Source organism: Rhamphochromis longiceps, linkage group LG23 (genome assembly GCF_057381845.1).
Source record: "Rhamphochromis longiceps isolate RC_006_pf linkage group LG23, R_longiceps_female_GT1.1, whole genome shotgun sequence".
NCBI lineage: Eukaryota > Metazoa > Chordata > Actinopteri > Cichliformes > Cichlidae > Rhamphochromis > Rhamphochromis longiceps.
Window position 1 is genome coordinate 39,728,336 of NC_140578.1, and position 288,358 is coordinate 40,016,693.

The window sequence follows — 288,358 nt, forward strand, 5'->3', positions numbered from 1 at the left end:
TATTCATTATCCTGAACTCGATGTGAACTCAGGAATTTTTTTTTTTTTTTTAATCGCTGCGTGTGTGTGAAACTGAAATATTCTGATGGAGCAGCTGTTCAAAGAAGTTGAGCGCACAGTACTTTGAGAGGTTGTTTCTCAGTAGCACTGATAGATTAGAACATGTCATTTGTTCATATAACAAACACAATGGTAACACTGTAAGCCGCAATATGCTTAAGCTAACCACAACATGACATTTCTAGATCAGACATGATTTGAAACTAGAGCAGAGAACATTTTTATCTGATCTGCTGAAGCAGCTGAATCGGATGAAATGAGGTTTTAATGACCTCGCATGTTCAGTATCTGTTACATCTGTCACCTCTGAGGCCGTGCGGTCTGCTGTTATTGACCAGGCGTTTTTCTCCCCTTGAAAACTGAGCTGTTAATCAATACAGACGTGGAAAGATTCATTTTTAATAACTTTTTGGTTAATGTTATGCCCACAAGGAAAATATTATAAAGTGTAGATTTGTGTCTTTTAAAGCCTGAATATATTAATATGTCACTGAATGCATAAAAAATTACAATGTAACTTGCTGCATTTCTTAGATTTAGTGTGCATGTTATTTATTGATCCCATTTTCACTACAGTTCACTAGAATTTTTAGTTTTATTTTTTACTAACTTAATTTTTTATTTAATTAAAAATTTTGCACTACTTTGTTTTACGGCCTTCAGTGTGGGAGTGTGGTTCTTTTAAGTGTAATGATGCTATTTTCACTTTGAGTCTTTATGCTGCTGCTGTAACCGTAAATAACTGTCAACATGTGAATATCTCACATGAATTCTGTAAGTTATGTCATATTGATTTATTATTTTTAAGTTAATTTTTTTTTCTTTCCCTTTCACCGTATTTATTTTTGTCCCTTGAATGTCACCCAACCGAAGAAATGTAACAGAGCGTCGGCTCATCTCAGCCTCAGTCGAGCTGTAAATTATATTTAATGATTTACTATTTCATATGTGTGAGCAGGATTAGTGTAAGTTAGATTTTATTTCTTTTGGATTTTCATACATTTGATAATTTCACGTTTACAGCTCGGAATTGTTGAATTTTGTTGCTCATGAATTTCAGTCTAACACTTCCAATCTGAAAGCTTATTAACAAACTTTATTTTATGGCACTTCAAATGCAAACCCACTCATTTGCATAAAGAAGTAGTGAATAAATGTTTAAAAAATTGATGAGATAAAGAATATATAAAATATGACTTGAAAATAATAAAATGTAAGAAGAAAGCATATTAATAGTTATTTATATTGTACAACAAATGTAAATACAGAAAAAGCAAATTTGAGCCTACATTTTATTTTGAATATTTTTTTATTGGATATTAATTTGAGTAATTTTTTAAAAGCACTTTGGTCTATTATATATTTATCCTCTAATTATTTGTTTTGCTCTCCTTTAAAAAAAGTTAAGTTAAAAATTTTGATTAAAAAAAACAAAATCTAAGTACACCCACACAGCAACCTGCACCCACGCTCACTTTCACATCTGAAATAAGACGCAAGACGCTGCGGTTTACTTTAAACACGTAAAAGGAAATATATTTTTTTAAAAATGAAATAACAAAAAAGAACAACATTTCATACAGAAGAGCTGCTTTTCTCATTTGCAGAGGTAATTTACACAGGACTTGAAATGAAGACACTTTACTCAAAGTGGCACAACGGCAGCCAAACCACAGCTTGAAATATTGACTTTTTTTATTATTACTATTATATTATTATTGTTTTCCACTCCTCGAGCCTTCAACTGATGTGCCATACATGTGTGTGTTGTGCCACTTGTGGTAAAGCATGAGGTTATGTCACATACTGAGCTTCTTTTAAGGGTTAATATACACTGGCTCTTGGTAATTCACTCATGACGTACGCACCATTGAAACATTTACACACAAAATTTTAATCTTCTCTTCCCCCAGAAAAACAAGAATTCTCCTTTATTTTTTTAAATATTTTTGAAGACAACAGTTAACAGTTCCAAAAATGGTGGCTCTACGATTGGACCGATCCCACCTACGTGAAGCCCTGTCCTTCCACACAAACATTTCAACAAGCATGGCTCACTGAGTGTTAGGAGAGAAGAAATGGTTGTCGTGGCGCCGGTCTGCCTGGCAGAAAGCAGGGGTGTGCATAGGTGTTAGCCACTTCTTCCCCAAGGCTCTGATAAGGCAGTTTTTCCTTTTATTTTTTTTTACCGTTGTTGTTTTTGCTTCCACTTCAGGAGCCGTGTTTAGTGGTGAATGTCAGTGCTTTTATTTCTTTATTTTTTTTCATAGCTGGTAATGTCTCAAAAACGAACTTCCAGGTCCACCGATTCGCATTTTGTGTACAAGGGAGCAGAGTAAAGACAGCCAGAGAAGAGTAGGCGAGACGTCGTGAAAACCGAGATGAGAGAATGCAGCACGCGTTTTCTTCATTGTCCATTTTGTGCAAACTGAGATGTAAACAAAGACCATCGAAGGCTGGGGAAGGAAGCATAGGACGTCAGGCTACAGCAACACGGGGAGAGACAACATAGAGGGGTGCAAGTGTGCTCGTTCAACAAACTGAAAGGCACAGAGGGCCGGTGAAATAAATAAGAGCTGAGGGAGAAAGAAAATGCCAAGTTTCCCGTGCTTTTCGTGTCACTCTAACTTGGACGTGGAGCTGAGGGAGTCGGTTGTCGCCACTATAGCAGCTTCTAATGTGCTTCAGAGTTCGGCCTGCTTGTCACAGGAGCCGAGGAGATTAGAGGGGAGAACGGAGTACCACAAGGAGTGCATTAAAAGGTCAACACGCACACAGGCAACCCCATAAGACTGCTTTATGGTCATGCTTGCTATTGTCTTTCCAATATTACCATCCATCATCAATTACAAAAGAAAAAGTACAAAATATCTACTACACTGCCCCACCACTCCCCACCATTCAACTATATTAGGACAGAACCATATTCACTTAGTTTTTTAGTCATTTATATATATATATGTATATATTTACACAACAATATGCCTTTCAGGCTGTTGAGAAAAGGGGCGAGGAGGAGGATGAAGAAGTCTCGGTAATGAGACATCAGTCATTAGTTTCTTCGTTTCTCTCTTCTTCAATAACAGTTTATCTACAGAAATGCGATTCTGATGAGAGATGTGATTCAGAGTTTAGATTCCACGTTGAATCGGAGATGGATCGTCGAGGGCAATGAGCGAGTTGCCGTTGAGTGTATGTCAGTAGACCCAGGAGACGGGAACCCACTGAGGAGTGGTGGACACCAGGTCCACGGCCTCCTCCAGTAGGCGGATGGTGTCGTCGATCTCGTTGTTGATGATGGTCTGGTCAAAGTAGTGAGCGTAGGTTTGCTGCAGCATCTCAGACTCCTTCTGTAGCCGCTGAAGAGATTCGTCCTGGTGGAGTGAGGGGGGGAGAGAGAGTGACATCAGTGCCCGGCTTTGGCTGAAGTACAGAGGTGATGTGCTTCGAAAACGCTGAACTCTGCACGTGTTCTTAAACTGACCGTCAAGGTTTTAGATAATGTTGCACCCACATTTTCTGCTTCAATTATTTAATGATGTGTTAATATTACACAAAGCAGGTAAGATAAGAGTCCCAGGATGTGGCTTTTGTAATAGTTTGAACTGGAAAAAGGAAGAACTGAGTCTGAATATATGACCCAATCATCTAATTAAAAGATGGCTCTTAAATAACTGCAGTATTTCTAGGAGTTAAATTGAACTAATTAGTTGTCTTTTAAATAAGTCTTATATATTAGGAAATGATGGAGTTAATATCTATAAGAATAAAGATGTAGCCTCATTTGTAATGGAGCTCAGCTCAGTGTTAGGGCTCAGGCCCTTGCCCTGTTCACTATAACTATATAACTATTTACCCCAGTAACAGTTCTGAATATGAGGAAGGGAAAATGGAAGAGAGAGGTGGAAGCCTGATGAAATAACAAGGCGTGAAGTTGCATCACAAATGAAAAGGCACCCAAACATTGGAGGGATTAGAGGAATTAGAAGGAATCAAAAGGTAGAGTAGTGAACGAAGCTAGACTGCTGCTATTTAAACAAACACAGAGGGGCACAGATGCTTTTCTACAGTCTCCAAACAACAAGTGAACTCGCACCATTTAATTTGTACTTACTGGCAGTTTCCTGCACCACTTTGGGACCTTGAGTGCACGTGAAAATAGGCATGCCAAAGGAAACACAAACATGCTTAAAGCAAACTGAGCACGTGCAGTGAGAGGAACGCACAGGACGACAGAAATGGAAATTAGGATGCTCTTTTAGGCTGGGCTGTCCAGTTTGAATTCAGTGTGTGGTCCTTTGACCCCTAACAGCAATTACGCTAAAGCAGCACCCTCTTGATTTACATATGTAATGATGCTCTCATCTGTTTTCCTTCAACAACACACCATCGTAATTCAGACTAGAAAGCCAGCGTAACTGTGCCATTAGTATGAACTCGGTTAGTGCGTGCAGCGAAACATAACTGCCCAAGACGGGAAGAGCAAGTATAACAGAGAAGACCGTACCTCAGTCATGCCGGGGGTGATGGTGGGAGCCGCGATGAAGACGACGTATGGAGCAAACTCAGCTGTCCTGAGGATCTTTAGCGCCTGATGAGGAAAGAAAATCTTAAACTGTGTAGTTCACAAAGTGGCACATGAGACTGTTCTATCAGTGGAGAGGTTTTTTATACTGCCCAGACCTCCTATGTGAATTACTGCAAGTTCCAACATAAGGGTACTTTCACTTGAACTTATACTTGGCTTCTAGAGGAGATGGCTAATTTTGGGGGGCTTCTGGTTGTAGCAAGAAAATGTCCGAGCCGAGATGACTCGCCTGTGGCTCGACGTCTAGGATGGAGATCATGCCCTGGGCATGGATCTGCCTGATAGTCTCCAGCCTGGTTCCATACATGGCATCCTCGTGGCTGCCATACTCCAGGTAGTCGTTGTTGCTGATGTCCTGCATCATCTGCTCGTGAGAAACAAAGTAGTAGTTCTTTCCGTTCTCCTCGTCTTTCTTGGGAGGCCGAGTTGTGTCTGAGACAGAAGAGATGAATATAGAAGTTACACTCCCGATGATGACATTGTGGTGTTGCAACGGGTCAAACAGGAGAATCCACTTTGAAATTTAAATGTTTGAGTCATTCGTTTGCTGTCCAATCGTAACAAGAGCTTGTTGTGGAAGTATTTAGATCTTGCTCTTACGAGGAATAGGGTAGGCAAAGCGGTCGGGATGTTTGGTGATCAGCGTGTTCTTGATGTGCCTCCGACCGACTCCGTGTGCACCTGAATCAAAGTAGAAAGAAGAAATTAAACGCATTAGTGCAGTAACTCCACACAGATCAATCAGTTAGCTTTAAGTCTACGTTTAGTAAGTTGCAGCGTGCTGACAGGAGTCCTCCTTGCCAGTCTACGCTATGATGAAGCGTTTATTCTCACGTCCTCCACAGCTGTTGTCTGGTGTCCAGTATTTGCAGAAAAAAACTAATGTATATGTTTCCGAATTGATCTTTATAGCTGGTGCTTCCATTTGCACTCCCTTGTAATTTTAGAAAATCAAAACTGATTATTAATCATGCAGCCCAGCACAGTAGCACCTGGTTTAATGTGATCAATGAGCATCATCAGTGTTCCCACTCCATTACTCTCTTGTAATTATGAGAGTTTTCTAATAATTACAAGATCCTGTAATTGCAGCTGGTAATGGCTGATTCAGAATAATACTTTCTGTATGTGCTCTTCACAGGCTGTCTGAATCACTGGGCTTTTTTCTGAATAGTTTTTGGTACATCTTAAGTACAAAACAAAGGCTAATTTTGGTTGTTTGGAATGGAAATAAAACAAGCCAGACCGACAGGCTTACTTTGCAGTGTAGAGTTATTACACTAAGGTGGCAGCATCTCACCTGCCCACAAATATAACACTTGCTGATAAATGACGTCTCTGCTCCGAGTTTGTCTCTAGTTAACATTTAAAGAATATAAATGTGTATTTGTTTCCTGTTTTAAATGCACTGGAGATGTTACTTAGATGATCCTTTTTGATATTCAAGCATTAGCTTTGCCTTTTTAACTATGATGGTTAACTAAGCACACACACAAGTTGAAAACATAAATCAGAGCAACAAAAGTACATTTTTTTGTCACACCCGAATGATATTCAAGTACACGTGCAGACTTCAGGAAAGTGTAAGGAAGGCACTGCAGGTTTTCTAATCATTAGATGGTTTGATGTTCAGTCCCCAAGTGAAAGATGGATGTGCTTCAGTGCCCAAAAACACGATCTTCTGCCATTTATCTGGTTTTAAGGGCAGCGCCTCTTGCCCCCGGTCTACTCCCAATCAGAAACCCAAACACCTAACTGGCTCCTCTCAGGCAGCAGCAGTAGTTCTACTCTTAGTCCCTCCAAAATGACCTAACCTGCAGCCTTTGGTCAAAGGTTAGGATGGAGATGTAGCTGTAATTTGAGCTCTCTTCACCGCAACAGACCAGTGCAGCATCTGCATAACTGCAGACACTGCACTAATCCCACCGTCAGCCTCTAGCCCCTTTCTTGCCTCACTTGTGAACAAGTTAGCTATACTTAAACTCCTCCACCTGGGACACCAACTTACAGTGGATTTATACTCTGTTAAATCTACACCGTAGGCACGCTGTAACCACAAACCCCTCGGAAAGCCTTACGGCACAACCTGATGTGCAACTATCTTGAAAAGCAGAAGAGCTACTGAACGGGCCAGTCGTGCAGGCTGCACGGTTTGTAGTTGTAGTCATTTGCTTTTCTGTGTTTACTTACCAAGTAAAACCAGCGTTTTTCTCTTAAATGACGGCAGTTTAACCACCTCCTCATATGTCACCAGATCTAGTTGATCAAACACTGCATCAGAGAATAAACAGGATTAGCTATAAGTATGAAGAGGGCATGCGTTACATGCTAATTATAATGGACAGTATGAACTACTTAAACATGTTTTAGCGTATAAAATGAACTCCATAGATGAATTTTGAAGTGTGTGCTTAACAAATGAATGCCTTGTTCTCTCTGGTAGGCATGACAAAACACAGCAGCCCTCCAATAAATCCTGCTTCATCAAACCTCATGTTGCCACTGTACAAGGGTATGTTGTTGCTCCTAACTTTATATGAAGCAACACCTTTTGTAAAACTCCAGCCTTCATGAAGCAGAATGTATCACAGGGCTCTTTTCAGATCACTGTGCTGTCAGATGGGTGTGCCTAATAAGGTGTCTAAGGGAACACATGCAATGCTGATGCTAATGAGATTAACATTCATTCAAATGTTTTGTCCCTGTGGCATAAATCAAACCTGGGATTCTCAGTCAGGCGGGTTTGAATTATTCAAATGCCGCCATAATGTACACCAACTGCTCATTCAAACAGGCACACCCGATGAAGGTCGAATGCCTCGAGAAAGCATTAAAACCTACTTATTTGCACTAACCTTGGTAAAACAGAAAAACTGAATCAAGCTGACTAACATCTCTTTAATCTGAATTACAAACCAGAGCAGCTCATAACAAGTCTGACAAAGCCGCTGTCATTCAAAAGTCAAGGAGACATCAGGAAGAGGACGAGGCATGAAAGCAGAGAGAAGGAAGAAATACGTAGAAGCTGGATGCCAGCTCTCTGGAGTTACTTACATGCAGCCATGTCATTGGGTAAGAGACAGCATGAAATATGGACAAAGGGTGGGAGCGGAAGGGTTAATAAAAAGACACCATAAAAGAAGACAAATCAAACAAAAACCACCATAACAAAACTTGTTAACAGAGCTGTTAGTCACTGAAAATGAGGTCAAATTGAGACGGCAGCAGAAGAGGTCTGTCAGAGGGAAAAGGCAACAGACATGCAACAGTTACACATACAGGATCATCTACAGTCACTACAACAGGGGCAACAGTGCCGTTACAAGGTTAGCAATAGTCTTCATCACTTCAGTTGAAAGGACATGTGTCACAGCCCTTCCTTTTTATTGCCCAAACAAGATATTAAGATTGTGACTGCACATTTATTCATCTACTGCACATTATCAAGGAGATATAGGAAAACAGTTCAGACAATGTAGCTTAGTTATATAAATGAATGAATAAGAACAGGTACTTGAGTACAGCAATACTTGATAGCTATTAAACCTTTGCTTATGAATCAAAGATCTCAAAAAATATTCTTGTTTTAGTGAAAAGGCTTCACTGCCAGGCTGCCTGACAGGACTTGACAATATCTGGGACTAGTTCCTGTCACCATCACCACTGCAACCCCTACTTAGGGTCATATTACAGTTCTGCATTAGTGAGCGGTCAAGTTACCTGCTTACAGTGAGTGAGTGTTAGTGTGACTTGTTGGCTTACCTGCGTTGTGCTTGGCCAGGTATTTGTCTTTGTACTGTTTCTTCTTCTTGCCAAACCAGGTACAGCTGGCCTGCTGTTCCTGTTTGGTCTTCTCCATTGCTATACATGCCACACGCCTGAAAGCAACACATGCACTGTTGAATGGCCACATGTGACCAAAGGTAAATGTCAGTATGTGAGTGTAGAAGGAATTTAGCATTTTACAATAATGCAGAGGGGAATCATTCAAAATAACTTTTACCCTGCTTTACATTTATTTATGCACACTGACACAAGCACCAGCATTATGGTGGAGGGACTAATGTTGTGAAGCTACCTCCATCCCCCTCTAGGATACTGGTTAGTTCCAGGCTTGAATCCTGGCAGGGGTGCCTGGCTTCACAAAGACTTCATGGCCAACATAATAAGGTGTGTTTTAAAATAAAAAGCTTCAGTCACTGATATGCATTTTTATTTTAAACTACAAACTTGTATTTTGAGCTTTGTGATCGACAGCGTGCATATTTGTGAACTTGTGTGGTGACTGCCTACCGTGCCCTGGCTACTTGACAAGTGTGGTTCAGATGAACTCGGGCATGTAATGCCATCACTAACCACAGCAAACACAACAGGAAGCAAGACACTGAAATTTACTCAGGCCCAGGTTGTAAAATGTAGGTCAGTGGAAGAAGGACCAATCATTCTTATTGTTAGTACAATGTTAACACCACTCACAGCGCACATTTAACATATAAAGGCTGTCAGATTTACATTTTAATGTTCTCGTCAATGCAGTCTGGGATTCACACAAACACACTCCTTATTTTCAAAGGCTAATCGCTGCTAACCGGCCAGCCCGTCTCTTCCTGCCTGTTTTCCTTCTGTGTGGCCAGCTCACTGTGGCATTCTGCATCCACACAGGAGCGCAGAGGCCAGGCTGAATCCAGCAGGTGCAGAACTGGCTCATGTGCTGCTGCAGGGGAGTAGTAAACTAAGCTCTCTGTCCCCAGATAACAGGATTTCTGTTCCCGAGTTTGTCTTTAAATAACAAGAACATTACAAAGATAGAGTGCCTAGTTTTCCATAGTTGTACTACACAGCATGAGTACAGCAAGAACAGTAGTCTAAGTACATTTGTACTGTAAGCGCATCTGTGAGGTCATCCTTCAGAACCATGTTTCTTCTACACAATCACCAGCTGTCATGTTATTAGAGGTGCATCTGTAATCACTCAGGATAGTCTGGATATTTTTACTATTTAGCAGCCCTCCACTAACTTCATCAGAAAACTCCATAACAGCTAAGACTTGCTACAGTTTTAGCTTCAAACTGGCGTTGAATGTTTGCTGCACTCACCATTCCTGCAGTTCAGGTGAGGGGATGAGTCCGGCTGTGCCATTCTTGGTGTTCTCCAGCTTTCCTTGCCACCAGTTGTGGTCATCCTTGGAGATGATCTGAATGATGTCACCTACGCGGAAGCGGATGCCGGCTTCCTTGCATGGGATGAGGTCGTCTTTTGCCGGGTCGTACTCAAATTGAGCGCGTACATAAATCTGTAGGTGCAGAACAGTGAGAAAAGCCTACATTAGGTGAGGAGAGGACGACAAGGCAAGCTGCCCTTATGAAGAGACCGGCTGCTACACTGGCAAGTAGTCAGAAATAAGACAGCAGTACAAAAGCCAGAGCAGGAAAAAGCACAAACACTCAGACTGATGAACAGCGGGACTAACGTGATCGAACAAAGAGCTTTGCTGCGTCTCTGCCTGCGGCTGGATTCGTTGGCTTGTGCACATACATCCATATTCTCTCTACTGATGAATTATTATGAAGCCTAAGCTTTGACAGCAAACATGGGATCTAAGCACCATTACGATGAGGAACCAAACTTTGCGGGGCAGGGAGGGGAGGGCTGAGAGGAGTCTACTTCTACGCAGGGTCCACCAAGCTCCATCTTACCTTGATGGACAATTTGTCCTTGATAGCAGGTCTGCAGATCTATGGGGTTGAGAGCATCACACACACACATACAGTATATCATGCAGTAGAAAATGTCGGGGGGAGTCAAGAAAAAGGTTATGAGGAACCCATACAAAAATACAAAGTTTGTGCTGCATTTTATATACATGTGTGTGTGTGTGATGATGGACTTTATCATGCAGAGGATATAAATGACAACTTTTGTTCTATAGTATGTGCTCTCTCTCTCGGATGGAGGCCCTACAGTGAAGACCAAGACTGTAATCAGAACAGGTGGAATGCGAAGGGGGGAAACACGAGTGATGTAGGTACATACATGCTGTGTAAGCACACCGTTGCATCGGGGGAGTGCACGTGTGGTGTAAACAGTTAGGAAATCTTACCTGACGGCCTTTAGGCTGAATAGTCGATGGCAGGTCCTATTTGGCAACACACAAAGAGACTTTTAGTATTTTAAGAGAACGATCTTAATCCAGATCCATTATCAAGACGATTTGTTGCTATGAGCTTTCACTTTTGGTCACCGTTACGCTGAACGTACCAGGATGGAGCTGGTCACACTAGCATGACCATTTGCAGGTGACTGTCGAGATAAATCCGGAGACTCTTTCTGCAACGGGATATAGAAACCTAAGGATTTAATTCCCCACAATGCACGTGAAACAAAATGTGTGCACTGATAGTTTTGTACCTCACAAGACATTGACTGGGATCGGTAACTGGGCACAATCTTGAAGGTGATGCTTCCCCTCATCTCTCTCTGTGGAGACGAAGAGCATTTTTTAAAAATCTTGAACCATTACAATAGTTCAATCACAGAGGGACCACTGTTGCTTTTATTCACCCCCTATTTCTAGTGTCCCCTAGTAGTTTTTTGGACATTAGAAGTAAACAGTTTTAAATGTTATTAATATTCAGGCACTAATAATGATGCTACTTGATGCCATCTTTTGGTACAATACATCACTAACATTACATCTTTAACGTGCTGAATAAATTCAAACAAATGCAGTGATATCAGCTGAAAAACTGCCTGCTCAGAGCTGGTGTGACCTACCAGCATCTTCTGGAGCTGTTCTACCGTCTGATTAGCAACGCTGATGCCATTAATCTCCCGGATCTCATCTCCTACATGCAGAGTCCCTGAAGTGCAGAAAGAATGAATTAATAAAGGTTACAAACGAGGCTCGTGGGTGTTGAGACATCAGTATTTCACAAAGCAGAGACTAGGAACACCCCAAGAGCCCAGCCAACGTAGAGTCGCGTTGTGTCGTGTCACATTACCAGAAGTCACTCCAATGTGAGAGTACAACATAAGAACTATCACACTTTGTTACTCACAACCCTTACTAGATGAATGAGAACATTTTAAATGTCATCACATATGACATGATTTACCTTGTCGATGGATCATCCCACCATGCATGATGCGGGCCACAATGCAGTGGTTGAGGTCGTTCATTTTCAGAGTAATGCCCTGGAACAGACACAGGGTCAGCGCATAACAATTCAAGTTTATTTACATAGCACCAAATCGCAAGAACAGCTGACTCAAAGCACTTTATATTGTAAGGTAAAGACCTTACGATACTACAAAGAAAACCAACAATTATAGGAGGAAGTGCTTTGACGACAGTGGAAAGGAAAAACTCCCTTTTAACAGCAAGGAACCTCCAGGGCGGCTATCTGCCGCGGCCAGTTGGGGGTGAGGGGAAGAAGACAGGACAAAGACGCTGCTAATGTCCAGATGACAGCGTTTTCATTAGCCTCTGTGCCACACCCACCATTATACTCTTCTATTAGAAATAATGCTGAACCACATAATCACAGTAGCTGTAGCTAATTTAGTTCCACTGTTGTTGACATAAAAAAGGTTTTAACTGTAGGTTTCTGAAATGTGAGCTTCCTGCACACACCATGGGCTCATCTGTGTTCTTCTGAAACTGAACCAGCCGAACCCTGGTGACATTTTCCAAGTCCATGTCTCCGTTGGTGCTGTCTGGGGAGTCTCCGTTCAGGTACGGTGAAGTAGGCGGGGGAGTCACCCTCAACGCCTCGTCGCTGTACACCTCGTGTGCCACCACATCGTGGGTCTGCAGCAGAGCCTGGACACAAACACTCAGTGTTAAGACTTGCAGACGATGACAGCTCTTCCCTGTTTTGGATGGTGGTGTGTATTGGTCTGCCTTGTTTATTTGTATATTTTCTCTTTCACCCTGCAAGAGTGAAAATAAAGAGAAGCTTTATTTTCAGCAGCATGTTTTTGAGCTGTCTGCTCGCCTCGCTCTGTGAAAGTTTCATTTTCAGGTATTTTCTGTGAAACACTTTGGTACTCCTGTCTGCGACGGGCACTTTATAAATACATGTTGCTCATTTGTGTTCTTTATGACATCAAAACCTTTAAGGGAATTTCTACATGTGACAAATACTGAACTCAAGGATGAACTAATTACAGTAAGGTGGTTAAAAAAAAAAAAAGGTCATTGTGGCCTCAACAAAAAGCTAACCTAAAAATATAACATTTGCAAATCATGACATTTTACAAATCTGTCTCATAGGTCAAAGATTAACTTCACTGCATCAGCGTGCCCTTTAAAAACATCACCTTAACTAAGAGGTGGAGAAGCTGACTCTCTGGTATCCACCTATTAAATTACTTCACAAATCTTTCATATATTAGATTCATCAAGACCACAGGTGTCAAACATGAGGCCCAGTAGCCAGAATTGGCCCAGCAGAGACTCTAATGCTGGACAGCAATGGAAAAAGTGAAGGAAGTCGTACATTTTGGACTTTTAACAGCTTTACCTTCACTCATAAAGATAAAGCCATTAATGCTACACCAGAGTAAAGGGCCAATGAAAATTCAAATGAAATGATGTAAAAGTTCCTGTTTTTAAACACGTTTGTTTCCATTTAAGATTCATGCTGACAGATTTCTTCCATTAACTACAGCATTTCTTTACCATGTTGAAAATCTGAGATAAAAATCGCACTTCTTTTTCTCATAGTAAGACATCTCTGGGATTAAATGTGTAATTAAAGTTCCTTACACTGACAGGGGTTTCACTGGTCTGCCCACTTAGGCATCTGGCCCACGATATAAAATGAGTTTGATGTCCCTGATCTAGACAGACAAACTGAGACTGATGTGCAGAAGCACAACAACAAGACAGCAATTCTCCTTTTTCTTTAAAGGTGTGTGTGGGCCCTATAGATACGTGGCTAATAATGCCATGCTGTTTTAGGGTTATTCTTTCTGGGTGCAGTTTTTGTGTCAGTGCTGAGGCAGAAAATATTGGTTCAAGCTGGCCAACAAAACATGCTGCAAATCCCTGTCAAGAGAAGGTACGTGTGAGCACGCACAGTGTTTTTGTACGAGTGTGAAGAGAGTGTGGCTTACACTAATCCTCTTTGGGCACTAATCATGTCACTGACACACAGGGGGTTTTTTTTTTTTTTAAACATCCACCAGCCCAGTTTGCCAAATGATCACAGCTGCTCATCAGAGCGACAGCATGTACACTGATGATGCATGACAGTCAGGGAGCTTTGGAACAGCTGGCACTAAAGGCTTTTGACTTGCAGCAAAGAGAGCAGCTGAAAAGAACAACTAATAACAAAGACGTTAGTGCGCATTTACAGGACACGTCAACAATGGACTAAATGTTTGATGCCGAATCCCCCTGAATCCTCACCGCTTAAGTCCATAATTAAAGGGAACAAAACATGTCCTTCCATCACTACTTCATAACTGAAGTGATTACTAAAATCATACAGCTCAGAGGAAAAAACTCAAAGGCGTTTTCTGCCCCATGTGCTGCCACACTAAGCCCCTTCACACCATTTCTGCTAGCAGCACAGTTAAATGTCTGTGGCAGGATTAACCAGGCAGTCAGGTCAGGGTGCAGGACAGGCTAATTGGATTGAACCAAACTTAAAGCATGACAGCTGCAGTTAAGTGTCACATACCGATTCAGCAGAGAGACACACAAACAGCTCGGCTTCTTATGTTTCTAACCCAGATACAGAACAGCAGTACCATCCTACAGCTAGCTGCTGTGGATAGCAATACACACACACACACACGCACACACACACACACAGTAAAAACAACCCTATTCTGACTTAAATACTTTGTTTAATACAAAGCTACTCTCGACTAGAACCTCAGTACCTTTACATGAACGCCACCACTAACTTCTTCTAGCTCAGTTTCTATCTTCCAGGTCTTTCATCGGTATCCTCGGCATCCCTTCATCTCTGGTTTGTACTGGCCGCTAGAATCATCTGACGATAGTCTAGCTGATGCAAAGCCAAAGTATCGGCACTGCTTGCAGGTGGAAGCCCTTTAGTACATGCTCTCTTCAGCTCTGCTGTCTGTGCCTTTCCTGTGCGAGCGCTCACCAAAAGCTCAGGTGCTAAGCAGATTTGTAGTCCAGGGAGTTATGTGGGCTGACAAAAGGACCCAACTTCTGACACAGAAGGCTTTAATCCCAATTCCTAGATTAAGAATGTGTGTGCTGCCGTATATCCCACCATGAAGTGTGGCTGTGTGAGGATCCTCCTGAGCTCCTTGGCCTCCATATTCTCTGGGTAACAGGAGATGGTTTCCAGTACCTGCAGAGGAAAATAAACTTTTAGAGGCGAGCTCGTGAAGACGATCTATAAGCTACACTTCAGAGAATTTAGAAGACATTTTTATTTTTAGATTTCCTCACCTCTTTGGCTCTCTGCACTCCGTCACTTGGAGGATTTCTGATCTGAGGGGACGACCTGGTGTTGATTTTGTCATAAAGCTGAAATAACAGCAACAGCAAACAGCTCATGACATTCAGGAGATAATGCAAGCAAAGATGGAAAGCCCAAGGAGCCGTGTGGAGCATACATGTGGTTTACAGTGGTCCCTTGCTATAACGCGGTTCACATTTCACAGCCTCGCTATTTCATGGATTTTTTTTGTGCTTTTTTTTTTTTTTTATTACAGCGCATTGTGTTCAGCATCCTGATTGGCTGTAGGCCATTGTCAATCAATCTCCTCCGTGCTGTGTCTCCCGTACAGTACAGAATGCGTTCAGCTTGTCAAATTTACATAAATCTTCGATCGCTAGCAGCGTGACTCTGAAATGCTGTACTGTATGTTTGTAAGTTTTCCCCAACAAACACAACAATGTCAATGAAACGTTTTGCAGCATCAAAAGCAATCGCTGGACTTATTCTTCTACGAAGGTTTGAACTTTGAGAGTGTTTAAACAAGAGAGAAAAGTGTCAAAATGCTCATGCCTCTCTGAGAAAAGTGTATAAAGTGTGTAGTGAGGGGTTTTACAGCCTTAAAACATCTATAATAGTTGGAAAAAAATAAAGCTGGCTACTTCGCAGATTTCACCTATCGCGGGTTATTTTTAGAACGTAATTTCTGCGATAAACGAGGGAACAATGTATTGTTGATTTGTCATGGCACCTACTGGATACTTTAGATACTGCAGACGAAGCGTTTACTCACATCTAACAGAGTGTGGAGGTGCTGGTCCTGGAAGACACTGTGCAGGAAGTCCATATCTTTCTCACTGCAGTCTGTCAATGCATGGATCTCCTCTAGACTGTCCAAAACCTGTGATACTGCCCCTGTACACACACACACACACACACACACACACACACACACACACACACACACACACACACACACACACACACACTTACGTTACACACTCCAAATATACACTCACTCATAATTACACAAACATTCACAAGTACACAAAGCAGTCTCTTCAACACTACACAAAATGCAAACACTGAACATGACACACTACCAGAAACAGGCAAAAACACAAACAAAATAAAAACAACAAATTCCACAAATAACCCCAAAAAAAAAAAAGAAAGAAAGAAAAAAGAAAATCACAAACAGTACAAGTGAAAACACTGGAATACACACACACACACACACACACACACACACACACACACACACACACACACACACACACACACAAACACTCAGAACTATTGAACCCCAAGTACCTGCTGCATCGCCCACACATGCAGCAAAACCAGAGAAACAGCGGTACATGGCATCAATACATCAGAAGAAAGTCAGTTCAAAAAGTCACAGTGTGGATGACGAGGAGCAGCACTCCCAAGGAAAACAAAAAAAACAAAAACGCAGCAGGGAGAGTTAATTATTCAGACTTGCAGACTTGAGGCGGTTTACTATAAGTGAAGCTTTGTTTTAGAGGAGCTTGAGCCTGTTTTGCTCAGTTATGAAGGAAACCTACAAAAATAAGCCTAAAAAACTAAAGCTGAGCTGAAGAAAATACGCGAAAGACTTTGTTCTAAATATGTGCAATAACTGACGAACAGAGGGCTAATCGGGAGTTCTGTGATGTATGAAAGATCCAGCAGAGGAGAGTTTAAGCTGTTAAAAACTTCCTCTTTTTTAGCACATTTTAGTGAGAGCTCTTTCTTCAACTTGAAAGAGCTCTCACTATATTATATAAAAATAACCGGTGAGTCATAATGTTATAAAAGGCTAAAGATTTAAAGAAGAGAATACAACACTTCAAAACATGAGGCCTTTACACACCGGACGTGGTGGACTGGTGTGAATATCGCATGTGTTTTAAAAAGTTTTTTTTGGACTCGTATGTTCTCGTTGCAGCTGTTCACACTAATCGCACAATTATGCTCAACAATCTGCAGATCGAGTTCTTTTTTTTCCTGGTTTTTCAAATGTGAACAGACCGATCTGACCAAGCAGAACTTCGAATTTGAACTTTGATTCGAACTCAAATATCGATTGTTTCGATACCAAGTCGGTATTGGATTGATACCAACCGGGTGAGATCGATTCTTTACTTTAAGTTCCGCTCTTGTTTGCAGTGCTGTGGTTTTGGCAAAGACGAAACAGCCAGGTCGCCAGATTCGCCACTCCTGTGTGAGTGCAGAGCAGGCACCTGTTGCTGACTTAGACGCTTGTTAAGTTGTTTACATATTATTTATATTTTCACCAGTTGTTGTTTTTGTTGTTGAGAATTTTAATTGTCATTTTTGTATTATAGTTTCTCAACAGCACTTGTTTTAATTGGTTTACTGGTTTGCGAGCACTTTTTATTTAAGATTTTTCAAAAAATAAATAAATAAATAAAAAATTGATAATATTCATTTTCTATTTAATTATAAACTATGTCCTAATTATGTCCTGGGTTTAAACTATTTAATAATAAAAAAGGAAACATCACAAAAACACTTAAGGTCATGAAAATTAATTGAAATTTAGCGATTCAATGACGCATCCACCTTATTTATCGAAAAGTATCGCTATAGGCGACACTGGCCCGTATTTACTTGTTGTCGGATCGATACCAAAATATTCAGTATCGCACACCACTACTTCCTTTCCTTGTTTAGAAACATCCATACAAGCTCATCACTGCTTGATGTGGATTTCTTTTCTTTTTTTTTCCCCACAAGCTCACGCATGCAAAAGAATTCTGAATTTCATGTTGTTTTTATCGAAACACGCTCGGTGCGTAAAGGCCTGTACACAGCAATTAAAGGCTGATTTATTAGTGCATGAAGACAATGATGTTTAGTTTACAAATGCAGCTAGAAGTAGTCAAAAATGCTATGATAGTGTAATGAGTAATCATTTAAATGGGAACTAGTTTATTCATTTCATATTTTTATTCTTGACCTCTATCAGAGCAGCATCTAAGTTCAAGAATGACCTTTGTGTAAAAAAGATAAATAAATCTGTCTATCTAGAGCACAATAAGTGCCCTTTAGTTACCAGCATAAATTTGGGAGACAAATTGGTTTACAGGAAGCTGTGAGCACCAGTAAAAAGCAGCTCGCTCTGAAAAGTGGAGATAAAAGATCTTATTGTTAGTCAGGACACTGAGGATGCAAGCATCTTATCGTCTTTACTTTTGTTTTTGCTCACTGTACTCATCAGCACGTCTTAATCTGGTTGTCAAAGCTTCACGTTGCCACAATAATGGAGATGCATGTGTTTCATCTTCACAAGTCAAAAGGAAGCAGTCAGAATAAACACACACCAGAGCAAAATAAGTTCTTTAAAGAGGGGACAGCAGAGGAGACAGAGGGGGCAGAGGCATGGAGGGTTAATACCCACATCATTCAACACATGGGAGAAATGCAACTACAGAGCAAGTGATGTCATGGTGATATCACATCCACAATCTATGAGTGTGGAGGGGGTAAGAGGAGGGGGTATACGTACTTTCAGCAGCTAGCAGTCCTAGAGACAGCACAGCAGAAGGAGAAAACAACACCAAAGAAAGAGAAGCTGAGATTAGAGGAGGTTTAAAAGCAACTACGGCTGCAGAGAAGAACAAAAAACAAAACGCAGCTACGGCAGACAGAGAGAATCAGCAAAAGCAGCTAAATCTGGACAAAGTCTGCCGAGCTGCTGCAGGGATCTACAACGCAACACGTCTAGTCGAGCAACATGTCTGAAGCAACACAGCTGCAAAAATAAAACAGTCACCAGGAAGCATGACTGCAGCAGACTGCCAGCCTCAGCACAACGGACATACGAGTCCACGCGGCTGCAGCAGCTGCTTTTACAGCACAAATTCGGGGAAAAAATAAATAATTAAATAAATGAATAAATAAACAAAACAGGTTAATTAGGCTGATCCCGCTGATTAGCTGACACTGAAACGCACTCTGTTTCTATCGTTTAGAACTGGGTCGGGTTTCGTTGTGTTGCTCAGCTCTGGCCGGCACGGCCTGCAGTCTTCTCAACAGCAGAAGTGAAAGTGTAACGCTGAGACAGGGAAGTGAGGCTGCTGTTGGGAAATGTGTTCATTAAACAGGGAAGCTGTGCACCGACAGCTGCTTTTCACAAAGACACCAGAATAGAAACCACGTGAGCACAAACAGAGCTAGAAAGCAATTGTGATCATCTTCTGTTGCGCAACATGCACACACTGAACACTTTTAAAGAGGGTTTCAATAATTTAATCCATCCATTAAAATAACCTTACTGTAATCAACACCATTTCGCTGTCCTTCAGGTTATATTTGAATTAATGCAGCATGCTTTTCACTTCTTTTAGGCTCTTTGTCATGCACACAAACAATCTAATACCTGCGTCTCCCTGTTGCAAACACATTTAGAGGAAAAAGTCTGCCTGACAGTTACCTGAGGAGGTGGGATCGTCTGAGAAATCATGGAGCTCCTCAGGGGGGTCACCATAGTAGGAATTAAACTTGTGGCTGGAAACAGCAGCCAGCACTGCACCCTGGGACAGAGAGTAGGGGGTAACATGGATATTAAGTGAAATATACGTATATAAATAGATGTTATATATAAGAGTTTAAAGTGTTTAAAAGGTTGAGATGAGAGTAAAAATTCTGCCAGCAGCTTAATCTGGGTCATTAGAAACATCTGCACAGAGGGGATGTGGAGAGACTTCCTCTCACACCGAAACCTTTCCTCTTGGAGTCTAATAACACTGCGCTAACCTTCAGCTTCCTCCTGGCGTTGAACTTTCTCAGCTGCTCAACTGTTTCGGGCAGGTGGATCTTGTAGGCATACCTGTCCCTCTCCTGCATTTATTGGGAATCACAGACATAAAGATGAAGGACATTAGCGCTCGCACAGAGACAGTGAACGGATGTGAAAGCAGAGCTGTGGTTCTGAGCAAAAGGAAGTGTGCTTGAGTTAACATCAGTCAGGCCAGTGGTGTAAAGGTGAATTTGAGCTTGCGAAAACATTTACAGCAGGCAACAAATATTCACGCCCGTTTCTGGGTTTTTAAAATAGTAAAGACGATTATGAAAAAAAAAAGAGGAAATCAAACAACAATAACCTCCTACAGCTGCAGAGATGTGAAGTGAGAGTATTTTTATTTGCATTCAGTTAATTTGAATGCTAGCAGTATGTGCATGTGTGTGTGAGTGTGTGTCTTGTGATCTTGCCTTCAGCCAGGGGTGGTTGAGAGCCTCATAGACAGTGATTCTCTCAGCAGGGTCAAGCATCAGCATGCGCCTCACCAGGTCCTTGGCGCTCTCAGAGATGTGAGCCCACTGGCGGGGGTTCATCTGAAACCCAGAGAAATATTCAGAAACGCGTGAAGTAGCCAGGATGGCAGCCGAATCTGGCAGTAATTAAAGATCCAAGGACAAATTACACACCATTTAATGCTTCATAAATAAACCCACATCATTTTTCTCCCCACTGTTGTGCAAAATGTTTTACAGTTTGGTTTTTTTGGCAGCAGCTTGATGGAAGATAGCAACGGTGTTGTCCATCACTCTGCACACTGCGACTGCATCTGCTACAGATTAGTGCACCAAACAGGAAACTCATACTGTGCTGAAAGCAGATAATTCATCAGACCTTTATCTTAGTTTTTTTCTGCTGATACAGTCACTTTATTCATCACCTCTCACATTCTTGTTGTGTGAGAGGAAAAGCTGAAGACACCAGGGGGGGAGAGGAAAGGCAGGCCACAATTTGAAGTTCTGAAGTGATGTGGTAAAAGCACTGCATTCAGTTCCTGTAATCCAAGACCTCAACTTTGTATCTAACATGCACAACAGCACGGTTCAGTCTGAGCCTCAGGGCCAAAGCACAGGCCGTTTTGGCATTTAGCGCCTACCTTGTATTTTCCTTTGATGATAGCCTCAAACAAGCGCTCCTTGGTGCCGTAGAAAGGCAGGCAGCCGGACAGCAGAATGAAGAGGATCACTCCACATCCCCACACATCTACCGGTTTGCCATAAGGCTCCCTTTTCACCACCTCTGGGGCCATGAAGTGGGGCGTGCCCACTCGACCTGAGGAAAGAGATAAATTTCATACACTACGCTGATACACTTTCATGATGAACTTTTTATTATTATTTAAAAAACACATTTAAACAAGCCCGTCCCGTGCTCTTTTTTTTAGAGCGCTGCTGCTTGGAGAATATCTCACAATCCAATATGAGAGAGTCAGCGAGGATAGCTCAGACAGTTACATGTTGTGATTCATCTAATGAGCATGTCTTTGGACTGTGGGAACAGACTAGGGCTGCTCGAGGAGACCCACATAGACCTGCTTACTCATATCCAAAATACTGCCTGGTCATTTCGCTCAATCCAGCCTAAACCACAACCAGTGAAAACCTGTTCCTAATAACGTGGCAGTTTTTATTAAGTAGGATATTTTTATTGAAACATTACAAAGAAACAAACAAATCTATTACATTTCATTATTATTAAGGTTGTGGACAGAATGTAAGCATGAGTGAGACGTACAGTAAGGGGGGAAAAACCCGACCTTTAAAAGAGACTATGGAGGTGACTGCATACGTAAGCATTAGTCTGCGTGAAGTCTGTTACCTCATTAACAAGTCGGTGCACTTTGCTGTCATTTCTGCATAAATGGTAACCACAGGTGTGGGGGAAGACCTACACTTGTTTTGTGGGCCACCTGTAATCACGGAATGCAAGAAAACCCTTGAAAAGTGTTTCACTGTACCTCCGGCTACTAAACCAGACTCTCCCAGCTGGATCGCCACTCCGAAGCCTCCGAGTTTCACTGGAGCAGAGTTCTCCTTTGAGGCCAGGAGCACACAGTGAGGCTGCACAGGAATGAAAGACACGCGTCAGCACAGTGCAAATGACGACAAGCTAATACTTGGTACAATTAGGGCCTGACTGATGCGGGACAGTCTGAGCAGACTTTAAAAATCACACTGACTTTTTTTAAAATAAAAGAGGCACAAGCACAGACACTGCAGAGCATTGCTTTGCTCTCTGTGCAAGAGTGCAAGATTCCATTATGTTCAAATGGTGGTTAGTGTACCCTGGTTTCACTTGAGCTTGCACAAATCTGACAGTGCGTTCAAAAGGAGATGCACATTTTTTGTCTCACACTTTGTGTGCTACAGAGCTCGGTGTTGACTGACTCCAGCAGTGAGCAATGGAGAACTCTGGAGGTAATTCACAAAGCTGAAGAGACCTTTTTTAACCCTCCAGTATGCTTTTTAGATTCTGGTTAATTCATTTATTTTAGAAACTTGGCAGGATACAGACAGACACGTACAGCAGGAATCAATAGCAAACATTAATATATATACAAAAACAACAGAAACACACACATTAGAGAACAAGTTGAAAAGTGCCTGGAAGTAGCACAAAGAAAGAGACTGTATGTACTTAGACTAGTGTGAAAAAGGTGACACCGAAGCTTCACCATGTAGTCACACAGGACTAGTACTGCAGGTCAGAGGCAGGTAAGAAAATATTTGCCAAGTGCCGTGATAGCTGCTGCTAAATTACAACGGCTAGTTTATTAAGGAGAAGGACATTAAGCCAACCGCGTTCACCGGTAGACTTGTAAAAACTGCTTAATCAAAATTGTTATGACATTTTACTTAATATCTAATTCACTGGACAAATAGTGCGGCGACTCGCCATGACCCAAAGCTTTCTGCGAGGAAAACTAATCAGATGATGTCAGCGGCTGATGAGCAGCGAGGACGGTGTTGCGTGGCATGTTTTCCATCACGGGTTCTGTGTCAGTGGTAATAAAACTGCTTCCCATCACAGTTTCACATATTTGTTCTTTTATAATAGTAAATCCAAGTTGCACACCTAATTTTTTTAAAAGACAACAAATGAAATGATGGGTTTCAGAGATGTGGATGCAAATTGGAAATAAAATTTGTTTAAAATGTTATCAAATGTTTGTTAAATGCAGTATTCCTCTCAGGTACATTCATCTTACTGTCCCTTTTTGTGACAGTAAGAAGACATGCACAACCATAGTGAGTGTGAAAAGTGGTGGGCTCACTTCCTGTCTTCTTATTCTTTGCAAATTTTGTAGGGGGGGTGGAGAGAGAGAGAGTACGAGAGAGACAGCGAGAGAGAGACAGCGAGAGAGAGAGAGAGAGAGAGGGGGCCGTCTCACATCTATGAGAGAGGAGAGGCTATGAAAGAGCTTTCCAGTAAAGACTGAAGACAAGCTGAGCAGAGCAGAAGCGGTGACACAGACAAGCCTGCAGGATAAATTACTTCAGAGGTGAAAACGGCAAAAAGGCGGTGCTCAGCCAGGACTAGTTTCTTTTAACATAAAACAATTAAACTCACCTTTATTCATTTAACAAAAGCTTTAAGAGACTGATAATGGAGCAGCATTAGATGGACGGAGGAAAATACATGCAGGACTACTGTGAGCTCACACTCCTACACATTCACAGCTGTGTTGGATCTTCTATGGAAGGATTATTGATGGTGAGTGTTGCACCTTAATCCAAACATCTGTGTGTACGAGTCAGAGTGACTGTGAGCGCTTTTGCATCTGCAGCGTGCACCCCTTGGCTCCGCTCTAACACCGTGGGACTGGAATTTATGCGTTCAACAGGCATAAAACTTCTGATTAGTCATGACTCCTGCTCCCACCCGTGAAAGCTAAATCACAGTGGAACTTTGAAAAAGCTGCACAGTGTACAGAGCTTTAATTTTGTAAGGTGCCGCACCTTTTTTCAACACAAATTACTATAATTTCCACTTGATGGTGGAAAACTCACAGATCATTACTTGTGTGTGACCTTAATCTACAACCTACGTATTACTCACCTCACTGTGTATTACTCATAAAACACACAATTGCAGTTTCAGTCCGTGCACCTTGTTTTGCTGCACAGCAAGAGCTTCTTTGTATGTCTATTCAGTGAAAATAAGCTGATTTCCCCCCTTTTTTCCCCTTAGGTCCTGATGTTTAAAACTTCTGAGCCACAATGAATACGACTTTCAGGCCGGTACTCCCAACCTCTGCAGTGTTCGACACCTCTCTCCCTATATCCACGTCATCCCTCCCAGGCTACATGTCACCGTCTTCTCTTTCTCCTTTCTCCACCTCAAACTACACAGCTGTCACTTCAACCCCGATGCCTTGCTCATTTAATAATGAAAGCCTCCGTGTTCTGCAGGCGGTGGTCTATTCTCTTTTCTTCATCTTTGGACTCGTGGGTAACCTCTTTGCTTTGTGGGTCTTCCTGTTCCTGCATTCGGGCCGAAACTCAGTGCGGGTGTTCCTCATCAACTGTGCAGTGGCTGATCTGGTCTTCCTGGCATGCCTGCCCTTCAGGGTCTTCTTCCATATTAATGGAAACAAATGGGTACTGGGACCTGTGGCGTGCAAGATGGTGGGAAACCTATTTTACATGAACATGTACATGAGCATATTTCTACTCGGATTCATCAGCCTGGACAGGTACTTGAGGCTGAAGGGGAAGGGCAGAGCACGGAGAGGCCTAAGGCTGAGGCTGTGGGGGCAAAGCAAGCCGTGGAGCTGGGTGGCATGTGGAGTTCTGTGGATTGCATTCCTGGTGGGTACGATTCCCATGATTGCTGCACCAGAGGATAAGGAACACAGCGATAAGTGCTTCCAGTACAAATTGCGACAAAAAGCCTACTGGAAAGCCTACATCAACGCAGGGCTGGTGGTGATGTTCTGGTTCATCTTCATCATCCTCGTGGTTTCCTATGCCAAGATTGCCTCACGGCTGCAGCAGGTGTCACGGGACAAGCCGGACCTACCTAACGCACAGAGATACAGGAGAACCGCAAAGAAGTCCTTCTTTGTCCTCTTTCTCTTCACCATCTGCTTCGGGCCCTACCACGCCTTTCGCCCCTTCTACATCTCCTCCCAATTGAGCTCAAGCCTATCCTGTAATTACATGCAAATCATGGACTGGACCAATGAGGTGATGTTGTTATTCTCAGCCTTTAACAGTTGCTTGGATCCTGTCATGTACTTTCTATTATCGGGCTCGGTGCGCAAAGCTGCCCTCCAAGCACTCGGACGCAGACTCGGCCACCGGCTTCTCTTCCTGAATGACGTGACATCCAACAGCTCCACCATGGATTTCAGACGGCCGTCTGTCCCTGTGGTTGTACCCAACCTCGGTGTAAACACTCAGTCACTCACCCCCAGAACCAGTATGTGTGTCATCAACTCTAACCTCCGCTGCACAAGAGTGACTACGCTTCCACCTACTGGCCAACAGTGATCACAGGAGGAAAAAAAAAATCGGAGTAAAGCATTTCCATTGACAGCTTCGGTTCTAACAAATTATGCCCCCGTACATGAACCACTGTCAGAGATGGATTTTGAACCAATTTCCATTATTGGTTAAAGACAACAGATTTATGTCTGAAGACGTACTACAGCATCAGCCATGTCTTTAAAAATTTACATTTACAAGACTAATGATGATATGAAATGTGTGTGTGTGAGTGAATGTCAAGAATTTTCAGTATTAAAAAAAAAGTTTTATGGAGAAAAAATAAATTGCTGTAGACTTTAATAGAGAACTAACTTTTCTCTTTTCACACTCTTTCAGCACAGAGCACATTATATTGGCATACCTATACTGTTATAGTGGTGGATCCTCTAACAACAACCAGTGTTTCAAACAATGAGGTCAGAGTATGTAGGAGCTCAGGTTTCCTATTGCGTTAAATGCTTTGACTGTGGATCTTAACTCTGGATCCAGTGAAAGAAAAACTAATATAATTTTATTTATTAAGTGTGAATCATGCAGATTAATCGCAGTGAGTCTGCTCATGTAAGATAATCGTTTATTTACCCCAAATTTGTTTTAATTTTGAAGAAAAAAAAGTGGCTGGAATGGACAATAACCTATTTCGTCCTTTAAGCCTTTTGCTTTGCTTGAGCTCAATAGTCTGCTCTTACAAGAAGCAAACGAAAGCCAGCTTTGACCCACCATGATGATCAGCGCTTGCACTGGTTCTGCTGCTGACAGCTTTGAGCTGTGTGGTCAAATGGCTCAGATGGGATCAAGGGCCTGGTTCAGCACTGCTCCATATGGTCTAGTAGTGTCGGACACCTGTGTTTGAGGGTTAATCCTGTTGGAAATACTGGGGGATTCTGATTTTGCTCTAGGAATGCCTAATAAATCCACACAGTTGATTTATTTACAGCCGTAGATCCCCAAGTATTTACGTAAATATATTTCTAAAGGTGACATCTGGTCAAAACTTCATATTAATAGCACATTTAGAAATGTATTTACTCACAACTTTACTAAAATTGGTGTTCAATATTTATTTTACCGCTGTATGCTACAGCTAACACTGACGCTTGCTGAGGTGTTGGTTTGCCTAAAGGAAAAAAAAAGAGACCTCATGGTGGTTTATTCTAAAAACCACAGAGTAACTAAACTTAATATTAAAAGCGGATATCAAGGGAAACTTTCGGGTAAAGCGTGGGTCGCTTTTAGCATTTGCCTTCCCACAAGCAGTGAAGACAGCATCTTCACAGGAAGGCAGTAACACTGTGCAGTATACACTTCTGGTGTGATAAATATATTTAATAGGTTGTCCTTTGCGAGTCATGGAACATGTTCTGTGGTTTCACTAGCTTGACTGCACGAAAGCTCACCTTTACATCACGGTGAATCACATTGTTGTCATGGCAGTATCGAAGCGCCTCCAGAATCTGCCTCATGTAGTGGCTGGAGGGACAGAAAGCAGAAACAGAAGGGGGGGGGGCATCATTTAGAGCGTGCACAGAGATGTTGTGTATTTCAGGCTTTAATAATATTTGAAAATGTGAAGCCCACACTTCACAGACTGTGTCCCCTACCTGGCCACTGCTTCGCTGTACACAAACCCAGCATCAGCTCGCTTCACGATTTCAAAACACAGGTCTGCACCGTCCATACTAGAAAAAAGGAAGAAAGGTTTAGGGTGGGTATGAAATGATCTGTTTAGTAATGAGTCAGCTGAGAACTCTTTATTAGTATAGATTTAGATTTGGTTTAGATTCAGGCTACATTTGAATCATTTCAATAATCAGATGAAAGACAAAAAAAATAACAGCCGATACAATAAATTATTTTTCCTTCAAACACTTCTCATGTATAGTGCTGTAAAAAGTATTTGCCTCCTCCCGGATTTCTTTTTTGCATATTTGTCACACTTGAATGTTTCAGCTCATCAAACAAATTTTAATATTAGCCAAAGATAACCCAAGTAAATCCAGAATGCAGTTGGCCCTGTGTGAGAAAGGAAAGGAATTTTGGCCCACTCTTCTTTATAGAAGTGTTTTAATTCAGCCACACTGAAGGGTTTTCAAGCATGAACAGGCTGTTTAAGGTCATGCCATCAGATTTAAGTCTGGACTTTGCCAAGGCCACTCCAAAACCTTTGTTTTTTATCTTCAAATAAGCTAATCAGAGGTGGACTAGCTGCTGTGTTTTGGATCTGTTTCATCATAATTAAAAGCGCTCGAGCTTCACGACATGAACTGATGGTCGTACGTTCTCCTTCAGGATTTTGCAGTAGAGAGCAGAATTCATGGTTCCATCAATCACAGCAGCAAAACAGCCCGAGAGCATCACACTACCACCACCATGTTTGCCTGTTGCTATGATGATCTTTTTATAAAATGTTGTTAGTTGTACATCAGATGTAACAGGACTCAAACCTTGTGTTTTTTAGATGTTATTCTGGGGTCTTTAGTGACCTCCTTGATGAGTGGTGCACTCTTGGAGTCATTCTGGTAGGCTAGCGTCTCATTCCATTTATGGATAATGGCTGTCATTGTGGTTCGCTGGAGGCCCAAAGCCTAAGAAGTGGCTTTTGTAACCCTTTCCAGATTGATAAATGTCAGTGACTTTGTGTCTCAGCCGTGTCTTTAGATCGTTGAATGATGCTTTTTGAGAGATTTTTTTAAACCCTACTTCATTTTGTCAGACAAGTTCTATTTAAGTGATTTCTGGCAGTAATCAGGTCTTGGTGTGAGTACTGAAACTGAATTACAAAAACCTAGTTAATCACAGTTAATTCATGATTTAACAAGGAAGGAAATTACTTTTCCACAGGGGCCCAAGTAGGTTTACATAGCTTTTCTTCCCCCCCCTTTAAATTAAATTATTTGTTTGAAACATGCAAGTGTTAAAAGATGCAAAAATGTAAGAAATCAGGAACTGTACACTATTATACTTATGATTACATATTGCGCTGGCCTAGCGATATCTTCAAATATCACACTTTTTTTTTTCCTTTTTCTCGTCAAAGAGACCAAGAAGTCTGAAACCACAAAAACAAGGGGGTGTGAAATTACCAGTAACAGCCATCTGCCTAGTGCTGATAAAATTAGTTGGTAACTGTTTGCCTAGTGCGGTGGTGACGGTAGTTTATAAGAGAAAAGCTGCCATACATAAAACATACAAAATCCAAACCTAAAATTGGATGGGAATGTGAACTGTGTGCGCGACACACTTACAATTCAAAGACCATGTAGAGCATGCCATCGGAGCTGTAAGTCTCCAGCAGCTCCACGATGTGGGGGTGTTTCAGCATGTGGCAGATGCTCGCCTCTCGCTTCAGATCTGTGAGAAAGAAATTCAACATGGGCTATGGTGAGACAAATCGAACACTTTGGATTTCATCCAGTCTAATTATACTTCCAGGTTGTGAGGTAAAGTGCTAATATTTAAATGTATGCCAAGAGTCGTGTTACTGCTTCGTAGACTTTAAAGTACACCTAAAATGCTTTTCCTTATTTTCTGACATCTATTTACAGCTCCAGTGCTGGATGTCTATACTTAAAATGGAAAAAGTTTCAAATGAAGCTGACAGCATATATGCAAGTGAGTCTTCAGACTGCTCTAAAAGGTCTTTTCCCCCCGGCTCTTAGCTCTAGGTGATGTCAGTGGGAGTGGATTGGATCCCCAATATCATCATCTCATGCACAAGGTTCAGCTTGTGAGCACGGCAGCCCGCCCACAGACCTTCTGTTTGTGAGACGCATCCAATTAAAGGGAGGAGAGGAAAGCTAAAAGAGCTAAAACAGGTTGACTGAGGAGCTGCAGGATAAAAGGAAAAAAAGTTTATTTTCAACTGAATCAGGCGAAGCTGCCCTGTTAAGAGTCCAACAATTTAAACACAGAGTTGGAAATGAGCATACAAAGTTTGCTTATACAAAAACTGAAGCTTTTCATTCAGGTATTGCAAACTTTCAATATCAGATTAGCTTTTATTGTGTCCTGGGAGAAATTTACCTTGGACAAGCGAGTATTTGTCGGACTAAGATGCTCTTAAATCTGGGAGTAATCTGGGTCCTAAACTCCGTATACTTCAGGTCAAACAACACTGCAGCGTCACTTAGAGTTAAAAACTGTCTAACTTCTTTCATCTTTAATAAAACGATCAGCATTGCTGCTTTACCAGGTGTAACTATAAAGTTTAACTTCCAGGCATCCATGAAAACAAAAGTTATTACATTTAACGGAGTTAGAAGTTAGCAGGAAGCTAGCGGAAGTTAGCTCGCTAGTTTCGCTAGTTACCTAAGCATGATATTGCATGTTCTGACTGAGAGATTTCTGAAAAAAATCAAACGTACAGCTCTGCTATCACTTCCAACATAAATGAAGACAGGAAACTAAACAGCAGTGACGTTTGTAGGGTTACTGAAGTTGGGCTAGCTGGTATATAATGATGTGCTACGTGATCGCTAGCGACACAGCTATGTTAGCATAACATAAACAGTGAAGCTGGAGGACGAACACTAACACTTTTCCACTTATAAAAGTTAACGTGAAGGTTCTTCATGGTTAGAAACAAATGCAATCGCATGGCAGGATGCTGTAAAAGGACCAAACTTCAGTCAGGAGAACAACTGAGATAATCCATCCACAATACGAGGTTAGTCATTAATATACTGCAACAACATGGGAATAGAGCAGCTGCCAGAGAATTCAACATTAATGAATCAATGGTACAGAAGTGGAGGAAGCAAGAAGAATGAGTTTAATAAAGTTTGATTTATCTGACTGCTTTGTTTCGCTTAATGTGCCTTATAATCCTGTGCACCTTATGGTCCGAAAAATACGTACTGCACACTGCAGTTTAATGTTGCAAAGCACCTCTTTTTAACTTCAGTGGATATTATACATGGTTATGCTCAGGATATGTCAGCCCATTTCTACTGGAAATGCCTTTTGGTTAAACTTTCAGCAAGGAATTTGCATTTGCACTGTTACATTTTTATAAAGCTTTAATGTACATAAAAACCAGCTTCTTGTTTAAGTGAAAATAAATGGAAGGTTGTCTTTTTGCGCTAGTAATGTTGTGGAGTTGTATTTTGTCTCGCATCAATTATATCGTCGGTTATATCGTTATCGCAAATTTTCAAATATATATCGTGATAAATATTTTTGGCCATATCGCCCTGCTCTACTCAGTACTATAGGATAAATTTTCCTTCAACCTAAAGGTTTGCATTGTGAAACACATCTCCCTCTATACTATACTCACCCTATAAAACATTTAGATCCTTTATGTTTAAATGCAGTAAACGACAGAGAAACATAGAAATACCTGACTGCTCTTTTCATACCTCAGCAGACTGCCTGCCACATGACTAACTCAACACTAGGGGGAGCTGCAGAGCATTTAATTTGCCAGGCATCCTCTTCTTGATATATAGACTACAGACTAACTGATCAACAAGCTGGTCTCTACCAGAAAGAATGCACATCTGGATCACTGTCATCAACATCATGACTAATACAGATCTGCAGAAACAATTGCAACATGACTGTGGGGATTTCTTATGTTTTGACTGCCTGGATGGAAAACACGCCTACGATTAGAGGACAGACTTCTCTCTTGTGAGAAGAGCAAAGACACGTTGTCTAATAGACTGACAGACAACTGGCAGGACATGAGGTAACGACAGAGATGCAGACTGCTGAGGCGAGCTGACAGACATAATGTGCTGCTGTTGGGCTTCTCAGTCCATAAAAAGCTCATTTACACACTCCGCTCCCCATCTGTAAGTCTACTGATCTTTGTGTGTGTGAGTGTGTGCTCTCTTTGTGTCGTGACCACTATCATTATGCAATACAGAGAACCGACAGAGTCCCCACTACAGAGCCCCCTATTCTGCTCTCCCTTTGCTTCCATCATTTCCTCCTTCTCGCCCTTTTCACACCGATCTCTTGCCCGTCTCATCGAGTAGCAATTCTTGAACTTAACAATGCTGCCCACTGTCCAACAAGGAAACGGCTGATGGAGCCAGAGAGGCCTGGAACGCTCTGAATGAAGCTGATGCCGTCCACTGGGCCTTTTCCAAAGCAGGCCTCGCTTAGCCTTTGTCATGTCATGCTAATAAATTGCACTTTGAAGACTGCAGGACCATGTTGCCACACCATCTCCTGATATTCTAACTATCATATAAAACTAATGTACAGAAATCACACTAAGAAGTCATTTAGGCTTGCCCATTCGCCAAGTGTTACTTTGTCTTCACTTCTGATAAATGACTTTTTCAATATTTAACATGTCTAACAAATAATACTGCAAATTGAACTACTGTATTTCCCCCCCAACAATTCAATACCTGTAAGTTTTTATGGTCATTGCGAGCCATCTACATCTGTCTTTTACTCAATACTCCAGACTCTTAATTATCGTATTCATCTTTTATTCATTCCACCTCTCTCACGTGTTTCGCACAGAAATACATTTGTATAGAAATCCAAATATTTGTTACGTTAGCTCGAAGCTCAGCCCAGCCTGCAGCTCTGTCTCCTTTTCACTCGGATTTATGCTGACACAGAGTCTTTCTTAATAAGCTAAGGTATGTGGTCTCATGAAATCACTCTGGCTGCACTCCAGTTTTTCACATTGCCACTCCGAGTGGCCGACTTGCAGATTAAAAAAAGTTTTTAAAAAATGCTTAGGTTTACCAAATTTAAGGTGAAACTTTTACTGTGATCGACTCTTTGGGGGCTCACCTTAGCCTGACTGGTTTTCTTGTAGGGCGCTTGGTCCCATGATCCAAACAAATGTTTATGTAATTTGTTTTATATGGTAACCCACATAGACAAACAGGCAAATGTATAACCCTCATCCTCACACTGATAACAACTGATAATCACCAGGTCTGTAAAAGCCTGAACATTTATAGCAACGCAATGATCAATTAACTAATTAACTGAGTGACAAAATTACTCTGCAAAGCTTGAATAATGAATTAACAGTTCAAGTCTAATTAAGCAAAAACACCAGAAAACTCTGGAATTGTATAACATTTGACAGACTGCATGATTTAAAAAAAAAAAAAAAAAAAAAAAAAAAAAAAAAAAAAGTTAGTATGTGCGCCCATGAAAAACATCAAATCTTTTCTATCAGTGCTTTATACCTGATTCTGCTACTGTGTTGTTTGCTGCCATTTATTGCAAACAAGGTATGTTGGCATTTTAACAATTTCTTTATTTAACAATATTATTTTTTATTTATTTTTATGCTGGTCCTCCGCTCACACACTGCTGTGGGACGCATACCATTCTCCAACAGTCAAACATCAGGACTGCAGGCAGGCCTTTCCATCCTCTCCACTCCCAAATCCCAAATCCTGGAAGCAATCTCTGATAAACCCCGCTCTGTGAGGGTGAGCGTTGTCATCTTAGAGGAAAGACCAGATTTGTTTTTTTCATGGGCGCAACCCACAAACTCAACTCTGCTGCTCAACCCACAAATGTGTTTTTCTTACAGATGCAGCACCATTTAAGCCAAACAAACAGGCTTTCCAATGGTACGGCACCTTTTAACAGAATAAAAAAAGGACAATTATCACGCAGCCTTCTGAATGTGCTTTAAATGATTTTATACTCTGAAGCTGTTTTAAATTGTTATTGATACCGACGTCTATCTAACAGTATTAACCACCCACAGCCCTTAAAACCCTCCCCTCAATATCTGCTACGGATTCGATCTCTTGCTGCCTAGCACAGTAAATCCCCACATTTGTGAAATGAGCTGCTCTCTGTTTATCGCAATATGAAAAAGCATACAATGTAATATTGTTGGCATTCCTAGAAATGCATCATGTGACACGAGAGCCTCTGTAACAAGTCATGCGCCAAAGCCCCAACCTTTAACGTATTGGAAGAATTCGACATCCCTATCATCACATTTGGAAGTCTGTTCATTTTTGTGCCATTCCTGGTGAAAGCGACCACATGGTGAAGCATGTGTGAAGTGACTCAAGAGATTTAAAAAATAAAAAAGATGCTTTGAAATATTTCTGAGGTAAGAGAAACTCTTAAATGTGGGTGGTTTATGTTTTCAGATGAATACAATTAGCACAAAAATAACCTGGGTGTAAGTTCTGGTTTGGGAAACCTTGGTGTAACACTCCGATTTTTCCTCTGTCTCCTCCCTCGGGTCATTTCCTTTTCCTGCTGTTATTGGCTGCCAGAATAATCTCTGGCTGGGGCATCACAGATGGCCCATAGTGAATGCCAATACTACCACCAACACACACACACCTGTGATTTTTGTCTCAATCCCTCACTCCCCACCCTGACACACACACACACACACACACACACACACACACACAGCATGACAAAACCCAAACCCACATAGTGAGACAAGGCATGCATGGAGCATCTCACAAAATGTGAGCCTATCACACCCTAAACCAACACACGACACATGCAGTTCCAAGATATTACTCATCTGGGTGCAGTGTATGCAACATTATGGCCTGTTTATTTATGTGTGAGAGGCCATTATGCACTCTGTGAGTGCCACAGTGTTTGATGTGTGAGCCAACCTCCATTTGCAGTTTAATCCCAATATTTGTTTTAACCCACAAGAACATGGGGGGTCCCATAACACAGAACACAGCTCTTCTAGGTCTGTTAAAGAGTGCGGTTCCTTGAATAATCTCTATAGCGACGCTCTCTTGCCCTGGTTATGTTAACCCCTTCCATCTGGTGCCTTAAGTGAAAAACCAGCACACGTGACCTGCCAGCCCCAGATCAATCCAGGTCTGCTGTGCTTCTCACCTTCTGTGCTGAGGCCAGGGCTGGAGGTAAAGCTGGCCACATCAACAATCTTTACAGCAAACTGCTGGCCGGTGTCCCTGTTGATGCAGCGCCTCACCACGCTGAAGGGACCCCTGCAATACAAAAAGGTTTAAAGTTAGTCACAGATACCTACAGACACAAACACAAGCGTCTGCATGCGTTTCTTTCATTCACTTCATGACTCCTGAGTTCAGTGAGCGCCTGCCATAAACCTATGTACACATAATGATGGGCACACACTAGTCTTGGGCAGTGGGCAGACATAGTGTTGTTTCTGGGAATATTCTGGATTTACAGTGGGTGGTTAGCTACGTTTCGTAGTCTCCATGCTCGTGCCAGTGGGAATTACAGAGCGGTGTGGTGCAGCGCAGCTGTAAAAGCTAAAATAAAAGCTTTATTATAGAGACCTGTGCTAGGGAGACCTACCCTACACAGTTTATTTTGGGGGAAAGGAGGTGGCAGATATTGCAAATTTGTGTTTCCTCTTATAGCTGCTTTGGAGCTTGACATGTGCAGTAAGACAAGATTTCCTGATTTGAACAGCATTTCTTGAGATTTTCAATTTAATATGAAAAAAGCAGTCAAATAAATAAATAATATGCGGGGCAAAATTTAGATTTCAAATGACAAATTTGTTCACTCAACAATCTGCCTACATACGCGTTAAGCCTCTACAGAATTATCAGCAAACTAATGCTGAGAAATTCATATCCTGCATGACCTTTCTAGTGGTATGCGTGGTAGCACACAAGTTAAAGTGTACACCTGATAACTTCTCAGTCAAAAGTGCTCAAATTAATCAAGTACTGATATAGCGAGGACAAGAACGAGAAGGAGAAACAAAACACACTTTTTCAAGGGGTTTAAATAGCTTATTAAGAGGAACCTGTATAAAGAGCCTACTCTTCTTTCTCATGGTTTAATCACAATATAAAATAAATATAAGATTATAATGAACCAACAGTTTGAAAGAATTTGAAAATACATGCATGCCACATACAGCTGCCTCTAATAAGTAAGCATAACACAAGCAGCTCTCCAAATGCTGCAAGTTCTGCTCAAAGTGGCCTCTTCAGCAAGCAGCGGCTCTCAAAGAAACGACACTGCTAGCTCCTGCCACGCTGTGAAGTTTATTTGATGTTTAATTGAGAGTGGAAGAAGAGAAGGATCACTAAATGATATCCAAAACTATCCCAACAGCAGACCACCCTGACTAAAGGGAGACATGAGACAGGAACTTTCAAAGTAAAAGCACGTTAATTTACCAGTTGTGAAATGAATCACAGCATTGCTGGACGGAACAAACAAACTGCTCTATGTACTTGGCTGGCCAGGTTTTCTTTTTTGTTTTGTTTTTTAATAAGATGCTATGTAAACAACAAAACATAGATAATCTATTACTTTTGCAATCCAGATTACAACCTGTCTTAAGGAAAAGAAGAAAAAAAATCTTTGCTGTAGGAATGTACTCGAGATGTTGCAGTTCATTTCGAGATAAGCTACTTCACATTTATAGAAATTGTAAGGATTTGAATATTATAAAAATGATTCCCAAAGCTATACATATGCTGATAATCCTGGTACCCTAGGCAGCTTATATAGTAATTTCATCCACATTGATCAACACATGTAGGAGAAGTTGGGGAACAGATCATTATAATAATAGGTTTTAAAAAAATAATTAAAAATTAAAACCTTAAGTATTTGAACAATTACATCATTTCTGTCATTTTGCTTCCACCATCACAACACACACTGCTTTTATAGTGTGTACACATTGGTGTAACCCTAGACACCTGTCGGCTTTCCTGATGAGATCATACGAGCAGCAGGTTACGTTCGTGTAGGAACTGGAACATTTTGTGTAAAAACAGACACTGAAAGTAAAGACATGCATATTTTCTGTCTCCGGGCCCACTGAGAGTTACAGACGCACACATACCCCCGCTGTGGTACAGCTGTCTCTACATCTTCCGGGTCTGCAATCCTCAGTGGTGGAAACAGTTCTGCTCACTCACACACTCTTACACACACATCCACAGCAACACCTATCTGATGAAGCCCTGATTGGTAGCTGTTACCAGGTACTGCTTTAGCTGAATCAGTGAATGAAGTTGCCCGACGATGCCCTTCCTGTGCAGAGCATGGCAGCTGCACCTGTATTTGCTCTCACGTTAGTTTGTAAAGACCAACCCGTACAAATGCAGGCAGCATGTGCACACTGTGAGCCAAGAGAACTCTTAAAACACTCTTCTCATCAGGGTGCGCAGGAATCCAGTTGATGATCTGACAGTCTCAGCGACCTTTGCCCTTGGGTTGATGTGCTGAAACAACTGTGTTTACCCATTAGGAAGTGGGAGGTGTGGGTTGCTGCTTGAGTGCTTGATGGGACTTCTGACACCCCTGTTCCAACCCTGCAATCTTAACCAGCTGTGAAAGCGAGATGGGTATCGTTTTTACTTTGAGTGTCTGTCTGTCTGCTGCAGCAATTCTCTCTGTGATTATTCTCCATGAATGATCACATGATTGGCTCATTATTCATATCCAGCTTAGTCTTTAAAGCAAGCTTTCACCTGAAATTAATGTCAGACAATAGCCCCACATGACTAATGAGGATAAACAAGCAAGCCATACAAGCACATGGCTAATTAACATACTACAATAGCCATTTCTCAATACATTCAAACGCTTGCTGTTTACACCAGCACAAAAATCAGTTTTTATTTATATAGCGTCAAATAAAAACTTCCGTTGTCTCAAGGCGCTTTAAAGACCTGCAGTAACACAGAGAAAACAACAATCAGATGACTCATTATGAGTAGGCAATCGGCAACAGTGGGAAAGAAAACTCCCTGCACTTCCTGTATCCCCCATGTAGCCTTAATTTTTCAGATGCATAGGTTGGTATTTTAGTAAAAAAACTTGGCACTAAACGCATTGTCATTTGCTAAAAAGGACAATGCCCTTCCCAAAGCCCCAATCTCCACCCCATTGAAATGTATGCATGTAATTTATCTATGCTTATAAGCCAGGAATTCAACCAATTTAAATAAACTCTACTAACTCTGTCAAGAAGAGTGGTCAAATATCCAGCCAGAATTATGCTAGAAGTTTGTTGACTGTCACTGAAAGCATCTGTTCGATGTGTAACTTGTTAAGAGGCATTTAAGCAAATACTAGTGGGGGTTTCTGTATCCTGTATTTATACTTTTGACACTGGATTTTCTCTAATCCACACACAAAGTAAATTCTAACTTGTGCATCCAACTCTTGTGTTTTTGAAGTCATTAAAGATGTATGCTGAACAATCAATCAAGACTAGAAAAGGAACAGTTCAAAGAAATTACTATAAGCCCCAAATTACCACGACATTCATGCCCATGGCATGTGTTTTTAAACTTCTGACCACCATTGTAGCTTCAACCCACAGGGTAATTTTGTATTGAGTCACTACTTCATCAGGCACAACTCTTCATGGTTTAAGACTTTCTGTAGAAACAGCAGGCCGTAGAGTCTGCCTTTGTTGTGGTTTACGTGTTGTCTCTTTGACATTGTGTTAGAGAGGTGTTACCTAGAGCTGCTTGATTTAGGTAAACACCAAAGGGTTATTTTGCTCATTAACTGTAATCTTCATTGTTTAATGCAATTATTCAAATTATTGTTAACAAATACATCATGCATTTGCCAGATTTATTGGTATGCCGGTCTTAATTTCATGCATGATATCAGTTTTACAACTGCCATTACATTGATGATAGATTGGCCAATGTGAAAAAAGCACTGCTGTGAAGAAAAAGGCGTGTGCTCTATTTATAACACACCAAATCTTCCTAAGAGAAATGACTGCAAACAAACTATTAATTTTTACCACACTAGCGTGATTCTGAAGCGTGGAAAAGTCAAAATTGTAATTAAAATCTGTTTAATCATCTAGGCCTCTTTAGTGATTTCGGAAACTGGTTGTATTTAAGATGCCATTCTTAGTATTAAGTTTCCTTCTGTTTGTAAATGGGATTGTGGAGACAGCTGTTCACACGGAAAACTCAGGGTTCAAGTTCCAACACCAGCAAACATGCCCAAACTTACCATGACATACATGCCCATGCCGTAGCACCCTTGAATTTAGCTACTATGGTGGAAAAAAATAAAAAATCCCATTTTTTCTCCACAATGGTTGTAACCTAATCAGGTGGTCTCTGGTTCCAGATCTGCAACTGACTGATGAAGGTTTAGGCAACTTCAGTGAGAGACTATAACCACGGGGGCACAAATGATTCAGTGAGGGTAAGGCTATTTTGGCACTGGTCTAGTGTATTTCAATAACAGTCATTACCACCATTAAGCAATGATGTGGGATAGGGTGAATCGGCCCCATTTTATGCATCAACCTCATTTGTAATCTTGGCTTTAAATGCAAGAATCTGCATGGAGAATTAGCCCCTGAATTAGGCCATTTTTACATGTTGTGTGAGAGAGGGGGCTGGGACTGCCAATTAATTTGATAAATTAGAATGTAATTCATCTCATTTGGCATGAAGAAAAAATTAAATGACCATTCAACCATATTCATGAGCCATTACAGAGGCATTATAAGAGCCCAAGTAACTATAAAAGACATAAATTGCATATGTACTTATAAATTCATCTTTGTGAGGACCATTTCGAGTTTTAGATCTCCTCTGTGAGGACATTATGGCTGGTACCTGCTTTCCAACACACCAAAAAAGCTACTCAGAGGCTCAGATTTGACCTAACATTTAAGATCAGGATTAGATTCAAGGATAGAATTTGGTGGCGCTCAGTGTTACTGTGGGTTTACTCTGTGTCCTCACAAAGACAGAAACACAGACGTGTGTATGCTGGGAAGCGGTGAGGCCGCATGCCATACTGACATCACCGCAGCTGTGCTAAGTGGGCTCATACAAAACTCCCACACATGGCTCACATCCGACAGCAGCAGTCATCAAACATTAGCTCGAAGTGGCAGTCTTTGCAGACTGCTCTTTGGCTCATTTCAACTCTCTGCTTTGTGTAAATCCAAGAAACGATGTTAGGAGCATTTTTAACATTCATACTGGCCATGAGTGAAATATCTTCTCAGATGATTCTCTTTCCTCTCTCTAAAGCAGAGGCAGGACACATCTGTAAGCTGCAGACTCCACATGACCACTACTGCTTAGAACAGCATTTTGACTTTTTACCTGTGGTAAGAAGCTAGCATAAGTCTCAGTCTCAGAGTTTATCAGATGGGTGCTAACTGGTGCTGGACAGTGTTGACTTTTAACATAATAGACACTTAAACTTATCATCATCTGCTCTCGTCCTAGTAAACATTATTAGAGACACACAGCTTAGCCATTTTCTAAACATCCACTGCATGCATGGAATCTCACCATCACCCCATAACCTTCTTTAATGATTCACAATGGTTAGCTCAACAGTGATAGCAGAAACATAATTGGAAGCTCAAAAACGTGGAATCAAATACAAAATATATTGTGATTCTCTGCATTGACTCCTACGCATGCACAGAACTCTATTCATAATTTCTAAACAGATGTGCACTTGAAAGTGAGAAAACGCAAGTTCATTATAGTGATTCCACAAAACTAATTCTTCAACAACTATTTGCCCTACTGCCCAAACTGAGCTTAAATCCAAAGCTTTTAATTTAACAAGTTCAACAAAGTTCAGAGCTCTGTCAAGGATAGTCTGTGTACGTCTGAGGAGCAGTAATCCAGAGCTGCTTCTTTATGCAAATCAGGAAAACAACCCTTTGAATATGTGCAGGGAAATTAGCAACCCGGTTGCAAACTGAAATTCAGAGCGCACATACCCTCAGGAGGCTTGAAAGCTTTGGCAGAAAATCCTCTCTTTTACATAAGCCAGAAGAGGATCCAAGATTGTTTAAACCTCCCTGTAGAGTCTGGTCTTGTAGTCTGAAAGAAAGCTTCAACTTCGCACCATCCATTCACAACTATTGATCTGTGTGTGGGCATATACTACACATGGAAAGGAAAGTTGAGACCACAAGTGCCCTAGTGAATGAAAACAACATACTGTGTATAGTGTGGTAAAGTTTATGTGCCGTGCTACAATCTAGCAAAAATATCCCATTATGCAGATTGCAGAAAAGATTTTGTAATGGCAAACAAAAACAAACAAACAAACACACAAAAAAAAAACTCTCTAGAAATGTTTCCTCCACAAAAGCAAGATGACGCTGTAATGTGATGCCTTATTGATCCCAGCAGGAACTGCAGCAAAGTCTTGCATAGGCCGCTGCAGTGCATGGTTGCCAGTGTCGGCACTTGAACCCTGAGTTTTCCATGTGAATAGGCAGTCTCCATTATCCCATTTACAAACAGAAGGAAACATAATATCAAGAATAGCATCTTAAATACAACCTAATTGTGCAGACAATGCTAACCAGTTTCCAAAAATCACTAGAAGCCTAGGTGATTAAACAGATATTAATTATAAGTCTGGCTTTTCAATGCCACAGAATCCAGATAGTGTGGTAAAAATTATTAGTTTGTTTGCAGTCATTTTTCTTTGGAAGATTTTCTGTGTTATAAATAGAGCACACACCTTTTCCTTTACAGCCAATCTATCATCAGTGTGATGGTAACTGAAATAAAACTGATATTATGCATGAAATTAAGACCGGCATACCAATAAATCAGGCAAATGTATGATGTATTTCTTAACAATAATTTTTATAATTGTGTTAAACAATGAAGATTACAGTTAATGAGCAAAGTAACACTTTGGTGTTTACCTAAATCAAGCAGCTCTAGGTAACACCTCTCTAAAGCTTCATTTCCATTACTACCTACTCATCTCACCAAGGCTCGACTCGGATCAAGCGGTTTTCCATTAAATTCATGTACCACCTACAGTTGGTGGGACACTCCGTCATCATAGCAACGCAGCAGAGTGTCCCATGGCATAATTAGTATGCGACACGACAATAATGGTGTACGTCGAGGCGATGATATACCTGCTGCTCTGTCTGTGGCTTTTCGTCAGACTCTGGGACCACGGTGTTTTTGTAGCCATTTCCCTCATTGCCCCGGTGTCAAAAATGACAGTTTTGATTTTCATGAATGAGATACTCTCATGACTCATTCAGTGATGCCACTGACCATATAATTGGTTAGCTGCAGTCTGGAACTCCGGCCAACAGGTACTAAAATAGTACCTGGTACCAGGTACCATGACCTAAGGGAAAACCTTTAAAACCGTGGTGAACCATGGCGAGTCGACCTGAGCAGGTAGTAATGGAAAAGGGGCTTAATATGAGTGTCAAAAAGACAAAACGTAGGGCGTGGGTTTAGCTCAGTGTGTTAAGCAGGCGACTACAGGCCATATAGCTGAGAGCGGCCGGCCCGGGTTCGTGTCTGACTCGTGGCCCTTTGATCACGTCTTCCCCTCTCTCTCACTGTATCTATGAAATAAGGCCAGAAAAGAAAAGAAAAGAAAGACAACACGTAATCCACAACAAAGACACGTTCTGCCAGTGCAACAGAAAGTCTTCAGACATGCATGGACCAGGTAGCGATCAACAAATGTCTGGAACATCTCCTCCTCCTTACATCTTTACTGAGTTTCTTGGCCTCTCTCAAAATCAGCCCAGTGCTGGCAAACAGATGCTGGCAAAGAGAAACTACTAGCTGTCATGATCATGACCACCAACAAGAAGTTAACAGGCCTTGGCCTTATCAATTTAAGATCTTGCACAACCTTCAGCACCACTTATTAAAAGACTTAAGCGTGTATATACATTTGAGCCTACATGTATATTTGTGACTGTGTGGATCAGAGAAGATCATTAAAGGTGTATGGTATTCAATTATTCCACAATAAAAAATGAAATCATTAAAAGTAGGGATTCTTTGGTTGATCACCTGCATGTCTTTAAACTTAAAAGCTAACTTTAATTCAATTTTCCCAGTTTCCCACTTCTTTGTGTGTTATTTGAGGTCTTGATTTCAGTATGTGTTTCACAGGAGATCTCTCAGTCATGTCCCTGAACAAAATCAGGGCACAGGCATCAAACAGTAGGGCAATAGCATGTTTTAGAATGACAGCTGCATGTCAGCCTCCAATGACAATTTAGTATCTAGGATCTACTTCAACAACTGAGCACAATGCTTAGCAGGAACAGTTTTCTTGCATATTGCAAACGGTGAAAACAACAAACTTGTTTCACCACAAAGAAACAGACTGTCAAGTATAACCAGGAGGAGTTAACACAGTGAACCAAAAGTTATCGAATGACTCAGCCAAGCATCGCTGGAGCTCTCGGTAGTTACACTGCATATAACAGGAAGAGCAAATGGTGGATGGAAATTGCTGATGCAGTTACACTGTGGTAAAGAAGGGCTTTAAATAGCCGTTTAGAAAACCTGAACCGAGGTACAAAACTGCCAGTAGAACATATTTTTGAGTTGCAATTTTAATGTTAATGTAACACTAAATATATAATGACTAATTTACACCAACTGACATATAATTAACTCTGAGTTATTGGTTCTGTTACTAGTTAGTTAAACTAAACGAATGTAAATCGATTGACAGCAACCAACCAACCAACCCGGTGGCATAACGTTCCCTACTGACACATGATGCTTTTAAAAAAAACGTAAGCACTTATTTCTTAAATTCTGCTACACAGACGGTGTTAAATCTACGTCAGTTTTAGAAAGCAGGGCTCAGTGGTGTAAATTAGCCATGTTCACTTTAAGATTAAATTCCGTATACTGCATTATACTTAATATACATACATTTGGCTTGTGCTGCGTCACTGCATATATAGATGAGTCATTACTTTTGCATAATATTGCTACTGCTGCTATCTTGTGGCAATAAAGTCACATTTCAAATCAGCAGTAGTCTGTCATCGGTGAACGGCAGCTCAATTGGCAACAACTTCGGAAAATTCCCTTCATTTTTGTTTGTTTTAATAAACAATGCAACTTGCAAGATGCAATCACAAATAAAACATTAGTGATTCCAATTTTTTTATTTTAACTCTATATGATCACAAGTGTCATTTTCACAAATTTCCTTGAACTGTCGAGATATAACTTTGAGGCTATCCGGTCTTTAAGTGATGACGTGCTGAATCCTGCTTCCAGGTCCAAACTACCCTGCGTTTAATAGGGCTATTGTGCTTTAAACGTGTTTTAATACTTTGTAACTTGTTCTATTTTCTCTCAACAAGCCCCTAAAAACAGTCAGTGATCACTGTCAGCCTTTCTCGGTTTTATTACCGCTAATAATTTTAAAGCTCAGTTTTTAAAACCTTAGGATGCAACTACAGCCCAGCCCATGCAGCAGTACATTAATGACCAACCTCGTATTGTGGATGGATTATCTTACTTGTTCTCCTGACTGACGTTTGGTCCATTTACAGCATCCTGCCATGTGATTACATTTGTTCCTAACCATCGGGAACCCTCACGTCCGCTTTTATCGAGTGGGAAAAAAGTTTGTTCGTCCTCCAGCTTCACTGTGCTGTTATGCTAACATAGCTGTGTCGCTAGCGATCATGTAGCACATATATATACACATATATATACACCAGCTAGTCCAACTTCAGTAACCCTACAAACGTCGCTGCTGTTTACGTTACTATCTTAATTTATGTTAGAAGTGATAGCAGAGCTGTACGTTTAATTTTTTTCAGAAATCTCTGTCAGAACATGGTATCTATCTATATATATATAGATATATCTATATAAGATAAGATAAGATAACCTTTATTAGTCCCACACGTGGGAAATTTGTTTTGTCACAGCAGGAAGTGGACAGTGCAAAAGTTATGACGCAAAAATTAGAATACAATAAGAATAAATACAGTACACAGCTGTACAGAATAGAATAAAATAATATACTATATACAGTAGAATAAAATAGAATAAAAATATACAATAAGATAAAAAATAGAATACGAATGCTATATACAACTGAGTAAAAATACAACGATGCCAGAAAAGATTATTGCACTTAGTGTTATTGCACATGTGTGGATGTGTGTGTTTGTTCAGTTAAAGTCTTTGTTGTGGAGTCTGACAGCAGTGGGGAGGAAAGACCTGCGAAATCTCTCCGTCCCACACCGTGGGTGCCGCAGTCTCCCACTGAAGGAGCTGCTCAGTGCTGTCACAGTCTGCTGCATGGGGTGGGAGACGTTGTCCAACAGGGATGACAGCTTAGCCGCCATTCTCCTGTCACTCACCACCTCCACTGGGTCCAGAGGGCATCCTAGAACAGAGCTGGCCCTTCGGATCACCTTGTTCAGTCTCTTCCTGTCCCCAGCAGAGATGCTGCCGCCCCAGCAGACCACACCATAAAAGATAGCAGAAGCCACCACAGAGTCATAGAAGGTCTTCAGGAGTGGGCCCTCCTATATAGATATCTATCTATCTATCTATCTATCTATATATATATATATATATATATATATATATATATATATATATATATATGGCGGCGTGCACGGGTGCAGCGGCTCTTAGCTCTCCAGTTTGGTGCTCGTTTAATGCAGATATTTTTGAATGTTTGCAACGCCGGACGCTGCAGTCGAGTTAGCAGGCCGCACGCTACACCAGCATGACAGAAACAGCAACTCAGGTAAAAGCAGAGGGGGGGGGGGCTATGTGTTTACGTGCATGTGCACGTACGTGGTGTTGTAACCGCAGGATCATTCACACACACTGTTCTCCTGATTTGGAGGTTCTGGCAGTCTCGTGCAGACCTTTTTACATCCCGAGGAAGTTTATAGTAGTTAATGTGATAGCTGTTTATATACCGCCGGATGCTAACGTTAGCACGGCTCTCAGCCTCTTGCTCAACACCATAAACAAACAACAGCTTGCCCACCCCGATGGGGTTTTTATTGTCGCCGGCGACTTTAACAAAGCGTGCCTAAAGACTGTGCTTCCTAAATTTGTCCAGTTTGTGGACTTTGCTACGAGAGGAGAACACACTTTGGACCATGTCTATTCAAAGATCAGGCATGCTTTCAGAGCGACACCCCTCTCCCACCTGGCTGGATCTGACCACCTCTGCATGTCCCTCACCCCCACCTACACCCCCCTGCTGAGAAAAACAAAGCCCCAGACAAAGAAAATAAAAACCTGGCCTGAAGGAGCCCTTTCTGAACTGCAGGACTGCTTCTCAACAACTGTATGGGATTTATTCTCCAGCCACAACCTCCAGGAGTACACGGACACTGTACTCTCGTACATCAGGAACTGTGTTGACGATGTCACCGTCAACAAAAGGGTCAGGGTGTTTCCAAATCAAAAACCCTGGATGAATAGCGAAGTGCAATCCCTCCTAAAAAGCCGCAACACTGCCTTCAAGTCAGGGGACAGGGCTGCGTATAGGGCGGCCAGGGCAGACCTGAGTAGAGGCATCAGGAAAGCTAAGGCTGCCTATAGGAGGAGGATTGAAGATCACTTTGCTGACAACGACCCCAGAAAAATGTGGCAGGGGATCAATCACATTACCAACTACAGAAGCAATAACCAGGCAACATCTAGGACTGATGCCTCGCTGGCTGAGGATCTAAACAGTTTCTTCGCCCGCTTTGAGACGACCAGGCCCTCAGCTGCCACACCACTTCCACCCGCCCCCAGCACTGGCACACTAACACTCAGGGAGCATCAAGTGAGGTGTGTTCCAAGGTCAGTGAATCCCAGGAAGGTGGCAGGTCCTGATGGAATACATGGAAAGGTTCTCAGAGCATGTGCTGACGAACTGACCGGAGTCTTCACTAAAATCTTCAACCTTTCCTTGTCATCAAACACCGTCCCGCCCTGCCTCAAAACCTCCACCATCATCCCCATCGCCAAGAAGACAGCTGTGGCCAGCCCAAATGACTAAAGGCCTGTTGCACTTACGCCTGTAGTGATGAAGTGCTTTGAGAGACTGGTCTGTCAGCACATCAGGGCCGGTCTGCCTCCCACTCTGGACCCCCACCAATTTGCCTACAGGACAAATCGTTCCACCGAGGACGCTATCACCATAGCGCTCCACACTGCGCTGAGTCACCTGGAGCACCGAGGAAGCTATGTGAGAATGCTCTTTCTGGACTTCAGCTCAGCATTCAATCATATCATCCCGGAGATCCTGGTCCAGAAACTGTCTCACCTGGGACTCTCCACCCCCATCTGCCTCTGGATCAAGGACTTCCTGACAAATAGACCACAGTCTGTCAGACTCGGCCCCCACCGGTCCAGCACCATCACACTCAGCACCGGGTCTCCACAAGGATGTGTTTTGAGTCCCCTCCTGTTTACGCTCTACACATCCGACTGCTCCCCTACCCATCTCTCAAACACCATCATAAAGTTCGCGGATGACACCACAGTGGTTGGACTCATCTCAAGGGGGGATGAGTCGGACTACAGAGATGAGGTCAACAGACTGACTGAGTGGTGTTCAGTTAACAACCTCCAACTGAACACCACGGAAACTAAAGAACTTATCTTGGACTTCAGGAAGGGCAGAGCAGACCCGGCCCCACTTTACATTCACGGGAGCTGTGTGGAGAGGGTACACTCCATGAGGTTTCTGGGCGTGCAGATATCTGATGACCTCTCCTGGACTGCAAATACTACAGCGGTGGTTAAAAAGGCCCAGCAGCGTCTCCACTTTCTGAGAGTGCTCAGGAGGAACAACCTGGAGGAGAGGCTGCTGGTGACATTTTACAGAGCCACCATAGAGAGCATCCTAACGTACGGCATAACAACATGGTATGCAGGGTGCTCAGCTGCGGACAGGAAAGTACTGCAGAGGGTCATCAACACAGCCCAGAAGATCACTGGCTGCTCTCTGCCCAGCCTGGAGGTCACTGCAAACTCTCGGTACCTCAGCAGAGCTGGCAATATCATCAAGGACTACTCTCACCCCAGCAACCAACTGTTTGAACTATTACCGTCAGGCCGACGGTACAGGTCACATAAAACCAGGACAAACAGATTCAGGGATAGCTTCTTTCCCAGAGCTACCACCGTAGTAAATAAGCACAAAAACAATTGAACCTATTCCATACCGTCACTGTCATTATATTATGCTGCTATTCATACTGTCATTATATTAATGCTGCTATCCTGTATATATTGTACATACTATTGTTTGAGTACTTACGATTGTTTTTTTGTACTTTTTATATTTTACATTTATATTTATTATTGAAACTTGCACCAAGGGAGTGGCACTCCAATTTCGTTGTACTCTGTACGATGACAATAAAGGCTATTCTATTCTATATTATATTTAGATGGAAGCTAGCGAGCTAACACCCTGCTAACTTCTAACTCCATTAAATTTAATAAATTTAAATTTAATAAAATTCTGTTTTCATGGATGCCTGAATGTTAAACTTAATCGCTGCACCTGGTAAAGTAGCAACACTGCTCTTTTTCATTAAAGATGAAGGAATTTAGACAGTTTTTCAACTCCCAGTAATGCTTTAGTGATCGTTTGACTTTGGGACCTGCAGCGGAGTTTGGGCCCGGACGCAGCTAATGACCTCAGACTTAAAGACCGGATTATCACCCACTCTGTGCAAGAGCATTAGAAATTAACTGCAAAAACAACTTTCATGGTAAGTCATGTACACGTCCCAATTCTCAATAAATCTCCACCAAAACCTCATCATAAAGGCTGTAATTTACAATTTTTTTAGCATTTTGACAAAGACTGATTGAAACTAATATATATTCATGTTTTTGATTTTAGTTTTATTAGAGCACAAAATTAATTCAGTTGCTTTACTCTTCTTTTTTTTTTTTGTGCAACTCAAAGTGCACGTTTATTATCACATCACTGCCAGCTTTGCTCGTAAATATAAATGTTGTTGCTGCACAAGTAGCAGCACTGGTGGTGGCTACTATATCATTTATATGGCTTTCTTATGCTTTAGTAGCCAGTTGTTATATCCATGTCTGCCTTACATTTTGTGCATGTTTTCCTACACGATTACTTGACTGCAGACAAATTTTAGACTTTTCTTAAAGTAGTCTGCTTGTTTTTATGGACAAATACCATTCAGAAAAATATGTACAAGCAATGTATATATTACAGCATATTATTTACACAACACAAGTGTACAAAGGCAAAAAAAAAAAGAACAATCACACGCTTATTTGCTATTATAATGTGCACATTATGACATAATACCAATATTTCACCTTTAAATATTGTCGTTATCATGACACCTAATGTACAGTCCCAAATGTTTTAAATTATTTTCTGATACGTCTTCTTGAGGGATGGACTGGTTAAAACACACACATTTGACACAAATGAGTTACAGTGATTTCTGATTGAAAGTGGATTAATGTTACCTGTGTCTGATCAGTTTTGTTAGTTAAACCTGACTGAAGCTATTAAACACTCACCCAGGTGACAGCCCATTTTACGTACTTCAAACCAAAGCAAATCCTAATAACGAAACAATTTGGCATTCCAGCAGCAAAGCATCTTGTCTAACATTTGTATGCCAAATGTTGCATCTATCTGGGGAGAAAGCAACATTACACCACAAAAAAATGATAAAACAATCAATGAAAATGGAAGATCTAAATGTCGCCCAAGCAATTTAATTATCTCACTCAGAATAAGCCAGAGGACTGATCACTTCATTGGTTCAGAGTGAGTCGCACATCCCAATATCCTTGGCCCTAATGAGCACCCCAGGGCTGAAATAAAGAGCACTGTGACTCCAATAGTGCTTCAACAACTTCAGTCCTATTCAAACAGAATCATTACAGACAGAAAGGGATTAAATTGCCTCAGTTCATTGCTGATGCTTCAGCTATGTGAAAAGCAGGCCTGCTGTTACTGCAATATGCTCATAGCATGTTTACTATGTAAATTACAAATAAAGAGCACATAAAAAGCAGGGTCGAACTGCCTGTGCCGGGTCAACACGCTGTGTCACCTTTCACTTAATGTAATCTGAAGTGCAGCTGACACCTGACCTGTCTGGCCTCGCTCTACTGAAATAAGGCTAGAACAACCACCGAGGAGGTGAATGAACACACATGCAGGAATTGTAAAAATCAATCATAGCTTCTCTTTATAGCAATGCTACACCAGCATATTCACCTCTTTTTTTTGTTTCCATGCATCTACAAATCCGATAAATCAGGACTCTGGTTTGTTCAAATATTTTGAGTTCATGTGCTTTGGTTCGCAGTTTTAAACCCTTGTGAAGCTCTCAGTGTTGTAGAAAAGAAAAAGCACACCATTCCATCCAAAATAATGAGAAGCAGGAGGAAGGTAGAGCATTCCGGTGGAAAAGGAGTTTATTTTAGTAGTTTTGTGTGCAATCACACACGGCAACAACACACAAAAGTCCAGGTTACAACTTAGCCCAGCTACACTACCATCAGGAATATTATGATACAAGGTCAGCTGCTCGATTATGGAAAACATCACGATCGCAATCCTTTTTCATCAACTGTATTTAAAATTATTATTTATTGTTAGGTTAAAAATTATAATTTTTTCTGAAGTAATGGGTGTGGTGGGGGACACAGTGTTAGATCAGGAATTAGGCCCAGATTGGCCAATGATTTTCAATGTATAGCCCACACATGGACAAAATACAGCAAGAGGGCCAGAACTAGCCTAGGAAGAAGGGTTTTTTTTTTTTGTGTGTGTCCACCCCTGCTATGGCCTTTCTTTCCCAAGGGCAAACACTGGTCCCTGCAGCTTCCACAGTGGTATGTCTGTTGTTGCAGACAGGGGCAACGAGAGGCCAAGGTGGCATCAGACTAGCACACTTCAGTGGGCCTGCAAAGAGAACGATGGCACTGAGCACAAAGGGGAGAGCGTAACACAAATCAAGCTGCAGTCAACTTTTAATTAACCTTCCATGGGTTGGAATACATAAACATTTTACGACTTCTACTTCTTTTGGATAGACTGTGCTGGCCAAAGGCTCTCTCTTTCTCTCCACCATCTTGCCTAGAGCGGAACTAAACTGTGGTTTGCAGGGAGGGGTGAAAACACCACTTTCTTTATAACGACACTAAATGAGAGCAGACTAAAAAAATTAATACAAAAGACTGACTGCTTTCTCCAGATTCTCTCATCTTTTCTGTTGCTAAAAGCCAAAAATTTGAAATTAAATTAAGATCTGATTAACAGCCCAGAATTTTTATCAACAACTTTACACAAAACCTTCCTCTCCGGGAACTAACCAACCGTCTTTCAGGAGAACTAACCTGCAACAAGACCTTACAATCTGAATTTAGAGGAGATTATTATAGAACGGTTAAGCTATCCCAGTGCTCCAAATGCTACCCATTCAAATTCTTTAAGATTTCAACAACAACGATATTAGTTTGAAAGGTGTCAGGCCAGATCTAAGGGTTTATCTACGTATCTTGAAAAGACATGTGTCTATACAGCACAGCAAATATCACTAAATGAGACAAATCACCATCCCAGCTCTTCTGTTACATGGCAGGAAGCAAAAGACAAACTAATTACTGATAATTCACTGGAAAATATTCCATTACTCCATCATTCCATCACAGTACTTTCCACTCGTGTGACCTGATGTGTTATTCCAAAGAACTTCGCCTACGATTGTCTCACTGATGAACAGATAAGTCGGACATCCACTCAAAGCAAAAATAGACTTCCTGGAATTTTAATCTGAGGTGAAAAAACAGGGGGGAAAAACAGAGGCTAGAGGAGTCCTTCACTGACAGGGTGCTGTCATTCTATTGAACCTAATGAAATGCCAACAAAAAGAAAAATGGATAGTGTGGAAAAGGCAAGTGACATGCATTGGGAATCAAACCCGGGACTTTCTGCGCAGGGCACTGGTTATGAGGTCACCTCGTTTTGTTATGACAGCTGTCTTTTTCAAAAACTGAAATTGTAATTAGCATCCTCGAGTCTTGGCCGTTTGCCACGTGCTCGGCTACCGATCGCAATGTGGGCAATAAAACATAAGGTTAAAAAAGAGAGTGGAAGAAGGCAGCGAGCTGCAATGTCTGCTGGCATTATTTATATCCTTAGCCTCAGGGCCATCACATTCCCAGCTCCACTTGTCTCCATTGATCAGCTTCAGCACCCCCCGCTCCCCCTTGCTCTAAGCTGAGGAAAAATGATTCCCCCCCCCCCGCAACACATCCCAAGATGCCAGGACTCAACACACTTGATCTATCAACCGCAGTTTCACAAAAGAGCTCGCTGGATAAGTGGGATTTCATGGTCTTCTTGGTGCCAATACACTTTTTCCTCCTAAAGCTTAAAATATACCTTGACTATTGCTGCTCTTTGTATAAGCTGTCTGCGCTGTGTGACCATACCTGTACAACAGCTCGGCGCACTCCCTCAGTGTTTGCTTTTGGCTGCAGGGAGTCACACCCCAGTTATGAAGATAACGTGCACATATACATTTACCTCTGAAAATGAGGCACTCTGTGCAGGCTGTGCTGTAACTGTGACAGGTAGGTTGACAGCTGTAGTGTGAGGCAAGTCAGTAACAGTCTATAGAAGACACAAAATGATTGATCTAGGTCTGATCAAGTCAAGTTTTCTCAATTTCCCATATTTATTTCCCTCATCCATTCAAGTACATCAAATGCACTGTTCGCCACATTGTCCATTATTGAGCCTTAAAAGGCAGTAGTCCTGAAGCACCCACCAATTAGTGACCAAGGCAACAAGAACTTTCAGGATTAAAACCAAAGGCCTGAGGGTCTGTGCCTCCCCTCCCCTCAACAGCCGTAATGGACCCTCAGATCTCCACAGAGTGGAGGCCTGCAGGGGGGAGGGGACTGACTGGTAGGCAGGGCTGTCAATCCCGTCCCCACCCCCCAAACTTTTCACCACATTGTTTTTTTTAATGTGCCCCTTCCACTGAAAACTGAACATGACAAATTCTTAAAGTGTCCGGCCAATCAGTCTATGAGCTCACATTCCAGGTGTGGCGATCATCCAATTAGGAATTCCCAATCCCCAGCCAGCTGGAATAAATGCATTAGTGCACGCACAGAGCAAAAACACCGAGCACATTCCCAGCCATACTGTTAACAGCTGCGACCAGTATCACTTTAGTTTATTCACTTCTATTAGGACTTTAACAAAACTGTATGTCAAGCTTGTATGGCTCTACACATAGAAGACTAACTCTCCCACCCCCTTCTCTCAGTGGACTGCCACCTTAAAAATGTGCGGGTCAGCATATAAAAACAGACCCCAGCCAAATTACTGCAGCTGCGTTGTACCTGTGTGGGTAAATGAGAGGCCAGTGCGCGAGGTACTTACTTGCCAATCACCTCGCACAACTCGTACACATCCTCGAACAGCACGTCGTCGTCCGCCATGGTCATTCAGGTAAACGAGGATGCTCTCCTCAAGATATCCCACCCACACCACGGGCTCCAAAGGGATCAATGACAACGTAATTTCTTGCTGAACGGGCTTACACCTGTGCCAGTCCACACACACACTTTGTATTCTTTAAACCCCACAAACACGCACACACGGGCACAATGTGATAAACGGGGGAAAACGAACGTGTGCCTAACTTAGCCGGCTAGCCACATTAGCTGGCGTCCAAGGCTGTCACTCCGCGGCCCCACCTTCTCCTGAGCTACTCTCCTGTAGAAGGGCTAGCCAGCGAGCTAGCTAAACAGTAGCCACTGAGCAGACCCTGGGGCGTGGAGATTTCCTCGCTCGTGTGCAGAAAAACATCCCTCTTTGCATGCCTCAGGTTTGTATCTTTACTGGTGCTTGTCGCCGGGGCACAGGAGTCCCCCCTCAGCAGCATCCGACGGATACCTCCCCTTATCCACCAAGATGCTCCCCTTCGCCGCAAGCTAACGAGACTCTCGGGGGAAAAAAAGAACGGTTTGCTAGCTGGGTTTAAATGTGAGCTTAGTCGTCGCTGAAATCACAGGTTGGCTCCCTCCGTTATTGCGCTGTGCACGCCCAGTGGTATCACAGACAGCTTATCCCAGCGAGGAAGGGGGGGGGGGGAAAACCGTAACGTGAGCGGGATACAATACGCTTCAGCTTCCCGAGCCCAAATGGAAGACCTTCACATTCATGTCCACGACTGCTCCTGCTGCTACACGCGCCGTCTGTGCTCGAGGGTGTTCAATTAATGTAGTCTTCCAGCACAGCCGAGCCGACGTCCGCCGCTGCTCCAGTTCTTTCGCTGGATCAGATGCAGGCTGGCTGGCTTTGACTGGTTGTTTCTCCGACTTCCAGAAATGCCCGGCTCCTCCCTCCCTGTCTATCGCCCGGGAAACTGTTCCGACCGGAGCCGAAATGGCCAGGGAAAGCGGGCCCCGGATTCCCGTCTTTTTCCTTGCGTCGCTCGAGCCAAGATGGCGTTTTGTGGGGTCCGATTTAGGCGCAGTTTCCTTAATCTCTTCTCCAACCGTTGCATTCAGTGTATCCCGCGCAGGCGTCGACCGTCCAAACCTCATCACCTTACGTCAGCCCCCCTCCCTTTTCCCCTTCTTCTTCTCTCCATCATTTCGAACAGTTTATTTCTCCATAAATCTCATCTGCCACTAAGGACTCACGCCCCACACCCTGGCTGCCAGCGACGGGATTAAAACCGTATACTTCACAATCGCTGTCTAAGCGTGGGTGACTGCTGTCCTCAGTGTTTCCCAAATTCCCATGGGTCTTTCGGGAGGTTTCTCAGCAAAACTGATGGACAGCATAGCGTTTGCATTATCTCATTAATCTGACAGTGACCGCTAGATTGTGCCACTGATGTGTACTCTAATTCTCCTCTGTGGAATTTAGATAACTAGCGAAAATAAAGGCTTTTTTCAGTTCAAATGGGCATCCTCAGCACTGTAGTTCAAGTATTAACGCGTAATTATCTACTTTCGCGTAAGCTTTTTGCAGGTGCGGGTTCCCCCGGTGCAGACACGCAGGTAAGGTCTCCTCAGGTGTGGAAAGACGGGCGGAGAAGCCCCCTAGAGGTGATGGTAAAAGGCCTGTCTCCCACTGCTCCATTTTGAATACCCTAAATAGACATCGTTCCAAGGAGAAAATGAGGGGGAAAGTGGAATAAATTAATAAATAATTGACAAAATCCAATTTCACTTTTATTGTAAAACAAATCAAAGATGCAAAAAAGGCATCAAATCCCGTTTATTAAAGACGTCCATCTTAATTCACCCTATTTGCACTGGATTTTATATGACGTAGAGAACTGCAAAAATCTTGAATCATTTGGAAAATGTATGCAGTCATTTACTACATGTGTAAGTATATGAGGCAAAGTTAGTACAATAGTAACGAGCTTGTCTATGACGCCTTTTTGCCATTTCCTTTGTTCTCCACTAGTCCAGTTTCCAAAAAAGCAAACAAAAAAACAGGGACACAGCTGAGATGTGGCAAGTTTTCAGCTAAGAGCCTTTTGGAAACCTCCAGATTGCAAAAACACTATTATTAAGAGGCATGTGCTATTTCTCATACATTCAACTGAAGAAATTGGAACAAACTGCTTATCAAACCAACAAACAAAAGACATTCCTGTGAAAATAGTCCGGTACAGGGACTAGACTGAAAATGAGTGCAATGGCAGACAAGGTCCAAAAGAAAAAGCCTGGAGAACTATTATTTAAGACCATTTTTAAAGTCTGGCTCCTTGGAAATGTAAAGAAATTTTATATTTAACTTTATCTTTAAAACATATATCTGAGAGAGATGTCTTTTTTTTTTTTTAATATATTGCAGAGCTATGTTTTCCAATTACAAATTACCTTTGCATGAAAGTGGTTACAACTGAGGGTTGAAAAGAAAAAAATAAAAGCGTTTGGGTGAGGTACTTCACTAAAGCAAAATAATGAACTCAGACGGCCAGCCCCCCTCTAGAGGGCGCTGTTCTCACAGGGCACCCTCTGCGGTTTCCATGCCGCTGCATCCTTTCTCCTCGAGCATCACCTGCCAGCTTCCCCCATTGGCTTAAGCCCACCAGCAGCTACCGATAATCCGATTGGCTGCTGATGTGGTCATCATACTGTCTGCTTCTGAACAACCCTCCATTTGATGCACACACACACACACACAGCTCGGGGAAAAAAGTGAGACTGGAAGGAAAGTATGCAATGAAAGGAGAGAGATGAATAGGAAAATGATAAAGGAAAGGGAAAACGGCACACATGACAAAAAGACAAGAGCTCTGTTTCCATAGTAACAAGGAAGGGGATATTTTTTTTTTATGGTGGTTGCATGTGAAACTGGCAGTTCATGAAAAATGCACATACGCTTATACACTATACATCTGGTTGCACTGACATGCATGAATTCCCTGAAACCATCACTACATACGCAGAGAGACAGCCCTGCACTTAATAGCTTTGACAGAAAAATAACCTTCACCTTTAAATTTCATGTGTACCTGGCACACATTATTTTCAGTCCTGCTGGTTAAACCGTTTTGACTAGCTGTGCTTTTCAGAGAACCTTTTGTTTCTCTCCAGGCTGACATAGATTTATCATCAATAATTTAGACCAAATCAGCTGTATAACATTGTATTACAATCCTGCTCGGTCCTCATGGCATAGAGGTGTAATGTAGAGAATAACGTGCCAAAAAAGATACGAAGGAGGATGCTTCAGCGCAGAAAAAGTGGGACATCAGTCAGCTGAATTAGTGCAAGGGGAAACAGGGAAAACAAGGTTTGGACTGCTTAGACTGCTACATGCTTCCAGCTCCATATTCTTCCCTAGGGAGCAATAACCAGCAAAAGGAGAGGAGTCACTTCAACACAAAGTGCCTTAGAAGTGTTTCCTCCTATAACAGAAACTCAATGGGAAATGGGAAAAGTATAAGAATTCAGGTTTTTCAACTAAGTAAGCTGATATATTTAAAAATATTAATAACAGAATATTTTTCAACATTGCAAAATTACCAGTTTGGCAGAAATTGACATTATAAAGTCACAATATTTCTTCTGTCTTTTCACCTCCTGGTTTTATTTGATCATATTGTGATTCTGAGCTAAATTTCAATGTATTTCCAGATTGTTATCTAATAAATAATTAGATTAGGCCATAAACTGCAAATTCACTGAATCAATATGGCTGCTTCGTGAAAACAATACAAAACAAAATGAAAAAAAATGTATATATATATATAGTTTTTCCACTGCAGCAAAATTTTTTTAATCTCAAAGAATATATTTTTTCATGTTTTATGTATGTATATATGTATGTATTATATGAATTTAAAATATGTTATGTCTAATATTTTTCTCATCAATATTCAAATAAAAAAAATTGGCTTTTTCCTCAAAGACTGTAAAAATAGCTTTTTTCCCCCTCAGAATATCAGTCACAGCAAGTATTTCGGTAATAAGCCATCAAAGGCTAAATGTAAAAATAAAAAATATACAATTAAAATAATAATAAAATATATAAATATATAAATTATATGTGTGTGTGTAAATTAAATAAAGTAAAAAAATTTAAACGTTTTAGATTTCGATAAATTGTGAAAGGGGAAAAAAAACTACAAATCCCACTTCTTGTTTGGGTAGATGTGATTGGCTGAGTCTGACCGCGCAGGCTCCTGTGAAAGCGCGATGTTCAAATTTGTTTCCGGTTTTACTTTTAGCCTTTGTCGCTAAGCCAGAGACATGGAGCGACCTCAAAACAGGTAGAAATTTTACCTTTGTCGTTATTACACTATACAAATGCTATTTTCTACAAAGCATTTGCTTTTGCGGCAAGGAAAAATGGCAACAATGTGTCCAACGACGCATTTTGGTTAATTTAACGGCATTTTCCGTCGTTGTCCGTACAACGGAGACCCCACCACCATTCAACATTCAGCAATTAGGTGGTTTAATGTTGTTTTGCATTTAATGAAATGCACGGGCTTGATACAACGTTAAACTTGTCATTTTAGGATTTTTTCACCTCTACTTTTCAGTTCGGCTTCTCTCCTACACATCAAAGAACTGGAATAAATCAAATTTTTACGTTTTGCAGTCGTAGCTCCTTTTTTCATCCTTCAAAATGAAACAAGTGGCAGGGAGTGGGCACTGAAGCTTTTGTGTGTTTAGTTAAGCGCAGTCTGTGTAATGTTTAACTTTAAATGTCACTCCATGGTTTCTAAAAACATGAATGGATTGCCCAAACAGGATCGGGACGATAGTTTGCCTTTTTTTTAATGCTAGCATTAGCCCGCTGGCTCTGCCTCGGTCTTTTTTGACATGTTCCTGCTGTTTTAAAATAGGGGAGCATCTGACCTTTAAAATAAGTCCACATCCGTACAGTCTGTTGAGTATAAATACGTTGTTGACACAGTGGCTATAATGCGTCTATAGTATATTTAGAAATGGTGTTTGTGTATGAAATGAATGGTAATTTGTTTTATGAGTCCAATAAATTGGGTATTTAAGCACATGAGAAGTGCAGGTTTTGCAAAAGCCTTACTTGTGTTCCTAGTTCAAAGCACAAGTTTAACTGGAGATTGTTGCTTTATGTTTGATTTATTTTTTTAAATTCATGTATTGATTGACTAATTTTTCTTTTCAGTGTGGTGAGGACTCCCATCGAAAGCATTGTGGCTCAGAGGAGGAGCAAAAATAAAAGCTACAGACAGTCATACCGCAGCTGCCTAGGCGCTGCTTCAAGGCTCGGCCACACCCCAGGATGGACAGCGCGGAGGCTCAACACCAGCAGAAGAACAAAGTCACACAATATCACTGTGAGTCAATGCAAGTTTCTCTTCTAAATATATTAATTATCTGGAGAACAGAACATGGAATCGCCATCCTTTGCATTCTGCTCTTTCCCTGGTAAAGGAGAAGGTGAATCCAGAGGATCTGGCCTTACTGGTGAAGACAGAGTGGCAGCTATCGTACGTTACACCGCTCTACCAGTTCAGACACACCCAGCTCAGGAGCTACTCGAGGCAGCTTTCGGCATTTATTACTGCAGAGAAGCAGCAGGGTTTGGCAGTGGAGGTTGAGGGAGCGCAGACCAGCTTCAGAGTTTCCTTCTCTGTGGTGCAGGGGCTGGGAGAGACGGACGATGATGCTGAGATGGTCCTCGTACAGGTAAGCACAGGAGTTTGTAGAGGCAGGGAGAAGGTTTTCAGGCACAGTATGAGCTGGCTTTACTCTGTCTTCTTTCCCGTCACAGATCCATTCAAAGCCAGTGTTTGCAGGGAAGGATGAGGCGCAGAAGTTGGTGTGGAGCGGCTGGCTGACCTGCATCAATGGCAATCCTGAATATCTTCACTCGCTTCCGAAGGACTTCACCTGTCTGCCGCTCTTTGGCAGCCGTGGGGCTGAGAATCTCACCTCGTTGGTCAAATCCTGGTTTCAGCAGACCTTTGACTGCTGCTTTGGCCCTCTGGAAATCAACCAGACCTTCCTGCAGTGGCTAACGGCATTATGGACTAACTGCCACATAGAGTCCAGCATCCAGCATCTCAAAATGATTTGGACTCTTCCGGTTGAGCCACCGTTGCAGATCACCTACACAGTTAACCCTCAAGATGCGTGGGAGCTGTGGAACAGTGTGAGGACCCCTTCACTGGAGAGCAGGGAGGAGGAGGAGACGGCGAGAAGCATTGACATCGAGGAGGTGACGAGGTTCATGCAGGGCCTAATGAGCCACTTCTACAGGCATTTCAGATTGGACCTGTCAGCAGGACGCCTGAGTCAGGTCTCATCTGCACTGGGATCAGCCAAGTTCAGCGGCAGGGTCAAGGTACTGCCCTCAGAGCTTTATTTATTTTATTCTTTTAATGAAAGAAGAACCTGCTAATAATATTGGTTTACTTTTGTTTCAGATGTCCAACAGCAGATATGTCCTCACAACCCTATCACTGCTGACAGAGTGTGCCCTTCTCAAAATGCCCATCTGAGCACAAAATAATGACTTTGCAGCAAGAGGAAATGCAAATTCTGCAATATCAGTTTGCAAAACCTGTTATGGAATAACAAATATGGCTTTTATTCTTTTCTTTTTTTTTTTTTCTTTTATGAGCAAAAACAAACAGTGTAGCCTCTTTACATGAATTCACCACAGGCTAGTGGCTTCTGGCTTTTTTATATTAATTTTTTTCCCCCTTTTTCATACTACAGATCTGGGACGTTACAGGAGCTCAGCACAGGGAGGATTGTGCTTGTAATTATGAAAAATTGAGGATAAAATCTGAATGTTTCTTGTCCGCTCACTCAGCTCTTCTTGTAAATACATTGTATGTTTATTCATGTTCATTCACCTCTTTGTATATTTTTGTCATTTATAGTTATAAATAAAAACCAAACAAGTGATATTAAAAAAAAAAGGAAGCAAATTGTCACAACGGAACTAAGCAGATGTTAGATTTCTGTGTGACTGAGAGCTTTGGCTTTTATTGTTAGTAAAGTAACTTTAGGTCAGGGGCTTTGATGTAGCCCCTGACCTAAAGGAGTCAACGCCATTGTCCTGCCCTTTAATCCAACTTAAATCTGCTTGGCTGCTCTTTATAACAAAGTTTAAACACCAGGTGGGTGGGGCTTCAGTGCTCACCCGTGATCGTTTTTTAGGAGTTTAAAGTGAAACAAATGTATGAAACTAAATGTAGGAGCAAACAGAGACCTCATTATTTTAAAATGACCATATTTTATCTAAGGACATCATTATTATCCATCTCTGCAGTGCACATATTACACATGCAGGTAAATTAGATATGGCAGAATCTGGCTCCTTTAGAAGGTTAATGAATTTCTTATCAATTATCTTATTTAGTTTAACACCATCAACAATTGCAGTGGGGTGGAGGTGTATTGCGAAGTAGGATTTTATGTAAGTTCTCATGTTTGAACAACTACAAGTGGCACATGGTGAGCAGGACCTTAATAACACCACTGAATAACGCTACAGTCTGCATGCTTGGTCTTAACTAGCTGCCATGTCTGATTTACTCTGCTAATGTTGCTTTATAAAATAATAAAGATTTATCTATATGTTGGCTGTTAATCACCAAGAATATTCAATCTCTAAATTATTTCGCTTTGATATGCCTCTTTCATTCACAGAACCACTGAGAGTACAAAGTGCTAAAATAAATATATTAATGGTAAATTCATAAGATTGTTGCAGCATTCATTACCAGTTCTGATCATCTCTCTTACTGAAGTAGGAAGGTAACAATTTGATGCAAGGCTACAGCAGAGAGCCCGGGTGATAGTGAAAACCACCAACTTGATAAATGCAGTCAAATCTGAGGTTTAAGATTTTATCAATCCAGCTACTGCAAAGACAGAAAGCCAGACTGTTGAGATTGCTTAAAAACAACAAAGGCTAAATGAAAAGCATCCTTTTTTTAATGTTACTATCATTTAAAACAGCATAGGGCAACTTTACTTCAAAGGAGACATAAAACCAGGAAATAAGAGTTATCAAAATCATATTAAATACAAACACAAGCATACAAAATACCAGCTGGATGCAAAAACAAAAAACCAGCTAAAACATTACAGTATATTGCACCAGTAGAAAGGGCAAAAAAAACCAAAACACAATAAGCAACGTGTGATAACTGGACTCCCCTATAGCTGATTAACATGATGAAGCACAACACAGCAGCATCGCTGTTTGTTAATGCTACACACACCATCAAATGCATGACGACAATAGCGGGGGCGTAGGAGTCAAAATTGCAGCTCCATTATGCTATGTAACCACTGGACCAGTGTCTCTTTGGGCATATGGCTTGTGATGGTGGTAATTAGGGCACAGCAGATGCTCGAACCTTCATTTAAGGGCATTGTGGAGCTGGGAATTAGGGAACAAACTGTGGGGGTGGGGGGGTTAATACTTCACAAATTAAACTTACTAATGACGTGTTCTTTATCAGCATGGACTCCAGTTCAGAGTGGAAAATTACCTTTTTACTTTACCCCCCCAGTCAGTGTGACCAACATAACTGGGTTTGCCAGCATGCTTTGAAAGGCATGCGACCCCGACAAACTGTACAGCTATACTAATAATAATAAAAAAAAACCAACAACTAGGCACCAGACTGGGGGCTGGTGTTACCTTCCCACTCTGCCGCCTTCCATACTGTTTATATAATATTTACTTGTGTGTATGTGCTTGTGTGCGTGTCTGTTTACAGCTCTGAAAAAGGGGCTTGGCTATATATTTACAATGGCGCCCACATATGCCACAGAATCCACCTGGCAAACACTTGGGACAGTCTCATTTGCACGAGCAAACACAAAAGACACTCCAAGTTGTGTTTGTAGCAGCTTGATGCTTTCGGAAGCATTGTTCACAGTACAATCCGACGGCCCACGATCCTCTTACCAACCCACCACCTCACACACATCCTCTGAAATGAGCACTCGAATGATAATAGCAAGCTAGGATTGATTCAGAACAGGTGGTTTAGTGTTCAACATAATTCCCCATGATCACTTTTGATCAAAACACACATGGAGCAGAGAGGTAAGCGAAGGAAAGTGATGATTCACAGTAAATGGAGATTGTAGTGTGTGCGGCGGCCTTTAGGAGGCCAATCCCAAAAAGAAGCCGCCGACAAACCCGCTGGACAGGACGATGTTCCTCTTTATGAAATCTGTCGCCTGCAGAGGAGAGACGAGGGAAAAGTCAAATCAGAACTAACAAACAAAACAGACCCCAGCACCTCGAAACATCTGATTTGGTTTGCCTTGAGCCTGCAGTGTCACAGCTACTTGGTGTAGTAGCTCGACAAGTACACTAGAGGGCACTGCTGGCTTGGGAATGGACCCCAATACATGCCCCCCCCAATATTGAAATAATACAAATTAAAGGAAGATTGCATTTAGCTTGAGCAGAAAAACAAGCAAGAAATAAAGAAAGAGCAAGCTTTGTTCCAGGTACCTTTACCTCCTCAATGAATGTGTTGATTTCTGGGGCTGCTTTGTTTGCCTTCTTCTTCAGATGCTTCTTTGCTTTGTTCACATCCTTCTCCACCTTCTTCCAGTCCACCTGCACGTAGCCACTGTGATTGGCAATCTGCAGAAACAGACAACAAAACAAAACTGATGAGCGTTACTTTGTCCTTCTTCATATTTGCCTCAGCTCTGCACTCTGAAGGACAGAATCCCTTTCTGGAAGCATGTGTCCACAGTAGGCCTCTGATATCATCTTAAAAAATTATTTTGTGTTCAGCCTGATAATCAAGTCATCTGGGTGTCTAACTTTACGGGTGTTTAATCTACTTGCAAAATGAAGAATGCTTTTAAGCGACAAAATAATGCTACTGACTGAGCTGAAGCACCCTGTAAGTGTCCAGATGGCCTGTGTCCATTTAGTGCCAGCTGACACACAATGCTCGCCTTTCTGTGGTGGAGAGGGGGGACCAGCTGAGTGTCATGTCGTACAGCTGGCGTCTTCACTTGTCAATGGAGTTATGTTAATCTTACAAAGCACGTACTTCTCTATGACTCTTGATGGAGAATTGCTAAATATTTAACGACTAAGCCTAAACAATCACAGCATTACGGTGCTCTTACCTGTAAAAGAAGGAACCCGCCACCAATAGCAGTAGCTGCTATCTTCCCAACTCTCTGGAAGACATAACCTGCACACCTGTAAGTGTTAAGAGAAAGGGTGGGTTACTTCCTTTAAAATATTTAAAGGGGAATCAATTATGTCAGTTTTCCCTGGGCCTGATTCATACTTGAAAACAGTCATTATGTGTCTTTTCCTCATAGTAGCCATCCCTCAATACTTTCTCCATTTAAAGGAATGCATTATCAGGGACTGCAACATCTAGTCCTTTTACTGAATCATTACTAAGGCTTTGCAGTTCATCTATTGCCTATTTAAGCTTTTCACCCTTCATTTAAATCGAGCTACTTTTGACTGGCTACCCCATGTAAACAAAAAGGCGGCCGGGGCTCCTGTTCTCACAGATGACCATTATTATTATTGTTATTATTATTCGGGATGTCTGCTGTCACCAGTGGGCTTAAACTAGTAGTTGGAGGCTGGAACTTTTGGCTCACAGGCACTGCTTATACAACGACCTCATTATCTCATTATGAATCTTTAACCGCAATTATTCTTCTGCCACAGCGGATCAACTCTCTCCATCTCACCCTATCCCAAGCATCCTCGTTTGTCACACTAACCTTCTGCATGTCCTCCTTCACTACATCCATGAATCTCATTGTTCATGATCCACATGATCTAACTTGACAACCCAGCTCTTGGGAGCACATTGGCTTGTGGCTCCCACCACTCTTCAGTGTGAAAAAAGGGATACTGGACTTCTTAAGGCTTGTTATAATGTTTCACCACTCATCAAGTTCGAAAAACAAACTGTGGAGAGTCCCGGGTGTTTATGGTGCGTTCCAGGAACCTGAATTCAAGATGGTGCATCCCAGCGTGGGGGGGGAAAACAAAACAGATACACGATTACACAACGGGGCAGCACAGATTAAAAGTTTTATTACTCTTCAGTTCGGTGCTTCCATCTTGGATTGTTAACTCGGGTTTGGTGCGGCTGCTCTGAGTTCAGGGGGCGTCCCAGGTGAAAATGCCAACTAGGAACTTGGAAATCCCAACTTCCGGCTTAATCTGGAACGCTCCATTAAACCCCAGTGGGGGGTTGTCCCCTTTGGAGGTGGACATTAAGGTCGTTGCCCCACTATCGATCACACGAGTTATCAATTGTGGATCAACGACATCCGACTCCAGCCAAAGTGTAAAAAAAAAGGCACAGGTCAGTACAATGAAGGGTGAAACCACTATGAGACCTCATGTGGGGTCAAATACCCAGCTCTTTCCACCATTTGCCTTCTTATTTCCAAGCTCTAGAAAACTATGGCAAAGACGATTAAGAATCTACACAGTACCTGCCACTCTAACAGCATAAGTACATATTGTTTGGAGGTAAAGGCATACAGAGTTTCCTTTAATGTATATGGTAAATGGTAAATGGACTAGTTCTTATATAGCGCTTTTCCACTCTTCTGAGCACTCAAAGCGCTTTACACAACTTGTGCATTCACCCATTCACACCCATTCGCACAAGCACAACTGACATTCACACACATTCATAGTCCGATGAATGCATCGGAGAGCAATTTCGGGTTAGTATCTTGCCCAAGGATATTTGGCATGCAGACTAGGGGAAGCCGGGAATCGAACCACCAACCTTCCGATCAGTAGATGACCTGCTCTACCACCTGAGCTACAGCCACCCACCCACACTGAATCATTTTATTGGTTTAGCAATGGCAGCTCTACAAGTAAGCGGTGTGTTCTCACATTAATTATTTCTCTGCATATTAATGTCCCAAGTTCAAAATAGCCCAACATTTGCTACTGTGTTAAACACCAATTGGATCCACATATGTCCCAGTGAGAACACAGACCCTGAGTCCTTACCATCCAGTCACTCCTCCCATCATGAGCTGAGTGGCCACGGAGTACTTCTCAGCAATGGGGCCGGAATTGTTCCCAAACACTCTACTCCACCACTGGTGCCTCCGGGCATACTCAGTCAGGTCCACAACCTCATAAACCTCATCTTCGCTCTCTGGGTCGTCCTGGCCCGCTATGAAATTGGAGTGAAATACAAAGTTAAAGGGCTACAATGTGCATATGCTACACCTCGCTTACATTCGGGGTGTATTTTCTAACAGCTCAGGAACTGTTTGCACCCTGTGTGGTCCTATTAACAAAGCTTAATCTTCAAGTCCTCCTAACTGCAAAAGCACTCCAGCCTCCACAGGCTCCGAGGGTGCTTATTCTATGTAAATGAGTTTGGAAGCTAACATTAGCTGGCTAGCGTCAAATGGCTTCCAGCCTGGACGCGAAGGTTCTGCTACCGGAGACCAAAAAGCACGTATGAGCCACGATAAAGCCCTTGTACCTTTTCGATTATTGCTCATGGAGGAAAAAATAAACGAATTTAAATGCGAATTGTGATCGCACAACGGTAATTTCTAACAAACAAAACACCAACCTTCTCTCTCATCCGCCGTCGCCATTTTGGAGAAACTAGTTATGTCATCAGGATGTTGACAAAGATAAACCACGCCCACATTATGATGCCGCTGCCACGTCAGTTGAAATGCTTTCATTTTGCTTGATTGGGCTTCAAGCAGTTTAACAACTTTATTTGATAAAATGCAGCAACTCTGCAAGTCTGACTGTGAAGACGTCATAAAAATAAAGGTTGGGTGCATAAAGAGTCGCGTGGTTTGACAGGATTGGAAAAAGTTATGCTTCGCAGTCACTTTTTGAATAATCTATGAGCGAAAACTGACACCCATGTGTCAATATGTATTACTGAATATGCGATGATGTCTTAGCGTGTGAAAATTAGAGCATTTGTCGGGAAAATAGTGCTATGGTTCATGCACAAGAGAACCACGTAAAAAAATATGTATTTATTTTTTTTAAATATTTTATCAGGGAGGATTTTTTTTTTTTTTAAATTAGTGGTTTTGCAGAGCGAACACGAATATTTCAGATAAAAGAATAGTATAGCAGGGAAGTCATATGGTGGTATACACGCGCTCCCATTGGCTGGAGAGGGGCGGAGAGGGCGTGGCCAGAGCGGCGCGTGGGTTCGCTTGGGTGACACAATTATAACAACTTTATCTTCGCGGCCGAAACGCGTTTTATTTGTCAAATACTCACATCTTGGATATTGTACTCAGTTATTTGCATTCAAATAGCTGCACGATACCACTTTGTGATGAAAAATGTGACGTTTGAGGAGCTACCCGGAGAGCGCTTCTGTCCCCCCCGAAAGGATTTACTACATCGAATCGCATCTTTTCATCCCGGAGAAAAGTTTTTGATCGTTTCGCTCCCTTCAGTTTTCCTTCTTTGATTTGGCGGAGCGATCCGTTCGTCCCCGCGTCGCGATTTTCCATGCAATCGTGCGGTGTGTCTCTCGCCGCTGCTGCCTGCGCTGCTGCTCGGAGTCTCGGCTCGGCTTCTTCTAGTGGTGATGAGGGAAAGAAAATGGCGGCGGGAAAAGCGAGTGAAACAGAGGAGGACTTTCCGACACTGACAGCCGAGGAGAGGGATAGTTTGGCTGGGATCGACAGGTCGGAACAGTAAACCCATGCACTCACACGAACGCACACTTTGAAAATTGATTGTTTTATTTTGCCTTGCATGTCGATATTGTCCTCGAGCCGCTCTGCAAGTGATACTGAGCTGCCTGTGTTGTCTTCTGCTTGCAGCTCACTGTTTGGATTTCAGAAGCTTCATGAAGATGGCGCCAGAACGAAGGCCCTGTTGATGAAGGTAGTGAATCTAACTGGATGTATTTTGCAACCGAGCAGCACCCGGGTTTACGGGACTCTCTTGAATCTGTCATTAGTCGTGCATGGCGGTGAATTTGCTTTCAAGTGGCAAGCCAGTCTGAGTGGCCCTCTCGCTACGGAGACCAAGGCCAGCTAGCCGCAGCCCCTCTTAGCCAGGCAGCTAGCTCGCTAGTTAGCTACCCTCTTCCGATGAACAGCGACCCTGCACCTGCGGCTAACGCCGTCTCGCTGGCCCGCCCGTGTATCCGGCTAGCTACTGCTCCCTTCATTTGCCCGTAAAGTTAGCATATGTTAATGTTTTCCTTTTTCTTTTTTTTTTTCGGAAACCGCCCTTCCCCTTTAGCTGAATAGCTATCCCATACAGCCCCGTGTACTTGTACCACTACCAAGACAACGTCGTCACGGATTTGTGTAACACATACTGGAAACGGTGCTGCACTATAATGAGTAAAGTTTTGTCACATTGAAATTGTGTAATTGTAGCTGCTAAGATATCCCTCCCACCCAACCTCAAACACATTGGTACTCGTATGTCGCGAAAACATCGGTGGGAGTAACGGAAAGGCTGTAGCTTTCTTCGGGGTGCACCACTGACGTTATTTGGTAAGGTTAGCTGGTGCCCGTAGCAATTGCATTTCGTCTCGTCTTTGGCACAGTCTGGAGTGTTTTATGGCATTACGTTGGCCCATTTAAAACACTTTCGGGGGGCCTGCTGCGCTCATTTGTGTGTGTTTGGTGTCCGCGTGAACGAGTTGACAAACGTTACAAGTAACGTTAATGGCTGGCTTGCCTGTCCAAGATGGCGGGACATGGCGGAGTGACACTGGTAGCTATATAACCTATTTGCCGTGAATATTTTTCGGACCCGTTCGTGTGCTCGCTAAAGCGTGGCTCGGGTTTTCTCACGGGTCTCGGCCCTCCGTAAAAACGTGTCCCTCTCGCTGACCTAGGTGGTGTCACGGTCCTTTGTTTACAGTTTCCATTGGCCCTGGCTTGGACTCTGCATGTGCTCTCGAAGCTGCGTGTTGAACAGGCACAGTCTACCTGTGTGCCTAACATGTCGCTTGGCTAACAAAGAGCAAAGCCCTCTCTTCTGAATGCATCGCAGAACTGTGGAAGATGGGGAGAAAGACAGTGCTGCTGACAGCTCGTGATATATTTTTTGTTGTTTTTTTGTTTTTTTTAGGGGTGGGTGGGGGATCCGTGAATCTTGTTCACTAGGTGGTGTGGGATGCCTGGGAAGTGTTCCTTTCGCGTTAGCAGCAGAACGCAAGAGAAGTCTGCCCTGCTTCCAAGCTGAAGGCAATTAATGCACAATGCTTGAACTCTCTTTCTTTGTAGTGCTGACAGACTGCCCTGTATCCATAGGCAGCTTCCCAGTCCAGCTAACTTAAAGTGTTAGCTGTGTCTTTGTTGCTGTCTACAACCAACAGACATGATTCAGAAACATTTTATATAAGCTAGAAGGGACCCTTAATGCAGGGTCCTTTCTAGCATACTGTTAGTTTCCAGTACTTGTGGATCTGTTAACCTTTCCCATGTGGATTTAAGGTTTGACAGCACTGCATTTGATTTAAGCCGGTTTATAGCTGTAATGCACAGCAAATTTTTACCAGATTGAGAGTTTCATGTGGGATACCGTTGTTGTCCATGCAGAAAATATGTACAAGTTTTGGGGTTACCTTATAGTTCTCTCAACTCCCCTCAAAAATAATCATCAAACAAACACATATGTGGTGGGCTCACGAGCCACTCACTTTAGCAATGTTCACTCATTTTGTTGCTTTCTGCGTTGAATACATGCGAATGATTTGGTGGGTTTCACATCTCCATTCCCACTTGCAACTTATTAGTTCAGAACAGTAGCCCTGTCTGGCACTTTGTACTGGTCGTGTCGCTCGCGCTGTTGGTAGGTCTACTTGTGGATGGGAGTGGGTTTAACGTTGCTTGACAGAACTAGGTCATTGTATCACAACCCGTTATCGGACAGCAATGACGTAAATTTAGACTAACTAGGTGGAAGAGAAACTTTCAGCTTTGGTGTGTGCTTTTTTTTTTTCTGTGTCTTAAGTGCGACGGTTGGCAAGATGCTTACAGCAAGGAGGGTCTTCGAGTGGGGTGTGGCTGATGGCTTTTTGGGTGGAGTTCATGTGCTCTCCTCAGTCCACACACACTCACGTGAAAGCTAGATATTTGGACGCTTCTTCTGTTGCGTCTGAGGCGCTGGCTGTGCTGCGGCTCTGAAATGGTTAAGGTCATTTACAGAGGACAGCTCTTTCCCACAGGGATTAACTTAAATAATGCTAGTTGCAGACATTTAACATGCTGTTTGACTGTTACATACTGGTTGAGTCATTAGCATGGACGCAGGATAGAAAGCAGCCACCATTCATGCTACACTTGGAAGCTGAATCCCACACTTCTGCCACTAAGTCTTTGTAGGACATTTGTTTAGATAACTGTAGACCTGAACTGAGATATTGGCCATGGAAGCTCATTGTTGCCTCGCATTAAGGTTGCTCTAGCGTCAAATCACTCAGTACCCACAGCTACTAAAAAGACCATGCGTTATCAGTCAGTAATTCCAGTCCCATCTTTCACAGCCATGTAATCAGTGATTGTCTCTATTAGAGCTTTTTGTATTTCCACTGAGTGAGTAAAAATGTGTCCACAAACTACTTGGTCTTATGATGAATAATGCCAAAAGTGGGTCTGTTATGCTCATTCCAGTTCCATATGTTTGTTCTTGGGCTGTAAGAGGTAGCTTTGCCTATATCGCAGGTCATGATCGTCCTTATTTATCTTATCTTGAGAATTGTTTAGTCTGAAACAAGTAATACTACCTCCAACCTAACCCTCCCTTTAAGGGAACTTTCTTCTGACTGGCTTGCAGAATGTTAGAACAACAGGTTTGGCTATGATAGCCATATTAAGGAATATCCCCCGTTCTGACACATCGGCAGCAGCAAGACTGTGACAAAAATCTTTAAAATTGAGCATGTAGAACAGTCCGAAGCCTGAGCTCTAGGATCACTTTCATAAAGGCTGGTGATATTATTTAAAACAGAATATAAATGACAGAAATATTGTATTGCTGTATTGTAAAAACCATTCAAGAATTTTTCTTCCCGCCCTCCCTCCAGTAAATTAAATGTATTGCAAGTACAGGTACTTCACAAGAATGTCCGAATGCTATAAAAATGTTAATAATATTAACATATTAATACTGTTTTGAGCAACTGCAGGTCAGTTCAGTTGTTGGCAAGGTTGTGTGCAATGATGTCATACGCCCCTGCATGAATGAGGTACTCTAAATACCATGGTATTAAGAGTATGCCAATATCTTGACAATAGAGAAGTGGCCAACTTGTGGCTATCTGTGCAGGGCGGAGCCACACTCCATAGTCCTTAACATGTTCAGGTTCTTCCATAGTACTGCTTTGGTAGGTTATCTGGGTATTTGACCATAGGGCTGTTCGATATAACGATATATATTGTTTGACGATATAAAAACGTCTATCATTTCATTTTACACTATCGTTTGTTTCGTGGTGTCGCAAAATAAACTGTTTACGGCAATATTTTTTCATCGTTTTGATGGTCACTGTAGTGGCTATATTAATTTTTTAAGTTCTCTCTTTCTCTTATATTTTATATAACAACAATACGGACGGACAAGCGCCTGTTTTTATGCGTTGTTGTTAGCAACAATGACGGTAACAGCATCGCGTGTCCGCTTGTTTATGTTCCACATAAACCTTTCACAATAAAGCTCAATATCCTGTTGAGACTTTTCAAAATAAACTGAATCACATGAAAGAGCAGATTATTTACGGATGAGAATTAAAAAAGAGCCGCCAGGTGCTAAAAAATAAACCTTAGACTCAAACGTTAGAACAGGCTTTTCCCCGCAGCACCATGTGTAATAAATACTCACAAAGAAAACGGCGGCCTTTACAACTTATGTCTAAAAATGTATAGTTTCATGCATCGGTTAAAACACTCGACTCCAGCTACATGACGCGCAGCTGGAAACACTTCCCGCAAGACGAGCTGCCCGAGATTCACAGAATTTACAGAAAATGTTACATTTTTGTGATTTATATCATTATTGGGACGATAGAATTCTTATATCGGGATATGAGATTTTGATCATATCGCACAGCCCTATTTGACCAAGTTCTCACATTATATTAAGTCGTGCACTAGCTGAAAATAGAAGTTTGTTTTGGATATTTTTGTATGTGATGGCTTGGCGCTTATTTCAAGCTGATGGCACATTTAGTGCAGATTAAAATACAGCTGTGTTTATTCAATTCAATTCAATTTTTATTTATATAGCGCCAAATCACAACATAAGTCGCCTCAAGGCGCTTCATAGATACAGAGAAAAACCCAACAATCATATGACCCCCTATGAGCAAGCACTTTGGCAACAGTGGGAAGGAAAAACTCCCTTTTAACAGGAAGAAACCTCCGGCAGAACCAGGCTCAGGGAGGGGCGGCCATCTGCTGCGACCGGTTGGGGTGAGAGAAGGAAGACAGGATAAAAGACATGCTGTGGAAGTGAGACAGAGGTTAATAACAGATAAATAACAGATTTATCTGTGCACATGTTTTATGGAATCAAGCTGCATTAGTCTGAGCTGACGGAGGTGTTCAGTTAAAGACCATGTCTGTGTTGTGAGTTCAACTACATATGTAGGTTAAATAATCAATGTATTTATTTTTTTTAACCATCAGGTAGTACACAGCTTCTATATGGGTAACACTATGCATGTGCACAGGGCTCATTCACAAGTACTACTGCAGACAGTTGAGTATGCTCTACTTCGTTTTAGGCGCTAAAGGGGGAATGAAAAGTTGTTAATTTTGCAACAGTGCTGCTGTTTTTGACCAGGCAATCATAGTTGTTCCAGATATGGGTGGTTTTAACCTGGCTGCTCTAGCACAAATGTTTGTACCACTCATATAAAACCAATAATAAATTAAAATGTAACTAAATCGGAAAATGTTTTTATTTATGTGCATGCTGCTTTTGTTCTTTTTGTTGGGCTGCTGGTTTAGCTTACTGAGTTTTGCAGGTGACCCATGTGCCATAAGGCCCAAGTTCAAATCCGCCCTCAGGCCGTTTACTGTGCGTCTTGCCTACTATCCTGTTAAAGAAAGTCTGTAAGCCCAAATAGTATAGTTAAAAAAAAAAGAAGAAGAAAAAGACTTTGACCATGTTTTTTTTGAGGGGGGGGGGGGGGTGATTGTGGTCAAATGTTCAAACAGCAAGTTGCTACACGTTTGATTTAGCAGATCTGTTTATTTGTATTATTAAATATAATAATAAAATAAATATTTTAAACACCAGATGCTGTTTTTGACACAATCCTTAAGGATTTGTGTCTCCTCCTGGGATTGAAAAGAGGATCTTCTGCTTGTTGGGCAAATGTGTAAACCACCATACTATGTCTGATGTCTGCTTTCCAAAATGCGTTCACACGGAGTCATGTGAAATCACAGGTTATGGTATTTTATTTTATTTTTTTTTTTAAGAGGACAGTATGTGAATACAATGTGGGGAAGTATTAACAGAAGTTTAAAAAAATAAATAAATGCAAGTGCAAAATTATGTCAGATTGTGACTGTGATTTTTGTTCATTTTTAATTAACTGCCTAGCTCTTATAGATACACTGTACTAAACTCTTGAGCCACCCCTCATTTGTTTTTATTTAGCTTTGATTGAGCCAGGCTAAAATGTTTGCAGTGGTTAATGTGATATATAAACGCTATATTAGCTGTAAAGCTAACACATTGTACCTAACATTATTCCTCATGGTCAGGCTGCTCCACAACCATTCTAACATTCTGTCAACGAAATATAATGTTGACATTAGAAATAAATGGCTATCATCATGTCTGTGACTTATACCCACTTTTTTAATAGAGACGTTTATTTACATGGGATGATCAAACAATAGTACAGGTGCTGGTGCCCACTACTGAATTTTTTAAATTTGTCTGCAGTGTAAATGGTAAATGGCCTGTATTTGTATAGCGCTTTTACTAGTCCCGCCTAGGGACCCCAAAGCGCTTTACACACCCAGTCATCCACCCATTCACACACTGGTGGAGGCAGCTACAGTTGTAGCCACAGCTGCCCTGGGGCAGACTGACAGAAGCAAGGCTGCCATATCGCGCCATCGGCCTTTCTGGCCAACACCAGTAGGCGGTAGGTAGGTGAAGTGTCTTGCCCAAGGACACAACGACCGAGACTGTCTGAGCCAGGGCTCGAACCGGCAACCTTCCGATTACTAGGCGAACTCCCAACTCCCAACTTGGGCCTCGGCTGTAGTCTTGAATCTCTGTAGATTGAATAATTACACCAAATATTATTGTTCTTACTGTTTAATATTATTGTAGCAGTAGTGTTCCCTCATTTATCGCGGGAGTTGCGTTCTAAAAATAACCCACGATAGGTGCACTTCAGAGTCACAATGCTTGATTTGTGTAAATTTGACAAGCTGAAACTAGAGCAGGGAGATATGACCAAAAACATTTATCACGATATACATTTGAAAATTTGCAATAACGATATGACTGAATATATAATTGACATTAGACAAAATACAACTCCACAACTTTATTAGTGCAAAAAACACAACAGTGTATTTTCAGTTAAACAAGCAGCTGTTTTTTTTAATGTGCATTAAAGTTATATAAAAAATTAACAGTGAAAATGCAAATTCCTTGCTGACAGTTTAACCAAAAGGCATTTCCAGTGGAAATTGGCCGACATATCCTCAGCATAACCATGTATAATATCCACAAAACCTAAAAAGAGGTTATGCACACACAATACGTTAATATTATGTTGAAGCACAGTACTTATCACTCCGCGAGGCGCCTGCCTACGATAGCTGTAATGCTCCGACAATCCATCAAGCGGCGCGAGTTGGTAGCTTAGCAAAGTCGTACTAAAACATTTGACAGATTTTCGAGCGCCGTGTACATAAAATCGTTTCGAGGTCAGTAAACAACCAGAATTCATACATAAGGCACACGGGATTATAAGGGACACTGTCGATTTTCAGAAAAATCAAAGGATTGATTTTAAGTGTGCCATATTTTCCAAACAACACAATAATAACGACGGCCCGCTAGCATGCTCTACCAGAAATAGTGCTTTGTTGTGTATCTGACGGACGAAAGCTAAACCAGTTCCACACCACTGAAGTTGCAGCATTTTTGTAAACCAATTCTGGTTCATCTGCTTCATTCAACGATCCGTTTTCGCCCTTCTCATTCTCTGTCGCCGCCATGCTTTTTCTGCCATGTGTGTATGAAAACAAAGGCACTGCGCATGCGCGTTTTACCCATATTCTATCGCGATATTTCATTTTCTTATCGTTACCCAACATTATACCGGTATTACTGTGAACGGTATGATATGGCCCAGCCCTAGGTGAAACCATTCTGTACTGTACAGGAGACACGGCACGGAGGAGACTGACAATGGTCTACAGCCAATCAGGACGCAGAACACAATGCACTGTAAAAAAAACAAAAACAAAAAACCAACCAAACCAAAACAAACAGCATGCAAAATTGCACAAAAAATCTGCAAAAACAGCGAGGCTGCAAAAGGTGAACCATGTTATAGCGAGGGACCACTGTAACCATAAAAAGGTAAGGTTGTGGAATATGAAGGGACTAGACTATCCATTGACCAGGTAATGCTTTTAAATAGAGGTCTTGTTTTTTTTGTAGCGTTAATGTTGTAACAGTTAGCGAGTGTTTTCAGACTGTTTTCAAAAGTGCTCAAATAGCCCAGTTTAACCTGCAATGGCTCCTGCAACATGTTCTGCTGCCATGGCGGGGATAAATTCATGATGAAAAGCAGAAAATCGGCTGTCACAGATGATAACTTCAAAAAGTCTGAAGATGCTAATGCATTCCCTCCTTGCAGCGCCTTAGCCCTCCAGAAACCTAGGGTAGACTAGGGCTGCTCGATTATGGCAAAAATGATAATCACGATTATTTTCACTGAAATTGAGATCACGATTATTTGACGATATTTATTTAACCCTTTAAGACCTACTATAGAACCAAGTCCACCAGAGCTTATATTATTTTTTTTACATGCTGTAGTGCCATTTGTGGGAGCATTTCAAGTTGCTATACATCAATACAACTGTTATAGCCCATATTTTAATAATATGTATGCATTAAGTCCATAGTAATTACATAAATTGCAAAAAAGTGCAATAAACTACAAAAAAAAATTGAAAATCGCTTTTGTTTTGTTTACATATATTTCTACTTGGAGAAATTTAAGAGGCTTATCCCTCAAAACTTTAAATACCACAAAGTTGCAAAAAATAGTTTCCCACCACAGGAAATTTATTTTGAGTGTCTTCATAGTTTTATTTTGGAGATACAGCAATTTTTATATACTGCAGGAAAAACAAAAAACAATCCTATGATGCAAATTTGCAAAGAAAACAGCATGTGCATCATTTCACTGTGGGAAGTGTTACGAACAGCTGATAGGAACGGCAAAGCGTGTTTCTGGAATATTATGTTTTTGTTCCTGCAAGCGCTTTTTATGCAATTTTTGCAAAGCTATATGTGGAAGGAAACCGTGACCGAGGACAAGCTGATGGCATCAGATGTAAGTACAACTCCTCCGGTTTCATATGCAAAACAAATTATTGCGCTAGCTTACACGGTTCAGGTTCTACAGGGATTTAAAAATAGTTACGCAAAACGGAGCGTGCTGCTCTGACCGGCTTTAAAGGGTTAACAATGACTTTAAAAAAATAATATAAAATAGTGTGCAACACCACTGAAGTTTTTTTTTTTAAACTCTCTTTTCAACCAACGGCAGTCACTCTCCAAATAACTTCTGCTTAGCTTTCCGAGCTTCCCTCGGGTCCTCTTAATCAGCGGTCTCCAACCTTTTTTGCGCCACGGACCAGTTTATGCCCGACAATATTTTCACGGACCGGCCTTTAAGGTGTCGCGGATAAATTAGGGAGGGGCTAATAATCGGCTCAGTCATTTTTAATGATCGTTGAAAGCCCAGATCGTAATCGTGATTAAAATTCGATTAATTGAGCAGCCCTGGGGTAGACCCTAAATATTCATTCAAAATAAATGAATGAAAGGAAAAAAAAAAATCCAGGACATTCAAAACCACCATAATTCAGCATAATATTCTTATTACCGTCATAGCTCACAGGACCATATCACTTTTTTTCTCCATCTCTGTTGAAATAACCATGGCCAGTCATTTCTGAAGAACTGAACTCTGAAATGTGCATTGATCTCTGTGATGAGTGGTTATAAATGTCGTCAGAGATTCTCTGAGATTGACATGTTTTTCTGTTGTTTTGTTTTTCCTCACATATCACCCTAGAGCTCAAGGATCAAGTTCATCGGGTGTCCACTGTTAAAAACAATTTTAAACCATGTTTACTCACTTATTTATGATCAAAATGCAGATGTGACTCTAGCTGCTGTGTAGAAAAACGATCCGATGTATGACGGCAGCTGAACCCTCCTGCCATTCATGCTCCAACAGTCAGCCTTTTTTGAAAGTCTTGCCTTCAGTGATCCCAAATCAGATGATCGTGTTACAAAGTATGATTAGGTTTTACTTCCTTAACTTTGGCCTGCAATAAACGTGCATCGCAGCACTTGCATTTTCTGTTTCTCTACTTATTCACTTGAGATTTTCCTCTACTTTTTCACCCACACATTTATACATTTAAATTTTGTCCCACAGCAACAACACAAATGTTGACCGTACATTTCTGGTACAGAAGTCCAATTGAGATGAGCAATGTTTTTTTTTTTGCTTCTATCGTTTTATTTTTGAGTTTTTTTGTAGCAGTTTGGTATCAATTGTAAAATGGAAGAAAATGAATATCCACGTTTCAATCTATTGTGTAATTTTAGAATGACTAATTTGTCTAGCTCCACGCATGTTGTTAAGACTGTAGGAGTGAGCCACAGTAGCTGGACAGAACACGTAGACTACAAAAAGATCCCAGGTTGGATTTGAGGTTGCTGGAAGGTAACAGTGCTAACCACCACACCGTGAGACTTCTGCCACTCCTCTTTAAGCAAACATGCATAGAAATACAGTAAATAAGTTTGTACAATTCTAACAAACTTGAAAGTCAATATTTGGTGTGACCACTTTTATTCTTCAACACAGTCTGAACTCTCTTAGGCAGTTTTTCTTGTAGTTCTTTAAGCAGTCTTTAGGAACAGTTCTCCAAGCTCCTTGAAGGACATTCAAAGGTCGTCTTTGGATGTTGCGGTTCAGACTCTGGGGAGGCCAGTCCATGATTGATAGTGTTCACTGTGTGCTTTTCTGTCCTGGTATGCTTTTAATGCATTGGCAGCGTGTTTCGGATCAAGTCATGCTGAAAAATGTCAAATTTGGGTTCATCGCTCCATGAGACCCGTTGCCACTGATATTCAGTCCAGTTGTTGTGTAATTTGGCGTACTTTCTTTTTCTCCCTGTTTCCCTTCCTTCCACTGAGACCACTTGTGATTAGGATTGAGTGAACAGTAGATGATCTACTAAAGGGCTAGATGCAACTCTCAGGTCTTGTGTCAGGTCTTTCCTGGATGTTTTTCCTGTTTCTTAAGGACATGACTTTCAGATACTGTTAATCTGCTGTAAATAGATTTTTAGGCCTGTCACTTCTTCTTTTGGCTGTCACTTGTCTGGTTTTCTCAACGTTTTTAAGGACACACTGAAGATCATGATAAGATATGTGAAGTATTTGTTTTATAGCTCAAAACAAACAAAAAAACTCAGCTTTATGTTTGTCAAACTGTTATCTTTGGCATTTTTCTTAGAGTCAAAGGAAGCTGAACAAGTGATGTTTTTGGAACAATTTGCTAGAAACAAAGTGCATAAAGATGAAATGTAATATTGGTTCTTTACAAAGTTATGTGTAGACAAAACACTGGCTAATCTCTTGAGTTAGGCATCTGAAAAATGAATGAAAAACTCAATGGAAAAATTTTGATAGAGCTTCAGAAAGCTTGGAGAATTATTACCCAAACCCAAGACTTAGTTGGTCTTGTTCTTGAGCAAGATCAAGCCAACTGACCAGCCAGGAACTGCAATCGGCAGATTTCCAGCATTCTTGGCCCTGACTGATGACCAGCTCATCATTCTCCCATAGGTGCTTCTAGTTAATTGGAAGTTTTTCCTCCCTGGTCTGGAAAGCACGATAGCGTTGTTCGCATAATGCCTTATGCGAATCACTTACCACCAGACTCTTAATGTTTTTCTTGTCAATAAGTTGTGGCGATGCAATTGGAACAGCTGCACTAGTGTCCATCTTCCATTTTTATTTTTTTCCTCTGCTTGTGGGCATCTTTCTTCAGTATATAAGGGTAGACTCGCACTTGTATGTGTATGCTTCTGGAAGACTTGTAGCTTCAGTATGTGCACTCCCCAGACTGCTTACAGTACTGACAAGAACAAGTCCTGATGCATTTTCAGAATTTTGGTTTTCAAAGGAATTGCTAATATGAGTTCTGATGACATCTCCTCATTTTGAAGAAAAGACAGCAAGTAATTTATCTGCAAGGCTGAGATTTAGAAAACCTCATGCTTACATTTAAACTACAAAAATAAGAAGTCTTCAGACGTAGCCAAACGTGCTCAAGTATTATTGCTGTAAATCTGTCCTCGGCTGTTGTCACTCTTCACATTTTGCTCTGTTTTTCTTTCCCTAATGGTGTTTGCTGCTGCATTTTCTCCTTCGGTCTTTCATCACAATGATAACCGTGTAAAATAAAAGCTTTTGATTACATAACTGCTTCTTGGAAATGGCAGCGCTACCCAACAAAGGCAAACAGAGGTCCTTTTTCAGTGTGTTTGGTAGTTATTTCTCCATTTAATAGCTGTGGTTGAACTGGCCTGTCCACAAAGACGAGAGATAAAACATTCCCTCCTTCTGCATGTGCTTGGAAGTGCAATCTTAAGTTTCTCTTACTTGAGCAGCTGGCTCTCCTCAGCTCGGAGTGGCAGAACGGCTGCCACGCTCGGTGTCGAGCACCAGCTGGGCCATCTTTGATGCGATCTCAGTGTGGCACCAAAGAAACGATGTGCAAGGCGAGGTCACGGGTTGTGTTTGTTTGCCCTGGTGCAGCAGGGGAAATGGACAACATGTGCTTGATTTTTTTTCATGGCTCGGACTTCCTTCATGGTCACAGTTAAACGGATGGATAACTGGAGAGCAATAACAGCGAATAGCCCGTTTCTGACACAATATCAGTGCATAAATTGTTATAATTACCTCCATGGGTACAGCGTGGGCAGATAGGTGGAGAATTTTTAAAATTTATTTATTTAATTTCACAGAAGTGGCTGATAAATCTTTTATTTTGTGAAACTTTTGCGGTCAGTCAACTCCAAACACAGTGTTGAATCATTTGCTGCTGGAGCTGCTTTACTAATTTGCTTTCAGTTTTCCAGTAGTGTATTAATAATAGGGCTGTGCGATATGACCAAAATCTCATATCCCGATATAAGACATCTATCGTCCCGATAACAGTATATATATATCACAAAATTTTAACATTTTCTGTAAATTCTGTGACTCTCGGGCAGCTTGACTTGCGTGAATTGTTTCAAGCTGGGCGTCGTGTACCTGGAGTCAAGTGTTTTAACAGATGCATAAAATAAAACATGAATGTTTGTTATCATCTTATCTTTCTAATCTTATCTAATCTAATTCTTTTCATGTCAGTTGATGTCTATGATGATATAAATCGAGTCATTATTTATGCCAGTTTTTAAGGTCCCTGTTTTCTCCTGAGATGCAAAGTTGTAATTTAATTTTTGGTTAAAATATTTGATTTAATTTTTAATTCTGACCAGTCAGAAGCTTCAGGTGTTATAGAAGAACACAAACTAAATGAAAAACTGAATTCTTTGGTCAGTTCCAAATAAATAATGTAGATAAAACTAGAAGTTAGAATTACTAGACACCCTGCGATATGATGAAGTTGTCATTTTTACATTTTGCGATATGATGACTACTCTTGGTTGCTGGGGATCAGTCCGCCAGGGCCTTCTGTTCCTGGTCACCGCCCGGAACACATTGCACCCGACCCCTACGGCGCCTCCTGTGGGTAGTGGGCCTGCAGGAGGATGTGCCCATGTCCCTTTTTCAGGCTGTGCCCGGCCGCCCTCGGGCACCCTTCCCAGGCCTGGCTCCAGGGCAGGCCCCTGGTAACCCTGTCCCAGGCAGGGTGAACTGTTCCCTGGATCTTTCACTCATAGGGGTCTGAACCTGAGTCTGAACTCCTCACCCTCAGAGATGGGGTGAGGAGTTCAGCCATCCGAGAGCGGCTCAGAGTAGAGCCGCTGCTCCTTCACATCGAAAGGAGCAGTTGTGTTTTTGGGTTGTTGTTTTTTTTTTTTTTTTATGTAGATGTAAGGAGGCTTCTGTTTTTACTCGTGTGATCGAGCCGTTAGCTTGCTCTAAATTACGAGGTACAGTTGACAAGCTAAGTGTGTCCAGTGTTGGATGATTTGTTTGTTTTTTGGGTTGAACTGATTTAATGCAAGTTTGGTCAGCTGACTTAGGTGCATGAGATTAGCTCTCTTGTTAGCTCTCTTGTTAGCTCTCTCTCTAGCTCTCTCTCTCTTGTTCATAGCATTCCCAAAGTGTTTTCATTTATTTAATAAAATATCAGTATTTGGTGTCCAGGACTGCAAAGTCTTGTTTGATGTGTACAGTAATACTGTTGCTCGGGTTGTCATTAGCATTGTCCATTGTTATTTGGTCTTTTTCTCACTCACACTCCTAACATTCTGGTGTGTACGGCATCAGCAACCCAAACATTAGCTGCCAGCCTATCCTGACGTGGCTTTATTCTATTCCAAAAGCATGATTGGCTCGGCTCGGTTCAGCGCTGTTCTTATTGCCATTGGCCTTTCCAGATGTCTGCCAAAACAAGGATGGACTTAGTTCTATTGACTTTATATTGACCATGCCTGATTGTTATCATTTTATCTGGTTTCCAGCCCTAATGTACATATGCAGTAAATGTAAGGGCTAAAGACCTCCGGCAGATGCGGAGCTCAGAGTCGGCGGCCTCTGTACTCCCACAGGCCGGAGAGATCTCTACGAGATATACTGCAAAAGCTTTCTTCTGCAGCAAGCTGAAATCCTAACATGATATTTATCTGCAGAAGAGATTTTGGAAGCTGACGTCAGCCATGCTGTGACTTTGTAAAGTTCTTACACCACGCTTCTTTTCTTTGCGGATGTGGATGTTTGCATGCGACACACAGAATTGAGCCGGTGTTATTTTTGTGTTCCCTCCAGGCTGTTCGGTGCTACGATTCACTCATCCTTAAGGCAGAGGGCAAAGTGGACCCTGAGTTATTCTGCCAGCTGGGCCACTTCAACCTCCTCTTGGAGGATTATCCGAAAGGTGAGTCATCTCTTCACCTGCACTCAAGTGGGTTATACGCTCTTTGTTTTTTTTCCTGCCACTGTTTTGGTCGAATAAATGATTTCTATTTCAGCTGTCATGCCTTTTGAGTACGTTTCACATTTTTAAGCACAGTAGTTATTGTTCCTCTAAGAACAAACCTCTACAGCTTGCTGCTTGGTCATTTCCTCTCGTAAATCTTTGTTTGCATCTCCTTACAGCATTATCAGCATACCAGAGGTACTACAGTTTACAGTCAGACTACTGGAAGGTAAGACACGCAGGCCTACACGTTCACTTTCCCTTATTGTTTGTGATATTCTCACCTTCTTTCACTCTCACTCTAACACACACACACACACATTTCCCACACATATACCGGAAGCACGTTTGGTCTCAGCTGGGTTAGATGTTGGCGTAAGATGCGGTTTCAGGTTTCATGTCAGTCATTTTCACTGTTTCCTGCAAAGTTGACACTTGGCGGTGAGCCTAAATTCTAGTTTTGTTTTTTGTTTTTGTTCTTTTTTTATCAAATTCTATCAGGTGCTGCAGTGTTATATAATCAGTTAGCCACCAGTTTCTTTTTTCACCCCACTGACGTCTGATTTATTCTGTCCATTTTAGTAGCACATTAGCAAATCTTCACATAAGTTTAGTACCTTTTGGGTTGCTGTAATTTGGTAGGTTGATTTGCTGTAGTTAAAAAAAAACCAAAACACTGCATTGTTTGGTAGCTAAATAATTGCTCACCTTTCTGTTTTTACTCCCAGAATGCCGCCTTTCTGTATGGCCTCGGAATGGTCTACTTCCACTATAATGCCTTTCAGTGGTGAGTGGCAACTTCTTTTTTTCATTATTATGAATATTATTTCTTCATTTGGATAGACACAGGGAGAGTCTGCTGAGATCATTATTATTTATGTAATAAATGCACTGTGAATCTCTTCTGGGGCTGTTCTGGATTAAAGAGAAAATCACATCGGGCTGTGGCAGAATGGTGGTAGATGGGGAAAATGTTACAATGTCACACTACATTATGCTGAGCATAAGTGGATGGATATCAGCTAAACAAGAAAAAATACTGTTGTTTCTTAATGTTTGCCTTTAAAAAAATTTTTACACTTTTTAAAAACAGATTTCATGTGGCTTATTGGACTAGTAGGCTGATAAGATACAGTAGTTACCTTGATGGTAGGTTTTGTTGTTTGCTATTGTGGGTGATATAACCTCAAAATTATGTCAAAATATTTCAAGGCAATTTGCAATAATCATATTTATTAAAAAAAAGCAAAAAGAAAATGAAGAACTAAACGAGGTTTCACAGGTGATTGTAGCTTGCGGGCAGCAGTTTTTATTAGTGCAAATAAAAAAAGAGGGGTGTTTTCCATCTTTGTTTTATAGTGAGCTGAACTTGTTAACACTAGATTCAGGCAGCAGCTTCAGAGTGCAGTAGATATCGGTCAAGCTGCGTTCATTTGCACATAAGTACATATGTAAACCAAAATAGTCACCATCAAAATAAAAGCAACAAAGTTTTTGTGATTTTGAGGATAAATCGCAAAAACCAGTAATCCATTCTCTGTTGGGGAGTTTATCAAAGTGTGTTTGGTGCCTGATGTAAACTTATTTACATTTGAATCCTAATTTCCCATTGCCCGCATGTGGGCCGTTCAGGGACCCGTTAGATGAGACAATCAATGCCATTTTCATGCCTAGATTATGGATATGCTTGTTAGCTGGATTTAGATAAAGAATGGTTTGCACCAATTTGTGAATCTATCAGCTACTCTGCTAACTCAGCCTCTGTGGACAATTTGTAAGTGTTTTAGGACATTTGAGGGGTGTACCACGAAGCCAGGTTAACGGGTTGACAAGCTGGGTTGAGCTTAAAGTCTGGGTTTTCTGAGTGAATAGTCATGTGATGCGTGGAACGTGCCTTTTTACATGAGCGCACACAGAGCCTATAGCAGACAGCCTCGCTTAACAGAGGAAGCCGATAACCACCTCATGATAACGGCATCATAAAACAACATCACCAGACAGCAGCCACTGCTTTTAAGATGTATCTCAGGAAATAAATCCCTCCTTTGTTCTCCACATGGACTGTTGACCTGCATGAAGCCGAAGAATGCCCATATGTGATTGGTCACTTAGTAATACTCTGTCTACAAGCAGGCTACAAATACTGCTCAAAAGTGATCCAATCCACCGACTGCTCATTTATTAAACCCACACCAAATCCGTGAAGTCTTTGGCAGCAGCACACCTATGATCAGTGTCAAGTATTTGAGCAATTTCAAATATTAAAATTAAAAATATTGGTGTGCTCTACTGATGCAAGACAGAAGTTACATGCCTCAGAAGATGGCACTTTCAAACAGCAACAACGGTGAGCGCAACGATTCAAGGGAGTTATCCAAAGAAGCGTGCCTCTGTGATTACACAGCTCAGTTGTAGTCTGTATATGTTTACCAGCTGAAAATCTGCCTTTGATGGTGAGCTGTCCTATCTTGTTTCCATAGCAACGCCACGGCCAGCAAGAGAGACTCTGTTCTGGCTGAGTTGCCAATAAGAATCAGCTAAATTAGATTCTTCGAGATGCAGACATCAGCAAATCCAGCTGTTACCAGCTGCAGGCAAATTCCACTGAGGCGTTGTTTTCAACACGTGATTGTTTTCAGAGACATTTTTCAGATGTCAGGACATTTTTACCACTTGCTTCTTTTGTTGTTTCCAGTGGTACATCTAATGCACGTTTATCTACCATTTGAATTTATTTACCATCACAAATCATCATTATCTGACTCTCACTGGTGCCATTGAATGAAGCGGCCAGTTGAGAGCTGGAGAGCTAACTCAGAGATAATGGTCTTCTTGCACAGATCTGCATCTGCTCTGTTTACAGCCACTTTGGGCAGTTCTGTGAAGGGAGTAGTATGGTCTGTTGTAAGAAATCTTCAGTCTTTGGTCGGTTTTCTATTTGAAACGGTCTTTACTGCTTATTGAAGAGGACTCAGGGTGCTTTATATTGTAAGGTAGAGAGCCTACAATAGTAGAGAGAGAATCTGAACACTCAGGTGACCCCCATGAGCAAGCACTTGGTGACAGTGGGAAGGAAAAACTCCCTATAAACAGGAAGAAACCTCTGACAGAACCAGGAGATGAGACAAAGACGCACTGTGGAAGTGGTGAATGTGTGATGATGTAACCTGCGGCGCACGAAACGACCAATGTGGCGGGTATTGTGGCGGCTTAAAGGGTGTCCACACAGGAAGTAATGTGTCATTTAGGTCGCAAGCTGACATACTATTCGCATAGAAATGACTAATGAATTTGTTGATCATGAAATGTCATTTAACACATTTCCGGTCAGTTTGGAGCTAGATAGAAACCCTCAAAAAGCGTTAAATAAAAGCTTAGATTGCTTAAACTTTTTATTGTGTGTAACAAACAGGGTGCGTTCTCAGTTTCCAGGGAAGAAGCATCTTTAGTGTTGAGTAGAAGATGGCACGCCGGCAGCATGACTGGAACAAGCAGCTGCTGTCGGAGATCAGCTTTTGCTAATACCTCGAGTTTTTCTCTGAATCTAAATGTTTCTATTAATCACCCTTCTCTTTTTTTCTCCCCCTCCCCGCCCACCACCGCTTCCTTTTAATTCTCCCACAGGGCGATCAAAGCATTCCAGGAGGTGCTGTACATTGACCCGGGGTTCTCCCGGGCTAAGGAGATCCACCTGCGCCTAGGTCTCATGTTCAAGGTCAACACAGACTACGAGTCAAGCCTAAAGGTACGTGCAGCTTAAAGAGTCGCGCATCACTCTTGAACGAATCCCGAGAACCGGCGATGAAGCGAACAAAAGCAAAGGTGGATTTTGTCAACAGCAGCGGTTTCACACTTCAAGCTGACCTTGAAGCGTGAAACGAGCGAGCAGAGCACGACACAAAAAGGATGGGAGCTCCCATTCAGTGCCTGAATAAGCTGGCAGCTAGTGACAAATATAAGAGTGAATAAGTGATTGATTCTGTCTACTCATTTCTCTCTTACAGCATTTTCAGCTGGCTTTGATTGACTCCAACCCCTGCACTTTGTCCAAAGCTGAAAGTAAGCACCTTTTCTATTTATTTGAGTGTTATGTTATTAATTGTATCTAACCGCTTTTGTGAATATGCATCATTACTTTTTATTCTTTCAGCTCTCCCCTCCATCTTTTCTCCTTTCACCATCCTTCTGTACGCAGCGTTAGACCGGTGGTTTCGCTTCAGTCTACTTAGAGCACTGGAATTATTTGATATGCTGCTCCCATCTCATCTCGCCCGCCGTGCTACCTGTTACCTTGGTGATAGCAATATCCATTTTTGCCCAGGCTCCCGCTGTTTGCCTTTGCTTCTTTGTGTCCCCCCTCACTGCTTTTCTAACTCGCTCACATACGTAGCAAGGGCAGCCCCCATCTTACTCCCCACCCCCCTCCCTCTCTCTTTCTCTCGCTTGTTCGTGCTCTCTCTCTCCCTCCTCTCCACTCTCTCTCTCCCTCTCCATCTGCTGAGAGTCACTCAGGCAGCTTAGATCAGACACTGCAGCGCTCCAGACAAAGGAAGGTGCTGCCAGGAGCACAGCTTACCTACCTGCTCTGTTCATGTAGACTGGGCCAGCCTCGGGTTTCTGACACCTCTTTTTTATTGACAGCTCAGCACTACTTTCCAAAGACTTTTGGAAACACACTGAGGAGGGACTCAGTTTTTCTTGAAATGTTGAGTAACCTCTAACACGCTTGTGTTCTTGTCTCTCTCTCTCTCTTTTTTTTTTTTTGTAGTTCAGTTCCACATTGCTCATCTGTATGAGATTCAGGTAAGTGTTTGATGCTTGATTCGACCTGCACTTGAGCTCTGCTTGCTCTCAAGGGTACAAGACTAGATTTGCCCCCACCCCCCCATCTATGCTGAGTAATTGAGAAGGAGGGGGGGGTGTAAGTGCTGCATGTCGATTGAATGTGGAACAGCGAGGCGAATAGCTTTGACTTAGCGGTGTAAAAAAATAGCAGGGCGTCTGAATGCCGGGGATTGCCCTGTTTCCTATTTTCTCTTTTCTTTTTTTTTTTAAATTTGAACTACGTGCTGACAAATTGAGGACGGAGCAGGGTGCTTGAGTGGGTGGCGCGCGGGAGGGGATAGGAGATTACTCTCGGCCGATCGACAGGGTTGCCACGGAAACAAGAAAGTCTGTCTCCCCCTCTTTTGTATGCTGGTGGTCTCCCTCTCTCTGTCTTTATGTGGGTTTCATTGGCGAGGTACAGTAGCTCTCGGCAGCTCAGGGATGCGTTTATCTTTTTTTTTTCTTTTTTTTCTTTTTATTATTTATTTTATTGTATTTTATTTTTTTTAATTGTGCTGTGTCAGAACACGCCGCTGCAGTGAAAGACCCCCGGCTAAATTAAGAAGGGTGGGAAGTGCAGTCAGCATGATTACTACATTCCTGTCTCCTGCTGCAGGTTAACAGAGATGGAAAGACGGCCAAAATAGCAACTATAAAAAAACTATAACTACAAACTAAAAGCTATAGGTCTACACTATTGTTGGTTTTTGTTTTGTGTTTTTCTTTTTACTTTTTTAATCCTTGTTACATTTCCTCTTATCCTTTTCCCATATCCAGAAGAAATACCGGGCTTCCAAGGAGGCTTACGAGAGCCTTCTGCAGACAGAGGATCTTCCTGCGCAGGTGAAGGCCACTACCCTGCAGCAGTTAGGTAAGGTTTTCTAAGGATATATCATAGTTTTGATATTTCTTAAAAACAAACACACAGTTGGGTAATTGGATATATTCCCAGGCTGGATGCATCACACGGTGGAGCAGCTCGGGGACAGAGGAAGCAGGGACAGCTATGCCATCCAGTGTCTGCAGAAGTCTCTGGAGGCCGACCCTAACTCTGGACAGTCCTGGTACTTCCTTGGCAGGTATGCTGCACACTGGAAAAACAGCCTACAGAGGATTGTAGCGTTTGATACTAGTGTGCTCCTTACCTCTGCTTTCCTGAAATAAAGCAATAAAATAATGGATTGTGAGGCTCTAAAAGCAGTGTGTGGGCTGTTTGTGTGTCCTGGACAGCTGAGCTGGACAAGCCCCAATTCCTTTCTGATTAGCTATTAGGTCTATGCATTAGTGGCTAATGCTGCTGGCTAGCTGCTCCTAGGCATGTATTTCCAGCTCCATATTTTTATTTTTCAACTTCATTAGAGTGGCTTTGCATGATTAGCAGTTAAAAATAACCCCCATTAACTTTGGGCTCCTTGTTCATACTCTGTCTGAAACAAGCAGTTCTAGCTCACTTTACTCTCCTTTTAAGCTACTTTTAATCTAATTGGCTCCCCCCTCGCAGACTGAAGAGCTTCCTTCTTTCCACTTCTTTTATTTTTCTCTTTTTGTTTTGTTTGTTTGTTGGTGACCACACACTACTCCACTGAGAATTTAGATTCCAGTTCAGCATCTATGCATGCACCCCGGGCAGCAGACTTGAAGCGAACGTCAGGACTAGAACAGGAGTAGCTACTTAAGAATTGGGTTTTCAGCTGTCAGTGTCCTCAGTGGAATAAAATCAAGGCTTAAGAAAAAGCATGGGAATTTGGGCTGTGTTGTAAAAGGTTTATTGAAGGTGAAATTTAAATCCATAGCTTGGCAATATCAGCACTGTGTTCTCTTTGGTGGTTGATCAGGGAGGTACATTCTTTTGGCGCATCATTTTGTGTATTGGTTGTCACTTTTTGGCCGAAAGCAGATTAGTAATGGAGGTGAGGAGAATCAGAAATTGCCACCACCACTTTACACAGAGGGCTTCATTTTCCGATCCTCCTCATGTTTTAATTTCCTTAATGACTCTGTGGGTGAGCCTTCTCTATTGCCATTGTCTAGTTGATTGAAAGTATTTGTTCTGTTATGGATCTGGTAACACCAGGTGTCAGCTGGTGTTACCCTTTAAGCATGTCAAAGGGTGGAATTTGTAAAGAGGAATGTATTTTTGGAATATTATTTCCATATCGTGACAGCCTTTGTCTTTCCACAGGTGCTACTCCAGTATTGGGAAAGTCCAGGATGCCTTCATGTCTTATCGGCAATCCATAGACAAATCAGAGGCCAATGCAGACACCTGGTGCTCAATAGGGTAACTTTTGTATTTAAAAGTAATCTATTACTTGTTTTCACAAAGAAAAATATTTAAAACCATTTTTTTCTGCATCATCATTATAATTTTTCTTCCCCCTTCTATCGTCATCCTCCCCTCCCTCTTCCCCCCTCTGCCCCTGTCCTCAGGGTGTTGTACCAGCAGCAGAACCAGCCCATGGACGCTCTGCAGGCGTACATCTGCGCCGTGCAGCTGGACCACAGCCACGCCGCTGCCTGGATGGACCTGGGCACGCTGTACGAGTCCTGCAACCAGCCGCACGACGCCATCAAGTGCTACATCAATGCCACTCGCAGCAAGGGCTGCACCAACACTGTTGCGCTAACCCACCGCATCAAATGCCTGCAGGTGGGTGGTGAGGAGGATATCATAGAAGAAGCAACCATGCAAAGGCTGTTTGGATGGGTATATGGCGTCAGCTGGATTATTTTGTTTGAAGAAAATTTAACAGAAGTGCAAAGATATTTGTCTAACAGCAACAGTGAGGTTTTCATAAACGGTTTTTCCCCAGGTTAGGCAGTCGAGTAGCTTTAATTGTAGCATGTTGAGATGAGAACGCTTACTGAAACTGCTGGTTGCGATTTCCTTCTTACAATTGCAGGATAAAGTTAGCGTTTTTACATTTTAGGGTCAAATCTGTGTTTCTGCATTGTGACATAAATATGATTTGATTTTCACACAATGCCTTTAAAGCAGATAAGCACATCCCAGTTTGCATATCTGTGAGGGGAGGGTGTCAAGTAACCTCGTGATTTCAGTCGGTGAGGTGGCAGTCAGGTGAGGTGGGGTGGCCTGATTTTATTTTCAAAACAGGAATCTGATCTTTACAACACGTCTTTGAGGAAGACAACTGTTGCACGAGGAACCAAGTTTTCTGAGAACCTTGCAAAAAGAGCTGTGGATGTTCAGCAGGCCAGAGGAGATTACATAACCATCTGAGAAGAGTTTGGATTCGACTGATCTGCAGTCAGACTGCTGTTGCCAGTAAAGAAGAATTATCCTCTATACTTCATAGTGTGGTTCCTGTGCAACCTGAATTATGTTCCCAGACTAACTTCTAAACAGGTTGAGCCTCCCATATTGGCTCATGTTCCTGAGTCCACTAACAGCAGAGCGCTGATTAACAGTAATATTAATGGCTGGCCTACAAGGAGAAAGCCACCGCTCTCCATAAAGCATACTGCTACCCATATGCAGTTTACTGATGATCACATGGGTGAGCCAGACAGCTGCTGGAACAATGTTTTGTGGACATAGGAGACTAAAATAAATTGTTTTGGTCAAAGAAAGGGAAACGGTGCATAAGACAGTGTGAAGCACAGCGGTGGTAGTATCATGATTTGATTCTGTTGTGATGTATATCGGCCAACATGGCTTGTTCTTCCTGACACATCCATCCCATTTATCCAAGCTTGGGGCCGGCTTGTGACCTCCTGAGGCTGGGTTTGTCTTCCTGTCTTATGCAAAGTCAAATAGAAATGCTGTAGAAGGGCCTGAGGAAGCTCACCAGCATCTTGATTACATTCTTTTTAATGAAATAGTTTAAATTTCCTCCAAGCTAAGCCAGACTGATCAAAAGGCGAAACCGTTAGCTGCAGTTATTGCTGTAAAAGTGGCTCACAGGCTGTTAAGAGCTAAGGCTCAGTGTTTCCCTCCTCACAGATATGCAATACTGGATCATCTGTATCGAGAAATGAATGGATGTCCAAGTTGAATGTTTTCACTTTTAAGGTATTTATGTGGAAATGAGGAGAATCTTTTTCCTGTAATTGTAAGTGCTCTGTGAATAAGCATCATTGGGCTTTATGTTTTTTTTTCAACCAATCAAAAGACGTGTAACCTACTTTATCCCTGATTGAAGTTTGCTTTAATTTGTTGGAGCTGCTCTGGGGTTCACCGGAGTTGTTTGGCGTGGCTCATGCAGATAACGGGCAGAAAACAGTGCAGTGAACGCCACAGACACAAAATGATACCAGTGCAGGCTTCGTAGTAGGCTCCCTTTAGCATTAGTAGCCTCTCCCTTTTTCTGAACCTTCCTAATCCTAAAACTCCCTTGCACTTGGATAGCAATGCATGTGGTTTCTAAAGGGCTCTTCTCCAGTACCTTAATCTTCTTCTCTGCCTTTTGCTGTTCTTTACCATCCCTTTGAGGTTTAAATGAAATCATTCCTAAGGGATGCGATTAGACAAGCACAACAGAGACTTCGGAGGTCAAAGAATAAACCTGCTACACCCTTTGAGAAATAATTAGGTCTCCTTTTTACGGATTTCGAGAACGATTGGCGCTAACGACAGCTGATGTTAGCTGAGCGAAGTGGCCCTCAGCCCTCCCGCAGATTTAAAACCTGGGCGACCCCACATCTCATGCGTTAATTTATTCATCTATGCTGTCATTTTTTCCTTTACATATGCATGAAGGAATGTTACATTACCACCCAGTTTACTATAGCATAATTTCATGGCATTAAGACAAGCTCCACTGGCTTGTTTTAATGGACACTGTAACTGTGTTTGGGATCACTGTTGCTGAATGTACCTCCTCATGTTGTTAATGACATGACTGTAGGGTTGAGTTAGCCAGACCAGTGCAAGTTGGCATAATCACTGTCAGATTCTCAACTTGGCTTCACTTGTTGTTTTATTTATTTATTTATTTTTAACCTCTGCCAACTTACCATTGCTAATCATTTCTTTGTTTTGAGGTCATCGTTTTCAAAAAAAAAAAGTAAAAAAAGAAAAAGCCTTGTATTTTATTATTTTTTTTATTTTTATTTTTTTCACGTCGTTCTCCATTCCCCTAGGCTCAGTTGAGTAACCCCCAGCTCAGTAGCCTACAGAGTAAAAGTAAAATGCTCCCTCTTATTGAGGAGGCATGGAGTCTGCCAATCCCAGCTGAGCTAACCTCCAGGCAGGGAGGCCTGAGCAGTGCACCACAGCAGGTGAGAGACCAGATAGAGCAACTTACCCCACCCACTCCTCCTTCCTCCCCTCTTCTTGCCTCCCCCCGCCTCCTACCTCCCCTCCCTTCCTCTGAGTCCAAACTCAGACACTTAGGCTCTCGAAACACACACGCACACACCCGCAGGGCAGCACACACGCATGCACTGTCGTACATAACGATGGGTAACGCTTGAGCTCAATAACAAGGCGACCCCTCAAAATAAAAACGCCTTTATTTCTCTGCTGCCCTCACGATTGGAGACCTCGACTGCATTCCGAGTCTTCTTTTGTCGCAGCTTATCGCAATTGGCTACTGCTAGAAGCTCACGGGGTCACGGCCGCTTCACAGCAAAACCGAGCCAAGTGCTATCCATCCGCTGCACTCCCTTCTCCTTTTTTTCTTTTTTCTTTTCTTTGTTTTTTTTGGCCTCCAGCAGTCACATGGCTTCACCCATCACACTCAGTTTGATTCAAAAACCGAAAAAATCCGATAAATGATTTTTTTTCTCATTATTTTTCCTTTTCGATTTCTTCTTTTAATCCTTTTTTTCCTAAATCTAACCTGGTATTCGGGATTACACCCCACCCCTAGTCTCCTCCACCCCCCCTCCCTCGTCATGATCAGATTAAAGGGCTCTAATTAAAAGTAAAGTGGCTGTGTTTCTACTTCTCACACACACTTTGCCTCTTTCTTTTTTGTTTGATGCGTTCTCTTTTTTTGTTTTGTTTTTTCCCTGGTGGGGGCTTTTCTTCACCCTGCCTCGGTGTGATCGGTGAGGTCGTGCTGCCGTAGACTGTCCCCAGGCTTCCTATTGGCTCTGTTCGTCTTCCTCCTCCCCACCCGCCTCCCTTTCCTCCCCTTCCCTCTTCATTAGCTGACCTAGGCACCTTGCAGTGTTTCACCTCCACTTCATTTAAACACGTCGGTCATGCAGTAGATAGCCGTAGCTCTGCTATGTCCGTGTTTGCGTGTGGTCGTCGTTGTCGGAATGTGTTGATCTCTTAGCAGCCGACGTGGCGACACTCGACTCGAGCGCGAATGAATTTGTTCGAAATTCTTCAGATGAGCCGATTTCATTGGGTCAGGTGTGACTTTATAGCCTGACGCTCAGTAATAGTGATGATAATGATATTAATAATAAACCGAAGCTGCGTTTTTGTCATCTGGCTTTGTTTTTAACGCAGCACGCTAAAACGATGGCTTGTTCCGCAGGCCGTACAGTCACATCTGGCTCATGAGCTTTCTCCAAACTAATATTAAAGGCTGTCAGTGTGTGAATGCTTTGTAACCTTTGGCTTCCAAGGTCGAGTTATGCCACTGTGTCCCTAAACAGCTGCTACTGCCTTGCAATGTCTCGCCAAACTTGGGAACATACTAAGTCTTTCCCATGAGGACAGTTGGAGCGCTGTAGATGCTGTTTGGTTGTAGCCTCTGTACGTGTTTTCCCAGCTTTCCTTTAAACAGGAAAGATAACCTGGAGGGTGTTGCTGTGATTTGACGCAACGCCTTTAGACACACAGGAATGTTTTGTTTTTTTTGTTTTGTTTTGTTTTTTTGCTTTCTGTCATTGAAGCTTTAACGCAGAATCACATTATTGCTCTCCCTTGTTTCTCTCTTTCCACAATCCCCATCTCCATGTCTCCATAACCACCTCTTTCCCTCTTCCTGTTCTTCCTGTTCCTCACGTACCCTTAACTTTTTTTCTTTTTCCACCATCTTCTTTCATGACTTTCTTTTCGTCTGGCTCTGCTCCAATCCTCTTTGTTTTACCCATCCATTTATATATCTTTTTTTTTCTTCTCCTTTGATTTGTTTCCCTTTTGCCTGCGCCTCTCCCTCCATTATCCCCCTCCCCACAGGCTTGTAAGCCCAATCACAGTGCAGAGGGCGGGGGCTCGGGTCAGTCTCTGCCTCCTCACGTGGGCTCGCTTGGCCAAGCGGACGACCAGTCCTGCCCAGCCAAGAGGAGGAAAGCCTCCGGTCCTGCCAAGGTAAATATGGCAGTTGTTTCCCTCGTAGTAAGCAGAGTTTACTCAGAACTGAACTGGGGTGGCAGAGGCGGTAATTCCAGTTTCATTCACCTTAATACAGCTTCTTTTTGTTTTTTCACCTCAGGGTGATTCATGGGCCAGTAATCCAGCACAGCCAGTCCCCAACTGGTACCTCTCACCACAGAAATTACAGGTTAGCAACATTTTCATCTATTTATCTTAAAAAAAAAAAGGTCATCATTATTTTTAGGTGTCACATGGTTCTCACTCTTTCTGTCTGTCTTCAGATGTTGGAACAGTTACGGAGTAATCGGGCCAACTTGAAGCCGCCGCAGCTCCAGATGTTGGAGCAGCTGGAGGCTCAGCTCGCCATAATGCAGCAGCACCAGCACCAGGTATTGAACAACTTCTAGCATATTCAAAGTGATGAACAGCATCGCTTTTCCCTTTTTGTCTTGAATTTATCCTATTAGTTTACAAGAACGCTGCAGAATAAACGTGAGAAATTCACAGCGAGGGTCGGGTGAATGTTTTGGGTTTAGATCAGCACTGACTCTGGTGCTTCTATAAACACGGTAGTTAAAGGCTTTAAACTGTGATGGCAGAGTAAATAAACTCACTAATCCAGAGTGGGTAAACACTGCCTGATCTCCAGCCCCACAGCATTATTCTTAAATCACTCTAACGGTGAGCTGTGGCATGTTGAGGCATTAACCCGTCGCATCTTGTGCCAAACCACGCATCAGTGGTGGAAGGTTTCAACACTCAGAGGTGAATGTTTTTGTTTGTTTTTGTTTTCTCCTGGCTGCTTCCATGTTTGTCTCAGCTCACCCGTCTGGTTTTTCAGATGTGATAAATCACTCGCCGGCGATTATGATTGACAGTTTCAAAGTATTGTTTTATTTTTCTTTCACAGATGAGACAGAGCGCCTCAGGAGGTCAGGTGCGCCCATCTCTCCCCAACGGCCCCACTACCAACTCCCTCCCCTCCCCCAACCCCAGCCTGCACCCCATGCGGCCCCACCTGGGACCCCACCGGCCACCGTGTCCGCCTCAGCCACTGGCCAACGGGCCCGTGGGCTCCGCGCCGCACGGACACTTGGACCCGCTCCCCGCGGGTGACAGTAGTAACAGTAGTAGTAATAGTAGTAGTAGTAATAATAATCAGCCAGGGCCCGCGCCCACAGGACCCAACGGAGACGTGCCTTACCTGCAACCTGCCGGCAGCGGCGGTGCAGCACTGCTACCTCACACCTGCACAAACACGCAAACACAGGACGCCATGCCGCGCCAGGCCCTGCACCTAAACTCCTCTCAGGTGAGACGCCTCACTGATGGGCTTTGTTCTCTTTTGTTTTTTATTCCAGCGCTGGTGACGGTGCCTGCTCTGCTCTCAGCTGCCGTGTTAAGTAATAGATAAAAGCGTGATTTAATCCACAGAGCTACGTTCATAAAAGCTGTCAGAAACCATTGACATTACTTACATTTTTATTCATTTTAATTTGTATTTTTATTGAATTCATTTTTTCTACGTCTGTTTTCTATTATTATTTTATACACATGTGACTGTGCATCCACATGGGCACATTTCTGGCTCTGACACAGAGCCTGTATAAAAGCCCAGCTTACACATCATAATTACAGCCACACGTGTCCATGGTTACTGCCTACGAGTGCACTTCCTAACAGCTGTGCTCTTTTTCCTTCAGGGGCTTCAGAAGGGGTCTGTTCCACATGGCTCCAGCAGTGAGGGGACCCTCTCTCACCCCGAGACCCCCAACTCCACCACCCTCGCGCACCCCAACAATCAGGTTGGACATTCCACTAATGCCCCGTCGCCGCGGCCTCATAACCACCTCCCATCCCCGCCCTCCCTCCCCCACTCCTCTACCTCAGGTGGAGCAGGACCCAGTGTGTCCGCTACCAAAGATGGCAACGCCACAGCCGCGTCCCTCGGCAACGGCAACTCTGTGGTCAAGACACCGTCGCCGCTGCCATCAGCTGATGGCAAAGCAGCGCAGGGGGACGGCCTAGCCAATCACATCCACTCGGATGGCGGCAAAGTGGTAGAAGGCGGCGACAAGCCGAGCCTTAGCGCAGACAATCCTAGGCTATCTGCCCTGCTGGCAGGGGGGAAGGGTCCAGAGGAGAGCGAGGGGCCGTCAGAAGGGACTGCGCCTGCGGCATCCACCACCTCGGATCCCCACAAGAAAATCAACAACATCCACCCGGCCGTCCTGCCCTCCACCCCCCACGCACAGGGCAGCTCAGCTGCCTCCTCGCCCATCTCTGCCATATCCACCGCCACACCTTCGCCCAAATCCTCAGAGCACACCCAGGCATGTGGCCACAGTCCTGCTGGCACCGCAGCCACTGCACCCGCCGTCAACGGCAACAGCAAAGGAGGTATTTCCGAGGACTCCCAGAGCCCGCTGAAGGCTGAGCCGCCTGCCGTCACCAGTCTCAAAGCTACGCCTCCGCACGGACACAGCTCCTCGTCGTCGTCATCGTCGTCTTCAATATCCATCTACCCCAGCTCCACAGACGTGCTGAAGGCCTGCAGGTGAGAAGCCTCATTGTTTTTCTTTCACATTATGGAGTCTTGCGGATGCACTCAGACAGCACGCTTCTTTCCTCTCGTCAGGAACGATCGCATTGGCGTTGTTGTTGTTGTTTTTTGGCGCATGCACAAAGAACACGCAGTCAGGCTGCGACAGGGGCTTTAAGTGCATTAGCAAAACACCAGTTTTCTGGCATCTTACAAACTGAGAGTGACTTAGAGCTGAGTATGTTCTGGCAAGAACAGCACTGAGTTAAGTGTGTTTGAGGTACTAATGGAAATGTGCAGCTGCTCCCGTGTAAATGAGAGAAAATGCGTGTGCCTCGCTCAGCTAATTTAGTGCTGAAATGTAGCGTTTAAGGGTTTTCAATTATGTAACCTAATGTTTGGAACATGTCTGGAATGTTCTCCAAAGTCGTAGCAAAGTTTAAGACCATTTTTTTATTTGCTGCCTGTGCAGAATGAGAGCAGGATGGCCGGGCTGTGTGGGTTGTTTTGAGCATGTCTCCTCCCTGTGGAATTACAGTGTAACTGCAGTACTAACAGCAAATTATTATGTAACTGTCAACAACACCGAAGAAGGCTACTGGGCAGTCTTGTTGCCATGCAGATATTATTCAGTTAAACGGAGCCCTTCATGTGATTACAGACCTTCCATCAAGTGGAAATAAATGGTTTGAGGTTTTGTTTTTTGTTTTTTTTAGTTTACATTTTTTGTATTAAAATGTGCCATCACACCTTGCAAGGTTCTAATGATACCACTGATATTGCTGAGAAGGAATTTGAGAGAAGTGTTTGCATCACTGCTGTGGCTGAGGAGGTTTTGTGTGCTATGCATGTGCAGAAACCTGGGGAAGAACGGTCTGTCCAACAGCAGCATCCTCCTCGATAAGTGCCCCCCGCCACGCCTGCCACCTCCACCCTCACCAGCCCTGCCCAAAGACAAGCTCAACCCTCCCACACCTAGCATCTACGTGAGTATTAGCCATCAGCAAAATAAGTACATTTTAAATTTCTTCAGTTTTTAGCGCCCGAATTAAAAAAATAATTACTTTCTGTTTCCTGTGGCTGGACCAGCTGGAGAACAAGAGAGATGCTTTCTTCCCCCCGCTGCACCAGTTCTGCACAAACCCCTCCAACCCCGTCACTGTCATTCGAGGACTGGCTGGAGCTCTCAAACTGGGTAAATGGCTCCGTTACAAACGTGTGTGTGTGTGTGTGTGTGTGTATGTTTGCCGTCACAGAGATGATCGGAGCTTCATCTGTGTGCGGGTGTGTTTCTTCACGCAGACTTGGGTCTGTTTTCCACAAAGACGTTGGTCGAGGCCAATCCAGAGCACCTGGTGGAGGTCTGGACTCAGCTCTCCCAGCCCGCCGATGAGAACTGGGATCCGACCGGCACCAAGAAAATGTGGCGCTGTGAGAGCGCCCGCTCCCAAACCACCATCGCCAAATACGCCCAGTATCAGGCCGCCTCCTTCCAAGAGTCCCTGCGGGTCAGTTCCACTTTGCCTGTCACTTCAGAGAAGGATTCAGCTCGACTATAATCCTGAACTCACACTTTTTTGGTTTGTTTGCAGGAAGAGAATGAAAAGAAGGCACTAAAGGAGCCCTCAGACACAGAGCCAGCGTCAGCAGAGAGGTACCTATCAGCGTTCTTTAATAAAGACCCAGGTTTAATTATTTTGGCCCTGTTACAAAATCTCCAGGCTCTGATTTTTGTTCAGCTTTTCTCTGGTTTTCTGCAGAAACATAATGCAGAACATACTGAACATATTTTCTGCGAGTGATTATGGTCGTACTCTGTGTGTGGCTTATTGGGAATTCTCTGTGTGTCTTAAGTGCTGCCCGCAAAAGAAGGGGACCTTTGAAATACATCAAGTTTGGAACCAACATCGACGTGTCGGACGAACGGAAGTGAGTCTCATCTCAAAGTCTCATCTGCCTTTCATAGCTTGTCTCTCGAGAGTGTAACCCAGAAAAAACAGAGCTGCCTGTGTGAGAATCTGTTTGATTTCTTTGCTGTCCCTGAGTTAAAGTCTGAACTATTTGAGCAAATTTCAACCAAAAATAAGAGAACTGCTCATCTGAACCATGTTAAACTTGGCACTGTGGACACGTACGCAGCAGTACATCTGCCTTATTATTGTTGTTGTTATTAATACGATACTTTAAACAGTTTGAGTTAAGCACCGCTCTCGTCTCACCTGCCAGGTGGAAACAGCAGCTCCAGGAGCTCAGCAAACTCCCAGCCTTCGCTCGAGTGGTTTCCGCCGGCAACCTGCTCAGTCACGTGGGTCACACCATCATGGGTATGAACACAGTCCAGCTCTACATGAAGGTGCCTGGGAGCCGGATACCAGGTCAGCACACTAACAAGAAATTATGTCTAAAGTATTCATTTAGTTATTTATTTTTGAAGTGGTCAAAGAACATTTGTTCCCTCCCCCACCCCCCCACCCAGGTCATCAGGAACACAATAACTTCTGTGCCGTCAACATCAACATTGGACCAGGAGACTGTGAATGGTTTGCAGTACCGGAGCCCTACTGGGGAGTGATGAGCAACTTCTGTGAAAAGTAAGGAGCTCTTTATCTTTCTCCTCTCGTTCTCTCAGCTTATACGCACGCGCCTCCTAACCTCTCTTCTCAAACTCCTCCTTCCTCCAGGAACAACATCAACTTCCTGATGGGCTCGTGGTGGCCTAACCTGGAGGACTTGTACGAGGCCGACGTGCCCGTCTATCGCTTCATTCAGCGCCCGGGCGACTTGGTGTGGCTTAACACTGGCACAGTGCACTGGGTGCAGGCTATTGGCTGGTGCAATAACATCGCCTGGAACGTGGGACCTCTTACCGGTATGAAGTCATAGAAAGCATATTTTCTCTTAATAATAATAATAGTATTAGTAATAAACCTTTTTCACCCACAGTTATAGCTCAGAAGCACTGAGGTGTGATTGAAGGGTTCTGATCCACAGCCGGGTTGATTTTATTTTCGCCGCCAGAAGGAAAATCTAAAGCAGCCGTTACACTCCGCCAGAGTCCGCTGACAGAAAACGAGCAATTTTACCTCCAAAGCTGGAGTTTATGTACTCGTGTTTCTCCTATGAGATTAAAAATATAGAGGCTGGCGGCTTTGAAAACAGCTTTTAACCACTTTTAAACCCGTCGTTACCCTTGACTGAGGCAGGCCTCGTATTTCAGGCCATCTCTCTGCTAAACATCTGTTACTGGAAAAGTCTCTATTTGCTCATCAGCTGGGAGCCAAAGTTGAGAAGCATTCAGAATATGAATACATTTGTGATGCTCTGACCTTTCTCCGTAATGTTTCCCTGCTGATTTTTGCCCTTTTCAGCTGATTAACGAGCTGACTGCAGCGCAGTTTTAAATCCACGTAGTCTGTGTGACTGTTTATGCTTACGCTGACTGATGAAGGGCTCCTGGCTGTCGGCATCCCGTGCGTGTCTATGTCCAATAAAGTCCAGAATGTTCTCCTAAATCTTTAAACTGCTCTTTCAGCTCACCAGTACAAGCTGGCTGTGGAGCGATACGAGTGGAATAAGCTCCAGAGCGTCAAGTCCATGGTTCCCATGGTGCACCTCTCCTGGAACATGGCGCGCAACATTAAAGTGTCCGACCACAAGCTGTTCGAGATGATCAAGTAAGTCGCGGGGGCTTCTGCGGCTTCTTTTTTTCCTTTCTTTTCCACCCATCGCTGACGCCTCTGTTCCCGTCACAGGTACTGCTTGCTGCGGACACTGAAGCAGTGCCAGTGGGTGAAGGAAGCCTTGGCGGCAGCCGGCAAGGAAACGGTGCTGAGGCCGAGGACCAGGGACGAGCCGGCCCACTACTGCACCATCTGTGAGGTCAGTGAACAACACCGGGAACATTGCAGCACCAGGGGTGTGAATTTTAACAGGATGTCACATTTTTCTGGCTTTGCAGCTTTTTCGAGTGAAAGATAATAGTCGTCGGCGCAATCGTTCCCACTCACATCCTGAATATTACTCTGCACCCTGGATTGTTAGATTAGAGAAGTTTAGTCCCTTAACTGCGTGTTTCACGTGTGAATTATAAGCATGTGGCTCAGGTAGGTAGAGCAGGTCGTCTGCTAATCAAAAGGATGATAGAAGAGGATCAAAAGCGCTGTATAAGAGCCAGTCCATTTACCACATAATGTAAAGTAAATGTCAATAGTAGAAATGAGCAGCCAATTTATTTTATTTAATTTCCCACCACTGTGGACGTGTATAACCTTTAATCTAACACGTGTGAAGGAAAGCAAGCATAGGCTAAATCCTGCTCGTTTCCCCTCCTGTTTCCTTTTTTTGTTGTTGTTTTTGGACAGCATGAGCACTTATTGCGATCAGCTGAATTAAAGCCGGCTCGGTTTTTGTTTGCGTTAATTAACAGCTTCGTTAATGGGTCGTATTTAAGCGTGTGGGGGGGGGGGGGGCTTTCAGCTGCTTTTTTAGAAAAGCTTTCCATTAAGCGTCTTTTGTCAATTGCTGTGATAATCGCAGACAGTTGCAAGAGAAACTCAGCCTGTGGATTTAGTTTTGTAACGCGTGTTTTTGTGTGTGTGATCCACAGGTGGAAGTGTTCAACCTGCTGTTTGTGCGCCGCGAGCTCCTGTCCAAGAAGCAGTGCGTGGTCCACTGCCAGGATTGTGCCCGAAAAGGCAGCGCCGCACTGGACGACTTCGTGGTGCTGGAGCAGTACAGGATGGAGGACCTGATGCAGGTCTACGACCAGTTCACATTAGTAAGTCGTTAGATTTGTCAGTGCCCCAAAGCTCATATCACTACTATTTACACACAACCGATAAGTGCCATCTTATTTGCCGATAGCTGGCCAGCAGGGCCGATATTAGCCCATATGAAACATCAGCAGTGGCGGGAACTCACTGCAGAGGATTTGAACTTGAGGAATAATCGCTCTGTACCATCTCTCCTTCTCTCTCTGCGCAGGCCCCTCCTCTTCATTCATCTTCGTCTTGACATTAGGCGACTCTTCTTCTGCTGTGGAGCCATGAAGCCCATTTACAGGAACTTGTACTGAGATCTAAAAAAACTGAAAGAACAAACATACACGGACCATTTCTGATATTCAGGAAAGCCAAGGCCGACTCTACCCGACCCCCTCATCACCACCACCACCACCCACCCTCTCTGCCGCCCCTTCTGTATGGCTGGTCTCCATAGCGACGGCTGGAGGCTGAGGCGGCGGAGCGTGTCTGTCTATGCAACCCCTGTACAAAGAGCCCGGCGGAGGGCCTTCCACAAGAGGGCGCCACACCGAGCTCCATAACGGGACTCTTGTTTTCTCTCTTTCCCTCCTCCTCCTGTTCTCCGCCTTGCCAGGCCACCCACCCACCTCTCCTCCCTCCCCACTCCTCCTCTAGAGACAATGGCTCAGCCCTGTTTTAATTGAGGACTTAATCAGATGATCGGGAACAGGGAGGGGAAGGTGGGGTGGGGGGCGGGGACAAGGGGCAGGGGTGTTTTGTAGATACTTGTTAACTCTCCCAACTGGCAACACCACCCGTAAAAGACTACTGACTTGACAACCCGTCTTTCTCTCTCTTTGTTTCTTTCTCCTTGTTTTCTATTCCGATGACTGGGTGATTTTTTTTTCTTTTTTTTCTTTTTGTGGAGGGGGGTAGAACTTCCCCCTCCAAAAAAAAAATTTCTTCAGTCCACCCTCCTCCTTCTTCTCCCCCTTTAAGGAGCACTAGCCTAACTGGTCTTTTTCTATGGTAGATAGTAACTTTAAGAGTTTGGAAAAGCAGAATCCTCCCTACCTGACCCCCACCCACCAAAAAAATAAAATTAAAAAAATTTGTAATGTGAAGAATTTAGGTGAATTTAGGTTCTCCCCCCTCTCCCCCCCCCCTTTTTTTTTTTCTTTTGTTCACAGCTTTTATGTATTTTATCTTCGTCTCGTTCTTTTCAAAGCTTTGATGTTTTTGTTTCTTAGGTTTAACAAAAAAATAAACAAAAAAAAATAGGGAAAAAAAACTTACTAGCCAAGTCACAAAGAAAATGGGTTGCACATAGACTTATGGAATTAAGTTTAATTTGTGATTTTGTTTTGTTTGTTTTTTTGTTTTATGTTTCTAATCTTGATGTAAATTTACACTATTTATAAATACATATTTATTGCTTGAAAATATTTGTTGATGGAATGCTGTTATTTTTTCCAGAGTACCTGCCATTAAATTTGAAGGAGTTTTGTCATTTTAACACGACTCCTTTTACATTTTATATATATATAAATATAAATATATATATATATAAATAAATTGCTTAGCAAGCGTTGTACAGAAACGGACATTTAAAATTGTTTTATTGTTTGAAGAATGTTTTATGATGAGTCAATAAACACAAAGTTGACAAATTATCTGCAGTTTTCTTGTTTTGTTTTTTTTTGTTGTTGTTTTTTGGCTTCCTGGAACATACAAAGCACATTCGTATACATTCAGTAGGAGTAAAAATACATGAAACAATGCAGGTGTTGGGTGGAGGCCTGAAACCCAGCAGACAATGTAGCTGTAGACTGACACACACAGATTCCTACACTGTATGCCAGGTTCAGAACTTAACCAGGTTCTCAGAATTTCTCTTACTTTTATTCGAGAAACAAACTCTACAGTCCCCGCATGGCCTCGGATCAACTCCGCCTGAGGCTTTTTTCCACCCAGTGGGTGGTTATTTGAGACACTTCTTAGAAATTTAAAAGGTGCGTAGTAGAGGAGATCACAGGAAAAGGGTGTAAGCTACACAGAAAACTCAAACAGGAAATAATACACTAATCCTGCTAATAAGGAATTTCAAATGCCAGTGGGAAAAAAAAGAAGAAGAGCAAAATATATTAAAAATCACCTAAAGATTGTATTCAGAATAAGGCGGCTGTCAGCAGAGACCCAGTAGCCAGATGTAGCTGCTGCCAGCCCCACAGGATCTACACTGACTACTGAGCAACCGCTGGGTGCCCTGCGGCTCTGCAGCTCCGTCTGGAGCCAAAACTGGAGCCACTGTTCAGCCGAGATAGGAAATGATGAGGAGGGGAAACGACTTCAAGCTGCTTCAGACTGCTGCGGATGTAATGCAGGTGAGGATGTGGATACAGTTTGTAATGACATAGTCACACGCCAATAAATTAAAAAAACAAGAGAAAACACTTTTTTTTTTTTTTTTTTTTTTTAACATAGTGCTCCAACACAAAGTCCTTGAAAATGAGAGGTACATACACTTGAACATGCTCATTTTACATAGAAGCAGAGCCACTAACAATGCTGCAACAGGCAGACACCCTTTTCCCGCTTGCACCTTCACCCTGCCAATTTCCTCTGTTGACAACGTGCAAAAAGGTTGTTTGCAGGAGTCTATTTTCCACATAAGATCCTTTGGTAGTGCAACAACCCTTTTTACACTCCCTGCAACAGCGAGGAAGTCGTTTTTGGTGTTCGTGTCTTCCGATGTGTTTTAATTTAACCGAGCCACTGTGGGTAAATCACTGAAAACGTCCCAGACCACTTAGTCTCTTTTCTCCTGTACAGACTTGTTTCATTGTCTAATCTTTTTTTTTTTCTTAATTACTTGATCATATTGGATGTTATATAACCACCAGTGACATGGAAAAATGTGTATTCCCTGGCTGATTGGCAGTGGTTCCTGGAGGTTGCTGGCTATTGCTGGGCAATATTGGTTGCAAAGAAGGTGCTGCACCAAAAACCTCCCAGTGATAGCCACGGTCACTGGAGTTTTTCCGACTTTTGTCTGCACATACTGGCTAACTATTAGCCTGAGCGGTAGAAAAACTCAAAAAAGCAAGATGCAAACTGAAAATGCAGAAGGTCTGCCAACTTTTACTTTGAAGGCAGACGGTCTTCATTTAAGGTTTTTGTTGCACTTTTTTTTCACACTTCTGCTACAGGTTGGAGAGCAGCTGGCCAGTGTTTGTAAGTCCATCACTTCCATTCAAACTATGACTGCCTTAATGTGCTAGGGGCCAGAGCAGTCACAAGCTTTTGCCAAACAGCTGGGGAATACACATTGTTTTCTAGCGACCGTTGGTCTGTAGGCCTGCGTTACTGGGGACTTTAGCAATCAATTTCCCAGCGACTGCTGTAAAGTTTGCTTTGCAACTGTAGGTTGCCAGATGGTCACTGACTGGTCTCTAGACCTGAGTGACCGGGGCCTGATTCACTATATTCTAAAGTGAGTATTGACTGTCAAACGTGCAAACTGTCTAGCGCAAAAATTCATAGTTCCCTTTAGGATGAATCCTATAGATTTGACATTTCATCAAGCAGCAGCATTTCCTATTTAGCAAGTTCTACTTTACATGGTAAATTATTGACATCTGTATAACGTCCTTCATGTTGAAATCTACTAAAGGAAGTCAGTACCTATTGACTTCTATTTTACAATGCCCAACTGTACAGAAGAAATTAACGTGTTTATACCTTGGGACAAAAGCACTTTTGGAAGTTTTTGCTAATTTTTGACTGACAGGTGGAAGCCGGTGATAGATAGTATAAAAGATGGATGTAGCCACTGTGATGCCAGGTACTGGTTTCTAAAGTCCCGCGTTGAAGCCTCAAGATGAGTATTTTTACCGTCTCCATCTTGTGGCGAAACGGGATGGGACTCGCTGTGAAACTGCTTGCTTATTGGCTAACAAATCTCAATCTCTTAGCAAATGAGCACAGCCTGAATAAAACTCAATTCTGAAATGCAAAATACGATCTAAGCATCAAAGTGTTTAGAGGTCACATCAGCAGAAATTAATTGCTACATGTAGCTGTAGCTGCTAGTTCTATGCTAGGCTTCACTTTAGTTAATCTGCATCAAAACTGGGCCTCTTAACCTGTTTGGGCCGTTGATGCTTTTTTATATATTGCTAAATTCTGCTAACAGACCATCCACGAAGCTGGCTCTAGTGTTGGTGGGTGAAATTCTAGCTCTTTATTAGTCTGTTACTTAGTACTGATTAGCAGTTTTATAGATATATTTTGCTAACTTAGCACTCCATCTTCTTATCTTATTTTCATTACTGCTAGGTACACAAAAATGAAATGGTGTCAGCCTTGAAGCTAAAGTTGAACCTTCGAAAAGGGGTTTCACAAACCAGTGAATGACATCACAGCAGATACGTCTGTATTTTAAATATTGAACGTATGTTAGCATTTGGCTATAGGGGTTGCTGTGTCTGAAAGAACAATGGTTCAGGTACATGTGGGAAAAGAGTTAAAGTTCCTTCTTTGTCTCGCTTTTTTTTTTTTTTTTTTTTTGCTTTTTAAGCAGCACACAGTTCCTCTGCACCCACGCTGAAAACAAGATGGCCGACTGAGCCCGCTCAGACTGGTTGTCGGTGTCCATCTTGACTGCCACAGATGGACACTGGAAGACTTCACGCCTCCTTTTCTCTGGAAAGTCGACTCTTCTGTTTGACAGTCTGACAGGAGGCCTGGAAATAAAAAAAGATGTCTGGGTGAGAACGGCAACCGTGGCAAGAGGACAGTTTTATACTATTGTTTGTTTCATACTCAAACAACGGCAAATATTTAAAGCAGCAGCAGGCAAAAAGTGGTGCTTATACGTGCTGTATGTATTTTGGACAGTGTAGTACAGTGTGCCTCTCTGAAACATTTTCACTCGACACCCACAAACTATTATTCTGGCGGAGGCGCACAGGAACAAAACCAAGTGTGGGCTGAAATTCGTGATTCTAGGAAACAAGATGCCAGCTGTAATGTCAGTTAAGAAGACGGAGACTTCCTGTTGGCTGTTTGACACGACGAGGGAGGAAATGTCAGTTTTGTGCTACAAGGTTAAAATTAAAAAGTGTAGGGGGAGGAAAGGGTGTGGGGGGCTGAGGGTTTTTCTTTTTTACTCTACTTCGCCTCCATTCATCCTTCTGCTCCCCCCCCCCCCCCCCCCACACACACACACACTTTTCCTTAACATATGGTATGGTTAAGTACACTAAACTGTAACTATTCGCTCTCATTTCCCTATATATACTACCCTACAGGAATTCCACATAGCCTGGACCACCAACCAACCCCCTCAACCCACCCCCTGCTAGTGGTCCTCAAATCCTGCCTACCTAACAATGTCTCCCTGTGTCACAGCAGGGGATAAAGAAAGCGGGAGAGATTTAAATTAGCGGAGTGATCGATATCCCCTCCGTCCCTACCCCTTCCCACTCCCACCCTGTTTTACCTTCCTCTCTGCCCTCTCTGGCATTTCCGCTTTAGTGAGAAACAGACAGGTGGCCCTGACTGCTAATTTTAAACAGGCCGATTGTCTGCTTGTGTTTCCCACAGCTATGTATAGATGCCAGCAATAAACCAAGTAGGTCAGTGTGTGACAGACACACACACACACACACACACACACACACACACACACACACACACACACACACACACACACACACACACACACACACACACACAAACAGGGCCCCGACCTCTAAAAATGTGTGACTTGTCCATTCATCCACTCCCACTTCTGTTGCAAAATTATCCTTCCTGATTGGCTGTCGTTGTCAGCCAATGGCAGAGCTTCCTGCTGCCCATTCATAAAACCCAGGGTCATTGAAGATAATGTGGTATGAAGGCATGTGCGAAGGAGGAGAAGCAAGCCCACTTTTTTTTTTTTTTGAACTTTAGCGTCATGGAGTGCAACCACGTTTTTGATGTGAGAGCTTGACGTTACTTAAATGCAGATTACAGAAAAACAACAAAGCAGGTTTAGTAAATGCGAGCTCGATCTGGAAACAGTGCAAGCGGCGAGTAGATTTGAAATTTGTGCAGCTCTGTGTCAAATTCAGACCTTTAAATGAAAAATGGCCGACTGCAGCCTTGACACAAAAGCATCACATTCCTTTCTGTTTAATAAGTAATGAATGGTGGGCCTCTCAGACCCCGATACCCCCCCCCCCCCCCCCTTGTTTTCTCAGGTTCTCACTCTCTCAATCCCCTTCCATGCCTCATATTTTACTCAAAAGCTTTTTTTTTTCACTTTACTTCTTTTCCTTGCTCCTCCTGTTTTTCTGACTTGTTTCATAGTAACCATCCCCTTACCCCCCCTCCTGAGAGCTGCACATATATATATAGAAAAGTGTGACTGTGTCAAAGTGACTCACTTTGCGCGCAGCTTAATGTGTGACATCCAAGGCTCATAGCTGTGAGGGGTGAGGGAGCCAGATGAAACATTCCCATTCAATTAAGAGCACCTCATGTTTTAGGCTAATCAGCTGGTAATACTGACTGGAAACTGTTGCTTTTGATATTTGTTTTTTTAAGATCAGGACACTGAGATTTCCTTGCTAAACATTATGAAGATTAATCTCTTTGATTTGTGTCCTGTCTGCCGGAGGTTTCTTCCTGTTAAAAGGGAGTTTTTCCTTCCCTCTGTCGCCAAAGTGCTTGATCTAAGGGAGTTGTCTGATTATTGGGGTTTACTCTGTTTTATTGTAGGGTCCCTGCAATATAAGCAACTTGAGGCGACTGGTGTTGTGATTTGTGGTTATATAAAAAAAACTGAAATGAAGTGAACTGCAAGAACCCACAAGAACTGCAAAAATCTGTATAGACCTCAGAGTTTCACGACTGCCCATGAATCTGTTTGCACACAAAACCCCCCAAATATTTGCAGGAATATTGGGTTACCATAGTGAGTTGGCACTTGGAAGTAGCAGGTTTGCAGGTCCTGTTTAAAGGGATCTTTTTGGGGGTGAACGTCACGCCAAATGGCACTCAAAGCACTGTAAGAAATCCGGTGTGTATTTCCAGAAATATGGACGTAGTGATTCAAACAAATTTAGCTTGGTGTGAGCAGTTTCATCCCCCAACCAAAAGTAGCAGCTAGCTGACATTGCAGCTCAGCTGAGAAGGGAAGTGGGGGACGCCATTCATGTTTCTTTCCGGTTAGGATCCCTGGTTTGAGACTGGGAGGAGATCGTTAGTGTCCCCTTATTCAACTTATCCCGAGCCCAGCTAAACGGGAGGGTTGTGTCAGTGAGTGTATCCTGTGTAAAACAAAACAAAACAAAAATCTGTGCCAAGCCAAACACGCAGATCCATCTGCTGTGAAAGTGAGCAGCTGAAAGTACCCCACATTCATAAGGCATCTTACATCAACACTTTCTATATGGATAAACTCATTTTGTGGTGAAATGTCCCTTTAGCACTATTTCAAATTAAACTGCCTGCAGATAAATAGCAGCCATGTACATGATTACTCTTAACTCTTATATCTACTTGATCAAATGTAAAATCAGTGCATGTCAGTGACGACAGACTGATACTGTTATAAAACGCAAGCATGAAAAAAACATAAAATCTTTATGTTCGAAGCCACCGAGATGAAACGTAAACCGTGGCCTCCATCAAATGAAGAGATGCGAGGCATGTTTGTGACGGGCTATCCAAGATAACAAAAAATACCAGGAAAAAAAATCGAGGTGCTACCCATTGCCATGGAAACGGAGAGTAATTAGCACAGAGTGCTGTTCAGAGAAAAGCGGAGAGGAAGAGGGAGCATGATTTTGTCTGTGTGGGATGTTGGCCTGTTTTCAAGAGATGGGGAATGAGAGGAGGATGAGGAGGACATGAAGCAGCCTCCGCGCTGCAGGTTTCAGGTGTCCTTGCAGGCCGGAAAGGGGGGGGGGGGCAAACTTTCACTGCTTAATTTGATTAAGAAATCATCAGTTGGCGTTTTTGGAGGAAAGATCTGGGCAGATTTTCTCACTGCTGCTCTATCCAGCACCCCCCACACCCCCTCCTCCCTTCCTTTCCTGAAGCCTCGCTGCATGTTTATACAGAGACTGCGAGTGGAAAGCTGGGTTCAGCTGTTGATCTGGCTCATGCTGCTTACAGTCCCCCATGTACTACGGATGTGTCTGTCCATCTGTTGGTCACGTGACGTTCAGTCTCACTAATGTGATTTCTGACAAAGAGGGAGCGCGACTTTGTTTCCCAGCGCTGGATATCAAAGGCTGAGCCACCAAAGTCAGCGCACTCCTTGGACTGGCTGTGTTGACTTTTCAAAGCATGAGTAATGTTTGATATTTAACGTCGACGTCACTGAAACGGCAGGACGTTTTGATGTAGAAAACCATTCTTTTGCATCGAATTTTGAACGTATGTTTAATAGTCGCTTTTAAATCAAGAGTCAGAAATGATGGATTTGAAGTGTGGGAAAGTCTTGGAACGACCCCACTGATAATCCAGGAGCGGTGACGCGTCCTGTCACCGATTGGCCCTGGGCTTCCTCACATCAATCATACCACATGACACATTTCCTTGCATAACCTTCATTACTGAACTTTTATTTATAAAGTTGACTCAGGACGCTGCTGTTTATCCCAAATGTCCCTCAGATTCATGCATTTTCACTCAGTGGCCTGCATTTTCTAGGTTTAGTGCCTTGCTCAAGGACCGTGAGTTGACCCCTTGGGGTTGCAACAGGATTGCCCCCCATGCAGAGCAGCTCTACCAGCCAGCAGCAGCTCTAATCTAAATCTGATCTTTAACTAGACGATGCTTTATAAGTGCATTTCTCATCCAGGTTGGAAAAACACCCACACAGTTCAACAACTCCTCAATCACCCTCCTCTCTGCAGCAGCTAATGGCAGCCAGGAGCCCACGAGCGCGTATATGCTAAGAACAATTATGCAGATGTGTGCTAAAACCACTTTGGTGGTATAATCCAACAATCAGTCCATTATAGTAATTGTCGTTAGCGAGTGGGCGATATATGGCTTCGACAGAGACGCTGAAGAACAGCCAGCCAGAGCTCTGCTGGTTTTATGCAAATTTGGCAGGCTCCATTTAATATGTCAGATGTAATGTGGCTGTATTTCTAAAATTCTGACGTTTGAGCCGGCCTCGGAGAGAGTCTGTGTGTGTGTGTGCGAGACCACCTGTGGGTTCGTAGGCAGACGTTAACGGTAAAAGGAAAATTGATTGAAATAATGAACCAGGCCGCTTTTCAAAGGGACCGTGTTCGAATTATCAGAAAGGGGAGGGGTCAGCTTGGAGGACGGTTATGGATTTTTATTATTTTTATTTTTATTTTTAAGGAGCAAAAGGTCTTTAAACTTCCCAAGTACTGCAGCACAAGTGTAGCTGCTGGAAAACAGTTACATCACATGCTTTTTGTCTACGTCATGACCCGCTACGATGCATGAAGCAGGCAAAAAGCTTGTGATGTAACCCTGCTCATGTCCTGCCCTGCAACTAAATGCAATTTCAAGGTGTTTTATTTGAAATTACAATGTCATTACATTTACCTAAAAATCCTTAAAGGTAGGTCCAATAGAATAAGGTGTTAACAAGCAAAGTTTTTACAAGAAACAAAGTAAGTAGTGTGTAAGTAATTTGAATTTGTATGTAATTTTCTGGTAATTTAGCGGAAAACAAAAAAGTATTTTCCCTCATTTTATATTGTAAATATGCTGTACTTTTTGGGGCACGGGCTGTATGGTAGGGTGACTTGACCATGCCCATCTTTCTTTTTCTTCGTTATTTAATAATCATTACATTGATGTGCATGAATGATTTTCTATTATTCAGTCGGCCTTTTTATTTCACTCACGCTGTACATTACTTACCTAATTTTCTGTAAAATACCCAGAAGTTGGGCAAGGTTATGACACTTCATAATACGGCCGTCGCCTCCAACAGTACAGCATGCTTGAGATGTTGTTTGTTTTTCTGCTAACTTATGAGGAAATTACGCATTACTTAAAATGACTTAAAGTATAATTACTTGTTTCCTGTAAAAACCTGATTTGTTACCCTACTAACTCTAAGTATTTTAAATAAGTAAATTACATTGTAATTTCAAACAAAATACACTGAAATTCCATTTAATTACAGGTGAATTACACCCTAAGTCATTGGCTGTTTTATGAATTGTTACCTTGTGTCTTTGTGACAGGCTTTCCTATCCAGAAAAGCTACACTGTATCACCAATGTATCCTTTAAGAGGAAACCCTTAAATAAGGCTTGTTACAGCTAGCAAGAACTGAATACGATTTCTCTAAGTGGTCATTTTAAGCCAGGAATTCCCCATAATTTTAAACATATCAGACATTTATCAAACAGAGTTTACCTTAAAGTTAACAAGTTCTCAATGCAATTCTACAAATAAAATCAGGTTTTGTCTTATTAAAAATCTCCAAAGGAGTCATTTTTACACGTTCTCTAAATCATTTGACTCAGCTAAACATCTGAGGTAAACTCATTATTATTATTATTATTATTATTATTATTATTATTATTATTATTATCGACATTTGTAGTTCTCCTGCACTCATACGTGCTGAGGTCATCTGACTCGCTTTGTCCAGTTGTAACGCATCAGCTGGGAGCTTAGGGGTGTCATGTGAGGAGGCAGCATGTCAGCAGCAGCAATAATGTGGTTACCGTAAAAAGGAAGGCAAGGAATGTATCCTAAATTCAACCCCGGTCCTCCTCCTCCCTTTCAGTCATGGGTTCTCCGCTGGGTAATCGCATACCAAAAACACAAGAATTTCCCCCTCTCTCCTCTCCAGGCAGGGGCTACCCCCCTCCCTTCCCTCTTTAGTGTAAAGCGTGATGAATTTCACCCGGAACAAACCGGGAACTTTATGTGTTTAAGAGTTTTTTCTTTCTTTTTTGTTTTCTTTCGTTTTTTGTGGTTTGAAATAAACTAAATATAGAGACGAGCATACTTAGTAATAGGAAATGAATAATATGATATATATTTAGTAATACCAAAAATAACTGCAGTCCAAACATGTCATTATTCATATTAACTCAATAGGCGACTTGATTAATTGATAGTAGAATGGCTGAATTATTTTATTTATTAATTAAGCTGTAAAGTAATTTCAAAGCAAACATATAGAATTAACTATATTATAATCTTATTTATAAGCATAAATACGGTATATATAATGTACTGACAGCCAATATGGGAAAGGAAAAAAAATGATATGATATGATATGGGTAAATATTGCGAGTTTGTGCGGCTCTTATTCTGAAACTCGCAACCGGATTTGCGTGCCTTGGTGTCAGAGTTTTGACAGCGGTGGCATCGGTTCTGAGAGCGGCTTTGAGAGCGGTTTCCAAACTGCACTTAATGTGAAAAATAGAGAGAAAACGCCGGGCGCATTCCTGAGACTCAGAGACATCCATGCCCGACCGACACAGACACAACTTGTAGTCTGTGTGTGTGCATGTGCAGGCGTGTGCGCCCGCGCACGAACCGTGCGTCTCTGCGTGGGTGGAGAGCTTGGAGACCACACACTTTGCGCATTGCCCCCCCCCCCCCCCAATCCCCCCCAACACACACACACTCGCAGGACCGAGTACCACACTTGGCACTCAAAGTAACTAAACATTCAAGTTGACAAAAAGAAAAACACAACTTGAATGTTGAGCAGCACTTAAGATATGTCTTTGGGTTTTTTAAAAAAGTGCGTAAAAATGCCCCTCTGTTTTTTTTTTGTTAACCAAGTGGTGAGACTGAAATGTGCTCCATGGAGAAGCCCCGCATGGCCAAAAGCAGAGCACAGCCGAGGTGATGAGGTGGGCTTTGGTCAGCGTGAGCGTTCACTTGAGGAAACCGGTGTTAAATAATAACAATAAATAACATTAATAACAATAACAACAACAAGAGCACGGTATTGTTTTCACGGTTTCCCGTCCGATCACACTCCGCGTTGCGCAATCTGCATGGATAAAGCTGTGAACGGAATGGTGCCGACAAACGAGAGAGAGAGTGAAAGAAAGTCTATTAAAGTTGCTTTTCTCCAGCACGGGCTGAGGCAGCAGCAGCAACACTAACGGCCGGCGAAAGTTGTTGTGCCTTCCCCGGAGATAGAAAGCGTCGTTATGAAAAGTGGCTCCACTTACCGTGGCTGGCTCTGCTGGCCGCATGTCCCCATGAGAACACTGTGCGTGTGTGCACAAGACGCATGCCGATACTAGCGGTCGGAAGCGCAGCGCGACACGTCAACGCGTGCTGCTTCCCATATCATAAAAGAGGAGGAGGGGTAGTGGTGGTGCTGGGGGGGTGGGGGGGTCTTCAGCTGCTGCCTTGGTGGTGCACTAACTGGGGTCCGGGGAAGTCTGGGTTTGGGGTCCGATGTAGAAGAATATATATATATATATATATATATATATATATATATATATATATATATATATATATATATATATATATATATATATATATATATATATATATTGCGCAACAAGCCACAAGTGGCTGTGGATTAAAGAGTTGCCTTAAATCAATGTCCTTGCCTTAAAGGTTGGTCTCTACATCCACCAGGCTGTTACTGAAGCCGAGCCAGGACTTCTTATGAGAATTTCTGAATTTCAGAGGGGGGGGGGGGGGGGTTGGAAAGCATGTGACTACCAAGAACTCCAAAGCAGAGTCTTTAGGGAAAAAAATTGTGCATTTACCTCGCACAAGTTGTACAATAAACTAATTTGAAGCCTTCATGAGTGCAGATCTCTGGTGCGTGGTTCTATTATTTTATTTAATTAATTATTTCAATTTCAATTATTGGCCACTTAACAATAGTTCAGCCAATCAGCGGTCAAGAAGCAGACCTAGTGCTTCAGAAATACATATTCACTGACATCCTGTTTTTTACTACGTTTTTCTATTGAACATTTTGGATTAACCCCGCCCCCCCCAAAAAAATAAAATCTCAGAATCGTAGATGCAGGTGTGAATGGTGTTCTGTCACCTGATGATTCACTGCTTAATCTCTCATTTTACAAGACTGCAGGCATTGCTAGATCACTTATCCTTCTTATGGGGGAAAAAAAGAGGATCCCTTGTAGACACACATGGGTGACATGTCTCGGGACTGAGTTGCTACAGGACTCGTGGCTCATCCCTTTTGTTTCATGGATAATGTGCCACATGGGCATTTAAGTAACCAGTGCATGCATTTTCAGTCTTTCCTACTGTATGCAGCAGTATATCATTTCATTAACCCCCCTCCCCCCAGCAGAACTCATCTTTACCAAGCCTGTTGGTGATGTTCCCACCCTGCACTCAGCCTGAATGAATCCTGCAGCAGTGATGTCAGTCCGGTGGCACGCTGCTGTTTTTAATTGAAGAGCTAACAAGAGTGAATGGTGTCATCTGCAGAGGAAGGAAGCCTGGGAGATTTGTACTCCTGCTGCTGCTGCTGCTGCACTGTGAAGCCAAACGACTGGCATCTCTCATCTCACACACACACTCTCACTCTCTCTGCAGCAGCGACTCCACACCGAAGCACGGGCAGCACGAGACACACACAGGCATACAAATGGGCACCCAGGCTGTATGCGCACGTACATCACACTGAGGAACACAGAAACATCAAGCGCTTACCTATGAGCTCCATCCAGACTGTTAAAGCCCAGGGCAACCCCCACCACCCCTCCCCTTCGCTCAGACGCAGTCATCTGCCTCTGTTAGTCTTCTTCTCCTCCTCATCTCTACCTCTTCACTCACTTTCTTCTTCTCCTTCCTATCTATCTCTCTCTCGCTCTCGAGGTGTTCCCCCTGTGCAGCTCTCCTTGGCTGTTTCTCTCTGTCTCTGCTCGCTGCATCCTTCCCTCTGTCTCTCTGCTCTCCACCAGTCTCTACACGGATCTTTTAAGTCTACCAACCTCTTCACTGATCAATGGACAGCCAGCGAAGCAAGCCCTGCTGCCTCCACCTCCCCCAGCTTTGTGCGTGCATGCATGTGTGTGTGTGTTTGTGTGTGCGTTTCGCTGCAAGGAGAGGAGGCTTCCAACCCACACACCACTCTCCAGAGCTCTCAGCCTCCACACTGCCTCATCAGTTGACCACTCTACACCCCTACGCATCAATTGCGTGCATGTGCGTGTGCACGCCTACACACAGCAGGACCATTAAAAGCTTACATTTTAGTGTCACCTGAAGTAGATTTTTGGTGGTGGCGGTGGGGGAGTGTGTATGTCTTAAGAAGGGCAGTAAGGTATCCTCAGCAAAGAGCTCCGAACACCTGTGACTCATCTCGATTCCCACAGAGCAGCCTTTAATGGGTGCAGATACATCCATCGCTTCCAGAAACCAGGTGGATTTTCAGTTCAAAAGGTACCTGCAGGCCATCTGGGCAATTCTGGTGAGCGGCTAATCTTGTTAGGATGTTCTCAGTGTAACTAAACACAACAGAAATACCCTCATTTGCTCATTTTTTTGAGGAGGGGGTTTGAAAATTTACCCAAGATGCGCAGAGAAAAAAAATTGAAATGTTCCCAATTTCGAAGAGTTTCTAGAATTAAAAAAAAAAAAAAAGTCTGATTTAGGGGGGGAAAGGAAGGCGGCTCAAGCCATTTTTTGATATTAAGAGAATCTGAGCAACCTGCACTGCAACAGGGTTATAAATAGTGATCTAAATTCATCCTGCGCTGACTGCCATGTGAGGCGGAGAAGCCATCGGATGAGAATAAATGCAAGTGATCCAGTGGCGGCCTCACGAGGGGGTTAAATCTAATAACAGCAGAGCAATGGCCGGTCAGAGGCCTCAGACTGCTACGCTGTGACCAAGCTCGGAGAAACAGCTGTTCAGAGCTTTAAAAATGATAAAAGAAATATTTGCCTTCTATTACATTTTTGATGTTTCCTGCAACTGCAGCTGCAAATATCAGAACTCTGTAATGAGCAATGATTACATCGTGGCTGAACGAGCAAGGAATGCTGACTGACAGGTGACAGGTACTATTCAAAATTGCAATGATAATGAGTGCTTAGCGGGAAAGATGGAGGTAAAAATTAGCATGGAGCATAAATTCAGAGCCCTTTTTGGTGTAATTACAGTCACGTGTACATTTGCCAGTGCAAAAATGGCCTCCAAAAAGAGGCCGAAGGCCATACTGTACTAATACTAAGAAAGGTGGATGAAGCCTGGAGCATCACCTCAAAAAAAGGCATGTTTGGTAGGAAAATAAGCCAAAATATGACAATAAACTTTCAGTTTTTTTGCCCTACTGTCTTACTAGTCAACAGAAAACTGACTGGATGACATCGGGTTGAATTCAAGGCTTCTTTTTTTAATGGTCGTCTTTCAGGTCAGGAATACTTTCAATTTTTCACTTTTTAATCAGGGAAGTCTTTTTATGGCAGTGACTGACCTACCAGATTTACCCCTGGAAACAACATCCACAGACATCTTTTTGTTTGTTTGCTGGCTTATCAGAGCCTTTTCATTAATAAATAATCGTCACAAAAATGACGAAGATGAGCTGTGGACAAATCAACTCAGGCTGTGTTTTGGGAGGGATTTTCTGAGGGAGGGGGCAGAGCTGTGGAGATCGGTTCGGGTCCTGCGTGGTGTTGACAGGAAGGAGTGTGGTGATGGAACAGTTTGTTTAGGTGGGTAAGTGTGTGTGTGGGGGGGCTGTGAGTAAAGAGAAGGACTTTGAAATCGATCCACTGCGGGGCAGGAAGACAGTAATACCAGAGGGCAGGGGTGATGTGATCAGGAACTGGTGAGCAGGCGTACTGTACCGTTCTCAATATACTGGAGTTTATTTAGGAGCTTGGATGAAGCTGCAGTAGTGACTTGTGGACGAACTAAAGCATAGGATCACATTTTTGGCTAGAGAGAATGATGGAGTGATGGAGCGAGGCAAATGATGTATGAAAAAATGCAATCCTCTCTTTGACTGACATGGTGTTTAATGATTTGGGATTAATGATAATTATGTGTGATTCAGTTTAATTGAATTTAAGGAAATCTTACGTGCAAACTACAGGAGACCATGTCTGTGAAGGTTCTCAGTCATCCAGGTCATCGTAGTCAAAGGAGCTTGCCAAGAAAAGCGTCTGGACTTCTTTAAGTTGCTTGAAGACGTTTCACCTCTCATCCGAGAAGCTTCTTCAGTTCTAAGGTCAAATGGTGGAGAGTCCCAGATACAACCTAGTGGGAGTAACCCCCCACAGAGGGACAAAAGGACCCCCTGATGATCCTCTAATCGCCTGAGCCAAGGTGTGTAACTGGGTGTGGGTCCCAATCAGCCAGAGTTTCGGGTGTGTTCATTGTGAAACCTGGCCCCACCTTATCATGCGAATTCCTGAGGTCAGATGGCCCAGGATGTGAGTGGGCGTTAAGGCGTCTGGGAAGGGATCTCAAAACTGGATTATAGATGGCAGACAGTTGGTGTCGTAAACCACCGCCTCTGTTCAAAGATGGTCGCTCAAAGTGGACATAGATGGCTTCTTTCACTCCTCTTTCAAACCATCTGTCCTCTCTGTCCAAAATGTGAACATTGGCATCCTCGAAAGAGTGTCCTTTATCCTTAAGATGCAGATGGACTGCTGAGTCTTGTCCTGTGGAGGTGGCTCTTCTGTGTTGTGCCATGCGCTTGTGAAGTGGCTGTTTGGTCTCTCCGATGTAGAGGTCTGAGCATTCCTCGCTGCACTGTACAGCATACACCACATTGTTAAGTCTGTGTTTTGGCGTTTTGTCTTTCGGGTGAACCAGTTTTTGTCTGAGCGTGTTGCTGGGTCTGAAATGCACTGGGATGTCATGCTTGGAGAAAACTCTCCTGAGTTTTTCTGATACACCGGCTACATAGGGGATGACAATGTTGTTGCGTCTGTCTTTCTTATCCTCCTTCGCTGGTGTCTGATCTTCTTTTCTGTGCCTCTTTGCTGACTTTAAGAACGCCCATTTAGGATAGCCGCACGTTTTGAGTGCTTCCCTTACATGTGTGTGTTCCTTCTTTTTTCCTTCAGGCTTAGAGGGAACATGTTCTGCCCGGTGGTGTAGGGTCCTAATTACTCCAAGTTTGTGTTCCAGAGGGTGATGGGAGTCAAAGAGGAGGTACTGGTCCGTGTGTGTGGGCTTCCGGTAAACTTCGATGTTCAGGTTGCCATTCTCTTCAATGTGCACAGCGCAGTCCAGGAAAGGCAAACAGTCGTCCTTTGTGTCTTCCCTGGTGAACTTGATGTTTTTATCCACAGCGTTAATGTGCGCAGTGAAGGATTCCATTTCTTGTGTCTTGATTTTGACCCAGGTGTCGTCTACATATCTGTACCAGTGGCTGGGTACTCTTCCTTTGAAAGAGCCGAGAGCCTTCCTTTCCACTTCCTCCATGTAAAGGTTGGCTACAATAGGTGACACGGGGGAGCCCATGGCACAGCCATGTTTTTGTCTGTAAAAGCCTTCGTTGTATTTGAAATATGTAGTGGTGAGGCAGAGGTCTAACAGTGTGCAGATCTGATCGGGTGTGAAGTTGGTCCTGTCCTCCAAGGAGCTGTCTTCTTGTAGTCGTTTTCTGACAGTCTCCCTGGCCTCTGTGGTGGGTATGCAAGTGAAGAGAGAGACTACATCAAAGGACACCATGGTTTCATCTGGATCCAGGGTAAGTTTCTGGACCTTGTCGGTGAAGTCGGTGGAGTTCTTGATGTGGTGTGGGGTGTTCCCCACGAGAGGAGCAAGGATGGTAGCAAGGTGTTTAGCAATGTTATAAGTGGCTGAGTTTATGCTACTGACTATGGGTCTGAGTGGGACAGCTTCCTTGCGGATTTTAGGAAGTCCGTAAATGCAGGGTATGGCATCCCCTGGGTAAAGGCGGTCAATGATTTTGTCCTTTTCAAAGTCTTGAAGGCAAGCTATAACTTTCTTTTTGTAGCTGCTTGTGGGGTCTCGCTTTAAGGCTTCGTAGGTATTGTTGTCACTGAGGAGAGTAGTGATCTTTGTATGGTAATCTGTAGTGTTTAGGACCACGGTGCATCTTCCCTTATCAGCTGGTAAAACAGTGATGTTGTGATCTTTGCTCAGGGAAGCGACGGCCTTCTTTTCCTGTATTGTGAGGTTGGACGGAGGGACTTTGGCACTGGAGAGGGTGGCTTTTGACCTTAGAACTGAAGAAGCTTCTTGGATGAGAGGTGAAACGTCTTCAAGTAACTTAAAGAAGTCCAGACGCTTTTCTTTGCAAGCTCCTTTGACTACAGGAGACCATGGCAGTTTGCTAGCAACCAAAGCAATGGCAAGGTTTTTGGTGCAGCACCTTCTTTGTGATAGCCAGCAAAACTCCAGCAACCAGATGCCAACCAGTCTGAGAGTACACAGTTTTACCTAGCAACTGGTGGTTTCCAACCAGTCTGTGTGACTGGTTAGAACTCGTTACCTGAAATACACATTTTAAGGGTTTAAGGATCTTTTACTTAAAGTTGCCTTGAGATAGAAAGTGAAAGAGGGCAAAGCCTAAGATCGCCTGGTGGAGGACAGTGATGGCAGAGAGGGTGGAGCAAGCACTCAAGACTACGTCAGCTCTGTCAGGTCCTTCTTGCTGTGAGGCAACAGTGCTAACCACCGCAGCAAACCAAACTTATTTAATACATATAAAAATACAGAACGTGTATGATAAAACTTGCACCCTTAGCTGTAAATGCACTACTATGTTTTAAGATGAGGAAGAGGATTAACATGTGTTTCTTTTAAACCAATCATCTTACTAGCTGCGGCATAGGACGGATATGACCGCTCATTTAGTTTCATGCTTTATTGAAGGCAACAAGGCCAAAACGTTAGCATGTTTGTTGGCACGGCCGAATAAGTTGGTGTCCCCAAGACCCCGTAGTGAAACTTACAATACAAAACTGAAGGACTTTTAGCTTTCTAGACCTGTAGAAAGCTAAAAACAAAAGATAAAATCATCTAAATATATGAGCGTGTGATGAGATTAGTCTCTCTTTTTGGGATTTTGGTAGAATTTATTAGAGTTTAATATGAGATGACCAGGACAGCTGCAGCCATGATTTCTGCAGATGAACACAAGCTTTCCAAACTGAAATCTTTGGCAGGTGGTGAAGGTTTTCTTTCTCGCTCCATCTACTCTAATTTTAATTTATTGAAACGGTTGATTAGTTTATGCAACGGAGACGACACTGATGTCAGTTTTGTTTAATTATAGAGTAAATCTGTCCTGCCATCCTAATGGAAACCTTTCGACTGCAGCAAAGACAAAGGTAGCAGGTGGACTTGCCTGCCAGCGTGCATTTAATCGCCGTTTGTGTGAATAAAAAGCGAGAACATTTTGAAAAGCAGATATTCTGCAGGTAGTTGTCGATGCTTGGATGATTTTACAAGCTGAAAACAATTTTAATCTCCTGGAGATCGTGGATAAAAAAGACAAAAAACAAAACAAAAAGCAGACTACTGCGGCTTCCATGATGCTGCGCTACCAGGTGTTACTCTGATGTATTTCTGTGATAATAGTACTAGGATAGTTTGTCCAATTCATCACACGCCATGGCAGTGAAAATCACAATATCCAGCTTAAAGGGAAGCTCCCAACAGGCTTCATATAATAATACGCTTGGCCAAATATGAGTGAATGTGCTGATTAGAATCACACCCAGGCTCTCAGAGAGGTCCAGGTGCTGTTAGGTGCCCAATTATAATGCCTAGTGTTTTTTTAAAAGTACGGACACTTGTAATAATATTAGCCCGAGCGCTGCCCTGACCTACCCACAGGGCTAACCCAGGACCTGTTTCATTAGTCCACTAGCAGCACTACCAGTTATGGAACTCAGTTTTTGCATTGAAAAAGTTAAAGGATAGCTTCAGAAGGGAGAATTTGCTGGGCAGTACATTTAAAGAAGAGTAAGTCAGGCTATATGTCACTTATAATGACCACTTATCTCCTCCAACGCTAAAATTTCAGCATTGCCAGTATTTACTCTGAAAAACTTAGAGGTGAAACATTGTGATTTTCCTCAAAGTGAGAGGCAGGCTGGTGTGCTCTTTTATCATCTCTCTATTCTTGTATTGTTACCAACTTTCTCCTCCCGCTATGTGTGCAGGAAACTGTGATGTGACAATAGAAAGCCAGCTACACAGTAGTGTCCCATTTACCGGCATGGGACAGCGTGGGTTGAGAAACATCATTACACCTGCATTTATTTTCCAAAAAAAGAAAGGATGAACCAGGGCCCTCAAATTTATCACAACTTGAAGCCCAGAGTTTAAAGCACTACTCCGGCCATTTAGTCCTGACATTCCATTAAATTAGGTGACAGATGAGACAGTTTGAAAACATAATGGCTGAATTTGAAGCAGAAGAAGCTGAGATATCTGAGCTTTGGTCACAGCCCTGATACCACATTTATGTGAAAATACATGCACTTCCTGTCACGGTGATGCTTCACTACTGCTCTTTTTTAAAAAGAAAAATGCTTGAAAAAGAAATATTGCAAAAAACAATGTTACCAGCACCGTGGTCAAGCCCAGCCTTCACTGGTTTCATTACTTTGGCTGATTACTCAACAGAGCAAGATTCAAATCGAAAACAAAAAATTTTCGTCGAGCTGTTGACTGTCGTATTCTAAGCGTCCCTGCTGGCGTACCCCAACAAACAATTCAGTTTTTTATAGTCATTGTTTAAATAAATGCATAAACTCTAACTGGCCAGTTTGTTAGCTTAACTCTTCATTAATGCAAATATCTAATGAGCCAATCACATGGCAGCAAGTCAAAGCATCACTACTGAAGTTCAAATTGACCATTGGAAAGGAAGGGAATGGAAAGGAAAGGAAAGGTGATTTAAGTGACTTTGAAGTTGGTTGTTGGTGCCAGATGGGCTGATCTGAGTATTTCAGAAACTGGTCTGCTGGGCTTTTCCCCGCACAGCCATGTCTAGGGTTTCCAGAGGATGGACGCAACATGAATGAATTTACAATACATCAAAACCTTGAAGCAGATTAGCATAGCATGCGCTACTCCTGTTAGCTAAGAACAGGAAACTGATGCTGCAATTCACTCCAGTAAACAGAAGGCTGAACAAACATTGCCTCGTCTGATGAGCCTTTCTGCTGTGACATTTGGATGGTAGGTTCAGTGTTTGATGTAAACAAACCATGAATCAATTCATCCAAGTATCGGTGGATCAGGCTGTTGGTAATGCTGGTGTAATGGTTCAGCTCAGATCATTTGCAATTGGTTTCTTAGACATGACAGTAAGTTCCCTGTACTCAAAAGGCCTCCACGGTCACCAGATGTCAATTTAGCAGAGCGCCTTTGGGATTTGGGGTAAAACTCATGGATGTACAGCTGACCAATCTGAGACAACAGCTGCCATGTAGAAATGGACCAAAATATCTGCAAAATGTTTTTAGTACCTGGTTGGATCTATGCCATGAAGAATTATGGCAAGTTTGAGAGCAAAGGGGGGCCAACCCAGTGCCAAACAGGTATACCTAATGAAGTGTGTACCTTAGTGCAAAGCTCTTGTTTTTCTTTCAGAATGACATTTACAACACTTCAGAATGTTGTACATGTAGTTTCAGACTACATGTTCATGGAGCTTTAAGCTGCATTTGCGGATAGCACAGTGAGCTGTGGTCACAGACAGTGGGCCTATGCAGTGATTTTCATGGCAGAATCATGTGTGTCTTTTGTAGAAATTTCTCCAGATTTCTGAAATCATTTGACCACACACTGTTCTGTAGATGATTAGATAGTCTTTTTTTTAATGCCCAGTCATGTTAGTGACTGTTTACCAGTTAACCCAATTAGCTACAAAATGCTCCTCCAGCTGTTTTTTTTGTAGTACCCTTTACTTTTTCAGCCTTTTGTTGCCCTTGTCCCAACTTCTTTCAGATGTGCTGCTGATTTGTTTTCTATGCTCTGTTGTGAATAAAATCTGGGCTTAAGAGATTTGCAAATCATTGCATTCTGGGTTTTTTTTTTACATCTCAACTTTTTTGGGATTGGGTTGATATATGTGTAGGACTTTTATTGTGCAAGGTAAGCAGAGGAAGTAGTGGCATTTGTGCACAATTTGGGTTAGTGGTACAAATCAGGACATAAAGGGAACCCAGAAAATGACAAAACACACAAAAGTTCTCATGATGCAACATAGCAGCAGTTTTTTTTCCTCTTAAGCCCAAGCTCCGATGAGCTAAAATATCCAGATGACATCATTGTGATGTCATTAGGTTAGGTGTAACTTATTCAAATAGCCATATATTTCAAAGGAAAATGTTAACAACTGATTTGCGAACAGTGACAAAGCATATATGACCGAGGCGAGCATATTAATGTTGTATCAATCTGAGCCATGCAAAAATGTCACACATCACAGTTACATGGACATTTGCAGATCCTAAACAGATTTTCCTGATCACAACCTCAGTGAGGATATGATCTGGTGTGCATGTAAAAGCACTCATTTAGTCATAGTGTAGGAGAGGTGGTTCTGTAAACTGCCTGTCTGAGCCCGAGTCATTTACATAGGTAATGGTAGGGGTAGTGCTCAAAAATGTGTGGGGGTGGAAAATATACAATCCTCCACCAGCATACAAAAACAGCCAGGAAGAGAGGGAGAAAGAGCGAGACATGGAAGAAAGACAGAGAGGCAGAGAGGGAGATGTAGGTGTCAGGCTCCTGACGCACTCTGAAATGATGGGTAATTACATTTCAAATTACCGATGGGAACAAGAGCGAACTCCCTGACATTGGTGCGCAGGGAAATGCATTAAGAGTGTTGAAATCAGTGCGCAATAGGTAATTTCTAGAATTCCTGTGTTTAGGCAGATTTGCATAGCTGAAAATACCAGCTTAAAGGGCCACTTCACCGAACAACAAATCAGATTTACTTTGCATACTTACTCATTTTGGATGCTTCCCCGAACTGTACACCTTGTTTCAGGTTGGAGTTTGAGTTTTGTGAGAATTAGCAAATTTGTCTACCAGAAACAAAACCTCAGGATGCTGATTGTTTCAAGTGCATTAATTTTGAAGCTGCTGCAGGACAGATTTTGCGTGAAAACCCAATCGTGTCATCTGCCTAGTTTTAATAGAACAGAGAAATATTCCCCAGGTGGGACTGCAGGATTAGTTGTGGTGGTGTAGTGTAATAGAAACATAGTTGCAGCAGAGACTTTCTTGTTTACATCAGGCATTTCTTATTAAACGCAGCGAGTGAGTTAAATTAGCTTCTTTCTCATGAAACATAGTACTTTATAAGGTTACCATGCTAACATGTGGTTAGTAAACAACAGACTGTATATAAAAGATGGAGGTATCCACTGTGACGTTACTTTTTGATTTTTGAGTATGGATCTGAACAGTGTTGGGCAAGTTACTTGAAAATGGTAATTAGTTAGTAATTACTGATTACTTTTCCAAGAAAGTAATCCTGTTACTTCACTGATTACTTATTTTCAAAAGTCATTAGTTACTTTATTACTTAGTTACTTTAAAAAACCTGATACACAACCTGAATACATATTAAAGCAGCAGACCTTTCAGCCCAATTCTATTTTTTCTGCATTATCCATCATATAAGATTGAATCAAATGAAAACGTCTCTGTTTAAAAATTGTTTTATTAGTTTTAATCGTTTAAATTTGTGCACATTGCATCACTCACTCTTTCAAATAGATGTAGGTAAAACACAGCAAAAAATAAATAAAATTAAAGATTCAGCAGCACTAAGTTCTGTCGCTCTTAAGTCTATTTTCACCTGTTTAGCAGGAGTGGGGCCAGTGGAGGTTTGCCTGGTGCCGCAGCGGTCATGTAGGTGGGGGGGATCTGGGGGTTTCTCTGTGAATGTCACATTCCCGTGGCAGCGTGCTAGGTGCTCGCTCAGATTTGAAGTTTAATTTCTCACTGTAGAAAGAAGTTTTCTTCCCACGTGTACAGCAGACGCTAATGTTTTTGTCACTTTTTACAGAATCAAAGCTGCATGGTCGTACTCTCTCCTACACTCCATATTATCCATTGTTGATCTGCACATGTCTGTTACCACGGATGTTGTATGCTCATGCGTCATTGTCAAGAGACACTCTCACAAACAAAATCACGGTTTAGTAACGCAGTAACGCACCTTGCTTACGGGAAAGTAACAGTAATGTAATTACAGATTACAGCACTGCCCATCTCTGGATCTAAAGCCTTAAAAATTGCCATCTTGGGATAAGCCTCCTGGGGAGGCTGATCCATGACTGATAGTGTTCCTTTGTGTTTTTCTATCCAAGTATGCTTTTACTGGGCTGGCAGTGTCTTTGACAGGCTCTTGCCTTCTAGACACTTATCAGATGGTGTTGGATCCAAATCTGATGATACTTCTATATGTTTATAATTTCATCAGTTTTTAAAGATGTGTTTGATTTCTTCCTATTTATTAACAAAATGAATTTCAGACACTGTTCATCTGTTATGGATAGTTTTTAGCCCAGACACTTCTACCTTCTACCTACACTTGTCCAAGGACACACCGTTCACCATGCTGATATGCATCAAGTTGTCAGGTCATAACTCTTTGGGAATCATCTTGTTGGTGCAAAAATACAATTTTATGTCTGTCAAACGGTGTTATCTTTGGATTCATAAAGAATTGATAAAGAAAGCTAAAGAAATGGAAACAAATGAGGTTTTTCGTGACAGGTTGCTAGTAAAAAAAGTATCTAAAGATCCATCCATCCATTCGCTTCCGCTTATCCTTTTCAGGGTCGCGGGGGGCGCTGGAGCCTATCCCAGCTGTCATAGGGCGAGAGGCGGGGTACACCCTGGACAGGTCGCCAGTCTGTCGCAGGGCCAACACACAGGGACAGACAACCATTCGCACTCACATTCACACCATTCACACAATGGCAATTTGGATTTTCCAATTAACCTATCCCCTTAAGCTGCATGTCTTTGGACGGTGGGAGGAAGCCGGAGTACCCGGAGGGAACCCACGCAAACATGGGGAGAACATGCAAACTCCACACAGAAAGACCCCGGCCTGATGTTGGAATTGAACTCAGGACCTTCTTGCTGTGCGGCAACAGTGCTAACCACTGTGCCACCGTGCTGCCCTATCTAAAGATACAATTTAAAATGGATTATTTGCTAAGGCAGACATTTTTTGTGTTAAAATGATTCATGGGTCAGTGTAAAGTGGCTTAACAAAAAAAAAGCATTCCTCTGAAAATGGTCAGGTACAAGGATTAAACTGAATATCAGTGAAAAAGGAACCAAAATAAACATTAAAACAAACTTCAGAGAGAGCAGTGATTGTACTCAGGTACTGTATCTATACAACTTTACCACATACAACCCCAAAATATTATCATTCAGTAATGAAAACGGTTACATTTCAGAAGACTGGAGGTCGTTTGCTGTGGAATCTTGGATTTGCAATGATTTCTGGGATGAGTAGTTCCTTTAATGTTAAAAATAACTTTGTACACATTCTTGTAATTTTGCAATTTTCTCCTGCCTGTTTTTATTTTTTTAAATCCAAATTATTCACCAAATGTTTTTATGGTGATTATTAGCTTGGCCCAAGGCTTAAAACTCCTGGTTTTAAATGGGGGTAGCAGGATGTTTTCATATTTTTTTTCTATGTTTACAAAGAGAATACTAATGCTACATAAAGTATTTACATTACGACAGCATATGCATTTATATTTTATATGCATATAGCTATTGCGTGCATATTCACCTATGGGACATACTAACTTCATAACAGCAATTTTATCTGTCTAAAAAAATGGTAACATGTATTTTGTTGTTATTTTCACAATTTTAATTTTGAAAGTTACCTGAAGTATTGATTCTGGTGACATCCTAAGTTACCAGCTAGCTTGGTTAGCATGGAGCATCATAGCGCCCTCTACCGGACCTTGATCCCTAGCAGACATTTTGACCTGTCCTAGCAGGAAAAAGGATTTTTTTAAGTAACTCATTCTGTGTAGAGAATTCTGATGCTGAGATAATTGATCTGAGAAGAGAAACTGTTAACCTCAATTTGGCACCAATCCTGGCGTCTACACAAAATGGCACGACAATCCATCCAATAGCTGCTGAGCTATTCTACTCGGCACCAAAGTGGCATTGATAATGTAGTTGCCAGCAGTCTCTGGAGGGTTTTCCATGAGTGTGTTGTGAGTCCTAATGATAGCACTTAATATGATTTTGGTTTCAAATATTGGTGTTGGATGTGCATTAAAGTGCCTACAGTATTTTTAATAATTACGCCAATTTGAGAGCATTAAACACAATTATATAAATTAAGCTCATCGATGATTAAAGTTTATTAGAGTTTCCGTACAGCTAAGAGCTCATCTGTAACTGCAGTCACCAAAGCTTCACCCCCACCTGAGGGGGGAAAAATACATATACAACAGCTGCAAAGTCTGTAAATTATTTTGCTACTAGTAGTGAACAGTGAACGTCAGGTGAAAATGAATTTTTTTAAGGCACCAGGAGATCGCAAATAATTTATGAGATTCAAAATCTCAATACCACTGAAGCAAGTCAAATAAATATTGAATAATGCTTTTGGCCTTTTGGGGGATGGCTAAAACCAGATATTGTGCTGCAGGATAACTCCTCAGCACATGTTTGTACACCAGTCTGAGGTGGGCTGACAGATTTTTCAGTCCTCTATATTTCTTTTCATTTTTTTTAAGCTCCCTGGCTCACTGGTCAGATTCTTGCTATGGAATGTGGTGTGGGACAAAAGGAGTGGAGATCCAGAAACTCAGTGACCTCCTGGAGAGGTCTCTTTCTCCCTCTTCCGTTACTCTATTTGTGTCCCAGTCTGTCTACTCTGTTCATAGCTTGTTTTCCCTCCCTGCGTTTCTTGCTCTCGATCTGTCCATCACTTACTTGTTCACTCTGTCAGGCTGCTGCACTTTGATGTGGCGCTGGCACAGGTACTCTTTGCTTGGCCTCTTTCTTCATTCTTTCTGTTTCCTCACACACATACAACATGGCTATATTCTACAACAACACACACTGGTGCATGCACAAAATCACACAAACCTTAAGCACAAGCTTTTGCAGGCAGGAATGTGTGGGAATCTCCCTCTGGCTACCTCTGTAACCTGCATCTGAAGCTGGTGAGGGGCCAAGAAGGCAACAGACCCAGGAGACTAAATGCAAATAGCGGAGAAGTTGGTAGGCTGCCTGGCTGAGATCAAAGATCCTCTCCGCATAGCTCAACTCTACTAGACATGCATGAACAACATTTGCTTCCACACACAGTCTGCAAGTGCGTGTTTTTGTAGGTGTGCAAGCGTGCATGTGCAGCGAGTGCGCACGTGCAAGCATGCTTGCATGTGTGCGTGTGTGTGCATGTGGGCAAGCAGCATTGTGGGGGTGCAAGTGTGAGAGCAGTAACGTTGGTTTTAAGAGGAGTTCATACTTTCAAGGAATTTGTGCTTTTGGCAAATGAGTCACGCTGAATAAATGATCGCTGACCTCGGAGGAAGCAGTTTCAAACACAAGCGCTCAGGTAAATAAACAAGATCAGTCAAACATTTTGTGTCTCTGCATAGAAATATGTCTCTAATTATGCCCCGAAGCTTTAAAATCTTTCATCATCACCCGTGTCTTTCGACAGGACTGTGGGAATCGATAACAGAGCGCAGATCTTGCTGGTGTGCGTCCACCAAAATGAAGCTCGCCGGGTCTGCGAATCACATGGATGTTTTTAGCTGGTGTTCAGAGGATGAAGCTGCAGGATAGCTATAGAGACACCGAAACGTGAAGGCAAAAACCACAGAGTGAAAGAAGGAGCAGCTCTGATATTTCAGAGCATAATACACAATCACTGCAAAGCTGTGAAAAATGATAAAAGCCTAAAAATACACACCCAGCCTCAAACTTACATTTAAATTACTCATTTGTGCTGATGTTCTACTCTGTCTGTGTGATGGACTGAAATGTAAAAAACATGAGGAAACAGACCAGCATACCATCAATAATAATGGTGTGTTTTTATTTAAGAGCAAACCTTTACTGTGCAAACCAGTGAAAAGACCTCAAAAAACAAATATATAAAGAATGTCTTCTACATGTAAAAAAATAACCTTTGTAAAGCTCTCTCTTGTTCAGCTGTAGCCTCAGGTTATTCTGACACAGAGCAACTGCATGCTGTAATAAAAGTGTTTGTACCTCTGAAGAAAAGTGCAAAAGAAAGTTTTTTAAAAGCTTTCTGACCATCAAAGAAGCTCTTTTCACAAAAATCTTGGAGAATCAACATTCAAAACATTTTATATTGTAAAGTAATATCAGATAGTACATAAAGAATACAGTACCATTACAATAAGTATCACAATACAAGTATTTTTCAGTAAAAAAAGAAAGAAAAACAGCAACATTAAAATACAGGCTCCCTTTAATGTGCTGAAGTAATGTTCAGTTACAGAACAAGAATATCAGTAAAATACTGTAAAGCAACAGCAAGTTTGTCGTATTTACCTTAGAGTTCACTTAATCCAACAAAGTCCTTAGAAGGGCTCGCTAATTAACTGTAATTCTTTTTATGGGAACTTACAGTAAAAATAAAGGTCTGTCTGGAATACAGTGAAATATGTAAGTGAGGTCATTTAATATACTGTAATTAAACAATACTTTACTACAACCTTCTGCCCATTGTTAGGATTAAGACTTAGCACCTCTTTACAAATATCCCAGTAAAGGTAGAAAGACAGGTTTATTAAGTCCCCCGTGGTCCACTGTGGCACTTATATTGAAATGCATTCATTTCTTACGAATGAGATTTCCCATAAGATTTGAATTCCAGCATAAGTTTTGTTTTGACTCTTTCCCTATAGCAGGGCACCCGCTGCTCATAGCTCATATAATCATGGATTAGCAATTCGGTGAGATGATAGCATCAAAGTGGGTGTGCAGCAGTCAAAAATATTGTATTAAAGACAAACAAACAAACAAACAAAAAACATATCCAAAAGACCTGATTCAAAATAAATGTAGGTTTAAGGCACTTCCGCTATTAATTATCATTATTTATGATATATTTTGTGTTCGCTGCTCTGAAGTCCTTTTTAAAATAAAACTTTATTAGGAATTAGACTGTAAAGCAACATTGTGAGAGAAGTTTTCTAGGCTTGAATCATTTGAAAGTAAAAACTAGAGAATATCAGGGTATGAAAAGCAGGTTTTACGTAAATAAAACCTGACATAAAAAACGTATATTTTTGTATCGCTCATCGTCATTTTTACAAAGTACCATCTGTTAGTGCATGAGGTCGGTAAACAAATAAAACACTGCCTGTTTCCCAGTGTTTTTACTGAAAATATATTTATATATATATTTTAAAAAAAGTTTATTTCTTTTTTTTTTTAGTTTATTGGGACTTGGTCTGTTATATAACGAGCAGAATCAGTTGTTCTTCATTAATATGCGAACAATGCAGCAGAATCATTTACTGGTGATAGCAAGCCATATGGTGTGATTATTAAGCATATCTCAGGGTGTTGTCTTTTCACTGTTACTGTCAGAGCATTAAACTAGAATGAGCAACAGCGTAAAACCCAAATGTGGATGCTAGAGGCTCAGCGAGAAATGAGAAAACAATCAAGCTTTTCATAATGTAGGCATGAATAAATTAACCTTTGCTGTTTCAAAGGTGGCTTTGCTGTTTTAGAACAGTCAGACTGTGCACACACATATTGGAATTTGTTTGCCACCTTAGGCAAAATAAGCCACTAGATTTCTGCTTTTAATTGTATTTGAGTGCCAGACATGAAAAATGTGTTTAAAAGCAGAAATGTTGGTTAATTGAAAAGCAGCAAACAATTTAGATTTGCGGTGATAATAGCCTTCGAGGACTGGGGTACTTGAACATGAATAATAATGCATTAAAAAACAGCTTTAATGCAGAGAGACTGAAAACCTTATTTTTGAACTACATACACTGTGTGTTTTTTGGACAGCACAACATGACCAGCTGTTCACTGCAAATGTAAAGGATCTTTTTTTTTAGATATCTGGTAGATTCACAGTTAAATTCCCATGTAAGTTAACAAAAAAAAGTCAAAATAGTTGTTATCAAGCTGTTTAAACAATGTATGAAAAAATATACCTGCAGAGATGTCAGCGATTGGTTTGTAAACTCCCATTCGGAAGCCTCGAGTTGAGCTTTTTGGGAGCTCTATAATCCATTTCTTTTCTAAATGGGACCACAACTTTACAAAATGAGCTTCTGTTGTGTTTAAACAAGAACTGAAACTAGAGATTTAGACCATGAATTCAAAAGGAACATGTTTACTGAGCTCATAAATCAAATGAGCTGCAGGATCATTTTTCCATAGACTTCAATACAATCACAATGTTTATTGCAACCGAAGAAGTTGCCACCTACTGGCCAGTAGTGAGAATGCAGGTTTGAGGCATTCAAGCAATGACTTGAGAAACTTCTCAGAACCAGTTTTATATGTAGAGTATCCTCTGTTCTTTTTGGAGCAAAGACATTTCAGATGGTGTCCAACCATCTGACGAACATTTAATCTGAACATACTAGTAAACTGCCATTTTGTTACGGTCTGCGGTGGGCGGACCGAGTGTGGGAGTGTGTGGTTCCAGGTGCAGACACAGACGAGGAGACAGTACCGAACTTGAAACGAAAAGCGAGCCTTTATTTGGGCTGATTAACGTGGCAAACAACAGAAAGCACTGAGGCGAAACTAAACTAGAAGCTGAACTGGGAAAACTAAGAACTGACACTTAACTCAGACAGCAGGGAAGGCTAAGACAGGGTGACAATGATGCACATGACTGAGGCAACTGTGAACAGGACTCTGTGCTGGAACAACAAGGAACTATGAAACGTATATATGTAAGTAACATGGACATGACCAGCACAGACTCCTGAAACCTGGCGTAACATGGGGGAAGTTGAACAGACAACGCGGCGACGAACAAGGGAAGAGTGAGGACTTAAATACACACATGAGGTGATCAGGGGAAGTGGAGACACATGAGAACACAGCTGACTAGAAGGAAACATAATGACAATACAGTAACACTAACTACAATGAACAAAGAACACCAGACTCTTTCAAAATAAAACAGGAAACACAGAGACATTGACATGGAGATAGAACATGAACTAACCAGAGACATGAAACATGACAGGTAGATACACGGACCAGGGAGAGATGACAAAAGGGACTAAGAAACCAAGGACTAAACTGCAAACTAGAAAACAACTAGATGCGTTAAACTACACATGTGGATCCAAAAATATGCATTAGAACTTAAACCCTGGGCCTCATGGCCCAGTACCGTGACACATTTACCTTTTGCACACTAGACTGGGAAGCATAAAATGACATGCAATATCCACAAAATTCTTAAGGATTTTGGGCTGCGATGCAAAACTTGATGGATGTTTTTGGTTGTATTTGATATAAACATGGTCATAAAATCAGGTATAAAACAAAATGGAATCAAAATTTCACAAAGAACGCATGCTCATGGATAGATAGATATTTTACTGCATACTTTTATCATCACCTCCCACTGTGCCGAGAGATTCGCAGAGGATAAATTTTATGTATATTGAGGCATTAATGTGTGCCTGTGTGCCTTGTGTACAAGAGGAGCGAACAACAACACATGGGCTGCGTGGGCGTCTTCTGGCAAAGAATAACCACGGCGCCTCCTTTACAACAAAAGCAAGAAACACTACATTTGATATATGCCAGCAAGACTTTAAGCACGAAACTGAGAATGTCATGAGTCTGACATCGAGTCAGGCTGATTTCTGACGGACTTGTTTGTGATGAAACAGGAAATTCTTCGACCTACCCAAATCTTAAAATGGTCGACTTGCAAAGACTTGAGTCAGAGCGAAGTCTTCGTTTCCCAGACATATGTGCCACAGGGTGACGTATTGAGTGCTAGCCCTATTGAACGGTAGGAAATGCAGAACTTCAAAGGTCAAATCTTTGGCCGGTCCTCTTTTATTGGAGCTCCCGCCTGAGGAATACTTTCTGTTAAACTTTCATATACTTGTTTCCCTTGATAGAAGTGGACAAACACAAATTCAGACAGTCTGAATTCTGACACACACGCACACATACACAAGCAGCGATACACAAAAATCGTGGCTATTGAGTACAAAGTGAATCATCATTGCAGACAATATCTTTGTCAAACACTCCGGCCTTGACGGGTAGACATCGGCAGATTCGCAGAGCCATGGCAACAGTCAAGTGTGAATCCCATTGATGAGAAGAGTGTGTTTGTGCTGTACAGAAATTGCTCAGTTAATTCCTACACGGAGTCTGCTGCAATTATTGAGAAAAAGCTCTCAACGCAATGCAGATAAAGAGATTTAGCAGCAATAAAGAGGCAATCCATTGTTGGCTTTTGCAGAGGACGTGCGTTTCGGTCAATATAATAAAAACCTAAAAACTCTGTCTCAGATTAAATTTGTGCTGATAATCCAAAGAAACCGCAGGAATCTGGAGAAATTTAATATTTTGCTTTTCTCATTTTCATATGCCCGTCAGCAACATGTAATGGATTACAATTTAAACCCTGCCAACTTCTCTTCTGTTTCTGCAGACAGGCAGAGGAAAGCTACACCCACTCCTAATATATATTTGCATCAAAATCACATATATTTAAAGGATGGTGAACCAAATCTAAGAAGGATGATAATTAACATATTTGGTCTCTTTCCCTTCTGCTGGCAGAATATAAAGTGATATCAAGTCTCTACACCTGGGTAGCTCCCAGATTGTGACTCTACGAAGCTTTTTCCCCCTTTTTATACAGCAAAGACTGTGAAACCTCCAACACATTTACAGCAAAATATGTCAAAAGGATCTGCAGAGGGAAAAAAACATAAAAAAGAAGGGGGGGGGGATGTCATAATAAAATGGCACACAAACACGCGCTCAGACGCACACTCACTTAGGACAAGAGTCCACAAAAGCTGAGCGTGGGTGGAAGTGGTAAAGAGGAGGAGTAGGCGGCAGAGGAGGAGGAGGAGGTGGAGGCAGGTGATGAAGAAGAAAGGCTGCTTTCAGATCAGGTTCGATGCTGGGGCGTTCAGGCTGTGGCACATTACCTAACAATCAGGGTGAGTCTGCGGCATCAGACGCATGAATGGCTGACTTTGTTATGTAAATGACCGAAGATGAATAAGTCAGAGAGTTGGCAAAATGTCGGGAAGCCGGCTGAATTTACAGGATCAACACTGATGGAGTACTTGAGAAAGTCTGACTTTGTGAAGTGTTTTTTGTGCAGAACGCGTGCAGACCGGCACATTTCACATTGCTCCAGTGACATCTCGGTTCCTAATTGTATTTTTTAGCATATTTTAGCCCGTTCACTTTGCAGCAGAGCTCAGCATTTTGTGAAGCATTTAAACTGAGTTTTCAGATTTATGATTCTTTTGTTCCAGACAATCGTCAGCTAAACGAAGCATCTTGGAACCATCTTGTGTACGCTGACGCTTAAATACAAGTGTGGCCTTTTACCTCATGTGGACTGCATTTCCTATAATCTCTTCTTTCTGCACCTTTGAACTTCACTTGAATGCACTGTTATTGAAAAGGACAGAAATATCATGTTATTAAGAGCAATGTTAGAACAGCACTGGCTTCATAAAGTAGAGAGAAACCACATAATAATGATCCAAATTGCTGTATCGCCTGTAATCACCACTTTAGATGTAGCAGTCCGGGTTCATGTAAGAGTGCATTTAGTTGTCTTGCAAAGTCAACTCTTAACTAGTCACGACTCACTTTTAAAATCTGTGTGAGTGTGTGTGTGTGTGTGTGTGTGTGTGTGTGTGTGTGTAGGCTCTGTAAAACTCGCCCTCCTATTGAGCTACCCACACCTGTATGCGTGTGTGAGAGAGAGTGAAAGCAGCAGTCAAAAAGTGTTTGAGAGACGAGAAAACCAGAGATTATACTTGGTCACTTTGACTGTAGCTGAGCAATAGAGTGAAATAAAAGGACCTGATATGATAATAATAATGATGATGATCACAGGAATAAAAAGGATAGAGGGAGAAAGAGACAGAAAGGGAGAAATGGGAGACGAGAGCAAATGGTAGCTAAACCTGTGAAGAGATCAGCAGTGCTATGAATAAACATGAACAGCTCAGCCCACGCCGATCTCTCTTCTTTACCTCTCTTTATTACACATAAACATTTAAGACAGCCTTTCCCTCTATCTCTATTTGTCTCTCTAAAACATACAGAAGAGAAAAATATGCAAACTTTACTAGCAAATTGAAACATGCACTCATGTTCCCTCCTCTTGAAAACACCAAAATTGCCACGTTTTTACCCCCAAAGTTCCGTTAACATTGTTTCCAAATGAGGATACGTGATCGATAAGGTTTTCAGGCTAGTGGAGATTATCCATTCTCCAACTTTACCTAACCTAGAGGTTATCACGTGTGCGTCTCCGGCCTTTGTTAGGTCTCAAGGTCAGCGGTGAGGAGTTTTGCACATACACTTCTCTTTTAGAAAATCAGGATCTTCTCTCATCAAGCGCTGCTGTTGCCAAGGCAACAACTGGAGAGCAGTCATAGGTGGGTGGCGATGCCCAGCAGCGATCTGTCTAGAGGGCTCTCATTGGCCACTCCACTGTTTCCCACAATCCTGTGCTGCTACAGAAGCCTCCCCCCCCGACCAATCCCTGTGTTACCCCCACGAGGAGGTTGGAGAGTAGGTCAAAGAGTAGGTGGGGGTGCTTGATGAATGTAACAGCCGTGTTTACTCCATAGGTTAACATAGTGTGATAGCCTAATTTTCAATGAGGTTACATTGTGTGACAGGAAGAGACACGTGTTGAGCAAATTTAGAAAGGAAGCTTACTGTCGCAAGAAGTCATAATTACAGAGAAAACTGTGAGAGAGGCGTGGAGAAAAGCAGCCTTCACGCACGTGAGCAAGCTGAGAACACCAACTGTGAATCGAGAGGAGAAAAACTAAAGTGCAAGAAATCTCAAATGCATGTGAGGCTTGAAAATCAAGCCACTACAAGGCATTCCTGTCTTATATATAAGACTTGATATGCATTTGTTCTCCAATAAAGTGTCAAGAATTACCCAGAGAAGTCCCCGTTTTGGTTCCCCGAGTCAGGGAGCAAAAAAAAAATTCTCCTTTGAGGTTATATTCGACCAATAGATGTAGGTGTTAACATACGCCAATGACAGGCTTTATACAGTCATCTCATGAGTCAGACTGCTGTTAGCTTAACGAAAAAGATTAGTTTTAAAACATATCTGAAACATCGGATGGATTTCTTTGAAAGCTTTTACAGACATTTATATTCCACAGATCCTACAAAAGAGGTAGACCGTAATTATATTTTGTGTAAAATAGCTTGACAAATATTGGGTGGAGTACCTTTTAGTACAGGGAGTGTCCACATCATCCTCTTCATGCATGTTGTCTTACTCCAAGCTGTATAGGCTCGAAAGCCCACTACCAATTAAGCATATTAGGTGATGTGCATCTCTGTAATGAGAAGGGGTGTGGTCTAATGACATCAACACCCTATATCAGGTGTGCATAATTATTAGGCAACGTCCTTTCCTTTGGCAAAATGGGTCAAAAGAAGGACTTGACAGGCTCAGAAAAGACAAAAATAGTGAGATATCTTGCAGAGGGATGCAGCAGTCTCAAAACTGCAAAGCTTCTGAAGCGTGATCATCGAACAATCAAGCGTTTCATTCAAAATAGTCAACAGGGTCACAAGAAGCGTGTGGAAAAACCAAGGCGCAAAATAACTGCCCATGAATTGAGAAAAGTCAAGCGTGCAGCTGCCAAGATGCCACTTGCCACCAGTTTGGCCATATTTCAGAGCTGCAACATCACTGGAGTGCCCAAAAGCACAAGGTGTGCAATACTCAGAGACATGGCCAAGGTAAGAAAGGCTGAAAGACGACCACCACTGAACAAGACACACAAGCTGAAACGTCAAGACTGGGCCAAGAAATATCTCAAGACCGATTTTTCTAAGGTTTTATGGACTGATGAAATGAGAGTGAGTCTTGATGGGCCAGATGGATGGGCCCGTGGCTGGATTGGTAAAGGGCAGAGAGCTCCAGTCTGACTCAGACGCCAGCAAGGTGGAGGTGGAGTACTGGTTTGGGCTGGTATCATCAAAGATGAGCTTGTGGGGCCTTTTCGGGTTGAGGATGGAGTCAAGCTCAACTCCCAGTCCTACTGCCAGTTTCTGGAAGACACCTTCTTCAAGCAGTGGTACAGGAAGAAGTCTGCATCCTTCAAGAAAAACATGATTTTCATGCAGGACAATGCTCCATCACACGCGTCCAAGTACTCCACAGCGTGGCTGGCAAGAAAGGGTATAAAAGAAGAAGAACTAATGACATGGCCTCCTTGTTCACCTGATCTGAATCCCATTGAGAACCTGTGGTCCATCATCAAATGTGAGATTTACAAGGAGGGAAAACAGTACACCTCTCTGAACAGTGTCTGGGAGGCTGTGGTTGCTGCTGCACGCAATGTTGATGGTGAACAGATCAAAACACTGAAAGAATCCATGGATGGCAGGCTTTTGAGTGTCCTTGCAAAGAAAGGTGGCTATATTGGTCGCTGATTTGTTTTTGTTTTGTTTTTGAATGTCAGAAATGTATATTTGTGAATGTGGAGATGTTATATTGGTTTCACTGGTAAAAATAAATAATTGAAATGGGTATATATTTGTTTTTTGTTAAGTTGCCTAATAATTATGCACAGTAATAGTCACCTGCACACACAGATATCCCCCTAAAATAGCTAAAACTAAAAACAAACTAAAAACTACTTCCAAAAACATTCAGCTTTGATATTAATGAGTTTTTTGGGTTCATTGAGAACATGGTTGTTGTTCAATAATAAAATTATTCCTCAAAAATACAACTTGCCTTATAATTCTGCACTCCCTGTAATTTCCCCTGACATGTAGAAAAGAAAACAGTCTCTTACAAAGAGACCAATATACTGGCAGACCAACATTATCAGCCAACATTAGCTATTTGCAGACATATTGATGTTGGCATGTTTAACAACCAATAAATAAAAAACCAAAAAAGTAAGGAAGAAATGAGAGAAACACCCTTCAACTACTTTATCAACATTGATGTCACATGATTTGTCCACCAGGGGGCACTCTGCAACTTCTCCATTGGCAACACTAATGCTGCAAACACCATAAGTGGAGTGTAAATCAGCCATCTATGATTTGTGACAATAAAACAAATTTCCATTTAAATTGCATTGTCATATTGACTCGTAAATACCGTTTACCGTTACTAACAAGAAAATGCGGTGCAGTCGCGTTACTATTTTTCAACAAACAGACGGTTGAAGGTGTGTTCAGCTTACCGCAGCTTATATCAGTTGCACGGAAGGAGCTGTAAGTAATCTGGGTGCTACAGCTTTAAGCAGCTGCGCGCGGGCGGCAATCACTTTCTGCCCAACGATCACTTTTTGGCACAACACCTGGAGCTAAGGGGGCAAAATAATCGCATGAGTGCTGTTGTTTGACTGAGGAAGAATAAAGTAGTTGTGGTAAGCCAATCACATGACCAGAGTCATGATAAACAATATATACGCTGCATTTTTTCCTGAATAGTTTCGTCACGTTTACTGTCTAAGGACAGTGCTAGCAAGTACTCTCTGCTTATGACCAAAAAAACCCGAAACAAAAAACAGCCCGTTGGTGTTGGTGGAAAAATGCACCATGATATGGCAACATGACATTTGGTTGTTTAGGAAGAGGGGGAAGTTTAAGGAGTGACTGTGAGAGAGAAAGAGAGAGAAAGCGAGAGAGCGAGTTTTGAGATGTGAGAGATTTGTGACGTTTAGCATGTTTGGAGTGTGTAGTTCATGTGTTGTCTTGTGTAGTTAGTGTGTAGTGTTGTGGATAGTTTTGTGTTGTGTGTCAGAACAATGAGGCAACTGCGGTCTCCAGGTAGAAACAGGAGTGATACACCTGCTGCTGTCAGACCTGCAGGTATCAGGTTGTGATGTTCTCCTTTATAGTGGACAGAAATTATTTTTTTGGGAGTGGCAAAAATAATTTGTGTGGCATCTGATTGTTCTGTAAACACTTTGAAATGGTTATAAAAAAAGAGTAAAAGGTAAATGGCTGCAAATAACTTTGTTGTTTGCAAAACTTGTGGATATGATTTTAAAATTGACAATTTATATTTGCTTTTAAAGTTATGAAATATGATTCATTAAACATGTTTGTGGTTGTTACAGTAAAAAATATAACTTTTTCTACTCGGATTTTATGTTTTTTGTCTGATTTTAGATCAATTGTGTTAATACAGTATGTCAAAATGAAAACATAACTGTAAATTCAAACACATTAGGTTGCGCTGAAAAGGATGATACCAAAAAGCATCATAAATCCATGGATTCATGGGTGGACTATACAGCGCCAAATCACTAAAACAGTTGTATATTGTAAGGTAAAAACCCTATAGTACTAGAGAAATAACCTCAACAATCAAACGACCCCCTATGAGCAAGCACTTGGTGAAAATGGGAAGGAAAAAGTTCCTTTTGACAGGAAGTAACCTCCAGCAGAATCAGGCTCAGGGAGGGGCAGCCATCTGCCACGGCCAGTTGGGAGTGATGGGAGATGGAGGCAGCTAGTTAAGTGTGAAACTGACTACAAAATATAAGATCAAGATGCAGAGTTATGTCCTTAGGTTATTAATTCTGGAACAAAAACTTTCTCTTGCTAGCCTAACAAGGATGTCCAGGTTACGTTCGAGAAGTACCTTGGACAGACGAGGTAATATCCATAACATTCAATTTACAACAAATTTCATTAACTCACTTTCATCCTACTGGTAGATTGGTAGGCCTGAAACCCCGCAACACAAGTTATGTTTTTACTTGATGTGGATGTCCCTAGAAATGTAACTGTCACATCCATGCAGTCTGGAACTACTGGGATTGCCTTTTCAGTACTGTTGATTCTTAATATGCATTTCCGGCTACTTTTTCGCTAAAGTTTTAGACTTTTTAAGTAAGAAGACAACAATCTCCTCTTCCATATAAGGACTCGGAAATGCCAGCAAATTTCTGGAGGAAGAACGCTGAAACTCTCAGAATAGAGCGATGCCACCCAGAATGTCAGCGAATGTACAAAGACGTGGAAAAACTTTAGAGTAAATTTGTTTGCCTTTGAAAAAACTGACAGCAAAGAGTCGGGATCGAGGTGGGAAAAAAATCTCAGCATTTTATTTATTTCTATTACGGCTGGCACCGCATATAAAACACCAGATGCAACCAATGCACAACACATAAATGCTGGCAACAAGGTTGGCCCCTTATGTAGATTATATTGTACAAAGATTCACAGCAGAAGTCCAATAAATCAGTTTTAAGGCTAGCAAACTTGGTTAGCAAGCTGTGTCCATAAACTGTATGGGAGCTTCACACAAATACCAGCTTATTAGGGTTAACAGCTTACTGTAATGATCGTAGCGTATGCATGTTCATGTATCTGTGTGGCATAGATTGGAACAAACACTGTCACAGCAGTTATTAGCATCTATATGTTCTTATTTTAGATCCCAGTTTTTTTGATTTTCCTATATTTTATGTTCATTTCATCACAGCTCTGCAACGCTGCGACGTTCTCTGTTTGTGTTTCTTTCATGTGTCACATTCAGTGTATGTCACTCATACGTACCTTAACAGCCACTAAAACATATATGTTTAATGGAAATTTCTTCTAAACACCACTAAATGTGGAAATATGGAAGACTTTGAAAAAGCACCACAACCGCTAGTATTGACTAAATACTGGAATATCACTCACTGAAACTGGAACACAGTTTGTTTTTGGTGTGTTAGCTTAGACATGTTAGCTTTATTTTTCAGCGTTAGCGGTTGCGACATATGGATCTGAATGCTACATTTTCACCTGGCGCCTCCTTTAGCTCATCATTTTTATCTGGTCGTTCATACAAAACAGTTGTAACATTAACAAAATAGCTTTAATTCACAGCTGTGTTTAATGGTTAGCATGCTAACGTGACAGTGGGGATTCAAGAAGTGTATCTTGTCTCACCGGGAAGCTTTGAATGGTCCATATAGTTTTAGCATTGTCCATCTTGGTTTACTCCATCTGCTTTTCAGGAACACGGTGTATGTTAAAATACTAAAAACCTTATAAAGTGAACCTAATAAAGCCTTATTAGAATTGATTTCAGTCCAGCTATTACTTCAGTAATTTACAGTGATTGCCAGCCCATCTTCAAACTATTTTTTGGGTCATTATTCAGGCTAATCAGGGATAATTCAGTGCTTCTAACTAGCGTGCAACCGTTTTCCATTGTGTTGACCTTAGATTACATTACCGCATAGTGCTGCAGGAATAATATGGCGTCCAGTTTTCATCATCTGTGGCTTTGTGTCCAACTTAAGTGTTTTTGTTTTATTCAGTAGCGGGTGGGTGGTTGTTCCCCGAAGTAATTTCGTTCCTGGTTTGTTATTAGTCTGGAGAGTTTAAAAAACTATGCCACAGGCAACATATATGGCTAAGAAACACATGCTTTAGCTTACCGCATCGTGCTTTTAGAGCCTGCTTATTGTGTTTCTCAGGTGAGGATGCCAGAAAATAAATTCTGAGTTATTCTTTATTCAATATTGTCAGTATACTTTATTCAGTATCGTCGGCACAGTGAATTCCTTGGTGAGCCTGGTGATATTTGCGCTTTTAGTCGCTACAAATGTTCTGTGATCTTAAGCTTTCCACAAGTAAGGCTGGAAAGCTGCTAGAGACATTTTCTTGAATGTATTTTCGTTCTGCTCTCTTTCCCACGGTGGGGTGGTCAATCGGTGTCTAGTTTCAGGTAGCGTCTGCCGTTCCCAGAACGTGAGCGGGCAGGAGCCATACCGGGATACTTTGGGATCAGTAGAATTCCTGGAATTCTTCACATAGTCCCTTTGAGGGGAAAGCAAATAGAGAGGGTTTAACGACCCCCCTCTCACACCCTCACACAGGCTGAGGAGGGGAAACACAGTGCCTGTATCAGAGCTTATCACAAGATAACAGCAGTACCACGCAGGGCTGGGGTCAATTCCCTTCAATTCGCTTACAGTACTTCAGGAGGAGGAATTTCTTTGAGAAGTTTTGCACATATAAACAATGAAGACTCTGTTATCATGTGAACTGCAATTGCAAGTTTCAGTGAGCTGACAGGAAGCTGTAATGCCGTGGCATGTCAGAAGAGGTGACTTCTGGAATTCCAGATTCCTCTGTCACATATAAGGGTGATTTAGTTGGTTGGAGATAATATTGATTTGTTCCCATGAGGAACACTCTTCAACTTCAAAACATCCTTAGGGGAAAATATGTGGCCTAATACAATTAGTTATAGCTGTGACCCTGCAAAGGCACTGCAGGCAACACAATAAAACTCACCAGGAGTCCATTCTTGTCCCGTAGAGCCGAGTGACCAGGGAAACTGATGTGTGGGTGGTCAGCAAGCTCGAGAAGAAAACGTGGCCACTGCTGAAACAGCTGCAGTCATGAAAAGTTCAAATTCTGAGTTCTAAATATATTCGTCCCATAGTTTTTACATAGAAGGATACAGGAATAAACACAGAAGATGCTTGCATCCATCGTAAAACTAATTACATCCTCCGAGGCAACATTGTTGGTTTTGTGTTTAGCAGTAGTTTAGAAGTAGGAGCTAATCATGGGCAAGGGGGATTTATCAGTGTGCATCTTGGTGCCTCGTGCAGAACCAGTTATGGCTCCTGTAAATGCTTCAACCGTGTTCAGTGATTTTCATATATACTGATACTGTGGTGGACACTTGTGTCCAACATTGCCAAAATGTGCAAGTAATCGTTATGATCCTTATCATAGGCTTCAATGCCTTCTCTTCCTGGATCTGCAAGCATGTTGCATCGTTACGGCCATCGTGTCTAGTTTCTTTTTTAATTTCAGTGTTCACTAGAAATTTGATGTATAAACTCACAATATCGAGCCTTTATTTAAAAAAATGATATACTCTGGGAATACTACGAAGAAGAGGGCACCATCCTGGGATAATGCTAGCTGTTAGTCGGATCAGGTGAAAAACCATCCAACGCTGGACACACTTAGCTCGACAAAGCTACCTCCTAATTCAGAGCAAGCTTATGGCTGAGTGACACGAGTAAAAGTATGACATCAATCCCCTTGCAGATAAGCAACATGTTGCTGAATAAGTCTTTGTCAACGTGCACAACTAGAGCAAACTCGATTTAACTTGTTGCCACCCGGCTATTATCCGGTTATATTCCTGTAGAACGGAAAGGTTTCTGAGTACAAATGATAATAGCAGTAGTGAAATGTGAATTTCTGTCCATGTAGATGGTAACAGATATGTGATTTTCGATGATTTATTACAGTTAATTGCTGAATTATCAGAAACAGATTGCATGCAATTGCAATCATAACCCCATTCAATCACAGACTGACTGTTTTATAGCAACATTTATGCTAGGTTTTAGTGACAGTTTTGAGATTTCATCTGGTTTTGCAACTGAAGTAGGAGAACCTATCTTACTAGATAAAACAGATACTGACGACTTAATTTTGAGGATATAATTTGCAGTTTAATAAATGTGATTAATCGCTATACAGGCAATAGAAGGTCACTAAATGTTAAAAACTGCAATAATATCATATTGTGGGTGAATTACTGTAAAAATATTGCATTGTGGGATGTGGGGTGGGGCGCACAGTTATCACCACTTTTCTGTCCCAGGGAAAATCCTTGATATTGTCATCTTAGCCCCTCAGCTCTGGTTGCAAGTAGAAACCTATTCAAACCCTCTGTTTGAGAGTGGCAGACGATCAGGAGAAAGCCAGCTTAAAGAGAAACAGGACCTAGAAGCAGTTCATTTCAGACGGAGGATTAAACACTGACTTTTTGTTGTATCTGTGAATTTTGAAGGCCAAGGCCAGCGTAAGATAAATAAAGATTATTCTGAATTGTGACAGTAGTAGAGTCCAAGATAAAAACTACAGAGAGCCTGAAACGACCACACCTGACACTGTGCTGTATTTTACCTTAGACTACAACAGCAGTGACGTCACTGTGTGATGCATCACTGCACCAAGAGGAGAAGTTAAACCATGATGAGTGTTTAGATGCTCTTTAAATGCTCTAATGGGAATATAGTTCACCTTGAAACTCTTATTTCTTGCATCAAATCTACTCTCCATCTCTGCAGATGATAGTCCTGACCACACTGTGTATCTTCAGGCTGTTAAGACTAGTGCAGCTTTTCTTGCTTGTAGGTGAAAAGATTAAATTTGAGCAGCTATATCAGATGAAAAGGGTTCTCTTTGTGTGGTTTCGGTAGGTCACATTAATCTAAACGAGGCAGCGCAAACACCGCTTGCCGACTGTAAAAACACCCCCAAAAAACCCAAAATACTACGTTATGCAAAGCAAACAGAGCACAAAAAAGGAAAAAGTACATGACTAACTTAAAGTGTTCAAAACAGTGTAGCTGCTGCTGATTACATAGATGCAATCAGAACCTATTGTACTGCCCACAGGCAGTAAGAAGAGGAGGACTCATCAGCTGAGTTAGTCACAATGGGCATGCGGGGCTGCTGACTAATAGGCTATTTGACTGGTGAATTTAAAGTGGCTTAGTTTGGATGACAAGTATTCTCACATAGGAAATACTAGAAAAATGCACTACTTTAAAGGTTTGAATAGAAGCAACCCAAGTGAGCAGAAGCTACAAGATTAAACCTCCTGCGATGTGCAAGACAAAGCAAACTGATGATGGAGTGACTACATTTTAAATAGAGGGAAGGTTCGTATTTGTTAAAGGTGCTTGACTTATTCACGACGAATGAATAGGTACAAAAAGTCATCAGCCGGAACTTCATCAGCTTTGCGATTGGCAAGTGATCAGCGGGAAGTGCAAAGCAAACACCCGGGAATGGATGAGCCCCGAGTGCCAGACAGAGCAAACACGCAGAATAAACAAAAAATGAGGGCGGGAAAGTTTACCGCTTTAAAGGAGGGTTACACCAATAAGACTTTTAACCTGGGTTGGAATAGCAATCAATACGTTCAGCTGCCCGAGCCAACAAAGCTGAAGTATGAGGTGACCATTCCTCCTGCATGTATTTAGTGGGAAAAGTCGGTCTAGTTTAAATTTATCATTTTGCGGTTTTGTTTTAACTCTAACTTGATGAAGGCCATTTCTGGATGGTGGGAAATCGATTAATTCACTTCCCCCTGCAAAGTTTTCCCCAGATGGCATCATTACTGTCACATGCTGCTTGTGACAGCACATGAGATGACTGGTGCAGCGACAGGAATGTGCATGTTAACAATTCAGACACAACATCTGTGTGTCTGTCTGCGTGTGTGAAAGAGCACGCCACATACCAATTACAAATGCAGGACGCAGCGAAAACTTCTCGACACATAAATCTGAGAGCTCACTTCTACATCTGTCGCCCAGTCTGCTGTCTTCTGCAATATGTTAATTCTGTTTGGGTTGAAAACTTGAACATTTCTGCAGTGAGTGTAATGGAAAGTTACCAGAATAAGCTTAATAAATACTCATGAAAAATCAGACAAATGAGGACTTGGAGATTTCAGTCCTGGCTTTTCTTGCATGTTTTCTTCTCTCCCACCCACTAGTGGAGACCACACAAAATTACAGCAGGTCCTGCCAAGGTTGTTACTGTGCAGCTTGAAGACTGCAGCGCAGCACACAGACTGAGAGCAAACACTATGCACAAATAATTAGAAGTGTTTGCTCTGCTGCTCTTGTGGCACCGGCTGGGAGGCGTCTGCTTGAGCGATCAGGGATCTCAGATACCTACTTAAAAGCCGGGCTACAGCGTCTCATCGGCAACCTGTCATAATGCAGAGGACACCACCTAGCAACTATTAAATGTGTATTCAGCATTCAGGCAGGTGAGGTGGCCTTCAGTCTGATAAATATACTAGCTGAAATAGTTTGGAGCACAGTTTAACAGCCATGAGGATCCAAGGGGTATGCCTCCCTCTAGTGTTCAGAGAGCACAGGGAAGAATGATTAGGGAGAAATGATGAAGGCAGACAAAAAGACACACACAAGTGCGCAGATGCACACAAAAAAGATGACCCCCAAAGCATTAGATCTTCTATTTGTGACTGTACTACTCCACACCCCCCACCTCACCCCCCCCCCCCAAAAAAATAACCCCCCAAAACCCAAAATAAAACACAGAATAGAATCACCGCACAAATTCAATAAAAAGGCTTCAGAGGTTTGAAGACTTTGCCTCAAAAGAAGGGTTCAAAGTACCCACAGCATACACTTCTATGACAGGAACACACAAGAGGACTGAACAAATATGGATACAGGAATCAGAGTCAAGGTACACAGGTACACTTACCGATATCACCAGTACAATAATAAGCGGAGATATGCCTCCACCTACACAGGCAAAGATTTTGGCTGTTCAGATAATAAGTGCCCATTATCCTCACCAGTGTCACGCATGTGAACGGGGCTGTATGCCAAAAGTGTTGTCACATCTGCAGGTGCAGGTCACGCTTTGGTGTCGTTACAGCCAATCGTGCACCTCTTGCATATGGGTGCTGTAGCTGCTGTGACCAGGTTGAAGACACAAGTGCATGATGTTGTCATTGTTTACCCGCCATTTGAATCATATATCGGTGCAGAAGCTCAGTGACTCCCAAATTATACACAAGCAACAGCTTGAAAGAGTTTCTGGAGAAAACTTGGTGATTTCTTTGCTTCCATTTTCAACTTCTTCCACTGTTATATCAGTGCTTGAGTGGAGGCTTTGTCTGAGTGGTGACACCTATTGTTTGCAGCGGGTAACTGCATACTAAGCACTGCTTTAAATGGTGACAGGGCTGTAGTGATGTTGATGATCAATGCGGCAACTGTACAAGAGCCATTAAACTTCTACTGTGCAACAACGGTTAATGTTTTCCATGTCAGCATCATCAGGAGCTGTCAGTCTGATAGATATTGCCAGGTGGTGGCCTCTCTTGCCTTCTCAGAGGCTGATAGCGATGTTTTTAATCAACTAAACAGATGTGGTAATAATCAGTGTGATGACATTTACAATCACAGGCAAAGGGACCTAAACCCAGGCTCACAGGTGGGCAAATTAAACACAAAGTGAACCTCGATTCAAGCTGAGGATGGTGTACCGAATAAAAAAAGTCCATGAAATACAGACTCAAACTAAATTCACAGGACTTAAAGTGCAAGAAAGTAACACACAGGGAAGAAAACAGATGCTGAGTCAATGACAGAGGGGAAGAAAGCACCATGTATACACTAAAGGTTAATCAAGGACGTGCCTGGGTAAAACTAGACAAAGCTGAAACGAATCAACATAATGTCAAAGGAGGAAGTAAAACTAAACATATAGCACAGGAGTGGATGACTGGAGCACTAGGCATAAAAGAACTTGACACAGGAAACTTAGGAAACTAATTATTCATAGAGGACAAACTGAGCCTGACCCAAAACCTAACACACAAATAAATCCCTAAACAGTAAACAAACCAACAAACCAACCAAGCTCTGTTAGAGTCTAAGTTTTGGTATAGAAAAGAAACATAAGATTTCACAAGCATTTCTTTGTATTACTGATGGATGTCTACATAATGTACAATTTGTTTGATTAGATTACAATGATTGATAACATCCAGCATGTGATATTCATACCTCTCTTTATTACTAGGCCAAAATGAGAAACTTCACAAATGATCAACCTTACCAGATAAGATGCAAAAGATATCAAGCATAATAAATGCTTTATCCATTTTGGTCAAAGTCGTCCTAGACAGACTCTTCAGTGTCTTTGCCAACATTGATAACTCTCCATAAAGCGGCACACTCAGAATCGAAGGATAAAAATAGCCATTGTGCTGCTCAGGTAAACTAAAAACCCATGTTTCACTCAAAACATTGAGATATCAAAGTAATAAGTATCTAAAGTCAGGCTAATGGGTCAGGCGATCAGGGGGGAATGTTATTCAGATTATAGAATACAAAATATAAGGGCTGACCAACAAGTAGTCTGACTGAATACTTTTCAATTCTTTCTTCCTAGCAAGGACCCTAACACCAAGAGCTGATGACAAATGTTTATTGAAAATGAAGCAACAAGCTAGGCCGGAGACTGTGGTTTGTCAGCGAGGCTGAGAGCCTGAGAAAAAAAGAGGAAGGGATGGATGGTGGGGCATGGAAATGAGAAGAAATGGGTGTGGGGTGCATGTAGGTATTTATAGAAGTGGGACAGGAAAGAGTGTGTTATCTCCATTTAAAAATGTACCATTGCTTGACACCCCATGGCAAAAACCTGAGGATTAAAAAGGTTAACTTAAAACAAAGTTAAGTATATTAAAGTTCATGTACATGCACAAAACTGATTGCACTATAAATAGATGGACCCTTTTTCTATAAATGCTATATATTGATATGTAGATTCTGTGGAGCAGTAGATAGACGCAGTGTTACTAAGAATAAGAGTCACATCAATACATCGGTTGTACTTACTGGTGAGGGCAGGATACATCAACTACTCCAGTCACTGGGAAAAGTTTGAGTGCCCCTAAAGGCCTGTCTGCACCCATGTGACTACTGCACAGTCAAAAATCGCTGCCTCGTTCAGCCACTAAGTGTTGTATAACAGACAGCAGTCTACTCAAAAAATAGACTTTTTCTTTTAAATTTAGCTTTGCATTGAAGCTGCATTATCATTTCATTTATGGCTGTGAAATAGCTCTGTAGTTGTAATGCACTGGAATGTGTAACAAGCCTAAATACTATGGTAGGGAACATTTGGCTTCAGTGTTTTCAGCCAGACCATCCCTACAAGATATGGATTCAAATTCAAACCAAATAGTTTGCTACCAGTCTGTGACTGAATGGGGTCAAGTTGGCATTTACTTGCAATCTTTTTCTGATAATTCAACAATTACCTGTGATAAATGATCAAAAATCACATTTTGTTGCTTTCTACATAGACAGAAAGAAAGGAAAAAAAGCTGCGCTCATTGACAAAGACTCATTCAGACTGATGGCAACATGTTGGCAATTTGTCTGTATTTATAAATTAGACAGCAATTAATTTCAATAATCATTTTCAATAACAATAATATGACATCTTTGAGAGTGATTGCAGTCAGTCCAAGTCAGATTGTAACTGTTTGCAGAAAGGTTGCTTCCTATCAGGTGTCCTGTGCAATCACCTTCAGATCAAAAGTGGTCGTAAGTGTGCAACACCATAAAGCTCTGGGCAACCATTCATGCACCACACGTTACAATTGATCACAGACTGTGAAAAAATGCAATAAAATCACCAGGCAGCAGCTGATTTTTTTTCCTTTCTGTTTCTGGTTTCTGTCCTATGTTTGCTTGTGTTACGCTTGTGTTACTGAACCACTATTCTTCTTTTGCTGCTGAAGCTTCAAAAGGCAGTTTTTCGTTGGTGTGAACAAACTAAGATACTTTCCACTGTATTTGGGAGAGAGACGGATATAAAACCTAATCAAAGGAGACCAAACCTATCTACTAAACTGGACACAGGCCACCATTGTCTATAAACTGCACACAGTCATTTCAAAGAATCTCTGATGCTCATAATTTTATCTACTTCCACTGGAGGGCAGTGTACATCTTTACAACCATTCTTTTTTAGATCCCCTCTCCCTGTTCCTCTGTCACATATTCATCTTTGATCACATTAGGCCTTCTTCTGCTCTTCACACACCGATAATCACTCATTACAGTGTTTTCTAGAACAAGCATGTGTAGCTGCTACCCACCGACTACAACAATGTTAACATCAGACCACAAACCCACAGACCCTGCTTTGCATACTGGACCACCTCAGTCACATGCAGACCCTACTCCATTTCTTGTGGTGATCACAGGTCACACTGTTTGCTTTGTCATTTGTAATTTGCGCTAGCAGCGAGATCAGTCATTTTAATTCACACCAGGCATACGAGCTCCCGAGCCAGGAGGATTTGCAAAAGCTTTGCTTGTGAGACTTTCTCTCCAGAGCTGACGCTAATAGAGACCGATGGTACTGGGATGTTAAGTTCCTCGTCTCCCCTTTAATTGCCTTTCTCAGATGTCTGAGTGGCATCTTTATGGGTGATGATTATCAAGACCAAAGCAACTGGCAAGTCAGCATCTGATTTTATCACCGCGAGCGCAGCAAAAAACATGAAAAGGCCACAGCTAATCTGCTGCGGGGACAGTACATTTAATTTTGCTCTGATTTGCCGTGTTTTTGCTTCCCATTGGAAGATTTTGTCAGTTTGCATTATGGTTGCATGTGTCACCATTTGCAGGCGGGAGTTTTAATCCCGGCATAGATTTAAAATGTGTGTTTACTTAGCTGTATGTGTGCTTGTTCACTTTATTTAGGCTGGGCAGTTTACCTGAGAGCGCACTCATATTTACTGGAACAACATGTGGGAGAAGGGTGCGCACACACATCCACATTGGCACATTGAAGCTGCCGAGTACAACCACAGTCTCATACTGTCAGCTACTGGGCAGCTTCACCGGAGACTGCTATCCATTTACTTCCACTCTTTGAGACCACAAGGTACTGGTGCTGCCTCAACACAGATGCATGTGGGATTAAGCTAATGTAATTAAAAAAGAAAAACACTTTGAGTCACATTTTGTTACAGGCTGCTGTTTTTCTCAAGAAGCCCATACACCAGAGTATAATCTGCACGGCTGACATTAGATCCGTCTATTTACCAGCACTGAAGTACGCACTGAAGAAGAAAAGCGTATAGCCGCATGCAAATCTTTTGCAACACAAACTTTGTCGTTTAAAGTATTTATTTACGAACTTTCGAGATAGGATATGAAAACATGGTTATGGCGTGTAAAGTTTTGTATCATTACCTTCTATTAGCAGTAGGAAATGATTATTTGATTCTCTGCTGAATTGGTATGCTTGCTCACTTACAAAGAAATAAACAGTCTCTAATTATTATGGTATTTTCGTTTTAATTGAGAGAGACAGAATATCAACCAAGAAAACCCAATTAAAAGTTAGACATTTATTTGCATTTTGTTGAGTGAAATAAGTATTTGATCCCCTACAACCCTGCCAAAATTCTGGCTCCCACAGATTGGCTGTGTCAATCAATCAATCAATCAATCAATCAATCAATCAATCAATCAATCAATCAATCAATCAAGAGATCAACTGACCAACCAACCAACAGACCAACCGACCAGCAGACCAACCAACCAACTGACCAACAGACCAACCAACCAACTGACCAACAAACCAACCAACCAACTGACCAACCAACCGACCAACAGACCAACCGACCAACAGACCAACCAACCAACTGACCAACCAACCAACCGACCAACAAACCAACCAACCAACTGACCAACAAACCAACCAACTGACCAACCAACCAACCAACCAACCAACCGACCAACCAACCAACTGACCAACAGACCAACCGACCAACTGGCCAACCAACCAGTCAATCTCTCACATCTAATTGCAGATACTCCTGATCTTAATGCTTATCGGGTATAAAGCAGAATCAGACCTGAATCAGACCTGTCAAAAGGTATTAGAGACAACACTGTAGACCTGCATGAGGTTATAATGAACTACAAGACCATTAGCAAGAACTTTGGTGAGAAAGTGAAAACTGTTGGTGCGATTATCCAGAAATAAAATGACCATTTATTGTCCTCAGTCTGGAGCTCCATGCAAGATATTCTCATGGGTTTAGGATGATCCTAAGAAAGGTGGGGGATCAACCTAGAACTACACAGGAGGAGCTTGTTAATGAAGGTAGTTGGGATTAGTCACAGAACATGCCACTTGTGACATGCTGTGCTGTAAGGTGCCCCTGGTCATAGAGGAAAATGCACAGGCCCATCTTAAATTTGCCAGTAAACATTTAAATAATTCAGAGAAGGCTTGGGGGAATGTGCTGCGGTCAGATGAAGCCAAAATTGAGCACTTTGGGATCAATTTGAACTGTCGTCTTTGGAGGAAGAGAAATGGTGCGTATGACTCAAAGAACACCATCCACACAGTCGAGCACAGAAGTGGAAACATCGTACTTAAGAACCTCCTTCTGTCAGCCAGAACACTGAAGATGTATCGTGGATGAGCCTTCCAACACGGCAAGGACCCAAAACCTTCCACCAAGGCAACAAAGGATTGGCTAAAGAAGGTGGTCATGAGGGAGCTGGAGCTTTGAGTTTCCAAGCAGCAGCCAACAAACCTAAAGGACTTCGAGAGTTTCTGTAAAGAGGAGCAAACCTGGTGATCAACTACAGGAAACGTCTTACTGTTGTGCTCGCCACCAAGGGTTTCTCCAGTATACTGGAGTATAGTATAGGTTTTTCCTTAGGGATCAAATACTTCTTTCCCTCAACTACATGCAAATTAATTCATAACTTTGACACAATGTGTTTTTTGTAGATTTTCGATTTATATTCTGTGTCTCTGGATTTGAATGAAGCTACCATAAAAACTAGCTACTGTTCATTTCTTTATACCGTAAGTGAGCAAACTTAGATATTCAGCAGGGGATCAAATAATTATTTCTCCCCAATCTAGACTAAGTTTCTAGGGGTAACTGTAGGGTTCGGGTGAGCTGACATCCACAGTTCTACATTAAGGTTTCACTGATACAGTATACTGTACTGACCATGTGTTCTGAATAGGTTTTAATGTGCTTAACCTGAATGCACATCAGACACACTGACATATCCTTTACTGTTTCTGGCTGGTTTCCTTTAGGAAAATATAACCAATCCCAGACACTATGATAGCCTCAGAAAAGTATGCAAACCTTTATTAACAACTGTCTTAATGTGGCAAGCTCCACCCGTATGCTGCTCAAAGTAGATTAAATCAAACACCAGGAATTTTCTGCAGTTACTATTTCCTCCAGGCCGGCTGAAGAGCAGACCACACAGCCCTGTCATGGTGTCAGATTGTGGGCAGTTAGCGTCCCGGGACAATCCAATAAGCCTCCTATAAAAGTCAAACATGAAAACAGGCGACCGAGCGAGAGCCTCAGCGTTTTAGGCCCTCCGAACTCAACTTGACTGAAGCAATCATAAAAGTAAGGCTTCTCATATAATCTGCCTTACTGAAAGTAAACAAAAGCAAAGATGAAACAGGTTTTAATCAAAAGAGCAGCAGCTCTTAATCCTCAGCATTTTGCTTTTATTGTGAAAAAGCCACGACGCAGATCTCTGGGCCGATGCAGTCAGAGCAGTGTAAGTGGCATGCTGCTTTGTGATCTGATTCGTCCCAGCATAGATTTAAAATGTTATGTTAGTCAGCATGTTGGCTGACTTTATTGATTTTGATGCGATTTATGTTAATTTGACCTGATCATAGTCAAATTAATGATTTCAGCAAGCTCACTGAAGAGGAGGCTGTCATACTGACGGTATAAGCAGCCAGGACTTTTACTTTATTTTTAATAAGTTTGTGCAAGTAAGGAAAAAATGCCAGTATGGCAAAATAAGACATAGGCTGATTCCTTACAAAATGTTCCAATCCTAGCACTTTTTCCATCTCCTGTTTGATACGGCCTCCACACTATGGAGGGAGGGAATTCAGTTTTCCCTAAACAATTTCCAGAAGCCCACATATCCACCTGAATCTGGCAGTTTTAAGTCAACAGTGTAATGATAAATAGTTAAGCATGTTCCTTCATTTGTCGTCCAGTAGCCACGTCTGCTGATTAGCTTGGCTGTCACAAAATGCATGCAGGTTATTGGAGAGATTATAAAGCAAATGAATGAAATGACTGTAAGCATGATTTTCCTCTCTATATATATATCTTTTTGTGTACATGTGTGTCTATTTTGACCTGTGTGTGTGTGTATGTGTGTGTGTGTGTGTGTGTGTGTGTGTGTGTATGTGTGTGTGTGTGTGATCTTCACGTGAGCCTCATCCTTCTGTTTGTGCTCACAGGGTCAAACAGCTGTAGAGTATTAGAAGCTGCCTTGCTTTAGTAGTCTCAGACACAGACCGTGTGTTTGTGTGTGTCTGTGTGTGACTGGATCTTACGAGGTACTTGGCCTACATTTAGCGGAGCACCAATAAAACCAACAGCAGCTTCCTGATCTCAAGGTACTTGGCATAAACACACAGTCGTTGCTCCATTATCACCTTTGTCACAATGACGTTAAAGCCTCCGTGAAAGGCGTCTTTTGGCTGTGACTAATTGCTGGTCTGCGGTTAATCTCATGCAGATAAAGTGCCTCAATAGCACATTTCATTCCTTTTCCCAGTAAAGGCAGAGATGAGTTTCAAACTTGCAGAACATCGTGAAAAACAAAATTAAATGTGAGAGTGCATCCAGTTGGGATTTGTTGTGTGTAACCAGGGAGGATGGGGGTGTCTTTGTGACCGGATAAAGAAGACGGGGGAACCCGTGAGCAGTGTTGGTCAAGTTACTTGAAAAAAGTAATCAGTTACTAATTACTGATTACTTCCCCAAAAAAGTAATCCTGTTACTTTACTGATTACTTATTTTCAAAAGTAATTAATTACTTAGTTACTTAGTTACTTTTTAAAAACACGATTTACAACCTGAATAGGTAATAAAGCGATAGATCTTTCAGCCCAATTCTACTTTTTCTGCATAATCCATCATACAAAATGTAATCAAATGGAAAAGTCTCTTTTTAAAACTTGTTTTATCAGTTTTAATCTTTTAACTTTATGCATCAAGCAAAAATTAAATTATATGCAACATTCTCTGACTGGAAGAAATTTGTTTTAAACCCATTTAAACCTATTTTCTGCACATTCCAGCACATAAAATATATTTTTTGTGTGTGTTTACACTCACTCTTTCAAATAGATGCAAGTAAAACACAGCAGAAAATAAATAAAGTCAAAGACTAGCGGTCCTTTTGCTCTATTTTCACCTGTAAAGCAGGAGTTGGGTAGGCGGAGGTTTACCCTGGTGCAGGTGTGCCACAGCGGTCAGTGGAAGAATCCGCGAGTTTCTCTGTGAATTTCCCATTACGTCGTAGCGCACTCGGTGCTTGCTTGGAAGTTTAGGGGGGGTTTTTTCGCTGTAAAAAGAAGTTTTCGTCCCACGCACAACGGACGCTAATGTTTTTGTCACTTTTTATGGAATCAAACTCAAAGTAAGGTCAGTACTTCCAAGCTTTAAACGCTGCACACTCATACTCTCTCCCGCACTCGATATATATGATCCATTGTTGATCTGCACACAGCTGTTGCCACAAACGTCGCACTCACTTACGTCACTGTCACGAGACATTCTCGCAAAAAAATCACGGTTTTAGTAACGCAGTAACGCAGCGTTCCTACGGGAAAGTAACGGTAATCTAATTACCGTTTTTGCAATAGTAATCCCTTACTTTACTCGTTACTTGAAAAAAGTAATCGGATTACAGTAACGCGTTACTGCCCATCTCTGCCCGTGAGTGTCTGCAGCTGTTTGGGTGCATGTACAGCTAAGTTAAACCGACTGGGGGAAAATCTTTCCTGTCACTTTGAGTTTTGCAGCATCCATCTGCTACTCCAACTGGCTCGAAACAAAGAGATCACTTTGCTTCTGCTGCTGTTCTTTCTCTTTTTTCCTCCTTTTTTTTGAGGAGGACAGGACCAGCAAATGTTTGCTTTGAGGTCAAAAGCAGTCAGCATGTGCTGTTCTGTTCTCTAAAACACAAAACTAGGTCAGATTAACTTGTCCTGCTCATTTTCTACACCCCTTCAAGGAACACTTGATGCGGAAAGAGATAAAGTTGAACCATATAGTGCTGTCTACTGTTACGGAGCAGCTGCACTTTAATTAGTGTGAACAGTACACTTAGGTTTTTTTCCCCCTCCTCCATTCTAGCTGTCTTTCACTTCAATTGCAATCATGTTGTCAGTTTTCTGAAGCACTTCATGGAGACTAGACTGTATACAGGTATGACCAAGTAACACAATCACTGTGACTTTATAGGATTTAAGACCCACAGCTGTAGCTTGTTTCTGTTTCCTGCTGCTGGGGGACATTTTCTATCCTTCTAGAGTTTCTTTTGACATTTTTAATCACAGTGATTTCTTTTATGTTCGTGGTTGTGAATTTTCCCAAATTTGAAAGCATGACGACCAGTTTTGTGGATGGTACTGACCTTTGGAATAGCTTCTTTTTCAACCTGCAGAACTCTTGTCTACATTGCATGCAAAATATATCATGAAGAAATGGCAACGCCATGCTTCCAGGGATTTGTTTCAGTCAGTCAGATAGATATAACTGTTAAAGGTTCTAGGCGCTCATGAAACTGAATTTCTGTAGGTATATAAACAAGATACAACCACTTGCCAACCAGCTGAGTTGACTTCCTTTATGCAAAGAGAAGAGGTGTTCATATTGCCAGCATGTTGGAGTCAACATGCTGGCAATCTGTCTGTGTTTATAAATGAAAACATTGATGAATGCAAACCTTTGACTTTGACGCTGTCTGAGGTGGACTGTAGTCAGTCTGAGTCAGACCGTGATTGCTTGTAGATAGATTGCATCTCATCAGTTGACCTTTGGAGTTACCTTGTGATCAAGCATAGACGAAGGTATAGGATGCAATAAGCCCAACTTTGCAACAACTGCTTGTTGCTTTCCTTCTTTTATTTTTCCTCTTTTATCTTCTCCGTCCTCGGCATTTTCTGCTTTGCCCTTATTTTTGTCCACCTGTTCCCTATTAGCTTTGTGTGTGAGTGTATAAACAGGTCTGTGGCTCTATCTTCAGTTTTTGGTTTGTCTTTCCTTCTACGCTCATGGTTGCCTTTTGAATTCCAGCCTTCTGTTTCTTTCTTCTCTCCTGGAATTAAATCTGTTTCTTATTAAAGCTCACTAAACCTACTTCTCATGTCTGCATTTGGGTCCTCATTTTAATTCCTCATTCTGGAGCAAATATTTGGCAGACAAGCTGAAAGTGGCATTGCCCTTAATAATGTATGGATCTAAACTTTATAACAGGTAAGAAATGATGATGATGAATATAAAATGACACCCCTTCAGAAATTGTAAGCTGACCATTTTAACAGAAGAGTCTGCAGAGATTGGCTTGGTTTTAGAACCTGCATAAGAGTCCATTCAAGGAACTACTGGGCTTCTTCGGCCCTGGAAGCTGACACTTGGCTCTGGGAGAGAGTTTTTCCTTTTCGCTGTCACAAAAGGGCGGCTCAAAGTAAATCTTTGGGCTTCTCTTCTAGGTCTTAACTTTGCCTGGAGGTAACTCAATTTGTGATTAAATACTCTATTAACAAAATTAAGTGGCTAATTTAAAATGAAATTGCCACCATTGATCCCATATGGTGGTAACATAGTCACATAGACTAACCACAAGTATTTCGTGTTACTGTTGATGATCTATCCGGTCGTTAAGTCTGACGTCACTAGCCGTGTCTGGGCATAAACTCCGCTGCAGGTCCATATATCAAACGATCACTATGGCATTACTGAGAGTTGAAAAACTGTTTAAAGTCTTTCATCTTTAATAAAATGATCAGCGTTCTGCTCTACCAGGTGTAACAATTGAGTTTAAGATCCAGGCATCCATGAAAACGGACATTTATGACATTTAACGGAGTTAGAAGTTAGCAGGAAGTTAGCTCGCTAGCTTCTATCTAAATACAATATAGCATGTCCTGGCTGCTGGGTTTTGTAAACAAATTAAAACGTACAGCTCTGTTATTACTTCCAACATAAATGAAGACAGAAAACTAAACAGCAGTGACGTTTGTAGGGTTACTGAAGTTTGGCTAGCTGGTATATAATGATGTGCTACGTGACCGCTAGCGACACAGCTATGTTAGCATAGCATATAAACAAGCTAACTTTTTTTCCACTCGATAAAAGTTAACGTGAGTGTTCTCGGTGGTCAGGAACAAATGTAATCGCATGGCAGGATGCTGTAAAAGGACCAAACTTCAGCCAGGAGAACAACTGAGATAATCCATCCACAATACGAGGTTAGTCATTCATATACTGCTGCATGGGCTGGGCTGTAGTTACATCCTAAGGTTTTAAAAACTGAGCTTAAATAAATGATTAGCGGTAATAAAAGCCGAGGGAGGTCAACAGTGATCACTGACTGTTTTAGGAGCCTTTTGAGATTAAATAGAAGAAAATACATAACATTAAACATGTTAACAACACAAAAGCCATATTAAACGCAGACTACTTTAGACCCGGAAGTAGCTACTTCCGGGCCTAAAGTGATGACGTGACGAATCACGTCATCACTTAACGACCGGATAAGAGCTGCTGATGCTTAATTAGCTAAAGTTGTGTGTAGTTAATGTCAGAGGCTCAGTGTTCCTTAAATAATTATCTTAACAATGCTTTGGATCTTTAATCCTTATTGGCTCACGTGTAACAACCCAAACCAGCCCCACTGTCATAACGGCCCTCTCATTTATCTACCTCAGCTGGGCTAAAGTTTGGTGTCACAGTGGTTTGCGGTTTGTTTCGATGAGTCTGGGTTTTTCTCGTCTGTGTGCCGTTGCCTTCAGTTTGAAAGTGAGAGACAGAACAAGTCAGACTACTGCGTGAGTTATTGATACAAGGTTAAATGATTGTGTGTTGCTTTCCAGCACAAGCAGACTCAGAAAACCAAACGAGGTGCAAATCCTCCTTAAATCCAAGAAAAAACAATCTCAACCAGCATCACATGAGTTGAGGGCTTATGGGAAACTGAGAAGCGCTAGCACCAGCAATGTTGCTGGCATACAAGAAAGGCTACAAATTTCATCTATTAATGGAAATTTCACCAAGGCTTTACTGTTAATTTCACAATGATACACTGCTGCTTAAAAATTGCCATGGGTTGCACTTTTTAAGTGGGGTTAAGTCTAATATTTTCAGTAATTGTGACCCCATTTCAGGTGAAGAATGAGTCAAAGCAAAGGCCGCACTAATGCCTCACTGTACATCCTCCGTGGAAAGTTGAAGCTGGGAGTTTCCAGTCAGGATGATGTGGTTTGACTACAAGATTGGCACATGGCTTCCTTGTGTGTTCTCTTTTCCTCCTTTTTGCACCCACATAACTAACGTATAAATGTGTGTGAAATTTACGCATGCTGTGAGCGTCACCTACTGTAAGAGATGGAAATTTGGGCCTTGCCATGAATAATTTACTATATTAGTTTAGTCAGGACTACTATAGTCAAAAGAACATTGTTATTTCCATGTATAAGTATGGCTCTGTTGTTGGAGAGCAGGAAAACCCCGAAACAGAACAGGCATCCCTAACGACAGATATGTTATGTAGAAGACTTTAGTCATACAGGCCTGGAAAATGGTTGATGCAACCTCCAGTCATGAGGAAAAAACGTGGTATTCCTTGAGTGGTTAGAGAGTGGTCTGTCACTGGGTGAAACCAGACGCTAAGAAGGTGCTGCACCAAAAACCTCCTTGCAGTTGATTTGGTAAATAGAGTGGGTCTCATATAGCTCTTCATATAACTTGCATCATTCACATGAGCACCTTTTTCCTACAAAAGTGCTTTCAACATACACACTTTGATGAATGCATTGTAGAGCAACGTGAAGTTAGTATCTTGGGATGCAGACTGGAGCAGCCAGGGATCAAACCACCAAGCTTCTAATTAGTAGATGATCTGCTTTACCTACTGAACTACAGCCACGACGCTTGGCTCTCACCCACAGATTGCATGAAAGACGCCTTGTCCACCATTTACTTGTCTTTGGGTCTCGTAACTGTAGCAAATTTTAAAAAAATGTGACACAAACTGGAAACGGAGACTATTTGCCTTTGAGGTAAAAGTTGCACCTTTTGAAATGTGTTGATTGCAGCCGTAAAACAGACAACTTTTACTTTCATTTCCAGTTTGGTCCAACGTGAAAAACCTTTTCACGTTAGCTACAGCTGGGAGAGTAAAAGGCAAAAAATGGCATCTTCCATGCAGACTAGTGTTGTTCTCTTTTTTCTTACAGTTGCCTAGCAACCAAGGCAACTATTAGAAAGTTTTTCATTCTGCAGCCTCTTTGTGACCAGTCTCCCTTAGCAACTGCCAGCAACCACTCCCCAACTGGTTGTAGGGTGCACACTTTTCCCTTGTGTGGAGGTCAGAATTAAAAGTGGAGGTTGGTTGCAAAGTGGCTTGCAGGCATATAGCAATTGTAGGCAGGAAAAGCCATTTTAAAAAGGCCACTCTATACGGGATTCGCTAATTAGATTCACAGAAAGGTATTAGTTGAGCCATCAGCTGATGTAGCTGGTACTGAGATCACCTGATCTGCTAAGATTGTAGCGAAACTTGACTTTCTGAACTAAAGCTATATTTGATACAGGTGGTACAAGTGGGTACTTTTTAATGATCACGAACGGGAATTAGTCTTTACAGAAATGTAAACATCTTTTATCAGTGTCACAAAAGAATTCTGCCCTTTTGCTAGTTAGTGTCTTATTCTTAAAATCTTTCTTTGTTTTTGTGCCACAGGGCACATTCAGTACTAATTATAAATATTGAAAATTACTAGAGATACACAAGTAATTGGAAACAGACCTAAACAGTGTTTAGGTCTGTGTATATCAACTCTGATTATTAAAATCACAGCAAACCAAAGTTATGAGCTTTGGAGTTCTTGCAAATTGAACAAGTCTTTAAAGACAACTTTAGTTTGCCGCATCATAGGATGAAATTCAAATGCCCCCGCTGACTTACAGAAGAACAGTGGTGGCCTCAGTGAAGGGTTGGGTTTGAGTAACCTAGGTCTGGGTGTTTGGCAGCAGGAGAGGAAGATGGGAGTGACTTTCCACCCTGAAGTGAGCGTGAATTAGGCTTTGCGCGCCCGCTGTGCAACAGCGTCAGTCTGACCAAAGTCAACAAAGGCCGCTGTGTGAATGTAACTAAAGGAGGAACAGGGAGTCCAGTGGTGGACAGCAACTCCCGTGTGGATACACAACGCCCATATTGGAGCATCATACACATAAAGGATTCATTCATTCATTCATCCTCACACACGCTCTTCCTCTTGCTTTATTTGACCTGATTCATGAGCCAGATTTGTGGCATTCTCGCATCAGGAAAATACAGACAGAAAAGTTTCCTAAAATGACTTGCAAATACTTTTTCTTGTTGCAATTGTCGAAAGTTCTCTGGCTCTCGTTGTGTTATTCTTTGAGAAAAAGTTCCCCAATGTGGCAGTTAACCAGAAAAAAAACAACCTCCTAAGCCCACACGCACATATGTGCACACAGGTACTTCAGTATTTCCTTTGAGGCCTGATAATTTGCACAGAGAGAGTTGAAGTGACAGGCAAAAACACTTTCTCCTGCTCTGCACCTCGTAGAAATAGATTTATCACAGTTTGGCACAGTGCAGGTCTCGGTGTGCATGCTCGCACGTGCATATGTATGTTTGTATGCTTACGTCCAGTGATGATGTATCGTTCCCCCTTCTTGAAGCATATGGCAAGTCACTGCAATTAGGCCAACATCCCGCTATGAGCGCCTATGCATAGCCAGAGGGAAAAGTTATAAGTCAGTCGTCGAGCCCTCCAGAAGACGAGTTCACCCGAAAGTGCCCACATTGATCATTTTCAGGCACATTTGCATTCCTGCAAGGCGAGCTGGCTTCTGGCTGTGCGCTGTGGCAGGATGGTTTTGCTGGGCAGCGATTTGCCCGTTTTGGGAGATTTTGATGAATTCCTCTCCACCGCGTGTGCTCTTCTTGTTTCTGCTCTTTTCCAGTTCATTTCACACACTGACAGGCTGCCCTGTGGTTTAGATGAGAGGGTGAGCGGGCCCTGGCAGCCCAGCGGTTAAGCTTTCAGAGTGTGTGTGTATGTCGACACGCGCATGTCTCCACTCATGTATTGGTTTATGCATGTGCATTTGTATATCTAGTTAGTGTCAGTGTCTGTCTACTCAACCAAGTGGTTCTTCATATGTTTGTGTGTCTAGACAAGATTAGAACGAGTCTGTGTGAATGAGAGTGTGCTTAAATGAGTGGATTGTGGTTTTTCAGATCTTCAGGCACTCAAAATAAAACCTCAAAACTACATTTCAAGGCCGTTTATTTAAAAAGACTGGAGAACAGACTTTGTTAAAATATAGATTAATTGTATTATTGCATGCATCTGTCACTTGTAAACAGGCTGATCAGAAAGGTGCTCACATCTATAGATAAATTCTACATCAAAAGCTCATTAAAATTGTAAAACGCCTCACTGTACTAAGTAGCACTGTAAATTTTTGCTTTGGCCTTCCTTTATGGAGGATGCCCTGCAAAGGCCTAGTTTAAGTCAGCTAGCACACTAGCTCAGTCTAATCTTATATGAAGCTGCAACAGGAAGTCTTGTTTTTTAATTGTTGACTATGTTTCACCAAAATTTCTAAGAAGACTTTTCTACAAGTCTGCAAGGCTTTACACTATCATCCAAATAATGTTATTAACTTGGAAAGGGAAACATAAAAGCAGCAATGTACAGAGACATTGCTACAGAGCACTCTGGACCTCAAACTGGGCGAAGGTTCATCTTCCAGCATGACAGTGACCCTAAGTACACAGCCAAGATAACAAAGCAGTGGCTTTGGGACCACTGTGAATGTCCTTGAGTGGCCCAGTCAGAGCCTAGACTTGAACTGGATTGAACATCTCTGCAGAGAAAATAAAATGAATGTAGCTTTGCACCAACGCTTCTGATTAAACCTGATAGAGGTTGAGAGATTCTACAAAGAAGGACAGAAGAAACTACTCCAAAATAGGTGTGCAAAGCCTTTTGTATCATACCTTATAGACTCTCTCTGAGCTTTAGATCTGTTTACGCCGAGGTCTCTTTTGAGAAACAACTAAAAATCTTTTTAGACGTTCACTTAGTCTCTCTTGTTTCAATTTGTCATATTTGGGTGTTGTGTGTAGAACTTAGAGGTGAAAATGAATCAAATCCATTTTGGAATAAGGCTGTAACAAGGTAAAATGTGGAACAAGTGAAGGCCTGTGAATACTTTCCGGATGCACTGTAAAGAAACATTTTTCTATTTATTATTCTAGTTGAAACTGTTAACTGCTGCTTTAGATCAAACATGATTAAATATGGACTACTAAACAATGCCACAGTTTTCCTATACTTTACCTGATGGTCTGTTAAATCTATGTGTGTTAGGAATACTGTGTTTATCCTGCTCTAACCGCACTGTTGATCGGGCGCCAAGTGGGTCAGTCTTACTGGAGACAAACACCGATGGAGCTGTATAGGACGAAAGAGAGCGCAGAGGAGAAGGCGAAGGGGAAAGAAAAGAGGAGATGAGAGAACGGCGGTTGTGTTTATTCAGCCCCATTCCACCAAAAATCTGTTCACGTTTTACAGGATTGAAAAAAGGAGGCCGCGGGCCATGACAAGGTCGTGGTAGAAAAACAACCGTACGTCGCTGAGGTAGGCATTTTCAGGAAATGTCTCCTGTATGTATGGATGTGTAAGGGAATTTAATGTGTCTGTGACTGCGAGGCCGTCTATACGGGCACGTGATCCCAGCTTAACCGCTAATAGACCCATCCCAGATGTGGAGCAGTGTGAAGCAGCTGGACAGTTTCAGAGGTGGTCAGGGATACGTCTGCGCAAACAAAGCTACACAGCTTCATATTCAGGAAGGTCCATACGCACGAATGAACATAAGGTACACCCACATATTACACAATAATCTTGCAGTTAGTTAAAGTCTGGCCTCAGTGTCAACAGATTTTGGGGGTGGGGGAATGAGCATGCCCTGATTTCTTGAGCTCCAGTTAAACAATTAAAGTGAGAGAAAAATTAGGTGGGCGCAAAATATAATAAGATAAGCATTGTTAGAGTTTGTCGAGTCATGCATTTAGCATTGTTTGAAATCCGATTAGGTGCCTTGTTGGATTGGGCTGAAGGGTGAGACGACAGCAGTGAGTTCATGAGAACCAAAACAGAATTAATTCAATTCAATTCAATTCAATTTCAATTCAATTTTATTTATATAGCGCCAAATCACAACATAAGTCGCCTCAAGGCACTTCATAGATACAGAGAAAAACCTAACAATCATATGACCCCCTATGAGCAAGCACTTTGGCAACAGTGGGAAGGAAAAACTCCCTTTTAACAGGCTCAGCAATTAAGGCGAAAAGATAGCAATCAGGACTCTTACTGAGTCTGTAAGAAATACAAGATCTCCACTCCTGTGCAGTTACGCCCATCTGACAGCGGCGGTGTCAGACCTGTCTATGATAACATCAGAACAAGCAAACTTAATGATAATCTAATATGTCTAGTACATAAACCAGTCCTGTCACACAGGAACATTATGAATCACTTGCGGTTTAGTATGACGCAGCTCTGATACTTGATTTTGGTATTTCTGTGCAAAATGATTGAAAACAAGACACAAACTCTGTTAAAATACTTAAAGAAAAGATTCCAGGAGGTCATTAGCTGCTGACATCAACTGCTTCTGCTATACGTGCTTTCCTAAAGGAATACTACTTCAAGAAGTGTTTTGGGTATCTGATTACCTGTCGTCATTACTCGGTTTTCTGTTGAACCAGCTACAGTAGTGTGCAAAAGTCTTGAGCGACCTTACGTTTCTTTATATTTTGCTTCCAGGCTTGTAGTTTTTTTGAAAGTGGCCTTGAGAAACAGAGGCTTTCTAAAGGTATTTCAAGGATGAACCAGTGTTGTATCTACATATAACAGACAACTTAGCATAAAATTACTTTTAACAGTGTCTTTAACACTTTTTTACTAACAGCCTGTCACGCAATCATGTCATCTGTTCCCATTTTCTTAGTTGAAACAAAGTTTGACAGGAATAAAATAATGTTTTTGCTCCCATAGGGTGATTCTCAAAGAGCTATTAGTCAAAAACTTTTTTCAGTGTGAGAAACGGAACAAGTGGAAGACAAAAGAAGTATGTGGCGGGGGTGCGGTCTCTGGCCTGCTGCAGTGGAGGGGCATTACGGTGAGGTCTCAGGGCGGTGCTGAGGTGTGGCAGAGAGGGCAGGTGTGACTGCTCAACGTAATCATCTTCTTCTCGACGACAGGGACGGAGAAGGTGTGTGGAAGGAAGCAACTGTTCCTGAGTGACTGGTGCTGGAAAGTCAAAACAGACTAAAACTGACTTGCATTGCATGAAATCTGGTGTGTGTTGGGTCCTTATCACAAAGTATCATACAAAAAAACTAATCTACAGAACAGTGTCTGAAAGCCATGTCTTTTGGAAACAGAAAAACCTCCTGAAAGACCAGACACAGGACTTGAGAGATGCATCTGGCCCTTCAGTTCTTCATTTCCTGCTCACCAGAGCCTCATCAAAAATGGTCCAAGTTGTATGGGTGGCTGTCAAGAAGCCATTCTTAAGGAAGGGAAACAGGGAGAAAAAACTGAAGCACTTGGAGACAGTGGGGAGAAAAAAACTCCCTTTTTGCAGGAAGAAGCCTCCAACAGAACCAGGCACAGGGAGTCGCAGCCATCTGTCAAACAGTAATGCTAATACAGTAAAAGCATACCTGGATAGAAAAACGAACTTCAGATAGCAATTTGATGATGGGCAGATAGAAATGAAGATAATGAAGATGCAGATAAATAAAGAACTTTGTATTGTAAGTAACAACATAATTGCAACTCTAATGAAACTGCTCAATTAAGTGATGCAATATTAAAAAAATGTAATGTGATTACAGTAGATGTGTTATGTGTTACACCCAACATTGCTTATATGTTGTCTTTCCATTAATATTTCTGCATGCTTTCTGCACACATTTCTCATATTCCTAGAAAAATGACTAGCAACTCAAGAATTTTACACAGTACTGTATAAAAATAGTGTGCACTGTGCAAAGTCAGAGGTGAATGCACAGACTACAGCTGCAAACACATTTACACAGGACGGTGAGCATGATGCATGCACGTGTCTCTGTCACAGGCACACGTCAACAAACAGCTGATGCAAGCCTGCGTCTAAACACAATGTCTGGACAACAAATTCAGTCTGGAACAAGATGGTGCAACGTGTTCTTCATAGGGTCTTGAAACATGATCCGCTGACAACACTGCTTTATGGAACACGTGGAACCAAGCAAGAACTCGGTTTCTCCTTCTCAGAAGGGTAAACAATTGCAGGGGATTTTGACACATCCATTAGATGGAAGAGACGAGGTTATGAAACACATCTGTGATAGAATATACAACTGGGATGTTTGGAGGCTTTCGTCTGAAAGCGATGTCTTCGGCCCTGGATAAACACACAATGAAGAAATGCTAGCAGGTGATAATGAGAGAAAATAGTGTATAAAAATTTCCATATTGGATAAAGTTAACTGCTTCCAATAGAAAACAGCTCCAGATAGTTCAGACCACATTTGTTCATTGGCATTGCATTTAAACAAGTTCAAGTGGGGTTCATCAAAAATATTATGTTGATATTTGGGTCACTGTGCTTGACTTTGAGGACAGGATTGGTGTTAGAGTATATGTTTGGGGGCTGTAGGTGCATGTTATCAACCACATATTATGAAAGTAAGGTGTCTTTCATAGTGTTTGTGCAGTGTTTTCGTGTAGCCTGTGCATCTTTCTAACTATGCTAATGACATATATCAGGACAACAACTATCTGCTGGCAGTCAAGTCACATCACTTGACTTGACTGCCAAAAAAAGGCTAATGCATTCACCTCTATCAACTTTTCCATAGATAATCACAGTATCCCGGTGATGTTAATTGATCACTTCTACACTTGGCCAACCATAATTTTTAAATTGTTCCATTTGAATGAAAATATTACATTTCATTAAATTTGATAGCTGTTATAATGAATCTTTCCTCAGCCTAAATTGTAATGACCCTTAGTCCTTTATACTACCTGAATGTGTCATCATCAGGGGATACACTATATGCATATTTACTGTATTTACCGGTTTCTCTTTCTTATCTACATAAAGAAACTGTCTATACTAACATACCTAAACCACTGACCGTATACAGGTTGCAGTTTGCCAGGGGAGGACAGGGGTTGGGGGAAGTTGGCCCCTTTTGGTTTACATGTCTCTGTTCTGATTTTTAGCGGTGCATCTTGAAACGATCCACAGTGCAAACAACAATCAAATCAGAAATTTTCACGTTCAGCACTTGCTGAAATCGCTGATGTTGTTCCATTCCAACTTTTCAGTGTGTCAACAAACACCACTGTTCTACATGAAAAGTACAGCTAGCTAAATAAAAGAGAACCCTCATAAAAAGTCTTAGAAACATTTCTATGGAGTGCCACACAGACCTGACCATGAAAGGTGAAATCTGTTATTCAATGCATCAAGTTGGAACCCGGTTCTTTAATGTAGAAATAAGAGACCCAGGTCATTTTCACTCATCCAAGTGACTTCTTCAGTCTTAGATGACTACAGGTTTCCCCAACCTTATAAACTAGCACCACTGAATGAACAATGGGCTGGGAGGTCAGTTCCTTCATCACTAATATGCAAATTCTCTTGACCACTGATCAACAACCACTGATGAAAGCCCACTGATCAATGGCCATGAGTACCATTCACAGAGAGTTGGGGAATGGCTGCAATCACAGCATTGTAAGATGGTGACAGACCAAAACACACTGTTTTAGGAATATAATACTAATATATATATAATATAATACTAAAAAGTAACTCAAAAAAATTTTAGCCAAGACTTCTTTAAAGTTGTGTTTGTAGAATTGGCTACATACTAGATATAAATAATTCTATTTGTCAGATATTTACTTCAAGATGATCCTATGGGCAAGTTATACCACTTTTTGCCCAACAACACATGGGACCATCGTGACACTCGTGACCCTGATGAGCTGGATAAGGTGGATGGATGGATCAATGGGTGGCTTATCTAAAGGGCACCAAAAACACATTTGAGAGCTCTAGTTCAGTAAATCAAATTACTGACAGCTACTGGCTATAGCTGGCTGTATCAATCAACCCTAAATCAACCCTTTACAGCTGGTTTGAAGTGGAAAAATATTTTTAGAAAACCCATTTTTGACACCAGGTAGTTTGATATTCTAATATCCAGTTGTTAAGTGATGACGTGACGAATCCTACTTCCGGGCCTAAAGTAGTCTGCGTTTAATATGGCTTTTGTGTTGGTAACATGTTTAATGTTTTGTATTTTCTCCTATTTAATCTCAAAAAGCTCCTAAAACAGTCAGTGATCACTGTTGACCTCCCTCGGCTTTTATTACCGCTAATCATTTATTTAAGATCAGTTTTTAAAACCTTAGGATGTAACTACAGCCCAGCCCATGCAGCAGTATATGAATGACTAACCTCGTATTGTGGATGGATTATCTCAGTTGTTCTCCTGGCTGAAGTTTGGTCCTTTTACAGCATCCTGCCATGCGATTACATTTGTTCCTGACCACCGAGAACACTCTCGTTAACTTTTATCGAGTGGAAAAAAAGTTAGCTTGTTTATATTATGCTAACATAGCTGTGTCGCTAGCGGTCACGTAGCACATCATTATATACCAGCTAGCCAAACTTCAGTAACCCTACAAACGTCACTGCTGTTTAGTTTTCTGTCTTCATTTATGTTGGAAGTAATAACAGAGCTGTACGTTTTAATTTGTTTACAAAACCCAGCAGCCAGGACATGCTATATTGTATTTAGATAGAAGCTAGCGAGCTAACTTCCTGCTAACTTTTAACTCAGTTTTCATGGATGCCTGGATGTTAAACTCAATTGTTATACCTGGTAGAGCAGAACACTGATCATTTTATTAAAGATGAAAGACTTTAAACAGGTTTTCAACTCTCAGTAATGCCATAGTGATCGTTTGATATATGGACCTGCAGCGGAGTTTAGGCCCAGACACAGCTAGTGATGTTAGACTAAACGACCGGATTAGGATTGAAAGCTATTGAACGAGCCTCAAGTGGCCACTCCAAGAACTGCATTTTTTACACCAAAGGTTGCTGCTTGGCTTAATTGGAAACTAGGTAACCTTTAACCCTCTGAGGTCGAAATTCTGGTAAATCAAGCCCCAAACTCTCAAAATATGGAAAGAACAAATACATAGAATTACTGATAGTAGTCTGATTTTGTATTGTTCACTACGCACTTTATAAAAAGTACATTTATAGTTGAATTTATAGTTCTTCTATTCTTCTGGTTTGCCAGTGCTGCACTTCTTCTTCCCCTTCTTCAGGAATTGGGGAGGAAAGCAGGAGGCTCATGAAAAGTGCTCAGTGCAGGTCCATCGTTTTTCTTTTCTTCCTCCAAAGCGGCTCTTGAGTGCAAACAGAACACCTTATCTGATCATTACATTTCGTGCTCTTGTAAACACTTTGGTTGGAGTCATAGATCAGATTGATTGGGGAGGAACCAGTCCATTTAATTGCAGAAAAAGCCTCGGGAGTGTGTTGATGTGGTTGCCAAGCTCAGAGTAGGTTTATAATCTTTCCTTTTTTAGATTTTGCTGGAGAAGCTCATAATCAAGTGATTGTGCAAAAGAAAAAGAAAAAAATCCAAAATAAATAAATAAACAAAAAGATCACACGCATATTTTTTTATAATCTCTTGTGAAAGAATTAGGACTGAACTTGTGGGTGTGTTGTCTTGAATTTATTATAAATTGCCAAAGTTTAAAGTGCACTAAATAGGACAGAGGTTTCACAACAATAATCACAAATCTTGGCTCCAGGGTTGTTTATGGGCTTGTAAAAATTAAGAATCTACAAAGTTGATTGTATCATTCCTCTCCAGCTTTAAACCACACTTTCAGAACAACTTTTACACTTTGGTGTTTTACATGTCCTGTGTGCTGGATCTGTGTGCTTTTCGTGTTTACATTTTGTTTAAATGCACATGTTGCACCCTCAGAGAGACATGACTCCATTCTCCTTTTTGCAACTTTATTCTCCTCAATTCAGGTTTGGAGTTTACAGGCAGCATAGCAGCAAAACATCGCTCCCTCACGTCTCAGACACTGTTTTTTTTTCTGCGCTTACTGATGATATCAGACGTCTGAACTCTCACCTCCTGGAGCTAGTAAACTACAAAAATTAACTAGAAATGTGTCCAAGAACAAAACACAATTAAATAAGAATAGTCTTTAAAGATTTTCCCAACGATTCAGAAAAATGTAAGTTTTATAACTACTTTTAGAGCGCAGCACACACACTTCACAGACCTGTGCTCAGGGGCTTCTTGCCACTAGAAAAGCCCTCTTGGGTAACTTACAAAACATAACTAAACACAATAAAAAAGCGTGACCTACTTTTTACATGATCGCAGCTAAAGACAAAACGTTCTTTGAGCAGACGGGGTGTCTTTGAGGACGCACATGGACTTTCTCCGTCTGCACAACACTGAAACAGGGTGTAAATCTCAACACACGTTCGCCTATCAGCTGTCTCTTTCTAGTGTGCGCCCAATACCGTCACACGGGACTCCCACCTCGTTACGACCTCAGGTCACAGCTCATTTGCAGAGGCCATTTTTGTTCCCCGTGTAATGTTTTGATGGGTTAGGAGTCACAGGCACATGTTCGCCCACCTGACCACCTCACTTGGCTGATAACTCATACAGGCAGGAGATGATTATTATGAGGAATCACCACCATTGCTGATAAATATGGATTGCACAAGATTTTACTCCCACAAAGAAATATTGAAGATACCACCATGTCAGTGCTCTGCTGTGTATGTGGGAGTCGCTTAAAAGAAATTAAATTTTCACAAAAAAAAAAAAAAGAAATCCCGTTTCTATCCCCAACTGTAAAGGCCTCTCTCTTGAGGGGTGATTCAGTTGCATGTAGGAGGCTCGCTTTAAAATCTGTCAGGGACTTGAAACGGGCTAATCCATTCCTATCAGTGCTGAGAGCCAAAGACAGGCAAAAATGACAAGTGAAAGACATAAGGGCCTAACAAAACATCGCTCTCATCCCACTCGGCCTATTATTTATGAGCGTGTCAGCTCGAAACGTGAGACGACACTTTCCAGAAGTTGCTGAGGCAGATTTTCTCAATCCAGTAAGTGTCTCTTGGTGCCTCATTACAGAGGCTCCTCACCTGTCTGCCCACTCAGGAGGCATAAACACACATAACCGCGCAAACACATGTCCAAGGCTTTAGTAATTCTGACCCCGACTCATTTTCCCTGGACCACTCGGCCAACTAAAGTGAAGCTGTCACTTCTGGATGAGGGCTGAGGCCGTTAGCATCGTGGGTCACTGTGGGGAAAGGCCGTCTGCAAAGTCAATTAGCATTACCGAGCACCATAAAAACAGACCTAGCCTGCCACTCGGGGGGGCGGGGGGAACTTTCCTGGCTTGGATTCTGCTTGGAGGATTTCTTTTTCCAATACGACAATTTGGAACGATAGGTGGTTAAATAAAAAATAAAATAAAATAAAGAGTAAAGAAAAAAAAACAACCAAGTTTAATCTCTTCCCTCACATAATATTTGCAGTGCTGAGAAAAACAAAAGTGATCAAATTTCGGTTTGAATCCTTCTTTTTTTGTGACACATCTCTGAGGAGACCAGCGGGAGTTGTGGGGCAGACACATAAGCTCTCTCTGACAGGAAAATTGCCCATGGAGGTCTCAGTATTTATGTGCTGTTTACCGGTCGGGGAAATGCTGAAAAACACAGCAAAGACTCTGGTTCACCAAAAAACCAAATGTCTACGAGGAAGGTCCCAAACAAACACCTGTCTCAGGAAAGAGTAAACAAGCTGTGCGTTTGAAGCACAGTGTTCTCCTCAGCCCTTTATTTATTAGTGGACATGACTCTGCACTCATAAGACTTGGGGACAGCTTGGGAGCTTAACAAACACGCTTTGAATGACCCTTAATTCAAAAGTCTTCATGAATTTTAACAACACTAGGATACAGAATTTAAGAGAGATGGCTTCAGGATGTGTGGAAGGGGTTGTTTATTTCCCTTTTCCCTGTGATTGGTGAAGATGATTAGCTTTGTCATCAGTTTTGACATTATAGTCATGATTTGGATAATTAATAGGGCTCAGTTTGATGTTTTGGTTATTGTTTTTCTTGAATATCATGTGTAGTTTTCCTGGAAAGGTAATCAGGGCACAGTAGACAAGTTTGCATGATTATATCCTCAGCAGTGATGGTTTGGGGCACAGAAGAATGGATGTTGCAAAATATATGCATGAACCAGTTGAACTTTGATCCAGTTATTTGTCTTGCTCATGCAGGCTCGTGTGTTTTTATGAATGATTTTTTTTTTTTTTGCATTTTGCTTTTATTAAGCATGGAGTAAATGAATGATGCCTTTTGTGCACCTAATCTGCCTCAAACTTCTACTTCTTAACATCCATCCGTTTTCAACCACTTATCCTGGTTCAGGTGACAGGGACAGCAGTCTAAGCAGAGAAGCCCAGGCTTTTCTCACCCCTAGCTCATCCTAGGGGACACCGAGTTGTTCCCAAGAAAACTGAGAGATGTAATCTTTCCAGAAAGTCCTGGCTCTGCACTCGGGCCACCTTCTGTTAGGATATGTCTGAAACACATCAGCTAGGAAGCATCATAGTGAGATGCCCAAATCACCTCACCTGGCGCCTGTCAATGTGGAAGAGAGCTCAGGGAGAGCTCAGCCATCCTTCAAAGGGAACTCATTACCACCTCTTGTGTCCACAACCTCAGTTTTTCAGTCACTATCCAGGGCTCGTGAGGGTAGGAACAAAGATTTTAACCCCACTCTCTACAGCTTTGTACATCTTTAACACTCCTTTAAGACTTCCTGCTGCCAACCCACAACAGTATAATAGTAAGGGAAGGAATAACAAAGAGATGCTAGTGGCTGCACCAGTGGTTTTCAAACTTTTAGGCCCAAGGCAGAACAATGTACCAATTAGACTGTCAGGGCACACCTATATTCATACCTGTGCAAAGTATAGCCTCTATGCCACGTGATATCTTGTCAGTTTTTCAATCAACCCTTTTGATTGTGTTGTTGGATGAAGACACTTTTTCAATCATTTGGCACTTTTCTTTTCAGCTTTCTTAGCATCATTTTAGAGTTTGCCAGTTTCTCCCCATCAATGACACACTTGTGCCTGACATTTGTTGATAGAGGAAGTTTTTCCAGTACTTCTTGCTCAATTTGATTTCTCTTGTCTTTAAATGGTAGGTCATCTGCAGTGGTGCTTACACTTAGTTTAATGTTTCATAGTTTCCCTCCTTATTATGTTGGGTGACTGCGGCTCAGGGGGTGATCAGGTCATCTACCAAGTGGAAGGTCGATGGTTTGATCCGTGACTCTCCTCCACTCTGCACATCAAAGCATCCTTGGCGACATGTTGCCCCCGGTGTGAGTGTATGTGTTAAACCTAAATAATAGTGTAGAATAAGAGTGTTGACTAGAATATACTAGGGTATAAAACCCTATACAAGTAGCAGTCCATTTACTCATCACTGTCACCCGGGACCTTTGATTTGTCAAGCTACTGTTCCTGCCGTCTTTCAGCCGAGAGACTGAAACTGAGTTCTCATTGATTTTTTTAGGAGAATGAAAAAAGTGAGGTTTCAGTTGTAACTTTCTGTGCAGTTTTTCTATATTTTTCTATATATTTATTGTCTGAAATGCCACATCTGTGTCCCAAATAGTGTTTGGCTTCCTGCACAAAGATATAAACCATATAACAAATTGCTGTTTATTGGTAATATATTTGTTTCCTTTCCTTTGACAGTCAAGGAAAAACAGTGTTGGACAATGGTTTCAACATTTCTGGCTGCAACCATTCCACTTCTATCCAAGTGTTTAACTAAGCTAGAGGTCAAAGGTCAGACACAAATAAAAAGAGTTTAGATTTTAATCGATGGATTGTCTCCTCTCCAGCTTTTGTCGAACCACTTTCCTTGTACCACTTTATGAGTTATGGCTTTTGTGACTGTAGTGTAGAAAGGTAGGGGTGGATCACTGCGGCCTTATTCAGTCAAGATGCTTTGGCTTAATCAAAGTAAAAATCCAGATGGTTTCCTGATTCTGTTTTTACAAAATCACACATTTTACCGATACAAAGAAAAACAACCCAAAACAAAGTTTTACCTCGGAAACGTTAATCCACCCACCCACTGACAGGACAAGCAGAGGTATGCCACCTACAGCCCTCCCTCTCCCACTTGCACATAAAAGCTTTGAGATGCACGGAGACCAAGTGATGTTTTGACAACAATCCCAGCGTGATATGCAGAGCACGGCTGAGACTTTTTGCCCTCATTCCTCGCCTTTCTATCCCCCTCTCCATATCAGCTCATGTCTCTTCACACAGCCTCATAGGTTTGCACATTCAATATCTGAAATTCGAAAAACGTGACCCATTATTTCTCCTGACCTCTAAGCAGCACCCTACTCACTTGGGATCTTTCAATAATTTCAACCTTTTGTCAGTTCATTTAAAATGTAAAACTTACCATACAAAGCTCACAAGCAGCTAATGATTATGTTTTCCTTTTTCCTTCAGCTGCCCACATCTATTTGCCATGATTAGCAAATGGAGAAGATTAAACGAGTGATGATAGAGATTCTGCTGTAACCCATAATGTCGGGCTTCAGAGGAATATCATGTATGTTATTTCTATCCAAAACTGCAGGGACTTGCAGTTTGGAGTCTGAGTGGCTCCACCCGGTAATGAAACCCATCCTCCACATCGCCGAAACTCATGCTCAGTTTTTGTGCAGTTTGTATATGAGCTGCTCGATAATAGATGCCATTATTAACAATCTAATTTCCTGAGAGCTTATTTGAATACTGGACATCATAATTGTATAATGTCTTAAAGACATAAAGACCTGGATGGCCGCTAACTTTCTGCTTCTTAATTCAGATAAAACTGAGGTTATTGTACTCAGCCCTGAAAAGCCTAGAAATATGGTATCTAACCAGATTCTTACTCTGGATGGCATTACCTTGGCCTCCAGTAACGCTGTGAGGAACCTTGGAGTCATTTTTGACCAGGACATGTCCTTCAATGCACATATTAAACAAATATGTAAGACTGCGTTCTTCCATTTGCGCAACATCTCTAAAATTAGAAATATCCTGTCTCAGAGTGACGCTGAAAAACTAGTTCATGCATTTATTACTTCCAGGCTGGACGACTGTAATTCATTATTATCAGGATGTCCAAAAAACTCACTGAAAAGCCTTCAGCTAATCCAAAATGCTGCAGCAAGAGTCCTGACAGGGACTAGAAAGAGAGAGCATATTTCTCCTGTTTTGGCTTCCCTTCATTGGCTTCCTGTTAAATCCAGAATTGAATTCAAAATCCTGCTCCTCACATACAAGGTCTTAAATAATCAGGCCCCATCTTATCTTAATGACCTTGTAGTACCATATCACCCTATTAGAGCACTTGGCTCTCGCTCTGCAGGCCTACTTGTTGTTTCTAGAGTATTTAAAAGTAGAATGGGAGGGAGAGCCTTCAGTTTTCAGGCCCCTCTTATGTGGAACCAGCTTCCAGTTTGGATTCAGGAGACAGACACTATCTCTACTTTCAAGATTAGGCTTAAAACTTTCCTTTTTGCTAAAGCATATAGTTAGGGCTGGACCAGGTGACCCTGAATCCTCCCTTTGTTATGCTGCAATAGACATAGGCTGCCGGGGGATTCCCATGATGCATTGAGTTTTTCCTTTCCAGTCACCTTTCTCACTCACTATGTATTAACAGACCTCTCTGCATTGAATCATATCTGTTATTAATCTCTGTCTCTCTTTCACAGCATGTCTTTTATCCTGTCTTCCTTCTCTCACCCCAACTGGTCGCAGCAGATGGCCACCCCTCCCTGAGCCTGGTTCTGCCGGAGGTTTCTTCCTGTTAAAAGGGAGTTTTTCCTTCCCACTGTTGCCAAAGTGCTTGCTCATAGGGGGTCATATGATTGTTGGGTTTTTCTCTGTATCTATGAAGCGCCTTGAGGCGACTTATGTTGTGATTTGGCGCTATATAAATAAAATTGAATTGAATTGAATTGAATAATTCAGTATGGTGCTAAAACTCAAGCTGTAGGACTCTGTATATTTTCACAGAATAGATTAAAGTATTAAGAAATCTGACTTCTGAAAGGAGCTAGTTACTCTTATAACAATAAATAAAATCCAGAGGAACCAGATGCCTTCAGAAGTCACCTAATCATTAAATAGAGTCATCATGTGTGTACTTTATTCTCATTTATAAATATAACTGTTCTGTGAAGGCTTTAGAGGTTTGCTAGAGAACAAACAGCATCATGAAAGCCGAGGAGCACACTAGACTGGTCAAGGATAGAGCTGTGGAAAGGTTTAAAGTAGGGTCGGGTTATAAAAACATATCCCAAGCTTTGAATATCTCATGGAGCACTTTTCAATCTATCATGTGGAAATGGTAAGAGTATGGCTCAACTGCAAAACCTGGAGACATGGCAATTCACCGAAACTGACAGGCATTGCAAGGAGAGCATTAATCAGAGAAGCAGCCAAGAGGGCCATTGTAACTCTGCAGAGATCCACAGCTCATGTGGGAGACTCTGTCCATCCGGACAACTGTCGGTCTGACTTTAATGGAAGAGTGGCAGAGCACTGTTGAGAGGAAGCCTTAAGAAGTCCTGTTAGCTATTTGCCACAAGCCTTGCAGGTGTTAAACATTCATGTGGACCGCTTCCACATGTTTGCTGTAACTTTTTAGACCTACGTGAAAAAAGATATGACGGGGAAACCTAACATTGCACACCAACGTGAACACCACCATCCCCACTGTGAGACATGGTGGTGGTAGCATCATGCTGTGGGGATCCTATACCTCAGCAGGGACACTGAAGCTGGTGAGGGTTGATGGGAAGATGGGTGGAGCTAAATACAAGACAATACCGGAAGAAAACCTGTTAGAGGCTTAAAAGGACTTGATTGTAGGGCGGAGGTTCACCTTCCAGGAAGATGACGAGGCTCAGCCTACAGCCAGACCAGATAATCGTGTGTTAGAGTGGCCTAATGTCCAGACCTAAGGACAGAGGACGCTGCAAATGCAGATCTTTATTTATTTCTTTTTTTAAAAATTTGAACACTGTATAATTTTCCTTCCACTTCACAATTTTGCGGTACTCTGTGTTGTTTTTTTTTAACAGGAAGACCCAATAAAATGCATTTAATGTTGTGGTTGTAATGTCAAAAAATGTGGAAAAGTTCAAGGCCTATGAATACTTTATCAAGTCACTGTATTGTACAAAACCTTGTTAACAGTCTCCTCTATCCTCGGCTAACTGCTTAATTGTTTTCAGCTGAGCGGCATAACTCACTAAGTCTTTATGAGCTCTTGGGGGAGTTTTCAGAAGTTCGGATGCTGATTGCTGCCCTCCCCTCATTCTGCCAGATTCTGCCGAGTGTCTGATCGAGTGGAACAAGCTATACAAAGCAACATCTGACACACCTTGTAAAGCTGTTTTGGCTAACATGTTCGCCGACAGTTAACTATTGTAGATTCAGTAGATAGAGCCATGTTAACATTCAGTTGGAGCCATGTTTCTGTTTATGACCAAAGAGTGTATACATAAAAGATGGACCCAGTTTATTGATCCAAAAAGCGTAGCCAATGTGGAAGTGTTATAAACCTGCATTCATTCTAATGGCCAGCAGCGGGCTCCTTGTGTGATACCAGAAATAAGACTGTGGAAAATAAACCCTTCAGCTCTCTGGAGCTATAACCTCACGCATCTTTGTAACTGTAACATCTTGCCCAAGGATATTTGGCATGCAGACTAGGGGAAGCCAGGAATCAAACGACCAACCTTCCAATCAGTAGATGACCTGCTCTACTGCCTGAGCTACAGCCACCCCACCCAGGGCTGTTAATAATCTTCCACCAGCTTCTAGATTGGCCACCTTGTCTAGGCTAGAGGCCTTGTTTGAGATCCCTTTCCTCCTAGAGTCCCTGTCAAATTCTCTGTAGCAGTTCTGCCAAATCCCCTCTCATAGCCAGATGAAAGTCTGCTACCAGTAAGTAGGCCATAAAACCACAGGAGGAAGAGGGAAAAAAAGCAAAAGGACTTTGGTATTTAATGCCAAAATCCAACTACTATGCCCTCCCCTCCCCTTCTCTCCATGCCTCCAATGTCCACACACCCTGTGCATCCTCCCTACGGAGCACCCCCACCCACAACTGCAGACAAATAGGCCGGGAAGCCAGGAAGCACCGCTGTAGTAAGAGGCCTGGAGTCCAGGGTGGTGGGCACGGATGAGGAAAAAAGGAGATTCGTATTGTGAATTGAGCAGCGGGGTTGCCAGTGAGGTGTTGCCGCAATTGCCCTCCGTCATCACTCCACCCAGGAAAAGTCAGACCTTCTGACCTAACAATTGAATAACGGCGTGTGTGTGAGTGTGTGTTTGTGCGGGCGTCAGGAAGTACAGAGCCCAAAAGGAAGCTCCTGACAGCTGTTCCTCTCATCGCCTTTAACTGACAAGTGGAATCAACCTCCTACTCTCCTCTCCTTTTCCCCGCCCCTTCTCTTTTCTTTCTTCATCTGCCTCCTCTGTGTCATCAGAGTGGATCAAACGTGAGCGGCTTGACCTGTCTGGTCAAAAAAAGGATGCTCCTAGGGAAGGGAGGATGGCGTGTGCGTAAGGTAGCTTAATTTCAGGAAGTGTGTCTGTGTGTTCTTCGTCTGTATCCTCTATCATCATCATTTCCTCTGGCTAGTAGACTCCTGGGCTACATCAAGGATAATTGCAGCCACGCTGATTGTCATGGTGGAGCTATATAACAGCATTTCTTGTCAGAGTTTGGAAGTTTTGAATTACACCACTGGAGATCCCTCAATCTCAACCACTCTAAAACTTTAAAGGGATGAAATTCCCCCGTTTTGCATTTGCGTTACTTAAGAAGCCTCCTTGAGTGAATCTGAGCTCGGAGGCTCTACCCTTGGCCTCCAAGCCGTTGGCTATGAATTTCTAAAGTATAAAGAGTCCTGCCCTCCCTTAAGAGAAAATCTCTGTGGGAAGTGAGTTATAGTAAGTGAAGTGCTGAGGCTGCAGACTCGGCTTCACAATGCCGTCACTCTTTATCTTATAAAACTGGTGATTAGTGCAGTGAGTGACGTTGAGTAACAGGTGACTCTTTGTCAGTTTCCCGGTTATTGCAGAACTGTTGTTTTCCAACTATGCCACTTTCTCTGACCTCATTTACCGGACTGGGTCTGCTAAGAAGCAAGGGGTTGGCATAGGGGCTGTTTAGCAGCCTCTGCCAAGAAGTACATGGCAGTTAAGTGGAAGACTGTCAACACCTATGATGTTTTGAGCTTGCTCAGGAACCTGCGGCACAGTAGAGGCACAGTTAGAGAAGCCAAATGTTTGCCATCGAGGTTATCTTAAAGTGATTAAGAGATTTTTGACAAATGTTTTAAATTATTAAGTCATGGGTTATGTGCAAGATAACGGGGGTTTACACCGAGGCCAGTGCCATTAGCCCAGCTACCTGTTGCATTGTTGTTATTGTCAACACAGATTGCAATCTCGGAGTGTTTTCATGGCTCTGTTGTTGGGTTGCACAGATAAGCAACACATGGAAGCTATTACTGCCTGTCTAAATTGTGAAGCCAGGTGCTGTTCATTTTTACAGCCACACAAGAGTGTCGCATGAAACATCTGCTCTTAAGCACATGGGCCGATGTAGTCATTTATAATCCTCTCCATCCTGGTCACTCCCAATGAACATCTTAACATCCTCAGCTCTGCCTCTTGTCTTTTTGTTAGTGCCACCATCTCCAAACCATGGATCATAACAGGTCTCACTACCATCTTGTAAAACTTTCGTTTCACACTTGTTGCTATACTTCTGTTTAATGTCTCCATACCAAAAACATCTGCAATTTTCTCTTCCCCTTTATTCATTTATTTATTCCGTTTTTTTCCAGCACAGTAAACCAGCAAATACCCCTAATTCGTGTTTAAGTCATGCCGTAAATCACAATTCTAGAAATAAATGAGGAAAAAATAGTTTTATAAGATGTCAGAGGGTCATCGGTTGCTCTTGGAACAAGGAAAACTATCCCGTTAGTTTTATGAATTTGAGGCAGTGCAGCCAAGAGCTTTGGCTGTCGTTGACTTCTCTTGACTTCACTTGCACACAGGCCAGCCAGTGGTGTTATAAAAGCTGAGGTTAAGGGTATTAACGGTATGCCAGAGGTGTTGAATTCAAAGAAGTGGGCTCAAGCTGTGGTTCTCTAAGCATGTCTGTGTTTTGGACTCATGAATTGTCACGATGATGATTTTGGATGAATGCCGCTCGAGAAGAAAATTGCCACTTAAAGATTTTCTTTTTCATCTTAATCATTACCAACGCAAACATGCTGCTTAAATTCAGACGATCTTTGAACGCATCTCCACGTGCCTCTGGAATAGCATTCTGGCTGCTTTCAAACTCTTAAAAAGAGCTGCCAAACTTTTCACTTTTGATAAAGTTTTACGGTTTCCAAAGAAGGAGGGAGTGGGGATCTCAGATGTTACAAATTTCAGTCTTTTTAGAGCGGAAGCCTTTTGATCTCCAGACTTCTGCCTGCTTCTCCAAGCGCATTGATCAGCTGGAGCGAAGTTTTATCCAAAAAGAGGGCTGACCTCTTTTCAGGTACTCAGGGGTTACTGCCTGCTGCGGCTGCTTCTGTGGACCAAGAGATAAACTGCAAATCAGAGAGCTTTTCAACACTCACAGTGGGGGCTGCTGAATGCCCCATTCAGTTCAATTTAGCTCACGTTCACGCTTCAGTCCTGACTTTTTAAGCTCTATGATATTAATTTCGGTTCTATATTTATTCTATTGTTTTCTGTTTACATCCTATTGTATGAGTTAACCCCGTTGCTGAGGCGTGGACGGTAAGGCAGGAAGAGTTAAGCGTGTCATACCCTGATTATGATGTGGAGAACAACATGTTACCTTGCTTGTTTTGGGAAAGTTGTACACTATGCTTCCCTTAAACACACCCTGGCTTCCTCCCATATCTCAAACGTTAATGACTAATGTCTGCATATGATTGTGATGCAGGAAGGAGCTTATTCTGGGACACCCAGGCGGCCATGAAAAGTGACGCCGACGTGCGGTGTTAGGTGGAGGCCTGAGCTGACGTATGTAATTCCCAGCACTGCCATGACCAGTTGTGGAAGGGCACGGGCGTGTGTCAGGAACCGGAAGGTGAAACCTAAAAGAGTAGCTGTAAGATATAAGCAGAGAGAGGTCAGGAAGTGAATTACAATAGCTTTCAGGAAACGTGGCCACTGCACTGTGACTCAGCAAAAGCTGCCAAGCTGATTGAGAAATGCTCCAGTTTGAAAGAGAACAGCGGGATCATTCAGAATTCCCGGCCTTTTGAGATTATAGAGTGCAGTCTGTCTTTCATAAGAAAATTGCAGTCCATTTGATAAGATTATCTTCTTTACAAATGCCCTTTTAAGGTATTGTTACTCAAATGACATTAACTTTGATTTCTGCAACTTCAAAGTAAGAGTTGGAGGTCCTCCGAGTTTCAGAAGTGGACTTCAGAGGTCCAGAGCTTATGTAGAGTGAAAGGTGATCCATTTGCTGTAGGAGATTTGGTTAGTCAAGGAAATTAACCTGCTGGGGAGTTCCCTTGATCTGCTGCCTCTGCTTTAGCCTGTAATGAGCCTTGGCAATATGAGAGGTTTGCGTCTGTGTGTTTTGATGTATCTGTTTCACTCCAGCGTATGGGGAGAAGTATTCAGGCTTGAGATGGTAAGATAGGGTGGGTGATGGAGCAGGGAAGAAAAAGGAGGAACTCTGGGAAAACTCTGGGTGACTGGTTGTACTCTTTTGTTCTGGATGTCAAGGTCATGACCCCTTTTCTGTCATTACTGCAGATGCCCTTGAACCTGAGGGGGTCTCGTAGTCACGAGGTCAGAAAACTGTAGGTGACGATTATAAATGCATAAGCCACAAAGGCACTTTGGCTTGGGAAAGAGTTTTTGGAGCAGTCCACGTCTGTGTCCAAGAGCGTGAGAGACAAAGCAAAACAGACACAAGAGGAAACCATGCGCAGGCACACGCTACTGGACTAGGCCTCGATGTAAAGCAAATCAGGCAACATCCCGTTTTAGCCTAGTCACAGTACGCAGATAAATCAATCTTCATCTGTATGGCACAGACTGCAAAGGGACTTGCAAGTACAGAGAATCGCAGATCTGGAGATGATCGCCTGTCTCAGTGGTTTGTGCTGTCTTTGATGAGTTGACAATATGCTTAGCATCACTCCAAGGACCGGGCATTGAGTTCATCAAGTCTGGATAAATGCAACCAAAACAGCAGACATCCTACCATCTGTTGGGTTCTGACAGTGAAAAGAAAGCCTCTAGATTGGCTGTAGCTTGGGAAAGTATTATTTGATTTAACACTGAATCGAAATTAGATACAGACATGCACACATACCAATTAATTATTCCTGATTCGTGCATTGTTTTTGCACAAGTGACACGAACAAGAGCTAAATAAGTGGTCAGATATAAAGTGGGTCACCTGGCTAGCTTCCATCCAAATGAAGCCAGGTCTCCATCTCTATCACCTGGCTGTTATGATAGGCTTTACATTGCCATGGCCCACAGAAGACCCTTGCATAAGCTGGGAGAGGGAGAGAGAGCTTTTCTTGAACCGTGAAGGAAACGCTGAACTGGGCTTTTTCACTGGGCTAATTTAAGAGAACCCCGTTGTTTTAACACCGTTCCAAGGCTCTGCACTGATTTTGGGGGGAGGAGGGGGAAAAAGAGGGGGAAGCAGACAGAGAGATTCTTAACCCACCGCCCTTGGGATACCAGTCTGCATTCCTGCTTTTGGCTTGACCACGACAGGACCCCTGCAGTAATACTGAGTGAGAGTAGACTCTCATGATTGTACCAAGTATGCGTTTGAAAGTGTTTATTTAATGGTTTTATAATATTGAAAAGACTCAGAGAATATTTCCACCCAGCTGTGCCCATGCCCAATTTCAGTAGGTACAAAGAAAGTGGAACATTTCAGAAATTTAGAAAGCTATAAATGTGTTATTATGTTTGGCTTAAATATTGCTCCACAGCAGGAACTGTTTCTTCTTACTGTTCAGTGTAGGCCCAGCTTCTGCTCTTTGCAGCCGTGCACTGCTACATGTTTGCAATCTACAAGCTAACAAATGCAGACAGACCAGTTTTTGAATATTTTTTTAGGGTTTTGCTTTCATTGGCTGCAGATATGATAAACAGTGACAGATAACCCCCCATAAAAATGGATTTGAGCTTTGCTGCAGTAGAGCTAAAGGGAGCAATGTGTGATTGGTCAATTGGTAAATGAGATTTTACGCATTTAATGATCCTCTCTGGTCATAACAAGATGTGTTAGCATCTTTGTGAGGTAGGCCAAAGATGGCCACTTGCTAATGGCCACTAGGAGGGATCAGATTGTATTGAGGTTTTGTCAACCACTAAACACTTAAACTTGCCTGCTATTTTGTGACAACCATGCTAACAATGTAGGATGGAATAAGTCAGTTGCTAGCTTATTGCTGTTGTGAAGGTTTAAAAAGAAGTGATGGACTTACAACAACTGTCAAACTGTAGCAACATGGGGAAGGTTTACTTTCAAAGTAAAAGCTGCACCTTTTGAAAGAACTTTAACTCTGAAGGTGTCATCCTTTTTCTAGCATTAGTCCTGCTGGGCCGGTAGTTAGCTCGTATTTGCAGACTAACATGATAAACTTTAGGCAACTGTGGCAATCTGCTAACAACCAAAGATATTACTAGAAGGATTTTGATGAGTTTAAAGTTTCAATAACTAGTTTCAAGTCTAACTGAATAAATCAGAAACCCCATTACAGTAGAAAGGGAAGGTAAAGCAGGGTATGTTTAGTTTAGTGCCACCAAACTTGGGTGGACTTGCGGACTTGTGTTTCGACTAGTTAGATGACCTATTATATATATGTATTAGGTTTGAATCTGCTGCTATCCAATTATTTTGTCTATTAATATCGTTAAGACCAAAATAGACACAAAACAAGACAATCTCATCGCTTTACTTTGCATTGTTAGCAAACAGTAAAAGATATATGCACAAACATTTGCATGTTTTCTGTGTTAATGTGCAGTAAAATAGTGTAACTTACAAATGACAAGCTTACTTGAACAAGTTAAGCAAATCGTGCATGTACAAGATGTTTGCATACACCTTCAGATAATCTTGGCACATTTACAAGCTATTCCCACACAATCAGATGTATCCAATCCAATGCACTTAAAGACTAGCTTATGTTTGTGTTTGTGTTGTTGTGATGCTAAAAAGATTTAAGTGCGGTACATGTATGAAAGGGACTGTACTGAATATAGAAAGAGAGCTGGGTAGATGATCTAAAAGCTCTAGAGGTTTTTGTTGCCTGCTGAGCTCATCAGTGAGTCAAGGAAGGAAGTTTGACGTGTTCTTAGGCTTCCTGGATCCTTTGCCTCTTTCTCCGAGTGTGAATTTGCATTTGAACTTGAGATGCAAACTCAGCACAACTATTTTACAACCTCTGTCCAAATTATTATTATTTCTTCCTTCTCGTCTCACTTTGTCTTCGTGCACTTCTTGGCCTGCTGGCACAGAGGTTCCCTTCAGTAAAACATACATGAGTGGTTTTGTCACATTGTAAAGTCATCAAAAGGTGGGCGAAGCAGCAGGGCTGCTCAGCTTGCTCCCATGTCTGACTCGTTTCCACCAGATTGTTATGACTTTTAACAATCACGTCCTGCCCACTCATCCCGTGGGAAGAGAGGGGGAGAAAAGGTGGAATAAGAAATCTGGAGGGACTGACAGACCACTGGGTAAGAGATACGATCCAGTTGTGACTCTCCAACAAGCTGAAGACAGGTGAGAGTGACAGATTAGAAAGAGAAAGTGCTCTTGTCACTGCAGCATCAACTTCAAATGGAGACTTTGGGCTTGGATGGACTTTGGACCTGCAGTTTTGGATGTATTCCCATGATGACTTTAATTTCTGACTCTCCAGGAAAATTACCATAAATCTTTCTTTTCCACTACTGCAAGTGACTACACTGTGACCTTTCAGCAGTGATAGCCTCTATGGTTGTTCTCCCATCTCGAGCTCACTGATGCCAACACTTATTTCACGCCTTCTCATAAGAAAAAGCATAAAACAATCTTTGCAAGATTTCTTCAGTCCAAAATCAAAAGGCTCTGAAGAGGCAACAAGCTGCTTGAAAAGTGGAGTGCTCCATTAATTTGCAGTAAAATGAAACATTCTTTATTACTGCCAACATCTTTCCAACTAATGGTCAGCTATAAAAGGTTTTATGCATTTATGTCTTATATCGCCTGCCGGCGTCAAGTGCGGACTGAAACAATTTAGACTTTTGCACGGAGCTGAGTATGTGCGGCATCCGTGAAGAACCATTTATTGGGGGTATAAAAACATGTTTTGAACTTTCATAGTAGCTAATAGTGGTTACTGTGGTAGTGCCAAGTGGTAAACAGTGTGTCGCTCTAGTCAGTCAGTCAATTTGAAATGAGCTACATGTTTGCATTGGGTATATTTAGAAAACTTCCTTCAGCTCACCGCTTTCTGCACACCTGACCAGTTTTTTCGACCAAATCATTTTACGTTATGGTAAATAATCACATTATGTTAGAGATATATTGTAACTGAAACAGCAAGGGCATTGCATATGAACTTTTAAGCAAAGAATTTCCTAAACTTGCCAAGGCCCACTCACAGAGTCCTAGAGAACACTCAGTGACTAGTTGGAAACCACTGGTCATGAGGGAAAAATGACTATTCCCCAAACAGGAAAATGGAAGGCCATTGATCTCTGTTTCGGGTTTGTGTTGCACTTTTTCAGCTTGGGTACTAAATGGCAGGTGTTCGCAGACAAGATGATGTCTTCCATGCAAGACAGGTGACTGGCTAATCTGCTCGTCGTCAAAGCAATGAGAAAAAAAGATTTTTGCTACTAATTGATTTCACCTGGCAACAGCCAGCCATCTCTAGCAAACACTTGCAAACAAGCCTGAGTAAAGACATTTTCACTAGTGACCCAAGGTTGCCCAGGGGTTACAAACCAGTCTCTAGACCTGTGTGACGGAGGCTTTAGCAACTGACCCTTAAGATGCTACTGCAAGATGCATGTGCTGCAAACAGCGCAGAGCTAGTTTTTCTGAGTAGTTTTAGTTTTCATTTCAGTTTGACGTCTTTGTCATTTAGTTTAATATCAGCTAGTTTCCAGAGTGGGCTTTCTCATTTCAGTTTAGTTTTTATTTTGGGAAAGTGCTTCATTTTAGTTTCATTTTTATTAGTTTCAGCATTAGTTTGAGTGTTTTTAATTATTGTAATGTGGAGGGAATATACCGAGGCATTCTAGGTAGTCATTATATGTAGGTATTACAATGAAAACAGTCTCTGAAAGCAGCTGACTCACTGCCTTGTAGGATAAACCCACTCATAAACACCTCATCAGGCATGCTGTGATAAAAAATATTAGCAAAATAAGCATGTCAGGCTATCCTGATTGGAAAGAAGATTTAATGACATTTCCAAATAATTTTCTTGCGTTACCTTTACAAAAACAAAGGTACATGAGTGTCAACATACATGCTGATACTCATACCCCTGTGAAAGGCCAGTATCAGCTGACAAGATCAGCCAATAGATACATCTGCCTAACTCTCGATTCATATCTTTATGCTAAAATAATTTAATCCCCTGCTCTGCGCAGGCTCCTTTTTGATATTTCAAAAGTAGAACAGCATGATTCCCATTGGTTATTCATGTTTCTTTAAGTCGGAAAGTCAAATTTAAGCCAGGTAAATCTGAGATATATAGACATCACTGCTTGATATCAACTAAGGCCTAGTTTCTACTATCTTTCATGTCCGGTATTAGCCTAGACACATCTACTTAGTGTCATGCTTTGACAAATATATGGAAAACTATTAAGCTGCACCGTTAGCTTAAACACAGACTTTTTCTATCACCTCATCTCTAAATCAAATGTAATGCATTGACGTCAAGGCAAAATTAGTTCTTAATAGGTTAGCAGGGCCTGGCTCAATATAACAAAGGATGTATAAACTTGAAAAAAAAAAGTCCCGATGTGTCAGTAAGCTGCCATCCACATGTGGCTGAATGGTGTGACGTTGAGCAGGCAACTTCAACTCAGTTAATTAGCACGTCTAAGCATTGTAAACCTCAGTCTGGCGGTTGCTTTGTCGTGGCCTTAACACTGGAAACCGCCACATCCCTCACAGAGATGCTAATTTGCACAGACAGAATTATATCCCCAGACACTGACTGCATTAACATTTTAAAAAGGTTTAAATAGACATCACAGTTAAGAGAAGGGATAACAAAATACTCACTGCTTTGTGAAGGCAGTGAAACAAAATAGGTTGATAATAAACTGGAATCTAACATGATTCCAAAGTCTCCTTGAAAGCAAGGAGCCTCTTAATGTAGCACTTCTTGTAAAACATGACAGCAGTTGTAGGTCATCAAAATGCAGCGCTTGATCCTTTCCAGGGTTTTCCCAGCTTGAGAGAGGATGTTGTGAGTGTCCACGAGGTAAAACTTGAGTCAGAATGATGAAAAGAATTAATCTGTATTAGATTAACTGATGTTTTTTTCCATGCATTCATACGTTGGGTTAAAGTTTTGTGTTGTAAAGAAATCTCCGTTGCTTCTTGAGCAATTGTGAGAGTAAACTAAAGTGTCTCGCTTTAAACGCACAAAAAGTCCAAAGTCAGCAGAAGCCTAAAAGGGATTTACTGTGCCTTTTTTATGCAACTGCAAAATACTTCACTTGATTTCCCCCACCCCCCGTCTAACAGTTTGTCTCTCTGTCTCTAGGGGGCAGTATGGTTTCACTCTTTGTGTGTGGAGCACTGAAATTCCACATGGAGTGTTTGCTCTGGCAGGCTCTTACTGTTTATGCCAAAGTAAGTTAAGGAACTAACATCTCGCTTACTGTGTCCATATTTGAAAATGTCCATGAGGTTTGAAAATCTTCAATTAAGCTAAACACAGAGGACTGAGAGTGAGTGTTTGGCTGATGTAGAGGACACTAAGATGATGAATTCAGTCCTGCCTGCACTCCAGAGCAGGACTGATTGCTCTTGTGAGGTTACACCACTGGATTCATCAGCAGGTAGCTGCAGGCTCCTGCACCTTCTGCTTGGATGGAGGCAAATGTCAGAGTGAAGTCGGTGTAAGATCAAAGTGTGAAGAAAAAGGATTAAAAAAATATATTGCAAAGCAAACATCCTGGTAGTTTTAGTTTTATTAAATTAACCCTTCATATTTTCCTTGATGACTGTAACTGGTCCTAAACCTGCCTTAAACCCTTATGGGGGGAATAATGTCTGGAAAATGGTCTTGCTTCACCCCTCATTTCTTTATATTTTTCTAGGGAAATGGGAGATAGGTGTAATTATTTACTCATATGTGTGCGAACATACATGGAAATACATTATATAAGGGAAAAACTGAGTGTGTACAATTTTAATGAGCTTGCAAGTCAATATTTGGTTTGACCATCTTTATTCTTCGAAACAACCTGAACTCTCCTAGGCAGCTTTCTTGAGGCCGCATTTGTAGACCGATTACGTCACAGCGACGCGCCGAAGGCTGTCCAAATTCGTAGACTCCTCCGAATGCAGCCGACAAATGTGTCCTCCTTTTCCCCGAATTTGAAGGATGGGTCGGGTGTGTCCTTCTCGGCCCACCCTATCCCAGAATTCATAGCGTGGCCCAGCCAAACTCCAGTTTCCAACAATGGCGGCCGCTACTAAGTTTTAAAATTACTCTTACTAATCTTTCTGGGTCACAAAATAAACTTTTAACATATTTTCAGGCGAGAAAGTAGCTGTGTAAACATCAAATATCTGCTCGGTTTATCAAGATATCGCATATTTGCAAAAGTGCTTCGACATTTTCAGAGACGTCTGCTACCCACCAGCTCGATAGCTAGTCGGGAGCCGCCGAGAACGGCACAACTCCCGGCACATCATTTTCAGATCACCGCTGACTTTCGCTACTCGGGTTAAACGTAATGTATAAGTCACTTAGACAACCTAAAAATGTTATTGTTGGGCTTTTTTCAGTGTTTTATTTGTTCGTGAGTAAATCGGTTTGGCTGAGATTAAAGTTATTAGATTAGATAAAATAAAACTTTATTAATCCCCCGGGTGGGTTCCTCCTTGGTTTTTACACAGCTGAATAAACATCAAACAGAAAACTGATTAAACAAAAGTATGAAACGGTCGAGAATTTACGCCAGTGTCCTGTTATATTTTAGATAGCAAGGAGCAGACGGCTGAGTTTATTAAACTCCACCGAGACAGCGGTGACGCTAATCAGAAGGCTGGACCGTCCAATTTCCCCAGCCATTTACTTCCGGCCTACCCGACCTTCTGAGGACCCGGCCCATGTAGACCGCGAAGGCCGGGTCTTCAGGAGGATGCAGCCCATGAATTTGGATACTACCATTGTGTGTTTTTCTCTACAGATATGCTTTTACTGCACTGGCAGTAGGTTTAGGATCATTGTTGTGCTGATAAATGAAGCTGTTGTCAATCAGATGGTTTCACAGTGGATCAAATGTGGATGGTGTTTTTCTGCTTTCATAATTCCATCATCTTAGACGAGATCGTTGACTTGCAGCTCCAAACTGTGACAGAGCCTCCAGTGTGTTTTATAGATGGTTGTAGACATCCACTGTTGCACCACTCTCCTGACCTGATTTGAACCATTCCATCACAGCTGTCGCCACTTATTTTCAGTCTAGTTCTTGTGTAATTTGTCATACTTCAGCTTTTTCTCCCTGTTTCCCTCCCTGAAGAATGTCTTCTTGACAGTTATTGCACTGAGACCATTTCTGATGAGGCTTCGGTGAACAGTAGATGATCAGCAGAGGGGTCAGATGCATCTCTCAGGTCCTGTGTCAGGTGTATATTTTTACTGTTGAGGACATAATCAATAGGTTTATAGACCTGTCACTTCTTTTGTCCTCAACCTGTTTTGTTTCCTCAGATGTTTTAAGGACACGCTGCACACTGTGCTGAAATATGTTTGCAGCTAATAGCATGTACAGACAGACCGAGAACCAAAAAGTCAGTTAAGTGTTTTGTGGGTCAATCCAAAGAAAAACTTTGAATTAGAGCCACACACAAGTCTGTCTTTACATCTGTTGGTGTAAAACAAAGATTTAACAGTGTTTATTAATAATTTTGACACACTGGTAAGCCCCCTAAAGTAAAAAAAACAAAAACAAATAAAAATTAACAACCAGTAGTTCAGGCAAAGTTTTGGGGGACTTTTGGGCTCCCTTGTAACCAGCATTAGATTTCAGGGGATATAATCGATTCAAAAGAATCAGCTATGTAAGAATAGACAAACACCGCTCTTCTAGCTCTGATACCAACTGAATTATCACCTCTCTGTACAAATACCTACACATGCCAGAATTGAAGAACTGTACATGGCTGGTTGTAATCACCCATGGAGTATAAAGTAGAGAAAAAGAGGAGAGGTCATGCGATGGTAGTGAATGAGCCCTCTGTCCAATGTGCCCTAGCTTTTGTCCCAAGAAATGGACATAGAAAGACAAGAGTGTATGCAGAAGAGGAAGGGGGGCTAAGGTGGACCATGTGAATGTCAAGATATCCAGGCTATCCAGGCTAGGCGGCCCTTAAAATTGTCTGCAATAAAAGCTACATGAAAAAAAATCTGAATTTCCACTGCTGGGTTCCTGACTAAATTGCAGAGATACAGTAGAATTTCCTGTGAGTGCCGCTGCCCAAAGCTGTCGATTCTGCCATGAAGTTAAATATGTTTATGGTACATTTTGCTCTTAATCCTGCGTGTGCGATACGTCGATGGAACATATTGTATCAGGAACACGATCCACCTAAGCAGAGCGAATCCACAGTTCACCACACTTGCGTAACACCTGTACAGATCTAATTACAAATCATGACTCCATTGGGAATGATTGCAGTGTTTGTTCGTGCTGTGCGTGGTACACTGGCCAGGTCTAGCAGGGAACATTTAGTCTCCCGGAGGAGATTCAGAACTTTATTGGCAGTGAGAAATTTCCTGCATTGTGCTCCACCTGCAGGCTCTGTCAGTGTGTGGTTAGCATTTCTACACCCTCTGGGGCATGCACAGATGTTTATTAGCTGTTCCTCCATCCATATGTGAAAGTGCATGGCGGGAGCCTGGATTTACTCGTATATTGACGTTTAAATGTGTGGTTTTCGGTGTCAGTCGCCTCACTATGTTGTTTCCATAAAGTGCACCTGGTTTCACATCTTTCTGGCCTGAAAACACCTCGAGATCACTGATTACATCGCCACGAAACTGGCCGAAAGCCCCATTTGCGGAATTATTGCCTGATTCTTGTACAAAGGGCAGCTTTTATTGTCTAACAATGTCAAGAGCTGCCCAGAAAACCCATTCCCAGTCCTGTTCCTAATCCTCTTTGCGGTTGGCCTTAAGCCCCTTTACCCTCCGTCGACAGCAGTCAGCTGGGGGATGTCATTAGCTTGAAAGCTGTGAGACTCACCTGGTTACCCAGCTGTCTCGGAGGCGGGAGAAGGGATGATTACAGAGTGAAGCTGGCCCTCCCAGTTTAAGCACAGTGGACCAGCACACGTGTGGAAAAAGACTGAATTAAGCAGAGAAAAGTGGGCAAAGTACTGTTGTTGTTTTCCTGATGCTGTTGCTCATTGCACAGAGGTTGTGTTTCAACAGGTGTTACCTGCACTGCTTGTTTGACCTTTATGAGACAAGTTTCAAAACACAGGACTGTATAAAAATGATGGCTGCAGACACTGTGACGTCACTGATTGGTTTGTGAACTCCTGTTTTTGAAGCCTTGAGATTTTTGAACTCGGGCATCACGAGCGCAGTGGAGCCGACTTTGAAAACTTGTTAATCACAAGGTCAGTCCACCTTGAAGCATGGACTATGTACTGTTATCCTTCTGGGGGCCATAATTTACAAAGTAAACATCATGTTGCTTGCAAAAAAGACTTAAAGCTAGCAATTAAGACCACAAGCTCATCAGGAAAGTGTTTATTGAGGGCATGGATCGAGGAAAGTCAGAGCTGCTTTCCCATAGAATTCTATGTGAAACCAAGTTTATGGGAGCGCTGCACTTGCTCCTCATATGAATGCATTCTGTGGACTCTGACGTTGAATGTTTTACAGTCAACAAAATGATATTATACTTTGATATATTGATGCATCCACTAAGGCTACGTCCACACGTACACGGGTATTTTTGAAAACGGAGATTTTCCGTTTCCGTTTTAAAAAATAATCCCGTCCACACTTAAATGCAGAAATGAAGGAAAACACTGCTAGGAACATGCCAAAGCAACAGGTGGCGATATATTCCTAACCGTGTAGAAATGTTGGCCAATCAGAAGTCTAGAAGCCTCGGTGGGAAATAGTAAACAAAGATGGGGCATAGAAGCAGAACCGAGTAGTATGTGTGGGGGGACAGTAACTGTGTGTATATGTAAGCATTTAAACACTGCAGAGAGTAGAATTAACAGTAACAGTATTGTAGAAATTCATTTCACCGAAACAATAACATGGCGCACAGTGTGACGTCAAAAAAGGCGCACACCTTTGACGCTGCGTTTTCTGCGTTTTCTGCGTTTTTCTCGTCCACACGTAAATGCAAAAACGGAGTTTTCAAAAATATCCACTCTGGCCGGAGTTTTTAAAAATCTCCGTTTTCAGTGACCAAAAACGCAGTTTACGTGTGGACGAAAGGTGCAAACGCATAGAAAAATCTGCATTTTCAAAAATACCCGGGTACGTGTGGACGTAGCCTAAGAGCGACCTAGGGTGGCCCGTATAGGTCAAACACGTACGGCAAACACGGCAAAGTTCTTTGGGGGGAGAAAGTGACAGAAACCTGAACATGTGAAGGATTGCACTGAGAAGTGAAGGATTCATCAGTGTTGTGATTCACGTAATACTGTTAGCTGTTTACTGTTAGCCCAGTTCTCCCTCACAGACTCAGAATTTTCACTTTGGACACAAAATCTCTATTTACTTCTATTTTGAGACTCCACTTTTTTTCTGTTTTTCCTGCTATTTTTGTATTGTCACTTCTGCAGCTGTTCCGTCACGTCATTGTTTCCCAGAAACACTCCAGTTGTGTTTTGTGAGCTTTTATGTGCAGCCCTTTTCTTTTATGGAGTTGCTTTCTTATGTTGCAATGCGTTTGACCTCTACAGGCCACCATGATCTTACTTGATGTATGGATTTATCAAAGTATAATCAAATTTTGGTTCACTGTATTATATTGTATGTAGTATTTTAATTAGTGTCCATTGTGTTTTGTTTGTTTTTGCAGCAAACACCAACACCATGTTTGACCTTTTAGGACCACCGTAGCGACCACCATGTTTTTAGCCTAGCCAGTGACCAATCAGAAAGAAAAGCTTGGTATGTGTCATTATTTTTTTGGGGAAAAAAAGCAATAAAAACAAAACAAAAGAAGAGAGAAGAAGAATTTCAGGCTGACCTTAAGCACCTCCTGTAAATGTGTTAACAATTAATATCTGAACAAGAAACACAGGAACTTCCAATTTAGCTGCAAACACCACACCTAAATATGCAAAGAGCAGGAAAGAAAGAGTTCTTGCAAGTGCAGTGCAGGAACACGGTGCCATGTGGGCGTGCAGCTTCCACACAGGCTTACAGGAGTAAAGAGGTGATTGCATGGTCCCTGATGAGCAGCATACACACGGAGGGTTGACATTGTGACAGTAATTTGACAACTGGTCGAGAGGAGATCTGGCTTTCTTACCTCTGCTTACGTGGGCAGACGCTGTTGAGAAGGGTCCCCGTGGCCTCACAGGAAAACCCTCTTGACGTCAAAGTGCGTTCCAAGCCCACAGATAGAGTGTTTTCATATGAGCGGCCTGGGCTTGGGTTTCAGTGAAGCTGAGAGGAGGGGAGCTTGAAATTAGGCTTGAAGCCTCTTACCATTTGCCTTTTATGATAAAGCTCATTGCTCATTCCTGCTTCTACGGAGAACAATCATGATCTGCTCTCTTCATGCCTTTTGTTTACCATTTGCTGTCCAAGTCTGCAGATCGATGGCGCTTTATACGTCACCATCTCCTGTTCTTTTGTTTTTATCACAATTTTGAAATGCATATTTGCTGTACCCTTTCTGTTTTTTTACCCTTGACTCTCTCAGTCTGCTTTTCTTACTGCTAACATCTCACTTCCTTCCAACAGGCTGAAGCTGGTGTATTCACGTGGTGATAACTCCAGCTGACATGTGACGTGGGAGCATGCTCCAAACACGGAGGTTGTTAAACTGTGACCAGCTGTTTGCCTGTTGCCTCACCTCCTTCCTCACTTGAAGAAGAAAAAAAACAAAAAACATGCATAAATACAGATGTAGATGCACTTATGTAAACGTGCACATACGCCAGATTAAGACTCGGAGTGATGTCCATCCGCCTTTGTGTGTATTCACAACTTCTGCAGTGCAAATATTTGATTAAATGCTGCAAAGCACAGACAACTACAAATAGGTGGCATTCTGTGCTTTAATCTGCAGTCCTGAGTAAAACAAAAGGTTCAGCTGCATCTCATAATGGTTTGAGGACGATGTGGATGACCACTTTATTGCAAATCTGCAGCACACTGATAACTTGAAGCAAAAGCTTGCTTGTCACCGTAACCCAAGCAGGAAATGCAGCTTGGTTTTTTTTTACTTATCCATTTGGATATTTTTGTTTTTGGTAGTCATTATGTTTCCATGTTAAAGCCAGAGGACTCCGACTGCGAGCAAACTACGTGAAGGCAGGAATGAAGCAGCAATCCAAAGTCTGGTGCATTTCATGGGACCAAATCTTCATAAATGCCTGTCTGACAAAAAGACTACAAAAACAAGGCCTACACTTAAACTGTTAGCATCACAACACAACCGCAGTGGATCTCTGGGGTGTGGTGTGGCAGGGAGGGCAGACGAGTGATCTCCTCTTGGTGGCTCTGTTCCTTTAAAATACTACTTCCAGCTTCTCTCCTGTTTGCTGACTTCTCTCTCACTCAGACAATTTCCTTTTCTTCTCAGCAGTGAGCATCTACACACAGAGAGCCAAAAAATAAGTCCAAAAAAATCACAGCTTTCTCAATGCTTTACAGGTGTGAGACTAAAACGAAGGGATCAAGGTGAGCTTTGCTCCTGAAACACATGAGCCAACTTACAGACGCACACACACACAGTTAGAAATGGGAAGGAGCAGAGAAGGAGATAGAAATGGGTGAGTTTGCCAGGAGGAGCAGGAGACCATGACAGATAGAAGAAGAAACAAGCAGTGAGGTACTCTACTGGTTATCTGCTTACATTTATTGTCTAGTTGGAGTTAGAGGACAGCCAGTGTTAAGCTACTTGTGTATTAAAATCTCATAACACACTAAAATGTTTTTATATGGACTTTTTTATGGAGTTTTTGACAACTGTCAGGTGGAAGGAGAAGGGAAACATGTGCCAGTATATTATAACATGTAATGCTTGGTTTTAAACACAGACTGAATATTTGAATGAATGCTTTTTAAACCATTTGTGACATTAACATGTTGGTTCAGACCTATAAATGAAGTTACATAAAAGTAGGCAGTGAGCCAACAGTGTTTCTGCAAAGTCCTAAACAAATTCAGGAACTTTATTCCATGACTTCTGCATATATGTGTGTTTTTATGATCCCTGACTTTTAGTGCATAGAAATAGTTCATCCATTGACAACTGACCTTTAGGAAACTGACAGTTATATATTTCAGAGTTATTTTCAGAGTTTTTCATTTGCATTTATATAGACAGATGCATAGCAACAGTAACCATGATTTCAATTATGTTTGATTTTTGTAAAATGTTTTAATCTTTAGTAGTTTAGTATCTTTATAACAAACTACTAAAAAGAAGGAATCTCTGTATGTTTTCCTAATTATTTCTACCTGTGCAGATACTAGCATGCTCTAAGACAGCCAAACATCATAGATCACTGTTTGACAATGACAGCGGGAACTGCATTAGTGTGTTATAATATGTTGACATCAAATGTTAAATGTCATAAAATGTATCTTATATGAGACCTGATTTAAAATATTTATCTTCTTTCCTTTTTGCAGTGCTTTTTATAATAAAAATTAGCTGTTTTGTTGATATTGTGGAAATGACTTTGGTATATATAACAAAGCAGCCAGTTCTTCTGTCACGGTCAGCTGTGTGGCAGGCAGGATGTAGGACCCAAACGCAGGACTCTGAGAAAAAATACTTAACTAAAGGTGGCAGCTTTATTGCTGGAAAATACACACTAACACTAGGTACATGAACGCTGGAAAGACCACAAACAAAGGATGAAGGAGAACTAAGAATCGTGCACTTAACTGCGAATGACGGGAAGAGACTTGACATTACGTAACATGGCTAGAAAACATTGAGGAAAACACAGGAAATGCGGAGGATGGCGCAACAAACAGGGAGGACTGAGGACTACAATACACAGGCAGGACAACGAAAGGATTGGGAACAGGTGGAAACACAGCTGGGACTAATCAGATATTAAGCAAAGGGGGAAGCAAAACTGAAAATGCTGTACACAGGACACGAGACTATCAAAGTAAAACAGGAAACACAAAGATGCGGACTTGACACTGAGAAATAGAGACATGACTGATTGGGGATGAAGCATGGAACACAGACTGAAACTAGAAGGTAAAAACAACAAATATAACAAGAACAGAAAACCAACAAGAGAACTAAAACCATGAATAACAATAATCAACACCGGGTCACAGACCCATTATCGCGACTTCTTCTTCTTTTTGGAGTTCTCCTCGGGCATCACTTGGCTGTTGAGTTTATCCGGCTTGGATGTACAGACGTCCTCTTTCTCTTGGAATTCTTGCAGAAACACCTGCAGAGTCACCAGTGTTTCCGACTCCGAGTCCTTTGTCTTACTTGACTTCCTCAATTTCTTGCTTTTACTAACAGTAACTGAGTTCCTTCTCTCCCAAACCATGATAGTGTAACCATGATATACCCCATCATCTCATTTACTGTACAGATGAGGTTTTGGCAGCCTTGCTAATATCTTCTTTTGATTTCTGTTTTAGTATTTGCCATCATCATCTGTCCTCACTAGTGTTTAACTTTCTTGTGACTGCTTGGTTAATCAGAGTACTAAAATGCCAGAACTGACCTCCACAAAACCAAAACACTGAGCTGCAAGACGCTAAAAAGCTCACATCCATGTAGCAGCTGATTATGCTTGAGTCTGTTGACATCCAGCTCCCTTCACTGAATTCCTTATTCTATTATTATTCATCACAATGAAAGACGACCCTTAACTTAGCAAACATCAACATAAAACAGTTTTAGTGATCAATTCAAAAGCAGCACTACCTTTTGTATTTCACGATTGTTATATATTTTAATTTTATTTAATTCTGCTCTCCCACAGTGAAAATCATCGGGGGTCTGCTGAGAGTGTGGCCATCTGTAACAACAAATTGTAACGATCTCCATTTTACCAGTTGCCCATTTTCTGGCTGGCCTCCGCTTGTTTTCTCTTTCGCCCGCTCCGTCTCAGCTCGTTGACATTTTAGTGGCCCGCCGTTTATTTTACAGCACTTTGCCAGGAATGTGCACAGGGGTGGGTGAGGGGGGTCATGCACATGCAAAAAAAAATCACCATTGAAATTCAGCAAAATAACATTTACTTTCTTGGCAAGGAGATGGGAGGGAGCAGGGTAGAAGGCTCATTGACAGAGGTAATTTGCAATAGATTAGATCTGTAAAATCTCCAGTGTGTGTGTGTGTGTGTGTGTGTGTGGAGGTAGGGAGGTCATGCCAAAATGGTGAGTTCAGGCCAAAGTAAATACACCTTTTCACAATAGACCCCCTTACTAGTGTTGGCTGGCTGGCAGCCGTATAGCTGAGACTCAGGAAGTGCGTCTCATGTGTCATGGGGGGTTAATTGTGTTTTTGTGTTATCTTAGAAACAAGACCACCCCCCATAAACCCCTCTGAATGTCCTTGCAGACTGCTGCTACACACCTGGACAAATAACAATATGGAATTTTGAATTATGTTCCGATACATTGTGTGGTGCCCGTGTCCAGCTCATGGGCACTACACCAAAGGCCACATATGTTGCACAAGAAAGAAAAAGAAAAAATTCTGAGTACCAAATATTGATTTTATTTTCAAGTCAGCTTTAATTTATGTCACATCCTTTATTTTATTCAGTCTCTGCTTCCTGTTACTGCAGTGCTGCTCAGAGGGATCACGCTCCAGCCGTCGTGATGGCCTCTGTGTGTGGCGTGTTAAGACAGCCGGGCGGAGGGGGGAAATTGCTGCTCTTGCACCTTGCATTCTTGGTTTCAGGGTCCTCCCCTGTCCTTCCAGTGAGGAAATTTCACATGTGTTATTCTGAGGGGGGAAGACGTCCGTGTGTGAAGCCAGTCAGCAAGGTTTAATAACACAAGAGGAACTATTTGTTGGAGATTGGCCCTGATTATTGAGCTCAGTCAGTTGAATTCTGTTGTTACTTGCTGGGAATGCTTAGCTGCAATTCCTGGCTTTTAGTCACGTGACTGCTGCAGAGCCCTAGGAGGTAAAAGTCCTCACAGAACTGCACCATAGGCTTCTCATTTGTTCTGGGCACAAATGCTTAGATTGCCTCTCAAAAGAAGAAAAGCAAAGCCCAATATTTAAATCCTGAAAAGCATGTTAACAAATATTTTAATGAAAAAAATCGAATTTTTGCTAGGTCACAAGTTGATTCCTTTTGCTCATGACTAACTGCAACAACCCTAACCCATGGTCATTATTTGATAAAAGGTTAGGGTTAAAGTAAGATCATAAGCCATTCTCCTAACCCTAAGAATGATCTCAAAAGCAGGGGCAGGTCTGATCTGTACTTGAATGGGAGACTGCCTGGGAATACCAGGTGTTGTGAGTTTACATACAAGGAATAATAAGGTCCTCATACTACCATCTTAGTCCAGTCGAGTACTTTGCTCTCAGACTAAGGGCTTACTTGAAGTTCTAGGACATTTAGCAGTAGAATGGGAGGCAGAGCCTTCAGTTTTCAGGCCTCTCTTCTGTGGAACCAGATCCCACTTTGGATTTGGAAGACAGACACTATCTCTACTCTTTAGATTAGACTTAAAACTTTTTGATAAAGCATATAGTTAGACCTGGATCGGATGCCAGAGCCCACATGATCACGATAACACCTTTGAGTAGGGATGGGTACCGGTATCCGGTGCCATGATGGCACCGGTTCTGACATAAACAGTAGTAACCAGACCGAAAAGCAGCGCAAATTTCGGTGCTTTATTTCGGTGCTTTTTTTTCCTGAGATGTCATACACTTTGGATTCCAGCCAATCATTTTACCTTTGCAAGCGTAGTAGGCGGGCCCAGCTACGTACGTTCTTTTAGAGCAGAGCTACAGATTAAAACCACCCACGGCAAAGCGGTCAAAAGTCTGGCTGTACTTCACAGCAAAAGATGCAAACTCAGCAGCAACAAGTGCTTTAAGCTGATACTGTGCAAAGGAGATAACTCCTCGAATCTGATGAAACACCTGGCGACATATAGCGTTTTTTTAAAAGCCGAGAAATGCACCGTATTTGATAGCTTGCTGCGAGACCTCACCGGGCACATCTACTGCGGGTGTGGTGCCTGTTATCGGACCCGGAGTTAGCAACATCCCCCAAGAACCCGAAGAGGAGAGTCCTGGCCCCTAGCCCTGCCAGTGTAGCAGAAATGATGAGGATGATGATGGCAGCAGCAGCCGTTCTTCTCTGCGTGAGTAGCTTAATGTTGTTCGTGTGTAATTTACGCTGAGTAGGCATGTAAGGTGAACTAGCAAACATCATCATAGCTACATGCGGCTGTCTTCTTGTTTGATGGCAGATGCTCCCTTCACCCTGGCCAAAAAGGCTAAAATGACCAAAGAAAAAGTGGAAAACAGTTAAACATGAGAGGTTTTTGGACAAAGTTTGTGTTTTTTCCATTGTTTAAGCACTGCTTCCAGCCAAGAGTGATACCATAAATCCCTTATAGCTGCAGAAAAGGCTAACATTGTTATCTTTTTACAAAAAAACAGCTGAACATGAGAGGTTTTTGGACCAATTTTGTGTTCTTCATTCTTTAAGCACCGGTTCGAGCACCGTTTAAGCACCGGCACCGTTTCAAAAGTACCGGTTTGGTACTGGTGTCGGATAAAACCTAAACGATACCCATCCCTACCTATGAGTACTTGTTGGTCAGACCATTCCCACCTTTGATCTCAGCTACACACCTATAAAGCTTAACGACTTCACTAACTTGAAATGAAAATGAAATAGCCTTTGTGGTAGTTCATGCTAGTGTACACACACACTCACATGGTGAAAGCAACACCAGCTGTGTTACCCCTGCTGGTAAAAGAGGTCATCCCTTTGCTTCACAGAGAGCTGTCACTCCTCATTCTCCTTCTTGCAAAGATCTTCCTTCGCCAAGATTATGCGGCTTGGACAGCAGGGCGGAGATATGCTGAGTGTGTGTAACAACCCCAGCTGGAAGCCAACTATCTTTTAGCTCCAGTGCTCATCCAAGGGATTGTGTGATACGTCCAGAATGTACAGACAAGCAAGGTACACCACAAACGCTGGAGTAGAGGAGGGGAAAAGCAAAACGTGGAAAATCCCTCCTCTGGGCCCGCTGCCTCGAAACTGACGTCGGGTGCACTTGTACTCATTTGGTCGTGCGAACGTTCAGCCTCATTAATTTTTTTCTATCTCTGTCTGTGGTTCACACACCTTGTCGTCCTCCTTGGCCCGGACAGCTGCTCCATCTCTCATCCTTTCATTGCTTCTCCCCCTGACTCTGCCTCTCTCTCACACACACACACACATTGCTTAAAGAGGCACGAGGCTGGGGTTTCTCACTCTGCGCTGACGTAGACAGATGCGAGATTCCCATCGTTACCTCTGCCCATTTATCATCTGCAGCGGTACAATTACATAACTGTGTTTACATGCGAGAGAAGAGGAGTCGGGTTCCAGCAGGAGACAGTAGTGAAGCGAAGGAGGAAGTCAGCGAGTGCGCTGATGTCACATTTGTGCTCGCTTGCGTTTGTGCGCTTTCACTCCCACTCTCTAATAAACACGTGTGGCCCACCCAAAAGGGCACGTAAACATCACATGTGCTCTTTTAAGACAAAATAAACAAAACTGCAGCACTCATACGGTCCCCTAACTTTGTCCTCACGGTCCACCGCCATTCATAAAACCGTTAAAATGAGACATTTTCACATGCGTGCTCAGTTTTTGGACATCCCGAGAAAGAAGAATGAGCGAGGTTGTATCATACCCTACATGTGGGCTTTGGTGTGAGTCTGATTGGCTTGAGCATATGTTTTTTTTGTGCCAGTGTGAAATTTATCGATGTGCATGTGTGCCATAAGACTTGTTTTCCACCGACGGCCTCATCAGACTCCAGATTCCAGTTGTTTTCTTTACCTCCCTGACTCATCTAATTGTTTGGTGTGATTTACGCGGCGGTTATCCAGGCATGCTTTCTGAGCAGGCCAGTGACAGAGGGGAGGATTACCAACAACCCTCACCAGGAGACATTAATAGTGGGATGAGAGTTTAGACCCAAGTGAGTTACGGAGTTGCATTAACTCGATGTCTTCCTCGTGGTAATAACTCCTGAAGCACTCTCACCCATCTGTCGTGCTTTCTCTCTGACGACATATCTTCTGTGTTTTTCCTCAGTTTGGCTTTATACCCTTGCACACTCTGAATCCACTGGGGACACATTTTAGTTCCTTTTTCCAAATACCTCGCATAACTCGAAGCATGAGACAGAATAGGGAGTTCTGCCCAGTTCTTTATATTGCACTGCAAAACATATCAATCATTAGACGTCAGCAGTTCTGCGTTTTCAGAGAGCAACACGATGGATCAGAGAGGCCGAAATTAAACAGCATCCAGCGACCAGTGTTACGGCTTCCATCATCCCGACATGTGTGAAGGTAGTCAACCCGGTGTGTGACGGAGAAGTGAAATCTGGCGTTGTGTTAAGGACTCAACAGACCCGAGCTGTGCAGAGTGCCGAAAAGCTGAACAAACACTCCTTTGCACAGTTTTCTTAAAGAAATAAAATGTGTCCAAAAGCTAGCCATTTTTTAAAAACTTAGTTAGAACATGACTGTTTGCTACTTGTTTCCTGGTATTTATGCTCAACCAGGGGAGTCATGTTATTTTAGGTAAATACTGTATGTCAGAGATAGACAGCTGAGGCCTGGTTATGTAAGTAAGCAGCTGATGTGTGAGGCACTGGCCATTATGGGAGCAGAGGACGAGGAGAGGAATGTGAAGCACTTGTGAAGAAGGCCGGACAGATAATTCGTGCTCACCTCATCCATTTAATTCTTTGCATACTTGCGCCTTGATATTAAGGTTCCCTCCACCTGCCGCTGTCTTCTTTTGATGGATGCTCATGTTCTTAGAGGTTACGCAAACGCTCCAAGGCACACAGTCTGTTCCAGTAAATTCACGTCTTTGAACGTTTCATTTGAATACATTTAAATCAGTTTCAGAAGCACTGCTCTTTATCATGTGCAGGATCTGCTGTCCTGTGGCCACACGGCCAATCAGAAACCACGTCCTTAAAGAAAGCCTATTACATAAGAAGCAGCCATGTCTCATATGGCCGTACTAGAAAATTTGCTGTTGATTCTGGCAAAATGTCCATCAGCAGTGACGCCAAGTCAAAAGGCAAGCTGTCACCACTCCTCCCCTCTTAGACTCTGTGTGAATGAACACTTGGCTCCATAAATCTTCAGCTTTTGATTCACCCCAAACATTTCGTTCCTTCAGAGGTTGGTTTTCAGAGAAACTTATCTGACATTGATCAGTCAGCACCAAAGTGGTTTTGTGAGACACACGGAAGTGATTCGGGTTTATTACATAACTGACATTCAACCATTACACAAATTATGACTGGATCGTTTTGTCATCCATGCATGACAACTACAGTACGGTTAAGTTTAGATTATAGAAATAAACTCTCATTTGCTGGCAGCTTCAAATAACTCAAATTTTAACTTACTATTTTGTTAAGTTAAAAATGTCAAAAAGATAAAATGTAAAGGAAAGAGAATAAGACAAAAAGACAGTAAAAACAACTAAGAACAAAAACGACAGAGGCTGTTAAAACAACAACAACAAAAAAAGTTTGAGTCAACATGTGCAAAAAGCCAGTCCATAAAAATGTGTCTTCAGTAGAGATTTAACATGTTCCCGTTTTTGTGCAGATCTGATATTTAGCGGCAGACTATTCCAGAGTCTGGGACCTGCCACAGAGAAGTCTCTGTCACTGTGAGATTTAAGTTTAGACCTTGAATGGATAACATTAGTTTTAAACTAGACCTCATGGTGCTTTCTGGAGCATGAATAGATAGCAGCTCAGATGGGTAAGAAGGGGCTCGGCCATTTAGTGATTTAAAAACAATAAGTAACATTTTATGTTGGATCCTGTAAGTAACAGGAAGCCAGTATAAAGAGGACAACACTCGGGTTACATCCTCCTTTCGTTTCATACCAGTCAGCAGATGAGCAGCTGCATTTTGGACCAACTGGAGATGATAAATAGAGGACTGGTTCAAACCGAAGTGCAGAGTCATCTGCTGTTTCCACCTGTGCCTGATTACCCAGTCAGCCCTGTGTATATGGGTCAGAGGGAGGCCACTACAAGGCTTTTTAAAACAATTCTCTACACATTTAATTTCAGAAATTACCTTTTTTCCCCCCAATATGCCTGCGTTCTACTTTTTTTTTTCAGCCATCATGCATTGCCATGTCTCTACAGTGGCCCAGAATGGACCAACCAAGCAGTAGCTCTATAAGGGCCTCTTCCAGTCTTTCCCATCATTCCCATAAAGCAGGGGTGGGGGAACTCCAGTCCTCAAGGGCTGGTGTCCTGCAGGTTTTAGATGTGTCCTTGATTCAACACAGCTGATTTAAATGGCTAAATGACCTCCTCAACATGTCTTGAAGTTCGTCAGATGACTGGTAATGAGCTAATCATTTGATTCAGGTGTGTGGTACTTGTTGTTCCTAGAGTATTTAAAAGTAGAATGGGAGGCAGAGCCTTCAGTTTTCAGGCCCCACTTATTTGGAACCAGTTTCCAGTTTGGATCCGGGAGACAGACACTATCTCTACTTTTAAGATTAGGCTTAAAACTTTCCTTTTTGTTAAAGCATATAGTGAGGGCTGGATCAGGTGACCCTGAGTCCTCCCTCAGTTATGCTGCAATATGTGCAAGCTGCTGGGGGATTCCCATGATGCACTGAGTATTTCTTTTTTCTTTTTTTTTAGTCACCTTTCTCACTCACAGCATGTCTTTATCATGTCTTTTCTCTCCCCAACCGGTCGCGGCAGATGGCCCCGCCCCTCCCTGAGCCTGGTTCTGCTGGAGGTTTCTTCCCGTTAAACGGGAGTTTTTCCTTCCCTTTGACTGTCAAAGTCAAAAGGGACTTGCTCATAGGGGGTCTCTGATTGTTGGGTTTTTCTCTGTATGTATTATTGTAGGGTCTACCTTACATTATAAAGTGCCTTGGGGCGACTATTGTTGTGATTTGGTGCTGTACAAATAAAATTGGATTGAATTGTTGACCCAGGGTGATATTTAAACCTGCAGGACACCGGCCCTTGAGGCCTGGAGATCCCCACCCCTCCCCTAAAGATCACTGTTTCTTCTTCATGCTTGAAAGGGATGGGTGTTCAGCTTCATGCAATCTGCAGCCTCACCGCTAGATGCCACTAAATCCAACCCAATGGTCATTTATGAGACACCCAAGTGGTATGATGCATTTCAAAAACAGCATGACCCCATACATGAGTCCCAAAGGACACATGTATGGGAAATTTGATATATCAAAATATAGTACCAGTATGAAAAGGTTTACAGTACTGTGCAAAAGTCTTGAGCAATCTCCTCATTTCTTTATATGTTTGCTAGGAAAAGAGGATATGTGCAACTTACATGGAAATACAGTATATAAGACAAAAATAATTTGTACCATTCTAACGAGCTTGAAAGTCAGACTTGAAGGACAATCAAAGCTCGTCTTTGGGAGTTAGCTGACTTTTGTTCTGTTCGCTGTCAAGATGACCCCACACTACTTCAGTAATGTGGAAGTCCGCTTCTGGGAAGGCCAATCCATGACTGATGGTGTTTCATTGTGTATCTTTCTATCCCAGTATGCTTTTATTTCATTGGCAGGGTGTTTGTGATTATTGTCAATTGTCATTGAAAAATGAAGCCGCTGCCAAACAAATGCTTTCTAATTGGTATTGAGTAGTGGATCAAAATCTGACTGTTGTTTCATGTATTCTGAATTCCATCAATTTCAGCAGGATCCTCAACACCACTGGCTGCAATGCACTCACCTGTTGTCACTGATTTTTAGTTCAATTACTGTGTAGTCTGGCCTTTTCTTCCTGTTTCCCTTCCTTAAGAATGGCTTCTTCACAACCACCCTTCCACTGAGACCATTTGACAAATGGCAAATGCACTGGTTCTTATATAGTGCTATTCTACTCTATCTGATCACTTTACACAAACACTTTACACAACTTGTACATTCACCCATTCACACAAGCACTTTTTCTATGCTGTTTCGAAGTGCTTTCTATCTAACATTCACACTTATTTTTTGTTTTTTTTTTTAAAAAGGGCAAGACATGAGATATTTAGGCGCTTTCACGTCTAGCAGAATTTCTGCCATCTCTCATCATGCGGATGAACTCCACATCCTTTCTGGACTCTGCTAATGACAGCAGTCTGTCTGAACCAGATCTCCCCCTGATGCAGACTCTCGTTGGTGTCATGCTGTGCGTCATAGTGCATCTCCAGTGCAGAAGAAGAGCTACATCACCAGCTGCAGCCCAAGATAATGCAGTTGGGTAACTCAGATGTGTGAAGAGATCCTGTCTAGAGAGGCAGCTCAATAATAACAACGATCATCTACTTGGCCAAGAAGTGCTGGGAACAGAGAATTAGCAGAAACTGTACTTTCCAAGTAAGAGTGGGGAAGCTGTCCTCTAGTAAATCAGCAACAGATGGTGTCATTATGTCAAAGTGATTAATAAATAATATTAAGGAAACAGAAATGCTACATGAGTGCTCAAATATACTTGGGTGGCCATTTTTACATTGGCAAGTTGAGCAAAAATTACTATTTTAAAGGTTGACTTTCTTTTGTTCTTTTAAACTTAATTTTGTGAACCTTGTTTGGAACACAAAACAATGTATGATTGACATGGTAGCAGACATGGCCTTCAATCACACTTTAAGATGCATGTAATATAAAGATAAACATGGAAACCATAAATTAATGGATCACACTCCAAAAGATTTGCATTTCATTTGTATCCACCATTATTATTATAACTTGTTAATAAGACTACAGTGAAAGTAGTCTTAATTAACAAGCAGGTAAGTATCCCATCTCACAGAGCGATATCCATACCCTTTACAAAACCTTGCAGTCTAAAGTTTGAGAGAAACATTCCTTGAAATTCCAATTCAAGGATTTCTTGAACTATTTTTATCCACTCACCAATTGTTTGAGAACATTTACTTGACCACCTCTTAGTTTCTGCTTTCGTACTTGCAGTTGGTAATATTTCTAAGTATCTTTGTTTATTGAGTTCAGGCGGCACATTCCTCAAATAAATACCACTAGAATCGTCCAGCAAGTAAAAAGAAATCACAGGACAGTAATAAAAACAGTAAATGTGACCAAGTACTTTTCAGGTCTTTTACTCTGTGTTTCTTTCAGTGTTGGAGCTATTAAAAACCTTGGACTTTTTTTTAGCCATTTTTATCATCAAGCACATTGGCAGCATAACAACAACAACAACAACAAAAAACCCCTGATAAGGATAAGGGGAAGAGAATGGATGGATGGAAAAAAAAGACAAGCTTTACAGAGAGAACATAAATTGATCTTGAGCAGTTTTGGGCTTGTAACAACATTAGCATGAGAGATGCAAACACAGCGTGATCCAAGGTGCTTCTACTAGCACACTGACTGAAACAGAACTAAATACCCACCTTTCTCAAATCCTTCCAAGAAGTTACATCCTTACAGTTTTGTTGTTGTTGTTGTTTTGGCACAAATAGTCACACAAATCCTGCCTCATGGCCCGGAACAATGAAAGCCTTTAACCAAGCACCCAACAGTTTGTCTAGCGGATGATTGTTTTAATGACGCGGGTGTTTAAGAAGCCAAATGTCACATCGGTTTTTAAGACATTCTTTTTTTTGTGACTCACGCGTGCATCGTGTCCCAACTACGTCAGACGATGCGCTTCGTAACGCTAGCTGCCCTGCTGTGCACCTCTGGGGTCTCATTGTGAGGTGTGTGGCCATTCATGCAGTTAGTAAATGTGACGTGGTATTAGCCTGTTTAGCGTGCATGCACAATGACTGGGGAGTAGTAAAGGAGAAAGCCTCAAGCTTGTGGTAGCATATTTAGTTGCTCTTTTACACACACGTTGCGCAGTGTTTGCCTAGCCCCTGCTGTGGCTCCCAGCTGTTTATGAGACCGTTTCCCAAGGAAAGTCAGAATACTAATGGAGTCACCTAACCACTCAAGCCTTTAGGGACAGAGAGAAAGTCAAAGAGCGGGAAGGAAGATGTGGTGGTTATACTAAATACTGGAAGATTTCATGGAGTAATTAAAACCTGCAAGTTCAATCGAAGCCATATTTTCAAATTTACAAAACAGAAGGGATTTTTTTTTTTTTAGTGTGTCACAGCTAGGGTAATGCAAAGCGGCCTGAAATAAATTTAATTCCAAGATTCACATCCTGCGTCAATTCACAAGAAACTAAAATTAAACTTTATTTAAAAAAAAAAACCTCAGCCACATTTGGCATCAATTGATAGAAAACAGAAAAGGAGGGAAAATCCTTTGTAAACTGACCAAACCACCAACTTCCCCAATGAAATCATGTCAGAGTCATCGGTGAACATGGCATATGCCAGCAGAGGGGAAATACCCCCACACTCCTTGAAATCCCATGACCACCTAACCACAACTTCCCGCCTGATACAAGCAGTGACGGCAGTCCCGAGCTCGAGCACCTGCGCACTGCCCTTTGTTTTCGTGGGAGTTGCTGGGCAGAGGTTAGGAAAGGAAAAGAAATGACTAATGCCGGGCTGCACAGTGTGTTTTAATCTCAGTAACATTTTGCAGTATGACGTTTCCAGCCTTTGTTTCACACTTTCCTGTAAAGAGAAACACCCTTAGAAACACCCTTACTACTGAAACTCCCCCCCCCCCCCCCCCCCCCCCCCCCCCCACTTTCATGAGTAAATCATATAAGTTTTTACTATTTCTTTTCCATATGGGTGCCCTCTCTATTTTTGGTTTCCACGCCCCAAACAAAACACGCATCAAGAGGCTCTAATGCCTGTGTCTAAATCACGCGGCCCATGTCACCTCTACTTGCGGCCCGCATAATGACGTGAAGAAATATTTTAAGATTATTCACAAAAATGATTTAATATGAAGGCAATAGGCAGAGTGTTACAGGCATAGCCATAAAGAATGTAGCCTCATGGGCAGTGTAGTCCGTGCTGCAGGGAGAATGGACTGCCATACCCGTTATGTGTCTGTGAGCGAGGGAGGGAGAGAAAGGAAAAGTATGAGTTATCACCGAGCAGAAACGGGAGCTGGAAGCATGTAAATATAATAATAACCACTGCAGCCAAGAAGAGTGCCTGACGAGCCCAGTTGTAGGTAAGCTATTAAGACTCGACTGTACACCGTGTTCGTGTTTTCCTCCGAAAACAATAAGTTCCGTTGGAGCAGTCTTTCAACGCCTCTCTCTGTCTCTCGCTAGTAAAGTTGACCCAGACAACAAAGTAAAGCTAGTTTTCAGCTACAAGCCCGACACGGAACCCGACGTATTAGCCAGAGGTCCCTTTACTCCAGTTCAGAGCCGCGGACCTGTTTTATATACGCGTGAAACAGTTTTCTATACGAGATCACTACAAAAAGTGCAGCCTTACCTAATGTCCACCTACTGTTACTCATTTTATATTAAGATTTAAAAATCTAGTCGGTATTGGTATGGCGAGTAACCTTCAGTAAAAGTAATAATTCACACAGCAATAGTACATTCATGTAGTTGTAAAAAGCATGATAACATAATAGGCAATCCAAAGTATTCAGAATACGTTGCTCTCATTAAGTAACGTAACAGAACATGTTACAAAATACATTTTGGGGCATGTATTCTGTAATCTGTAGTGGAATACATTTGAAAAGTAACCTTCCCAACACTGAAGGGGGGAGTGAAATGCCATTACTTTCCTATCTGCATAAAGTCACTGCGTCATCGGGCTGCAGAGCATGGAAAATTTCGATTCTGGTTCGATCCCCCGTCAGCTCCAGTCTGCATGCCAATTATCCTTGGACAAGATACTAACCCCAAATTGCTGTCTGATGCATCTATATGAGTGTGAGTGTTACATAGTAACCACTTGTATAGAAAAAAGTGCTTGTGTGAGGGCAAAGCGCTTTGAGTGCTCAGTTAGACTAGAAAAGCGCTATATAAGAACCAGTCCATTTACCCATCCAGACTTTTATTACAACTGATTCAGGAAGAACAGCACCTGTAAGTTAGATATAGTCATATTGTGATACAGATGCATGAAAAAGATGAAATCACACAGTATGCACTAAAATATATAATAATAAAGACATAGCCTGTCTTACAGTACATGCAAATTCACTTCATAATCATCTTTTGTGCACACTGTAATTTCAAAAGAAAAGTGCAAGCATAAACATATAGCATAACATAACATTTATTTCCTCTGGGCATGAAATATTTCAGCACTGCAAAGCAGCATCAGTGCAGAAATGTCTTAAGTAGATTTCTTTTAGGAATCTGAGGAACAATCCCCTGCTATTAGAAAGAAGCATGTTTGTTTAGAAGTTTAGAAGAGTTTATGGTCACATTTGCTAGTTTCTACTCTTCTTCAGTGCAGCTCGAGGCTCATTTTTTTAAAATGATGGTCTCTTTTATAGTATGGTTATAGTGGCCCTGAGAGGTCAAACACACTGTGGTGTTTTGTGTGCTTTTTTGGCATTTTTCTATGTGTTGGTGTTAAGTCACAATTGTTTTTTTTTTCTTTTTGGGACACAATAACGTGATGGAACAGCTGCTGATGTGACAGAAACCAAAACATGTGGAGAACTGTTCTGAGACGTACTCAGAAGAAGCAGAGGATTTTATGTGTTGCGAGAGATGAAAAATGCCAAGTTGCGTGTGTTTTAATGACATTATTCATGCAATAGTGTCAGTACATGTTTGCTATTAGCCCTTCACTGTTAGCTTGTCACATCTGCAGCAGTTCCGTCACGTTATTGTCTCCCCCAAAACACTTTTTTTCCCTGTGACCTTATGTGGCATTTCTGTGCTGTTTCCTTTCTTTTTCATTCAACTTCTGTTTTGTCTTGTTGTTTTTGCAGCTTTTTAAGCTGCAGTCTTCTTAAGCTGCCGTGCGTTTGACATTTTAGGGCCACTGCATAAACTATGAGGTGAGGACGCATGATGTGCATTAGGGTGTGGATGCCTTGTGATTAACAAGCTGCTCCCACATGAGCATGCAGTTGCGATTGCTAAATTTTCACAAGCCTGAAAACAGTCGCAATCAAAGGGAAATCACACTGGCTGCTTTTATCTATGCATATATAGCCTGTAAGCATGTGACCCGTCTGTTGTGAGCGTATAGACGTGTCATCGTCTGGAAACCCGAGGCAGTTTGTAGTCTGGCTCAGTTCCAATCAACATCAGTATCTATATTTGTACATTTTGACTCGAAAATTACAGCTGTTTACATCTACAGTGGAATACAGATAAGCACCAAAGCAGCACTGATTAGTTTCTTTGTAATACAAATGATGGCTTTGCAGATTTGTTGACTTTGTCCTCATCTAAAATTGGCACAGATATTTGAAACACAAGAATGTGACCAGCGTGTTCTTTACAAGAGAACAGAGGCCCACAGTCCGAAACACGCTTCCTACCATGTATTTTCTTTGAGTGCTGGCTGAAATGAACCGCATGTTCAAGAATGTGAAGCAAAAATTGTCCTTTCATGAACCAAGAACCTGAGATAACTGGAGTCATATGGGCCTGTCTGCTTCTTTTCAACAGAAATGGAAGCAGGATCCATTTGATGTTATTCTCCGCAATGTTGATCCGACAGTTTATAAAATAAAGGCTTTGTTAAAACCATTTTAATTTCTGACACATCATAGGGGTAATAAAATGGGTCACATGTCTTTTCGGGGCATTTTATGTAACCTTCATCACGCTCTTTGCTCAACCTCTTCCACATTTTTCCACAAACCTAAGCTTAACCCTGGCGCAGACATTAAATGCCTTGGCTGACTTCTTCTCCACGTTGTTCATTCTTTGTTTTGTACCAGAGTTCATTATTGTACTTATGTACCATGGTAATCTGGGAATCTGTCTGCCAGTCTGCTGACTTAGCCTCTGGGGGCAACAACCAATTTTTAAGGGTTTCTCTCTAGCCAGTGTGTCCTTTGCTGTCTACAAATGACTGTTTAACTACATCCAAACAAAGCCTGCTCAAATGTGACTGGTTGAACTCGGACTACAAACATCAGCAAATGTAAACCAGAACACCCCAGGTACCAAAATCATATTGTTTGAATATAAATCGCTCATATCCAGATATCTGTTGAAAGAGATTATTACCATCACTGCTAAGCAAGTAAAAAGAGAAGGTTTTACACAGCTGATGTGGCCATGGATGAGTGGTCCAATGACACATGGTATGAATGGATATGTGCCAAGAAATTAGGCAGCTTGTCTAGCAATGATAACATAGTACAAGACTAACCCATTAAAATGAAGCCTGTGTATTGTGGGGTGCTGATATTGCCAAAGATATTCTAATACTGACAGTTGCACTGACTGGTGTCTGGAGTCCTTCATTCATTCTAAATCTGAGGTCAAAGGTTAGGGAAAGATCTACAATCAGAAGCCTTGCTGGATCTGGAAAATATCCAGCTCTTAGCATAACCCCCGAATTGACACAGAGTTCACAAATCCAGAAAACACAGGCAGTTCAGAGAGTTTATGCGGCATTGAGAGTATCATTAAGAGAATGCAGAAGAATTGCCACTTGGGCAGTAATTTTCACTCCAAATGAGGCCTTATTTGAAATGTCAGAAGGTTAGCGCCACACGTTTAGTAACACGAGCGTTTCCTGAAATCATCCTAAAAATGTCTCATTTCCAGAAAACCGTGAGGGTGTAGAGCGCAGCCTTGAATCGTTCAGTGAAGCAATATTAGTTTTGCAGTTATCATCATTCTGACTGACAGTCAAATTGACCCATACCTTTGGCTGGCCACCTCAGCTGGGCATCTCGGTGTGAACCTGAGAGCCAACATCTTGACATGAGAAGGATGCCTGGGAAGGAAACGTCTTTCCAATCCGAGAAAAGAAACAGCAAAAGAAAGAGCTTCTTTTGCTCGCGTTTTTTCTTTTTTCTTTTTTTCTATTTTTCTATTTTTCTGAGTGCCGAAAGTTGGATGATGTGCGGGGTTGCAGGGTCGCTGGAATGCAGAGTTTCTGGAGTAAAAGTGGAGGTTGGCAAAAAAATCCCTCCATCGCTCCAGCAGACAATCCTCCAAAGTCACGATTTCAAAACAAAGGCAGCAAGTATATGGCACACTGGCAGATATGGAGCAAAAAGGAGCACAAGGACACTAAACATGAGAGCAACCTTATCTCGTAGTTTGGATTAATCCCTTTACTCGCTCTTTTTTCTTGCCAAAGTTTATGTTATCCTAATTGCTAAAATAAAAGTAGCCACATGGTGTCAGAAACAATGCGGCTGCTCTGCCTGAGCTGCATTCCTTCAATTAGTGGCTCGACTTATGCGTCAGATTTGTCGAAGCTATTCTTCCATTAGAGCTTCTCCAGAACTTTCCATTACTATCCTAAGGAGGGCAAATGTGCTGGCTCAGCATTAAGAGCGGCAGGACAGTGAAAAGAGAGTGTTTACACCTTCCCCGAAGATCTATCTTTTGTGATTCCAGCCTATTTTCTCCTTGACAAAAAAAAGCACACATTTCATAGCACATATGGGAGGTTCCTGCCAGGAATATGGGTTTAAAGAAAAAAAAGACTTTACAGGAACAAGGACTCCTCTGTATAGTCTATTCATTTACAGCAGGTACCTCTGTCTTAGGCCAAATGAAGAGGTTCTTGTAAGTTAAACATCATCAGATCCACTATTTGTCCCTTATTCCATGTTTCCCTATTGGTGCTAATTTACTCTATTTTGTTTTTCCTGTTTTGACTACTTATTCATAAACATGAGATCCAAGCTTAATTTCTTTTTATAGACTGGAAAGTATTTACTACGGTTTTAATGACTATCCCGGAATCTGTTTGTGAGGAAAATAACACCCAAAAAAAGGAAAAATTCCTTGATGATGCCTGCATGGAAAGAGTAATAGTAATAGTGGAGAAGTGGTGGAGAGCTCCAGCCGAAAACCCAGATCTGGGTTAGAATGTGAATTTGAAATTCTTTGACTGTGACCACAAACAAGACCTCCACCGGCATCGACAGGCCTGAGACGGAGGAATGAACAGGGAGAAAGGAGACGGATGAGATGGAAGAGGAGGGAGATAGGCATGATTGGATATGACACAAACAGAGCAGAGGACAGGACAGCACAGAGCCAAAGTGGAAGCACAGAGGCACGGGAGTGAGCTACACACCCTGGCTGTGAGTTGAGTTAAGGAACGGATGGTGGGGCTGATGGATGGATGCCTTTCTGGGCTTGTTTTAAAAGGGACAATGCAGCGGCTTCACAGTGAAGCTGCTCTGCGCTTTCTCAGACTATCCCATGTACTCTGGGATCAAGTGAGGCCTGGTATGGATTAGGTGAATCTGCAGGAATTCACTGGGCTTTGATAACTAAACAGCTGTTTGTGAGCGGAGGTCAAGAGGTCACAGACAGGTGACTGCCGGCACAAAGTAGGATCAAAGCGAGGTCCTCCAGAGTTCAGGGAAATTTGAGCGCAGCTCACCACAAGGAAGACACAACAATGTGCCAGGATCTTTTTTTTCTACCCTTTGTCTCTGCGTTGGTTTGATCCTCTGAATATAACCTCATTTACGCCTTGCTGCACTGCTGTTGCGATAGACCGAATGAATGGAAGGACTTTGAAGTACCGAAAAAGGGCAAATTTGTAATCCCACATGTCCGGAGACAACCCACATACCAGATGACCCACAATAAGCAATGATCATTCGGGGAGAGGAGGGGGACACACAACAAAGAGCCTCTCTGTTTACTATCCGCCATCAAACAGTAGACACAAGAGACTTGTAACTGCTAATTAGCACGGGCAATGTACTGTGTGTGCGCCCTGTTTTAGTTTCAACTTCTCTCCAGTAGCCCCGTGGAGACTTTCCGCTCTAAATACCCACGAATTACATCGACATGGACTGTGGAGGAGGCTTTGCAAAGTATTTGCTCAAGGACCTCGCAGCCCCTGTGTTAGTGATGACTGGGACCACAACTGACACAGAAAACCTGACATTAGCAATAAAAGCACCTGGTTCTGTTTGTGTACTCACGTGTCTGTGTACATGTTTCTAACAGACATCTTTGTGTACATCTCCACGCATGCACCTACATAGCCTCCTCTGCATTTAGACCCATCACTGCATGAAGTCAGCGATGTGCTGAACTGGCTCATTCGCATTTATAATCTCGTATACCGCCAAGGTCATTTTCAAGAAATGAAGGTTGAGTGAACACCGAGCTGATTTAAGCACTTACAAACACACACAAAAAAACATAACTAGCTGTTCCTTTGTGGATTTTCAGCTCAGGTCAACTTTCCATCCAACTGGGTGTCATTAGACATTCATCCGTAGAAGCTGTGTGCTTTCAAAAAGCAATTTGAGGTGTCTGGACAACTTCTGGGAAAGATGCATCTCTGAGCTTATTAAGGCATTTTTAAAGCACACATTTGCTAAGACTTAAAGAAATTATCCGTCTCACAGCCGCAAAGTCATATTTGTTGGCAATTTATTAGCCGAGTGTTTACTGTGGCCCATGAGCCCTGTCAGGATTTCAATGTTTGAACTGAGATTTAGGAAGCAGACAGTCTTTTGCTGACTGGGTTGTTTTGTAGTGAGTAAACACGTTTCAGACACAGCGGACTCCTGACATGTCAGACTAGAAGACCAACCTAAAAAGCGACTGTTTTATTGAAGCCAGATGGTTATAAGAATAGGATCGCTTGTACAGAATGTAATGGGGCATTGGTTCATCCACCATATGACAAAGATGCAAAGATTTAGAGAAGACAGAGGGGCTGGGGGATAAGAGGAATAAGGCCAATACTTTCGACTGAGAGCAATAAAACTCATGAAGTTCAAAGCTTCTCAAAATTAATGATAGACCAGGGTTCCTTTACCTTTGGTTCACCCATCACTCTTTCTTTGTCTGTTCAGACATTGTGTTGGTCATCCAAGGACTGGAGTGTTTCTTTAAAATCTGCTTGCAGTTATCCACAAATTATCTTTTTTTCTTTTCGTTGTTTTACCAGGCAGGGATCTGTGGAACATGTTGGCTTTCCTCAGCTGGACATATTGTGTTCCCTGTTTAATGAAACCCCGTTCTATTCATAGCCACTCATGGAAAAATTTGAATATTTGGACGCCATATCATCATAATAATATAATACCTATTCTTAAAACTGAGGGTCAAGCAAGTGGTTTTCTTTTTCAATACATCAAAGTCCAAAGTGTTGTTTGAGGGACAACAAATAAGCTTAAGCTTTGCAGATGTCAATGGGCGATTGTAGCTCAGTAGGTAGAGCAACTAAGCAGAATGCTGGTTTGATTCCTGGCTGCTCCAGTCTCCTCGAGCAATGTTCATGTGAATGTTTGTGAATGTTAAATAGAAAATTACAGGAAAACATTTGTGTGAAGGGGTGAGTGATGCTTGTTGTATAAAGCATTTTGAGTGCTCAGGCAGAATAGAAAAGCACCATATAAGAACCATTTACCATCAAATTACACTCTTGATGACCAAGTGAGTATAAAAACATTTTGAAAATCTGAGCTCTTTCTACTGGATAACTTGTGGAGGTCCTTGGAGGTCAGGCACTTTTTAAAAAATGGGACAAAAACACAATGACTCATGAGAGCCTTTCCTCAGTACACTACGGTTTTTATCAAAGGTGGTGTCTGGCAATGCTGCGTAAAAGTACTGCACTTTCAGACAATTTGAAACCGCTGTAAGTTGACTTTCTCAACAACTGTTTACTATTTGTGGTGTGGAAGTGGATCTTGTATTTTCCGACAACAAATAGCAAATTTGGAGAGGAAATGTAGCTGCAGACATAAATCTCCAAATTTAACCATATTGTATCATTTTACCAGAGAGACATAGTTTGTCCTCGTTTGTAAATGTTGTTTCACTAAACAGAAACAGAGGTCTTTGAAAACCATTTTGGCTTCCTGCTTGTAGTTTTTACGGTAAGTTATGCTAGAAGGTATCAGAGTTTAGCATGCATACATGTCGCAACCTTCTCATCTCAAACATAAAAAATGAATAAAATTACTTCCCAAAATACTAAAAATCAATTAAAGTGTTTGTTTTTGTAGAACACAAAAACAAAAAGACATTTCCAGTACATTATGTAACGACTGGCCTCAATGCTAGCCGACTTCAGTTGATACATAGAAAATTTCATAAATGGCATAAAGCTGCTTTAATTTACAGCTGATGCAAGCCGCTTTGCAACACACCTTCACCCCAGCTCCTATTGTATTCTTTGCCCTTAAAGGCCTTGCTGCCCCTCTCCTGCTTTAGGCTGTCCACCTACAGAGAGGATCCGTACTCTTTCATGTGCTCCTCCATCAGCTCATTACTGCGGATGGAAATAACAATCCTATTTTGACTAAAAGGACTCTTGACTAAAATCTCTCTTTAAGGCCTTGATTTTGTGCATTCACCATTTCAATGTGAGCACACATACAAGAATTAAAAGAAAATGCGTCACCAGACAAGATCGCTCGTTTAAGGCTTCCATCATGTCACCCACCATACAGAGCCTGGTCAGATCAAACCGGCATTATATTCTCCCAAGAGTTCCAGACAGGTTTAAGAGAGCATTACATAAGTTCTGGTGAGCACACTGTAAATACACAAGATTTCCTCTTGAATTTGAAAATTTGTCTGGGACTCTAATGTCCTGGCTACTGTATCTGCTGTATATGCATCCCATTATATTTAACAATGATCCCATGAGCTAAAGAACTACAGTAATAATTATCCCGTTAAGGCTAACGTTATTACACCAAACTCGATAACATGCAGCTCCTTGTGTGCGTTCGATGCTTATTTCGACTAATTCTGTTGTTCTGCTACTAATTGTGGTGCTAAGTAAATAGTTTGTAGATACAAGGCTCTCCCAGTTAATATCCAACAAATGCCGTACTGATGTTCAGCTCCTTAATGCAAAGCAGAAACAATAAAAGATGCGGAGCAGTTTAAGTATGCTGCACCTTTTAATTTGTGTTTGAAATGGATTTGACTGACTCTGTGTTTCCCTCCCAGTTTTGGCATCACATATCTAATATTTGGAAATTTTTTAAGCTAATTTAATAAGTCTGGAGCCACATGTTGAAGTTGTTACTTATTTTTACAAAAGATATAAGTACTGTACGATACTATAAATAACACAGAAGAAGGTGAGAAATTTGTGGAGGGTTTCACCCAAAGGGATTGTTTTCTTCGCATTTAACTCACTCTGGCAATCCCAATGGCCTTGAGCAGTTTGACAACATCTTCATTAATGCTTTACACAGCAATAAAGTCTGTAGTAAATAAACAATAACTCGTTTGTTGCATTTTAAATGAGACTGGATATTTATATTGCTGAGCTGGTGAGTCTGCAGGCGTAAAACGTAAGCGGGAAGTTGAGGAGAGGGCTGTGCATGTGTACGTCTCCCTGTCCAAATAATCACTCCAGCCTGACTCTTAGCAGTAAGTGCTTGGGGGCCCTTGGAAAGAAGGATGGGAGGCCCCTTATCTAAACAGAGAGCTGAAAGAACAGGGGGCCCTGTGGTTTGTCAAGGACCACGGGAAGCATTCAATCCTGTTGCGACATGCTCACCTCTACACATAAACAAACCTACCAAAAGTCCACCTGCCCTGCTTTTAGCTTCACATTCATATGTGGACATGCATCGGAGCCCGCCTGACTGTCAACGGCTAGTACAGGGAGAGAGGCAAAAAGAAAGAAAAAGAGAAAGGTGATAAAGCAGAAAAAGAGACAATAATGAAGGAGGAAAAGAAGAAAATTCAGAGACCAAATAGGTGGCTCTCCAGCCACTGGCACAATGCTGCCGCGTTATTATTCTCTGACACCCTACCTCCCTGCTCACGTGCTGCAGCAGATACATGGATCTCATCAAAAGGTGGAAAAATGGCCCTCTGCCAGCCAGCTACTTGCCATGTGACTTCATACCCAGAAGTCTGGTTTTTCAACCATCCGACATATGTGGTTCAACGGTGTACATTTAGGTGCACAGACAAAAGCCGTCATATGCATTCTCTTATTTATTTCGAAGTGAAACGAGGCTCCTGGGACGATTGATTTGAAGCACTAGAGAAGACTGCATGGATCGAAGCTCAGCATCGTCCCAGATTTCAATAACACATCTGCTCCTGGATAAACATTACTGGAAGGGTGCAAATTATAGCCTTGGCAAGGCTCTGGAAACCTAAAAGCAACGAAGTGTAACCTCCATTACTTTTTCCACCCCCGTGGAAGTTAATTAATTTTTATGAGCCTTTTGCTGTTTGCACTTATTTTGTAGTTTGAGGGTGGCAGATAAGCATATGCTCATTTTTCATTTTTATTTACACTCGAGGCCTGTTGGGTTGGATAGTTTAAAAATGAGTACTATGGCGCTTCATAAAGACCTTCACACCGGGCTGGATCAGACATGCTGGTATGAAAGTGTAGGATCTTTAAAAGTGTTTTTTAAGAATGCTACTGAACCTTAAGCCTCAGTCACTCAGGCCTAGACGCCTGTCAGTGACCTCCAACCTGTGGTTGCAAGGAAAAAACGTGTATTCCTCAATCAGTTGGTGAGTGGTTGAGTGCTGCTCGCAGTGAGGTGCTGCCAATGCTGCCCCAAAAACATCTTTGCAATGGCTTTGACGCCTCAGCAAAGAAAAGTTGTGTTTGTAGTCAAGCTGGCATCTTCCATACTTCTTATGGATATTATGGATATTATATTACGGATGACTAAGACAGTAAGTTAGTGACCAAAGCAATCACAAGCAGGTTTTTGGTGTAGCCTTTGTCAGCAATGATTGCCATATGGTCGCTAATCCATGTATATAGGTCTGTGGATATGGATTAAAAATATGGGATTAGCCACCTTGGAATCACCTACTGGTTTCTGGACTCCTTATTTCAAAACATTAGCATCTGGGTCACGTTACTTTTCTCAAGCCACATGAGACCCATTGGACAAGAGGCTGGAGTGCTAAGTTATCAGCTAATGCTAGCAATCTTGGTTTGCAAGGTGCATTCAATAACTGCAGGGTATGTAACACTTACGTACTATGTAACAGACCATTGAAAGAGCTACTGCCTATATTAGGATTTCAATCAAGGAGGCACTTAATTAAAGCCTTAGCATAATCCAAGCTGGTAAATTAAATAAATAAATAAATTACCCATTATACAGTTGTGGTAGGAGGAGGAAGAGCCTGTCCAGAGGGCCAAAAAGCAGGTTTTCTATCAGACTGCTTGGATTCATTTTTTTATGACCCAGAGGTTTCCACTTGATCCTAAGAGATATGACGTCACTACCTGTCAGGTTAAGTAATTAAACATGTTCCTCTTCAAATGTCATCCAATTAGTCGCCATTTTCCACTTTCAGGCTTAATGAGGACCAGGTTTTGTGAAACGAAGAGACCAAGGGAGGAGGAATAATTAGGACAGCAGATAAGTGATGAGCAGCAGTAGCAGTAGCTCCGACAGAGTTTTAGCATCACAGCCTAGCTGAAGTAAAACCTCGGTGTGCTGTAGACCTGGAAGCAACTTCAAAGTGGAAGACTGTCTTAAAACCTTGAACAGGGAAGAGCAGATTTAATTGAGAGCACATGTTATCCAGATGGCCCACAAAAAAGTATGATTAAACTACTAAAAGCAATGGAAATCCCTGACAATTAGGCCAGATAGTTGCCATATGCACCAGACTACATTAGCTTCAGGCTCCCTTTCCCCCTTCAGGTTGTAGAGTCAGTGTTCATCCTGTTTCGTCATCATATAATCAGACATGGGTGCATTTTAACCACTTACAGATATACTTATTCTTAGATTTAAGGCACAGACCAGTCTTACAAGAGCTATTTATCTATGAAGTTACATTCAGAAAAAAAAAAACAGGTGGAAATAAAGGTAAAACATAAGCAGAGAGGAGGAGTAAATATTTTTCTGTCGCTGAGCCGCTTGACTGGATTTGAACCTGAATACAGCAAATTCCTCCACTCTTGATCTCTTTCCACGTCAAAACCAATGCCAAGAGCAAAATTATTTGACCCAAGCCCTTTTCCAAGGACATATTATGACAGGCAGTCACTCTCTGCACCTTTCATGGTTGCAGAGTATCAGATATAATTTACATGGATTTTTCTGCTTTTGGAACAGTTGCGAGCACAGGATTCGACAAAGTCCACCTTTTGGAGCAAATACGCTGAGGAATCATGGAAAAATATATGCCTCCCTTCAAAAGATTTCATGCAATCACCGTGGCTTTACTGCACTTAGTTAAACTAAATCAAAAAACGGGGTTATTCGTATTTGATTACCTGGAAAAATGTTGACGATTTTTCCATTCACGCTGCACAATTCCTAGAAGGTAAACAGAAAAACAATGTGGTATTAACTTCTAAATGGTGTCAGAAAAGACTTTGTGTTATTTTTACAAGATGCAGACTGATTTTTGTTTGCTAATATCTGCCTCCAGTTTTAAACTCCTTAGAGACAGCACAGCTGCCACATTTTGTAGTCTCTCGGCTTTGCGGTGGCCAGGAAAAGCTCAAACAAGAAACAAATAAATCTGAGTGCAGCAGACCACAAAAATGACAAACCACTTTTTGAAGAGTAAGTTCTTAGTGGTGCCCTCCCCTCCCTTAACCGAGATGACTTTAACAAGGAAAAAACACCCACAGACAGTTTTGAACATCACCAGTCCGAGGCTCTCAACACATTCCTGCACATACTTTATGATGAAGTGGTGGAACTGTTATGGAGTAAATACTTTTCCCCTAATGTATGTTGTCTCCTTTGACAAAGATTCTCTAAATTTTCCAGAATGAACGACTCTGAGCTGTGACTTGGTGATGATAACAACATTATTAATGCAGGGTCAGTGCACCTGTACAACAGCCAACAGGTCTCGGATATCTGATCTGCTTGGGCGTCTTTCTCAGGGGTTTCTGTGTACTTTTTGTGTCTTTTGAGGTTTCCTGTGTTCATGAGAAGAATCTATTTAAACTACCATGTCTTTTGGCATTCACATACACTGTATATAAACTATGGATGTAACTATTTATGATATCGCCCACTGGTTTGTGGACTTATCATTTTGAAGCAATAATGTTTTACCCGCCACCATGTAGTTCTGGGCTAGAAGTTACCATATTTTGACAAAGAAAACTTAGCTATGAAAAGAAGTAGCTTACTTAGCTATTAGCTTCAGCTAGCAAGCTTGGCTTGCAAGCAACGTTAATATATTCATACAACTGTATGTGTGCAATGTGCAGACAGTAGGGTTGCCAACAGTCCCTTAAAATACGGAATCGTCCCGTATTTCGAAACAAAAGTACACGTCCCGTATTGAGCTAATAAGGGACGCACTTTGTCCCGTAATACAGTGAGAATCAAAAGTAGTCTATAAATGTTTATGGAATTAACACTTTGTTTGAAAACATAATTCCCAGCCCCTCTCCTGCTTTGTGACCAATGAGCTGACAGCACACTTATGACAATTCGAGTATGACAATTCAGATTACCGCTCATCTCATTGGTCGAGGAAAGGTCGCTTGCGGAGAAAATACCGGAAGACAACAGATGACCACAACAAGAAGCATGGCCAACAGGGGAACAAACGCCGACACGGCGGTGCAAGTCTCGGATGACAGTACACCTAAAGCTGGGCAGACACTGTGCGATTTTTTTCAGTCACGTTATTCAGCTCCTGCTCAAACTGCACGATTGACTCGCAGGGGTTAGAAGTTCGTATGTCACGATGTACTCTCACACTATACCGCCCGATGCTCTGATGCGACCTGAGTGCTCACACTGTGCCTCCATAACATGAAGGTTATAACAGAAAATCTGTCGCTCGCTCTCTCCGTCTTACACTCACACAGACACACCACTACCATCAACTTTGCTAAATTGCTAATGAAAAACATTGATCAGGCAGCTGTGATTGAGCAGCAGTGTAAATCCAACTATTTTCACGTTTGTTGTGGTCGTGATAATTTTGTGATGCCACATCGAAAAGGCTCGGATGAGCTTTCCAAAGTTCTACAAGTTGTGCCTCCATCGCTTGTGTCCAGATCACACGCTGCACAGCCGTGCTGCGCCGTCTTTTTCACCAACGTTTACGTTTGCGCGTGAGCACTGTGAGCGCCTGTGGTGACACCCTCACGAGCGATTGATGATCGGGAGCTGGTCGTGAGGTGTTAATCACTTCTCGTTACCCCACGTATACTACACGACGCACGATGAAGGCCAAAATCGGTCCGATCACTCAAAAATCGGCTCAAAATGGGCCAAAAATCGCACAGTGTGAGCCCAGCATTAGAGCAGCAATGTTTGTTCCCCTCAGAGAAAGGGAAGAATGGGAAAAGGAAAACACCTGGCTGGAAAAAGTTAATATGGGCATGTGCAGTGAATATCAGCGCTATGTGGCCAGAAGTGTGATAATATAATTTATTTTGTGTAATAAACAACTGCAAGGATAGATGATTACAACAAATTGATGACTAATACATAAAAGTAATACATAGATGAATAATGATGATGAGTTAAGATGCGTAATCATGGGAACAAGCGGGTTTACAAACAGGAGCAGCTGATTAGCATTAGAAAAGCTGAAATAATACCTCAACTGAAGCCAATTGTACTAAATGCACTAAATGTGCATTGTTACAAGAATATTTTTCTTTCTATTGTTTTCTATTATTTTAAGTTAAGCAGGACAGAGTTCTTTTAAAGAAAGATTTACTTATATTCTCAAAAGTTAAGCATGACAGGCTTCTGTTTAAGAAAGAGACCTGTTTTACTGTGTTAATGTTGTCATTTTGAGCTAAAAATAAATGGCTAAATGATCATTTGTTTCACATGTGTTCATATCACAAAGAATAGAATATGCATCTACTTAAATCAACTTCAAGTCAAATGGTTAAAAAAATAATTTCACACACAAAAAAAGAGCTATAAAATTCACCACACTGGGAAGGGTGAAGACAACTGGGTCGCCCGGCCCTGGCCACGAGGTGTCCCTTATTTATTTTTCAGGGAGTTGGCAACCCTAGCAGACAGATACCTGCCAATTAGTGCTAAATAACAGAATAATAAAATTCTAGAAGCCGATCATCCAAACTGCAGCAAAGATTTCCTCGAAATAGCAATAACACCACAAACACTGGCAATTAGTCCAGTTTCATGACTACCATTAGCATAGCAGAGATTTAGCCAATTGGTTTCAGTTACAGCTGCCCCTGTATACTGACATTTGCACAAATGTCTGTCTACGCAACCCGACAACTAACTTTAAGCTTAAACGTAATCCAAATGGGTAGGTGTAAACTGGAAATTCTCTGAAAGGTCTGAGTTTACGAGTACAAAACTTCCCATGTTGTAATCAAAAGTTTACAAATAGAGATAAATTGTCCAAAAGCATGAATGTTCACTTCAGTTTAAAACCAGACTGCTTTGCTGCTCTCTTTAGGAGTCGTCACAGTGGATCATCGGCTTCCATCTCATCTTATTCAAGGATCTTTTTCTGTTACGCAAACTCACTGCATGTCCCACTTTGCTATGCTCCCAGTTTGAATTGGGAAGACAGACACCCTCTTAACTTTTAAGATTAATCTTAAAATTTTCCGCTTCGATAAAGCATATAGTTGAGTTAGGTGACCCTGAAACCTCACTTAGTTACACTGCAATAGGCCTAGGCTGCTAACCATGATGCACTGTTTCTTTATCACTCATCTCTTTTAAATATGTTCATACCACTACTATACACTGTTACTATATTTAGTAATTTCTTATTAATCTCTGGTTCTCTTCCACAGTGTGTCTTTTGTCAAACAGTCATGACAAATGGATGCCCCTAGCTGAGCTGGAGGTTTCGAGGTTCCTTCCTGTTAAAAGACAGATCATCTCAATGTTGTCTCTCTAACGTTGGCTTGAAACCACTCAACCTGAGCTGTGTCTCTGATATACTTATTTCTTATCCTGTCCATGTCAGTCACTCCCAGTGCAAATTTAAACATCTTCAACTCTGCCGCATTGAGCTTTGCCTCCTCTCTTTTTGTAAACCTTCCCTTTCACTCTTGATGCTATCCGTCGGTCACAAAGAAACTAGTCTTCATCTGCTCCATCCTGCCTACACTCTCTTCCTCACCTCTCTTGTGCACTGTCTATTGCACACAATCAATAATGCAAACTCCCTTTGATGCATGGTCAATCACACAGGTAAGGAAATCACAAAAAGGTGATTCTGTTCATCTGGATGTAGAGTTTTCAGTTGGACAAACTTTTCGTCACTCATCTCAGTGACTTCAGTGTATTAAAAGAGATGAGTGTTAAAACAAAACAATAATATGATAAACTTTCCAGATTGGAATGGTAAAGGAATCAAATAGTTAGAACATATATTAGAAGGAACAGAATTTATTTCATTTGACGGACTAGTTACACAATATGGGATCAACAAGAAAAGATTTTTAGAATATCAACAAATTAAATCCATAGTAAAAAAGAAATTTAAACCGGGTCAAGTTGAACTACAAACACCACCAAGTATGGTACAATTTCTTACTCTTAAAACCCCAAAATTAATTTCCAAAATATACAGAATGCTTTCTAAAACAGATGAATCAATATCACTTCCTATTGCAAAATGGGAAGCGGATTTATCAGTTAACTTAGACCTAAACTTCTGGTCTCAGATGTGCTTAAAAACCTTTAATTTAATTAGAAATCCCAGTCTTCAAACTAATTCAATACAAAATACTACACAGAGTGCACTATACAGGTCATCGGATGTTCAAGATGGGCTTTACGTCTACCAACAACTGCTCACACTGCCAAACCAATTCACCGGACAATTATATCCGCGCTCTTTGGTTCTGTCCACCAGTTCAGAAGTTTTGGCGCGAGATATGTGACGACTTATCAAAGTGTCTGAAATGTAACATTCCAACTTCCCCCTTAGTGTGTTTGTTGGGCAGCTTAGATAATGTCACTACAGAAAAGAATATAGCCCATATGGTTTTCACTGCCCTATGCATAGCCAAGAAAACAGTCCTCATGAACTGGAAAAATAAAAATAATCTTAATTCTAACCAATATAGAGATTATCTATTAGATTACATTAGTCTTGATACAGCCTCTGCCACCACATCAGATCAATTGCTCTGGGCTCCTTTGATCAGCTCCATCACCTAGTGGGGGTGGGGGGGTCATAGTTTGGTTCCACCTTCGCTGTTGTGATTGGTGTGGGGGAAGGGACAGGCTTGGGGCGTCGGGGGACTCCCCAGGAGCATCTTCCTTGGGGGGCTCAACCCGGGGTTGTGGTCATGGCCTATTAAGGGCTCTGGTGGCTCTTAGGTGACGGTTTCCTCGTGGCTGCGTGCAGTGGGGCTAGGAGAGGGTCTGTGCTGATGTGGGTTACTGCCCCTGGGTGGGTCCGGGACGGGCGTGGGGTTCTGGGGGTGCTCCGTCTCTGGGTTGGGGCCCTGGCTGGGCCTTGGGGGCTTGGGTCCTGGTTGGTGTGTTGCCGGGGTTGTGGGCGGGTGGGTGTATGGGGGCCCAGCCCTGGCGCAGGGTGCCGCCAGTGGATCGAGCCACCTGGGGGGCTCTTCAACTGGTGGGGGAGGCTGTTACATCTTGCAGGATATTTCCTCTTTTCAGGAACTCACTCTGCAGGAGGGGGAGATACAGGAGAGATGGAGGAAGATCTCAGCCTGGGCGTCTATTGTCTTGTGTAGTCTGGAAGATGAGTGGATGACGGGGTGGGTGCAGTTTTCTCTGTGGTGGGGTCGGGTGGGCTGTCCCGGGCTCCGTGGGGCCAGGCGGCGCTGATGAACTGGGCCCTGGTCTGGATGGGCCTGGGCCCCCTTTCCCTGGCGGGTTGCGGAGTATGGGGGAGCCTACTGGGGACGGCGGGGGAGCTGGCCCCAGGGAGGGGTCACTTGCCCCTCCCTTCCTTCCCTCCCCATCTCCAGCTGCCTCCCTCTTCCCGCTCCACCATAATCACCCACACATGCAGGGACTTGGGGTAAAGGTGTGTCACCAGGATGCAGGGGAGGCATCCCCCCCCCCCCCCCCCCCCGTCCCCTTCTGGCTGCCTGTGCCTCAATTTTAAGGGCACAGGCAGCCAGAAGGGGACACGGAATCCAAAAGACCATCAGGGTGTACACCTCACCCCTGGCGTTGTTGCCCACCTCTCAATTTTAAATACATGTAGACATTGAGGGCTATCTGGAGGGGCTATGCGCTTACCTGCTGCTCTCTGGCAGGTAGCTCCATGCCCTCCTGGGTTTTAAATGCACCTTAGAACACACATGCATCAACACTACAATGAGCGGGTGGAGGGAGGTTCGGAGTCTTCTCTCACCCCCGTTCTCTGCTGGAGCGGGGGGACTAGGAGGAGGAGTTGGCCATCCGATTGGGGTCTGGAATGTGGGGCCTTCCTGCTGCTGCCGAGTCGAGGCAGTCTGCTTCTCTCCACCCCAGGGAAAAGGGTAACACCACCTGGGTCTGGGTGCAGTTTCCCCCTCCAGGGGCAAGGGTACCTAGACCCGGGGCTTAGAGTACGCTTGGGGAGTGTGATTGTGTGTACAGTGTCTCTTATGTCTGTCTCCACGTTGGGTGAGTGTTGAGTAATTGCATATGAGAGCATGAGGGATGTTTGTATCTGTGTGTGCCTGTATGTCTGTGTCTATATGTCAGGTCGGGTATCAGGCGCCACCTCTCTAGGGACATTTCAGGTACTCCAAGGTATGGAGGCCGATCTCCCCCCACCACCACTTCCCCTGCCAGTGGCAGACACCCTCAGACATTGGTGCGTTGGTGGTTCCTTGGTGTCTGGGGCTGGGCGTCCAGGTACACACCGGCACACTCCTTGGTGGCTGCTTGTCGGGGCCTGGAGCCTGGGGCTCGCTCGGGCCACTTCGGGGATGGAGTAGCCTCAGCCTCTCGGCCTGGGGCTTGGTCACTCTGGCACAGCTGGCTACCAGCGGAGCTCACGGGCACGTCACTGCAACCCCCCCCTGGCTTCTGCTCCGCGTCTGCCGAGTGACCCCTCATCTGTGGCTCTCCTCAGCTCTTTCTGGGACAGTGGCGCAGCTGCCCCTCTGTTGGTCTTCCTTGGTCTCTTGTGTTCTGGGGGCCTCTGGATGTCTGGAGTTTTGATCTCCTCCATACCTGCTTCATGCCCTGGTGGACGGGGCTGTGGCCCCCCCACACCCTCTAAGCAGATCATTACATGAAGGAACCTTTTAAATACAAGCGCGCTCATGCTCACAGGTGTACATACGGGTGCTCACACACACAAACTACACCCTTTTTGGCTCCTACCTCAAAGCACACTGTGCGCTGTCGATCTTACGTGCTGCACAATAATGTTTAATATTTAGTATTTACTGTCATATTCCTCGTGATGTTGTTTATTATATTGCTCTCGTTTTCTTCTGCTTGTTCTCTCTTTTTTCTTTCTCAACAGGTGATCCAGGATATATGTATTTTTTGTCTGCTTATTTTGTTGGCTTTTTTTTGCCCTTTATCCCCGTCCCTCTTCTCTGCTGTTTTTCTTTCCCTCTTTCTTTCTCTCCTTTCTTTTCCCCAGTCAAGTCTGTCCCGTATTCAGCAAGTGAAAATAAAATAAAAAAAACAATAAAAGGTGAATCAAATAGACCATTACGGCAAGGCTGGGATGGTCCATTTGGTAAAGTAAATCCGTTGGGCATCTTTCTTCACCTTAAGACAATAATTCTGATGGCAAAAGAGCCAAACGGGACAGGCAAAAAAAAAAAAAGAAAAAAAAGGAGACGAGTGCTAAAGAAACAGTGCATCATGGGAAGCAGCCTAGACCTATTGCAGTGTAACTAAGGGAGGGTTCAGTGGCACCTGATTCAACTATATACTAAAGAAGTCACTTCTTCAGTCTCCAGTCTGAAGAATTCTAGGTCAGATGAACAGAATCAACTTTTTGGGACTTTGGGATTTAAACTCCTCCTTTACTACTTCTACTTCTTGCATTTTCAACTGCCTTCCTCTCACACACGTTTTTGTGAATGAGTCTTTGAATGCAGAAGCATTTGATTAGCAAATTTGAACATATAGTAAATATTATAAATATGTTCTTTAAAAAGAAGTGGGAAAGTGATAAAGTTTCTTCTTTTCTACAACTTTTCCTTCTGTTTATATTAGGGAGCCAGAGGTAAATTAGTTGTGCTTTTTTCCCAAAATGTTATGTTTGCTGTTTTGGCCATGCCCACTCTAGTGTTGTTCGACCTGAAGAAGATAAATAACCCAGTCTGCTTTAAACTGCAAATGTCACAGTGGCGCTGCTAGTGGGGAACAGAGAAGTTGCACTCTGGTATTCTCTAGGTCAGGGTGTAACATATTTGGGGGCTCATCCAGTATAGTCCATGGAGACTCCCACCTAACTAATTTCAACCTGTAGGAGCTCAGAGCAAATCCCCTTCCCCACTTTAATCTCATCTCTCACTCCTACAGAACAACTCAACACTTTCTTGCCATCCTCATACATGTCCTGCACCAGCCTCACATACTTCTCTGCAATACCATAATTCTTGGCAATCAATAAATTTGTTTTTTTGTGTGTGGCCTCTTGCTTTGCTCATTAAACATCTATTTCCCAGTTGCTTTTGTTGTAGGTGGCTATGGGACTGACCTGATTTTGTCGATCTGGCACATGGTGAATAGATAGAGAACATATCTAAAATATCCATACATTGCTTTCTGTTTTCTTTTTATTTATATGTAGCAGTGTTTAGTTTTATATCCAAAACCATCTTTTTAAAAAAAAAAATTATGGCACTTTTGGTATAGTTACATTTGAGAAAAATCCTTCAACCACCATGACCTCAACACTATCTGCAGGGCTACACAAATACCAAATAAGCCATTAAAGTTTTATTTTTAATGTAAGGATATCATACCTGAAAATGTAAATTATTCTAATAAAATTCCTCTAAATCATATTTAGTTAAACAGATTAATTGCAGATAAAACTATATTTTTAATTGTAAGGGATGCACAGTAAAAAAAAAAAAAGCCTGTCCTACTCACGTAGTGCCTTTTTTGTACTGCTGCAGTGCACAGCAATGGAAAAATCCAATGTGAGTATGCCACCACAGCTGGAGGGAACACTTTGTTGACAAACACAGAGCATGGTGATCCTCATTTCTTCCACAACCCCCCTTGATGAATTTTCTCTCTGTCTGCTGTGGACCAACAGAGACACAACTAAAACCTGAGTAAAGCGTAAACTTTGTACTGGCAGATCTCTAAGTGGGTCACGAGATTTCTCCTTCAGATTTCACCCCTGCATGACAGACTGTGGGTAAAAAAGATAGATGCAGCCACTGTGATAAACCTCTGCTTTGCAAACTCTCATTTTTGAAGTCTCAAGCTGAGCACTTTAGCAATTGCCATCTTACAGTAGATTTGTGAAGAGAGTTGAAACTAGGCATGAACTCGTCAGGTTTGCATTTCCTGAGGTGATCAGTCAAAAGAGGCAAGACCTGCTTTCCCTTGTACTGCTATACGAGCCACCAGAAGATTTACTGCCCTGTTGGCAATCAGAAAGAATGCACTCTGTGTTCGCTTCACTTTTCAGAGCTGAAAATGGCATCCATCCTTTATATACAGTCTATAGTTGCTGGGGTTTTAAGAGCAAAAGATCGTAACATGAGCTGATGATTAAGAATACACACGTACACTTCTTTTTTTATTACTATGATGCTAAAGAAGGAACATTTTACGTCTGAAAAAATGTGCAGCAGCTTTCAAGGGACACTTTTTTGTTTTTGTTACTCAGTCGGCAGATTTTTAATATGGCCTTTATAAACTCTACCATATTAAGCAGCTCCTAAACACAATAAATCAGCACTCTATCATAAAAGGGTGTTTAACTCTGTGTTTTGTTTTTTTTGCAGGGGCTGAAGCACTGTAGCACATTAGTGGCATTAGGCTGCCTCATGACACTGGTTGGCTAATCGTTTGTCCACAAATGGCATCCATTCGAGCTTTTGCATCTGTTTGATGTGTACAGATTCCAAGATCTGGACCCAGGAAAATGTCACTGGGGGAAGAGCGCACGCTTAAACATCTGTGCGTCCACTTGAGATGGTGTGGATCATAACATAGAATTTAACAATGCTGTTACAGCCAAAACTTTCTCCCCTCATTTCTTCCAGCAGGAATTGTGTATATAAAAAGAGGTCAGAGGTTACTGCACTGAAACTCTTCTACTTTGCATGAGAAAAAGATTTTCTGCTTATGTTTAAACAACTCATCTGCTTTCTGTCAATGTTCTAAGTAACCATGAAGGTACAGTAGGAGGCTCGGGCTTCAGAGATAATGTCTGTTTAATGTGCCCTGTCTCTGACAATCATGAGAATCATTAAAACAGAATCCTCACTTGGGGCATTACAGCAACATTTCAGTCACAAATCAGGATGTACCAAGAATGCTTGGTGCATTTTCTCCTGGTTAATACATGTTGTCTTGTTCTATATGGGACCGTATCAACAACAGATGTCTGTCCTGGCATTTAATCATATCTCCAAAGATTTGAGTGAGTCAGGAATTTGCGCTTTTCTTTATGAGTGGGACAAGTACTGATTACTGGCCTACTTGCAAAGAAGAAGAAGAAACCCAAAACCTTTCACTGCCATGCTTCTTACACTTAGTTCACCTTCATTATAAATGTATTCCTAACAAATGGCAAAATTATTGCTGACTGTGCAAGACAATGACTGTTTTGGGATCTTTTCTTTAAATCAAAAGGCAACAGACCGAGCTCATAGCTTAGTAAAAGTCACAGAAATAATCCAAGGAGCTTGGAAAGAAAGTGACTGGACTTCTTTTTGTTTTTTGTTTTTTTCTTTATTGATCCCTAGGGGAAATTATCACTAAGATGCAGCTTTGTCACCAGATCTAAATATACTCATGAATGAAGATACCGCTGCTGTGCCATGTGCACAAAATGAAGAGTCTGAATTATGGAGCAGTCAAAGGTAAACATGCTGTACAGTGACATGAACCTCTAGGTAACGCTCCCTAATCTAAGACACTAGGTTAAAATTAGGAGCTTTTGATGTGCAACAGATGTGATGAGGAGTTTTGTGATGTTTGTAGATGTGTTTGTTGTTGATTTCTACTCTATTAAAACTTAATCCATTTTCAAAATGTGTGCTAATGTGCAGACAGAGCCTTTAATTTCTGCATGGCTGTATCTTTTTGCTTTCTTCTTATTTAATCCACACTCTGTTGGGCTGGTTATTTTAAGGCTCTACAAGCGCATGCACAAATGCAGTCAGCTTTTCATAGAAAGACTGAGAGCACAGTTAAAGCAGGCACTGTGAGTGAGGATGCAGTCAGACTGTGTCAGAGACAGTCACACAGGTGAGATGTGTCAAAACACCAAGTTGTTTACAAAAAACAGCTGTGCACTACATGGATACCCAGGGTTCCACAGTTGCCATGGTTCCCCTGCAGATGCCTCATTTCTGTCTATTCATCATTCAAGATCCTTTTTGACACTTTTGACACAGCGATTTCTAGCAAACTATCAGTTTTATTGAAGAATATTTTCATCCTGACGAGGACTAAAAATTCCCAGAGCCAGAAGAAAGCGACTTCCATCATGGAAAATGTGAGATTTGATTTGTTTTCAGTGTGTTTCTGAGATTTTTGTAGGCCTGAAAGTTTAGATTTAAGATTTTCTCATATCTTAAAAAACAAAACAGTATTTATTGTAAATATATAACCAATGAAGTCTTTTCAAGGTCAATTTACTCAATTTACTTTATTTACAATTTACCTGAGAGTGTGAATCAACGTGCATTCGGTAGCAGAATCGGTAGCACTCAAAGTTGCCTAAACTTAGTCTAATTCAAAACAAATGCAAATGCATGCATAAATGTTTTTCTGCATCTGTTGTAATTAAACCTTTCCAATCAGGTGGATCTTACTGTTTTAAACAAGTCAACCCAGTGAATCTGAAATACTATAACCTGATATTATGTATTTAGCTAAAGTTTCACGTAACTGCTGTTTGCATGTAAATTTTAAGTGGCAGGAAAACACTGTGGTGTTCAGTCTTCCAGAAAATTTCTTAAAAGTGACATGTATTACATATGCTGTGTTAGAAAGGCTTTTTTCTGATGTGTATGAAATTTTGCAGTGTGCTGCTAAAGTCCAAGACAGCCTCACAGCAAAGAGAGTCTCTGCACGGCTATCAGAGAGGAGGAGAAAGCCTGGAGCCTGTAGACCGTGTCAGTGTTTCAAGGATGAGTAGGTTACACATCTGATTCTCATATGTTAAACGATAAAATACGTGAATATATTAGAAACGATGCTACTCTGCTTGTTTGATTCATTTACAACACTTGTTTACTTTCCATCAAATCATGAGTAGCAACAGAGCACAGCTCATGTTTTAAATCTCTTCTTACATCTTAAGATCTGGCAAATTTTTGAGGGTCATCTCCTGTGAGAGTGGTCAATGTATCTGATGGAGATTTGTCTCTGCAGGATTGTTAAAGGATGTTCTTGTTTCTTACTGCCTGTTTCCACTTACAGCACACTCAAGTGAAACGCCAGCGCTCTCCAAGTGCAGTCATCCTTCCCCAGAAAAGGAGGAAAACCAAGGTTGTCTGTCTCTTCTAGACTTTCTGCAGTGGTGCTAAATTAATAACAAATAAATGATAGCTATATGTCTTCCACCCCTCAGGCCTCTACCTCGGACACGTTCACAAGACCATCAGCCACCATCCCTGATTCTGAGCTGCCTCCGGTCTCAAATACAGCCCACAATCTTCGACCCTCTACTGTTGCACCTCGGCCAGACAGCCCTCTAATGATCCACAACCGCTCAGTAGAAGAGTACCAGCAGGTGTACCATGAAGTGGTTGATGATATGCTGAGGTCAGTGTGGATCAAACCTCTTTTGTCCCCCGCCCGACAAAAAAAAAAAGGCTTAAAACTTTCTATTTCTTCTGTTCCTCACAGAGAGGAGAACGGACAGCTCCGTCCATACAGTTTGGAGCTGGGACGCCTCATAAAGAAGAAGCTATGGGAGAGACTGAACCGTCCCACCATGATTATGTCTATTGATGAAGACGGCCGCCTTCACGTGGACGTGAGTTACGGAGCTGAAGAGTGTCCTCCTGAATTTAATGTGGGTACTACAAAAGAACCCGAGTGCTGAGCTGAACAGCTCAGAGAAACAGTGAAACACAGTTACTGAGTCTGTGTAAATAAGCTTTAATCTGTAAATAAAACTTTTAAATAAATCCATTAGTGACAAAATCATCTGCAGGACACAAATTGCTGAGGCACCACCCCCCAGCTCCACCTTCACACTTTGCATTCACCGTAATACTGTCTGCCCACTCGGATAAACTCCTCTTGCTCCTTTTTTTTTTTTTTTTTTTTTGCCTGTCCCATTTGGTTCTTTAGCCGTCAGAATTGTTGTCTGAAGACCAACAAGGATACCCAATGGATTTATTTTGCCAAATGGATCATCGTGGCATTGCCGTATTGGTCCATTTGATCGACCTTTGTTTTTATTATTTATTTTATTTTATTTTCAGATGTTACAGACGGGACAGACATGAGTGAGGGATAGGAAAGGGAGAGAGAAAGAGGAAGGAAAAGAAAAACAGAAGGGGAGAGGGACAGTGAGAAGGGGGGGGGGGGGGGGGAATCTCCTGGATCACCTGTTGAGAGAGAAAGAATAGAAAACAAGCAAAAAAAACCAAAGCAACATACTAAACACAACACCATCGCGTTAATCTAGCTAAGTGTAAACAGCAGTAAATACTAAATATTCAATGTTGTTGTGCAGCACGCAGGACAGACAGCGCACAATGTGCTTTGAAGTAGCAGCCAAGAAAGGTGTAATTTAAGTCTACGAACAGTATTCCAACCTGGCTGGAGCCTACAAAGCCACACCCCTCCCCCACATTGGACAATCGGACCATCTCTCCCTGTTCCTCACACCTAGGTATTCACCACTCATCCAACGTGTGAAACCTGCTGTGAGGACAATTAAAGTGTGGCCAGAGGGGACAGACGCAGTGCTCCAGGACAGATTTCAAAACACAGACTGGAATATGTTCACCCACACAGACCTGGACCAGTACGCCTCATCTGTACTGGATTACATCTCCGAAACCACAGACAGTGTCACCACCCAGAAACGGATCACCATGTACCCCAACCAGAAGCCTTGGATGAACCGGGATGTTCGTCTCCTCCTGAAGGCCCGCAACACCGCCTTTAGGTCAGGAGATGCACACGCCTACAGCACAGCCAGGGCTAATCTAAAGAAGGGCATCAAAAAAGCCAAACACCATTACAAAAAGAAGGTAGAAGAACACTTCTCCAACTCCAACCCCCGACGCATGTGGCAAGGACTCCAGACCATTACAGACTACAGGACCACCAAACCCTCCCCCGCAACCTCTGATGTCTCCTTCCTCAACGAGCTCAACAACTTTTATGCTCGTTTTGAGCGAGGGAACCCCACAACCACAACCAAAGCAGACATGACGCCAGACCACCAACCTCTGACTCTCTCCCCCACCGATGTAGGAGCGGTGCTGAGCAGGATCAATGTCCACAAGGCTGCAGGTCCAGATGGCATCCCCGGGCGTGTTCTCAGAGCGTGTTCTGGGGAGCTTGCAGGAGTGCTGACAGACATATTCAATCTGTCCTTGGCCCACGCTGTGGTACCGGCCTGCTTCAAATCCACCTCCATCGTCCCGATACCCAAAAACTCCAACCCATCTAGCCTCAATGACTACCGCCCAGTAGCACTCACCCCCATCATCACTAAGTGCTTAGAGCAGCTGGTCCTAGCACACTTCAAATCCTGTCTCCCCCCCACCCTGGACCCCCACCAATTCGCATACCGCCAGAACAGGAGCACAGAGGATGCAGTCTCCATCGCACTGCACTCTGTCCTCTCACACCTGGACAACAACAACACCTACGCCAGAATGCTGTTTATAGACTTCAGTTCAGCATTCAACACAATCCACCCCTCACAACTCATCAGGAAACTGACAGACCTGGGCATCAGCTCCCTCATCTGCAAATGGTTACTGGACTTCCTGACCAACCGCCCCCAACATGTCCGGCTGGATAACCGCTGCTCATCTACCATCACAATGAACACCGGTGTACCACAAGGCTGTGTGATGAGCCCTTTCCTCTACTCCCTCTTCACCCACGACTGCAGACCTGCTGATGGTTCCAACACCATCATTAAGTTTGCAGATGACACCACGGTGATTGGCCTCATCAGTGACAACGATGAGGCCGCCTACAGGGAGGAGGTGGATCGTCTGGCTGAGTGGTGCGACACAAACAACCTGCTGCTTAACACCGAGAAGACCAAGGAGCTCATCGTGGACTACAGGAGGAATGCTGACCCACATCCACCCATCCACATTAAGGGGACGGCTGTGGAGCGTGTGAGCAGCTTCAAGTTCCTGGGAGTCCACATCTCCGAGGATCTCACCTGGACGACCAACTGCTCCAAGCTGGTCAAGAAGGCTCACCAGCGCCTCTTCTTCTTGAGGACCCTGAGGAAGAACCACCTGTCCTCAGACATCCTGGTGAACTTCTATCGTTGCACCATCGAGAGCATCCTGACCAACTGTATAACAGTCTGGTACGGGAACTGCTCTGCCTCGGACCGGAAGGCGTTGCAGAGGGTCGTGAAAACTGCCCAGCGCATCGCCGGAGCACCACTTCCCTGCCATAAAAGACATCTACAGGAAGCGGTGTCTGAAAAGGGCTGGGAAAATCATCAAAGACCCCAGTCACCCATCACATGGACTCTTCACCCTCCTGCCCTCTGGGAGGCGCCACAGGAGCCTCCGGACTAAGACCACCAGGTACCGGAACAGCTTCTTCCCCACAGCTGTCAGACTCCTGAACTCTGCCTCCTGACATCTGACCCACGTTAAACTCATGGACTGAACATACACACACCCACAATGGACAACTGTACCCTCAAACACACAATAATAACATGGAGTGAACCACCACTCACAACCACTAGCACTTTATATAGCCTCTGTAGAAACTATCTACACCCTCACTTATCTTAACTGCACTACTGTATAGCTCTGTGTAAATAATCATTCTGTACATTCAATAATCTTTAATCCTACAACTGTTTACAACTTGCATAGTTCCCATTTCTGTATAGCTGTATATCTCAGATTTCTGTAAAGTTATTTATTTCATATTCTGTATAGTTTTTCATATTTATATCCTGTACATAGCTTGTACTCACTACAGCCTTTACATACTTAGTTATAGAATATTCACAACATACTTCATACCGTGTACATTATAACATACCATAATAGACCCATTTCTGTAGTATACTTACATATCTATACTATTGCTAATATATATTGTAATATATCTATATCACTAAAGCACTTCTGGATGGATGCAAACTGCATTTCGTTGCCCTGTACCTGTGCATGTGCAATGACAATAAAGTTGAATTCTATTCTATTCTATTCTATTCTATTCTATGTGCACACCTGTGTGGATCAGCGTGCTTGTATTCAAATGGTTTCCACATGTAATGGTCTGCAAGAGGATGTAGCGAGCCATAGCCCTGTCCCCCAGGGCATGAAGCAGGCATGGAGGAGATCCAGGCCCCAGACATCCAGAGGCCCCAGAGTGCGAGAGCCCAAGGAGGACCACCGGAGGGGCATCCGTGCCACCCTCATGGGAAGGGCTGAGGATCCCCAGACGAGGCGTCACCCAGTAGCCACTGAGTAGAAGCTAGAGGGGGCTGGACCGGCGTGCCCACCGGCTCTGCCAGCAGCCAGCTGTGCCAGAGTGAACCGAGCCACAGGCCCAGAGGCCGGAGGCCTGAGGGCCCCCCGCACCCCGGAGGAGGCCTGACCGAGCAACAGGCGCCAGGCCCCGCCAAGTAGCCACCGGGAGTGAGGTGGTACATACCTGAGCGCCCAGCCCCGGACACCAAGAACCACCAATGCACCGACCCATGAGGGCATCAGCCACCGGCAGGGAGTATGGTGAGGGGAGATAGGCCTCCACATTTTGGAGGGCCTGGGAGTTCCCAGAGAGGTGGAGTCTAAGACCCGACCTGACATATAGACACAGACAAACAGGCACACACAGACACAAACATGCATTCCCACCCTCATGCAAACATATACAAACACTCAATACTCACCCAACGTAAGGATTGGACTTCTTTAAGTCTCTTGAAGATGTTTCACTCGTATGCGCCTCTCTATTCACCACACCAATTTCAAAGAGGCTTATTACTGTTGCAACATCATGTTATTTGCATGACTGAAAGATGAGTGCATCATTTCCCAATCGGCAGTGCATTGTTTCTGGGAATGAGAAATACCTTGATACAGCAGTTCATTGGAGGTAAGTTTAAATAACTCAGAGGCAAGAGCAGCATCAGCTTCTCCTGCTGTGCATTTGACATTTAGTCCAGTTCTTGTGGCTCTTTAAATGCTTTAATATGGCTCATTTTTGGCAGGCCTTGCTAAATGGCACCAGAGGCTATGCTTGGTCTCGGGGGTCTTTTAAGGGAAAGAGGCACCAAGGAGTACCACTACGGCACGGCAGCCTCCCTGCTGCGCACTCAATGTGTGGCTCCAACCTACCCGACAGCACTTCAAAGTGCCTACCGACTCACACACACACATCTGACTCAGATAGCTCGAGACTGTGTTTGTGTGGGGGCTTAATGTTCATTGCTTGACTGAATGCATTTATCACCACCATGTGTGCATGAGCATATCAGTCCACATGAACATGGGTGAGTGAGTGTTCGTGCACACAAGACAACAGAGCTTGTGATGTGCTTGTGTGCGGTTACCCATGCGTGGTCACCTCTCAGATCTTGTCTGAGGACAGTAAGTAACCAACAAAGGACTAATTGGTGCACTGAAAAGAGGTTTAACAGTAATGTTTAGAGAAGAAGAAGAAAAGGAGAGATTAAGGATTTTGTGGTGTTTATTAGGGAGTTTATATAAGTTTGAGAAATTCATTATAAGTCATCTGCTGGACACAAAGTGGAAATAATCTGGTCTGCATTAAACCCCTAAGGTTATAAGGAAACCCTGATAAGTTCATTTAAAGACATTTTCATTAAAAAAAATCTATCATTCATAAATTCTGTTATTAAAATCAAATAAAAATCAACTGTTCCTTAGAAATGCTCTTCTCTAGGCAGGATTTGTCCCAAGGCACGCACCGCTGTTTCTGTGGTCTGTGGAGCTTTGGCATGAGGACTGATTTAATGAGAAGAATAAACTCAGTTTGAGGGAAAAAGGTACATGAGCATCTTCAAATTCCTTTCTGAAAAATAGTCACTCTGGAAAAAAAGTTAATAAAGTAAGTATTTAGCTCAAATGAAAGAGTCTGAAAACGAGGCAAACAAAGGAGAGCAGATGAGACATGGGGGTATGAGAAATGTAGACCGGAGGGATGGGGAGGTTTTTTGGGGGGACTGGGGGGGGAATGCTGATGGGAGCCTGGCACTGGTGGAGTGGCGGGGGTCTGCAAGGAGCGGCATGTTCACAGAAATCTTTCTCTGTGGCTCTTTATCTGTGGGCTGGCAGCACTTCAGTGAAAGCCTTATCACCATAATGGACACAAGGGAGAGGACACGACGAGAGAGCAGACTCAGCACAAAGCCACAATGAGCGGCATCGAGCACGTGAGCGCGGAGGATAGAGCGCGCACATACGTGCACGCTCTATCCTCTTTCTTTCTCTTCCATAAGCACAAAAAACAAATATTTCACTTCCCGTTTGTGCCCACTTGGCCTTCCTCTGCACTATAAAGTTTCGCTAACAACTGCACAGAAGTCAGAAGGGCTTTCACTCCCATTGCATAATGTCACTCCCTTTAAGGGTTACTGGCTTTAGATGTGACTTTTAAACTTGTGTGTGTTAAACTTCAAGAGGCCAATGTTGACAGTCGTAAGAGTCACTTTAGATAGGGCTTCCTCCCATCTGGTTCTGCTGATGGGACACTTGGGGTTAATGGCCGTGTGTGGTTAAAGCAGATATTGGGGCTCAGTGGTCAAAGGCAGGAATGGCTTAAGGGAATCAGGAAAATTACAGACTGCGGGAGAATAGAAAAAGATTTAAAGTTCTTTAAAGAAATTTAAAGTTGAGATGGGGACAAAATGTAAGGAATAAAAAACAGGCAATGTAAGGAAGATGAATGGGGGACAGACAGGCCCAGAGATAATGCAACACAAGAAGGAAGTAAGTAGATGAAGAAAAGTCCAGCCAACATAAATTGCTATGCTCCAGCCCAATTAATGCACCCTGTAAGTCTGTGTGATGGCTTGGCAGTGTACAACAAATGAAAGGCTTTGTAAACAGCTGAAAACATGAAGATGAATAAATAAAATTGATGCATTCACTAACATGCTGTTCTATGCTATTGAATTAATCACACAAGCGGAAATGGTTCTCTTGAGGAACTGAGCCAGGGCGCTGACCCGGCTTACACCAGATGGAAACATCTGTATAATATCCATATTTTCTTTCCAGTTTTTCTTAGGAAACATTGCAACTTCTGCCTGCATGGCTAATGAAGAGTTAAAAACAAAGTCTCAAGCATCACCAAGTTGTCTTTGAAAGACTTTGAAGACATAGAGAAAAGGGTCCAGAAGCTACCCAGACACTGGTTGTTTACCCCTGTAGCAAACAAAAAACCCCATCTGGAGGCTGGTGGTCACTGAAGATGGAACAGACGAGGAAGTCAACAAAAAGAAAACCAAATGTATTCATGTACGTGTAACAGTAAGCGGGATGATTCAATGACTTCATTGAGGTATAGCCAAGAACATACAAAGTCATGCTTCTTTGATGATTTTCGTTATGTTCGTCACTGCTGTTGGTCAGTCTTGAACTGTCTACCTTTTTGGAACACTTTGTTGTTGCAATGAAGTTGTAGTATGAGTTTTTGGTGACTTTTCTATTCAGTTTATATGACTGAATGTTCCAACTTGGGTAAATGGTAAATGGCCTGTATTTGTATAGCACTTTTCTAGTCCCTAAGGACCCCAAAGCGCTTTACACAACCAGTCATCCACCCATTCACACACACATTCACACACTGGTGATGGCAAGCTACATTGTAGCCACAGCATACTGACAGAGGCGAGGCTGGCGCCACCGGGCCCTCTGACCACCACCAGCAGGCAACGGGTGAAGTGTCTTGCCCAAGGACACAACGGCTGAGACTGTCCGAGCCGGGCCTCGAACCGGCAACCGGCAACCTTCCGATTACAAGGCAAACTCCCAACTCTTGAGCCACGATCGCCCCTAAAACGCACAGCTTAAAGGAAACAATGGTGATTTCCTTTCAAATTTGAAGACTAAACCATCCACCCAAGCCTTTCTAATGATGTGTGGAGACAAAGAGAACTACTTCCTGTAAATGTATAACTAGTATCAATCTATCAATTTACAGTAACTTTGTTTCAGAACTTACCTGAACTGTTCTGTCTCTGTGAAAGTGAAGTTGATGCACACTACTCTAGCTAGCTATTACTAGTGACAATAAGCTAGTACTGCATCTACGTTTTTGGTGATTTGGTGGGAAATATCAGCAGATACAGTTCTGCGACACAGCGTGAGGCGAGTATGTTTTAGGGTTTTTTGACAAAATTAAAATAGTTTCAGTGAGTGGGAATGTGTATTGTGTTTACATAGCATATTTGAATGAAATTCAGATGTGTGCTTCCTCCAGTGGCACTGCACAAAAACGGTATTACAGATTTTTCTGAATACTGCATGATTATCCCATGTTCCTGAAGGACAGTCCCAACCTCTAACCATGAACTATATTTTAAAAGGTGTATTAAAATATAGTTCACTACCCTGACACAATTGGTTATTTAGCAATCTGTAAATGAAAAGTGAGTCACACGCTTGATTCAGCAATGTGTAGAACTATGAAGACTCAGAGTTCCTGTAAAGTCTTCACCCTTGGCAGGACCCACTACAATGTCCCAAAGGACGCTGTGAGAAATAATAATAGTCAGCTAGCAGCTATGTTTCAGCGTCTGGGCCATGTCCAGACCCAAACAGAAACAAAAAGAGGTCAGGGACTTCCAGTTTTGAACCATTCCTTTTCTCATATCTGTTTATCTTAGCTTTAACTTGGCCACAGCTTCACCCCTCAGACACTCGACAGCTCACATTTGTTGTGACGTTAGCGAATTAAAGATTCGACGTTGGTTGATGGCAATTTTTCATCATATCGCAAATCCTGGCCTGAAGTGGTGTGAATCCCTTGACTTTTCCAGTAGAGGGAAGGGACATTTTGCTCTGAAGAAATCTGACGTTACGTGGAGGTGGAGGTGAAGTCCAGTTGTAAAACAGCTAAACATGAGTCAGCCGTCATCTGTGGGATATCAGCTGAGTATAATGGAAACAAAATTTTCTCAAGTTAAGTTTTAAACATAATCTACATTGTTTGTTGTTTTAATCTTGATAAAAAAACAACTCCTCACTCTAACTGGAATGAAGAGTACAACAACCCTCAGCCAGTCGGCCCTTGTAATCACAATTTCAGTGCAATCAGATTTTGTTGTTCGAGTTTTTCACTGAGATTTAAAATCTTGGCACATGCTTCATATTTCCACTTCTGCAATCTGTTTTCATTAGGCCCACGTCTCCCTGAAGGAAATAGAGAAATTTTCATTGCCAGAATACACTCTGTCTGTGTCAAATATGAAAGAGGACAAAGGCAATGCATTGTTGTTGGTGGAGACGAGAGGAGTCGCTGAATTAAGCTGTTTTGGTTTGATCCCACTTAAACCAAGGAATAAAAAGACAAAACAAAACAATTCCTTGCCAAGAAGCCATCCAGTAACTACACATAAGAAAAAGAAATATGCAGTAAGGACAACAGATGACTAACTCATAGTCACGTGTCTATATTACTATGGTTGTTGGGACCCTCATTGACAACAATGTCTGAAATAAGTGTGTATACTTTATTAATTTAAGTTGGGAAATAATTTTGTTATCCCAGCTGAAGTTGAGCTCTATACAGCTCAATAAATAGAACACAACTTAAGCCGAAATAATGTGCGCTCTAACACTAACCCTAAACCTATAATATGACATTATTTGTGAGCTACAAAATAAGCTACAAAATAACAGCAAATTCTAGAGAGATATTTACCAAAAAAAAAACAAAAAAAAAAAAAAAACAGAACCCCAATAGACTTTTGGGGGTTTCTTTGTTTCTTTAAAGTTTAAACTGTTGCTGAAATTCATATTAGCATTCTTTAGTTACACCTCATCCCACTGCAGAATCTAATTTATCTTTGTACACTCTATTGATTATGAAGTCTACTGTTTATCTTCATCAGAAATTATATAATTTTTCTTGGCTCACTTTAAGTCTACTTTTGAACGCAAGCTAACTGTGATTTCTAAGCTAACCCCTGATAATGTAACTCCCTTTAACGGTGTAAAGTCTGTGTAGCTATTAATTGGCTGGTTAGCTGCCAATAGTGATGTTTATTAATTGTGGTTGGTTGAACTGTAGCATGTGACAAGCTGCAGTGGTAATTTTAGCAAGACTGGAAGGGCTAACTACTATTAAAGTTTCTCAGGGCCTTGGTAGGCTGAGGAGACATGAAAATATGCTTTAAAAGTGTCAGAAAAGTTTAAACGGAAAGTTTCTGGCTAACAAATATTTAACCAGACTTTTTAAAGAAACTCAGAATATGAAGCTGCAAGTGAAAGCCCTGACTCTCTGGAGGCTAGCACTGATGCTAGCATGGTACCTGAATTGAACAGCTTTCTCCAAGAATTTGGCAAGCAGCTCTCTTAAAAAGAGCCCTACGACTGGCACTTACACTTCACTTTCACTCACAAGTAAATCCAAAGCAGGGTCACTTCTGTGCTGGAGTTAATTAGAAATGCTGCTGGCAAGAAACCCAGGCACAGACACTTCTTAGGGTAAGCCCTCTTTAATGTGTGCTTTATGCCATTAATAAGATCCAGATTCTAATGCAGCTTGCAGCGCATGTGGTTGGTGTGTGATGGGCAGTGTTAACATTGTTGGTGCTGTTTACAGCTATGCTGAAATTTATTGGCAGTAATGTTTGTAGGGCTGATTTTACATCGAGTAACCGCCCATACTGTTGGATAGTTATGACCCTGTCATTTCAAAGATGCAACAATGGAAGTGAATGCACACACTGTCATATTCTTGCTGGGATGAGGTTTGATTTATCAGTGGAACTGTATATGCAGTCACATATGGTTAGATGCTTGCAAACAATACAAAGGGGCCTTTGATGTCTTGTATATTTAATACAATTGTGACTTTAAAAAAAAAAAAATCCCTGTATTAATAATATTACATGAATATCTTCTGCTGTAGCGCTTTACACGTTTGTGTGTGTGTGTGTGTGTGTGTGTGTGTGTGTGTGTGTCAGTACCTTGAGTAGGATTATCTGATGTATGTGTGTTTGTGCCCCAAATTCCCCTGCAGGTCTCCTCTACTGTCAAAGCACCAGTCCTGTGGTGTGTCTTGCTGATCCTTTTATCTCACATCTCTTTCGTCTGGCTATTGTGTCCCAAATCTTTCCTACTTTATCTAATCTACTCTCTGCCTCTCTCTGTCTCTCACCCACAGGCCCCTCAGGTTATTATTCTGATGTGCTTGATCTTGCAGGTCTTTCATCCTTATACACAGATAGGCATGAAGAGGCTGTTAGCTGGAAAAACAGGCTGGGATGCCCTGTGCATATCCTCGTAATTGCAGTTTTAGATTTATGCAGCACTTAAACTAAACCTGTATTTTCTTTTTGTTTATGTCAAGTTCACTGTGTCAGCTTTGCCATAAAAAGTGAGCAGGCTGTAAAGCTGGCTGTAAACTGTGACTCAAATCAATTAATCAGTTAATGAATCCTTCCATTTTACATCTCTAAGTCACCAAAATAGCCCATTTTGAGACTTAAACTCTTTAAACACTGAAACCATCACATTTGTCTTGGTCAGCATCATCAGATCCTCTCTGATTATTTTTCTCTATATGTGTTTATATGTGGTGAGGAGACCATTTCCACTAACTGTGGCAATTGACTGGCAGCATTCATTAAAGCACTTAATAAAGTAATTTAAAAAGTATCTAATAATTTTTTATTAAGCGAGATATCCCCTCAGCGCGAGCCACAGCATTTAGTTTTGCAACCTAACTTTCAGCCCTTTGACATCAGTGCTGGTCCACCTTAACAATTTTTGATTGCAGTTCCTCATTTTTGCCTGCTGGTGTCAGTGTTGCACTGTATTGAAATCCTCTCCAGGCAGGAACTGCAGTCAAGAGGAGGGTCTTATTTTTAAGGTGGTTCGTGAGGGTTGAAAAACTACCTTATTCAGAAACTTCCAGCGCTGTATGAGTAGCAGTGTGGAGGGATTGTGCAGTGTGTGTCATTATACAGTTCTGTGGAACACTGGCTTGTATTAAGCAGTTTCAAATCTGTTTCATATGCATTATCCCTGTGTATGTCTACACCTCTCTCTGGCTGTACATGTCTTTTACTGCCTGCTAGCATCAGTGCTGGCTCTGTCTTGGTACGGCAAGGGGTGGCTGACACAGAGAAAGCAGCTTACAGCTCCACGTCCCTGCTTGGTGCTGGCTGGGCTGGGTGGTGAGTGCCTGGGGGCCTCCCGGATTGCCACCAACAGGGCTTTATCGCCCCCGTGGATTACTGTGATTTCATCAGGGTCCAGGCCTGCCTGCAGCGCCACACACACTCACACTTGCATATGCATGCATGGTATGCTTACAGGCTGAGACAATGTGCAGGGAGCAGATTGCTCGTCAGCTATCACAAATGAGTAGGAATACACAAAACAAGGATGCGAATGAGTACAGATGCTACATTCAGGAGTCTCTCAGTTGATAGGGGTGGGGTTGGCTGTAGCTCTGGAGGTACAGCAGGTTATCTATTAATTGGAGTTTTGGTGGTTTGATCCCTGATTGTACCATTTTGCATGCCAAAGTATCCTTGGCATCTGAGTATAACTGTGTGTGAAAATCAGATAAAAAGCACTTACGTATAGAAAAAAAACTGTATGAATGTAGGTGAAGCAGGCATGTTGTATAAAGTGCTTTGAGTGCTCAAATAGAGTATAAAAGCACTTTATAAGAACCAGTCCATCTTGCATTTATAGCCATTGCATGTCCTTTTGTGTCCTTAGATACAATTATTAGCTTTAACGAGTATGTGCAACTATGACCGCGTCATCACGGTAGGTTTCTGGAGTAAAGGTTACCTGAAGGTGTTGGTGGTGAGTTCTGTGTGGACCAAGCCAAACAGCAACAGTTACTATGGTCTTCTGTGTGTGTGTGTGTACAGATTCATGTGAGCATGGCAGCCAAGTGGCTAGTATCAGAGGTCAAAGCTTTTTACTGGATTTGAAACTTCAGGTCAGCGAGAAAACGTGAGAAAGACTTAAATTCTTCTTCTCCAGACGCCTCTGTTTATCCTCTCTGGAGGTTCACACTCACATGGTGGTTACATCATAGTTTGTGCTGTTAGCGACTAAAAGACACCGTCCAACTTCAGTTGTGTATTCCCTGTTTACTGCACTCCAAATGTTGTGTTGGTCAAATGAGATTTTGCCTGTAGGGAACCACTGATATACCAGACATGACCATCCCAAATATTTTCCACTTTACAACTGATAAGTAAAACTTTGGTGGTTGACGTTGGATGCCTTTTCTTGTGTGTGTGGTTTTTATGTGTCACACTGCACAAAGCTGACCTCAATCACCTTTTTACATAATTTTAGCAATATTTATCTATTAGTTGTAGAGTACAACTAATAGAGGGGCCGATGGCGCGATATGGCAGCCTTGCCTCTGTCAGTCTGCCCCAGGGCAGCTGTGGCTACAACCGTAGCTTGCCTCCACCAGTGTGTGAATGCGAGAGTGAATGAATAGTGGCATTGTAAAGCGCTTTGGGTGCCTTGAAAAGCGCTATATAAATCCAATCCATTATAATTATTATTATTATTATTATTATTATTATTATTATTATTATTATTACACCAGCTGGCAACAGCATTAAAATCACCAACATCACATTGATCTTCTAACCAGTTAGTACATGGACATCTCTGCAGCGGCAGCTGTCCTTTGGGTCCTGTAGGGTTGTAAGGAGGGGATAGGTCTTATTCCTGCATATCTTGTGAATGCTACACTGAGATCTGGGAAATCTAGAGACCTGATCACCATGTTTGTGTTTCTTTAGCTGGTCCTTAGCAGTTTTGCACTGTGTATGTGTACTGGAGGAGGCCATTGCCATTAAGGGCAACATAAATGGCAAGTTTGGTTTTGTGTCAAGGTAACATTCACATGTAGCAAGTGCCCAAGGTTTCCCAGAAGAGCAAAGCATTGTAATGACACAATCAGTGCTATTCTGTGCACCAGTGTTTTTAATTGTTTGTGTGGCTGATGTTAAGATACAAACAATATCAATATTTCTGCAGGTATTTCAAAAAAGCTAAGTCACAATTAATCTAATTTTAGTCATGAAAAAGCCTCCTAAAGAGGACATAATAGGACATGGTCATGTAAAATTAGTGGATTGCCCCTTTAACCAACACTTTTGTGCACTATCCTGCAGGGTCAAACGTACAAATTTGGTGTTTTTCTGCTTCGCACATCAAATCAGTCCAATGTGTCAGACAGCCAGTGGTCTCCATCCAAGTGGTATGCTTCATGTGTAGTGCGAATGCAGTCAGGCCTGAAGTAGAGATATAGCCAGGAAAGTTTGCATTGAATCAAACTGCGCTGACTGGATTCTCCCATATTTCCCCAGAATGTTTTATATTACAGGCATCACAATCATAACATTTTGCTTTTAGACTGTAAAAAATAGCTAAATAATACTTGACAAAGTGAACCACATATCAGGCCTCTAATCCTCCACTGACAGGTAGCTGGATAAACTAATTAGTGATGGCTTTGTGTAGCTACCAAAACAACTATTTATATAAGTAAATTCATACTTTTTTCAGATACTTCAACACCTTTGTGTATCTTAACTTGCTTACACAGACATGCGATGCAGTCTCTTTCACTGAAAATTCTTAACTCATTCATTCTCCTCTTGACTTAAAAGTTTACTTTAGCTTGATTTATGCCCGCAAGTGCTGCATGTCTAAACTGGTCTGCCTGCCTGCTGCCGAGGCTTCTTCCTTTAGCAAACGTTGACCCACCGAATCTTTTCATGCTGGTCCTGTAAACTGACACACACACGGCCACTATCGTAGCAAAATAGCTGGACTGTGCAGTTAAATCTGCTCTGCTCTGCCTTTATGGCTCAGTTGGAGCAGCAATGTGGTGTAGTAAATAACAGTGAATGCCCAGAGGGCTCTTTGTGTCTGTGTCTGTATCTATAGTTGTCTCTTAGTGTGAATATCCTTCTTTGTTTATGGAAGAGTGTGTTAATGAGTGCATGTGTGCGTGCACCAGTGTTCCTGTCTGGCTGTTTTTATGGTTTTTTGTGTGCCCAAACTGGCATATGAGGCTACGAGTGTGTGTCTGTGTATTTATGTCTGTCTGTGTCTCTGTTTGTGTCTGACTCCCTCTCTGTGTATGTGTGTGTGGCTTTTGCTCTCAGGTGTGACTGTGATTGCTTGGCGTTGTATAGCACTCTACGTGTCTGGCCTCAGATGCTGTGATCAGTCAGTTTGGCTCCGTGCAACCAGATGAGCCTTTCCACTCTACAGAGAAAAGAAACTGCAACAATTATAGAATTATATGAAGTAGGAAGTCATTGGTGAGGAAGTAATTGCTCAGTTTCAGATTCAAGTTCCTCATAAACATCATTTACGTATGATGTCAGCATGCGGATGTTACCCTTTAGCTGAGACGCTTCCTTTAAAGGGATATTCTTGTTTTTGTCTCCATATTTGGTGCTTAGTGCTCACCATCGTGAGCTTATCAGGTTTTATCCCTTTATAGATTTACTTGATAAACTTAAGTCTGTCTCTCTCATGTCTGAATGTAGTCACTGCTATTACAGTATGTATGGGGAATCTGATAACCAAAAAAGTCCACAGGTGAAACTCACTTTAAAGGGTCAGATCCAGATTGCAGCATGATTTAAACTTCAGTGTTAGTGCTTGCTGATATCACTGCCAAAGCACAGATAAACAGCCATGTGTATCTAATCACGTATGTTATCCCTTAACTTATATTTTCTCTGTGTTTTATTGCAGGTTTTGTCATGTTCAGTTGCTTTTGCAGCTGGAATTTTGAGAGATTTGTGCGGTTATGAGATCACAAAAGAATCCAACCTGCCAGCCTCAAAGTCATGTTCTTGTCGAAAGCCACAGGATATTGATTGCATCAATATCCTGTGTTATTTCTATGCCTGTTTAGATAGTAGCAATCACAAAGACATGAGAGGATGGGGAGTTACTTTCTGGTACTTTTAGGAAAAGAAATGAAGAACCAGGATTCATTTCAGGTTATATTTAGTTAACAAATTATTTAGATAATTTCATTACAGCTCCTAAACAAAATCCTAAACAAACAACACAATATCTAGCACATCTAAATAATTTAATTATTGCAGAAGAAGAGCATTATGGAAACTCTCTTGTCAGTTCAGCTACGGTTACCTGCTGCTCCACGTAGCCAGCAACCAACCTGGTTCTCCATGTGTCCATAATGTGCTCTGCCTTAGCTCAATGCTCCATCTGTGCTTGCTAGTCACAACCGGTGGCTAATGTGGCTAATGGGCAATTGCTAATATTAACATTTGCACCATCCAGGCTAACGTCTATGAAAACTGTATAATATGTCAGTGTTGTTAAACAATACCTTTACTGACCTCTGAAATTCTCTGTTCAGTATTATGAATGTGAACTACCTTAGCTGTTAGCGAATCGAGGAGCTGTGTGCCTGTCTGTAGTTAGCAATGCTATACGAGGTTCACTGCCAGCTCGATGAGGCAAAGGTGGAACTGTTTATACTGATATTGTTTCAAATGAATTGATATTTAGTATTTATTAATAATTGAGTATTGATATTCTTTTTGTCAACCCTAGTGTGCAAAGCTCAGTACAACAACAAAAAAGGCACTAGCTTATAACGCTATTCAGCGATGGTGCTACGTACGTTCACTCAATCCAAAAATCTGATATCTCAAGACCTACATCAAAACACAATCAAACTGAGCAACATGAATGGAGGTAAGTAACAAAATATGTTTCTTTTTTTAATTTAGTGACTGTGTGCTAAAAGCATGCAATCCTGGATAGCCAGAAGCAAACTGTTTCCCTGGATACCAGACGCTAACTTAAGATTCTGTTTCATATTTGTATGCAACTGTGTTACAAAAACTCCTCAGCTCTAAATATGCTTCAGCAATCAAAGATGTGTAATGCACTCAAAAAAAAAAAGTTATTGTAGCGTTTATAGCGTCTGGTGTCAATTTATGGGATGGCGATATTTGTGAGAATGCGGTCAAAGAAACCAGAGCTCTTTCCATCTATTCGTACTAAAAGAAGAACACTTTGTAATGATAGTTTTCAGGGATTTCCTGCCTTTATCTTCCATAATCGTACTGGGTAATAAAAAAAAAAAAGATCCCTTTTTATTTTATAGGCATTTGCTTTGTTTGCACTCTTTTGGCTTTGAGAGATATTAAAATGTATTACTCTCCTTTTGAGTGATGAATGAATGGAATTTCTTGACATTTAAGGTATCTTAATTACAGGCTGATCACATCACTTCATAGCATTCATGCTAAGCTTTGAGTGTGTAAACTGACTGTGTAACCAAGTCTGCCTCTTCTTTATTGACTGTTCTGCACTGACGCCAACTGAAAAGGTTCTCTAAAGCTCATTGTGCAGGCTAACAAAAAGAGAATACTAAATGTGGGTGCTCTTTGATGTGATTATGGGCGCAGTGGAGATGCAGCTAATGTGGCAAACCCTTAGTCTTTGTCAGAAGCTTCCTCTTAAATAGTATGGCTTTTATGTCATGGTTACTGGTGAATGCTTAAAGACACATAGGAATCAAAGCACACAGGAAGAAAAGAAAACCGCAAGCTCTTCAACGTGTTTGCACCAAAAGTAAAATGTTGAAATGTCACGTCACTGCAGTGATTTCATTTTTTAGCAGCAGTTGGAACACGTCTGCTAACTAAACAGACTGCACTTGTACAGCATAATCCTTATTTACAGAATGTCATTATCAATGAGCTTTCTCTCCAAGCTAAATGTACACCAGTCACTGCAATCTATACAAAGCGTTCAAGAGCAGCCGCTAAATAAACGGTCCTTGCTTTCATAATCCCACCTCCCAAGCACTCCAAACCCTTCCTTTTTATATTTTATTCTTTCTGTTACTTCTCACATATGTAATTTTCTCTCCTTTCTGCCAACTTTCATTTCTTTTTTCTGCTTCATATTCATTCTTACTGTTTCAGGCTTGTCCATGAGAGACAATAGCCTCATTGTGATAGTATTCCATGGGCGTGTGTGTGTGTGTGTGTTGGACCACACAAGACTGCAGAACGCAAGGAGACATGCGCAACGCTCCTTTGCTCTGTACCTGCCTATATAATCATACCTCAAATCACCAGGGTCTGACAGCTCGTCACCTTGCAGCTTAGACAGAGGAAATACCTCCAGGATTTACACATCCTTTAAGATGTGCATACGTGTCTATAAGTGTGTATGTCTGGGGGAGAAGACAAAAGGACCTTTAGGTACCTGTCTCCTTGTGGCACTTGAGCAAAAACAGGGTGTGATGTGACACACACGCACACACACAGCTTTATTATGCACTGTTATCAAATGACAGAAGAGTTTTATGTTGATAAATGAAGTATACAGTGGGGCAAAAAAGTATTTAGTCAGCCACCGATTGTGCAAGTTCCCCCACCTAAAATGATGACAGAGGTCAGTAATTTGCACCAGAGGTACACTTCAACTGTGAGAGACAGAATGTGAAAAATAAATCCATGAATCCACATGGTAGGATTTGTAAAGAATTTATTCGTAAATCAGGGTGGAAAATAAGTATTTGGTCAATAACAAAAATACAACTCAATACTTTGTAACATAACCTTTGTTGGCAATAACAGAGGTCAAACGTTTACTATAGGTCTTTACCAGGTTTGCACACACAGTAGCTGGTATTTTGGCCCATTCCTCCATGCAGATCTTCTCGAGAGCAGTGATGTTTTGGGGCTGTCGCCGAGCAACACGGACTTTCAACTCCCGCCACAGATTTTCTATGGGGTTGAGGTCTGGAGACTGGCTAGGCCACTCCAGGACTTTCAAATGCTTCTTACGGAGCCACTCCTTTGTTGCCCGGGCGGTGTGTTTTGGATCATTGTCATGTTGGAAGACCCAGCCTCGTTTCATCTTCAAAGTTCTCACTGATGGAAGGAGGTTTTGGCTCAAAATCTCACGATACACGGCCCCATTCATTCTGTCCTTAACACGGATCAGTCGTCCTGTCCCCTTGGCAGAAAAACAGCCCCATAGCATGATGTTTCCACCCCCATGCTTCACAGTAGGTATGGTGTTCTTGGGATGCAACTCAGTATTCTTCTTCCTCCAAACACGACAAGTTGAGTTTATACCAAAAAGTTCTACTTTGGTTTCATCTGACCACATGACATTCTCCCAATCCTCTGCTGTATCATCCATGTGCTCTCTGGCAAACTTCAGACGGGCCTGGACATGCACTGGCTTCAGCAGCGGAACACGTCTGGCACTGCGGGATTTGATTCCCTGCCGTTGTAGTGTGTTACTGATGGTGACCTTTGTTACTTTGGTCCCAGCTCTCTGCAGGTCATTCACCAGGTCCCCCCGTGTGGTTCTGGGATCTTTGCTCACCGCTCTCATGATCATTTTGACCCCACGGGATGAGATCTTGCGTGGAGCCCCAGATCGAGGGAGATTATCAGTGGTCTTGTATGTCTTCCATTTTCTGATGATTGCTCCCACAGTTGATTTTTTCACACCAAGCTGCTTGCCTATTGTAGATTCACTCTTCCCAGTCTGGTGCAGGTCTACAATACTTTTCCTGGTGTCCTTCGAAAGCTCTTTGGTCTTGGCCATGGCGGAGTTTGGAGTCTGACTGTTTGAGGCTGTGGACAGGTGTCTTTTATACAGATGATGAGTTCAAACAGGTGCCATTCATACAGGTAACGAGTGGGGGACAGAAAAGCTTCTTACAGAAGACGTTACAGGTCTGTGAGAGCCAGAGATTTTCCTTGTTTGAGGTGACCAAATACTTATTTTCCACCCTAATTTATGAATAAATTCTTTACAAATCCTACCATGTGAATTCATGGATTTTTTTTTCACATTCTGTCTCTCACAGTTGAAGTGTACCTCTGGTGCAAATTACTGACCTCTGTCATCATTTTAAGTGGGGGAACTTGCACAATCGGTGGCTGACTAAATACTTTTTTGCCCCACTGTAGATCAGGATAGAATTATTAGCCCCCCAACACGGGTTTTCTAAACCAAGATGGCGGCGCGCACAGACGCAGCGGCCCGGAGCTCCTACACTTTTGCACTTTTGGTGGTACTGTGTATTATTTCACACAGTCTGGGGTTACTTCAATACAACAGAGATGATCTACTACAACTAAGCCGTGGAGATCTTCAACTAACATCCGAGTATCTCATCCCCCCGGAGATCGTTAAGCAACCCCCGGGGCTACCCGCAACAGCAAGCCGCAGGAGGAGACGTTGCGAGCGGAGGCAGAAGAGAGGCAAGCGGGGAGGCCTGTGGGCACGGCTAAAGACTAGTCCGTTTAAACCACCACTCCCGATCATATTCCTCTCCAACGCCCGTTCAATCCGTTACAAACTGGATGAAATACGACTGCAGATCGCCACTCGACGGACTTTTAATAACTGTTCGTGCATGATTTTCACTGAAACCTGGCTGGACAGCGCCATTCCCGATGCAGCTATCGATCTAGCAGGCCGCACCGCCTATCGAGCCGACAGGTCTGCGGACTCGGGTAAGAAGACTGGCGGGGGGCTGTGCATCTATATTAACAACCTTTGGTGCACGAACGTCACGGTAACGGAAAAACTGTGCAGTACAGAGGTAGAACTGTTGGTGTTAAAGTGCCGTCCATTCTATCTCCCTCGGGAATTTTCTGCCGTTTACATCTGCGCTGTTTACATTCCACCAGATGCTAATGCTAAGCTAGCGTTAGCACAATTGAGCAGCAGCATCAATAACAGCCTGGTAGCACACCCGGACAGTGTCTTTATTGCGGCTGGGGATTTTAACCACGCGGACCTGAAATCTGTACTTCACAATTTCCACCGTAATGTGAAGTGTGCTACCAGAGGAGATAGAACGTTGGACCAGGTGTACACCAACATGGCGAATGCGTACAGAGCCCAGGCTTATCCCCACCTGGGTCTGTCAGACCATCTCTCCCTTCTGCTACACCCAATATACACACAAAAGATCAAGAGCACTGGGATTACAACCAAAACCGTGAGAACATGGCCGCAGGATGCTATTCCGATGCTTCAGGACTGTTTCCACTGCACAGACTGGGATGTATTCAAGGTGCAGGACACTGACAATCGTGTCGCATTGGACAGTTACACCTCCACTGTCTTGGACTACATCTGTTTCTGTGTGGACAATGTAACAACTTGGAAACAATTCCGTGTGTTCCCTAATAATCCACCCTGGATGACACACGGAGTTCAACAACTTATTCGAACAAGGAACAACGCTTTCAAATCCGGGGACCAGGAGGCATACAGTGCTGCCAGGGCCAACCTGAGAAGAGGCATCAAGACTGCCAAGCAGCAGCACAGGAGGCGTATCGAGGCCAGGTTTGAGAACAACACAAACCCAAGGCAGGTCTGGGAGGGCATCAGGGCTATTACGGACTACAAAAGAAGAACACCATCACCCTCAGCCGACAGTTCTACTCTGGCTGAGGATCTAAATCTCTTTTATGCCCGTTTTGACAGGGAGAACACCGACCCTGTCCTGTCCCCTCTCCCCTCAACCGACCCTGCTCCGGTCCTGAGCACTCATGAGCTGAGGCGTGTGTTCCGGAGCATTAACACCAGGAAGGCGGCCGGGCCGGATGGAGTGCTGGGCCGGGTGCTAAAAGACTGTGCTGCGGACCTGGCGGACGTCTTCACCTCTATATATAACACCTCGTTGTCCTGTTCACTGGTACCATCCTGTTTCAAAGCAGCAACCATCGTTCCCATCCCAAAACAGTCAAATGTCACATGTCTGAACGATTTCAGACCTGTGGCACTCACCCCCATTCCCGCCAAATGCCTGGAGAGACTGGTCATTAAACACATCAGAGCTGCTTTTCCACCATCCCTGGACTCGCACCAGTTTGCATACAGGGAGAACCGGTCAACCGAGGATGCGATCGCCACAGTGCTGCACACATTACTGAAGCACTTGGAACACAGGAACACCTATGCACGGCTCCTCTTTGTAGACTACAGCTCGGCTTTTAATACCATCCGGCCATACAAACTCCGTCCCAAACTCCACCAACTGGGACTTAACTCCTCTCTGTGCAACTGGATTGTGGACTTCCTCACTAACCGTAGACAGAGTGTCAGAGTGGGTAAGAACACCTCTTCCACCCTTGTGGTCAACACCGGTGCCCCTCAGGGGTGTGTTCTGAGCCCTCTGCTATACACTCTCTTCACCCATGACTGTATTTCCTCCTGCGCGTCCAATCTCATTGTTAAGTTTGCAGATGACACTACAGTGCTCGGACTTATATCCAACAATGATGAGACAAACTATAGGACAGAGGTGCAACAACTAGAGTCATGGTGCCACGACAATAACTTGGTCTTAAACACCAAAAAGACCAAGGAGATCATTGTAGATTTCCGGAAGAGGGGTCATAACAACCATCTGCCTCTCTTCATTGGCAGTGAGGTGGTGGAGAGGGTGAGCAGTTTTAAATTCTTGGGGGTAACTGTGACCGAGGACCTGTCCTGGGGCAACCATATCACCTCAGTTGTACGGAAGGCCCAACAGCGCCTCTACTACCTGAGGAGACTGCGGAGCGCACACATTCCCAGATCTCTGATGTTGAACTTCTACAACTGTGCCATCAGCAGCGTTCTGACGTATGGATTTCTAGTGTGGTTCCCCAGCTGCACCAAGGCCGATCAGCAAGCACTCCAGCGGGTGGTGAAAGAAGCTGGCAGAATTATTGGAACAAGTCTGCCAGAGATCAGTAATATCTTCCCCACTCGCTGTCTGAGGAGGGTGCACAGTATCCTGCGGGACCAACATCACCCTGCGCGCCACCTTTTCCATCTGCTGCCCTCAGGGAGAAGGTACAGGTCTATACAGGCCAGAACATCCAGACTGGCCAACAGCCTGTATCCACAGGCTGTGAGGCTCCTGAACTCTCTGCCCCCCTCTCACGGACAATAACCATATCCAACTTCTTAATAGCAATGAACTGGTCTGCATTGGTGCATCATATCTTTATTCTCTTCCCCCTCCTGCCCCCCCCCCCTCTTTCTTAAATAGATAACTATCATATCTGATATCATATCTCACAGTACAATAATATTGAATGGGTTGCATTGTTGTATTTTGTCATGTTTCTCAGGTCTTTGTCTGAATTTCTACGAACATTATTGCTAAGGATTGTCTTATTGCATTGGAGTCACACTGGGTTAAATATGTACACTTGGGTTTTAAGGGGTATTTATTATTTTCTTCTTTTTTTTGGGTTGTATGGAAGCCCCAAACGCAATTTCATTGTTCTTGACAATGACAATAAATAAATAAATACTAAAAATACTAAATACATCCTAGTTTTATTTTGGATACCAATATTATCTTACTTAACACACAGAAACAAAATTATTACATAAAAACTACCAGGGTCAAAATGATCAGTCCCCACGGATGGTGATAGTCAGGGCAGACCAGTTAGTAATGTTCACGTTGGTCTTCCGGAGGAAGCTCTTCACCAGGAGCAGCATGTGTCGTCATAGGTCGTCGTTTTGGAGAACAAAGTGATGATCCAGATCCAGTTTTGCTGCCAGCTGCTTGAGGTCTTCTTTCAAAGTCTTCACATATCCTTCTTTCTTCATTGTTCATTTCACCTTGACAAGAGTCTCAGTTCTAGACACACTCCATTGTACTTCGGGGTTCATGTTCTTTGGGTTGTATGCTCTCCATTCTTTCTCCAAACATAAGCAGCGTTTCTGTGGCTAAATAGCTCGCAATTGGTCTCATGTGACCAAACAACGCACTTCCTGTGTCCATAATCTTTCTCTAGGTTATCCTTAGTGTTGTTTTTTTTCCTAAAATAGTCCTTTTACTGGGTGAAAATCGCAATGCTTTCTAATTAAAACTAGTATGTTTAGATGTTGAATCGTTTGCTCTGTTAACAAAAACACTTGGGAGAATTTTGACAAAAACTTTGCATTTCATAGGTGGACTAATAATTTTATCATCATCTTTACTTCTGGCAGCATTTGTCAGCGTAGGAGTAAATTTCGCAAGGAACTTGTGACATGCACATTTAATCTAAAAGCCACAGCAGCAGCATGATTTAGTAATGCCTTTGGTCACCATCATCACATGAACTGGTTAGGTTAGAGATGATGCATGTGTTTGTCCTAGCTGGGCCGGCAAGTTAATGGTTACAGCCCTCAAGACATGATCAGCAGTTTGTAGCAGCTGCCAGAGAGAGTCATAGTATTGCCATAACTAGTTACCTTCACAACTGCACAAAACATTTTAAACCAAATGCCTACAGTCAGTGTCTTAATGCATAAGACATGCATAGGGTTTATTATGATTTAGGCCCACCCTTTGCAGCTTTAACAACTTTGACATATTTTGCTGCATTTAATTTTAGTTTCTTTTGCTGTCTTTTGCTGCAGTGTCAGAGGTTGTGTGTGGATGAGAGGAAGAGAGGAGCCAAACGCAGGACTCGTGGATAGTGCTGAACTGAAGACAGTTTATTATAAAGACTGTATGAACAGAAGATGAACGGACACTGGCTGGCTGGAAGACTGAATGACTGGCTGAACTGAAAGCACACACGGGAAAGATGGCAGTGACAACATCAATGACAAGACAGTGAACGAGTGGAAACTGAAGACTTAAATACACAGACTGATGAGGTTGATAATGAAAGACATTAGTGAGTACACAGCTGAACATAATCTGGCTAATGACACATGAAACGGACTGGCACGGGAAAAACTGGAAATGAGAACGAGTGAGAAATAAACTTAACATGATCCAACTGAAAATACTGGGTAAACAGCCCAGGAACCCTGACACTTAGCTTTTCAGCTCCATTATTTTGCCACTTCTTCCACACTAAACTCTTCTGTTCTACAAGCTGCGTGTTAAGAGATTTGGTTGGGCACTACAGTGCTCTTCAATTGACCCACTGGCCCAAGAGTGCGTAAGCCCACCAGGCAAATGCCCGATGTACCATATTACCAGTCCAGCCCCGGCTTGGATGCAGCTGCTTGGCCATGGACACCCGTTCTGGGAAGCTTTCTTCACACTGTTCTGGATCTAATCTGAAGGTCACATGAAATTTGGAGGTACGTAGTGATTGAATCTGCGGAAAGTTGGTATTTTTGTCATTCCCACTCACTTCCACCTTGTTATAATACCACTAACAGTTGACTGTGGAATGTTTAGCAGTGAGGAAATTTCACAAGTGGACTTGTTGCACAGGTGACATCCTGTCACGGTACCACACTGGAAGTCACTGGTGTTCCAGAGGGTGACCTTTTCTTTGACAAGTGTTTGTAGAAGTAGTCTGCATGTCTTGGTGCTGAACACCTTCAATGATTTGGATGGGTGAGTGAATACTTTAGGCAATATAGTGTATGAATGAGTAATGGCCGGATCACATTTAGTGCTCCAGTGTGCAAAGACAATAAGAGAATATATAATAATCTTATATTCTACAGCTGGAGAAAAGGCCTGTATATAAAGAATTAACTATGTTGAATATCTGTATTTTCAAATGTGGTAGGATTGTTTGTATAGGCACTGAAAAGCTGAATATTTTCTCAGTATGTGTATGTTTGCGCACGTGGATGTGTTTCAACTCTGAAGGCCATGCTACTATAAATCATGTGATACACTGCAATGCGTTAAAGCTGAAAAAACAATGGTTCTTAGTGAACCTATACTCAGGAATAGTTCAGCAGGAATTTAAAAAGATGTTTTAATTAAAAGAAAAAATCTTAACCAGATCCTTCTTTTTGAATCTGCATTAGACCTAATTAGAACCGTACCAGTATTTTAAATCCCAAAACCAGTATTATTGTTTAAACTTGTAAAAATATCTTGAGGGATGGGGTAAATTCCTTTTCTGAGAAAGCAGCCACAAAAGAAGCACTTTAAACTTCACCAGAACATGTAATTAACCTGCCAGCACGACAGTGGCTATTATGCAGGCAAGGTTTCTCTTAAGCATGGCAATAACCTACAACTACTACCTCCACTTCAGGATGGTATAAAAATCAGTGTGTGCATGTTGTAAATGTGGGTTTTATGTTGCATTTAGTTGCTCGTGATAACATCTTACTCCTGGGTAAAAAGCAAATATTATTTTTTCCTACGTTTGAGTAAGTTATAATGTTGCACACTAAGTGGCAGTTGTAGCAACCAGTGTAATTGCTGTTTTATTAAAATATTAGATGTTTTTAGAAGTTGTTGTATTTTAAGAAACTGGATGAAAACACAACCAGTAAGATGCAATTCAAAAGTGTACCTCACTCCATTCCCCGACTACATTCACATATCACATCCTTGGTTTAGTGCTTTAGGATTAAAGTTCTGATATCTGCAGTGTGTATATGTTCAGAGGTGGGACCAAGTCATTGTTTTGCAAGTCTCAAGTAAGTCTCAAGTCTTTATCCTCAAGTCTCAAGTAAGTCTCAAGTCTTTATCCTCAAGTCTCAAGTCAAGTCTCAAGTAATGTCAGGCAAGTCAGAGTCGAGTCTCAAGTCACTGGTGTAAAAGTCCGAGTCAAGTCACAAGTCTGAAACTTTGAATTTCAAGTCCTTTCGAGTCTTTAAAAAAAAAACAACGAAAAAATAATGTTGCAGTTATATGCTAAATGTAAATATTAGACCATGTAATTTTAAATCTGTGTTTTTCTCAACACATGACAAAATAGTGAACTTAGAAAATATACACAAATTGTGAAATTGCACCTCTTTAAAATGCAGCTCAATTAAACTTAGCTCCAAGAATAATTTTCACCGACAGTTCTGAGATAAGCTGCATGTTATTCTTGGATGCGGTTGTAGGACCAGCTTTAAAATCGCATGACAAAAATATCATACACATAAAAAAAAACTGTATCACCAACGTAGCCTGGACAACATTTGCTAGTTAGATGAAGTCAGCTATCTCATTGTAGCATATTTATATGCATATTTATAATCATACGGTTCTTGGAGTGAGTGCATACACTCATGAAGTTTAGTAACTTCAGGTCACTGCAACAAGCCCAGGTACAGTTTACCGATGGATGGGTACAGGACCTTGAAATGCACCGTGTAGAACGAAAGACCATCGTACGTATCATAAGTTTACCAGTCTCACAAATTGTCGTCATAAATACACATTCATTAACCGTTTATTAATAGGACCTTTGAGCTCAACGGTAATTAATTAGCAGTGGAAATAATTTCTGGTACCCATCACAGAAATGTAGCAGTGACAATAATACTGTATGCTGTAATCGTACTGGGCAATTAGTGATACAAAAAACCTGTTTTATCCTGTGAATAAAAGTATATGTTTTTGTCAATGTACCATAATAACAGAAGCGAAACGCAATATTGTGTCAGGACAATTCACTATTTATGCACAATAAATAAAGGAGCATAGCGCGACAATTTCTGTTCAGCGCCAGACTTGCTTGTAACCTATATCACTAATTATGTTATGAAAATGACGTATTAACTACTAAAAAACACTGACCTTCGTGTAAATGCTTGGAGCAGACTAACCTGTGAGCTGGAGTGTTCTGGGACGTTATATTTGGTCTTAGAATGGCTGCAATCCAGGCCATCCGTCGCCTCTTTGTTACTTTGGAAACATGGCTGAACAATTTCTCTTCAACGACGTAATCCGATAACAACCGATCTCTTTACCCGTCGGCTTCCCGTGGCTGTCATGCGACCGGCTATTGCAGTTAATGATACAACAGCTTCTTGCCATTTTTGTGTTTCTTTTTATCGCTGTGTAACTGATTTTAATTGAAAGCCTGCGTGCGCTAGTACCGCTTGCCACGAGTTCCCAGAATCCTTTGCGGTTCTACCCGTGAATGACGTCACATTTTCAATCTCTATATAATATGTATGTTAAATTTTATATTTGGGGTAAAATATCAAGTCTTTTCAAGTAAACCGGTTCAAGTCCAATTCAAGTCCCAAGTCATTGGTGTAAAAGTCCAAGTCAAGTCACAAGTCTTAGAACATTTTTTCAAGTCAAGTCTAAAGTCATAAAATTAATGACTCGAGTCTGACTCGAGTCCAAGTCATGTGACTCGAGTCCACACCTCTGTATATGTTTACACTTGAAGGCAGTATTATTACTATGAATTATATTTTGCATACCCAGCTTCCCAAGCCTGTGTCTGATACTGAAAATTTCAATTCAAGGATCCACTACTAAACATATTTTGTAATTCCTACTTCTAAACATGTAAAAGTTTAATGTTTCCTGCTTTCTTGCTGTCCCAAAAATTAGCTTTCTTTTCCTCATTGGCCAACTATCTAAGTCCTCGTTCCATTTTTACAGTGTAGAAATGACTCAGAGTAAAAGCAGATACATACATACAGGCCACCCACCCAGTTGCAACACGATGCAATCAAGCCTTTTTTTAAACAGCAGATTAAAAAGGTCTACCCTATTTTAGCCCTCTTGTATGTTAATCACTGAAAACATCAGGCTAAAATTATAAAGAGGGGTAGATAGCAGGTTTTTATAATTATATTTCCTTTTCTTGGTTTGCTTCCTCAACCAGATTGTAGTCTACACACTGACCACCACTCGTTCTTTCCCTGCCCACAGAGAAACCAGTGGGGTTTTGTGTGTTTCAGGAAGCACTAAAGTGGTAGAGAGATGGGGAATGTGGTAATAATAATATTTTTTTAATTGGAGCTTTAGTTTGTCTGTAGTTGAGCTTTTAATAGGAGATGCTCTAGTGATTGTCTTTATTTTAAAATATGAAAATTTAACCCCAGGAGCCAACGGCACTAACAGCTGAAGTCTAAGTGTTACAGTGTTGACTTAATAGTCATACCAGTTGCACCACCCAAGGGGACAATATCTATTTAAATATATCGGGACATGTTTTCATTTTTCCTCACATTGTTTCCTGACTGCCCCTCTGTGAATCACCAGCTTAGCGTGGTGGAGACGTTTGTGTTTCCCAGCAATCCCAGAGGCTACGCTGTCAGGGCTTTTGATTCAGGTAGGGTCTACCAAGGCAAATTGGTCCTGGGTTAGGGGCCGATTCACAAAACCCCTGAAAAAAGGACCAAGGGGGGGCCCCACCCTGGATTCAAGCCTGAGGAGGAAACTTGAGGGAGAGCGGCTGGGAGCTATGCCTTAGCAGGTGGGGCAAAACTCAAATTAGCAACATGGGCCTTCTCGGTTGGGGCGCACCAAATGCAGGAGGTGCTGTAGGGATATGGTGCAGTGTGTGCCAGGTAGCAGCCAGATGTGGCACTCCAGTTTCCAGCTCTTGGGACATGGAACATCCCCTCTCTGCTGGGAAGGGAGCTCGAGCTAGTGAGTGAGGTTGAGAGCTATAACTAGATACAGCGAGATAAAATGTCAATGATTTCCCATGTGAGATCAATAAAGTATTTATCTGTATACAGTCTGGCTCACCTCAGTGTACCGTTTTGGCACTAAAACCAGACTCCCAGAGGGAGGCTGGACTGTTTCAGGAGTTGCCCTGGCTGAGAGGGCTGTTTTCCTTTAAATCAGGTAATATGCTATAATATGATATACAATAATTTGCATTTTGACATTGACAGTGAGACCTGGAGGAGCGTGATTTGGAGGAACGGCCAGCCTGATCTGATCCCAAGTGAGACTCCATTGTTGGACTTCTGTGCCAAACACAGTTTGTCCATAACAAACACTTTCAAACATCGACGCCTCGAGGTCGCAGGTTGATGATTGATTTCTAGGGAGAGGGAGATCTGGGATTTTCTGCCTCAGATAAATGGCACAAAAGGATGAGTGGATGGATATGAATTGAGTGAAGGATGCTTGGGTCACAAAAAATACTTATTACCTAGGTGACTTCTTTTCCTTAATTATAATCAAGCTTGGCAATCAATATTTTTGTGCTTACTGTTAAACTCTTCTCCTTTAGATAATTCAGTATAAAATCACTTTTATTTTGGTTTAATTTTCTCCAGTTACTGCAAATCAGAACGGATAAATTACCAAGCCCTGGTCTGACTGACTTAACCCCTCTTGGGTGAGGTGTTTTACAGCCTTTTTAAGTAAACCTCTTTATAAACAGTGACAACTTTCCTATAAAAACCACACTCTTTGATTTTAGACATCTGGTATCTACAGTGCTATCCCACTTACAGAACAGATGAGGCCTTCTCTCAGGCTTATCTTTTGATCTGGCGCTCACTCAGTCCTGATGCCCTGATCCACTCCTTTTTGTCTGAACTTCCCCCCTTTATCTTCTGTTTCTTCTCGAGCCTATCATCTTCCTCCATTTCCTTGCTCTGTTGTAGCTTTGGTGAAAGCAGCATGTCTATTCATGGAAAAACAACCCATCACTGCATGTGTGTGAGCAGGTTCTCATACAGATAAGAGATCTTAAACTAACAGAAGAGCTTAAGAGCTAGTGAACCTATCAGATGGAACAGACCATGCAAAAGATGAACCGATTACATGCATTTGCATACGTGTATATGCATGCACAGATGCACGTGCACACACAGCAGGTAATATGAGTGGGAACAGAGGGTGGCAGATTTATTTTGCAAGTGGGATGGAGAAAAATAAACATAAAACATATCTTAAGAGGTTGAAAGTGGGAATTCAAACTACTGACTTTGTAGCTAAAAAGTGATCAAGCCTGAAAGTTTGAAATGACAGATGAACACAGAATGTCCTTAAAATTACAAAAACACAGGCCAGTAGCAGAAGGCACGTCAGTAGTTTTTATTAACATGGCAAAGAGAGATTTATTATTTAACAATAACCTTTACTTTTGAAACATGATGCTGGCTAAAATGCAAATAAAAACAGAACGCAATGATTGCAAATCTCATAAATTTTATGAAAAGTTTTGGTTCATTTAGAATTTGATGGCAGCAGAACGTCTAAAAAAAGCAACTATTATTAAAAGTGTATTAATCAACTGCAGCATTTATTAACCCACGTCCCAGCCAGCCACACACATTGCCTGGGTCTAAGTTATTCGCTAGTGTAAAGTTTGAGGGGTGGCAAAGCAGCCATGATGACTAATGTAACATCTGTTTATTTCTTGTTGAATTCAGGTGAGTAAATCCACAAAAAGTAGCAGCATAGGTCAGCTGGTCACAGCCTGTATACATAGCTGACGATAGAAATAATTGCCTTTTCTTTCTAATTGATTATTTTTCCCACGCTGTACCATTACAACTACTTTTAGGGTGCTAAATCCCACTCTAACCCCTCTCAAATACAATCATTTTTCTATAGAGGAGTGGCGAAAAAGCTACCCATCTATAATGTAGGCAGCAGCAAAGAGATATATATTTTTAAATTGTCTAAATACATTTGTTTGATTTAGATTTTAAGTTGAAATAAAGGCCATATTCTTTTAAAATCCCCCAAAGATCCCCTTTCGGACTTACAACTGCTTCTGAAAGATACATAAACACGCACACACAAGTACAGATAACAAAAACCTTGGAGCCATGCTGACTGTACAGCTGACTGTGTAAAGCTCACGTTTTTGGTGTGCCAATGCAGACTTGTCAACAGTTTCAGCACTGATATGTCAGCCTCATGATTGGTTGGTCTGCAGCCTGAATCTTGGGGAAACCTTCACTCAACAGCCCTGAGGTGAGTAAACAGTGTTCTTATTTGGTAGTGACTACTGTCTTGTTTCCCTACCAACCCAGTGTGTTTTGGTTGCAGCAGCATTGGCAGAAACTTGTTCATTAGTTATCTTCCCCGGGGCAGAGGGATTAATAACAATATCCCATTGTCCCGTTGTGGCACGAGGAGAACAGGGAAAAAGACAACCTGAGGCTGAGGTGTTAAAGATAGTTTTTTAATACAATGGTGGCTTTATCACGCCAGAAGTGTGTGATTGTCTTGGGATTCTTCATTACGTTAAAGAAGAAAAAATGACAACACTGCAACCTGATATTTGAGTATTACCTCTGCCTTTTTTGCTATATTCCAGGTCAGCCTGCCAAACAATATTACGTATTCTTTTTTTAAAGAGTAGTCTTAATAAATTCAGTCACAACACAAACGTCTGTGTACATTTTAAGATAACAGGTTGGATATCTTGAGGTAAGAACTTGCAAGAACCTATCGAGTATTAAGTGAACATAAGCAGAGCCTGTCCAGTTAATACTTCCTTTTCTCTCTGCCCACCCATTAAAGGTATTTTCTTAACACTGGTATGACATTGTGACTGAAGCATCTGAGAGGTTATATCACTCCTTAGTTTCAGAATCCGGCAAAGATTTTTGCAGAAGTCTGTATATTCTGTGGGCTCCTCTGCAATGGTAAATGTCTTTCTTTAGCATAAGAGCCTCAAAACTTTTCAGGGTAGACTTCAAAAGAAGGGCTTTGAAGTCTCCCACCATATGCGATAATGAAATGCATGGCGAGCTGTCAGATTAACTCAGGAGGCACTTTATTTTGACAAGCTCTTTGGCTCCTCAGTACAGGCATCATAAAGGCTTTGTAAAGCTCAAAGAGCTGGAGACCACAACTTCATTGATCCACAAATGATGCAAACTGTCTTATTGCTGGAAGCCTGTGTGGTCCTCTCTCTCTCCCCCTCTCTCTCTCCCCCCCTCTCTCTCTCTCTCTCTATGTATATATATATATATATATGTGTATATATATATATATATATATATATATATATATATATATATATATACACACACACACACACACACACACACACACACACACACACACACACTGTTGGGAAGGTTACTTTTAAAATGTATTCCATTACGTTACTCAATGACAGTGACGTATTCTGAATACTTTGGATTACTTAATATATTATCATGCTTTTTACAACAACGTGAATGTACTATTGCTGTGTGATTTATTACTATTACTGAAGGTCCGCGTCTCCGAACTGTAGTAAAGGGACCTCTGGCTAATACGGCGGGGTCCCTGTCGGCTCGTAGCCAAAAAATAGCTTTACTTTGTTGTGTGGGTCAACTTTTCTTGCGAGAGACAGAGAGAGGCGTTGAAAGACTGCTCCAACGGAACTTATTGTTTTCGGAGGAAAACACGAACACGGCGTACAGTCGAGTCTTAATAGCTTACTTACAACTGGGCTCGTCAGGCACTCTTCTTGGCTGAAGTGGTTATTATTATATTTACATGCTTCCAGCTCCCGTTTTATCTCGATGACAACTCGTACCTTTCCACTCCCCTTTTTCTCCCTCCTCGCGCTCACAGACCCATAACGTGTATGGCAGTCCATTCTCCCTGCAACACGGACTACACTGCCCATGATGCTACATTCTTTAGAGCTATGCTTGTAGCATTCTGCCTGTTAGCTTAGCACAACAACAACAACAACAACGAAAAGGCGCTCTCTCACCCAGGAAACACACAGTCGCAGAGAAAGAGAGATTCACTGAGCGCTCAACACAGACAGCATCGTCAGAAGGAAAGTTGATAAAATAAATTACAAATGTTGTATTGTTCGATACATATGCGTACCGAACTGAAAGCACTGTATCGAACGGTTCAATATCGATACGAATATCATTGCACCCCTAATATATATATATATATATACATACATATATACACACATATATATACATATATACACCTATATATACATATATACACCTATATATACATATATATACACATATATATATATATATATATATATATATATATGTACACATATATATATATATATATATATATATATATGTACACATATATATATATTAGGGGTGCAACGATATTCGTATCGATATTGAACCGTTCGATACAGTGCTTTCGGTTCGGTACACATATGTATCGAACAATACAACATTTGTAATTTATTTTATCAACTTTCCTTCTGACAATGCTGTCTGTGTTGAGCGCTCAGTGAATCTGCGTTCGACTACTCCGCCTAGGCTCGACAGTGCAGCCTAGGCGGAGTAGTCGAATGCAGATTCACTGAGCGCTCAACACAGACAGCATCGTCAGAAGGAAGAGCGCAGGGCAAACTAGCGAGACAGAAGTTAAGCTCTCCTTGCAACATGGACCTCCCCCACCCTCATTCAGATCTGGCGTTTGGAATTATTTTGGTTTTCACATATGACCCTGAAGGTAAGCGAGTCATGGACTAAAGTAAAACAGTATGTTGGATGTGCCATGCAATGCTCAATTACATGGGTGGGAACTAGTGTGTTAGCGCAGTTAGCTCGTTAACGTGTTGGCCGTCTAGCCCCATGCACGGGGCGATCGGCGGTAGCTCGTTAACGGAGATTTGCCGTGTTGTGGCTTTAAGGTCATTTCAACGAGATTAACCTGAAATCACTAGTGGGAACACAACGAATATGACTGCACATTTACGCCGACATCATCCTAGTGCAAAGACAAAAACAACAAGCATGCTACTAACTTTAGCCGAGTCATTTAGACAGCTGTTAGCACATGATTCTCCTTATATGTTTAATATGCTGCTGAGAATATAGCCCAGAAGAAGCGGATAGTATAGCTTTTATTTTGGAAAGAGACATTTCTCTGTAATAAACTCTCTTTTCCAAAGATGAGTGATTCCTCAATCAGATACAGGGCTCGCAATATCGCTAGCCCGACGTCCTGGGGCTAGCGATTTTTTTCAGTCGGGGTACCAAAATCTATCTCTTCCCTGCCCGTCGGGCTATTGTAGGAAAAATATATGTCAATGCTTTTGCATTCTTTCAGAAATGTAGCTGGGTAATTATGTCAATTGGCATCGGTGAGCCACTGTCAATATGTGACATATTGAAATCGCGTTTGAATTTGCGCTTGTTTTTTTGCTTTCACTTTGCAATCGTGCAAACGGTGTATAGAGAGCGACAGCACTGATCTGTGAGTGATGATAATTTGTGCACCAATTCCTCTGACATCGTCTTATTAATTGTTAGCTTACTATGCAAACATGACAAGTGAAATCTCCCGCAGCAAGCTTAAACATGTGAGAGGTTGATCGCGCAGAGAATCGCTGAGCTTATGTGAGTGCGTGTGTAAAAGCAGCAGGATATATATTTTAGTTCTGCTGAGCCAAATAAGACAGGTCAGGGTGAAGAAGTGACAGCCAAAGAAAAGCTTACCACAAAACGGAGAAGTTATGACAAATCAGACTATAAGGCAAAAAGAAAGTGCAGCTTTATGGTTTCATGGACAAAAGAATTTCTGTGGCTGCAATATGACGAGCTAAATAACCAGGGCTGCACATAAGTGGTCCGCAGGTGCGCATTCGCTGTCAAAATAAAAAACACGCACAAGGGTTAGGGTTAAATTTAAAAACTGTACTTTTGAGTTAAAATATATATTTATAATTTTAATAAATGACAAATTAAAAATTCATGAACATTTTTTTGTATCGAAAAAATATCGAACCGTGACACCAAAGTATCGAACCGAACCGAACCATGAATTTTGTGTATCGTTGCACCCCTAATATATATATACATATACATATATACACATATACATATATACACATATATACACACACACACATATATATATATATGTATCGAACGGTTCAATATCGATATGAATATCGTTGCACCCCTAATATATATATATATATATCGAAGAATCCATAGGTCCATCATCCTATTCAAGACCCCAGGTGCAGGCTGTGTAAAGATGCCCCAGAGACAATCCAGCACATAACAGCAGGGTGCAAGATGCTAGCAGGCAAGGCATACATGGAACGCCATAACCAAGTGGCCGGCATAGTGTACAGGAACATCTGTGCCGAGTATAACCTGGAAGTCCCGAGGTCAAAATGGGAGATGCCCCCAAGGGTGGTGGAGAATGACCGAGCTAAGATCCTGTGGGACTTCCAGATACAGACGGACAAAATGGTGGTGGCTAACCAACCGGACATAGTGGTGGTAGACAAACAGAAGAAGACAGCCGTAGTGATCGATGTAGCGGTTCCGAATGACAGCAATATCAGGAAGAAGGAACACGGGAAGCTGGAGAAATACCAAGGGCTCAGAGAAGAGCTCGAGAGGATGTGGAGGGTGAAGGTAACGGTGGTCCCCGTGGTAATCGGAGCACTAGGTGCGGTGACTCCCAAGCTAGGCGGAGATCTCTGTCCAGAAGAGCGCAGTCCTGGGAACAGCTAAGATACTGCGCAGGACCCTCAAGCTCCCAGGCCTCTGGTAGAGGACCCGAGCTTGAAGGATAAACCGCCCGCAGGGGCGTGCTGGGTGTTTATATATATATATATATATATATATATATATATATATATATATATATATGTGTGTGTGTGTGTGTGTGTGGCCATATATAAAACATTTGGTCTTTGGGTCTGTAAAATTAAAGCCAAAAATAAAGTGCCTTAAACCTGCAATCTTTCAGATTTCCAGCTGGGGGTGACTCCTCAGCTTGCACTTGTTTACTTGATAAATTAAGTTATATTCTATTTGCACTTTTTGCATCTTGCACATGTCTTCATCCTGTCTTGTCTACAATATCCTGACCATAACTTGAACCTGGTATTCGATACCTACTGCATAATCCACTTTGTATTGTCTCTGTCCTGTCTTTGTTTATTGTACAGTTAGTACTGTATAGTTATTATTATAGTGTTGTATAGTTAGTAATAGTACCTTTTTATCTCTTAAATTTACCCAAATTTAGCAAGTTAGTATTTATTTGTAATTCCTAGTTTTATATTTCTTGGAGATATATCTTTTATATTCTTATAAATGCACCATGGGGGGCTTGGGGTGAAACAGCATTTCGGTACACTGTATACTGTGTATATTATTATATTGACAATAAAGTTCTTGAATCTTGAATATCACTGCAGTTAATATACTTTTTCAAATATTTTTTTTGTTTTCTTTTTCTTAGTTTTGTCTTAGTTAACTTAGATTGATGTTAAAAAAAACTAAGGTCCCATCCAAACCTAATGTATGTCACATTAGGCCTCAGTCACACAGGACTAGAGACCAGACTGCCCCTCCCTAACAACTATAGGGACTGTAAGGGAAAAATATTTATTCTCCAAAATGTGCTAAGTGGGTACTGGTGGTTGTCACTAGGTGAAATCGGTCACAAAAGTGGTACCAAAGTCACAAGGAGCTTACCTAGCAAAAGCAAACAATCTCTTGCAACAACTCACCAACCAGTCATGCAATACACACAGCCAAAATATAGCCAAAATTGATATTATTATGAACACATGCACCTAGACATGTGCATAACATAACTAGCTCGCCTATGCTAGCATTACCTGATAAGTTCCAACCTTTTTCTAAACATGGCCATGGCGACGGCCAAAATGCCAAACTCGAAGGTTCAGAATCCAGAAAATAGCAACATAGTGGCTACTTTCATCTTTCCTACAGTTCAATTAAAAGCTGTGCAATACAGCTAGGCTGTTAGCTAGCCATCATATAGCCATCCTTTGTCACATTTCCAGTTAGTTGCAGCTGCCATCAGGTGGGAGGCTAAGTATGCCCTGGTCAGGTCACCTAGCTAGATTGACTTACAAAAATATTACAAAACTTTTTCTAGTGAAAGCCACTGAAATGCATATTTTGACAGTTACTGGGTCATTTATGGGTCTATAACAAGACGGTGGTATTCTTTAACTTGCATTAAATTTGACACATGATACGTGCCAATATTAATCCCCTGTCAATCAGCGCAGTTCCCAGTAATCAAAGTTGCATTGTAACAGCTTCAGATCTCTAATAATTGACATGTGAGCCAGCAACACTCCATTAAAAACAAGCTGAGGAGTCAGTTCAGCTGTGTCTCCCTTACCACAAAGCCACAAAATGTAAAACAAGCCTTTAATAAGAAGCACATGGAGGAGTGGCATAAAGCTTTAACTGGCTTTGACACAGTTTCGCTCCTCATTCATATGTATGCCACATCATAATCAAATCCCTGCTGAAAGTAAAAATGCCCGTTTCCAAATTCTGTCATGGTCGGCTGTGTGGCAGGCAGGAGAAGGACCCAAGATGCAGACTCACAGACACGGGGATAAACTCAAAAAACACAGCTTTATTGCTGGCCACGAGAAGTAATACAAAATAACCTAAAACTGGGAAAACTAAAGCATGAGCTGTACAAGGAACCGAACCACGGGGAGAATTACACACAACATGAGGGAGAACGCGACGCCGAACAGAGGGAGACTCAGACAGAAATACACAGAGGGTAAACGAGGAAAGTGGGCACACACGGGGAACACAGGTGACACTGATAATCATAACGAGACAGGGCGGGGTGAACTGAACATGACATGTACAGGCACAGAGGTTCAGACAGGAGGAGAGAGAGCACGGGGAAAACACAGACATAACGGGCTGGGGAAACATGAAACAACCACAAAGGGAGACGAGGGCTCATAAATACATAGAGGGCACACAGGGGGGAGAGAGAGCACGGGGAGAACTTAGACATAATGGGCAGGGGAAACATGGAATAAAACATAAGGAGAGACGAGGGCTCACAGATACACAGAGGGGCACACAGGGGGTAAAAGCCATGAAGGGAAAACACTTAGGGAACAACACAACAGGGCAACTCAGAAAACATGGCCTAAATAAGGAACGAAATACAAAAATACAAGGAACTAAGAATACTGGGCCCACATGGCCCAGGACCATGACATCACCCCCCCCTAAAGGGCTGGCTCCCGACAGCCCAAACCCGAAAAACAAAACAAAAACAGAAAACAACCCACCCAGGGCGGGAGGCGGGGGACCAGGACGGAGGGACCAGAACGGGAAACAAAACAAACAACAGAAAACACAGGAGCACATGACCATAGTCCAAATAAAGTTCAGGGGGCCGACCCAGAGCCCACAGGCACAAGAGTTCACGGGTCACACGGTCGGGGGGCCGACCAGGCGGGTGGCACAGGTGACAGAGCTGGTCCGGAGGCCGGCCGTGCGGAAGGCAGCGGCGGCGGCGAAGGAGACGACGGAGCAGTTCAGGGGGCCGACCGCGCCGAAGGCAGCGGCGGCGGCGAAGGAGACGACGGAGCAGTTCAGGGGGCCGACCGCGCCGAAGGCAGCGGCGGCGGCGAAGGAGACGACGGAGCAGTTCAGGGGGCCGGCCGCGCCGAAGGCAGCGGCGGCGGCGAAGGAGACGACGGAGCAGTTCAGGAGGCCGGCCGCGCGGAAGGCAGCGGCGGCGGCGAGGGAGACGACGGAGCAGTTCAGGAGGCCGGCCGCGCGGAAGGCAGCGGCGGCGGCGAGGGAGACGACGGAGCAGTTCAGGAGGCCGGCCGCGCGGAAGGCAGCGGCGGCGGCGAGGGAGACGACGGAGCAGTTCAGGAGGCCGGCCGCGCGGAAGGCAGCGGCGGCTCTCCAGTGTCAGGCGTGCTGGCCATGGCCCGGTGAGCACAGGACCAGACGAAGCACAGGCTGAGGCTGGACCAGACGAAGCACAGGCTGAAGACTCAGAGGCTGGACCAGACGAAGCACAGGCTGAAGACTCAGAGGCTGGGCCAGACGAAGCACAGGCTGAAGACTCAGAGGCTGGGCCAGACGAAGCACAGGCTGAAGACTCAGAGGCTGGGCCAGACGAAGCACAGGCTGAAGACTCTGAGGCTGGGCCAGACGAGGACGAAGACTCAGAGGCTGGACCTGCAGCTGACGAAGCACAGGCCGGCGCTGCAGCTGACGAAGCACAGGCCGGAGCTGCAGCTGACGAAGCACAGGCCGGAGCTGCAGCTGACGAAGCACAGGCCGGAGCTGCAGCAGACGAGGCACAGGCCGGAGCTGCAGCAGACGAGGCACAGGCCGGAGCTGCAGCAGACGAGGCACAGGCCGGAGCTGCAGCAGACGAGGCACAGGCCGGGGCTGCAGCAGACGAGGCACAGGCCGGAGCTGCAGCAGACGAAGCACAGGCTGGACCAGGCGTAGCAGAAGGTGGCTGGATGGGCTCCTCGGGCCCTCCAGCTGATGTGGCATGGTGCTGGACGGGCTCCTCGGGCCCTCCAGCAGACGAGGCGTGAGGCCGGACGGGCTCCTCGGGCCCTCCAGCTGAGACAGGAGGCTGAACGGGCCCCTCGGACCCTCCAGCTGACGTGGCATGAGGCTGGTGCGGTTCTCCTGAACCCCCAGCTGACGAGGAAGGTTGCTGAACGGGCCCCTCGGACCCTCCAGCGGAGACAGGAGGCTGAACGGGCCCCTCGGACCCTCCAGCTGACGAGGTAGATGGCGGCGTGGGAGCCGCGGAGTCCTGGATGAGCTCATCCGAGCTCCCAGCAGGAGCTGATGCAGAGCCAGAGAGATTTGAGACCCCTGGCTGAATGTTAAGCTGACCAGCGGACCGTACTGCTATCGGGGACTGGGCTACTGGAGACGCGGGGAGCTGAGCTACTGGGGCCTGCGCTACAGGCGGCACTGGAGCTACTGGGGCCTGCAATGCAGGCGGCACTGGAGCTACTGGGGCCTGCGCTACAGGCGGCACTGGAGCTACTGGGGCCTGCGCTGCAGGCGGCACTGGAGCTACTGGGGCCTGAACTGAAAAGGACACGGGGGACACTGGAAACTGAACTGAGGGGGACACTGGAAACTGGACTGAGGGTGGCTGCGAGGGAGCTGACTGAGCTGTGAAGGGCTGCGAGGGAGCTGACTGAGCTGTGAAGGGCTGCGAGGGAGCTGACTGAGCTGGCCTGGGAGGAGAAACACGAGCAGGAAAAGGAGCAGGCTCAGAAAAAACTGTCCGAGAAATGGCAGGCTCAGGGTCAACAAAAATAGCTCTATCAAAAATGAACCCGCCGTCCACTTCATGTTTTGTAGTTTTAGCATTGTCCGGTTTATGGCGGCAGGCGCGCCGCCTCCTTCGAGCAGAGGAAGCTGGCACGATGGGCGCTGATGGCGCCAACACAGAGGGTGACGTAGTGGTGAGTTCCCCGTCGTCCGCCCCCATCCTTGCCAGAAATGAGACAGGCGAAAAATAGCCTAAGCGGATCGGAGACGGCGAGCGGCTGGTAGGCTGTGCAGCAGGTGAGAGGTCCTCCTCCGGGATGAGCCAGGGTTTCCGCCGGAGCTCGTCCTCCCGATAGGCCCGTAACACCTGCTGCCGCTCTTCCTCGCCAAAGTCTATGGCTTCCGTTGTCTCCGTGCGCCACGCCGTGCGGCCAGACCGCGGTGAAGACGCGGAAGCCGGCGGGGTGCGGGCGGAAGGTGTGTCTGTGGCGAGCCTCACCGTTCCAACTCTGACCGCTACTGGCTCATGAGACAGCGGGGAAACGGCGCAACGGCACGGCTCTGGTGAAGGTGCACGCCCACCGGGCCGCTGCTCCTGCGGACGGAGTTGGAGGGTGGAGACGAGAAAGTCGCTGACGAGGGGGTGCAGCGTCTCCCATAACCAGGGGAACACAGATACGCACACCCCTACTTGGCGGGCGAACTCCTCTCGTTCCTCCTCACTGGAACAGTGCAGCCACTTGTCGCATAGAGACTCCACTGTCCGGACGATCCCCCTCCTCTGTGTCGCTGGGTCCGACATGTTCGCGTCGTCCTGGAGGTCCGCGGAGGGGTTGTGAACTGCTGGGTCCATGTTGCGGTCGCGTTCTTCTGTCATGGTCGGCTGTGTGGCAGGCAGGAGAAGGACCCAAGATGCAGACTCACAGACACAGGGATAAACTCAAAAAACACAGCTTTATTGCTGGCCACGAGAAGTAATACAAAATAACCTAAAACTGGGAAAACTAAAGCATGAGCTGTACAAGGAACCGAACCACGGGGAGAATTACACACAACATGAGGGAGAACGCGACGCCGAACAGAGGGAGACTCAGACAGAAATACACAGAGGGTAAACGAGGAAAGTGGGCACACACGGGGAACACAGGTGACACTGATAATCATAACGAGACAGGGCGGGGTGAACTGAACATGACATGTACAGGCACAGAGGTTCAGACAGGAGGAGAGAGAGCACGGGGAAAACACAGACATAACGGGCTGGGGAAACATGAAACAACCACAAAGGGAGACGAGGGCTCATAAATACATAGAGGGCACACAGGGGGGAGAGAGAGCACGGGGAGAACTTAGACATAATGGGCAGGGGAAACATGGAATAAAACATAAGGAGAGACGAGGGCTCACAGATACACAGAGGGGCACACAGGGGGTAAAAGCCATGAAGGGAAAACACTTAGGGAACAACACAACAGGGCAACTCAGAAAACATGGCCTAAATAAGGAACGAAATACAAAAATACAAGGAACTAAGAATACTGGGCCCACATGGCCCAGGACCATGACAAATTCAACACTTGCTTACAAAGCACATTCATTTAATCTTAGGGGGCTCGTATATATTTATAAAATTAAATGCCATGTTCATTTATGCAAGAGCACCGAGTTTTATGTAAAACTGTAGCTAAAGCATAATTTATCTCAATTTGTCTCAGTTTGGCGTGGTCATTCTTTGTGTCACATATACACGGGTCTACAGGTGCAGCCGACCCTGGAGCGAGCAGTCATTGCAGTCAGGAAACTATTTAGAGCTGTGAGACGGGATAGACGTCCCACTCAATAGCGCTTCTGACTCTGAGCATTCAGGAGTGTTTGGTATTACAGGTGGACTAGGACGCCCAGTGGAGTCATATGTCCACAACTGACCTTACAGGTCTGCCAAAGAAGGTGAAATCTCTGTGTTTATGCACTTGAGGTCCAGACTTCAGAGGCACTTTCAGAGGAAAATGAAAGGTTATGTGAAAACGTATCCATGTACAATAAAATATCCTTTTAAGCTTGCGGTTTCTGTGTAGGTATGTGTATCCCTTCAGCCCCCGATATCTAATTTTCAGTTTATCATTGAATAATAATACTGAATGCTAATTCCCTGTTGAAAAATCATTGGGAATCTCAACTCTGTGTAGGCTCTTGCTTGCTTTTGTGTTAGTTCCACTAACAAAGACTGTCCTTCCTCTTGATGTGAAGTAGTTTATTCCACTGACAGGTGTGTTTGTGGGTGGTGTTCCTGATAGTCTGGGATGGGGTTCAGAGAAGCTTAGAGAAGTTTCTTTAAAGCTGCTGCTGTAATTTCAATGAGCGGCAAGGAGAGGGATTGGAAAACTAGAGACCAGCTTGTCTTTAGTGGTCTTAACCGCTAAGTTGGTCTTTGTTAAGAAATTACATTGGTTGCAAACTTAAGCTTAGTATATGCCACTGGCCTTTTCTATGCACGCTAATGTCAAAGCATGCCTATTGTTTGATAGGCCTCTCTCCTATTAACATAGATGTCCACTCAGCCCACTCAAGGCCAGTCAATAGTGGTTCTCAAATATGGGGCTAATTTGATACAATACCTCAGAACTCTTCACATAGTTGCCTCTTTAGACTTATGACTTTGACATCATTCACCAGTCAGTCACACATGTCATATTAGCTAAGGCTGTCTTCTAATAGTACACTAAAAATGGTAAGTTTAAGGTCACAACTTTGGGGTTTCTGTAGGTAATACAAAAATAAGGCATGCACACTCGTGCAAGTGTAAATCTTTAAGGACAGATATACAGCTGAGATGTGTTTAATTCTCAAACCACCCTCCACTGCACAGCAATCTATTGAAACATGTTCTAACACACACACATATAGATATAGATATAGATATATACAATATATAAGACAAAAACTGAGTTTGTACAATTCTAGCAAGCTTGCAAGTCAATTTTTGGTATGATCATCTTTATTCTTCAACACAGTCCGAACTTTTGTAGGCAGGTTTCTTGTAATAATAACAGGAATGGCTCTCCAGCCTTCTTGAAGGACATTCAAAGCTCTCCTTTGGATGTTTTGCCTTTTGTTGTGTTCTCTGTCAGGACAATTCCACAGTGCCACAATAATGTTGAGGTCCGGGCACTGGGGAGGCCAGTAAATGACCGATATTGTGTCATTATGCGTTTTGCGTGTTTGGGATCATTGTTAAACGTACAACTTGAATTTAATTTAGATGCTTTTGTATCATGGATCAAAATCTGACTGTTCCATGAATTTTGACAAGATCTCCAACACCACTGACTGAAATTTAGCTCCAAACCATGACAGAGCCTCCACCGTGTTTTACAGATGGTTGTACACACTCACTGTCTAGCTACTGTTCATTTGCTGTAGGTCCTTTTTTATGACTTGTTACTTCTTTTGTCGTTTTATGCTCGAATGATTCAGTGTGAAGTGGTTTAAAGAACAAAAAAACAACTATTCCTCTGAAAATAGCCGGAAATGAAAATTACAAGAAAGTCTGACTTCTAGGAAGCAAATTACTGAGAAATAAAGGATGACTCAAGACTGTGAAACTGATGGTGATCTTATTCTGTTTGTCGTCTTGTCGGAGATGCTAATTCAAGAGGAGTTGTTGGTCTGCTACTACAAAATGAAGGGTAAAGGTTAGGATTAGCTTAAAAAATGCAACATAATGTGATTTATGCAAAAGAAGAAAACTGATTAGTTTAAGCTCTGCATTGTCATATAAAACCTTATTTATAAGTAATGATTCTCCCCTAAAAAAGCAAAAATAATTTCCCCATTCTTTGTATTTGCATTTGTTTTAGTGGGAAGAAACTTCACACCGAGAGTTACGAGGCGGTGGGGAAACTACTTAGAAGTGGTCCTCCTCTTTACTTAAGCATTACATAAGGCTAAAGTGAATCCTCTCTCCAGCTATCAGTGACCTTGAGAGTTACATAACAGGAGTACAAGTGCATGTATGTGTGAAACAGAACAGAGAGGAAGAGAAAGCTGCAGAGTGAAACGGTTTGCTAACCTGCAGAGGCAGCAGCACATAATGTTCAGTATTGACCTGCTTGTATGCTTCAGTGACTTCAGCAGCATGATGCTTGTACCTCTTGGCGTCCGTATCTCCACCTGAACTCTGCGGCGCACACTGGGCTGGCTTGGCTTCCTGTTATTGGCAGGGAAACAAAAGAGATCTCAGAGCATTTGCAAGTGGCGAGAGTAATCATCTGCAGTGCTTTAAGTAGGCTACTCTGTGTACATGTAACTCACTAAACACCTGCTGAATGGTGGAAATGTGTAAACTGTGTAGATAGCAAAATGTGATTCATGCTTCATTAGATTTTTCTCTAAATATATTTTGCAGATAAGCAGTGCGGTGTGTAAACACGGCTTCTGGAACATCCATTAGGCTGCACTGCTAAAGTTCTGCTGCTGAGTTAAAGTTTTAGTTTTGCTTTGTTTTAAAGACTGCAGGCAAACAGCAACGCCATGCTGTTCTTATTCTTCACGCATTTTGGAGTACCGGTGTAATTTATGATTGAAGGCTCCTCAAAAAAGGTATAAAACTATTACCTAGACTGTGATGCTTATTGGATTTGCCCTAGAAACAAATCCCTCTGACGTATCTGGCTCCGTTGGTTTTACAGATACCAAGAAAAGCTTTACAGTTAGAATGAAGCCAGATGGAGGCAGCAAGACAGACATAAAAAGCCATATGATGATTTTACAATTATTTTCACCTCATCCTATCCACTCAAATATTTTTAATAGCTCTGCACTTAATCAACTGGTATTATTTTAGTATTTTTATATATTGTATTTATATGTTGTGTTTTAAGAACAGCAATACTGATTATAGCTTATCGGTTTGGCTGCTCAGTCTGCCTGAAAGTCCTACACAGACATGTGAGCTGGCTTTAAAGAGTTAAAAGATATAAATATATATATATATATATATATATATATATATAAAAAACACCCAGCACGCCCCTGCGGGCGGTTTATCCTTCAAGCTCGGGTCCTCTACCAGAGGCCTGGGAGCTTGAGGGTCCTGCGCAGTATCTTAGCTGTTCCCAGGACTGCGCTCTTCTGGACAGAGATCTCCGATGTTATTCCCGGGATCTGCTGGAGCCACTCGCCTAGCTTGGGAGTCACCGCACCTAGTGCTCCGATTACCACGGGGACCACCATTACCTTCACCCTCCACATCCTCTCGAGCTCTTCTCTGAGCCCTTGGTATTTCTCCAGCTTCTCGTGTTCCTTCTTCCTGATATTGCTGTCATTCGGAACCACTACATCGATCACTACGGCCGTCTTCTTCTGTTTATCTACCACCACTATGTCCGGTTGGTTAGCCACCACCATTTTGTCCGTCTGTATCTGGAAGTCCCACAGGATCTTAGCTCGGTCATTCTCCACCACCCTTGGGGGCATGTCCCATTTTGACCTCGGGACTTCCAGGTTATACTCGGCACAGATGTTCCTGTACACTATGCCGGCCACTTGGTTATGGCGTTCCATGTATGCCTTGCCTGCTAGCATCTTGCACCCTGCTGTTATGTGCTGGATTGTCTCTGGGGCATCTTTACACAGCCTGCACCTGGGGTCTTGCCTGGTGTGATAGACCCCAGCCTCTATGGATCTTGTGCTCAGAGCTTGTTCTTGTGCTGCCATGATTAGTGCCTCTGTGCTGTCTTTCAGTCCAGCTTTGTCAAGCCACTGGTAGGATTTCTGGATATCAGCCACCTCCTCTATCTGCCGGTGGTACATACCGTGCAGGGGCCTGTCCTTCCATGATGGTTCCTCGTCTCCCTCCTCTTTCTTGGGTTTCTGCTGCCTGAGGTATTCACTGAGCACTCGGTCAGTTGGGGCCATCTTCCCAATGTATTCTTGGATGTTCGTTGTCTCATCCTGGACTGTGGTGCTGACACTCACCAGTCCCCGGCCCCCTTCCTTCCGCTTAGCGTACAGCCTCAGGGTGCTGGACTTGGGGTGAAACCCTCCATGCATGGTAAGGAGCTTTCTTGTCTTTATGTCAGTGGCTTCTATCTCCTCCTTTGGCCAGCCTATTACCCCAGCAGGGTATCTGATCACGGGCAGGGCGTACGTATATATATATATATATATATATATATATATATATAAATGCACCACGCTTGCTGCGATAGACAAGTGGCACCAGGGCAAACCGAGAGTCATCAATGGAAACACTTGGAATGGTGTAGTAAAGAGAATCCATCAATGAAAGGATCAAAGTTGTGACATTTTCCTATATTCTGAGATAAAAATCAGTCCTGTGGGTGGGTTGGACGCTGCATGCAGCTTTTTTTCCTCCCTTCTTTTTTGACTCACCCCACCACTTTGGCCTTTCTGGTTTGACCTACATTTAATGGTGCCCTTGTTTGCATGTAAACATAGCTTAGTACTACAAATCAGGTTTGGGGTTTGGTCAGGCGGTGGAACATTTTTTCAGCTCGTTTTTGAATGGGGAGTGCTAAATCGTGTTTATGTGTCTAAACCAATAGGATTCAAAGTGGTGTGCACATGCGGGTGTTTGTGGGGGTCAATAATGTGCAGGGTGTGTGCGCCTCGGCGACTGTGGACAGAAGTGGTGTGTGGGTGTGTGGACTGTGTGCTGTGTATTGTGTATATCTTTACAGTCAGAAATTAGTGCTGGGGGTTATTCTGGAAAATCATTGTCCGAGATGATAAATGATATGAAACAGTTATGTATCGTGTGGTTGTTCGTGATAACCAGGGAGTTTCTCTGGTGCATTTTTAATGGGAAAACTACTGTGGTTTTACAACCAAGGCCATGGCCTGCAGTGAAAAACCACACTGCCAATAATAAAAGATGCCGATATGAACAAAAAATTGAGAAAAAATAAAAAATGGCTGATTGAAGATGGCCTCATAGGTAAAAAAAAACAAAACAACCCAACCCAAAACAAAACAAAAAGCCCCAGGGGAAACATTGTGTGCATTTCATAAAGTTGCAGTTTACTCGTAAGTACATTTGTGGAGACACAAGCACATGTCTGACGTTTAGCCTTTAAACCAGCATGAAAGCAAAGCTTGAGATTATTCTGTGGCCTAAAAACAGCTGAACTGCATTGAATTGTGTGCATGTAATTGTATTTCTTTCAGTGGAGCCTTGTAAACTGTCCGCCCGATGTTATCAACCTGCCATCGGCTCTCCTTCTTTCTCCCCGCAAGTCAAGCGCACCAGAAAGTCTATACAAAGAAGAAGATATGATTATATATCTTGGCAGGAACAGTGTGCATACATCAGCGTGTTTATGGGCGCGTGTGCACGTGTGCGTCACGGAGTGTCCTGGTTGGAGGAGAGAACCAACTCTTGGAACACTAGACAGAAGATATATACCTTTTTTCCAGAGCGAAGGGAAACACAGGCAGGCTCCAAATGATACACGGCTCGTCGAAGAGGCCGGCGAGAGCACGTTCTCTTTTCCTCCATCGATTCCTCGTCTCCAGGTGAACCCAGCTGTGAACCCGCGAGCTCCGCTGGACGCATTTCGTTCATTTTTTTAACGGTCCTTTTAACGTGACAATAATATCTCACAGCCAGCCTGTCTGCTGTCTCCCAGCATGTGCTGACTCGATTTGAACCCAGCTCTCCTGTCAATTTCTTCTCTGCCAGTTGGGCAGACTTCTCATCGTTTTTCTCTCTCTTTTTTAAAAAACATTTTTTTATCGTGCCTTTTTTTATTCGTGAACTTTCTTCCTAGAATCTAGTGCGCTTCCTTCTTCTTCCTTCTCGTAGGTAGGCCTCTTCCTTTGCCAAACAGTGGAGCACAGTGTTCCTTTGTTATTTCCAGGGATTAAGTCTAGATAACAACCGCAGCCACTCAGGCTCACCAGCACATCAGCGGCTTTCGATCTGTGGCTTTACATGCCTTAATTGGGATTTTAGAGGCATGCCCCCACAAAGGGAAGGGATTCCTAAATATCTCAGCTATGAGTTGAAACATTGGACACTTGACGGGGCTCTTACTCTAAAAAATAAAACAATAGCTGTCTCTTTTTGATTTGTCCTTATATAAAATCAGATATAGTGAGTTGTGTGTGAGTTCTACCTTTAATATCAGCTGCTGTGATAGAAACGTTTCATCAGCTTTAGCACATGCTCATTTGCTGTGCTTCCACTCAGGACAGAGGGATGATACATTACCAGCTGGTCCAACTCCAGTTGGCCCCTCCCCTTGACAACAGTTGCCTAGTGCCACAACTGGAGCCCATCACTGGGGCCGGGCTGACAGCCAGCCTGCCAGATGTGAAGCCTTCTCCACGCTGTCTGTAATCCAAGCAGAAACACAAACTTCAGGTACACACACTCGCACGTACGCAGATAACTCAACACTCGTAAAGTATAGCTTATCGTGTAGCACTACGCAATTACCTGCCGTGTGTGTGACTGCCTTTACTCTTCTTCTAAGAGTGCGCTGTAGAACATGAGAGACAGTTTCAGAAGTGGTATGCAGACCTCCCTGTTTTCCATCCAAACCCAGGAGTGACCTTGTTGTGGCCACAGATTCCCCTCCGTGTAAAGCAGCCTCCTTCAGGACCCTGCTATTAGCGGCTTTGTGGGTCAGAGTGGCGACATCTTAATGGCACACAGACAAGAGGAGGCTACAGACCCCTGCACCCTCCAGCACTGAGAGCACAGCTGACTGCAGGGAATGTGGACGCTTTGAGATGTATGCTGACAGCAGCCACCAGGGGCTGGTTGGAATTTGTGTTCACGCGAAGATAAATGAAGTACTGTTTTTATGCTGTTTTTACAAGGAAATCTTGGCAGCTTTTTACATCCACTAAGGAACTCGTACATGCTAATTATAGGCAGGGAACTAGAACTAGGAACTAAGAAAAGGGGCCTTTGTGCTGAAATATGTTTTTATTTATGCTCCAGTTTGTAGGTCAGGAAACTGCCAGATTGACATACAGCACTCAGCACGTGTCGTAACTTTTAATTCTGAGATATCTGTCTATTTTTTGTGGGGGAGGGGAACCTTGAAACTATTTTTATGACTGTAGAGCAGGGGTAGGCAACGCCAGGCCTCGAGTGCCGGTGTCCTGCAGGTTTTAGATATCACCCTGGGTCAACACACCTGAATCAAATGATTAGTTCATTACCAGACCCCTGGAGAACTTCAAGACATGTTGAGGAGGTAATTTAGCCATTTGAATCAGCTGTGTTTGATCAAGGACACATCTAAAACCTGCAGGACACTGGCACTCGAGGCCTGGAGTTGCCTACCCCTGCTGTAGAGTAATAGAGTTAAAATGGAAATGTGTGCCAACAGCTTTTTTTTGCAAATTTGCATGAGTGAAACAAAAGGGAGGATTAATTAATCTCATAATCTTAGTCAATCAAAGTACTACAGATTTGGTATGCGTGTAAAATAATTTTATACTCTGCTCAAAGCGCCTTATACAACATGACTTATATAGAAAGTACTTGAATGTGTAAATAACATTTGCACTCCGATGGAATCAACTTCAGGTTAGTGTCTTGCCCAAGAACGTTTTGCATGCAAACTGCAGCAGCAGCCAGGTATTGATCCATTAACCTTCCGATTAGAAGACTACTTCCTGCTCCCGTCCATGTCAGCCAACAGCAGGTAGAACAGGGGTAGGCAACTCCAGGCCTCGAGTGCCGGTGCCGGTTACTATTAATTCAACAAATTACACGTTCCCTTGCTGACACCGCTAATGAGCATTGTCAAACACGCTCAGAACGACTGAAGTTGTTTTAGATCATTAGTTGCCCTATTCACCGATTTATAAATGGACTGGTACTTATATGGCTTCTCTGCTCTACTGGAGCAGTATGCAATATGCCACATTCACCCATTCATACAAGCCCTTTCTTCTAACATTTAAACATATAAAATTGGAAGGCACATGAGGTTTAGTATGTTACCCAAGGACTGCAGTCAGGGATTAATCCGCCAACCTCCCAACTAGCAGATGACCTATGCTACATCCTGAGCTATAGCTATGCCACCCACACACAGCTACACCACAGTGAGATGGGATTTCTTGACATCTGCTGTATTTGTCAATATTAGGCCCACTCTATGGAAACTAAGAGATGCTCTCCTGTGGGCTCATTCTAGTTTTAGTGAATATTACCCAAATAAGGATGAATGGTGCATTTTCTGGGAACTACTTTAGGCCTTGGATTTATATTGATTTGGTCTGAGAGTGAGCATTTACTGCAGCAGTATAGTGATTGTTGACATGTCAGTCAGTGCTACATGTTGCTTGTTGATGTATCCTTTCCTAGTTTATGGTTCCAAGAAATTATCTATCAGATCATGTTTCTATATATTTGCTTACAATGAAGTAAAACATAGAGTTTTGTCTGCCATTTCATTGAAAGCAGTCTTTATACTCTCTTTATACTCTTCCATGAGTTAAGTATTGTCAGGCTCTCATAAACTGCTTTAGCAGAAATGGTAATAATGTCTGTGGCATTCAGGGTCATTCTGCTAAAATTGTAACAAGTAAAACAGACTTGAGCTACTTGGAAAACCTTCCAGAGGCCCTGAGAAGTAGTGTCGTTGAACTAATAAGTCACCATTTCCGATATTTTAAGTGCTCTGCCATGCCCAACTTCACCAGGCTCTAACTTGGCCCGTCCAGTCAAAACACTGGAACGAGTGTGTTTGTTCGTTAATCTTTCTGTTATGCTTTTAAACTAAAGTTACATTAAAAAATATCTTTCTGTTATAACAGAGCATGACTGTGTAATCTTAGGGAAACAAGTATGTGGTTAGTGGGCAATCCTTCAGTCCCTGTTAGCACAAGTGTTAATATGTTAGTGGCCACAAATTAATGCATTTCTCGTCACGTGGACTAAGGAGGACACAAGCCATAAACTGTGAAAGCATGATAGGGCCCCTGCCCAATGATCCAGTCCAGGTCAAGACTGACAGTTAGCTGTCACCTGACAGTATCATTGTTTTATAGCCTCAGAGACAGTTCACAGTGAGTGCGTAGCATCAGATAGCCTCGTTAATGAGCCTTATCTGAAGTGGCGACTGGCAAACAGCCAGGGAGAGAAAATAAGACACAGTGGGAGGAGAGTTTAAGAACATAAACAGATGCTCTGCTCTCAGATCTGAAAAACAGTATTTCCTTCTCCTAGTCAAGAGAAAGTTTCTCCAATCAATCCCAACGTGGTCTCCTCTGTGTTAAACTCCAATACCAGAAGAGACTTACAGTAGCAACAGCGGCAGCCGTCAACCTATATACAGCTTGACCCTCTGTAAAGGTTCAGCCACCTACCTCCCCAAACCTCTCCCATCCACCTCATTTTCCAAACCTTTGTTCAGTCACAGGCCACGAGCAGAGAAATGTAAACAGAGCGCCCTGCTATGACTCACAGGGAGCTCCTTTATCATAGCAACTTGCCAACGTAGCAGCAACTACACCAGAAAAGAAATGAAGGGGGAAAATACAGCACATTTGTGCACAAATTTGCTGTCATTGATCATGACTGTAAGAATGGATTTATTTAGCTATAAATATGCGATTAATGGACTAAATCAACCTAAGTACTGAAGAGATTAATTTAATCTACTAATTTAGATAACTATGTTTATCATAAAAACCAAACAAATACAGCTAGAATCACTTTCTTGCTACATGCACTGCACACCTATTTGACCATTTGTCTAAGGAAATTTGGCTGCAGGCTTGACAGATGCTGTCTGTATTTGCTTAAAGTCAAAAGAATGAGCTTGTAACCCAGTTACATGGATAATAAAACATTAAATGCATTTAACATCTTTTTATACTGCAGTTGTATATCACTCAGGGTGGCCTGTGGCTTCATTATCACTCGCTCGCTATTGCGAATGCTCTGCGAGGCTAACATCAAAGCCTTCCATAAGTCAGCTGGTGTTTGGCTCGCTGCTCATCAAGCTGGCAAAGACCAGGCTTGAACTTCAGAAGCTCTGGCCTCGGTTCCACAAAGAAAGCAATGATGTCAAAATTTCTGGACACGCTGCAACATCATACCACTCTGAGGCTTGAGAGGAGCTAAAAGCTCTGCTGAAATCTGGAAATGGAGGTCCCTCACACTCCCTCACACTCTCTCACTCCTCACTAATTTCAGCCTTTTTTCTCTCTCTCCCATCCAGTCCTTCGGCCTCTCTCAGCCAGCGACGGCACATTTTAAACCCATTAGCGATCAGCCTGCCAGCTGTACATCAGCAGAAAACCATAAATTGTTTTATTGGATGAAGTTTCTGCAATGTGATGAGCTCAGCGTTACCGATTCCCGGTATACTGCAAGCGTATTGTGCGAGTGAAAGTGTGCCTCTTGTCAAATATTCAAGAAGAAATAATTGTTATTTCCAAGGATTTTGACATTCACTTTACTGTCTCGTGCGCATTTGTCACGCCTTTCTCCAATTCTGTGTCAGTGGGCTGGGACCTTTTATAGTGTTTAAATTGAATTTACTGTATAAATATTTGACTTCTTATTTCTGATTTTGCAATAGGCCATCTGTTATTTCTGCGGGCATGTGCTTAGCAGGCATAAAAATCATTGGTGTTTTTATTAAAATGTCTGTTTTGCCTTATGTGCAAAAGTTGCCGGTTAGTGTCGTCTAAGCTACAACTTTTCTTTGACCTTATCGAAGAAGGACTTCACAACTTGTGTGAAGTTGTTTACATTAGGACCCACCTCCCTGTTCACACCAGCCTATCCAAGTCACACAGCTGTGTGCAATGCAAACACTCTGAGCCCCCTTGCATTGTGTTGCCAGGGCAACAAGACCAAAACCAGGTATATCTACCGTCCACTTGGTGGGCAGCCCACAGCCCCTCAGTGAGCCAGATGCTCCATTCCACATCAGTTTCTCCAATAATGTCACGGACAATGAAGAAAGAGGGTGAAGATTTTTCAAACTCCCCATCAGGCGAGGAGGTGGAGGGTGGCATTAGAGAATTTTGGGGGGTTTTGGTTGGTGGAACAAAACCAGTTTCCATTAACTGATTATTGCTGTTTTCAGCTGTTGCTGTGGAGACGTGATTTAACCCAGACGCTTAGCTACCCTTTTAACCTCCTCGTCATCCACTCCCCCAGCAGTATATACACTACGTGTACTGTGGAATAACACATCGGTGCGTCAGCAGCCCATAGGGAGGAATGTTGTCTCTGAAGACAGGTGCGTCACACCAGTACTGCCATGCAGCATGCACAGGAAATATTCCATTATATTCCATTTGTCTAACTCCCTGGACTGCAGACCCATACAGTGACTGTTTATTGTCTGCTTTTCATTGTAAGAGGACCTTTATGGAGAAAACCAGATCGGTCAGTCGGTGGCGACTGGAATTTAAACTTGATGCTGCCATCAGCAGACTGTGTTCACCATTCAGGATTGTGGAGGAATATAATTAACAATGCCAAACATAACTGACCTACAGTGTCAGTGATCACATTTAAATCACTATTGATAATGGTGGTCCTAGTATTGCTTGATTTATAAACTCTAAAACTCAGCCCTGCTGAATGCAGCACACTTTCTTTCTTTGGTGTAGTGAGACCATTCAGAGTTGGCTTGATGCATAAAATATATAGTATATACATGTTTGAATGATGGCTAAAGTAAATATGTTATCAATAATAGCCTTTTAACTACAATAGTAAGCTGCACCTCCTGAACATGATGAAATAAATACAATGTGCCACTGAGACATAAATATCCACATGCACAGAGAAGTGCATTAAAAAAGAGACACCAGCAACGACTGTAACGTGTTTGATTAATTAGGAGCTGAAATGGTGAAATGGTTTTTGTCTTTTACTGCAGGAATGTGTCCTCTGAGCCTGTTTAATATAAGCACCGTCATACAGCAGCAAGAATCACATGTAGCATTGGAACCTGACTGACAAAAGATCTAACAATGTTTGGTGATTTAAAGCTTTCCATGGCATTTATTATTTGTAGTTATTCATTAAGGTATTATGAATTAAAATAATCATGCTTCAATATCATACAAGTCGTGCATAACTTGTTTATAGTCTGCTAGACTCTGCTCAGGCGCGCCCGGGAAATGAACTATGCACCATCAACACTCATCGCATGTTTGAAGGGTGTTTCTTTTTTACTTTTAAAATTTGTATTTATTAGCTGTTATGAATGATGAGACTGAATATCCAGAGATAGCTAATACTGACTGATATATCGGCCCCACTGATATATACTGATATATGTATAATGTTCCATATTAAATTATGGAATATAGAGTGGAGTTGGGATGGGATGGGAAAATTGGTTTTTGGGACATTTGTATCATGATTTATTCTTGGTTCACAGATCTTAAACCTCTGTCAAATACATTGCTGGTTGATAGTCTGTTAGTATACTTCCCAAGGTCTTTCTAAAAAAAAATGGGAGTAATGTGTCAGTTTTTCTTTTTTTAAATACTGTTTCACTGGTGTTCATTCAAGATTTAGCTTGCACATAAACATTACTATAGGCAATAGCAGAGAAGTAACAACTTGCCTGTTTGAAAATTGTATAGAACTGAAGAAAAACAGCTTCTTTTCCCCTTTCCTGGCAATTAAAGACACACTGGTATGCAGAGGTACATTTTTACGATGACGTACGTTTATGGGTTTTGAATACTTGAGCAGAATTTGAAGCGTATGGCACGTGCATTCTTTCATTTTTATATGGACTTTGACTCATGTCAAATTAAGCCTTTACATCTGAATTCACTGTTGTATTGACTGGTGGCAGCTGTCTGCCTTCTCCTGTCTCCTGGAGTGTTTCCACATAGCTGACTTGCATCATTTAAAATAAGTGGATAGGTGAAAGTGAAGGT

At 42.4% G+C, this 288,358-nt stretch overlaps 5 protein-coding genes and 1 long non-coding RNA gene across 13 annotated transcripts; 3 read left to right on the forward strand and 3 right to left on the reverse strand.

Moving 5' to 3' along the window:
* Positions 1-1,569: 1,569 nt before the first annotated feature.
* On the reverse strand, positions 1,570-53,708 carry LOC146642547 (peripheral plasma membrane protein CASK-like). Of its 6 annotated transcripts, none has more exons than XM_085399199.1 (28): positions 52,550-53,708; positions 34,220-34,332; positions 28,642-28,747; positions 26,998-27,075; positions 26,794-26,866; positions 21,862-21,964; positions 21,001-21,176; positions 20,318-20,440; positions 19,862-19,945; positions 19,539-19,638; positions 18,612-18,629; positions 15,870-15,991; positions 15,088-15,165; positions 14,906-14,986; positions 12,283-12,471; positions 11,765-11,843; positions 11,424-11,509; positions 11,058-11,126; positions 10,908-10,976; positions 10,750-10,785; positions 10,346-10,384; positions 9,746-9,942; positions 8,411-8,544; positions 6,839-6,919; positions 5,249-5,329; positions 4,878-5,080; positions 4,568-4,651; positions 1,570-3,434 (listed from the first exon to the last, which is right to left on the reverse strand). In XM_085399199.1, the coding sequence occupies exons 1-28, from the start codon at positions 52,612-52,614 to the stop codon at positions 3,258-3,260; spliced, it is 2,844 nt and encodes a 947-aa protein (XP_085255325.1). In that variant the 5' UTR covers positions 52,615-53,708; the 3' UTR covers positions 1,570-3,257. The 6 variants fall into 6 exon arrangements, with proteins under 6 accessions (XP_085255325.1, XP_085255326.1, XP_085255329.1 ...); XM_085399200.1 differs by having other exon boundaries at positions 8,411-8,526; positions 52,550-53,707; XM_085399203.1 differs by lacking the exon at positions 10,346-10,384.
* LOC146642548 (putative G protein-coupled receptor 34) lies at positions 23,274-26,005 on the forward strand. The gene is made up of 2 exons (XM_085399206.1): positions 23,274-23,618; positions 24,096-26,005. The coding sequence occupies exon 2, from the start codon at positions 24,125-24,127 to the stop codon at positions 25,397-25,399; it is 1,275 nt and encodes a 424-aa protein (XP_085255332.1). The 5' UTR covers positions 23,274-23,618; positions 24,096-24,124; the 3' UTR covers positions 25,400-26,005.
* Positions 53,709-56,831: 3,123 nt separating the features above from the next.
* Positions 56,832-59,344, forward strand: cenpl (centromere protein L). The gene is made up of 5 exons (XM_085398560.1): positions 56,832-56,912; positions 57,797-57,968; positions 58,066-58,320; positions 58,406-58,978; positions 59,061-59,344. Exons 1-5 carry the CDS (start codon positions 56,893-56,895, stop codon positions 59,133-59,135), a joined length of 1,095 nt encoding a protein of 364 aa, XP_085254686.1. The 5' UTR covers positions 56,832-56,892; the 3' UTR covers positions 59,136-59,344.
* Positions 59,345-59,858: 514 nt separating this feature from the next.
* Positions 59,859-65,605, reverse strand: LOC146642550 (FUN14 domain-containing protein 1). 2 transcript variants are annotated; one of them, XM_085398562.1, is made up of 5 exons: positions 65,223-65,605; positions 64,643-64,811; positions 62,761-62,836; positions 62,132-62,260; positions 59,859-61,845 (listed from the first exon to the last, which is right to left on the reverse strand). In XM_085398562.1, the coding sequence occupies exons 1-5, from the start codon at positions 65,443-65,445 to the stop codon at positions 61,768-61,770; spliced, it is 675 nt and encodes a 224-aa protein (XP_085254688.1). In that variant the 5' UTR covers positions 65,446-65,605; the 3' UTR covers positions 59,859-61,767. The 2 variants fall into 2 exon arrangements, with proteins under 2 accessions (XP_085254688.1, XP_085254687.1); XM_085398561.1 differs by having other exon boundaries at positions 62,126-62,260.
* A 290-nt stretch (positions 65,606-65,895) lies between these two features.
* LOC146642551 (lysine-specific demethylase 6A-like) lies at positions 65,896-101,506 on the forward strand. Of its 2 annotated transcripts, XM_085398558.1 has the most exons (30): positions 65,896-66,318; positions 66,457-66,520; positions 80,903-81,011; positions 81,233-81,282; positions 81,782-81,840; positions 84,678-84,798; positions 85,058-85,112; positions 85,822-85,856; positions 86,658-86,751; positions 86,833-86,959; positions 88,063-88,161; positions 88,311-88,530; positions 90,984-91,121; positions 92,983-93,114; positions 93,239-93,307; positions 93,402-93,509; positions 94,031-94,432; positions 94,824-95,677; positions 96,519-96,648; positions 96,752-96,857; positions 96,965-97,170; positions 97,255-97,316; positions 97,517-97,591; positions 97,889-98,037; positions 98,139-98,253; positions 98,344-98,531; positions 99,195-99,336; positions 99,415-99,541; positions 100,269-100,439; positions 100,646-101,506. In XM_085398558.1, exons 1-30 carry the CDS (start codon positions 66,140-66,142, stop codon positions 100,673-100,675), a joined length of 4,416 nt encoding a protein of 1,471 aa, XP_085254684.1. In that variant the 5' UTR covers positions 65,896-66,139; the 3' UTR covers positions 100,676-101,506. The 2 variants fall into 2 exon arrangements, with proteins under 2 accessions (XP_085254684.1, XP_085254685.1); XM_085398559.1 differs by lacking the exon at positions 90,984-91,121.
* A 500-nt stretch (positions 101,507-102,006) lies between these two features.
* Positions 102,007-112,712, reverse strand: LOC146642552 (uncharacterized). The gene is made up of 2 exons (XR_014909643.1): positions 112,600-112,712; positions 102,007-105,149 (listed from the first exon to the last, which is right to left on the reverse strand). It is a non-coding gene; the product is annotated as an uncharacterized LOC146642552 (long non-coding RNA).
* Positions 112,713-288,358: the final 175,646 nt, after the last annotated feature.

Excerpts from the sequence above, each read along its gene's own strand:
- LOC146642548 (XM_085399206.1), top strand. The coding sequence starts at position 24,125 with ATGAATACGACTTTCAGGCCGGTACTCCCAACCTCTGCAGTGTTCGAC.
- LOC146642547 (XM_085399199.1), bottom strand. The coding sequence starts at position 52,614 with ATGACCATGGCGGACGACGACGTGCTGTTCGAGGATGTGTACGAGTTG. Across the intron at positions 19,639-19,861 it reads ACGCCAGGAGGAAGCTGAAG|GGTGCAGTGCTGGCTGCTGT; the intron begins GTTAGCGCAGTG and ends TCTCTGTCCCAG. Across the intron at positions 12,472-14,905 it reads TCACACAGCCACACTTCATG|GCTCTGCTGCAGACCCACGA; the intron begins GTGGGATATACG and ends GTTTGTGTCCAG.
- cenpl (XM_085398560.1), top strand. The coding sequence starts at position 56,893 with ATGGAGCGACCTCAAAACAG. Across the intron at positions 58,321-58,405 it reads CTGAGATGGTCCTCGTACAG|ATCCATTCAAAGCCAGTGTT; the intron begins GTAAGCACAGGA and ends TTCCCGTCACAG. Across the intron at positions 58,979-59,060 it reads AGTTCAGCGGCAGGGTCAAG|ATGTCCAACAGCAGATATGT; the intron begins GTACTGCCCTCA and ends CTTTTGTTTCAG.
- LOC146642550 (XM_085398561.1), bottom strand. The coding sequence starts at position 65,445 with ATGCACCCAACCTTTATTTTTATGACGTCTTCACAGTCAGACTTGCAG. Across the intron at positions 62,837-64,642 it reads ATGGGAGGAGTGACTGGATG|GTGTGCAGGTTATGTCTTCC; the intron begins GTAAGGACTCAG and ends TAACACTTACAG. Across the intron at positions 62,261-62,760 it reads GCGGGTTCCTTCTTTTACAG|ATTGCCAATCACAGTGGCTA; the intron begins GTAAGAGCACCG and ends CTGTTTCTGCAG.
- LOC146642551 (XM_085398558.1), top strand. The coding sequence starts at position 66,140 with ATGCAATCGTGCGGTGTGTCTCTCGCCGCTGCTGCCTGCGCTGCTGCT. Across the intron at positions 66,521-80,902 it reads CGAAGGCCCTGTTGATGAAG|GCTGTTCGGTGCTACGATTC; the intron begins GTAGTGAATCTA and ends TGTTCCCTCCAG. Across the intron at positions 93,115-93,238 it reads AAGCCTCCGGTCCTGCCAAG|GGTGATTCATGGGCCAGTAA; the intron begins GTAAATATGGCA and ends TTTTCACCTCAG.